General features: G+C 35.2%; 4 protein-coding genes and 4 long non-coding RNA genes across 18 annotated transcripts in view; 5 read left to right on the top strand and 3 right to left on the bottom strand.

The window, feature by feature from the left end:
* The window catches only part of paplnb (papilin b, proteoglycan-like sulfated glycoprotein), a 23,573-nt gene extending 11,409 nt beyond the window's left edge, over positions 1-12,164 (top strand). For 3 of the 6 annotated variants that reach the window (XM_005160691.6, XM_073932498.1, XM_073932499.1), the window contains exons 4-15: positions 1-102; positions 185-245; positions 331-433; positions 2,138-2,268; positions 2,353-2,450; positions 3,933-4,134; positions 5,754-5,930; positions 6,346-6,496; positions 7,204-7,284; positions 8,260-8,371; positions 11,478-11,553; positions 11,646-12,164. The exon at positions 1-102 is cut by the window's left edge and continues 8 nt beyond it. In XM_005160691.6, the coding sequence (XP_005160748.1) occupies positions 1-102; positions 185-245; positions 331-433; positions 2,138-2,268; positions 2,353-2,450; positions 3,933-4,134; positions 5,754-5,930; positions 6,346-6,496; positions 7,204-7,284; positions 8,260-8,371; positions 11,478-11,553; positions 11,646-11,906 (1,555 nt within the window). In that variant the 3' untranslated portion in view covers positions 11,907-12,164. 6 annotated transcript variants of the gene reach the window in all.
* LOC137488669 (uncharacterized) lies at positions 5,537-18,393 on the bottom strand. Its single transcript, XR_011007808.2, has 4 exons — positions 18,147-18,393; positions 8,479-8,533; positions 7,797-8,356; positions 5,537-5,927 (listed from the first exon to the last, which is right to left on the bottom strand). It is a non-coding gene; the product is annotated as an uncharacterized lncRNA (long non-coding RNA).
* On the top strand, positions 14,394-17,609 carry erh (ERH mRNA splicing and mitosis factor). The gene is made up of 4 exons (NM_001271817.1): positions 14,394-14,527; positions 15,137-15,224; positions 15,517-15,637; positions 17,021-17,609. The coding sequence occupies exons 1-4, from the start codon at positions 14,525-14,527 to the stop codon at positions 17,121-17,123; spliced, it is 315 nt and encodes a 104-aa protein (NP_001258746.1). The 5' UTR covers positions 14,394-14,524; the 3' UTR covers positions 17,124-17,609.
* Positions 18,394-23,777: 5,384 nt separating the features above from the next.
* On the top strand, positions 23,778-44,377 carry smek1 (SMEK homolog 1, suppressor of mek1 (Dictyostelium)). 2 transcript variants are annotated; one of them, NM_001044809.1, is made up of 15 exons: positions 23,797-24,783; positions 24,873-24,928; positions 26,769-26,867; positions 26,984-27,601; positions 32,844-32,921; positions 33,011-33,127; positions 33,321-33,437; positions 33,515-33,646; positions 35,689-35,791; positions 35,964-36,122; positions 36,646-36,815; positions 36,894-37,036; positions 40,291-40,481; positions 40,620-40,831; positions 42,986-44,377. In NM_001044809.1, the coding sequence occupies exons 1-15, from the start codon at positions 24,642-24,644 to the stop codon at positions 43,103-43,105; spliced, it is 2,457 nt and encodes an 818-aa protein (NP_001038274.1). In that variant the 5' UTR covers positions 23,797-24,641; the 3' UTR covers positions 43,106-44,377. The 2 variants fall into 2 exon arrangements, 1 of the variants encoding a protein (NP_001038274.1); XR_012395579.1 differs by lacking the exons at positions 35,689-35,791; positions 35,964-36,122; positions 36,646-36,815; ... (2 more) ...; positions 40,620-40,831; positions 42,986-44,377 and adding an exon at positions 37,933-38,693 and having other exon boundaries at positions 23,778-24,783; positions 33,515-34,726.
* Positions 44,378-59,379: 15,002 nt separating this feature from the next.
* On the top strand, positions 59,380-175,840 carry LOC137488668 (uncharacterized). Of its 4 annotated transcripts, XR_012395901.1 has the most exons (6): positions 82,642-83,064; positions 83,187-83,312; positions 92,484-92,598; positions 162,399-162,552; positions 173,163-173,227; positions 174,411-175,840. It is a non-coding gene; the product is annotated as an uncharacterized lncRNA (long non-coding RNA). The 4 variants fall into 4 exon arrangements; XR_011007807.2 differs by lacking the exons at positions 173,163-173,227; positions 174,411-175,840 and adding an exon at positions 165,062-166,235; XR_012395903.1 differs by lacking the exons at positions 82,642-83,064; positions 83,187-83,312; positions 162,399-162,552; positions 173,163-173,227; positions 174,411-175,840 and adding exons at positions 59,380-59,470; positions 153,319-153,528.
* LOC141379356 (uncharacterized) lies at positions 152,845-177,968 on the bottom strand. The gene is made up of 3 exons (XR_012395906.1): positions 177,582-177,968; positions 154,486-154,551; positions 152,845-153,366 (listed from the first exon to the last, which is right to left on the bottom strand). It is a non-coding gene; the product is annotated as an uncharacterized lncRNA (long non-coding RNA).
* Positions 177,969-211,521: 33,553 nt separating this feature from the next.
* Positions 211,522-282,098, top strand: LOC141379355 (uncharacterized). 2 transcript variants are annotated; one of them, XR_012395904.1, is made up of 3 exons: positions 211,522-211,678; positions 217,914-218,021; positions 281,371-282,098. It is a non-coding gene; the product is annotated as an uncharacterized lncRNA (long non-coding RNA). The 2 variants fall into 2 exon arrangements; XR_012395905.1 differs by lacking the exon at positions 211,522-211,678 and adding an exon at positions 217,272-217,419.
* mycn (MYCN proto-oncogene, bHLH transcription factor) lies at positions 212,147-217,349 on the bottom strand. Its single transcript, NM_212614.2, has 3 exons — positions 217,230-217,349; positions 215,918-216,568; positions 212,147-214,109 (listed from the first exon to the last, which is right to left on the bottom strand). Exons 2-3 carry the CDS (start codon positions 216,561-216,563, stop codon positions 213,385-213,387), a joined length of 1,371 nt encoding a protein of 456 aa, NP_997779.2. The 5' UTR covers positions 216,564-216,568; positions 217,230-217,349; the 3' UTR covers positions 212,147-213,384.
* Positions 282,099-288,358: the final 6,260 nt, after the last annotated feature.

Here is a 288,358-nt window from a genome sequence, read left to right as displayed (position 1 = left end):
ACCATCTGATGATTATTATGGTGAATATGGCCCTTATGGACCCTGCAGCCGTACATGTGGTGGAGGAGTCGCTGTGAGAACAAGGATCTGCAACACGATGAGGTGAGTTGAGTACATCTGAAACTTTTTATTTTTTCTTTGTAGTCTATTTCATTTAAGTCATCTTCTGTGTTTTGATATTAAGGACGGATGGTGGACACAATTGCGTGGGACCATCAAAGTCCTACAAGCTCTGTAACACACAGGTAGCTAAGTTAACAGCTAAACAAATGCACATGCTGTTTTCATAAAAGTGCTTGTTCAGAGCTGTAACATTTGTCCTCTGCAAAGGAATGCCCTGCTGGATCTAGAGATTTCCGTGAGGAGCAGTGTTCCCACTTTGACCAAATGACCTTCCAGGGGAAACGTTATACCTGGCAGCCATACTATGGAGGTAGAAACACTTATACAGTTAAATGCAAAATGAATAGCTCTCTGGTTAATTTAAATTTAAATTTAATTAAATATTTCCCAAATGATGTTTAACAGAGATGATCTTTTCCATATAGGCTATTTATTGCAATAGGCTTTGTCGTTATTGTGTAGTTTTATCTTTAACCCACACAGAATCTGCATGCTCTGAAATCTACAGATTTCTAGCCAATCATTGAGTCTATTTATTGACATGTGTAAATGTGTGTACATTTATATTCATTCAGCTTTTAAATTTTAAATTTTTAATTTTAGTAATATTATTGACTAATATGAAAATGTTTATTTAATTTATTTACAATACAGCGTGTAAAGTAATATTTTCTGTCTTTTAGTAGATGTATTATATGATAGACTTACTTTGTTTACCAAATAAGTGGATCTAGATGGATTTGCATTTTAAACATTAAATAAAAGTTAAAAAGCTATTATTTTTATTTCATATGTTAGGTTTTTAGTTATGATACTCCTAAAATAATTCCGCATAAATCTGCTAATTTTCTGCAGAAATAGCAAAAAGTGTCAACAGATTCTGTCTGGCCCTACTTATAGGTATAACCCACACCAAATAAATTGTATTTACCCTTAAAAATGCAAAAAGAAAGTAATGTTCATTTAACATCTGTCATTATAAAATGCAGTTTGCCCTAGGCACAAAGAATGCCAGGTTGTTTTGGGTCAAATATGTACAAAACTCTTCTGCAATTGTTGTGTTGGAACCTTAATGTCACAATTTGTCTCAGACATTGGGTTAAATAACCATGTTTTTTTAATTAGCATTTTTATTGTTGTTGTTGTTGTTTTCTTGTTGTTTGTTCTTTTATGTAAAAAGTATATATAATAATAACAACAATCAAGTAATTGCATTACTTAAGTAATCAAATTGATCTAAATTACTATTACTGTCACGTTTATTGTCCCCTTTGAGGCATTTGTTCTGCAGCATAATAGAATTACACCATTCACCACACACACAGGACAGACATCACAGAATATTAACAAACTAAATCATTAAAAACAGCAGCTACGCTTCCCATTAAAATTGAGCAAATCAAGAGCAAAGGGAAGATTGGAGCTTTAGGAGTGAAACTAATCATTTAATATATAATCAAAATTGTTTTATTATTTTTATTTTTCAAATATTTCCCAAAAGCTGTTTGATGTTTCCTATAATATTTGTTCTTCTGGGAAAAGTCTTAGTTGTTTGATTCTGGCTAGAATAAAAGCATTTTAAAAGTATCATAGAGAACAAATCATTTTAAGGTCAGTATTATTAGCGATATTTTTTTCAATTGTCAAAACAAACCACTACACAATGATTTGCCTAACTACCATAACTTGCTTTATTAACCAAATTAATCTAGTCAAGCCTTTAAATTGCACTTTAAGCTGAATGCTGAAAAATATGTAGTAAACTATTATGTACTGTCATCATGGCAAAGATAAAAGAAATGTGTTATTAATGTGATTATTAAAACTGTTATGTTTAGAAGTGTGATGAAAAACCTTTTTTCCCATTAAACGGGGGCTAATAATTCAGGAGGTCTAATAATTCTGACTTCAACTGTAGGCTATATACAAGTGAGAGAGTTCTGCTTTTGTATTATGTTTAGAAACGCTCCTCTGGACTAAGATAAAGTGACCTGCGCTGTTATATTTTTTCCAGCTTCAAACCCGTGTGAGCTGGTCTGTGTGCCCAGAGGAGAGAACTTCTACTACCGTCACAGACCCGCTGTGGTGGACGGCACTCTATGCCACGTGGGCCGCAGAGACGTGTGTGTTGAGGGCGTCTGCAGAGTACGTGTCAACAATGCTACAACAACACAAAACCACACACATACACACACTCATTTCAGTCTAACACCATTATTTGTGCTGAAGGCGGTGAGCCATGGAGAGATTGTGGGCTTTGAGGATCGTGATATTCCTGTCACTTCTAGACATGGACCTGGTGCTGCTGTCCATCTGGACACTTACAGGTTATTCATCACTGTTTTGTTTGTTTGTTTTTTTGCATCTGTAATGAAATTTAAGTATGCATTAATGCATGTAAATGGGTCAGAAAATTAAAGAGGTTTTGTGTCCTGTTTAATATAATAAAAAAGGTATTGATTCATTAATATAATCAAAAAAATATTGATTATAGAGGCATACTTCGAAAAATAACCATCTGAAAGACTTTGAGGATCTTGAATTTGAGGATCACAATGCAGTCCCAATACACTAATTAATTCAAATGTAATTTACTTTCTTTTTCAATCACTTAAAGAGTATATTGAAGGAAGGTTAGAATTAGCATATTGTTTTATTTTTTCATAAATATATGTAAATATAGCAATAAACGGTAATAGTAGATTCCTTACAAAGGAACAGTGGACAAAGAAAAGTTATTTTGAAGCCAAAAACACGCACACTTAGTCTTAGTTAAAGTGTACTGTACTTACAGCAAGGGCATAGATTCGTTGCATGACATGCATCTCTTTAGCGCATGCATTGAACAGCACAAATTCTTTTTCCTGCTTTTAAAAACTATGAATAAAGTAGTTAATAATATAAAATAAACACTTAATAATAAAACAAAATCACATTCCATGCTACAAAAGTCAATTTACATGATTTTACTGCAGTCGGGCTTTGAGGAGGTATGAATGTAGAGAAATTTGGAGAGGTGTGTGAAGCAATTTATCTATTTTATCCCGATTATTGTTCTTCATAATCATGGAGGCCAAAATATAAACTGAATTTTGATTAATTGCACCACCTTGATTAATAGTATTGCGGTGAACTCGTAGCAAACTTGACTTGGTGCACATGTAGGTTAAGAATTGAAGGAGCATTACTTTACTTCATTTTCATTCACCTAGTTTTATTTCAGTAATTGGTGGATATTGTTGGGGACATGTCCCCTCCGTCCACGCCAATTCTATGCCCTTGACTTACTTTATATTTTTTCTAATATATTTGCACATTTATTTTTCCACATTTCTTTATTTGCTTATCATTTGCTTGTTTTATTATATAAAATTATTATTATTAAATTAAAAGGTAACACTTTATTTTGATGGTCCAGTTGAGTATTACTAGACTGCGTAATATCTGTTGATACTGCTCTAACCCTAACCCCAACCTAACATTCTACTTACAATCTAATGAGAATTAGTTGGCATGTAGATGCAATGTGACCTAAATTCAACAAATGGACCATCAAAATAAAGTGTGATCAATTAAAGTATTATATTAAAAAAGAACAAATGTATTTTATAAATGTTCTAATAAATTATAAAGTTCATATATTTATATTACTGTATATGTTTTCCTTATATATTAGTGCTATATTATTGTTATTTGTGAAATGTATTTTTTTCTTTTTCTTATTTTTATATCTTAAATTTTCATTACTTGTTTTGTGTCTAGTCCTTTGATAATAAGTACTTTCAAACTCAATATGACTCTGTTTGTAGATACACATACAGTGCCTACTCTGAGTGTTCCCGTTTATGTGGAGGAGGTGTTCAGAGCCGCACTGTTTACTGTGTTCATGAGAGAACATCGGCAATGGTTGATGAGTCCCATTGCATTGCAAAGGGCCTCAGAAAACCAACTGCACAGGTTGCCTGCAATGAACACGCCTGTGCCGAATACAGCGCCGGCCCATTTGGTGATGTATGGAATTATTTCATTAATATTTTATCAGTCCTTCCAGGATTTTGTGATTCTGTGATTGCAATAATTATTAGTTAGTGATTTTATTTGTTCAAAATTCACAGGTCACCAGCAGATTTTGGGCGTCCTTAAAAAGATGGTTTACCTAAAACTGAAAATTCCATCATCATTTACTGGTCTTTACTTGTTCAAGTCATATTTGAGATTCTTTATTTCTGATGAACACAAAAGAAAAGGTTTTAGTTTGATTTAAGACAACATGACAGAGAGAAAATGATAAAGTAATTTTCATTTTTAGATGAACTAACCCTTTAAAAATTAACCATGTGATGTTACAAATATTTTTTTAGGAGATTCCAATACTTTTATTCAGACAACACTTCTAAGTTTTTATGTGTTCAAATTGTTGACAAATTATTTGAAAGGTATTATGCATTATAAGCCTTCAATGGTTCAGAACATAAATAGTGTAAAAAATGTACCAAACAATGGAAACTGATCAGTTTTAAATAATTTTTTAAATATAAAAAACTAAAAGATTTCCATTAAATGCATATACTTATTTGTTCCTCTTAATCTCCCAATAAGGAATAATGGCTTTAGTAAAAAAAACAACAACAACAACAACAACAACAAAAGCTATTTAAATGCTTAGTTTTATGATGAGGGCTCTGCAAAACACAAAGCAATAGTTGTATGATTTCTGATAAATGTATTTCAGTATAATTTCTTTTAATGCAAAGAAATTTCTTAACAAAAATAATTTTGATCATTTAAAGTTCTTTATGTATCAAATATGAAACAGTAGGCTTTATGGCCCAATGGTCATAGAGGTCAAATAAAAAAGAAAAAAAATTGTTGTCTGCATATAAACTGCAATGCAATACAAGACATGTTCCAAATAATGCTGCAATTTTTGTTGCACTGAATAAAATCAGTAATTTTAGGCTGCAAAAATCCCCAAAATATCCCATAAAGTCTTGGAGAGACTATTTTAGTTATAGCATTGATTTAATACTCATACATAAATATTATATACATTGCCATATACGTGACCATGAACCACAAAACCATATATTTGTTTTTTTGTTTTTTTGCAATTGCAATGTTTGTATCATCTGAAACCTGACTGAATAAGCAAAACATTAATTTATGTTTATATATATATATATATATATATATATATATATATATATATATATATATATATATATATATATACATATATATATATATATATATATATATATATATATATATATATATATATATATATATATATATATATATATATATATTACATTACTTAATCATTATTTAGAGGAAATCTAAGGGTACAAAAAATCTAAATATTTAGAAAATCACCTTTGAAATCTAAAATAAATTCCTAGCTGTTCATATTACTAAACAAAAATTATTTTTTATTATATTTTCAGTGGGAATTTTATTTATTTTACAAAATATTTTCATGGGACATGATCTTTTTTTAACATTCTAATGATTTTTATCATAAAAGAAAAATCTTTTGACCCACCCAATTTGTTTTTTGGCTATTGCCAGAAATATACTCATGCAACATAAGAGATTTGTGGTCCAGTTTAAACATTTGTTTGTGGCAGTGTTCAGTGACCTGTGGTGAAGGGCTGCAGACACGAGAGGTGATCTGTGTCGGGGCCAGAGGAGAGCGACTCTCTGAGCACCACTGCAGTGGACTCACGCGACCACAGGCCACCAAAGCCTGCAAGAGACCGGCCTGCCATCAGGTCTTCAGATACTACACCAACGACTTCAGCCTGGTGAGATGAAGGAGCAGAGGAAGAACCTTAAGGGGGATGTGCACTGTAAAAATTTCCACACAATCGATTTGTGTTGGGACAACATGAAGGAATTAAATTAACTTATTAGTGTTTTAAAATTTAAGTGGATTGAACATGAAACAATTACAGGTGAGGTTTATTTAACTAGGTTAATTAGGTTAAGCCATGGTCAATTGCTCTGTAGACAATCTGAAAAAATATTGGTTAAGGGGGCTAATAATATTGACCTTAAAAAATTGGAAACGGCTTTTATTCTAGCTAAAATAAATAAGACTTATACTTTGATATTGTGTTGTTTCAGCTCATTTTTAAAGAGCTTGGATCAACAAATGTCATTTTTTAAAGTGTAGATTGTTTTTGGATGTCATTGTTGTTGTTGTCTGGTCTCCTTCAGTGCACCCGGAGCTGTGGAACTGGCACCCGTGAGCGTAGAGTGGTGTGCATGGATTTGGATCAGCATCCTTATTCAGATGACAGATGTGCTTCTCTTTCCAGACCTCATGCTGTGGAGAACTGCAACACACAGCCCTGTCCTGGCCCGCAGAGTGAGTTTAACTATATGTGAATGCTTTTGAAAGAAGTGTCTTTTGTGCGCTGAGCTTTCTCTTTTCATACAGTAAAACAGAAGTTTTGTGACATTTCCTTTTTCCCCTCATTGTTCTTTTAAAAAATGTCATTTGTTCTTGTCATTACTCCAGTCTTGAATGTGCAAATTTATTATCATTTTATATTTAATAGTTTTAAAAAAAAAACTGTGGTACTTTACCGAGTATAAATGAAAAGTTAAAAAGACTAACAAGGTTTTTGTCATCCCACACACACATATTTATCTAAATTATTTATTAATTTTCACTTCCCCATTTGCTGCAGTTTCAGTTAAGACAGTAATGATTCGTTTAAATTTCTCTCTTTGGCTCATGGAATCTTCTCTCTATTTTAGTTTTCATTAACAAAATATAATAATATATATAATTTAAAACTATTAAAAATAAAAAGGTTTCAAATAATAAACAGTAGAAAACAGATTGGTTATTAAATAAACTAATATGCAGATGTATTATATTGATGTGTGTGTACATTTATCCAGCTGTATTCTAATGATGGGTACAACAAAAATATATTTTGTTATAAATATAATAAATTAGCATGTTCAGAACTAGATATTTCCCCTATAGGTTATATCCTCATATTTTGGCAGAAATCCTTCTGTGTTATGAAGTACTGATTCTTTCATTGTGTTGCTTTGGTTTAGCGGTGCCCAGTGTGCAGAACCCCAATGGTTACGAGAGCTCCTTGCGTGGATTTGTGTCTTACACTCACGGCCCAGTATCAGGTTAAAAGACTGTGACAAATAAAGCAGTTGTTTAATTATTGTGTCTATCCATAATGTTTGGTCAAACTTTACAGTAAGGTTTCATTAGTTAATGCATTTACTAACTTGAACTAATAATGAACAATACATGAACAGCATTTATTAATCATAGTTTAACATTTACTAATGCATTGTTAAAAATCCAAATTCATGCTTGTTAACTAATGTTAATCAACTATGAATAAATATTATATTAAATATAATGTTCATTGTGCTCCAGTTTCCCCCACAGTCCAAAGACATGCGCTATAGGTGAATTGAATAAACTAAATTGGCTGTGGTGTATAAGTGTGTGTGTGTGTGTGTGTGTGAATGAGTGTGTATTTCCCAGTAATGGGTTGCGGCTGGAAGAGCATCCGCTGTGTAAAACATATGCCGGAATAATTGGTGATTCATTCTGCTGAATGAATGAATGAATATTGTTCATTGTTTCTTCATGGGTGTAGCAGTGGCACAGTAGGTAGTGCTGTTACCTCACAACAAGAAGGTCACTGGTTCGAGCCTTGGCTGGGTCATTGGCGTTTCTGTGTGGAGTTTGCATGTTCTCCCTGCATTCGCGTGGGTTTCCTCCAGGTGTTCCGGTTTCCCCCGCAGTCCAAAAACATGCGGTACAGGTAAATTGGGTAGGCTAAATTGTCTGTGTATGGATGTTTCCCAGAGATGGGTTGCGGCTGGAGGGGCATCCGCTGCGTAAAACATTTGCTGGATAAGTTGGCGGTTCATTCCACTGTGGCGACCCCCGATTAATTTATGCACTAAGCTGAAAAGAAACTGAATGAATGAATGAATGTTTGTTCATGTTAGTAAATGCATTAACCAATATTAACCAATACAACATTATTGTAAAGTGTTAACTATTTATCATATGCATATATTTTGTTGCATTTGCTGATATTTGCACTGTAGTTTACAGACCAAGCGATCCTTATCCCACAGTGACTGGTCCTCATTGCGCTCAGTCTCATTACGGCTGCTGTCCTGATGGCCACACTACAGCCTCTGGGCCTCGTGGAGAAGGCTGTGCTCATGATGACTGCCAGAGATCCAGGTGCCAACATATACATACAAACACATAAAATTTAATACTGACACAAGTCAATTTGTAGATATATAGATAAATAGATTGGAATGCCATAAAATAAATCGTTGAATTACCCTCTATTCTCTTCCAAAAAAAGATGCTTGTATTATTCCAAAAGATTTTTTCCTTCTGTGGAACATAACAGAGCAATTAATTTACATAGTATGGACAAAAATGTTCCATTTGAATTTGTATTTACTTATTGTTTAGGTGAACCATTAATCTTTGCAAATGAATCCACTGAAAAAAAAAGTTTGTTTTTGTAATCTTCAATCAAACTCTGACCATTTGCTTCTGCGTGGTAATCCTTCTCTGTTCAGTCACAATAAATTTAACCATGCCACTCCTACCATTAGTTTGCTATGAGGGAATGATGCACAAAAAGAAAGCCCTGTTCCTTTTAAATATTGTGTTTCAGTTGGAAGTACGTCAACATTCATTTATTTATTTTCCTTCAGATTAGCCCCTTATTTATTAGGGGTCACCACAGCAAAATGAACCGCCAACCATTCCAGCATTTGTCTTACCCATCGGATGGCCTTCCAGCTGTAACCCAGTACAGGGAAAAACCCATACACTCTCACATTCACACATAAACTCATACACTATAGCCAATTTAGTTAATCGAATTAACTTTTCGGTCATGTCTTTGGACTGTGGGGGAGACCGGAACATCGGGAGGAAACCCACTCGAACACATGGAGAACATGCAGAACTAACCAATAATCCACTGTGCTGCTGCATACATCAAAATACTAAAATAAAAGTCTTAGCAACTTCTAGTTTACACTGACTTGGGAACAAAAAGTGTTTGTTGTTAAATGTTGATAAACAAACTATTTTCTTTTTTGAATGGAAGTCAACGACAATCAAAAATAATTGGTTATTAACATTCTTGACTAAACAGATTTGGTTATCATTGACTACCATTTTATGGACCAAAAATTTAAATAAATAAATAAATGTTTATATTTTTTTAACTGTAAACCACAACTGATTGCTTAACATAATTCTTAGCTGAGATCTGTTATATGGAACAAAATCATTGAAACATAAATAATATTCAGTTCAGTCGAATTCATGTTTATTTCTATAGCGCTAATACAATGTAGATTTCCTCAAAGCAGCTTAACATAGAGGTTTAGTAAATTGAAACCCTGTCAGTCCAGTTTTCAGAGTTAAAATACAGTTCAGTTAAGTTCAGTGTGGTTAAATTTCACTGCTGGACGTCCAAACAACTGAAGAGCAAGTCCATTGATGTGCAGCTCCACAAGTCCCAAACCAATCAAGCCAATGGCGAGGAACAAACTCCACCAATTGACAAAAGTGAAGGAAAAAAACCTCGAGAAAAAAAACAGGCTCAGTTGGGCACAACCATTTCTCCTCTGACCAAACTTCTTGTGCAGAGCTGCAGTCTAGGTGTTGGAGGCTGTAGAACAATGTATATTGTGAAAAAGCTGCAGGTATAAATAGGTCACTGGTGGGTGTTCAGGCTGGCCCACGCGATCAATGCAAAGACTCGTCTGTCACTGTGGTCTTTCAGGAATCAGTCTCATGCTCTCCATTCCTCCATGACCACCACAGCATCTGCTCAGGATACGGCCTGGTCCAGGATTATGGATACCTTGGCATCATTTCTTCACAGGTCTTGGATCGCATTAATGGCGCTGCATAATCTCTAGAGACCTTGGGGTCATTATCCCCAGGTGGAAATTGAGAATAAATAAAATAATTAGCGTAGCTGCTGTTCATGCCTAAAATTAAGTGCTATAAATAAAAATAGCAGTTATATAAACAAACATGTAAGGCACATGAGTGTTTCTAACAAAATGTCAGTTGCATTTAGATAAGCAGAGTGTGTTCTAAGGGTAGTTTGTCAAGCACACTCACCTGCGTGGAGCACGCTCATACATCATACCGTTGTGTGATGCACTGTGTGTATGCTTTACTAAAAAGATAGTTATTTAATCTATTTATGAACTGAGAGAGTGTGTCTGAGCCTCAGACATTATCATTAAAATAGAATCAGAGGAAACAAAATATGTTCAATAATTCTGACCAAACAATTTGGTTTAAGACAAACAGTGGTGTAAAGTAACAAATTGCAAATACTCAGATTACTGAAATGAAGTAGTTTTTCTAATGAATTTTCATTTACTAAGTTACTTTACTTTCCCTTAAGTAAATGTTTAGTGCAGCATTGGTACTTTTACTCTACTACTTTCCCTCAATCTGCAGTCACTACTTTTAATTATTTCCTGTCAGTGGATTAGAAAAATCAGTCCTGCACTGCGATTCCTGTCTAATCATATCACACATAGAAAGTAAATCGCATCATACTGATCTACCTTAAGTCTTCCAGCAAACTGGAAGCAGTAAGTGTCCAAGAAGACATACAATGACCCAGAGACTGTTTAGACTGAATGTCAATGAGAAAAAGACAGATGTTTCCTGTATGATAACCGAAATGGCCTTAAACTTCAACTAAATGCACTACAGAATGTTACGTTTACACACACACACACACACACACACACACACACACACACACACACACACACACACACACACACACACACACACACACACACACACACACACACACACACACACACACATTCACAAATTACATGTAAGTGCTTCAAACTTTCCCAGCGTTATACTCACTACTTACTACTCTTGAGTACTTTCGAAAGGGCTACTGTTTACTCATACTTTAATACTTAAAACAGGTACTTTAACTCTACTTGCATTACATTTTTGGGTAAGTAGTTGTACTTTTACTTTAGAATGATTATTCAGAACGGTTTCCATCACTAAAGAAAAGGTTTAAGCAAAAAACGGAAACCAAAACTGAAAAATATCCTTTAAAATAGTTTGCATTATGTTCCACAGAAGAAAGAAAGTCATACAGTTATAGGGAGTATATAGATGACATATGGGTGACTAAGTGATATAATTAAATAAAACAGTAGTGAACAGCAATGAACTGGATTTTTATTAAGGCCAGATTTGGATATATTCAGGATCAAACCAGTGAACTGAACGTGTGTGTGTGTGTGTGTGATGAAAGATACGGCTGCTGTCTGGATGGAATAACAGCTGCTCTGGGTTACAGAAGAGCGGGATGTCCTGACTCCTCCTATGGGGTAAAACAGCTCATTTAATTTTCCCTGTCAGTTTTCCTCTCATCATATAATTTCATCTAATTATATAAACACGTCTTTGCTTTTGTTTTCAGGATCACAGTCCCTCTGCTAGTGTGTGCTCCTTGGCACGAGATGTCGGGCCCTGTTATGAATATAAATCTCGCTTCTACTTTGATCATTCCTCTGGCTCTTGCTCCCAGTTCTGGTTTGGTGGATGCCAAGGAAATGGCAATAACTTTGTCTCCAAGGTGGCGTGCGAGCGGACGTGTAAGGCTTCTGTCAGAGGAAGAGAACCAACGTCCAGGAGAGTGATCTACGATGTCAGAGGTTATAGAGTGAGATCCCGTGCATAATAAATGTCCAGACAAATCCAACTCATAAACATGTAGATAAAACTTCAATTGTGCTGATTTGAAAGCAGTCTTGGGTTTATACTGACATCTACTGGCATTGATTTGTTTAAACTAAGCTTTTTTAAGGGATGAGAGAGAAACACTTTATCAAACATGACTGCATCAAAGCTAAAGATAATTTCCTTTCTTTTTATGTTTCGGTGTAAGTACTTTGGTTGTATACTCTTCCTAAGCCATTAAAGTGTTAACACAAACCAACTGCACTGAAGAATTAACTTGAATATATCTAATCTTGCATGTAGATGAATGGATGGATGGATGGATGGATGGGTGGGTGTAGATAGATAGATAGATAGATAGATAGATAGATAGATAGATAGATAGATAGATAGATAGATAGATAGATAGATAGATAGATAGATAGATAGATAGATAGATAGATAGATAGATAGATAGATTATATATTATTATTATATTTGTTATTATTACATTTAATAAAATTATTAAATAGTTTCAAATATTTATATTTATTCAAATATTAAGTGACGTTTAATGAAGAGGCGATCATCTTCCAACATGCTTTAAAACTTTTGTCTTTGTATGTGCTGACAGAATCTTTTAGTTATTTTGAAAGATGCTTTTATACTTTGCAAAGGTGCAGTATGTAAATTTATTGAGCTGTATTACATTCCTGGATCAAAACAAACGCATGCGCAGGTTATTAGAGTGACGACCAATACAGGCGAGTCTGACTGTCTAGCCTAAAGGCTGATTTAAACTGCGTTCTATACAAAAGCTACGTAATAGAAGGATAGAAGGAATATTATTCATTTATTTTGTCCTAACAAACTCCTTCAATTGATAAATTAGAAACAGTTTCTATATCTTGCAGCTGAACAACAGAAAACTTTGACAATGGTCACCTCATGTGCTTTATTCAGTGTTAAATGTTAACAATGTGAGTTTGGATGGCATTTTACATGACATCTATTGCCATATACTGAAAGCAGCAGCAGATAGTTCACCTCAGATATTGAAAATAAAATAAACTGATTGAACTTTAGAATTGTGACTCAGTGCAAGACAACACAAATGAGTGATTCAGCATCTACATTTAATAATGTCAAAGAGGTTTAATATGTATTAAATAGATTTTTTAAAACTTACCTTTTCATGAGTGAGTACATATTCTGTGCCTCTAAATGTCTTTATTTAAATTTCTTTCATGTTTCTTCTGGTGCAAACAGCTAAATTGCTAATAACTACTAATCTTGTCATGTAGCATGTTGTTAGGGCATGCGGTTACAATGTAACCTGCTCACCTAATGTTTACACTCGTAATATTTATATTATTTGCAAATTAATAACCTCATGTGGAACTGAATCTGCGTCTCATTCCAGAGTCTGCTACTTTCTCACGGAGGTAGCGTTGTGGTCATGGAACCATGCTTTGAGAGCCTTTCTGAATGAATGAATGAGTTACTGAATGAATGAATGAATGAATGAATGAATGAATGAATGAATGAATGAATTGCTCCGTTTTTCACCAAGGCAACCCGGGGTGCTAAAATATAATCTAAAGTTGCAATAGGTGGGTTAAAATAACCAAAACAGAGACAGACGTTCCGGCACATAACTTACATTTACAAAGCAGAATATCTGACTTTAACATTGTTTTTCAGATAAACAAGAATGTTCATGTGGCATGTTTACTAAACATCTGCAAACATATTATAGTATTTTTATGCTTTAGAAGAGTCAAAACATACAGTACTTTTAAACTACGATTTAAAGGCTTATCAAAAGTTATTTATTAGTTTTACATTCGACAAGTTATCAAGACAAGCAATCAATCAAAAACAAAATGCTAATAATTCACATCTATATCACAAGTAAGCTAATAATACTGACCCTAAAATTATTATTATTTTTTTATTATTAAATTAAAAATATATATAAATTAGGTACAAATGTGTGACAATAAGAATTTATAATTTTGTAAACCATTGTTACAGATATAACATTTTGATGATAAAAACTATACTATGTATTTGTGATGTAGGTTAAAATTACAGGATAAATAAAATAAAATCATTAAATTATAAAAATTTAAATATAGAAATATTTGTAAATAATATTGTAAAGCCTATTTCTAATATTTAATTTTTATTTATGTGTGTGTGTGTGTGTGTGTGTGTGTGTGTGTGTGTGTGTGTGTGTGTGTGTGTGTGTGTGTGTGTGTGTGTGTGTGTACGTGTGTGTGTACAAAATTTAAACAAATATTTGTAAACAGTATTGCAAAGTCTTATATACATCGTTTATCCATAAATAATAGTAAATAGGCTGACTTCTTTTTCACTTGCAGTCATTTGAATATTACATCAAAATAATGAATACAAAATATGAAGTAAAAATTATAAGTAATGTCATTAACGACAAAAATAAATACCATTTCCGTAACAGTGAAAAAGCTTTTATCTTGAAAAGCCAACGCTTCGCCTACACCGGAAGTGTGATCGTTTCTTGAACATTCCTGCTGTTTCCTTCGCTGCTAACAGTGAATAGCCGTCAGTGGTTACCCCAGCGTTCAACGCCACTTTTATACATCAGGACCAGATATGGTAAGTATTTTGTCGATGTTTTTTCTACTCGTATATATCCTTAGACAGCCACCATATCAGAAAAATCGCGTTTCACCGACTGCTCCAACACATTCAACAAAAATAAAAGTGAACGAACGCGCGCGGCTAGCAGTGTGTTACGAGAGAACGTCGAATAATCCTCAACACAGCGAGCTTTCATGTGTCTCGAAATACCACACATGCAAAGTTAGGTTCTTTGTTGAAAGTTCGACCGGAACAAACTCCTGTTCAGCTTCAGTATTGGTAATATCAGTGTTTGTGAGGAACATGTAGTGTTTTAGTTTGGGGGAGGGTTCGAGTACAACAGCTGCTGTTTTCTGGGTATTGTGTCAAAGCATCCATATCAGCTAACGTTATATTCCCAAAGTGTATTTAGTTCATACGTCAAACATGAATAACTAAACAACACGTCATGTTTTTGAAATGAACGCACGATTAATCTCACTGTCAGGAGCCAAAGCTGTGTTCCTGTCAGTAGGGGGCTCCACGCAATTGTTTAATTCGTCGTCTAGATATGTAGTGTTTCTAACTTTTACTTGATTTATGATATAAACACAATAAAATGTTTTTTTCTTTATTATCGTTCAGTCTCACACAATTCTGCTGGTGCAGCCCACCAAGAGACCAGAAGGCAGAACATATGCAGATTATGAGTCTGTCAACGAATGTATGGAAGGTAGGATAATTCTTTTCTTTGTGTGTGTTATAAACAATTATAATGCTTTAAAGGGATAGTTCACCCAAAAATTGAACTATTGACCATAGTAGAAAAAACAAAAACTATGGAAGTCAGTGGCTTTAGGATTTCACCTCTCTTTAAAATGTCTTCAGAAAGTAAGAAACTCAAACTGGTTTTGTAACTGTGAAGAGAAAACAAATTTTTTTTGGGGTGAACTATCTTTATTGTACACTGAATATTGCACTACTACTTTTAATGCGTGTTTAACCATTTTCCTTCTTACCAAAAGGAGTGTGTAAGATGTATGAAGAGCATCTGAAGAGAATGAATCCCAACAGTCCCTCCATCACATATGACATAAGCCAGTTATTCGACTTTGTTGATGATCTTGCCGATCTCAGCTGTCTTGTGTAAGTAATCACACTTTTCACTTGACAAAGCCTAATGTCTAAGGTCCCGATTACACTAAAAAGTTTTAGTTTTAAAACGCATAAGTTTTGCTACAGTGACGTCTTCCGTTCAGATTACCCCAGAGTTTTAGATCATTGAAAGCGGAGTGTTTTGGAAATGCTGAAGAGGTCGCTTTTGTGTTAACCCTTTAACTGTCTGCTCTATCAAATGGTTGACCATATTTTGATTGTTTTAAATTAAGGTTTACACAAACAGCATTGTTGCTTTACAAAAAATCTAACAAACATAATCCTCTTGCACTACTACACTTAGTTTTGATTTTATTGTAAAAAGCAAAAAAAAGAAATCTTGAATTATTTAATAATAAGAAATATTGTATGGCATACTTAAAAAAATAAAGATGATTCAGTATTTAAAATGTTTTATTTAAATTGTTTTAAAATGAGTCATATTGTTATAAATTAGTCTTACACTTCATGTTTTTAGAATTTTTATAGTATGTGTATTGATTCTTAGTACTTTTACCATAAACCAACATATTATCCACTTGGTAGCGGTTGATATTTTTAAAATTATGGGATGTGATGGGGAAAAAATGCATCGAGTGTGTTAACTTTAGAATTTAAGAAATGCAATCCCAAGAAAAAGTTCTTGGTGGGGAAGTTAAAGTGTTAAAATACTGCTGAAAAATAGAGGCTCAAAACGGATCGGATTCAGGCCTTTTCCCAATATTAAATGCAATATTAAGTTCAGTCTTGCATCCTTTCCTTGAAAGTTCAGACTTTGCAAGTTTTATATGGAAAACTACCTCCTGAGGACACGTCGGGTAAATTTTCAATGGGAACAGTGTACTTTATAACAATCACAGCGTTCATATAGTCATTCATGTCACTCTGACTACGCTGCTTCACTATCTTAAAAAATCAATGAAAACATGATATAAGGATTTAAATAGACACCAAAAATGTTCAGGCATCGTATAGCTACATACTTGTATTACTGTCATCTTCACAGTATGCATATTTATAAGAAAACGGAGCCTGTAGACCCATAGGTTTCCAACCTTTTTTGCCTGAGACCCCCTTTTCTGCTGGAAAATATAGTGAGGCCATCCTCAACATTTAATGATATTATCGCTCATATAAGTTTGCAGTAAGGATGACAAAAAATGTTGCTTTCAAAAAGACTGTATGACTGTATCTCAAAAAGACTGTACTATTATCTCTCCTCCTTGGCGAAATTCTAGGCAAATGGCCAGTGTGGATGTGGATAGTTTTTGTTGTTAATTGCCGTTTTAAAACTAAAACATATCGGTGTAAACAGGGCCTATTAAATGCTCATGCTCGTCAATCATGTACAATTGTCTTTAATTATTTGAACAGGTACAGAGCGGACACACAAACCTACCAGCCTTACAACAAAGACTGGATCAAAGAAAAGATCTATGTGCTGTTGAGGCGTCAGGCCCAACAGGCTGGAAAATAAAGACGGTGGAATTATTGAACTAGTCCCCAACTACGCTTCATCACAGGACAGACGTGGCTGAACTGAACAGTGAATTGATGCCAACTGGTTCAGATTTTGTTGAATGCATGTCCTTTGAGTTATGTCAAAAGCATAGAGTGAAAATATTTTGCATTTTAAATCACATTTTTGTAACTTCGGAGTTCGGGACTTGGGTTATTTATCGGGCTAGAGGGTAATATTGGGGAAAGAAAAGTTTTAGGATTTTTTTCGTTGTTGTTGCTCCCGATCCCTCCCAATTAATGATGTTTTATATTGTGGATTTATTTTTGATTTAGTAAAGTATAACATTTACACATTTCAGATGTTGTTGAGATGGTTCCGAGTTATTCTTATATCCCAACTTTTGTCCTCTGTGTTGTTAAAGGTTTTGTTGGCCCTCTCTGATTTGTGCATCCAGTAGTAAAAACTGGCAAACAATAAAATTCTTCTCAAAAAACGTGGAAATGTCAGTGCTTTTTTCTTTTTTTCTTAGCCTAAAGAGCCCATATTATGGGTTTTTGAAAATTCCCCTCCATGTAGTGTGTAACACAGCTCTAAGTGAAGTGGAGTATCCAGCTAAGGCTTAAATCTGTTAGTGTACAGTGTTAAAAACGGTTGATTCATCTAAAAAAGAGTCGACTCATAGTGCTTCAAACGAGTCGCCTTGATACGGATTCATTAGGTGTTTCGCCATGACGTACGAACGAAACCAAGTTATTCACGTGCACGCGCAAACCCGGGAGATTTCAAACCTGAGGCCCCGCCCTCTGACGCAGAAACCGAGACACACACACACACACACACACACACCCACAAACACACACACACACAAACATGCCGGTCGATTGAAGTCACACTGCAGATGGATATATTGAGTCTCTACCCAAAGATGAAACCTCAGCATTATAGCCAAGCAGTTGGAAACTACTGGAAACTTCTGGAAGCTACATGCTACAAAGAATACTTCATCAGCGTTTGTTAAAGGAAGGATCAGTAACTTACTGATAGACGTCAGGATGGGTTTCTTCCTCCATTTCTCAAGTGTAAGTACGTGCGATTAAAGTTGCCTCGTTGACTCTAGCTTGCAAATGTATTTAGTTGTGATTTGTTACTTGTAACCGCGTGTACTGTATGAGGTTAACTGGCTATATTCTCTTATAGTGTGCAAAGTCACGTTAAAAACGCGACGCGTGCTGCGTTAACGGAGCTCCGTGGACGGGGAGTAACGTTAGTGTGTGTGTCTGTGTGTGCGTGCGCGCGCTGTCGTCCGGAGGTGTGTGTGTTTGTGTGTGTGTTTGTGTGTGTGCGTGTGTGTGTGTGTGCGCGCGCGTTGTCGTCCGGAGCAGGGTTAAGTGTGAGTGTGTGTGTGTGTGTGTGTGTGTGTGTGTGTGTGTGTGTGTGTGTGTGTGTGTGTGTCTGTGAAAAGAGCAGAGTGAGAAGCTAGGAGATCTCCTCAACTGTTTTTGGAGTTTTTGTTCAATAAAATAGTCAGTCGTCTGTATTTTCAAGTCCATAGTCTGTATTTACATTGACCCACTGGCAGCTAAAATCAACGCCTACACTATCTAGCGTGTATGAACTGTGATTACTTTTATATTGCTGATTAGCTGTTTGGCATTTCATTCTCTGACTGAAGGCAGTCGACCAATCGCAACAGACTGTCATCGGTCCAATCAGCGCAGATTAGCTTCGCGCTAAGGAGGGGTTTGGGAACAAATGAATCCCTGAACGATTCATACAGGAGTCGCTGGGATAATTAGGTAAAAATAAATGCAGATTATAAGACCATGAAAGTGTTTTTTGACCTTGCATGCATATTAAACTGTTGTTGGAGACCCTTACAACCAAGATATGACCCTATTTCATGTATAATATGGGCTCTTTAAGAATCATAAGGTTAGAGACAGAAATAATTTTCAGCAGTGGCACATAGAATTGGTGTAGTTTTTATAATGTTTAAAAAGATTATTATTATTTTTTTAAATGCTGTTCTTTTTAACTTAACCAAAAATATATATGTAGAGTTCTGAAGGTTCATGTGACACTGAAGACACTTCAAACATCTGCAACAGCGTTATACACCGTCTACCAGTGTTTCTCAACCACATTTCTGGAGGACCACCAGCTCTGTACATTTTACATGCCTCCTTAACCAAACACACCAGATTCAGATCATCAGCCCATTAGAAGAGACTGACAGAAATGTAGTGTGTGACAGAAAGTATGCATTCAAAACATGCAGTGTTGGTGGTCTTCTGGGAACGTTGTTGAGAAACACTGCTGTATACAACTGCCTTTGAATCAAATTCTTGTCTGTATCCTACATTTACCTTAATTATTTCTTTAACAACAAATGGCATTAAGGATTTCAGAGCTCATGGTCATTTGCATGTTTTAATAGGAAGTGTATGTGACATATAATGTATTTTGCATTTTTATATGTGCCAGTTGAAATGTTGTCAGTGTCTTTTCTCTTTAGTCATTTGAAAATGTAAATACATCAGTTATATATTTTTTTAAACAACCATGCCAAATTATGATAATAAACATATTTAAATTCTAAATACATACAGTTGATGTCATAATAATTAGCGTCCCTTTAATTTTTATCTTTTTTATATATTTCACAAATTGTTTAACAGAGCAAGGAAATTTGTACAGTATGTCTGATAATATTTTTTCTGATGAAAGTCTTATTTGATTTGTATTTTGGCTAGAGTAATTTTTTTTTTTCTACTAGCCCCTTTAAGCTATATTTTTCGATAGTCTACAGAACTTGCCTAAATACCCTAACCTGCCTAGTTAAAGTTAAGCCTTTAAATGTCACTTTAAGCTGTATAGAAGTGTCTTGAAAAACATCTAGTCAAATATCATGTACTGTCATCATGGCAAAGATAAAATAAATCAGTGATTAGAAATGTGTTGGAAAAAAATCTCTCCGTTAAACAGAAATAATAAACAGGGGGCTAATAATTCTGACTTCAACTGTATATGCAAATGTTCACCCACAATTGTACAGCTACTCCATCATAAACCTCGATGAATAATTAATACATGCACATATTCACAAGAATCCATTCAAGCATCTGCATATATACATAGAAAGAAAGGATAAAGAAAATATGAACACCAATACATACCCAATTATGAAAATGTGTATTTTGCATGCATTGCTATGCTTCATGAAATCTTCACACCATTCACTTGTCATCGGTCAGTCTCCAGATCAGTTCATATCTTAATGTAGATCTCCTTTATTATGCAATGTTTGTTTATAAGAAGCTGATGTGTTCTAATTGGGAGATAAATGTAGAATTATACATCACATCAGGACCATCCTGTTTATCAACTGCCAGAAGCACAATGTACTGTACTCTAGCATGAAAGTCTTGCTTTTCAGCTACAGGGCTAATTGTTTAAATAAGAACTTGCTATTCTCAGAAATACTCATACAAAAAGTTTTTTGATGTCTGTGAAACCTATAGTGTTGTGGAAAAGACACTCGCTTTATTTTAATTTAAGAAACATTTGCCCTGTTTAAGGAATAGCTCATCACAAATGATAGTTCTGCCATAATTTACCCGTACTCCAGAGTTTCACAAATGAATGTGTCCTGAAGAACACTGGAAAGCAGTTGAGACTTCTTCTGAGTCTGTTGCTCACTTATTTTGAGAATGTCCATTTGTTAAATCTTTCTGGTCTGTTGTGAATAATCCACATCAAAAGGTTTATGGTTGTTTTTCTTTAAGCTATGGACATTATTTTGGGATTTTACATTAAAGAAAAACAATTCCTTAAAGTTTTTGTGTAAACCTAATCATTATTATTATTTGGCAAGTTTTTTTTATACTTACATGTGCTAAAAGTAAACCAATTTTTGTATTTTTAAAAACAGAATAAATACTATTTCAGATCCTCATAACAAGAAAGCTTCTAAAATGTGCTTTATTTAATATTATACATTTATTTTTGTTGTGTTTTTTTCATGTGCCCTCTCCTTTTTATTAATTTATTATTTTATTTTTTCTTTCTCTTTGACATACCATTGTAATACTTTATAATTGGTCATTCTCTGTTTGTGTTAAAAGTAATATTTGCATTGTATGTATTGTTCATTTCATTGTAATTTCCGGTTATTGCAATAAAAAAAAAAAAAACGTTTGGAAGCAACAACCATTGACTTTCATAGTATATTTTTAATATGGATATCAATGTCTGCTGGTTTCCAACTTTCCATATAACATCTTGTTTTGTGTTAAAATGAAGAAATTAAAGGACCATGTGAGTAAATTTTCATTTTGTCTAAAATACTGTATTAAGCATTGTTGTTTAATTGGCAAACAACTAGTTGCAGTAGCTTTTAGACTGGCATGCTTTATTCTGTTGTTTTTGCTACATGATCCGTGAGCTTGCATTGTTCTTGGAAAGTACCTAAGTTACGTTTAACGAACTGCAAGCAGTCTTATGGCAGCTGTAACTAAGGATTGGACTGAACCACTTTAATCATTGGACACAATAATTCTTGTTGTAAATAAATGTAAGAATAAAATGCAATTCTTATTTTGTAACATTTATGATTTACCCCAATCTAGCATAAATGTTACATTTAGTAGACTTCTTAATTCTACTTTTTATATTGGGGAAATGTCACAAAACTCTTTTTTTCCCTTCTTTTTCTTGGAAGTTGATTCAGTTTTTACTGAGATATTTTGAGAAAACTACTTTTATGAAGTGACTTGTCTGTTTGAATCTTCAACAAGACTCCTGGACCCCAATACTTAGAAAAAATAAATCAAGGTCAACTGGGTGAAAGCAATTAATATCGAAATGTACAAATTAAATAGTATGTTAGCTAACAATTCAAATATGGTTGAATATCTAGAATTGGTTCTGTCCTTCAGCTGTTGACTAAATGATTGCAATTATAAATGTGAGTTACAGTTGATTGTAATAAACAATTGTGAATGCAAACACAGTTTTCTTTGCATTTTTGACATCAAAACCATCTTGTTGATGAAGACTAATGTGTTAAACATGCCAGGTGATCATGCCAGGCCGGTAGATGGTGGTTTCACTTTAAGCTCAAGTTGATTTAAGTACTTGCTTATGCATATCCGAGTTTAAATGAAAATATAAATATATACAGTTGATGACAGAATTATTAGCCCCCCTGAATTATTAGACCGCTTGTTTATTTTTTTCCTAATTTCTGTTTAGCAGAGAGCAGATTTTTTCAACACTTTTCTAAACATGATAGTTTTAATAACTGATTTATTTTATCTTTGTCATAATGACAGTAATTAATATTTTACTAGGTCTTTTTCAAGACACTTCTATACTGCTTAAAGTGACATTTAAAGGCTTAACTAGGTTAATTAGGTTAACTACAGGTTAGGGTAATTAGGCAAGTTATTGTACAATGATGGTTTGTTCGGTAGATTATCGAGAAAAAATATAGCTTAAAGGTGCTAAAAATTTTGTCCCTAAAATGGTGTTAAAAAAATTAAAAACTGCATTTATTCTAGCCAAAATAAAACAAATAAGACTTTCTTCAGAAGAAAAAATATTATCAGAGATACTGTGAAAATTTCCTTGCTCTGATAAACATCATTTAGGAAATATTTAAAAAAGAAGAAACATTTTTTGAAGGGGGCTAATAATTCTGACTTCAACTATATATATATATATTTGACTGTTTTAAGATGTACCTGTTCAGGGACTGCATGTGGAAAATAGCAACTTTGCTAAATCTTTCCTTTTCAAGTTTCCTTTTTGATGTTCCTCTCAAATAAATAAATCTAAATTCAAATTTCATAGACCAAACATGTAAAAAACAAACAAAGTTTTCACTAAATCTTTTGTAATTTTGCACAGAGAGAATTACAGTATCATTTTTAAAAATACTGACAGAAAAAAATATTTAAAAAGCTGTGATTTGCATGACAGCCCAGTTGTTGGGGTTGCATCTTTCTAAAGAACACTATATTTATCTATTGGAAAGTAAATAGAGTCAAAATGCATATATATATATATATATATATATATATATATATATATATATATATATATATATATATATATATATATATATATATATATCATGCACCACCTGGCAACATATCAAAATACACTGTCGAATCAGTACTTAAATTGTGATGATGTGTTTTGCACAGATAATCAACACCTCATTTACATTTATATAATCCACGAGCTGGTGGTGCAACTGGTCAAGACTTTGAGGTTTGAGATTTAGCTGGTACAGTGGCCTTTTTGCCCAGGATAAGGATGATATGGTGCAGCAGAGTTTGCTTTTCCAACGTATAACGATGACTTATGTTCAAGAAACTATAGTATGTATTTGTGTATGATCTCAGTGACAAGGTAATGAAACAACCCTAAACATCTGCATTTGATTTTACTGTACACAGTAGCAAGGTTAATCTTTCAGCGCGCTCCAGCAGGCGCGCGTCCGCGTGTATTTTCAGCCTCATTCACATTCCTTTCCAGTCTCCACAGCCCTCTCGTTTCAGCAGCAGCAGTGCGAGTTTGGTGGTGTTACGAAACCACTGTTTGTCTGCGCTGGACATTTTGGCGCACTGTGTCTTTAAACTGTGGCGGCGGCCCTGCGTCTGCAACCAGGAAACCCCGTAGCGGCTTTCTGAGGGGACCCAAGATGGCCGAATCTTCACAGTGGGGCTAATAATTACTTTTCGTCAAGACGCTGCTATTTCATGGTGCTCGACGCTCGCGCTGGCCATTCGTCGTTCCGGAAAGCAAAACAAGTGACTCTGTTCAAGTAGTTGCATCGGGGAATGTTTATTTATGCGTGAAGAGACTGGCTGGTCCAACCGCGGCCCTTAGCCAGAATATGGCGGAATACCTGGAGAAAATATAGCTTAGCTTATTATGAACGCGCCGCTTTATACACGACTCTTCCCGCCTTTTCACCGACCTCGCGTGAGTATAATGATTAAATAGCGTTATCGGTACGTCTCTGAAATTCATTCGCGTGTGTTTTGCGCAATTCTGTGTTAAAATGACTCTCGAGAGGAGATAGCCTGCTAGCTGAGGCGCTAGCTACGCTAACCCCGTTTGACTGAATTAGTCGCAGCGTTAGCTTAGCCTAGCTAGCTTAAAGTAAGGGGGCACGAAGAAGAGCAAACACTTTCTTCATCCGCGCTCTGGCTGCATGCTTTTAAACTCATCTCACTCTTATTTTTCGTGCTTCTGTTTATAGAGAGTTTAAAATACCGGGTATGTTGTGGGGAGTCTCGGCTGCACACAGCAGCTAGCTGACCATCACTGGACTGGTCAGAATAATTGTGTGGACAGCGCAAGTTTACTGCGAGAGACTCCACAACAACACACTGCTTCAGCTCCTCGCCCGCGAACGCCGTACATTTCAGTTTGAAGTTGACATCAGATTCTGTTGCATCTCGAGGACTTTGAGATTTATTGAATCAAGGGCAAAAGCCTATCCGAGAGTTACTTGCAAGGATGACTGACACTCGTAGACGAGTAAAAGTGTACACTCTGAATGAGGACCGCCAGTGGGACGATCGGGGAACGGGACATGTGTCATCCGCCTACGTGGAGAGGCTCAAAGGCATGTCTCTCCTGGTGCGCGCCGAAAGCGATGGTAGGTTTCAAAACACTGGAAGATGATGAACAGGTTTGCTTTTCATTGACTGATCAAGCACGTTAACATGAGGCCGTTCTTTATGACAGGGTCACTGCTGCTGGAGTCCAAAATCAATCCTAACACCGCCTATCAAAAACAGCAGGTGCGTTGCACTCTTTTGTGAACTCACAATGCATAGTTAGCCTGAGTGCTTCTAAATGTTTTGGTGCAACACATATTTCATAAAGACAAGACACAACAGGTGAATATGGTAAGAATTTAAACTAATAAATTAGTTTGCATGACTGCATTCCTTTTTATATCGTATTCGAAACAAACTTATATATTTTAATCTACATCAGTGATGATTAAATCAGCACTGCATACTACTTTGTGTGTGTGTATATATATATATATATATATATATATATATATATATATATATATATATATATAACATTTACATTTTTAGCTGCTTAGTGTAAATCTAAAGTTACTTTTGTCTTGCATTAAAATCATTATTAAGGTTTCTCTTGTTTAAATTGTGGCTAAGAAAAGATTATATTTCACAGCAAAAAATGTGTACAGTGACCTGAGTCACCTTGCAGTGGATATTTTAAAATTATGCTAAAAAGCTGTTGAGTGGGAAAAGGTATATGAGCAATTTCAGCGTTTGTTTAAAAACTCAAAACATAAATTCACATATAAAGAAGAATGTTAACATTATTTTGAAACAGCTGTTTATATTTTCCAGAACAACTGACCACCGAGTTAAGGGATCAGAAAAATATCAATCTGTAAACTTGTTTTGTACTTTAAATGAGGAAAATAAACTTGTGTTATGGATGTGATGAAAAAGTATTCGAGTATATAACATACTTTGTAGAAATTCTGTGAATTAAACTGAACAACCTGAAAGAAACAACAATAATCAAAAGAATAGGAGTTGTCTCTCTATAGAATAAAATGTATTGATTTTATTTTATTTTATATTTTTGCATTTTTTTTAGCATAAGGAAAAAAAAAGTTCCGTTATGGATGTGACTGATGCAATTGCCACTTGTGTGACTCTGGTAAATCAAATATAATAGTTTAAAACACTGACAGAGACCTTTGAGTCTTTCTAAAGTACTGTAAAATACTTGCTTACACAAACTTAGAAACAGTTTCTGTATTTTGGTTACAGATGGTTGAAGTCATGTAATTAGTTTAATCAGCAAAACTTTGATAATTTTTTAGAGGTCTTCATAGATCAAGTGTGACACAGTAGGGTTACAGGGTTAAAACTGTTGTATTATTACAAGTATTCTGAAATCCAACTCTTAAACCCAAATATACACAAATTAAGAATGTGAGTTTGAACTCTGGGTAAAACCAGGCTCAAAATGATATTTTGCACACTAGGTTTGCACAAGCTGATTATTCAGATTAATATCTGCCAATACCAACAGTTTGGTGGTTTTGGCATTTATATTTTTCTAGAAGACAAAATCTTGTTTTGTAATATTATATGTATATGTTATAAGCAGAGAATGCATTGCTGAAGGTATCATTTTCAACGTAACCCATTAACAAAATTCTAAACATTTATATTATTCATATTAACAATGACTGAACTTTAATATAATTGGCCCTAGTCTAACATTTTTTTAAACGATCATAGCTAATAGCACAGAAAAATGCTTTTTATTGTCTGATGCAAATGTTTCACCAAAATACTGATTCAGCTCCATTTTATTTTGCTCCAAAAATAATAAAATTTTAATATAAAAAAAAAGGATTAGTTTTTGTTTTCAAAATAAGTATGTAATTTCTGTGTTAGTGTACAAGATGACATGTTATCAAACCCAAACTTCTCAATGTTTATTGTTCAAGTGAATTCGCCTGTAGTGTGTTGCTATAAACTCAAAATCTCTACATGTTAGTAATTGTGATTTGATTCAAGGACATGTTGTTTTTGTTCTCTGGGCATTTGTTGTTGATATTTGTGTTTTTCTTTGAAGGACACATTAATAGTTTGGTCTGAGGCTGAAAACTATGACCTGGCCCTCAGCTTCCAGGAAAAGGCTGGTTGTGATGAGATCTGGGAGAAAATATGTCAGGTAATTGTCAGTGGTCATGATGTACTTCAATAATATATCTTTTTAAAGTTTATTTTGTTCTAATTTTGCATGTTGGCGTAGTCCTCTATTTAGAACGCCCTTGTTTATGTTTACAGGTCCAGGGAAAGGACCCATCGGTAGACATCACCCAGGAGCTGATAGATGAGTCTGAGGAGGAGCGTTTTGATGACATGTCCTCTCCTGGTCTTGAACTTCCTCCATGTGAACTCTCCCGATTGGAGGAGGTGGCCGAGCTGGTGGCGTCATCCTTGCCTTCTCCGCTACGGCGGGAAAAGCTGGCCCTGGCGCTGGAGAACGAGGGCTACATCCGCAAGCTGCTGGAGCTTTTCCGCGTCTGCGAGGACTTAGAAAACAGAGAAGGTCTGCATCACCTCTATGACATCATCAAAGGCATTTTCCTACTCAATCGCACGGCGCTCTTTGAAGTCATGTTCTCTGAAGAATGCATCATGGATGTGATTGGCTGTCTGGAGTTTGATCCATCGCTACCCCAACCACGGAGGCATCGGGAGTTCCTGACCACCACTGCACGCTTTAAAGAGGTCATTCCCATTTCGGACCCAGAGCTGCGGCAGAAGATCCACCAGACGTACCGGGTGCAGTATATTCAGGACATGGTGCTGCCCACTCCATCGGTCTTTGAAGAAAACATGCTTTCCACCCTCCACTCCTTCATCTTCTTCAACAAAGTGGAGATTGTTGGCATGCTGCAGGTGGGTTTTCATGTGTCTCTGTTCAGTCATGAACTTTGCACCATTGGTGGTTTTGTTAACAAGCTATAGATTAACTCTTCACACAGTCTTCTAACAATGTGGCTCAGGTAATGTTTACTATCAAGCTTGCTGTGTCATTGTCCCACCGTTCTCAGAGCAGCAACTTCCGGCTCAAATTTACTACATCCTCAGCAGAAAGCCTTGTTTGCTGAGAATGCACTGAATAAGTTTGCATGTTTGTGATGCTGATAGGAATATTCCCGTTTGCTTTAGCAGGGACAGCTTTGTTGCGCTTTGTAGGGTGGTTGTACTTTGGTTCTTTTTGTGAAGGTCATGTCCATGTTTTAAAAAAAAACGCACTCTAAAAAGGGTTTTTCAAGTGCATGTATTTGTAATAGATTCGATTTTTAATTAATTTAAAACCATCGTTTTATGCACCCTTTTCACAAGCCTGTTATGACGAATTTAACGGTCATCAGCATATTAATTCCTTCAAAGTTTTGAATATTTTTATACCAAAAAAACCCGTATGAAAATTTTTATGTATTTATGTATGTATTATATTTTCTTTGCTTCTAATTACAAAAAACTAATTACTGCTTCTGCGAGGTGTTTGTAATGCAGCATCTATGGGACAGGACAGCAAACTTGACGTTATTCTCTCCTCTTGCAGCCTTCATCAGTCTCACTCTATTTTTTTCCTTTTTCATAAAGTCTTTATCACGTCATAGTGGAGGTTTTCTTTTATTATTTGATCAAATAAGACTGTAAAAAAATGATTTGTTGTATTCTCCATTCACTGCGCTTTAAGTTTTCCCAACTATGACGACTTCCGATACTGAGAAACCTGGAAATGTGAAAAGGGTCTATTTGGGTATAGAATGAAAAGAGATATTGCAAACAAATGTTAGGTTTATTAAGTTATTCTGAGTTGTATAGTACAGGATTCCCGGTCAGCACCCTATTAGTAGCTCATATGTATGCTACATACATAGTCTAGCATTATTATTATCTTTTGTCATTGATAAATGCACATCTGCTTGCGGTGACAGTAGAAGCTTCTTGAACTTGATATGGAGGGTACAGTTATTAATAAGTTATTCAGATAGAACAGATTGTTCATTAGCAAAAATAGTAACATCTAGGACTGGGCGATTAATTGAACATTTTACTTTTGTTTAATAAATGATTATTTAATTTTATTAGAAATTTTTTGCCCTCATAGATCACTGACAGGTTTTTTTTTTTTTTTTTACAGTAAATAAGCTCACATATTTTAAGTGAAAGATATTTGAATGAAGGGTGCATTGCTTAATTTTAAAATAATTGAAGCAAATACACACTATCTACTCTCTATGATTATTTATTGAACATCAACGTTGAACCACTAAAATTAAAACACACTCTGCCTAAAACCAACTTTTTCTTATAAAAAGTGAAAACAAATAACTTGCACTTTTGGAAACAATTATTTTCATTGTTTTCAATAGTAGAAAATTAGCAGTATCTATTTTAAATAAAACAACTCTCGTATATCCTGTAAATAATATTTTAAACAGTGCATTTCTTAAACCTTCTGTAAACAAATATTTTTATGCAAATAATTTATTTTTTTTTTAATAGAAAATATGCAGCCTCAAGGCATCTCTGGTGCAGCTTCCAGTGATCATCAATGGAGTGCATGTGATGTGTAGTTAAATTTTTTTTGAGAGTTGATCGGGTATGCAACTGTGCAAAGGCTGCACCGGACCATTCCCGCGCGTTCAATGCAGAAATATCAATCAACACAACCAAGCGGGGTCACGTGACTTAACACGCATTAGAGAAAGTAATTGATAAAACTGAACTGGAAAAATTAGATCGATTATAGGTTCCCTCCGATTATAGGTTTATAGTTTTGATTAATCACCCAGCCTAGTGACATCGGTAATAACTAAGAACCTTGTTTTTTCATGATCAGTGATCACAATAGGTAGAGTTCCTCAATGTCATAGTACAAAGTTGCCTAGAAATATATTTTCATCATTTCATCGTCTATGAAATACGTAATCATAAATTAGTGATACTATAACAAACTAAAATATTTATATTACCTGGCATAATAAACAGGAATGCAATGACATACATTTATGTGTTTTAACACATAAATGGCAACTCCTATCAGTAAGGCACCTTAATAGTGAGACCTGTGTGATAATGACATTGCACTGAAAGAAAAATATTTTACAGAATACAATCATTTAGTTGGAGTTTGTAGCCCTGTAGTAGACCTTAATGACATAAGTGAGAATAAAATGAGCAAGTGACACTCTTTTTAGATTATAGGCCTATAGTTGTTTATCAAAATCTGTACCATCCAGAAAAATGTTCTTGGTGTATCCTGAATTTAATTTTAATCACTTAGCAGTAAATTAGTAATAGTATTTGTCTCCAGTTTTCAGAATAACATTATAACCAGTGTAATTAAATTGTTTTTACTACAGCAGGACCTAGTCAAACATCATAAACCTTTTTATCATATAGCTAGATTGTAGCCCAGCTGTGTGTTAAATTCTATAAATAGATAGTTTGTGGTTGTGGTGTGATATGTGCATTTCTCACTTGAGCCTTACAGTGGAGTTGTTTGATTCTTGTATTGGAGTTGGGGAGGGGGGCTTGTTTCCATGGAAACAGCACCATCATGTTCTTTAGAGCCATATCATGTGATGTCACAAACGCTTGGCAGTCATGCTGGCTGATCATTCTCTCCAACATCCAGCCAGCCGCAATTCATGATACTTGTTTTGTCCATCCTAACAAATGAATATGCATATCATTTCAAACTATTGGTTTAAAATGAGCATTTCGCCTATATGGTCTGAATGCTGTCTAGTAGATGCTGAATAAATAAATCCTAGATCCTAAACGCTATTTCATATGATTGTGTGAGTAATTAGATGTACTTTCTATGACAGTGTGATTGCAAATAATGTTTTCATTCACTTTAGTGCTTCCTCTTTTTTTGTGTTATGTTTGAGACAAAGTGTTACTGTAAGATACACTATCAGTCACATGTCAAGCCTTGGTGTCGATGAGAATTCATCAAATATATGTCAAACATTCAGCTAGAGGTCAAATTTCAAACAGCTTTGAGCCTCTTTATGATTTACAGCTTTATGGTGAGCTCAAAGGAGTTTAGTAGAATGTAAATAGACAGCTATAAATTAATATTTATCATGTAACCGGTTTATATCAGGCAGATTTCAAAATGTTTGTAATGTGCAACATGCAGCTTATATAAAAAAGTGTTTATCATGAAATGAGCTGTTGATGTTGTGAATAATATATAGTATAATATTATAACGTATCAAAAAGTAAACAAACAAATGACTTAAGTTATTTTAGGTAAAACTGCATAGATTCCTATTATTATTAGTTTACTATTCTTATTGTTTACTAAATATTTACTATTAGAATTATTTATTTATTAGTGACAGTGAATTTGTAATTCGTTTAAACCCTTGCACAGCACTGTTTGTTAGTGTTAACAAAACTAACTTTCAGTATTTCCACCGAAACTAAAAAATTAGACTAGTTCTTATTTATTGGATATAGATGCAAAAAAGCACTCGCATTTTTTTTGTAGTGAGCACAAATTGTTAAAACTGAATTTTCATAAACATATTGGACGTTAATAGACAAATGCATTTTCCAGTATTATAAAGTATCCTTGTAAACAGGATAAGTGGTTGACATAATTATGTATATCAATCAATTGGGTCCCTCTCTTAAGGCTGAGTTATACAGTGCAGCCTTCACTTGGTCACATAGTCCTCGCTGTGGCTGACACCGATGCGTACCTCAAAACATGCAAGCGCAAGCTCTGTGATTGGTCTGCTTGGCATCACTGTTGAGTGTGAACAGGGGGTGAGAGCCACGCAAACTAGTTGGAGTGATTGTTTACAAGTGCCGATTCCTGTGAAGGAGCTCCAGATAGAAACTTTTTGTTTTGTGTTTAATTTATGATTCAGGTTGTTGCATGTCTGCCGCTTCTCACTTCTAAACGAGTGAGTTTTAGCCACTTGTACATTAAGTTAGCGTTCAGAAACAACAAAACACTCGTGAAGAAACTTGACACAGAGGAACATGAAAACCTCACTGCCACTGTCGGAAGTTTTATTGCAGAGCTACACAAACAGCACGCAGAAATATAAATGCACTACATGCAAAGCAGGCGCAGTGGGTCAAGCTGGTCACTCAACGCAGAAGTATAAACCAGCTTTTAAGCCTGGGACAAAATAAGCTGTCGTCAAAGAACTAGTGTTTACAAAAATTTGACTGTTTTCGCCTCTATTTGATTGTGTCTGGTCCTGTATCGACTAAAAAGGTGTTTGATGCACCAAATGAAACTATGTTCTTATCAGAAACCAATAAACACAATCATCACAAGCGTGACATTATTAGATTTTAGCAAATGTGTCCTTGTTGATTATTAGTGTCATGTTGATCAGACCTGAAGCCACGCCGCACTCCTCTGAACAAAACACTTTCACCGCACCGAAACAAACACTTGCGTCCCGCCTGAAAGGACCTTAATAATGTCCTTGTTTCTTCTGTGCTTAGATAAATGTCATTTAATTTGCTGTTATCTATTTATTTTTTACATCCATCCATCTTGCGGGAGTCCCAGAGATAACCACCTCACCATCAAATCTTATCCTGCGCTGCACTGTTGCTTTGAGTCTTATGTATGAAATAATTTGAGTCTCAGCATCTATTTAGCTGAAAGAGCATGGTGATTTGCATTGATTTGAGTTCTTTTCCAAAATAAAGCATAATGAAAATGGAAGTAGATGTTTAAATAAATGAAAAAATATTCTAAAGTGTGTTAAATGTGTCTAGAGAACTTATTAAATAAATGAGCAAATAAGTAAACATAACACTGCAGCGCCTCCCATGTGATAATATTGTGTATTAGTGATCTCAAAGGGAGATAATATGGCAATCAGATTTTTTTTTACATCACGCAACACTAAACCAAAAAGCATTAATTGAAAGAAATTTAAACTAATCTTACACAAACCAAAAAAGTGAGATTTGTAAGGACATTATGCAGCACATAAATATTTAGTAGTGTGTATGTTGTAACTTGGCTACGTTTTAACTTGCAACAAGTGCCTTATATTTTACTTGTTTAAAGATGCATAATGTAACCTTTTAAAATGAATGTAGTAACCAGAGCTCTCTTTCTTGTTGTTTTCAGGATGATGAGAAGTTTTTGACTGAGCTCTTTGCGCAGCTAACTGATGAAGCCACAGATGACGACAAACGGCACGAATTGGTAATAAAAGCAGTCTTACTAATGAATACATTAACGTTTTATTCAAGACAGTGAATACATACAAAACTAATATTGTGCGTCACATCTAGGTAAACTTCCTGAAGGAGTTTTGTGCGTTTTCACAAACGTTACAACCACAGAACAGAGATGCGTTCTTTAAAACCCTTTCCAACATGGGAATCCTGCAAGCGCTGGAAGTTATTCTTGTAAGATATTCTTGCCTTTTCAAAGTGTCAGTCAGTTGATGATTTCTTTTTGTAATTTTAACATCTTTACTAATGACCTTTCTTATTGTGAGGATTCTTAAAAGATTCTGACTGGTTTGAAGATTCCTTTCAATAAGTCAGAATTTGAGCTAATTTTAGGTTTATTTAGTAACATGTATATTTCTGTGTTAAGGGCATGGATGATGTGCAAGTGCGTGGAGCAGCCACTGATATCTTCTCCTACCTGGTGGAGTACAACCCTTCTATGGTGCGAGAGTTTGTCATGCAGGAGTCACAGCAGAATGATGATGTAAGTCCCACGCGTTCATTGACCGGTGTTGTCATTCTCGCTACCTGTGTTTCTTACAGTGTGTGTCTATTTTTCAGGACATTCTGTTGATAAATCTGATCATTGAGCATATGATCTGTGACACGGATCCTGAGTTGGGGGGAGCTGTTCAGCTTATGGGTTTGCTCAGGACGCTAGTGGACCCAGAGAACATGCTAGCAACTGCTAATGTGAGGCTTTTTTATTTATATTTAAATGAAGAAATTGCAGGTTGAATAAAATTATTATTACTAGGGATGCACAATACATCGTGGCCAAATCGTTATCGGCCGATAAATGCTATTTTTAAGATTATCGTTATCGATCCGATGTTTAAGTTAGGCTGATATCTTTAAGCCGATAAATTACTTAATTGTACAGACCTGCCTGCCTCACACGCGTGGGCGGAACATGTTCAGACTTGTCCGGTGCACTATAATGGAGCTCTCCTCACACTGTTTATTCCTTCAAAGTCTGTCCTTTCATTATGTGGTATTGTTGTGCGTTAATACTCAGTAAGTAACCATGTTCCTCTTCATTGTAGATATGTTTGATTGAGTGTTATTGTGTATTTTGCTTTAAATCGCCTCAGGAAAAATATTACATGTGTAAACCTTTTCTGCTCTCTCTCTTTGTTGTGTTAGAGATAGCAGGAGAGATCCACTTATTACTCCAGGGCCGAATAATATTAGTTTCGGGATTAACTCCCTTCTCTTTTCGTTGCAGCTGGTGAATGAACAAGAAAACATGTAACTTAGTCTAAATTATTTTTTTACTTGCCGTGTTTTACAACAAATCAGTCACACACATGCCAAATTGAAGCCCAGTCCCTTAAAGGACCTGCACATTTAACAACACGTGTAAACATAACGGTTGTTTGTAATTTAATATGATTATTTGTTTTTATCAACGCGTTGGTTGGCATATGTTGTTGATGTAAGATTGTATTCCATTTGATTGGAATATTCATATTGATTATAACAAGTGCGCGTGAGAGCAGTCCACCGCGCACACACACACACACACACACACACACACACACACACACACACACTGTAGCATGGGTGAGAGGTGAATCCAGTATATTATAGTTTATTGTACATTATACTTTTATAATGGCCATTACTGATCATTAAAACCAATATTCAGCAAAAGACAGTGTGTTTCGTATTTTGAATGAAAATGAAAGGAAGCATTAATTTTATAGAAATATACATTCAACGAACATGACAGTCATAAATATGCAGCTAAACGACGCCTCAACAATTTCTGCTGACTGTTAGTTAATCTCAAAATGAAAATAGGCAGTTCCTTATATCAAGTTTTCATTTTATTGGTAAGAAAGTAAAACAACGTAGCCAGGGTGATGTAAATGAGGTTATAAAGTATGCTGTTCCTTTGAAGATTTACCCGGAGTGTCCTCGGGAGTTTGTTTTCCATATCTAACCTGTGAAGTCTGAACTTGCTGGGAGAGGATGCAAGACTGAACTGTATGTAGGCTACTTAATATTAAGGAAAAAGCTCCCATCAGAGAGGTCTGCTGCTCTGCCCTTGTTTTCAGATGTCTTCGCTTTCCGCCATCCATACTAACACAGAGCAGCAGCATTTTAAAATGAAAACAGCCTCTTCAGCATTTTCAAATAGCTAAGTTTTTGGCGTTGAAAACTCTGGCATAGTTTGGACGGATGGCGCAACTGTAGAAAAACTTGTGTTTTCAAACTAAAACGAATAAGTGTAAACAGGGCCTTAGACTCGTTTTATGCTTGATATGCTGTAAAGTGTGAACACAGTGGTCAAACAGTGGTCACAGTGTCTGTCAATAACATGTTTACATGGGGGGAAAAAGACAAACAATGGAGACGATGAAAAAGGATTTGGAGAGTCAGTTTACAACTGTTTGATGTTATTCATTTGTGATCAAATTGAGAAAAGTGCTTCTCTGCCAGGTTTAAAGTGCTTATTCTATGGAATATTGTGCTTTGTTCCCTCTTTATTATTGCTGAATTTAAAGGGATCTGCTTTTACCAAGTTGTTTTATTTGTAATATTTTTAATCAGATAATTTAGCAATTTTAATTTAACATTACATTTTAAATTTAATACATTTCTATATCTAATTAATTGTTCAGATGTTCTGAACAAAGTTGTTTCTTGTCATATCACCCAGCTTTTTTGTTCTTTGTCAGATTGTAGAGAAACATTCTCTTTTTATTGAATTGTCTGGTTCCTTGCAGAAAACTGAGAAGACCGAGTTTTTGAGCTTCTTCTATAAGCATTGCATGCATGTGCTCTCCGCTCCACTTCTTGCCAACACCACTGAAGAAAAACCCAGCAAAGGTAATAACTTTTACTATCTTTTTGAGCATGTGTGTGTATGTGTACGCTTGTAGGATGCATGCAGGGTGAAAGTTTTGGCAGCTTTGTTTTGAAGCGTTCGTGTGACTATTTGCATACATATTAAAAAATGTAAGCTTTACAGACTTTTCACTGTGTTTGTTTGTCTTGTCAGATGATTTCCAGACATGTCAGCTGCTGGCTCTGATCGTAGAGCTGCTCACTTTCTGCGTGGAGCATCACACGTATCACATAAAGAACTACATCATCAACAAAGACATCCTGCGCAGAGTGCTGGTGCTCACTGCATCACAACATGCTTTCCTAGCCTTATGTGAGTAAATTCTCACTGCACAAATGATACCAATTTTATAATGAGCTAAAGCTTTATGATATCACATTTGAAATGAAAATATTCTGCAGAAAATATTGTATTTCCACTTGCTGTTGTCGGTTGCGAAGATGAGCTTTTGCTTTTTTTGCTTTGCTTAACACTATAGCAGTTTAGATGAACTCTTTCTTAAAGTATTAAAGTTATGAAGTCTAAGCTAAGTAGAACTGTACAAATGACAGGCCTTCATCATAGTTAGTTATGCTACTTTTCATGAGAACGTTTAAATCAATAACCCCAAACTCATTAAAGTTGATCCATTTGTATAATGAAAGGCTCTGTTTAGTGTTACACTGTTATTATAACACATGCCAGGTAATTCTGTTTTCAGGGCCAGCAGCATTATTAACAAGCATTTATTTATTTTGGACAAAGACCAAACACTCGGTGCTTTCAAACTGACAGACATCACTTATACCTTGGCTGCAAAATCTCATTGTACCTTTCCCACTTGTTTGTCATCCAGGTGCTTTGCGTTTCATGAGAAAAATCATTGGCCTGAAGGATGAGTTTTATAACCGATACATTATGAGGAACTTCCTGTTTGAGCCAGTGGTCAAAGCTTTCCTCAATAATGGATCCAGATACAACCTCATAAACTCAGCCATTATAGAGATGTTTGAGTATGTCAGAGTGGTGAGTACATGGTTTCACACATCCCTTCTCTCGATGCTCTTGTACACACTGCTAGGTTGATATGTTGTGTGTGTGTAGGAGGATGTGAAGTCACTGACGGCTCATATCATAGAGAACTACTGGAAGGGCCTGGAGGACGTAGACTATGTTCAGACGTTTAAAGGACTAAAGCTCCGATATGAACAGCAGAGAGAAAGACAGGACAACCCAAAACTTGACAGGTCAGTGGTCATCACATTTAGTAAAATCACCATTCACTCACTGATTATAACTTCACTGAAGTTACTTTAAGTTCAGTGTTTCTCAAACTTATTTCATCAAGTCCCACATCAGAAAGAAATAGTCTCAAGTACTACCATAATAACCAGTATTAAAATACAGTAGTGTGGTAGGCCTAATTAAGCAGCTATGCTCTGCAAAGTTAAAAAACGAGGCATATTAATTTGTATTAATAAGAATGTTTCTTAGTGTCAGCCACATTATACAACATTATAAATAGTTTGAACATTAATACAGTACTGTTTTTATAGGTTAAAAAAAACAAACAAAATGAATGTGTTTGTCAGAAAAGTAAGTGATCGCATGCAAAAAATACACAGCTTGACCAATTCATACATGATTTATTTATTCATACATACAAAATTTCTATGATTTGAGATCTCATCTTTTGTAGACAGAGTAAATGGGACCTTAGTCTCTGTGTGCAGTTAACCCAAACTTCACTAATACATTTTAGTTTTTAAAACACAAGTTTGGCTACAGTTTTTAAGCCCCGAAAACTGAGCTTTTTGAAAACGCTGAAGAGGCCATTTTCATTTTACAACACTGCTGCTCTTTGTCATTGTGGATGGGGGAAACTGAGACATCTTAAACGGAGGCATGGCTGCAGACGTTCGCAATCTGATTAAGGCTTTTTCTTAATATTAAGTGCATAAAGTTCAGTTTTGCATCTTTTCCTTAAGATCCGACTTTGCAAGTTTGATATGGAAAATAAACTCCCAAGGACATGTCGGGTGTACCTTCAAGGAAAAGTGTAGTTTATAACGTCATTCACATCACTCTGGCTACGCTGTTTCACTATCTTAATAATAACAATCAAATGAAAACATGATCTAAGGAACTGCCTACTTTCATTTTGATATTAACAACTTAACAGATGCCAAAAATGTAAGGCATCATGTAGCTACATATTTATGTCATATTCACTGTATGCATATTTATAACAAAACGGAGCCTATAACTTAACTGCCTCCTTTAATGTTCTTCAAAAAATATGAAACATACCCTCTCTTTTGTTGAATATCAGTTTTAATAATCAGTAATATCAATTATAAAAATATAATGTACTATAGGTTTATACAATATAGGCAAGCAATCAGTCAAATGTGCACTATCAGTGTTTGTAGTTACATTAATTGATGTATAATTTGCGCTCCGCCAAAACGCGTTACCAGAGAACAAGTAATAGATTTAAAAGACCAAAGAGTCAATAGATAGTCAAGATGACTTTAATCTATCACATTTAACAACTATAATTAGATAAAATCCAGCAGTAGATCTATGGTGAACTTTGACGTGCGCTGCTCTTACCTGGGTAGGTGGGTGTTTTGACTTCATGATGTAAGAATAGGCATTGAAGTAAATAACATTCATATTGTGACAGTTTTTTTGTAAATAGGAGAAGAACCATGCATCAAGCAAATTACTGCCAAAAAGAGAATAGTTTATTATACAAAAATCAAAGATAAACAGAAAATAGTTATGAGAAAGAAGAATAAAATAGATGACAACAAATAAAAAACATTTAAATTATATACAATTTATAATAACAAAATCCAAAAACAATAAACCCCGCAGGGGAAAAGGACAAAAGTGGCGCTGAAAGAAAAGAAAATAACAAAAACAAAAATCAAACTCAGTATAATCCTTTAACCTAACTGAAATAAAATAATCGAAAGCAAGTCTTCGGCGTTTACAAGCCCTAACTTGCCTACTCTAAACTTAACCAAACCGTAAAATACAAAGCCAGCGCTCACTCTTAAACCTGGTGTGTCTATACACACTTTAACTAAGTGATGTAAGGATGTACGTCATGTGACATCTACCTCTCCAAATCTCCCTGGGTAAAACAAAGAATATCAACAAAATTTCAAACAAACAACAAAAATAATATTAATGAAGATAAACATAATGGCAAGAACAACTTTTGACAAAGCAATATTAAGTACCACAAAAAAACAAAAGAAATAACGAGTGGCAGACTAAAACAAAGAACAAAACAGGAACGCAAAAGCCTCTGTCCGGCGTCCCACTCGTCGTCTTTTTAAAACCCTGGCAACCACTCAGATTGACTGCCGAAGCCACCACATCACTGAAGATAATGATGATTGACTGCTCCTACAGCCAATAACAATTCGAAGGGGGTTGACTCTTTAAAACTGAAAGAGAGAAGAGAGACAGAGAGAACAGGTCCGCGTGTGCGCAAGAGAGAAAAGAGAGAGACATGCATGCAAAATTCCAGGAGCGTAACAGTGGCCTTTAATTGGGCTATATTTTAGCTCCAAGCTTCATGCATGGCGAATTTGCTTGAGTCTATGTTTTGTGTTGAGCAACATTTAAATCACATCCAGATTAATTGGCCTAAATCTGACATAACAAATTAATCGAAAGTCACACTGCTTTACAAAACAAATTTCTATATCAAAATAACAAAAACTTTATATATCAAAACGTGCTTTAAATTTCATAACTATGGACACATTTTAACACATTTGTTATAATTGTTTTACCAATGATGCAGCATGGGGAAATTCCTGACTTTGCAGTAACTGAAATGTCAACACTGCACTGGTTTGCAAAAGTGCTTCACTAGCGCATATCTGCTCCAAGCGCTGTAGCTGTGCACCTCTTTTTCTGGCTCTGCACCAAAGTGGGTTGATTTTTAGCGTATGATGGAGTGATGAACTAAAGTAAACATTATAAGCACACCGATGTGATCGTATGCTTCAGGGAACAGCTGGCACTGATCACATTAGTGTAATTGTTTGCTTCAAAGGGTTAAAAGTGTGTTCATTTTTTTCTTTCTTTTATTATTCAATATTTCTCCACGTACCTCTAGATGAAAGTACCACAGTTTAAGAACCACTGCTTTAGTTTTAATAGGGCTATAAAATCAGTATCTTGTTTTATAGAGGAAAAAATATTTTCATACAAAACATTTTTTTTAAGTGTAAAATGTATTCTTTATGAAATACAAACTTAAAATAATTTGATAAAATAAAAAGTAAACTGTATAGGAAGTTTTCCCCCTCTGTTTTAAGAACAACTGTGAAACTATTGAAGTCAATATTTAAAAGGAGATTGCATCTTTGTCACCTTTTTTCTTTTTTGGAATTTGAGCTGCTATGATTTTATTGGTATCAAATGGTGTCATTCCATTATGTTTTTTTTCCCCTGTCGTCTTGATTATTTTCAGTATGCGGTCGATTCTGAGAAATCACCGTTTTCGCCGGGATGCACGGACACTGGAAGACGAGGAGGAGATGTGGTTTAATACGGATGAGGAAGACTTAGAGGATGGTGAAGCAGTTGTGCCTCCGTCGGACAAGATGAAGAATGACGAGGACCTTATGGATCCCATCAGCAAATTTATGGAGAGGAAAAAATGTATGTTACTGCTACTTACAGGATGGTGTGATGATCAGCTAGTATTGTCCTCCACTTGATTGCAAGATAATATTATGTAATGTGTGTTGTTTGTTTGATTGATAACTTTTTTGTACTTTCTCCTTCACTTTCCACAAGTGAAAGATTCAGAAGAGAAGGAGGTGTTGACAGGGAAAGCAAGTCTCTCAGGACGGCAAAGTCCCAGTTTTAAACTGTCCTTCTCCAGCTCGCCAAAGGCAAGCCTGTCCTCTCCGCCGACTGCATCCCTTCATCCCGGTTCACCTGGTTCTCCTAGCTCTCCCGGGACAGGGGCCCGGAGCTCTCCCCCTTCGGCAGCTGTCACCACTAAGGTATTTAACAAGAATTGAAAGTGCTTTAAAATTCTAGTTGTTTCCTTTTTTACTATTGTAAGACAAAGTATTTGGCAGGGTTCTAACAGGTGCTGGAATTGCTTGAATTTTAATCTACTGTTTTTTTAAAGGTTTAAAAAGTGCTTAGATTTTGGATAAAGTGCTTAAAACTGCTTAAAAAATGTAATTGCTTTTGCAATATTGTATTTTACTAAATATGTAATAATTATTAACTATTTAAATAAAATAAGCCTTTTTGCTTTTGCATAAAATGAAAACTTGCAGAAAATGTGTGTGTACTGCAGGCAAAGTTTAGGAAAAGTTTTAAAATGCACCTGCAAAAGCTTGAAAAGTTCTAAGATTTGACTTTGGAACAGATGCAAGAACCCTGACTTGGGCACCCTATTGGTATAGGCCTTTTAAGACCCCAAAGATAAAAAGAGGTTTGCAGTACATGAGCAGTGATATTCTGTTAGCAAACATCCCGTATTAAATGATTATGTAAATATGTGCTCCACCTTTTCCTCCCAATAAACAAAAATGACAGAACTTAAGAAAGCAGCTGATATTGATGTTCAATTTTGCAGTCTAGTCCACTCACATCATGTGTCTTTAAATGGCACTTTAAACTGTAGATTGAGTTTTAAACCAGTGTTAATGTTAGTGTTGTTTTTTTTTCTACTGTAAATCGGCTATTCAATGTTTGTGAACAGGAAATGAACCAGAGAAAAATTCACAGAATACTGAGAGTCTCCTACCTGCTATACAATCTCCACTGAGCATTGGTAGTTGGTAGGTGTCCCAAAAAGGATATATTTTCAAAACATTTTCTTTGGAAAACTTTTTTTTTTTTTGAGTTTCAATTGAACTCTGTTTAGGCCTAATTTTGTCTATAATGATGCCACATCAGCTTATTCCTTGAATTGGCTTGAAGCATATTATCCAATACTTAATAAAATAATAATCCAGTAAAAGTATCAATTACACTCTTTCAATTTCACTTAAGTGAAAGTACAAAAGCATGCAGTGAAAAACCCTTTTTGGATGAGTTCTTTTCCCAAGAGAGTTACGATATTGATAATGCCAGCTCACACGTTTAAAACAACAAGTATGACATTATCATAGGCTGTAAATAATGTACACCCATATTGTGACCATATCACAATCTCAATTAGTTTGCAGACAACTAACAGTAGTTGCTTAAAGTTATTTCAATAATAAATCATCAATTTGAATTAGTAAATGTTGCCTCAAGAACATACACAGTCAGATCAGTCCCGTTCATCAAAGACTCTTTAAGTGTGATTTGGAAACCATTTCGAGATGTTAACTGAGAAGAATCAGCTGATTTGTCAGTGGGTGAGCATTTCTCCAGTCTCCAGTTGTATGCTCATTTATTTACCCCACAATACATCCCTAGAATAAAAAGCTCCATGTTTAGAATGGTGCTCAATATTAATGACTTCTGCTCTGATGCTGTCACAGTAGATGCCTATTGAACTTTTTATTTATGTCTAGTAATATTCAGATTTGTATCATATGGCTCATAACAAAAAATAGTCTCAACTACCGTATCAGATGCTTGATGCTTAGTTACTTCTCATTAAGGGGTGCATAATATATCGTTTCAGCATTTTTATCACAATGTGTGAATCTGCAGTAGTCAGTTCAGAACGTTTAATTTGTGGGGTCATCGCAAAGTTTAACCACATAACATTAGTGAAAGATTTTCAGTTGGATGCGTTTGTAAGACTGATGCCCGTGTAAGATTTAAGCAAACTTAAACTAAGAGGTTATAAAGGTATATAAACATAAATGAATGAATTATACAATGAAGACTATACAGTGTTGTTTTATATTTTATTATTAAATTTCTGTACCTCAACACTCTCTTCATTTCACAGAAACCCATCAAGTTCAATTGTATTGTATTTTATGCAGATCCTCCTCTACAAAATTATCCCAATTACTGTAAAATGATGAATTTGTTCCAAATAGTTTTGTCATCTTGTGAAATTGCATTCATATCGCACCATAGATTGCAGACAAACTAAATATTGCAATGTCATGTTTTTGTCCAATATCGTGCAGCTCTACTCCTCACCACTGTCTCTTTTTACACTCATTTCTAACTGCATGCTTGTCCTCCTCCAGGGAGGTTTAGTGGGGCTGGTGGACTATCCTGATGATGACGAAGAGGACGAGGATGAGGAAGATGCAGACAGTAAAGAAGAAAGTCCTCCGCTGTCCAAGAAGTCCAAGCTGAGCTCCTAAAAGCACTCCCTCCTCAATCAGCACAGTCACGCTCGAAGGGAGCTTCATCCAGAGACTTTTCCAGTGCTCAGCCTAGAACTCAAACTGAAACTAAATGAATGATGATGAATACACAAATGAATGGATAAATGAACGAATGCAGCCCCCCGCAGGAGTCCACGGGGCGCCATGTGAGGAACGGAGGACAGGGAGAGCAAGAGAGGGAGAAGATTCGGTCCCAGAACCAAAAGGTGAATGTCTCCACGTGGAGTTTGTCCAAGTGCCAATCTGCAAGAGAGAGAGAGAGAGACTCGTGAAGCGGACAGAGGGATGGAGGACTGTGGTCTGGACAAAGAATTATAATAAAATAAGAAATTAATTTCGACAAAGCTAAAAGTTCTGGGGGGTAAAACAGACCTCACACGCAGTCCGTCAGTCAGTCGTTCACTCACAGACACTCGAACTGTTGCCCCACAGAGCGTCCCAGGCCTGGACCAGGACACACTGCCCCCCCCTCTCAGGGAAGGACCTCACATGACCCGAACTGGGCCAGCCAATCCACAACCACCACTCACCTTTGCTGATCTCCATCTCCATTTCTTTCTCTCCTTCCTCCAGCTTTTTTTTCTGTTGTTTTTTTTCCCCCTTGTTTTTGACTTTCTAGGGCCAGGCGGGACACTATAGGGAGCAAAGAAGTCTGGGTCGTCATTGTTTAAGATGTCACTGTTGTTCTTGTGGCTCAGCGGAAGTTCTTCCTCTTTCAAAGCCAGCAGTTCCCTCCTTTTTCTTATTCTGTTGTTCTCCTCTCTGGTTTTTTTAAAATGACACAAAGAGACCTGCCTTTAAATGTTCAGGACGTTTTCAGCCGCACTTGAACAGGTTTTTAAAACCTCAGTGGGGGGGAGATAGTTTTACCCTTTTTTTGCCCTTCAAAACTGCAGATTTTTTGGAAAATTTGTAAGCCCGTCTTGATTAAAGATTGAGTGGAACTCTATAGATGTGATTGATTTCTGTCATATCTTCATTTTTTTTTCTTTTCTTTTACTTGTGTACACTCTTAGTTGTTCAGTATATTTGGGACCATTAAAAGATCTTTGCTGTAGTAGATCTCTCCCGGTTGTGCTGGTTCCCTGTATTATGTTCAACTGTGCTGATCTTTTTGTTATTTGAACTGGGATTTGGTCATTGAAATGATCCTCCTGTCTGCTCGTCTGAATACGTCAATGGAGAAGCCGTGTCTCTGCTAAACAGCCTGCACACAATTAAAGATAACAGTTTTTATTTTCTGAAAAACCATGTTTCCATTTGTACTTCAAAACCATGAGGATGGAGAAATCGTGCACTAGGGGGCGTCCTGCAACAGAAATAAGACGCATGCAGGAGATGGAAAGTAATATTTTGAGGATTGCCACACAAAACATTTAAATATTTTTGATATTATTATTATTATTATTATTAATGCTACTGGTTTCTATTTTAGTGTACTTTTAAAAGTCACTGTGTGCCTGTGATTTTTTTTTTTTAGGGTCAAATCTTCTGAAGTCATTTTAATGATCTGATTTGTTTTGTAATTGGTACAGTAATAATGATGGTTATCGATATTGTGAAGTTTGTGCTCCACAATATTTTTGTGCAAACAGATACATTAGGATTCAGGAAACCTGTTGCTTTTAAAGAGATTAGTTGAGTTAAATGAGTGAACCAGGTTGTATTAAAATGATAAGTTAACTTTAAACAGTGAGTAAACCCGTGGGTTTTAAAACGATAGATTGACCTTAAGTAAATCAGGTTGTTTTAAAGCTACTAGTTATCTTAAATGTGTAAACTAGGTTGTTTTACAGTGATTAGTTGACTACTTTATGAAGTGTGTAAGCTTGTGGGTTTTAAAACGATTAGTTGACTTAAAGTGAGTAAACCTCTTGCTTTTAAAGTGATTAGTTTACTTGAATGAGTAAACCAGGTTGTTTTAAATCGATTAGTTGACTTAACTTTAGAAAGTAATTAAGCCAGTGGGTTTTAAACCGATTAGTTGGCTTCACTTAAAATGAGTAAACCTGTTGCTTTTAAAACATTTCATTGACTTAATTTTAAGGCAACAAGTTTACTCTAACTAATGTTAATTAATTATACAAATGAAGGCAACTTAGTTTTACATTAAAACAGTTTTACTCTGCTTTTTAAAGTAAAGTCAACTCGTCTTGGCTTTCGTGCAATGGGTAACTTAATCCCTTTTTATAGTGTAATCTTCAATGTACTGCCATTGGTACAATAATTAATAATGATTATCAATATTGTGAGCAGTTTGTACTGCACAATATTTTTGTGGAAACGGGTATATTAGGGTTTTGAAATTGTATGTCTGATCAATATAGCACATCCTTAAACTTATTTTTGTTATTTCTAATTTTATTTATCCTATTATATTTATCCTAAAATATTAAGTGGCAAAACCTGTTGATTGATTTAAGGATGTATTTTTATTTATAAATTACATTTTTTCAGTGCATATCTGAATGATTTCTGAAGATTATTTTAATTGAATAACGTCAAGAAATACAATGCAAGTCAAGCACAACAAATGTACAAAAATTCAAAGGCTGGGGGAGATATAAACAATATCACAGGAATACATTAAATGATGTACAGGCTTGTACATTTTGCTGTTTTTAAAAGTTTTGAGGGTGATAATAATTCAATACAGTGCTTCACTTCATTTTTAAATACAATAGAACTATGAAATTGTATGAATTCACATTTTAAAATGTAATAATTCTAAATAATGCTGCATTTGGTAATCAAATATTAATGCAATATTGCTGGGGTAGGCGATGTCTTTTAAAAAGAATAATAACATTTTAAAAAATCAAGTACCTCATGTTGTTGGCATGCTGTGAACATTTTATAACGTTTGTCCCTTAATTCTCATGTGTGAATCAAAACTTTGACTTGAAACATGTTCAGCCACCTCTCAATCATTGCCTGAATGCAATATGTTTTATCTTTGAAGAGATCATGCCCAAATAACCAACAGGCACATGTCAGTATCCTGGCACTTGATTTCCCTTTTAATTATAAATGTAACCGTGACAAATCAAGCCGCACAAATGAGTTCAGCTCATCAGCATCTGATGCCAGTCAAATCCAGCAGCGCCTGGCAGTTCCTCAAAGAAAAGCCACCGTGCCAGCATCAGTGTCTCCCTCTTCGTGTGTGGTGGTCTGTGCGCTTTATTTATTTGTTGAGAATTACTGGTCCTTTCCATTGGCACGTGGCAGTGCCAGTGGAGAGATTCTGCAGATGTGCTTTTGAAGTGAAGCCACCCAGCAGATACTGACATGGCTTTGGAAACAGAAAGGGTTGATGCTTTAACTGGTTTGTTTTCGACTGTCCTTGCTGAAAAGACTGACAAGCAGGAAAACCAGTAAGGGATTAATCTGGCTGATCTAGTTAACTAATGTGCTGTTGCAAGTTAAGAAGTCTAAGGAGGTCAATTATCTGGTTAAGTTCATGCCTGGTGACCTGTGTAAACCTGTTGCTTTAAAATAAATGAGTTAACTTTACATGAAAAAGTAAGAAAAATGTTGCTTTTAAAGCGATTAATTGACTAAAATGAGTAAACCTATGTATTTAAAATGATAATTAGACCTTAAAAGGTGAGTAGCCTGTGGGTTTTAAAACGATTAGTTGACTACTTAAAGTGAGCAAACCTGTTGCTTTAAAAGATATTAGTTGACTTTACTTAAAAAGTTAGTACCTGTTGCTTTTAAAACGATTAATTGACTTCAAGTTAAAAAATCTGTTGCTGATTAGTGACTTAAAAGAAAAAAGGGTGAAGAATAAGAAATAAACCCATCGCCTTAAAAGCAATTAGCTAACTTTAAAGGCAATTAACTTTAAAACCAATTGGTTACCTTTAAAAGTGATTAGCTAACTTTAAAAGCAATTAGCTAACTATAAAAGTAGACAGAGTAAACCCATTGCTTTTACAATGATTAGATTAGATTAGATTTAGATGATTAGTTGACTTTAAAAAAAGGTAGTAAACTTGTAGCTTTTAAGTGATTAGTTGATTTACTTAAAATAAGCCTATTTTTTATTATTATTAGTTGACTTAAACAAGTGAATAAACCTGTTGCTTTAAAAGAGATTAGCTGACTACTTGAAAATGTGAGAAACCCATTACTTTTAAAGCAACTAGTTGACTTAAATAAGTAAACCAGGTTGTTTTAAAGTGATTAGTTGACTTTAAGTTTTAAAACGATTGGTTGACTTTACTTAGGGACTAAACCTGTTACTTTAAAAGCGATTTTGACCTTACTTAATTACGTAAAAAAATGCACCTTAACAGTTCCAAGGTACAATGGGTTTATACCCACTTTTTAAAGTAAAGTCAACTTTTCTTGGCTTAGAGGCAACGGGTTACCAGCGGTGTAAGTTATTACAGTGTGATATCTGGAATCATGATGAAAACATTTGGATAGTAAATAGAATTTCATATTTCTCACATCACTTGTACAGAATGTGAATTATGACAATTTTCTAAGCTAATTCAAGCCATAAATATAAGCACAATATGTTTAAGAAATTAAATTTTTTTTACATTAAACTACATTATTACATTAAAGTGACGGTAAATACTTTTTTTACACATTAATTTAATCTAAAAATCTTTATAAACAATCAAGGTTTTAGCATTTGCGTTGAAAAAAATATGAGTTAAAATGGATCAAATATATAAAAGGTTTTCAATATTTAAATGATATGTAGGCTAACTATTTTGCGGCTGGAAGGCCATATGCTGCATAAAACATCCTAAAATAATAGGTGGTTCATTCTGCTGTGCTGACCCCTGATAATGCAGGGATTAAGTCAAAGGAAAGTGAGTAATTATATGTTGTTATGTCATGTTATGTGTTATGTTATTATGTTGGACAAACCAAACCGCTAAATATTTTTAAAAAGAATAAAAGTATGACGCACTGGTTTGGTTTGTTTTAAAAATCAAACAACTAAACCGACTAATTAGGATCTAAAGGAGCACTTGGTAATTAAAGACAGGTGTGTTTGATCAAGGTTGCAGCTGAACTCTGCAGAAAGGTATATCTTCAGGAGCAGGATTGAGCCCCCGTTTTATAATGTAGGCTACATTTAAATTCTATGGAATAGGTTTATAAAATTATGCTAAAGTGAACTATTATTTATATTCTAGATAAATTGTACACATTTAAAGCCAATATTTTATACTAGTATATGGTAACTAATTACAGCTGTTTGAAACATGACATCTTGCTTTCAAAAACTTTACGTTTAGAGCGGAGTGTTTCCTGCACTACTCGAGTCCCTCCAACAGAGGGCGCGCGGCCTCCACTCTTTTCCCCCTGTCCCACGAGAACGGCTTTTGTGACAGATTGTAGAATCGTTTAGAGGCAGTAAAGTCTGGCGAGCAGGAAATCATCCGCGTCTCTCGACGAGGTTGTCAAAACAGCCGCACAATGTGCACTTTCATGTGCACAACTGGACCCTGTCGCCCCGACCGACAATCGCTTGTGTTCGCTGCACAAAGTGGCCTCTGTGTCGGCCGGGGCTCCTCCTTTGGCCCGGCGGCCGCTGTGGAGGTGATCGGGGGCCGCGTTCAGCATAGCGTGTCTGTTTGTGTGATTAATCACCGTGTAAAACTCCAGCGTATCCGTTTCGGTGGGAGCGAGGAGCCACGGGCGCCTCTCCGTTTATGCGTCATTGTGTCTAACGGTGCCCGGTAGCCGAGAGAGAGCAGAGGGCAAAAGTTTGAGCATATGGTTGAGATTAAGGCGCTAAAGAAACTGACTGATTCACATGATTGGGATTTGTTTTATTTTGAGTTCGCCTGATTACTGAATAAACGTCTTAAAAGTGATTGATCTTTTTTTAGGGGGGAATATAGGCCTATTCACTGAAGCCTTTTGTTCGCTTTAGCATGGTCCCCCAAGCGTTACTCCACATCCAGTGATAGTTGCATCCTTCATGTGTTTATATATTTGGTCCGTTTGGTTTGCGCATGCTGCCGACGTGAATGTAGATTCTGAAAGGGATGTCATCTCTTGTAAGTTGCTATCTTCTGGAAATCATGATGCATTTTTGCAGTAAATACAGTAGCCTATGCTTTTTTCTGCAAGAGTAGAGAAAGTTTATTCAATTCAATTAATCTTTATTTCTAGATCGCTTTTACAATGTAAATTGTGTCAAAGCAGCTCAACATAGCAATTCAAGTGAATTGAAGCTCTCAGTCCAGTTTTCTGTATTATCACAATACAGAATATTTATTTTACAAAACGTCCAGTTACATTTGAGTAAACTATGCAGAATGCTTTATATGTCCTATAATACAGCACACACTTTTGTATTTGTACAGGTAGAGTAACAAAGTCTTTAAGTGTTTATGGCACATCATCTGAATTGCTCTTCTTGTAAATGATTAAAATAGTGAACTTTTCAGAAAATACCAGCTGATTCAAATGTTATCACTCGATTAAATGAGCGTTATCAGCTGATAGATATGGGGCAGTAGGGGCCGTCTGCGCCTACTAGGCTCAAGGCTGTTGTTATCTTCCACATAGTTAATCAGCTATAGATCACATACGGCTGCGGATGGAAGTTATAGAGGATTATTTATATTATTTATTGATTTTTCCATTAATTGTGTTTTATTAATGTCTAAAACCCAACCATCACAGTAATGTAAAAAAGCAATATTGATCTGGAGTTTTCTCTATTAGTATAGCTAATTAACCATGTGGATGGATAACAACCTTCTGAGCCTACTAGTAGGTGGCGAAAGCCCCTACTGGCCCATATCCATCGGCTGATATTGGTTATTCAATCGAGTGATAACATTTGAAGTGGGTGAAAATGTACTTGTCAAAGATTTCAATTAATTATATAAAAAAGATGTCCTTTTTTGCCCACCAAGGTGCATTTATGCATTACGAACTGTATTTTTCAGAAACATTATCACAATTCAATATTATTTTTTTAAGTCAATGACAACTATTAACTTGTTACTAACATTTTTCAAAACATTGTTTGTGTTCAACAGATGAAAGAAACTTACGTCATTTTGGAACACACTGGTGCTGGATAAATAGTAAGTACATTTTCATTTTTTAGGAGTGCTATGGCTTTAGTGTTTTGTGTCTTCAAAGAGGCAGTTGTCATCAACCGACTATACAGTTTTAGACTAATTGAAAAGTATTTCAACTCAGACTTTCTGACTTGTAGATTGTTTATAGCTTCAGCCTTTTATTTCTGGCAGTTCTGATGAAAGTACATTTATAAAGATTATTTTCATGATGAAATTGTGTATAGGCCATCAAAAAAGCTGAGAAAACCTACTTAAAAAAAAAAAACTCCTTAAGTTAAAAATATCATATGTCCCATGTTTAAAAGCCTATAACAGAAAACTGTTGTCACCTAGACTTTGCTCTCTTACACTTTTGAAACATCAGTGTTTGTTTAATGCTGCTGAGTGCTCATTATTATTGTTGTGAGAATAGGACATGTCTTCCAGAAATGTTGTAGAATTAAATTCTCAGTTGTTCCTTTCATGCACCTTATTCATCAGCTGTTTAGTCAATGATGGTGCATCTCAATCAGCTCCCTTGTTCAGTATTCAAGATCTGGGAGCCAACAATTTCAAGTGCCATCTCAATTGTAAAATTCTTCCAGTGCATTGAAATGTTTGCTCTCTTTAAATTTCCACTGTGCGCCATGAAAATCAGAGTTTCGATGCTCACTTGCTTTCCTGTCTGGATGAATTCAAAATTGACTTTCTTGTTTTTATTTATAGTAGTGCTTGTTAAAAATGACATATCTATGCAATTCTCATTGTCTGTAATCAAATACCATAACCATAGCTCCTCCCTTGAAATAACTTTTCTCCACTTCAAACCAACTTGTCAAAAAAAAACAATTCAATTTTTTATAAAAAGAAACTTTTATAATTGATTAATGGTTAAAATGTTGCTGGCATATGAAAATCTAATTATTTATCTATAGTGTAAATTGTGTAAATTGTGATTTTTTTTTAAAAAAGTTTCAGTTTTGGTGATATTTAATGAGGATTTTTTTTTATGTAACCACTAAATATCCCAATCTTTAGTGACCCAACATTTCTACTGTCTTGACCAGTGGTTGAATTTATGTTTAGGGAGCTGATTGAGACTCAATTAAAGACTAGAATAATGTCAACTTCTCAGCTGGCCTTCGGAAGTTCAACTGAATACAGAATTATAAGCTTTGTGAAAATGCATATATACAACTTTAAACATGCAACCAGTATAAAAGTATGATTAGTGTCATATAAATGGAAATTAATTTACATCTGTAACGGATCACAAATCTCATGGTTCGGATCACATTACGGTTTTTGAGTCACAGATTGGACTATTTTTCGGATCAACCAAAAAGGAAGGAGACAAATGTCATTTGCTCTCCATTTAAAAAACCATTGGTTTTAACAAACAGAACTTAGAATCTGTAATTTTATTAAAAATAAAAATCAAGAAAGAACCAGCTGAAAAAGGAAAATATTCAATACAAAAATGATCTTTGCTACTGTTGCTGATAATGCTATATATAGAAATCTAACATCTTGTACAACAGATCATATTTATTTTCAATTATTGATTCAACAATACACACGTACAACTTCATGTTTCATTATAGGTGTGTCATTTTTGAAAACCTATTCAGTGACATAATTTTGATAGTTGTTTGTCGCCACCCATTGGTTACATGATGTAATTGCTACAACATTTACCAGCGTCAAGTTTCATTAATCTGATTTTTCAGTATTTACCATAAACATCAGTGTTTATAACAGAACTATAAACTGTTCTCCCAGAACTTCTGTGTTATTTAAATGTTTTTAACGAACTGAAAAAGTGTACAAACTGAATCTCTCTCAATCAAACACAGATTTGAATGCAGCTCTGCAAAGGATTAATAAACATATGCAAATCATTAGCATTTATCATTCATGTTGCGCGGGTTTGAATTTTGTACAGCTTTACACCGAATGCATTAATGCAACTTAAAAAAACAGTGACAGAAAACATCTTTAATTAGAACCCTAAGAAAGCATTTAGGTAGGTGCCACCACAACTTTTTCCGTCATCATTATATTTTACAGGGATGCCAAAATGCTTTCATACGCATGATTTGAACGACACGGGAGGAGATCGTTATTAATATTGGATTAACCTACAATTTCAAAAAAGTTATTTATCTGTAGGTCACATGCGTTCCAAACTGTGGGTTGTGATCCGTACAGATCACGGATCAATCGTGATCTGTTACACCCCTAGCTGTAATCTACTAGTGTCTGTCATATCACTTTACTGCAATTGACAAACCCTCTACCGTGGATTAAATCATCAACTGAATGTTTATTTCAGAATATTTTAGGTATGAGTAATTCATAATTTTCACTTTTTGACTTTGGAAATGTGCAGTATTAAAGCAAACTAATTTCATATGCTATTTTTGCCCACTATGTAATAAGAAAGTTTGGGATTTCAAATGTATTGGTAATGCGCAGCATAATGAATAATCTGGAATGACTCTCGTTTTTACCAAAGGCTTGTATAATTAAAAGTTAAATATTGCTAAAATATGAATTTCCAAGAAAAAAAAAATGGAATAAAACAATCAAAAATTTGAAGCTAAAGAGTCTGTGCCATATTAAGATATTTCTGTCACATGAAAAATTCAGTTTTTTGTCTCCCTCTAGTCTTTTTGTTTTGCTTTTGTGGATCTGAGCGGATGAAATTCCGTTTTATGTATTTCCATATTTTTTTTTGTTTTGCTTTGCGAATCTGAGCGCAGCTTTTTGAATTGCTTTGAATGAATGATTTCATGAGTGATGTTTTCTCCAGTGAATGTTGCACCACGACTGAACCCAATGGCCTGCGTTCCATTGACCGCACACGGTCTAGTCCAGCACGCTTTCACAGACTAAACAAACACTGATTAGACAGACAACAAATTCGAGTAAGCTTTATTAAATTCACATATTGGTCTCTAGTGTGGACTAAACAGTGTGGTCCGCATAGGATAGCAGGACAATCTAGCATGTTAAATTTACCCTGTATAATGTTACATAAATGGACTAGTGGGTGTTTTCATTCTCAATCAATAAACACGTTTGAGCAGGCATGAAGAGGGAATGGCTTTACCATGTGGAAACAGATATATTTTGGATCCTTGCCTGTAGTTCATGTGCAAATATAAATATGAGCTGCAGTTCTTCTTAGATTGCAAGTATAACCGTACAGCTGTGAATCTGTGCTGTTCTTGGCTGTGACATTGGGGTTTTAATGTTAAAACATCGCTATTAAATGTTTTACAGACTTCGCTATTAATACATTTAAATTGGGGGTCTTTACAACTTCCACAGAAGTCTGGATGGTGGATGTGGTTTGGATTTTGTCATCTGTGGAAACCAGGAATTGAAAAATGATGACTTGTTTTACCAAAAAATCATGAATTTAGTATATACGCAAAAAAATACTTTACTAGTTATGGCTTAGAGTAAAATAATAATAATAAAATACAACTTTAAATGTTTTTGAAAGCAGAAAATTTTACAGTAAAATAATCAATTGAAATTAGGCAAAATCTGATTAACAATGTTTGCACAAGGATATTCCACCAAATACTGATTTATTTACTTTTTTAAAGTTACAACATTGATACTATATTGTGTAAAAATAATTATGAGAACATTACACCTTTTTATGTTATATAAAATGCAAAAAACACAAACTTTATATTAAAAAAAGTTTTAAACGTTTTAATTCTGAATTTTTACTCAAAACAATGACGTTTCTTGTTTTGTTCAAACTATTTATATGCTGAAACAACACAATTCTTGAGTGTTTTTTGGGACAACTTAAATGTTTTGTTTAATCCACATAAATTACTAAACTAATAAGCTAACGTAATTACTTCATTTTGTCCCAACACAAACCGATTGTTTGGAACCCACCATTTTTCACAGCATTAAAAGAAATATCAGAAGTTTTCAGAATAAAAAAATGTTTTACCTGAACATATAAACTAAATCCAGTGAAACTGAGATCTTTTCAAGTGATCTGCATGTTTATTTTTCCAAACACAGATGCTTTCTCTGTATGTTCTATAACTTGATATTGTTTTCAATGTGTGTTCGATTGTTGTTGTTTTTTTTTTTTGTCATAAATGTCATGTTTTATTTTTCTAAATAAGTTATTCATATACACAATACAGATTTCTGTCACAATAGTCCCAGCATATCCCTGCACTGTGATAAGTTCCTGTTTTTTGTGTGTTTGTTAGTTTTTTCCTTCATTACTTTTCCTTCAGCTTAGTCCCTTTATTCATCAGGGGTTGCCACAGCGGAATGAACTGCCAACTTATCCAGCTTTTTCTTTGATGTTTTACATTCTTCCAGCTGCAGCCCAGTAGTGGGAAACATACATAGACACTCACAGACACTGGCCACTTTAGCTTATTCAGTTCACCTATAGTGCATTTATTTTGACTGTGGGGAAACTGGAGCACCAGGAGGAAACCCAGACCAACATGGGGAGAACATGCAAACTTTACACAGAAATGACAATTTACCCAGCAGGGACTCGAACGAGCAAACTTCTTGCTGTGAAGAGCGTGCCACCAGTATATTATTTAAATACTTTTAAAGAATTTGTTCGTGATGACATTATATATTATTCCGATTGACTAAAGTAATTGGGTTAAGCATATCTGACAAAAAAATCGAGGTAAAAAATGCAAAATTACTTTGAGGGATCAATTATTACCAGTGATGTGAATAACGGCACTATAAATAAATAGAGTTACTAACAGCGATACTTTTTTCAGTAAAGATTAATCAAAAGAATTTCTGGTTCACCCGTTACAACCGTTACAACTAATTGAGAACACTGAAGCAGTTTTCAAGCGAGCAGCGTCTCTCCAGCCACAGAACATCTTTTTCTCTGTGTGTGTTCGGGCTGGGGTAGGACACATAACCAACCAGCGATTATGATTGGTGTGTCTGTGAACGTGGTGTTATAGAAAATGTGATGATTGGCTTAGATTGAGTACATTTCCATCGTTGACAATCAGAGACAGAGAAGTGCGGGTGTTCATTCACACCAACGACAAACTGGACATATATAAGCACTGCTTTTTCCTCATTAAGGTGAAAGGCAAGAATGTTTTTGTAGTAATAATGATATGTTGCATATGTATTTATATTTATAGTCATTTGACAAATAGATTGTTTTAAAGTAACGCAATAGTTACTTTCCCTCGGTTACTATTTGTGAGAAGTAACTAACTCTAACTAATTACTCTTTTAACGGAACGTGCTCAACACTGATTATTACCCCATAATGGAGAAGTTCATTTCTGACCCTGGTGTGCAAAGGGTCACGACTGTTGCTGTATCCCCTTTAGCTGCCTGGGCTAGAGATAAGAGAAGCATGTCAGCCTCTCTCTCTCTCTCTCTCTCTCTCTCTCTCTCTACTGTTAATAGCCTGTGGTCTTGGTTAGCCTGGGCACCAGATAAGAGAAGTGTGTCAAACTGTACTGCTGTTTAGCACAGTAATACTCCATTTCATGCTCTCTCTCTCGCCACTTTAAACTGTTTCAGGGTTGAAAGTGGGTGGATTATCTGGTGACAAATCCCAGACCTGCGTTCTCTCATTAGCACATATGGTGTGGCATCACATGGTACCTTTGAAATGCCTCTACATCTGAGGCTACAGTCGGCATGTCAAACACCTCATTCCCTCGACAGAGCCATGTGTTTGATTTACACCCACTGATGTGCACAAATTGCAACACACTCCTTCCTTTAGCTTGGAGCACTGGTTGAAAAAAAGGTGAATAAATTTAATGAATTGCACGAAATAAATGTAGTTTGAAAAAATAGAAGATTAGTATGTAATGCCATCAACATCTGTTAAAGAGCTATAAAAAGTGTTTTTGCAGGCCACTGTGTGTGCAGCACAGATCTATTCTCTCTCGTTCTCTCTGTTCATTTTAAGAGCCCCTTTGAGTGCATCATAAAAACAACAGCATGAAAGACCAGCGTTGCTCTCGGTGCTCTCATATCTGTCTCATAACCCTTAACACACACACACACACTCATGCATAACAGGTCTTCCACCATTACATTACATTGTGAAATTGAAGGGCAATTAATTTAACTTTAGATAATAGTATATATAATTAGGATTACCTTTCTGAAATGACCGTCTAATCATCCATCTATCTTAATTTAATTCAAGTTTATTTGTATAGCGCTTTTCATAATGTTTCAAAGCAGCTTTACAAAAGGTGCACATTAATGCATTACAGTCAAATTTGGAAAGTTAAGGTTATTAGTTACCATAACTTTAGTTACTAACAAAAAAAAATAATTATATGATCAATTAGTTCTCACAGCATATGTTTTTAGGTCATTGTAACTTATTAAACTAAGTTAATCATGTGTTAACCTAATTTTATAAGTTACGCAAGCTGTTTTGAGTCAGTTTAACATAATGCAAGTTCAGTGGACTCATAAGGTTGATTGTTTTTACAGTGTAAGTAGTAACTAATAGATTTTAACAGTTCAAGTTAGTATATGCTGGGTCCATATCTGTTGGGACAACATGAAGGAATTAAGTAACTCATTCGTTTTTACAAATTTAAGTGGATTTTAACAAAAATAAGTTGTTTCAGCTCTTATTTTATGCAAGTAATTTGAATAAATTGCAAATGTCATTTTTTGAGTGTATTAACCTGCAGTTATATCACTTATAGGTGATGTCCGTGTGTATATATGTTTAATGAAGTGTATGGTTTGTGTATTATGTAATCCTTGAAGTCCTTAATAGTTGGCATCTGTCTGCTTTTAACCCTATCCAGCTACCTAGTCCAGACATATTATTGAGATGTCCTTGTATATAATTCATAATAAGTGTTTAAGTGAATAAGTGTTTTAAAAAACATATATTTCTTAGTTTATCCTTAACTTTAAAAAAAAAAAAAAAAAAAAAACATTAAAATTGTGCCCCGGAAATCAAAACAACATAAAGGAATTAAGTAACTTATTAGTTTATACAAATTTAACAGGATTTAACATCAAAATAAGTTGTCCCCCCAAAAACCTCAAGAATTGTGTCAAAAAAATTCATAAAAAAACATAAAATGTTTCCTGGAAAGGAAAAAAAAACAATCAATGAGAGATAAAACCTTAATGAAAAAAAAAATCAAAATTAAAAAAAAAAGGGGGGGGGTGTATATACATGTGTAATGAAATTGTGAAATACGTGTATGTGTGTTTTTTTTGTTTATTTCTGTAAAATGTCAGTGTAAATTTGCATCAAGTTATTTAGGACCCAACTGACTGACTATATAGGCAAAAATATCTCACTATATATATATATATATATATATATAGACAGACAGACTGGTTAGAACATGAGTGTGATCAGATAGTGACAGAAATAACATTTTTTGATGAACCGCATAAAAAAACTATAGTAGGCCTTCAAAACAAACCATTATTTCCTCTTTCTCTCTGTCTGTCTTTTGCATATGGATTAGATCTACACATCTTTTTTAAAAGTTAGTTTCGGAAACACGGTTAACGTGTGTGGATTTATATGTTGAGGGAGAGAACAGAGTCATCTCTGTTAAAGTACATCAGGGGCGTTGAGATCTCTCTCCTGCTGTCCATAAAGCCCAGCGCTCAGATTGTAAAATGGCCTTTCACGAGATGACACAGGAAACACTCCCAAGCTGAGGCTCAGGCATTCCCCATCCACCACAAATCACAACAAATCTCACTAACCCTCTCACTCGGTCAGAACCCGTACAGTAACAGCTGGTTTTGAATTTAAAGGTGCTGTAATATATTCACAGATTTTATGGCTGGTTGAAGATCAGTGATTTGTCGAAATGCAGTTGTCTAGCATCTCCGCTGGTGGTCATGGGCTGATAGGTCAGTCGGGTCTCAGAGGAAGTGCAATGCTGACAATCAAATCCATTGTGCAGGTCTGCTTCAGTTCACGTGTCTCTCTGTCAGGTCTTCGCATGCTAATTAAAAACATATTTAATCACGGTTGGCTCTTTGACCTGCTCTGCATGAAAGAGCTTTTCTTGGGCCTGTTACTTCCCTGTGTGAAAGTGACAGTTTGTAAGTATTGTCTCTTTGTGAACTTGAATTTATGAATGTTGTATTTGAGTGAAAATTTGTTTGATTGACTTTATATTTGACTTCTAGCTGTCTACCCGAGTCTGCCTTACTGGGATACACAGTTATGCTTTGGAGATGTATTAAAAATAAAATATTTCACTCAACTCTGATTCTTATGAGTTTTAGAATAAAATATCAATAAAAAATGAAAGTTTGGTATTAGTTTACTCATCTTCAGGCCATCCAAGATGATTCTTACACAGACCAGCGTTTTCCTTCACAAGACCTTAAACTCCTCAAGGAACCTTAATTTTGTTCTGCTGTATATTTTTTTTGACTCTGGTGAGTAATTAACAGCAAATTACATTTTTTTGGGTCAGCTATTCCTTTGAGAAGTAGCGAGATGGAAATATCAGCCCAATTTTTGATGGAAATTTGTCTACACTAAAAATTAATTATTTTTTGGATTTGCTAAATTATTTTAAGATACGTGTTTGCAAACTATTTATATGGACTGAATTTAAACAAACAAATTAAATGTTGTGTTCCGATTCTTTTGTTTAAATTTGGCTTATAAAATTGTATTTTAATAAATCCAATGAATATTTTTTTTCAGTGTACTGATAGCAATATATTTACTATTTTATTAAAGCTGTTATGTACAAATATATAAGGTATATCTAATTATATAAAAATATATAGGGATTTAAAAAATAGACATAATTTATAGCTATAACCACTTTACTAAAGCATTCGTTCAACATGAGTTATCAAAAAACATGTTGCATTGATGATTACTGATCAGACTCAAATAGCATACATGATTCCAAATGTGCTGTTTTTTTAAACGCTGTTCCTGTTTCAGTTGTGAATAACTTTTAAATTGAAGTAATAGTTTTTTAACAGCACCCTCGATTATCGCCACCTGTAGATGCAACGAGTCTTCTGGTGAGATGTAAAAGATTCGAACAGTTTAAACAGTCATTCGACTCCTTGGTTAGTCGTTACTAGTGGACTGTTATCATAAACATTGCTGTGCAGCACGTAGGAACGTAGTTTGTTTTGAGCAGTTGAAGAATATTTACAACTTTATATTCATTATGTTTCTTCCTTGCTATCATGGAATATGCACTTGTTTTCAGCTGTGTCTTGACTGAGGACTGAAAAGAGAACAGCGGAACTGGTAAGTTTTAGATGCTCGATTAATTTTAAACGGTTGCTTGACGATGTGACAGCTTTTTTAATTTAAACAGATGATTATTACAGAAGTACCCTGCTGTTTGAGACGCGCTTATCATATATCACAGGCCTTCAAAAGAGTTGTTTCCAATGAAAGAGGCCTTCACAAGAGTTGTTTACAGCTCCGAGAAGTGTCGGTTGGGTCGACTTTGCTCGCTTTGTGCAACTTACCCGGTGAAGCCCATTAAGCACGTGTGGCCATTAGCATTAACATTTTCGGTCATCGCCCGGTTTGCACTGCTCTACGTTTGAGCTTGCTTCATATCAGCCGATCTTGATACACATTTTTTGGTATCTCATATGAGCTTAATATGATGTGTAAAGTTGGACATCCATTTAAGGTTGTGCCACATTCAGTCCCATAATGCACCACAATATTGTCTTGACAACCAACATACACTTAATGTTTAACAAATATCCATAAATAGCTGTAAGCATTGGGCTGACAGTTACAGTCAAAGTAATGTATGGTGGAATAGTACAGGACTAGTTTTTTTTTCAAATTATTTTATTAAAAGAACGAGACTTATACAAGTTTGAAACGAGTTAGAGGATGGGGACAGAAGTTTCCTTCCATTTAAATGAGCCATTTAGTAAGGCTATATGGGTGAGATATCAGACACAGCCCTTTATTTTGTTTGAAGAATTAGATATTTAGGTTATAATGCAGCTAAATATTGTCCTTTTATTCTGGACCAAATTTCTCAGATGCATTGTAAACATGCATTTAGTTGCAGCCGTTGGCAACATATTCAGTTACAGTATACCTTTGGATAACTTTCAGAATTGTGTTATTATGCTGTACTATCCTAAATGTAGTATCCTAAACATTATGCTGTACTGTCCTAAATGCAGTATTCTAAACATTATGCTATAGTGCTGAACAATTCATTCATTCATTCATTCATTCTCTTTCGGCATAGTCCCTTTATTAATCTGGGGTCGCCACAGCGGAATGAACTGCCAACTGATGCAGCATATGTTTCATGCAGCGCATGTCCTTCCAGCTGCAACCCATCACTGGGAAACATCCATACACACTCATCCACACTATGGACAATTTAGCCTACCCAATTCACCTGTACCACATGTCTTTGGACTGTGGGGGAAGCCGGAGCACTTGGAGGAAACATGCAAACTCCACACAGAAACGCCAACTGACCCAGCTGAGGCTCAAACCAGCGACCTTCTTACTGTGAGGCAAAAGTGCACTGCACCACTGGTGTACTGCGCCACCATGCAGCCCTGTGCTGAACAATGTGTATACAAATGTACCATTTAAAAAAAATTGGTAAAACTCTATTCTTTGCATTAGGGATATAATGATTCACCTGACTCACGATGCGATGCTAATCATGATACTAATTTCACAATTTAGTCATGATATTTGAACAAAATGATTTAAAACAAATTTAAGGTGAAGTGCCTTTTAATTTGTTTCTTAAATGCTGCATTTTTTTTGCAAAAACATATATTTTCTGCCATAACTAAATTGCTATTTTAAAAACAAATATTAAAAAAAGACTCCTTAATATAAACAAACTAAAACTGTGACACTGATATGATTTAATTTACTAATTATAAAGCAGAATAGAGATAGGAGTTGAAAATGATTATGAAGGTTAATCATTAATATTACTTGTGTAATTAGTATAAGTATCAGTGTGAAACACTTAAGAAGCGATAATCTTGAACATTTTGAAATATTCAATAATAATAAGCTAATTTTTTAAATTTGAGTAAACCATTTAAAAATGAGAGGGTAAAAATAATCTTAATACCTGCTTCTGTAACAGAACAACTTTCTCCTTCAGTCTGAAAAACATCTTCACACATCTTTTTTTTTTTTTTGCGTATAGATGTCTGTGACAGTAGCTTTTCATTGTGCTGACAGTTTCTGTGCATCGTATTCGTTGTTCTGTTACCACAAGTAAACGTCTTTTTGCAGTATTTGCACACAGTTTTGCTGCGTCCCAATCTGCATACCATCCGTCCTAAATAGTATTTGAAAATAGAATTCAATTAGTATGTCCCAAACCTTAGTATGTTGAAAAGAGTATGCCAGAGGTTCCTGAATGGTTTGCTATTTTGGTTAAAAATGTAAGTGTAGAAGCGTCCATACTCTAACCACTGATATTGCCCACAATACAATGCGCATTGGACACGAATTCGATTAGAATGATGGACGCGCGAGACCAACCGTCAAGTAGAGAGGCTTTGGTAAAGATGTTTGAATGACTGTTAGTCAATATCTAGCCCACTGGAAAATATTGAAATTGCATTATCTGTGTTATATTTCATCTGCAACAACAATACTGACCTTATATAAAGACGTGTTGGACATCTTAACGTCTCAATGCAGAATTATCCAAAGACCTGAGGAGATTTCTCTGCATGAAAGACTCATGAATGGGAGATTAACCTGCTACTGCTTCTCCAATAAGGGAGGAAATTAAATACGACAGAAATGTGGATGATGTGTGGATGATTGATAGGAGGCGTAACTAAGCAACACAACAATCTGTTAAAGATGAAGTAGTATGTCCCAAAGCTTGCATACTCTTCTGTTGCACACTCAAAAGTATTAACTTTTCCTATACAAAAACTGTACATACGTTTAGGGCGTAATATAAGTATGTGAATTGGTATGGAGCATTTGCCTGCCGCACTTCCCTGCTGTCACTGTACTTTGCCGACTCAGCTCTTGCTCACTGCTGGTGTGCAGGTAGAGTGAGATTGCGCCTATAAACATAGCGCCCCCTCTGTTCATAAAATGTATCGCGATTTGTTCAACATCTCTACCGGTTTGAGTCGTCACATATTTGAATCGATTTTTCAACCGGCTCACAGTGAATCGTTACATCCCAACTTAGCATGCCTTTCAGACACATTTTTTAACTCTCGAAGCTTTGATCGATTCAATCAAATCATCAATGATGAGCTGTTTTCCCAAAAGCGCCAGGAACTGTTGTCATCTGATGCACAGTGCAGTGACTGGATTAACCCAAACTCTATGTCCGCTCCTGAATGTGAGAGGTCACTGGTATTATGGGACCTCTCCGCAACCTTTAAGAACTGGAATGTCATTTACCACAAAAGCTTGCTTTGGCCAGATGATCAATGAAGTCCAAACACAATCCACTAAGGTCAGGGTTGAAATCCAAAAAAATGATGCAGTCGTGGATCCAGGTCAGAGGTGACCACGAGAGCACATGCTCTTGGCTCAGTCATGTGTGAAGTTTTGAGAGTCGTGTTTCCGTCTGTTTAGTCACATTACAAAGAGATATGCTTGCTTGTGCATAGGACACAGAAAAGGTCCTGATGACAGAATGTAAGAATGATGACCATGTGGGTATTTTATCAAAAAAGCTGATTGAATGTAAGTTATAAAATTCATAAATAACTCACTTGCTATTTGACTTCTCTTTTACTGTGTCTGCATTATGCGTACAGTGCAATGCAACTAAAAACAGTAGAAACTATTACAATGATTTCCTGTCTGTGCACCGGATGCAACTTGACACAACACCACATATCCCAGACAGTTAACCCTTTTGCCCTTTTCTATTTCTGATGTACTCCTAGTGCACAGGCCACTTCAGACATGAAGGACATCTGAATTTGGAACGTTTGTTGTGCCGTCTCCAGTACAGACGACAACAAGTTGTTGCTGTGTCAACATGGTGTTATGTTGATGAGCACCTGCTATTTTCTTTAAAGGGATGAGGCTTAGTGGCTCAGTGGTTAGCACAGCTAGAAGGTTGCTGGTTCAAGTCCCAGCTGGGTTAGTTGGCATTTCTGTCTGGAGTTTGCATGTTTCCCTGTGTTCACGTGGGTTTGCTCCAGGCACTCCAGTTTCTCCCACAGCCGAAAAACATGCACTATAGGGAAATTGATGAACTAAATTGTCCGAAGTGTATGAGTATGTGTGTAAATGAGGGAATATTGGTGTTTCCCTATACTGGTTTGCGGCTTGAAGCGCGTTCGCTGCATAAAACATATGCTGGAATAGTTGGCGGTTCATTACGCTGTAGTGGCGACCTCTAATATTTAGATTAAGCATATGAATGAATGAAATAATAATTCTGATATGATTTACTCGTTCTTTGTTATCGTTTACACCAGTGGTCCCCAACCCCTGGGCTGCATACTGGTCACTCCGTGGATCAGTTATTATCGGGCCGCACAAGAAACCATTAATTAATCCCGTTTTATTATCTTAGTCTGAGTCTTTTGTTTAAAAAATCTTTTATTTTGAAAAAATGACTGCATTTCTCTCGGTTACATCTCGGTCACTGCAGTGCCAAAATTGAACCCTCAAGCTAGTAAAATGGAAAAGGCCCAGTGAAGGACCCACAAACTGCCAACCGCTTGTGTCTTTTCCCTGTTTTAAAGTTTTTTTTTTCCAGTGGAGGCGCGCAAATGAATGACCGATCAGCTTCATATTTTGTCTGAAATAAACACATTTTGCTAATTATTTCAGACAAACACTGCAGTGCTTTTAATTTTCTCCTTAAATAAAACTTGTATCAGAGTTGCAGTAATGTTTTGTCAGTTTGTCATTCTCTAAGAAAACTGTTGATGGTCGCCTAACAATCTATGTTTACCAACCCCCTCCCCCAGGACGCAGTAAAATTGTCAGTCATTGACTGGTCCGCCGTGATAAAAAGGTTGGGAACCACTCTGTGTTTCCTCTAGGAATTTTTCCAGCTGTAGCTGCAGCTAGCCTACGAGCATCCGAATTGCACGGCGATTTCTTCTGCTTGTTCACAAAACTTCTTCCTCAAATATATGCTGCTCAAGCACATGTTATTGTGCGCTCTCAAATAAACGCTGCTGAAGTGCGATTTAGTGCGTTTATGTAACGAGCATGTCTCCAACATTTATTACATTTGCTAGGAATATTTATGAATACACACGGCAGGTATTATTTGATAATTCGGTTGTTTATTTCACTGATTTGGCAACCGTCAAACGTCATTAGGGAAACGGTTTGAATTTCCGCTTAGTAAAAAAAAAATTGTGTGCCATTTGGGAAGACACTACATATACTATCCTGTTGAGTGTGTAAGTGCATAAGTACCTCATAAGTACTATAGTGTGCCATTTGGGATGCAGCTATTCTTACAGGTTTGTTGAGGCAAGCTGGAGCTAAAATCTGCTGGACCAGCCCTTCAGGAACGAGTTTGGACACCCCTGGTATAGACCATTTTGAGGAATGTAAACAAAAACAACGGCCCCAGAGTATTTCCTGTTTTATATTTTTAATTTCTGTTGCTTCCGAGAATTCAAAAAGAGCCACACACTGATAAATATGTTATGTTATGATATGTTATGATAGCTCTTTTAACATTAAGTTATGATTGAATTGCCTCTTGTTAAAGTTATGAAATAGTCTGATAATAAGCAGGAAATGTTCATAAGCCAATGATATCACCACATTGTAATGGTCTATATGATAATGATTTTTCTCTCATTTGTTTTTAAATAATACACAAAGCAATATTGCTGCTGTGGATCTTTGGATAAAGTCCAGCATCTCCAGATCCAAAGGCAAGCATAAAAAAGTTCTGTGTAAGCCAAGCAGCAATCCCAAAAGACAGACTTTCTGATCACTTTAGGTTTTGTGAACGACAGTGTTTGTCAGTTAGGTAGATAAAACCATGGGGTGGTGCTTTCATCATTTTAACTTGCACAGGGGGGCTCATGAGTGCTTTTTGTGGCTGCTCTGTTCCCATGATGCGCTCTTCTGAGACAAGCTCCAACCAGATTTTGACAGTCAAAGTGGCATTACGTCACAAAAGTGCACACTCAAAGAAAAACCACCAAGGTTTTTGGAGCCATTTGGGATTAGGTTTGAAGCAGCCATTTTTAGGACCCACAAGTATGCAGTTTTGGTCACCAAACAATTTTGATCCCTAGAAAATGTTAATGTTCTCCAAAAAGTAAATGACTGTGCAAGCTTTATAGGTGTTGATGGCTTTGATTTTCTATAATTCATGGTTTGATACTGTAATGGGCTATATTAGTGCTTTTTAGCCACCAATAAACTTACGGTGAAAGGTTTATGTGACTATTTTCAATGTCAAATGGTTCCTTTTACAGCATCAATAATGTAATCTATACAAAATATAGTCATTTAAATTGGCCGATGCATTCGTTTAGTTGTTCAAACGTAAAACAAGATGATAGGCCATTAAAACACAAGCACTGTCAGGAGCAGCAGTGGAACTGTAGTGTAAGTACTGTGGAAAATATACACTCACCAATGACTTTATTAGGTACACCTGTCCAACTGCACGTTAACGCAAATTTCTAATCAGCCAATCACATGGCAGATACTCAATGCATTTAGGCAAGTATACATGGTCAAGACGATATGCTGCAGTTCAAACAGAGCATTAGAATGGGGAAGAAAGGGGATTTAAGTAACATTTTGGTGCCAGATGCAGTGGTCTGAGTATTTCAGAAACTGCTGATCTACTGGGATTTTCACGCACAGCTTACAATGCAGTTTACAGAGAATGGTCCGAAAAAGAGAAAATATCTAGTGAGCAGCAGTTCTATGGGCGCAAATGCCTTGTTGATGTTAGAGGTCACAGGAGAATGGCCAGACTGGTTTCAGCTGATAGAAAGGCAACAGTAACTAAAATAACCACTTGTTACAACTGAGGTATACAAAAGATCATCTCTGAAAGCACAACACGTCCAACCTTGTGGCGGATGGGCTACAGCAGCAGAAGACCACAGCTGATACCACTCCTAAGCTAAGAACAGTAAACTGATGTTACAATCCGCACGGGCACACCAAAATTGGACAATAGAAGATTGGAAAAACATTGCCTGGTCTGATGAATCTCGATTCCTGTTGCGACATTTGGATGGTAGGTTCAGAATTTGTCATCAACATCATGAAAGCATGGATCCATCCTGCCTTGTATCAACGGTTCAGGCTGGTGGTGGTGATGTAATAGTGTGGGGGATATTTTCTTTGCACACTTTGGGCACATTAGTACCAATTGAGCAATGTGTCAACACAACAGCCTACCTGAGTATTGTTGCTGACTGTGTCCATCCCTTTATGACCACAATATCACCCATGTTCTGATGGCTACTTCCAGCAGGATAGCGCACCATGTCATAAAGCGCAAATCATCTCAGACTGGTTTCCTGAACATGACAAAGAGTTCACTGTTCTCAAATGGCCTCCACAGTAACCAGATTTCAATCCAATAGAGCACCTTTGGGATGTGGTGGAACGGGAGATTCACATCTTGGATGTGCAGCTGAAAAAAACTGCAGCAACTGCGTGTTGCTCTCATGTCGATATGTATCAAAATCTCTGAGGAATATTTGCATTTGCACGAAGGACTAAGGCAGTTCTGGAGGCAAAAGGCAGTCCAACCTGGTACTTGTACCTAATAAAGTGGCCAGTTAGTGGTGGCCAGTTTTTTTTTTATATCTTAAAGAAATGGTGTGGAACAATTGAATGAGCTATGCTTCGTGACCAGTTTGATATTCGCTTTATATTGTATCTCAATCAAGCCAACACTTGGGTTGGCTTACTAAAAATTAAAAGACTCTGCGCGTATACCCTATTGTTCTGAATTCTATTGAATCTAGTTAAAAAACCACAGAGCTAATTGTAAAAACATATTCCTTTTATTAACCTTAGTATTGCTAAAAATAAGATTGTGTGACACTTAACAGAGATCTGTTTTTTTTTTTTTTTACTCCTGTTATAGCATATTCATGAAACCAAATACTCCGGTTTCAAGAAGATCATGAATAAAATTCTGCTGAGACTGACTGGCAACAGGGAAAGGCCTTTCACCCTCAGTATTAGTGAAGTGTTTGATGGCGTGTGAGTTTTGAACAGTTGAACTGTAGCAGGTGGTCATCAGTCAGGTCAGACAGATGTCCTCTGGCCTGTGGAGGTCAGATCGAACAGACTGAGAGTCGACCTCTGCTGTGCTGAGAAGGCGAAATTCTAGCGCAGGCTCTATCCTCATCGATCGGCCACACTTTAGCACGCATTAGGTTGCACCCACACAACAGCATGCTCTAATGAAATCAATCTGCTCTGGAAATGCCTTGATCGCGTACCGGAGACAGGAAGAGGAGATTTATACGATTTCTAAACCTGTTACTGTTCCATCAACATCTATCAGTTAGGCTTTTCATCTTTAATTATATTTACTCAGCATTATAAAAGTGGATGCGATCTTTGTCCAAGGAAGCGAGTTTCCATCCTTAAAAGGATATTCCACACAAAAATGAAAAGTAGGTTTTTCTTAAGTAGAACAAGTAAAGAATAAAACTTGGTGATTTGTTAAATTCAAATCAAAGGCGTTGATGGTCAACATGCATACAGGCCAAACTAAAGGATTACATATTGAGGTCATATGAAGCAAAATAATCTGTCTGTGCAAGAAAACCATTCATTAATGAGTGTTCATTACTTGTTTTAGTGATATTTGAAGTATCATAAATGAACAACTGAGCCTCAAATAAGTAATTTGAAATCTCAAAATTGCTTCAAAAACACCTACACAACCAGATTATGAACTTTATACATTTATATGTATCATTGGCATCATCATATCTATTACAAGCATGAATGTTGTCATCGTTTCCATCATAATTATTTTAAGGGCACCTATTATGCCCATTTTTACAAGATATGATTAAAATAAGTCTCTGATGTCACTAGAGGTGTATGTAAAATTTCAGGTCAAAATACCTCACAAATACTGTTATAACTCTTAAACTATGACCCTTTTAGGATTTGATCCTAATTGTGACATTTTTGAGACTGTCACTTTAAGTTCAAATAAGATTGTGCTCTTTTCAAAAGAAGGCGGAGCTATAAATGTCTGGTCTAGTTGTAGATGCAAAAACAAGACTAAAGCTGCAGTCACACTGCACTTTTCCCCCCATAGACTTCCATTTATACACATGTAAGACACACCGGAAACGCAAGTTTGTGCGACAAGGTTTGTAGTTCACTGCGTTGGAAAGTTCAGAATAAACTCTGACCTGCAAAATCAAATAATTTGATTCCGTGAGACGAATCAAAGATCAAAAGATGACCTCTCTGTACAGAATTTTAAACAGAATTTTTTCAGTATTTTCAAGTATGGACCAATCGTTCTCTTCTTAATGTCTAATCATCCCACCCCTTTTCGCAGTGCCGTGTGACAGAATTTTGTATGCTTGAACTTTAGTGTGACCGCAAGGTTTTAGACTAATAAGGGAGAGGTTGTCACTAATAAAAGGGACTTTCCCCCTTTGAAAATGTGTGCAAAGGAAGAATGTCAAAGTGTGTCTGCAATAAAATACATACATTTTTTTTTTACCAGCAGAAAGCTGGTTATATTCACACACTCTTACCTCACAACTGTGGTTAAACCCCTAAACTTCTAAAATAAAAGCTTTAATCAGTTAATGAAGTGTGTTCATTATTCATTGAATATTTCAAACTGGTAAGTCAGAAAATTTCATATAGTTTTGTTTTGATTTGTATGTTGCTTAAATGAAGATGATTTGACAGATCCTGGATCTTTTACTCTCGATAACTGATCTCTGGTTAATTTGGTTCTTCAAACAAGTTCACGAATCAGATATAAATGTCTGGATGAACTGATCTGAGATCGCTTTGTGTGTTGTTAAGGACAGATCTATCTATCCATCTATTTATCGCTATGACAACAACTCTTGATTGAGTTTTGAAGAACAAAACAATCGTGGATTGTGTCAAATCGTCATTAACCAAATCCAGCTAGTTGAGTAATCCACTTACGAAGATTGGATGCCAGATCTCTATTATAAAGAAAAAATAAAAGGGGAAATGGTTATTTATTTATTTATTTTTAGAATTGTGTGGCTCTTTTTTGCCTTTTTACTGTAAATTTATACATATACACATTTAATTTGCTTTAATTGTCATTTTTCATAAAAACATTCATTTTAAATGCTGATTTGTGTGTATGCACATTTAGTGAATGAGACCCATTGGGTTTGACACTCTTATTGATGCACACCGTTTCTCATACTTTTAAGAGAATGTTATTATTTAATCCTGAACATTAGCCATGTCTGTTTTAGCCTATAGCACATCTCGGTGACACACAATCTCCGCTCTAGACAAAGTAATAAATATCTCTTCAGCGAGATAAAGGGCGAGTGTGTGTATGTGTGTGTGTGCGAGATGATTACCCTCAGATGTGCCATATGTGTGAGTTTACCCACAGTACACGGCGAGCCGAGAGTGCAACCTCCCCACACTTGTTCTTTTCATCCCTTTATTCTCGGAGGAAGAGGCACATGTATATTTTTTGGGGGGCTACGAGTGGTGTGTTTTCTCTCAGTAGGGATAATGCTAGTCATTAATCATCGTGTCTTGTGCTGAAACAGCCTCCCGCTTGAAATGTCACCGGGATCCGCTGCGCCCAGTGCCCGCTACCGTTCATCCGCTCGCCGTTAACCGTTCGCAGGGGCCTCCTGCTGTTTCACACACCTGGAGCTGAGCCAGCCGACCGGGATATTTTTAATTCCGCTTCCCCTTTACCTCAACGCTCAGGAATGCTCTCCCACCTACACAACGTCTGCTCACCATTACTTTTATTTGAAATTCAGATCTATATTTGCTCATCAGAAACACATGCTGGCTACGGCGGGTAAAATGCACACAGAGCGCTCACAATGAGGAACATCTTGGAGCCCATAACTTAAGCTTGCTGTTAAATTGCCCCAATCCAAGTGAATATGTGTGTTACAGGAACGCAGGAAATAGTGTTCTATTATCCAGGTTTTTGATCTGTGTGTCCATACATGACCTCATATATGCTGTGAAGATACATTTAGATTAGAGACATCTCATTCAAGCTCTTTACAATCTCTCTTGTTGCGCCGAATTGGAGTCTTTATTGTTGGAGCGATTACATGTGGGATCTGCACACTTCATAAAGATTTTATGCTCACGGGGGTCATGTTATTGTGGGAAATTCTTTACATCATAAATGTGCCCCTGCGAAACAAGATTTTGAGGAATTGAAACATGCTTTCGAGGGAGTGCACAATTTACACACCAAACGTTCCCAGAGGCAGATGTTTACCTGACTGTAGTGGCAAATGATGGACCTAAAGGCTGCAAACTCAATGGCTTTTTTTTCCTTTGTCTAAAACCGGAATTTGAACCGCATAAATCGAACAAATCTCACTGGTTTTCCTCCTGGACCCCATCTTAGTGAGTTTGGGGGAAGTTTCTGTGATCAAAGCATTGAAAAACGGTTCCAGGGCAGGATATTTCCACAGCGTGTTCTCAGGTTTAGACAGAGGAGGAGGAGGAGGAATAAAGGTTTGCCTTCCTTTTTTTCAGTGAGCTTTTTAGGGGAGACCCCATTTTTTTAATGTTGTTGTAATGCTACATTCCATAACAGTCATGAGAGTTGGGGTGGTCTCTTGTCTATGTCTACAGGTTTGTCTCTTTGTCTCTGGGCCAAGTGAAACATCCTCAACATTCATTTACATGACAGTGGGAGTTTTTTTAAACCCCCAAAAATGCATGTGAAGCAATGTAAAGTTTTTGTGTGGAGGTAGTGCACGTTTTTGAAAACATATTTAAAACGTATAACATATCGTTATTGTTTCTGTAAAATACAACTCAAATTTGTAAAAATACTGATGTTAGGCACATCTTCAGTCTAGGCCAGTGGTTCTCAAACTTTTTTCATCAAGTACCACCTCAGAAAAAAGTAGCATCTCCAAGTACCACCAAAATGAGCAGTATTTAAATACAGTAGCGTAGTAGGCCCAATAAAGCAGCTACAACTCTGCACAGTTAAAAAAAGTGACAGATTACCTCAGAAATATAGGCTACATGTCATATATGGCATATTATATCCATCATTTTTGATCAATTTTGAAATGTGTGTAGCATGTACATGACGATTAATTCTTTCCAAATAGAGATATTCAAGTCATCTGCTGAAATGGTAATCACATTGCAATGAATATTGCAGAATAACAAAATATCACAATGTCAGATTTTTCCAATATTGTGCAGTACTGAGAACCCAAACATTACTTTGTATATTTAAATTAGATGCATGATTTCAGATTTTATTTAGAATTAGTCTTGATCCCAACTCCTACAGAAATGTTATAACATTAGTTTGAGGTGTTGGACTGAAATCCCGACATAGCATGAAAGTTTGCAGCTCGTTCCATCTGAAGCATTAACAATTAACATGGCCAATAATATTTAACATTGAAATGCATATATCCTCTTCATTTTTCTTGATTTAAGCATGCCTTTTGATTGGCCGACAGCTTTCTGCACTAATTAGGATTGCTTTAACAAAGTGCCCACTCCTCCCACTGTTTTACATATGTACTCTTTATTTAAATTGGCCCTGTCATATGCAGATAAGCGGCCGCATTGTTGTGCGAAGGTCGATGAGTTTCACGCTCATGTTGAAGCAGACGAGGCTTTCCTTCCTCTGACTGCACAAAAACAAAACGTGTTAAGCAAAGGGAGGAGGAAGCTGCCAATTAGAATCTACAGGCTTGTGGAGCCACGGCTGCTGATTGGCTAATTGGTTGTCTGAACAGAGAGCTCTCTCAAACAGATCTCAGCCTCAAACATTAGCAGCCACTAAAGACACCTCGAGGTGGCTTTAATGGCTTGATTTATGGATTGTTTTTTGTTTCACCTTTATCCTTGCGTTCTTAATGACATTTTCCCCTTTCTTGAACAGAAACACTGAGATCATGTCCTGTGATGTTGGTAACATGATGCAGTACTTAATGAAAATAGTGGCAGAGTAAATTTGTAGTTCCTTTGAACAGAGCTAAAAAAATAGCAGAATTAAAATTTTATAGCTTTTAATGGAGTAAAATAGTCTGAGAGTAGATTTAAAAAAACACAAAATAGTCAAATATCACTAGAAAGTAAAATATAAACACTACATTCAGTGTTAATTTAGTTGACATTTTTTGGCATATACTTTTTGTGACGAACAAGACTCTATACAGATCAAAACTAAATAAAAACATACAAAACTAAACTATAATAAAAATATGCTGACATTTTCGTTGACTAATAAAAACAAGACCGGAATGTGATTGAGGGGTGTATTTTGGTAAATATCTAATCAGAATTAATCTTAGCCTAATTAATTAACACGCACATTTAAAAAGTTGACAGAGGTCCATAGACGACACAGGATACTACATCATTATTCTCCTTATTTAATCAATGCTATAGCTGGCACTGTACTGTAATACCAACTATAACAGTAAAGCTTGCTGTACTGAAAGTGCAGAATGGATTTAAAATTTTAAGCCCTTTTAAAAATGTAATGGCTTGAAACTGTTCAACAGACTGGTCAAAAAGACTGGTAGTTTACCATGTTAAAATAAAGGGTTTGCTAAATAATTGCACAATCCTGCATTTTCAAAGGCTACTGTTCTAACATATGGATTGATTGTCGTCACATAAATTGATATATTACTCATGATATAAATAAAGAATGAATATCACATTTTTTTGTTTTCAGTGGAAAAGCTATATTCTATATTTTAATGAGACTTTTTAATTTCATTTTAAGTTAGAATATTTATTTTAAATGTACACAATAATTAATTAAATTACGCCTAAATTAAACCAAATATATTTAGTTAACTAAATCTAGACTAGATTTAGTTGACTCAAATCTTAAAACTAAAAAAAAAAAAAAAGAACTAAAATTTAAATGTAAATGGAAGTTTAGTCAAAAGACTAAGACTAGAAGTAAATAAAGATTTGCTGTCAAAATTAACGCTGACTACATTGAGTAAAATTAATTCTAGAAAATTGTCAAAAGAGTGACTTTTACTCTTTCTAGGGAGACCTAATGTTATTTTTTATAAAGTCAATTTTTCATTAATTAGAGTAAATTACTCTGCAAGATTTACTGTTCATGATGCCACCTGATATGATTTATCTTACAGCAGGTAAAAACAGACTAGAAATTGTTTCATGTAATCATAATAAAATATGTACACTTAGAAAATTCCTAAAGTTTATGGTAAAAACATCAGCTTAAATATAGGGTAGAACACCTAAAAGAAATGTCCAATTTAACAGCAAATTAAAATACTAACATCTACACTTCATAGCTTTTTGTTGCACAGACAAGAACACAAGCAAACACGCGTGGGGATGAGAAAGCCATATGATAAATGACACCAGTGTTAGTGCCACCAGAGGAGCTCTGCAATTAAAAAACACCCTGAGTCTTCATATACCTTTAAAAAAACACATAAAAAAATGAATGTTGCATAATTTTATCTTTGGAGAGCATCCTGACCCCAGAGCTATGCATGCCATACATACAGATTAATGAAAGTTTAAGGAGCCCCTATTATGGGTTTTTGAAAATGACCTCTCATTCAGTGTGTAACAGCTCTAAGTGAATAAAAATATCCAGCTGAGGTTTAAATCTGAAAGTGCACCGTGTTTAAACTATTTATAGTTTGTGTAATAACAGATGGAGATTTGGCTGCAGGGAATAAAGGGTTAAAGTTCATTTTCACAACAACACCACAGTATAGCCAACCATGTGCTGTGTTTGTTCCTGTAATTTTTCAGATTTTGATAAAATAACCTATGCTGCAACGCAGCATTCCTTGACTGTTTGCTATTAAAGGAAGGAGCAACAGAGATTAGGGGGGACTTTGACAGGGACTTTGTCAGTAACTGTTACAGTTCACATGGAGCAGTTTCTTTTTTCTCCGGATGATAACATGTAAATGTAATTAATATTGTTGCCTCGTTTTGTGTTGTTTTTCTATATATGTGTTTGTGTGTTATAAGCTGTAATCGCCCCGCATGGCTTGTAATCACGTATCTTTTATAGATCAGTGCTTGTACTGTATATCTCTCAGGTGAAATCTGTATGGGGCTATTCACATATTGCGTCGAAAACCATGTTGAAAGTGCGACATGTGCTTCTTCCATTACTGATAATACTGTGTGTGTCGTTGTTTTAACTTGGGATTAGGGTTAAGAGTAGAGTATATGCTGATGTGTTTATCTGCATTGCTTTATTACATTCCTGCATTGGGCTCTCACATACTCTGTGCAACTTTATAGCTGTGGTGAGCCTTCCTCTCTGTCTCGTGCAAAACCCAGTCGACCAATCACTGGGTCATCAGACCAATCAGCGCAGATATAGCCCCATGCAAAGGAGAGGTTTGGGAACAAATGAATCACTGAACAATGTTCATATGGGAGTTATTGGGAAAATTATATAAAAATAAATGCATATAAGCCAATGAAAGTGTTTTTGACCTTGCATGCACATCAGCCTGTTGTTGGAGACCACCAAAACCCAAATATGACCTTTTATAATGTATAATCGCGACTCTTTAAAGCAACGCGTTTGCTACTTGTGTACTTTTTGTCTTATTAAAATGTAAAATCACTGTCCATTCAGATAATCCTCTTTTCCTTTTCGTCCATGTGTTCAAAACGTGATAATTTTCCATCGCAGAAATGTAAAGATCGACCGTCTTTATTTATGTCTGTTTCTGCACTCTGTATGCAGACTATGTTCATTTTAACTTAAAATCAGTTAACTAATCTAAAAAGTAAATCTTAACGCATTACATATTTAAAAAAGTAGTTCAAAGAATGTTATTTAAATTTTAAAGTAATGTGTTACTTTAATTATTACTTGGAAAAGTAATATTAAGTATCTCGTGTTACTTGTAATGCAATATCCTCAACACTGAATGACACAAACAGCTTTTCCACAAACAGAGCAATATGCTAGTTGAAGGTGCTCAGTGTCACCTACATAGCTATACATACAGTATCTGTCAAATGGCATTGAGAGAGAGAAAAAAGTAATCATGTTTAAATTGTCTACAAGTATTTTACATTTTACCTGTGTTTTCCTGTTAGAAACAAATCTGAAAATATGCATATCTATAAAATGATTAATAGGAAATTAAAAATCATTAATTATTTTAGAATTATATTATCAACCTGTTAAGTATGACCTTAAGTGGCTTCTGGGTACAAGTGCTCTATCAAACTCATAGACTGAACAATTAGTAATAATAAACGTTTTCAAAGTACTGTATTACTTTTGAAAATCACGACCGCAATATATATATATTCATGCCTAATATCTGATGAACAGAAAGTGGTTTAATTTTTACAAATTATTCAAATATTGATGTCTGTGATGCAGCAAGTCCAGTCAATGCTGTGTACACCATGATTTAATATGAAACAATAAATATTTCGAAATTAAGGTTCATTTTGTCAAAACACTACACACAATTTCCACATCCACATACACAAACAGCAGAACACATCAGAACTTTTGCAAAATAAAAACACTTCATCCAAAACTTTACAACACTTTGACAAAACACAATTTTAATACCGTACAGAGCACACACACTTCATTTAATATAAATCAGTTTGCTTCATTTACACACTGCTGTAATCAATCTTAAACACTTGTATCATTTTTAACTGACTAATACTGATATAATCAGGGTTTGAGAGATATGCTATTAAGTACATGAACATACTGTATTCACCAAACAGTGATAGACTGATAGCTAAATATTGCCCTATGCCAACAAACCATGCAACAATGCAAAGCTTATTTATTCAGCTTTCTGGTGATGTATACATTTCAATATAAAAAAAATGTCATGCCCTGTCTCCTGTTTACCAATCTTCCTCACTATCGTGCTTCTTCTTCCAAACTGCAATATTGGCTCATTTATTGAAGATTAATATTTATAGCTCCTGTAAAACATTATTGAAGACTACTATTTATAGCTATATTATTTATAGCTAAATATGGTTCATGTGTGTATTAATTTGAAGGCCTTTGCTTTGAAATTGCAAGGACATTCCATTATGAATAATTTTGTGTCAAAAGCATCCAACCAAGGGTGTTTAGTGATTTGCATATCAATGTGTAATGTTTTGCAAAAAGTGTGAAGCTGACTATGTGCTTACAGTTGTGCAGATCTAGCCTTGTGTTTTGCTCCTTGAGTGTAAGGTTTTGCTAATTGTGGGAAAAGATTTATTTTAGTGTGTTAGCAATTATGATAAACCGTAAGCTACACACACAGATACACTCACAGACAGGTTTTGCATCAACATGTACTACAATTTGTGAATTGTTTTGCTTAGTTATTATTATTCATCGTGAACTATAATGTAAGATTTCTGATTCATTACGTCATGAATTACTGGTTTGTACAGTTCCTGTTGTAAAATGTAGATCATTGCGGGTGGAACATGATTATGAGATTGACAGAGCATGAGTATTTGCAGCACTAAAGTGTCCAACTATTAGTGCAGGGATATTGGTAGATTATATAATTGTGTGATGACATCACTGAAAGTCTGGAAATAGCTGACAGTGACGGTGACTTCTCTCTGTCGGCATGCACTCGCTCACCCCAGATATGCATAATACAAATGCTCACTATTTTTATTCTGATGCATTATGCATGTCATCATCTGGGATGTGCCGGTAAATAGTAAAAGGATTTGCTTGTAGCTGTGTTGAAGAGAGACTGAGCTGGCTGAGATTGTGTGTGTTCTGTCTAGATTTTTGTCATCTTTGTGCTTTCCCTGCTTAGAATATTTTCAAAAACAAAATGTATAAATCTTGTACTCATTTTGCAAAGTGTACTAAATAAGTGTCATCCAATAAACTCTGGATTGAGTTATCACAAGAATCAGTGAAATAGTTTTTTTTTTTTTGCACAATTTTATGTGAAGTTTCAGTGTATTTATAAAAATAAGGTTATTAAATGGGCTAAGGTTATGTTTAGGTGTAGGTTCAGGATTTATAAATCTATAATTTTATCTATGCGTTCGTGTGTGTGTGTGTGTGTGTGTGTGTGTGTGTGTGTGTGTGTACAAACTACCGGTAAAAAATTTGTAGTGAGTTTTTTTGAATGTTTTTTTTAAAGAAATTTATTCTGTTCCAGGCAGCATTTATTAAATGTAAATAAATTGTTAAATGTTTATTAAAATTTAAAGTAACTGCTCATTGTATGTAGTTTAAAATGAAATTATGACTCCAATCCTTGTTGCTTTTTTTACTATTACCATTAATAATATAAAATAATAATGATTATTATTCATACTAGAGTGATTTCTGAAGGATCAAATGATCTCCATCAGAAGTAAACATGCACTTTTGATGTTTGTTATGTGTAAAACAAATATGCAGGTATTTTTCAATCTTAATTAGTCTAACTTGGGCAGCACAGTGGGTAGCGCTGTCGCTTCACAGCAAGACGCTCACTGGTTGTGTATGTGTGTATGTCCTGGTCCTCCAGGTTGATGGTTGAGCATTGGGATAACGGCCCACTGCGTAAAAATGAGATGTTATGAAACAACAGCATCGGGGCGACGCGGTGGCGCAGTATGTGGTGCTGTCGCCTCACAGCAAGAAGGTCGCCGGTTCAAGCCTCGGCTGGGTCAGTTGGCATTTTTGTGTGGAATTTGCATGTTCTCCCTGCATTCGCATGGGTTTCCTCTGGGTGTTCTGGTTTCCCCCACAAGTCCAAAAAGTTGGGGTACAGGTGAATTGGGTAAGCTAAATTGTCTGTAGTGTATGTGTATAAATGAGTGTGAATGGTTGTTTCCCAGTGATTGGTTGCGGCTAGAAAGGCATCTGCTTCCTAAAAACATGCTGGATAAGTTCATAAGTTCATAAGATTAATAAAGATTAATAAAGTGACTAAGCCGAAAAAAACATGAATGAATGAATGAAACACCAACATGGTGTGGCTAAATATCAACTGAAATGGCCTTGGGAATAAGTAATTAATCTAATTTGAGGAAATCACCAGAATAAAACACTTTATTTTATTTAAAGTAAGCATATGTGGATCTATTTATTGTATTTACATGAAGGCTTTTCAATCTGATTGAGCTATAAATCCGGCTGCTTATGTGTAATATAGATTTGGCCTGCTTTGTTTTGGAAAATAATTGATGGATTGCAATCCTTTGTTTTTCTGTGAATATACATTGTCAAATGAAATCTGAGTTTGTAAAAATATTTTCATGATATAGTATATAGGCATAAAATATAGTAATAAAATTATAAACATAGATTAAGACAATAGAATGATACAAAGTTACAAAAACTATCGAGATATAACTTTTTGAAAATCTTAATTTGGGGATTCAAATAATATGTTTAAAGTTTTCCAAATTAAGTTCTTAGTTATGCCCATTACTAATCAAACATGGAGATTTGGTATATTTATGGAAGCAAATGCACAAATTATGAACATAATCTTTACTTAATAATCTAATGATTTTTGGCATAAAAGAAAAATTAATCAATTTCATCCTTACAGTATGTTTTTGGCTATTGACAAAAATAAACCTTTGCAACTTAAAACTGGATTTGTGGTCCAACCAAGTAATAGACATTAATACAAATGAAGTCTGTTAAGTAACAGACACCAATACAAATGGTAAACATTTACTATGTTGTAGTTGAAATGCACAATCCTGAATTTTCAGACTGATACTTACATGTGGATTGGACAAAAAGTGACATCCTATAAATCATATAAATATGATCTAGTTTGTCATATATGTAATCTCCTTACATTTCCATCTATCAGATTTCTATATGGGTATGTAATACCTATATAATCTTAACTCCTGTGTGCTGTTAACATTAGGTTAAAGCACTAATTTTCATCAATTCTAAAAAATATGAACCTTAAATTATTATTACGTTTGACATGCATTAAATATATACCAAACAAAACTTAAAATTATGTGCACCATTAAAAGCCACTTGTGTTGTAGTTAACCTTTGCAATTAATCCACAAACACGTGTGTTTCAATCTTTGGCACCTGATTGACTATAATCTCTCTTAACATATTGTCCATTATTTTGAATATATTGTACAGTAAACAAACAGATTCATGATCATTTAGACTGCTTGTGTTTGTGAACTGTGTCAAATGATTTAATAAAAGATCCACTGAAACGCAATGATTTATTCATGATTCTTGTCATGCCTTCACTTTACAGTTGTCATTGTATGACTTACAACACATTTAGTGTAGCTCACAACCACATTCATCAGGCTTTCTCAGTCTCATTTCTCATTCACTCACTGAAAATTAGTAATTTATCTTCTGGAAAAGTCACATTCATTAGCAACAACATCAGAGCAAACTATCCCTTTCAAACCTGAGGCATGCAGTATCCCATTCCTGCAAGGAGAAAGTATAAAGAGCGAGCAGTTAAAGAAAGAAGCCCCCCCCCCCCCCCCCCCCCCCCCCCCCCCAAAAAAAAAAACACCACTGAAGGAAAAAAAATGCAAAGAAAGGATTTCAAAAAACGGCAGGGCAAAAATGGTGGAAAAATGCTGCTCTAAAGGATTTCGCTTGAGTTCTGTGCTTTATATTGAGATCTGATGGCTTTTGACAATAGTGAGCCCCCTCCTCCCCCTATCCAGATGCCTCTACCCCTGAGGGGGATCTCGGGGGCCCACGGCGCTCCGCTCCTGGGAACTACTGTGGGTGATCGGCCCCCCGCCTCACCCACCTACGATGCTAGCCCGAACAGAGCGCTGTGTGTAGGACAGAGGCGAGCGGGCCAACCTCAGGGCCTCCTAATAAGCAACAGCAGCCATGAAGCCGGACCTCTGAAGAGATCCAGCAACAATGATTGTGTAATGATATGGAAATGACAGCAAAACCTGAGCTCGGATAGCAAACGGCAGCGCCACAAGGGGGAACTTGTCCAAACTCATTAAGGTTTCCGTGTCTCTTTCTTTTTCTACAGGCATTCCCACTTGTGATTTAAACACTTGGGATGTAAATACTTTTGTATAAATGTTTTATTTGTATTTTATTTGTACAGTTAAGAGAGTTAACAATGCACATATTGCCCATAAACCATCTTGTGTGTGTGTATATTTATATTTTTTTATTGTTTTCTTTATTTTCTCTCATTTTAATGTCTTTATGTTGGGGCTGGCATATTTGGCCTAAAATCTAAATCTCGATTAATTGAACAATTTAATTCGATTACAATTAATAAATGATTATTTTATTTATTTATTTTACGTTTTTGCCCTCATAGTTCACTGACTAGTAGTTCACTGAAGTTTTGTACAGTAAATATGCTCTCATAAAACAAGTGAGAGATTTTTTTGAATATAGGGTGAATTACTTGATTTAAAAGTAATTGAAGTAAACACACACTTTCTACTATCTATGATTATTTATTGAACATCAACGCTGAACAACTGAAATTAAAACACACATTGCCTAAAACGTGGGTCTCCGCGCTGACCAATCACAAAGCTTGTGATACGCGTCATTGTGATGTAGGGTCACGTGACTCCACAAAAGGTAGGGAAAGTAATTGAAAAAGTAGTCTTGGAAAAATTAGATCGATTAAAGGTTCTGAATGTCCATTTCGATTACTTTTCGATTAATCGCTCAGCCCTACTTTCTGTTTACTTGTGCTTATATCTGACAACCTACTTTTTCACAATTTATTTTTTGCCATTAAAATGACTGATTTTGTGGTGGTAATTCTGAGAAATTTGCGGACAATTTTGCGATTTTGCAAAATATATATAAATATTTAAAAAATTACTTATGTTATTTACCATATTAGTTAGTAGTTAGCCTACTATGTTAGGTGTGCAAGCTGACACAATGATAATGACACAAATCATAAAGATAAAGATTCTTTATTTTGGTCTCTTGTCAAGATAAAATCTAAAATGGCAGGGATTTAGCCAAAGAAAGGCTATACGTCCTATCCACGATCTTACTTTCTCTCTCTCAATTTCACTCTCTGGAGCATCTGACATCATGTACCTCACACACAGGACATACTGTACGTCAGGGCTTCCCCTACCATAATACAAATACACAAACTGCTGTAAAACTCATCAATGGCAGGGAACCGTTTTCCCCTCTTTTACTGCAAGGAAAGAGTTAAGCGAAGAAATTTATCGATTTGACGCTACCATAATGCCAGCCGTACATTCGGTCATGTCCAGCGGCCGTCATCCTTAAACCAATCTCCATCATTGTAAGCTGCTTGCTGTTCTATCTGTTTCATTGCTCCGTTTGTTAGATGTTTGCTCAAACTTTCTTTTGAAGCCTGAAGAACGTTAAACACACAAAACGCCTAATTCTCACCACAGGATGTCTAATCCAGTCTTTGCATTGACTTCACATGTAAGTCACTCATAGATGCATAGGTGGCAAAGCATTTCCCGCCAGTTTGATGTAATGTAATGATTGTGAGGGAGCAGGTGAGACCTCAGACGTCAGTTGCGTATGCAACCACTATAAGTCATGTAAAACAATTGCAGACTGAAATAAATTAATTTGATTATATGGTTTGGATTTGGATATTTTGTGAGCTTATTTAATTTTTTTTGCGAATTTATTCTTGCAAAAATTTGTGACTTTTTGTTTATTTTGCTTTAGATTTAAAGGTCACGGAATCGCAAAAAAAAAAAAAAAAACGTAAAAAAAAAGAAAGAATTATTAGCAAGTTATGGTAGTTAGGCAAGTTATTGTATAACAATGGTTTATTATGTAGGCAATCGAAAAAATATTGCTTATGGGGGTTAGTAAGTGACCTTAAAATGGTTTAAAAAAATATAAACAGCTTTTATTCTTGCCAAAATAAAACAAATAAGACTCTCTCTAGAATAAAAATAATTAATACTGTTAAAATCCTTGCTCTGTTTAACAATTTGGGAAATAACATTTTGACTTCAACTGTATATGTATGTACACTGAGCTCCTACAAATGACAAATGAAATTCTGTATGTTTGTTTGAGTGCACGTGCATGTGGTGGTCCAAAGCCCACAAATACACATCGAAACTACCCAAGCTCAGCTGGGCCCCCTTATCATGTACAGCACACAAATTACGCAAAGCAGCATCCATCTGCCGCACAAATAGAGCTCCAAGCCGAACCGGCGCTCTGCCATTGTTCTGGCCGTTTGCCGCCCCTCCCGGGCTAATTCATGTGCCCCGCTACTCTGCTCACCCGTCACTGGCTATTCACTTAAACCTGAAACATTTCCATGGGCACAAAGGCTTCAAACATGGCCGTGACAAAGGAAAGGATTTCTGCGTTTCTATTCTTTTCCTTCTCTCTGTCTTTCTCCTTTCTTCAAGACATTGTGTTGTTTAATTGGTTGTGCTTGGTAATTTTGTCTCTTGTCTTCTCCCATACTGAGTGATTGTGCATGGACGGACGTTTGCTTTGACTGGATCGGACAGGATCGGGCTCCCTCCCGTATGCCGGGAGCCGTCTACCTTTGTTAGGTGCACGGGGTTCGGTTCGGGCTCCGTGTGTGGTAAGGTTTGGGAATGGTGCACGGATGTCGTGGGAATGCTGAGGAAATGTCCTGCATCTGGCCGTTGAATGACTGAGATGACCCCTCGGTGACGCGCTCAATGAATTCATATCTCCGGTCTCACTGGTGATTAATGATTCTTGGCGCTTTGGTGTTGAATCCATTGAAAAGCCCAGCAGTGAGCCTGTACTGTACATTCTCTTTGTTGCCAAGGCTGTGTGTGTCCTAACATGCTTTTTTATTTTTAGTGGACTTCATAGTGTCGTGCTGCTGGCTGAAAGAGAGTCAAGGTTAACAGTGGATGGAGATAGTGAAAAAGCAGGAGAGGGCGAATAAGGGAAAATGATGGTGGCTTTGTCTGTACACAAGAGAAGGTGGGTGTATGTGTGCGCGAATGCATGTGTGTACATTTGAGACAGAGAGAGAGAGAGAGAGGAAAAAAAAGAAAAAAAGGAGGTTCAGCGGGTTTATTACCTGCAGTCAGACATAAGCTCATCTCAGCCAATCCTGCAGCGCCTCTTTATTGCACAGCTCTGTGGTTGTGTAATACACTTTGCCGCTAGAGCTATGAGTCTTTGTTCACCGCACCTGTGATTCTGCAGGCTTTGTTCTGCACATTCAGTCTATGTCTTACAACCTATAAAACCCTAAACTCAATTATTTTTTCATTATTAAAACAATGGTATGATTATAATACATTTTTAAAAAATAACACAAAATATTTAATCTTATCTAATCTCTTAGAGATGAGCAAAAATAGCACAGATGTACTGCAATAAATCATCTGAAATTATTGTAAAGATGTGGGACACTGTATATTGGGCTTTTGAGCATCTTTTACAAACATCCACAGTTTTTTATTGAAATAACTTGTCATTATTTTAGTTTTGACTTCAGACATCTAACTGTCAACTAGATTCTGAAATGTATTCATAGAATTTCTTGTAATAAAATAATGTCAGTATATTATATATGTGCATTTATATGCACACATACCAACACACACACACACACACATTGCTATGAAAAGACAAGGATTTTTTAACAAATTTTATGGAATGTCATATTTACATTTTTACTTATATATATACTGTATATATAAATATATATATTTTTAAAGTAAAAAAACATGCTGGATAAGTTGGCTGTTCTTTCCGCTCAATAAAGGCACTAAGTAAAAAGAAAATGAATGAAGAAATATATATATAAGTTACACAAGTTATTTTTATTAATATATAAATAATAACAATTATTAACTTATTAATATTAAATTAAAATGGTAAATTAATATTAATGTTATTTTTAATTAATATATTAATTCTTATTATATATTTTATGTATGTTTATGTATTTTAATGTGTGTTTGAGTTTCAATAAAAAATTGTCATGTACAATTATATATTATTGTGGGCGTTAAACTGGTAACCGCTCTTTTGTTTCGTCTAGCCATTGTCTGTAACGTGAGCATACTGCATGAGTGCTGTGAAAATCAATATATATTTATATAGCATGAACGGCTGAATGTGCATGTATAAATGTGAGAGCATATGAAGCATTCCAGACACAGTGTCCTTGTAAAGCCCTGCAGTACATCGTCTCTCTCTCTCTTTTCATCCCTCTCTCTTTCCCTCCCTCTCTCTCTCTTTCTCCGTCTGTCCGTCTCTTGCATAATGGCAGGAGTGAGCGGGTGAGCGCGTGTGAGAGGCTGGATGTATAGTGAAAAGGGATGAGCTCACTGTATGGCTTGTTGCTGAAAAGCAGCCAGGATTTCATCATCCCTCTTACCCTGCTTTCTTTCTCTTCACCCCATAGAAGTTGTAATACTGCTGTCTGCCTCATAGTGGTGCCATTGACTTGTGCTCAAACCAGGGTCTCTTTTTCTCTCTCTCTCTCACACACACACACACACACACACACACACACACACACACACACACACACACACACACACTTGCTTTCTTGCAAGCTGTTATTGAAATAGACTGGCACCAGCTGAAACTGCCAGACTGCCTTAAGCTCTGTCGCGTAGTGTGATTTATTTATTTATTTATTTTCCCAAACAATTTTGCCATCTGAGACACATTTTGGTATCGTAAATGAGTTCTTTGATTGTAAAGATTGCAAAATTGTCTGACTCTGTTTCGTTTCTTCACTGGTTGTTTGGATTATTTACAGCAAATATTAATCTTTATTATCATGTTGACGACAGTAGTGTGAATGCTGCTTTTGGTGATGTTAACAACTAATTGTCCATTAACTACTTGTTGTTAAACATTAAACTGATGCACCTTATCGATGGTTGATTAAACATGCATGCCATTAATGTACATAGTTTGAGGTGCATATGGCTTAAATGCAAAACATGAAAATCATATATGAGGGAAAATTCATAACTAAAAAAAGTTTCACATTTGCCAGATTTTCCTAAATATGTATCTTTTGAAAGATAAAAAGCACACAGTGACAGAAACTATTTGCTGAAATGGACACACACATGCACCAGCTGACTGTGCATGTCTGAGATGACGCTGTTGACATCTTACCAGATCAGTCTGAAAAATAATATAATTACGAAATAAAATTCATTTTTAAAATCCACTTTGTAAAACAATTTGTGAATTCAAAAGTAAAAATCATATATATTTTCGCCTAATGAGTTGGATGTGTGTATTTATAAATCGTGTTTTGAATTTACGAATTGGATTTGTGTATTTTTGAATCGTGTTTTGAACTTATAAATTGGATTTGTGTATTTACATATTGTGTTTAGAAAAAATCACACTTTTTTAATTAAGCGTAATAAATCGCGATTAATTACATTTAAAAGACTGAAACTTGTAATTTTGGCTATTCAAATGTAAAATTAATGTAAATGCAAGACAAAACTATTTAAATTCAAATTATTTATTACAGAAATTAAAACACAGGCATGCTAATGCCATTTGAATTTCAAAACAATCAATGCCAATTAAGAAAAAAAAAAATTCCAAGTTGGATTCTAAGTGGACTGCAAAAAAAGGCCAAAATACAAGCATTGCAAATATGGAAAATGAAAAATTATAATAATAATAATAAAGTATTGAATACCAACAATTGTACTCATTGTAAAGTTGTACTGCTGTGAGTTGAGAACATTAATTATAAAGTAGAAACAATTTTGCTTAGCCCTCCTTTACATTTAGCCAGTTGCTAAAACCGTCCAGTCTGTTGACATTATCCGGGGACAATGTGGACCTTTTCTTTTGAAGGATGTGAGCTGAGAGTGCAACGCAATCTCATGGCAGTTCTTAACTTTTTGATTTAGTGGCTACGGACAATGATGTTTAGGCAGGTTTGTTGTGAAGAAACGCGCGAGTGCCCCCCTCCCCCCCCCCACCACACACACACACACACACACACACACACACACACACACATACACACACACACATACACACAAGGGGGAAACACGTCAACACGTCAAACCTAATAATACAATGGAGGGCGCATGCTGAAAGGCAGAGGAATGCGCTGTCTTTGAGAACTCGCAACTTCATCTGGCACTTTCTGAGTACATTTCCATGGACACCAATTCTCCGATTTTAATATGTTTAAGATAATACTCTTATTAAGAGTCTACCATGCAAGTAGTCATTTTTGAATATTTTAAAAGACCACCTAGTCATGAAATGTGGAGGTTTTTCTTTCCGTTCACCATGCGGTATCAAATTCCTTTAAAACAAAAGTCGAAAGTTAAAAATGAAACACGCAAAATTGCATAAAACTCTGGAGAAAACGCTGGATAGCCTGGTAATGTGACATTGATTGTTTTATACTGAAACTTGCCTTTAAAAAGTGCTTCCATGATCTTATCCATATTTCTTTGCATGTCGAACAAATGTCGGCCACAACAGGGAATAAAAAAAACTGCAACTGCGTTAATTGCTTTGATTTTTTAACGCGTTAAATGTTTCAAATTAATTGCATGCGTTAATGCAGGGGTTTTCAAACTGTGGGTCGCGACTCACTAGTGGGTCGCACAGTAAACAAAGGTGGGTCACGCAACGTCACATAGCTGCAGCTATATTTACATTGCGGTGAATCAAAACCAGTACGATTGACGGCAATAACTTAAAAACCTCTTACCCTAAAAATATCTAAGGTGTGTTTCCTACAAAAAGACAAAGCTGGTTATGTTTCACAGCTGTCTTTTTCTTTTTTTTCGCTCGACATTACGAGCACTGCTCCGTTTGAGCTCTCGCAATCTGCGTTTAGCCAGTAGACCTCGCACAGAGCGGAGCTCTCAGTAAGGGACCGTCGGAAAAGTGCTTATTTTTTTCTTTTCTTTTTTTGCTCCGTCCTGCGTGTTTTATTTTAAACACTACTAATTATGTCTTAAATGAGCACAAACCGTTACTAAAGTAGTCGAATGCTTCATTATAGATCTCTGCATTTTTACTTTTACACCTCTGCTATCAAACAAAACATAATGAGAGATTCATTTGCTGTTCTTCACTAAATAACTATAGTATCTTTAATCAATATGCAAATACAATTAAAAGTGAAATAGATTTTATAGTTTTATTTAATTTCTGGATAGGCCATTGATTTGAATAGGCTAAACCTTTTTTTTTGTCTATATTTTCTAATGTTTGCTATTTATTCTATCATTTGAAGCTATTTGTTGTCCCATGTTTTTTACATCCCAACGTTGACAGATTGCTAGTAAATAAATAGCTATAATGCTCTCTGTTAGTTTTGCATCAGCTAATGTTATGGAAGGGCATAGATGTTATGGAAAATAGTAATAGTAATTTAACTACCCCATCATTCCTTCCTCAAGCAAATGTGTTAATATTAGATCTATTCAACAATATCGTTAATTGCATTGGCATATTTATCTGACGTTTTCCCAGCTTGTAGTAGTCGATCAAAAAGCTATTTAGTTTCTTATGACTACACTAGCAGTGGAATTTACTGCAATGTGACGGGGCTTGATCATAATCCAGGGGCTTGATCAAAGGTTGATCATATTCTCTTTTAAAAAAAGAAGAGTACATTTTCAACAGAAAAATTACAGTTACAGCCAGCATCCCACAAAAAGCACTTCGAGTCTCATTTTGTGCATATCAAATTGCAAAATCCAAAAAGCTGCACACCATATATTTCGTGTTTTTTCATATATTCGTATTTTGAGCTCTAAAATTGAATTTGTGTATTTACGTACTGCGTTTAGAATTTAAAATTTGTATTTGTGTATTTATGAATCGTGTTTTGAATTTATGATTTGGATTTGTGTATTTATAAATCGTGTTTTGAATTTATGATTTGGATTTGTGTATTTATGAATCGTGTTTTGAGCTTATAATTTGGATTTGTGTATTTACGTACTGTGTTTAGAATTTACGAATTGGATTTTTGTTTTTATGAATCATGTTTTGAATTTATGATTTGGATTTGTGTATTTATGAATCGTGTTTTGAGCTTATAATTTGGATTTGTGTATTTACTTACTGTGTTTAGAATTTACGAATCGTATTTTTGTTTTTATGAATCGTGTCTTAAATTTATGATTTGGAATTGTGTGTATTTGAATTGTGTTTTGAACTTACAAATTGAATTTTGTAAATGTGAATTAAGCTGTGCATGTAGAAATTTTATTTTGTAAACGTCTTATTTTTGAGACTGATCTGGTTCCATATATAAATGCTTCTATTAAATTATCATTCATGCTTTAAATTCTACAAGCTTTTTTTTTTTTTTACAGTAAAGACATTTTCCTTTGGGTGAGAAAAATCGTTATAAGGTTAACATTTAGTTAACTTGATCATTGGAATTTTAGCATTATAGAAATTACCTAGCTCCTATGTCCATCTTTTGATCAAACACCTCAGAGAATTGTCTTATGATTTAGCTTTGCTGTACTGTACTGCATCATATATTGTAATCATATGCCTCCAGACTGTACATTACAAATGCACAGTCTAGTAATGTTGTTGAAGGACAGTAACAGTTGCACAGTGTGATGATAAGGAGTAAAATACTGTCACAGAAAAAGAGGGAGGAGCTCAGTTGTAGAGGAATGATGATCATCTGAGATGAGAGAGAGAGAGGTGTGGTCAAGTGACCTGCATTGTTACAAGCAGAATAAATCAGTCTGTTCAGTGTCTGCAGGGCTTCAGCGGTCTGGGATCTGGAGGGTGAATCTGTGCACAGACATATGTGTGTGTGTCTGCATGCTTTGTTTCAAGGTCACACTGCTCCCCCAGCTTGAAGGTTGAATTATGTAACCCAGATATTAATGCCTTCAGTGTATCTCTATTCTCTTTTCTGCATACTGGGAGACTGGCTGAAAATCAGCTGTATTCTTAAAGTAAAACTAATATTGTAGTAAATAAAATAAATATGTATCAATTTTTGTTCTAAGATTCTAAAAAAAATGATGAAACTAAAACTGAAAAAATATACTATTATTAAGAATTAGAATAATAACTATAGATATTAATGTTTAAAATACCTATAGTTAACCTACAATTGAAAATATAAAAAATAAAAGCTAATTAATTTTAAAAAGTTAAATAAATGATCAAAACTTGGCGTAAAATTCATAAAATTAATGTACAACAAAAAGAGAGGATTAAATAATTAAAAATGTCCAATAAAGGCTGTTAAAAATTACAAAAGTTACAATAAAAAAGCACCAAAAATAATAACTTTAATGAAAGATATTGTATAAACTGGGGCTGCACAATATATCGTTTCAGCATCGATATCGCAGTGTGTGCACTCGCAATAGTTCACATCATGAGTATCCACAATGTTGAGTTGGGAATTATAGTTGATCAACAATGAAGACTGCAGTGTTATTTAACATTTTACATCACATTTGATTATTCAATTACTGTACCAGAACTTCTTTCACCTTTAGTGGATGACTCTATTGTCCATCATTGAATCGGTTCTCTGCACTTCAATAACTGCTACCAAATCTGACCTCTGAAGACTACGTCGAATAGTTTGGGCTGCTGAGCAAATAACTAGTACAACCCTAATCATTTATTTTATATAGCACCTTTAAAACTTACTTTTCAAAGCTCTTTACACAAGATACGAGATACAAGAATAACAGAAACACAGTTGTCCAGAGGTTATACAAAATTATAGAAAAAATAAAACATGTCAGAAACATTATAAATATAAGAAAACAGATCACAAATACACATAAACCTTTACATGCATTTGAAAAAAACATTGCTTTGAAAAACCATGACATATATGTTTTATTAAAATCGATGTCATCAATAACAGAAGTTTTAATGTCATTCATTAGTTCAACTATTCTGTAATGAGGGAGTCAGTCACTACTGAACCTTTATATTCTTTAAAACACGTGTTATTCACTCACAGTTCTGAGGCCTGTTCTCCTCTTGACCCTGGTGTGCAACATTTTGACCTGTCAAAGTGTCTGGCAGGGGTGGCCCATAAACCAGCAGGGTGTCCAAAAAAACCCTTCACGTCTCCGCACACTTCAGCCCTTTATTAGAGGAACAGGAAAGAAACCAGGGATCAAGAGAGGAAAAGGTTGAACCTTCACTCTTTAGGAGGCCGCAGATCCATTTTCAAGAATGACCGTCACACGCCTCCAAAAACTAGTAAAGCAATCACACACACAAAAAAGCTCTTGGTCGAGGCCCGAAAAAACACCTGGTTCAGTGAATCCAAAACCTGGTTAATCTGTCTGCCAAAAACCTCCCCCTTCCCTTCCTCTACACCCAGCAAACATCTCAGCGTCTCGACTGGAGTGTCATTGTGAACTCCCTCAAGTCATTAACAAATAATTAATTAGCAGCCCCCTGAGGGAATGGATTAAGACCTCTGCAATGATGTTTTGTTGCACTCTTGGGAAGAGGAAAGGGGGAAGTGGAGGAAGCGCTTTACAATTGCGCTTCATGATTCAAGTCGTCACCTCACACGTGAAGCCTGATTTGGGCTTTAATCTCATGCACTGAAATGGTATCGGTATTACTTTATTTTTTTTCTGAGCGATTTTCTAAAATAGATGTTTTATGATGTAAATTAATGTAAAAAGAAGATGTAAGTTACAAATTTATGTTATACTTTTTAGTGCGGAAATCTTATTGATGACAATATTAAGTAATTTCACACAAGTTAAATAATTAGTAAATAACTTTTTTTTTTGTAATAAAATTTCAAAATTTATGAGTAGAATTAAATAAGTAATACATATATAAAACAATTCTAAAATGAAACATCATGCTTATCCTGACATATGCTTATCATAGTGTAAAATAAATATAAAACAATATATTTTGTACATAATTTAAAAAGATCTGGCTTAAAATGGCTGAAAACCAGTGTTTTTTAATTTTTTCTGTATTTTATATTTTATTTAATTTTTTATTTTATATTTTACTTTATTTGTTGTTTGATATTATATTACATTTGATATTTTATTTTATATTGTTATTTTATTTTTTATTTTATATTTCATATTTAATATTTTTATTTTATATTTTGTGATATTTTGGTTTATTTTATTTTTTATTTTATATTTATTATATATATATATATATATATATATATATATATATATATATATATATATATATATATATATATATATATATATATATATTTTTATACTTTCTATTTTATTTTATTTCATTAGCCCTTTCATGCTATATATTTTTTTGATAGTCTACAGAACAAATCATCATTATACAATAACTTGCTTAATTACCCCAACCTGCCTAGTTAACCTAATTAACCTAGTTAAGCCTTTAAATGTCACTTTAAGCTTTATAGAAGTGTCATAATAAATATTTAGTAAAATATTATTTGCTGTCATTGTGGCAAAGATAAAAAAAATAATTTATTCGAAATGAGTTATTAAAACTGTTATGTTTAGAAATGTGCTGAAAAAACGAAATTGGGGAAAAAATAAACAGAAGGGCCGATAATTTAGGGTGGTTTAATAATTCTGATTTCAACTGTAGCTAAACTTCATCTGCAGTCTCTGGACAGGAGAATGCAAATCACATCCCAAAAACATCAACACAATATCCCAATAAGATAAACAATATCAACAAATAGAACTATAAACCCCCGCTCAATGGTCAGAGCTTGAAGCTATATTACACTTTAATCGATTTCATGCTTGAAAACCTCCTTTTATCTTTGACCTAGTATGTATACATTTATTACATATTCCATAAAAGCATATATCACCTCCTGCAATATCATTGCTTGGCTCTTTGAAGGCTAAAGGACATAAATGTGTCAGTTGAGAAAGATCTGCGAGTTAATATTTAAACAAATCCCTAATTAGACACATTATTGCAATGAGGCAGAACAGCAGCAGTAAAGGATCATTAAAGTTTACAAGTGAACTTTTAAAGCGAAACGTCGTAAACGCACAGACACACCAACAGACTGGGCTTCAGGGTCGGCAGCTTCACCCTTGACCTTAAGAAAACTCCCATATGTTGATGAAACCATTTGTTTCATAAAATCTCTCTCTCTCTCTCTCTCTCTCTCTCTCTCAGCATCCCTCTTTTCCTCAGACAGACAGACAGACAGACAGACAGACAGACAGCTGAAGAAACGTCCCGTCTCGAACCTGTGACCTCGGCCTGCTTGACCTTGACTCGTCCCGCCAGTGTGAGTGACATCATCTCATGGCTGGATTACAAAGTTTCAGCAGCTGTCGCCCTTAAATCCTTTTAACCTCCTGTCATCTCTCTCTTCCTCCTTTCTTTCTTCTTAAGATTTTTATGTCACATAGTTCTATATGACATATAACCATAGCTACATTCATATGTTTACACTTTATACATTAAGCATGTTCATGTCCTACTAAAATAGGATTATTTCACATGTCTTAATTCGATTTAAGAGAGTTACCAGGACGGTGATTTTTATGTGGCTTTTGCAGCGTTTTTGCTCTTTTTTTTTTTTTTGGATTTTTGATAGCACTGGTTGGGATTAATGAATGACAGTTTTTCGAATTCACCTATAGATCCGTTTCTTGTTCAGATGAGTTTAAAATAAGGCTGTGCAGTATTGAAGAAAAATGAATTGTGCGATAGCATGGTATTAGGAAATAATGTGATCTCATACTGATTCATATTGGGTGACACGGTGGCTCAGTGGTTAGCACTGTTGCCTCACAGCAAGATGGTCGCTGGTTCAAGTCCCAGCTGGGTCAATTGGCATTTCTGTGTGGAGTTTGCATGTTTTCCTTATGTTTGCATGTTTGCATATTGTTTGCTATGGAAGGCAAAAACTTTGAAGCTCAATATCTTAAAGTCATTCATAATGCAGATAGAACCTTATAATTCCACAATGACGATTTGTATTAAATTACTAATATATCGTGAACCGTTGTGATATTTACATTGCTGTATGCACATTTGCAATATTTTTCAGAATTTTGATATATTGTCCTACTATAGCTTTAACACATACTTGAACACACATACACTGTAAAAAATAATCTGTAAAATGTATGGTAAATAAGCGGCAGCTTTAATAGCTGGAAAATAGCTGCAATAACTGTTAAAAATACAGTAGGAATGCAAATGAAATTTCTAAATACAGTAAACTACCGTACTCTATAAAACATACAAAAAAGGTGCGCCTCAAATTGCATACTTATGCACTTTTCTATACCATTTTGTAGTATAAATGGTGTAAGTTGTGCGTTCACACTAAAAACTGTAAATATTATAAGTGCTCTTTTATTTACCCGATTATGTACTTATTCAACCGGCGAAATGACGTGTGGAATGTAGGACACGTCACACACTCAACGGCCGCTGCTTTGCTCACGTAGCAGATGGGGCGGAGCTTTCAGGCGCCCATGTTGGATAACTTTATTTATTTTAGACCGTGAAAGCAAAATTCTCCTACAAGAGTGATTATACCACCTCCCGATGGTGAATGCGGTTATACCTATGGCAGGTATTATTTAGTAGTTTGGTCATTTATTTCACTAATATGGCAAACATCAAATGTCATCAGGGAAATTTCCGCTTAGTAAAAAACTATTAGTGTTCCATTTGGGACGACGCTACATGCATAAACTAAGCTGTTGAGTGTGTAAGTGCTTAAGTACATAGTGCATAAGTGGATAGATAGTGTGCCATTTGGGAAGCAGTTAAACACAAAAAGAAGCAGGTGTGGATGAGAAAGTCACAAGCAACTTTTCCCACAAGCAGAGACACATACTAATATATGGAAGCCATTCAGTGTCCTTCCCACAACCACTAAACACCGTCATATAACACACATAAAATTAAAGTAATGCAATAAACATTCTTTATCAACATTAGATGTAACATAAAACTAGAGAAAACTGAAAAGAAATGTAATGCATACAAAAAGGTATAAAATTGAAGTGTCATGCAGGGAATTCTGGGAGGGTGAATATATGGTTATTTATGGTATATTTCTTTTACTTTTTTTTACCGCTGAAATCAGGAACACTTTTTACATAAAGCTACCTTTATGGGGACTTCGCACAAACTAAATTCATTTTAGTTACTGTACAAACTAAATTTTATCCCTCCTACTGCAACTCTACTAACTATACCCAAAGCTTAAAGGAAACATTCTACTTTTTCACATTTTCAAAATACAAAATACAGTTTTCAAAGTACATTTTTAATTCATTTTGTGTGATTTATGAGCCATTTTCCTCCAGTTTTGTCCTCACAAAGTCAAAATGTACTGGCGTTGCTATACTTGTTATTACCTGTTATTCACAGCCTATGCAGGCTTTGCTTACTAAAGGGGACATCATTGGTGGCCACTGGCGTCTTCTCGGTAGTATATAAACAGTGCGTCAGCTCATGTGAGATTTCATAGCCGCAAATACATCGTTACATTATGACAGAAATGACATTTTTGAGTGAATTAAACCTTACAAATACAGAATGTGATGCTTTTAACACCCTTTGGAGGTGTCTACAAAGCTCAAAGGAAACACTCTGCTTTTTCACGTTTTCAAAATAGTTTTCAAAGTACATTTTTAATTCATTCCGTGTGATTTATGAGCCATTTTCATCCAATTTTGTCCTCACAAAGTCAAAATGTAATGGCATTGCTATACTTGTGGGGACATTTAATACTATGCTTGTGGACACACACATGTAAGTGCAGCTAACTTCATGATGACTTCTCATAGACGTCACGTCACGTGGGGATATTTGGTACATTACTTGTGGACACACACACACACACACACACACACACACACACACACACACACACACACACACACACACACACACACACTACTTTCAAATACAGACATGTGTGTGTGTGTGTGTTTTGTGGTGTGAGTCTCTCAGCTGTGGTTACAATGAGGACTGACCCGGTTGATAGTGGTCTGCTAATGAACACTAATGAATCAGATGGCTGACAATGTGAGCACCAGGAATCTTTTGTGTTTGTGTCACCTCAGTCATGATGAAGAGCTGTGTGTGAGTTTTGCCTAAAGCTATACAGCCAAATCAATCTATCTCGAGATAAAAGAAATCAAGCGACACACTGGAGTGCAGGAGTAGATGGAGGTGCTGAAGATCATTTGTGTGCTGGCTTTGCTAAACCTATGCTAATTTTCAGCACAGTAATTGCTCTGATGATTCAGTTGGGTTTTGTCTTTCTTCTCTTTGTGTGTGGGTCTTCACTGCACGAGTTCCCTTTGAGTGTTTTGGTGTTTCTTTGTTATGTCTCATTGCCCCATATGTCTCCATTAGTTTTAGCACAGGTTTTGACCTTAACGAAAATAGATTCTCGCACTAGCTACTGAAACAGTGTGTTTGTTTGCATAGACTTTATTAAAGGTTATTTAGATGGTATGGTCATTAAACAAATGTCCTTAAATACACGTTCAAACATTGTTTTTTAGATATAACATAATAAAATTAGTATTTTTTATTCAAAACGAGTTTCATTCAAGCTTTTTAAAAATAATAGAAGTTTCCTCTATCACAGTGTTTCCCATACCTGTTCCTGGAGGCACACCAACAGTACATGTTTTGGAGGTCTCCCTTATCTGACCCATTTATTTCAGGTTTTGGAACCCTTTCTGATGTTCTGATAAGTTGATTCAAGTTTGTTTGATTAGAAAGAAGTTGAAAATGTGCACTGTTGGTGTGCCTTCAGGAACAGAGTTGGGAAACACTGCTCTAGAAGACACAAAATGAACCCACAATTTTTGAATCTCCCATATATAATTTTGAAATGTTGTAATTATTACATCTGCTAGTGTTTTTAAGTTGAATTAAGCTGTTAAAAGATCAAATATCTAATATCGACTGATATCCACGTTGTGCTTCATAATATGGGCTGCACTTTCACTTTGGGGAACTATTAGGGCTGCACAATTTTGGCTAAAATGACAATCACATTTTTTTTTTTAACTTAAAATCAAGTTTGCATCTTTTCTCATGATTCTGCGGATATAGAAAAGAGTATGCTTTATATGAGTAGTATGAGTAGGCTATTATTATTTCTTAAACATGGTTAACATTATCAGGTCTATGTGTAGGTCTACTGTTGGTTAAAATGCTAAATTTTGCATAGACTTTGACTGGTGGAATATGTCCTGGTTGTTAAATCACAGTAAAGTTATGGCATCAAAATACAACTATTAGTAATTCTAAAGTTGAATGTTTGAGACATATGCTTGTCATTTGTCATTGACAACATTATTAGACCATTTTTTCACTGGTAAAATGAAACATTTGTCATTATCAGATTCCCTTTTGAATTATATTCAACATTACATAGGCTGGAGTAGTTGTTATACTGACACTGTTAAATATTTATTTTCATGCACAAAATGTTGTGTTCGCTATGAAAGAAAAAACATGTCAAATGCCTGTCGTAAACCTAACTCTATGCAATATAATCATTAAAATGATGTGCACACTTTTGGTTTCACTTTTCACTGCCGTCCCTTTTAAGTTCAGTTTGCAACAAACTGAACGTAGTTTAACTTTATTAACTGTTTTTCACAGCCTATGCAGGTTTTGCATACTAAAGGAGACATCATTGGCAAGCACACGTGCGTCTTCTATGTAGAAATAAACAGTGCGTCAACTCATGCGTGATTTTACAGCCGCGAATACATCATTACATGATGACAGAAATGACGTTTTTGGGTGAATTAAACCTTATAAATACAATATGTGCCGCTTTTAACACTATTTGGAGTTGTCCGTGTTGCTGAGCAACATATACAAAACAATGTGAAAGCTTGGCGACCGCCTTTATGCTTTTCTCCTAACCATGAAAATATAATTGGCTGAATTATAGAGAAAAGCTGAGATGGTGCGGGGGTTGAATTTAGATCATTGAAAAAATTTAAACAAATCATTACAAATTACACTTATGATTATTATAACACACAATATTATAATGTACAAACGATTAGTTGATTTTAGATTTTAAATATGAAAAAAGTAATACGTAACAAAATTGATACACTTTAAAAATAAATAAAACATTAATTTAACATTACAAATAATAAATACAGTATTAATACAAATGCTGCATTCAATCTGTTTACTGAAAATTTGGTTGAGCTCATTAAATAAACAAAATTGTGATAAAACATTTCTGTTGTTTGTAATTTATGTTGTTTAAATTAATTCCTGTAGTTTTAGGCACTATTTATAGCTACTAATAGAATAGAAAATGGGGTTGACTTAACTAAGCTTGCTAAGAATTCCTGTGGACAGAATTATTATTATTATTATTATTATTATTATTATTATTATTATTATTATATACGGTCTGAACACATGTGGATAGTACTGCTAACGTAGTCAATAATTTTAGAAATGAAGTGAATTTAGCTGTTTAAATAAAACCTGTGTAGTGTAGAGATTGTCACAGTGATCGCTGAAGCATATGAGGCCTGGAGCTTGACCTCGTTATGCTAAATCATTGCTAATTATGGGAGTGACCTAATTTGCATATCCGTATGGTTTGACAGGGGAGCTAGTTAAATGGTGCACACTTCTTGTATCTTATGGAAACAGATTGTGACTGACAGATTTTCAGTGTCTACCTAACTGATTGGGTTAGATATTAAGTGTATTTGTTTTTATAATTGTATAACCTCTGGTGTAATTTTATGTGAGTCATTTCTGTATTCATCACTTATAGCTTAAGCCCAACAGAGACGCAAGCTAATTATGTCAAAGCACACCCTACACACACTCCCTCAGTCTGACTTTCACATCCGATGCTGCACTGTGACTCAATAGAAGAACAAAGAAATTAATAAACGAAGCATAAAGTAAATAATGACGCTCATACTCTCGTTGCGTGAGTGCGAGTCCGTGTGAGTCAGACTAATGGTTTATTTAAAAAGGTCAGAGTTGTGTTCATGAAATAATAAGTACATGTTACTTTTGGATGAAAGGAAATTGAAGCCGCCAAGCCTGCTCACCTTTTCTATAGGGAATGATTTTTTTTTTTTTATTGTAAATACCCTATAGAGAAATTACATACAGGTGAAGTCAGAATTATTAGCCTCCCTGAATTATTAGCCCTCCTGTTTATTTTTCCACCAATTTCTGTTTAACGGAGAGAAGATTATTTCAACACATTTCTAAACATAATAGTTTTAACAACTCATTTCTAATAACTGATTTCTTTTATCTTTGCATGATGACAGTTCATAATATTTTGCTAGATATTTTTCAAGACACTTCTATACAGCTTAAAATGTTTAAATAATAAAATATATATGCTTTTATTCTAGCCGAAAAAATAAGACTTTCTCCAGAAGAAAAAAATATTATGAGACATATTGTAAAAATTTTGTTGCTCTGTTAAAGATCATTTAAGAAATATTTAAAAAAAGAAAAAAAAATTAAAAGGGGAGCATACTTTTTTTTGTTTTTATTTGTTTTCTCTTAATACAACATAATATACAAAAATACAAAATGCATACAAATTTTGAAAAATTATTAGGAAAACGGTAACAAATCCATCAAGATAATACTACAGAGCACAACAGGGTACACTTAAGAAGTTGAGTTAAGAAATTTTGAGTTTATTTAGCTTCAGTGGTTGAAGTTGTGCCAAATAATTTTTTTAAGTTGACTAAAAAGGCTGGTTTAATGTCAATGATGCTTTATGGAATAATTTGGCACAACTTCGACCACTGAAGCTTAATAAACTCAATGTCTTTACAGTCAGTTGCTTTAAAATTTCAAGTTAACTTAACTTTTGATTTTTTTACAGTGGTAAACGCTCAAGTGAAGAAATCAAAATTCAAAGTCTCCTCAACTGATTTTTTATTTTATTTCATTGAACAAACAGTTCCAAACTTGCAGTTAAATTGTTTTATGGGTAAATTCAACTCTGAGCTCAAAATATGTCCACCTAACTTACAATTTTAAACTGAGTTAGCAATCTGTAAGTTGGATTTTTCCACAGCATAGACACTTTATAGTTTAAGTTAGGGCTGGGCGATTTGGCCTAATATCAAAATCTCAATTAATTGAACATTTTAACTCGATAAAGATTAATGAACGAATATTTTATTTATTTATTTTATGTTTTTGCCCTCATAGTTCAATGACAAGTTTTGTAAATATGTTCTCATATTACAAGTGAGAGATTTTTAAATGGTCTATAACTTGATTTTATAATAGTTGAAGGAAACACACACTATCTACTCTCTATGATTATTTATTGAGCTTCAACGCTGAACAACTGAAATTAAAACACACATTGCCTAAAACACGGCTCTCTGCACTGCCCACCGTTGTTAACCCTACCAAACCGACCAATCACAAAGCTTGCGCTACGCGTTATTAAGATGTGCAAGTACGTTCTTTTGATAGGTGTGCGACTGTGCGGGTATGCAAAGGCTGCGCTGGACACTTGTGGCCTTGGCAGATGTATAATATCATAATAATATAATAAGTATAAATCAAAATATAATAAATATATTTCAGCCTTAACAGAATGAGGTCACGTGACTCCACACATGGTAGGGAAACTAATTGAAATAATTGGCTTGAAAAAATTAGATCGATTAGAGGTTTTGAATGTTGATTTAGATTACTTTCGATTAGTCAACCAGCCCTAGTTTAAGTGAAGAAAATAAAATTCTCCCATATATACATTTTCACATGATTGCCATTTATTTTGGCTTTCATTTTTTCTGACATGACACATTCTCAATCAGGAATTCCATCCATAGTTTAAGTGTAGAGCATTGAATGTCTTTCCAAAAGCTACCTGCTGTAGTTATACCAACAGTTATAAGGAAGAACTCGTCATTTGTAAGATGTGAAAGTAGGCATGGGCCTACTTTTCTACTTACAAAAAAAAAAAAAAAAAAAAAAAAAAAAACTTTTCCCCTTTAAAGACTATTTTCTATTTTGAGAAATATTTATAAAAAATTTGGAGCAGTAAACATGTCAGGCTAAATAATTCAAATGAATTATTGACTTCTGCTGTCTTCATTAGTTTCAAAAACACAAATTTCTTTAATTTAAAACGACATCTTTAGAGATCTTTTTTTATGAAACCTGTAGAAACTCTGGATATGTCTCAAATAAGTTGTTGCGTTTTAAATGGATTGATTTATAAATTTGAGTTGTATTGTCTATTTTATTTTTAAAATGACATGTTAACATTTGTCTATTAAAGATAGCTATAACATAAAAATAGTGGTCGATAATGATCTACATTTAAATATCAGGCATTGGTGCCATTTTGCTAACTCTTGAGCATGGTTGTGGTGACCGATGGCTTTAGCTCTTGCTCTGGAATACAGTGTGTGTTGTTGCGGTGTGGTCTGTGGGCACTCGAGGTGGCAAACGCACTGGAGGCAAGTCATATTTTAAGAGATCCGTCAGAGTCACCTTGTACTTTAAGTGCCCCTCTGCGCTTTACGGCAGCTGTTCCTTATAGATCTCCCTCCTCGCCTCACACACACACATCAACGAAACTGATCTGGCACCCTGGGCAATCGGCCAAACACACACACACATCACAGCCCAAACCAACAGAACATTCCACTGGGCCAATGTTTAGCTTTAATCCCATAATAAGAGCCTCAGCTGTCCAGGAGAAGAAAGAGGACTTTCCGCTGCAAAAGTCAGACACTTCAGTCTTCTGTGCTCCTCTTTTTCATTCTACCTTTTGTTCTCCTCTCTTTGTTTTAGTTTGGAGCATGAGATCTGGTCCTCTTGGGTTGGCTGTTGTACTTTTGTCTCTGTCTTGCTCTTTCGTTTACCTCTCGTTTGCAGTGACTTACAGATAATCATGGATTTGTTCAGGACCACACACAGATGTGGATTGTAATATGGGATCATGGTGGCATTTATCACATAGGTCTGTCTTTTTTTATAGTCTGCTTGAGGATGCAGTGACGAAGGGTACATTTACAGTACATGCCTACTGAAGGGCTGTTCTAACCGTTGTATCTTACATGTGTATTCTTCAAAACATTTGCAACCTCCATATCATCTTGGCTGAGCTTTTGCCCTAGATTAGTAATACAACATTTAAAATATAGTGAGTTATTTGCACATTTAGCACAAATTTTTATGAGTATGAGTTTTACACGAATGTGAAAAAAACAGCTCATGCTAAAAATCTTGCTCAGTGGGTCCAATGTGTGGTAAAGGCACAATATATGAATTTTTTTCATTAAAATGTCCTACAACCACTGGAAAAGTGTTATATATTTTGCTGACTTATGCAGTTACATTATCCCAAGTGTTATGAAGAATGTTTAAATCTAGAGAAATAAGCAATTTTAAGTCCTGTGTGGCCATGCTGATGACATCATACATTTTCGATTTCCAGTTTGGTTTTATAGCAAACAGGAAAAGGCCAAAGATGCTTTGATAATTTGTGCATTTAATTACACTTAAAGCAGCATTAGAGCAGAACCCTAAAATGTATTTTGTATGAATAAACCCCTCATCCAGAGGAACCAGAAGGTGGCCTATGGCATAGTTAAAGCTCTGCTGTTTTAATGCTGGGTCGAGCTTGTCATCTCTCATTGTCGTCTCTCAATTGCTTCTTAGTCTTATTTTGCTTCATACTACCATGATAATAAGTCTTCAATATCTTGGATCATCCATGTACTTGATTCTGCTGGAGCAATGAAGATGACAACTTGCATAATTCTACATTCAGTCATGGCGTCATCAAACTGCTCCTTTGTTTGTTGTGAATACACACCCTCTAGGAGTGAAAGTTGCATTTTGTGCTTTTAATATGTTGCCAAAATTTTAAAATAGCAAAAAACAAAACAAAATGAAGTCTACAAGCAGGATTTTGCAGAAAAACTTGTGTAAATATTTGGTCCACCCAATAAATCCTGAGATTGCGTAGAGAGGGAGGAGAGTTTCAGCCCCTCATTAAAAATCTGTGATATTATCTCAAGCAATTCAAAGCTATTTAACAGTCTTTCTTTGTGTTTGGTCTCTTTCTGTTATGCACTTTTATTTTTCATAAAGTGTTTTGTTCTGTGAGACAAAGTGACTCAAATTGAACTGAATTTTCGCATTTATGAAGTACATAGTTTCATAATAAGTCAATTACAGATCTTTTCGAAACTTGCCTTTAAAACATTATTTGATTGTTTTTTGAGCTTTTGCAGGCTGTGTGAATGGTAATATTGTTCATTTTGAAACATATCATTATACTATGATGCATGTTCAAAAGCATAATAGTACCATGGTAGCATATTCAAAATACAATGTTCATACTACGTTTTATATGTTACCTGTGAAGCACTGTCACCTCACAGCAAGTAGGTTGCTGGTTTGAATCCTGGCTGCACCCTTTGGCATTTCTGTGTGGGGTTTGTATGTTCTCTTCGTTTTCGCGTGGGTTTCTTTTGGGTGCTCCATTTTCCCCCACAGTCCAAAGGCACGGCTATAAGTGTATTGGGTAAGCTAAATTGGCCGTAGTGTATGAGTTTGTGTGAATGTGAGAGTGTTTCCCAGTAATGGGTTGCAGCTGGAAGGGCATCCGCTGCGTAAAACTATGGCGGAGTAGTTGGCTATTCATTCTGCTGTTTGACCCCTGATAAATAAGGGACTAAGCTGAAGGAAATTTGGCTTAATCCGGCTTAAATACTTGTGAATGGCATTGTGTATGACAATAAAACTATAAGAAACTGTCTAATTTCACATCTATTTACCGAAGAGCACTTATACTCTTATACTCTCATCTCGAGTGATTTAGTGTTTGTATGAATGAGCAATAGTGCAATCAAGTATCTTAAAGAGAGAGAGAGAGAGAGAGAGAGAGAGAGAGAGAGAGAGAGGCTGTGAATGAACCAGGTAGAAAAAGCCCTTCAATACCTCCAGCTCTGCCTGAAGATATGACTCCATCAATGGTGAGATGACAACTGGAGATTAACAACCACACAGCTGTGCAGATAACAAACACAGACATCGTATTGTGTCATCATAAACCCCCATTAAATGATATATACATGTGCCAAATGAGTTTACAGTAGCTCTTAGTAGAAGAGATGCAGTTCATTTTTGGATTCCCCAAAGTGTGTGCTTTAGATCCGTTTCCTACTGTTTTGGTGTACACATTCGTCCAGGTGGTGATAGAAGGATTTAAAGGGATAGTTCATTTAAAAACTAAAATTTGCTTCAAATTCAACTGATTTCAAACCTTAAAGTTTATTTTCTGTTGAACACAAAAGAAGATATTTTGAAGAAAGCTGATAACCTGTAACCATTGATTTCAATTGTAGGAACAACAAATACCAAGGAGAGTCGATGTTTACAGATTTTAATTATTTTTCTTTTTTTCTTTTCTTTTTTTCTTGTGTTTAACAGAAAACAGAAACTATAAAGGATCGAAAAAAGTAAAGGGTGATTAAATTATAACTGAATATTTTTTGACAGGAAATTAGAGAAGAATACAACATCGAATGGACTCTTCAACTGTATGTAACCTAGATTCTTCCATAATAATCCAGTCGGACTCAATCTCTGACACTCTCTGCTAAACCGAAACATCAGAAATGTATAAAGTGTGATGGGACATTTTCCAGTGTCACAGCGCACTGTTATCTCTTTGATTAAAGTTATTGCATTAGCGCACTGTTGGCTGGAGATTAAAGAAGTTTGGTTGTGTTTGAAACTGGAAATCCAATCGTGAGAGCTTTGGGTTGGTAGTATGTTGAATGTGAAAACAGGTTATGTCTTGTGTTTTGCCTTGCCGATAAAAGGAGTTGATGGGTTGGGTTAGGGATCGGCCATTTAGAAATTAGTTAATTAGAAATCCGCTAATTGCACAGTGCTGATCTTTATCTTAAAGACAAGGAGATTAACTTTCACCTATAGTGACAAAATGGTTGTGCTTAAAGCTAAATTGAGATTTTATGTTTCCCGGTGGCAGTAAAAAGTATTGCAGTTAATTATTTTCAAAACAGTTATTTTCAGAGAACTCCTATTATCCTTCTTTGGATTGTTAATTAGGTAAACACACTTGAGCCAGTGTTGTCACTCAAATGCTCAGACACACAGAAAAGAGCCCCAGTGTTTTACTATTAACTGTATAATGTCATTTTATATTATCTTCAGTTTTCATTTTAATGTTAGTCTTATTATTATTGTCTTGCAACAAAGATCCACGTGCAGTTTAATAACAAGAAAAGTCAGGCAGGCAATGGTCCAAAACAGTAACATAAGGGTAATCCAAAGTGCATAGTCAGAAACAGACAAATGGTCAGGACAGGAGGAAAAGAATCTAAATGGTAAACAAGACAAGGATTGAAAACACAGCAAGCAAACGGGAAAAATGCTTTGTAATGTTGTAAACAAGACTCAGCAATGTGTATGTAAATGTGAGGTGTATATACTCCATGTAATCAGTGTAGAGAGCTATAGCTATGTGTGTGTGTCAGTATTCGGATTATTGTCAGCTATGGCCGGAATTGATGAGTGCAAAAAGTTCTGGGAGTTATAGTTCAGTTCAGTGGCCGAATTGTAGTTCTTCAGAACTGCAACTGCTCGATTGCTGGTTATCATAACAATTAGGATATTTTTATATTAATATTTAGTCTTTGTTTATTTTTTTAATTTATGGGTTTCGTCCAAACGTTTAAATTTATTTTATCTAGTAGCCAAAGCAACATTTTAAATTTTCATGTAATGTTAATAATTTATTTTAGTGTTAATGTTTTATACTTCTTTTTAATCTGTTTGTTTTTCTGTATTCCAACTAATGCTTAAAGGTGATATTGTATATTACAAATAGTACTATTATATATATATTCATTTGTAATTCACTGAGTAAAAACCATAAGTAAATACAAGTTAGTTTTTTATTTTTTAGAAATAATCCTGCACATGTCTCACTTCTAGTTGCACATTTAACTGAGATATGGAAAAGCATTTCAGTATTTTATAAAAAAATTATAAAAAAAATTATTCAAGTTAACTACATAACTGTTTCAACAGTACAAAGAAGTAATTTAAATGTAAATACAGTGTTACATCTGAATAAATGAATGTTTTTGTCGTATTCTATATTGTTTTCGCCTTTAATTAAGGAGAATCCTGAGAGTCCTCGGGAAGCTCATATTATACAATTATAATACTTAAAGTGATATAATTAGTTAAATGAAATGTTCCCTCTAATTATGATTTTATTCCTGTTTATAATTATTGCTGCTCCTTTGAAGTCAACTTAAAGGGCAAGAAACGTTTCGCAAGCATATTGTTCCTGTCTCTGTGTTTCTGGTGAGAATATGTTTCTAGTGTGCAGGAAATAAACAAGCAATAATTTCCCCTCTATTTAGCAAACTGTTGTCTGTCATGCGTTAATGGTTTGCTTCCCACCAAACTTAACTGACCGTGTTAATGGATTACTAGGCATTGAGAATTAGACAGAGTCAGTCAGACGGGCTCTGGGGGTCCATAAGGTCAGCTAGGACACCCCTGACTGTCGTGCCGTGTGAAGCTTGAAGGTCTGAGCCATGTCGTTTTTTCTTAGAAGGCTAAAATATACTCCATAATGAATCAGATGGCTTGACAATGCAAGTTAGTAGAATATGCAAATACTTTAATAGCTAAAATTGCATGTTTTCTTCTTGTATGCTCTTGATCCATTCACACCAATCAAGTATTCAATTAATTTAATAGTTTGATAGACTATCATGATTGTTGCTTAATTTAAATAACATTATTTTTGCTTAAGTATCGAAATCAGTGCTTAAATTTAAGTCAGTGCTTAAATTTTACAAACACAACTGTGCCAGCCGTTTTTGTCGCACTGATACCACTTTTCACAGAACAGGCCTGACACTAAAACCTAAACTCGTGAGACTTGTCTTTACCAGCAATTTCATTTCATTTATAATTTTTTTTCCTGTTAAAATTACTTTTGAGCTTTTGTTATATCTACTGTTTTTATTTTATTATTTTAATATCTAAATTGAAATGAGATGTTGATATTATTGCCCACTACTTATCGTTTTTAAGACTGATTTTAACGGACTTAGGATTGTTACCATAATCAAGCAGCTTCAGGCTGCACATTTTATATCACAAAATTGTCGTCAACGATATAATAGTACATGCAATATATGGTACATATCACAGATGTGTGATAAATTACATTTATTTAATGTACTGGTTGATTATTTAAATTAGATCAATCAGATGGTGCCTTGCTATCTTTACCCATCACCTCCCAAGTAGGTGCTGTTCTGCTATTGGCTGGAGCGACCCAAAGATGAACACAGAGCTGAAAATAAATACTTATAGCTGGAGTTGAGACCAGAGAGGAAAATGCCCAGCAGGCACTTGAGGTCAGATTAAAATTGTACCCCAACATTGTGGGACATTGCATTTCGTTTGGAAAGGAAAATCAGGTTGATGTCAGAAGTCAACGTCAGACCGACGTTAATGTCCAACGTCGGACAGATGTTGCATTTTAGTTACTTTCCAACGCAACCTAAAAACAGCAAAATGTCAACGTCTAATAATGTTACAGCTTGATGTTATGTGGATGTTACCAATATGACATCTATCAGAAGTTGGATTTTGATTTCCATACCTGACGAATAAATGTCAGTATTTGACGTCAATCTGATGTTGGTTTAAGATGTTGGCTCAACGTTGGATTTTGGTCACTTTCCAACACAACCTAAAATCAACAAAGTGTCAACGTCGTTTATGTCATTATTGAACGTCAAAATAACATTGTCCTTAGACGCTGGCAACCTAAATCTAACCCAATATTAATGTCTTATGATGTTGTTTGTCTGCTGGGTGACAACAGCCAATCAGTCTGAATAGTGAGAATATGTGCTGAGGTTTTCACTCATTCATAGTGTTTTAAAGGCTAAATGTTTGCACCTTGACATTTTTTTTATTTAATTAATAATTTGAATAATTAAAATGAATTAGATCTGAAAAATCCTTTACCTGTTTATTGTGATATTGTGAAGTTAATAAATGATTTTAAAAAAGTATTTTTCTATGGAAATGTTATATTGTAAGAATGACCGATATTTCGACATCCCATATCACATATTTTTTGAGTATTGTGCAAACCTAAGGTAGCTCAACTTTACTGACAGGCAGAAGTTTATCAACAAACACTTCATCCAGTAGGTGAACCTTTAATGCAAGAATCCCTTTATTAGACAATCTAATGTGAATAAGAGGGCTAAAGAAAGAGTGTTATGATGGGGAAAACCCGCTGTTTAATAAATCAATAAGTGAAAGAGAGACTCTGTAGTTGTATCCCCTGAAGCAGAGCTATTAGGACATCTTCAAAGCACACAGCTAATAAGAGCTTAGCTACTGATAACACCGGCGACACACAGACCGCTCTATTTCTGTAATCTAACACCTTCAACTTCATACACACACATGCATGTATCTGTGTTTGGAGGTCACACAGCCAGGCATCTATTGCTGGTAGAAATTCCTGCGCTTTACTCTGTTTACTTCTTATCGCAAAAGTAAACACACATGCATTGATTTTTACCGATGCCGTTGAGGTGAAAAGGGTTCGAAGCTTCTCTTGTCTTTGTTTTACGATTGTCTGATTCTGACATCGAAGGTCAAAGGTCGCCCGGCTCCTCCTGTGCTCCGTGTCACACAGATTCTGAGAGCGCATGCATTCATACATGCCTGTCGCAACACACTTTTGAAGCTGTCACTTTCTCACACAGTGGGACACACTTACTCGTTCGCATCCTCGATTGCACACACACAAAGCAAGAACTGCAAAAAAGGTTTGTCAAGATTGTTTTGACAGAGTTTCTAGTTCTTCCAATTAAGGGCTGAATATTGGTGACTGATTCAAATTCATTATGGTGTTTAAATTTATAATACTAGTAATAATAGAAAAACATCTGCTAATTATGAACTGCTAATTCCACAACTTATTAATGTTGTTCATTTAGTTTGTATCTTTAAAATATTACTTGTTTTTTTAGTAGGCTCAATTTTAAAAAATAGTATAACGTTAGCCAGATTTGAGTTCATTAGTCCAGTTAACGTTATTCTAAATGTGGTTAGATTTAAAAAAGCTTACTACATAATGTGTATATATTTATTCATTTTCTTTTTGGCTTAGTCCCTTTATTAATCAGGGGTCGCCACAGTGGAATGAACCTCCAACTTATCCAGCATATGTTTTACACAGCAGATGCCCTTCCAGTCACTGGGAAACACCAATACACTTTTAAATTTTTACAAGCTCATTTATTTCACCTGTACCGCATGTCTTTGAACTTGTGGGGGAAACCGGAGCACCCAGAGGAAACCCATGAGAAAACGGGGAGAACATGCAAACTCCACACAGAAATGCCAACTGACCCAGCCGAGGCTCTAACCAGCAACCTTCTTGCTGTGAGACTACCCACTGCGCCTGTGTGTGTGTGTGTGTGTGTGTGTGTGTGTGTATATATATATATAAGTTGGCGTTTCATTCCGCTGTGGCGTCACTAGATTTAAAAAGGGACTAAAGCCTGTTTCACGCCGCAAGCGTCAGCAGCATGTGAGCAGCGCTTGTTTTTTCGGCGTCCATGTTAACAGATTAGAGCTTTCATACTGCACGCAGCAGTAGCGCGTCAGAGCGAGGTGACAGCATCACTGAAGCAGCAGTGCCGCGATAGTTTCGGCGCCGGCTCTATTTTTGCCGTGCTGCTCACGCTTAATTAAAGTGACAGTGGATTGATAATGACCAAAACACGTTGAATGTCAGTAAAAAGTAGCAGTTTTACCCAATAAATGGGTTAATAATATCAACTGATTTATATATGGTCAATCAAATGAACTTAAACGATTAAAAACCTGCAACAAACATTTATTTAGGCCTGAACTAAAAAACAAACAAAAGTAAAACAATTTTAGTATCAGTTTTGCTTAAGTTGCACGCTAGTGTTGCAGGAGAGGGGAAATAGAAGTGGCAGCTTTAAGACTTGCTGTTTATGGGAGTTGTATAGCGAAGTGTATTGTGGGTAGTTCGACATGCATGCTAGATGATGTGAGCTCACTGTGTGCTGTGTAGATGAAGCAGAGGAAGAAAGTTTTTATTCGGCTTTGGTTTATGTTCACTCAAGTTATTCTACCCGAGAGTTGTTTACACTGTGAACCTGACAACACAAAAATAAGTAAAAGAAGGGCACGCATTAATTACTTTTGTCCGTCTCATCCTTTGCACGAGCTGTTACTCTGCCGCTGGACAGAGCTTGAGAATACAGTACTGTATGATCTATATACTTTCTAAAATAAAGACTTGTAGGTTTAAGAAACAGCATAAGAGGAGGTTGCCAAGGGCCTTAGTGCAGATAAAAAAGTTTTTTGAATAAGTGTATGTGTATAGAGAGAGATATGTAACTAGATAGAATAGACAGAAATAGATTGATCTCTGCAGCAGCTGCCGAAGAGCTGTGCTCTGCAGACACATCTGGTGTAAAAGGCAAACGCCTGCGTGCTGCTTCTGCTCTCTATTCGCGCTGCGCACACGCTGCTCGCGCACTGCTTTCGCTTGCGGTGTGAAACAGGCGTAAGCCGAAAATAAAATGAATGAATGAACATTGAAAAATTTATTGGTCACTTTGAATGTTTTTAATTTACTAAAATACATTGTTGATTAATGCAAGCTTTTTAAAAGACTATAATTTTACTGCATCTTTCACCAAAAAGAAGCATTTAATAAGAATCAGACGTTGTTGGAAAATATTGGTTATAATTTGGTTAGTCAGAAAAGCAATGTATTTGTTTAACCCTAAATGCTAATAACATTATGTAAATGTTATCTATTAATTTCATTCTTCTTATTTTGTAAAAGTCATATGTTAAATTTTACAGACTTGTATTAGTAGATCACCTGAATGCTCAATAGCAGAGACCCAGTTAAAACTGGGACATGCCTACACACACACACACACACACACACACACACACACACACACACACACACACACACACATACACATACATCCAACATGTAATCTCTATGGGAAAGCTCAGATGTATTGAAAATGGTCAGTGGTGGATATATTTAGGACTATGTGGTAAGTAGGTCTCACAGTCTTATCTCTCCTTATGTGTTTCTCTTCCAGTCGAGAGGGTCAGTCAGTTTCAGTGGTAATCATTAGGTGAATGAATGTCAGAAAGCATGGCCTGCAATCAGAAGGTCCAGTGTATTGTGTTATGGCCTTTGGGTTTGATTCCCCCAAATTGTCAAGTGTTTTAGCATGGAATTAAACAGCTACAGTGTAGTCAATACCCAATTTGAAGTATCATAACATGGGTGTTTCTCAATACTGGGTTGCTACTGGAAGGGCATCCGCTGTGTAAAAAATATGCTGGTTCATTCCGCTGTGGCGAACTCTGTAATAGAGACTAAGCCAAAGGAAAATCAATGAGTAAATGAGATCATACAAATTACAAATTTAAACTAAATTGAATGGATAGTAATTACCATGGGACATCCTTGATGTTTGAGTGAAGACAAAAGGGACAATAATATGTTGAACTTTGTGAATGACTGGTATTCCAATTCACTGGAAATCTGTGCAGTTTTCTGGGGAGCTCTGCAAATTCCTTGTGGGCCTGGAAGTCAGACAGGTTTTGAATGTTGCAAAGTACATTTGTGTGTGAATTGTTAAAGCATGCATTTCTATCAGTGCTAGTGGTAGTATGCATCTCCCAATAAATATATTGGCTGTATTGGATTATTTGGAACAATAGTATATGTTTTCAAAATTGTTATTTCTGCAAAATGTAAACTTTGTCACTGTGCACATTTATTGTTTTTGCCATTGTTTTTATTTTTGACAAAATAATGTCAAAAATAATAAATGTAATCTATCCATCACACTAAAATGTTTTATTATTCATTGTATATGTTGTTGGTTTGTTCTGTATGCCGTTTTTTTATTTGTTATATATATATATAATTTTATACAATAGTTCTGTCTGGTTCTCGAATCTCGAATGGCTGATAGCTGTATGATATTCTGCAATATCAAAACTCGTACAGCCTCCTCACCCTTGTGTATTACTCCGCCCACATAGTGACAGCAGATCAATAAACTCACTACAGTTTGACAAATATTGTGGCTGTTGGACAAAATAATGTACTTTTGAGGCTTTTTCAGGAAAGAATGTAGTTGTTTAGATTGCAACTATGCAGTTTATTTATAAGGATAGTACCTATATCAGGAATGTATGTATTTTGTTTTGGCCACTCTTTGTATAGCCATGAGTTACTTTTTGGTTGGCCATCTGTTTGTTTCTAATGAGTCTCCTGTTTTCGCTGCTGCCGAATAATTTAGAAGAAGAAAAAAGAAATGCCTGCATATGTTTAGCATTTTTCCTTATCGAATACACAACAGTTATCTGATAGTGTTTGTGTTGCCTTTTCTTTTTCGGGGTTAATTATTGTGATATCCTGCAGAGATGGGGGACTCAAGTCACATGACTTGTCTCGAGTCAGACTTAAGTCACAAAATTTAGGACTTGAGACTTGCTTGACAAATATCCAAAAAAGACTCGACTTGACTTGACTTGGACGAGTTAAATGACTCGAAATAACTAGTTTTTGTTAAATACACAATTGTTTGTTGTATATTATGCATTTAAAATCAAAACAAAAACGGAAGTTCTAAGTCACGCAAGCGCAGTATTAACTGGATCTGGACTGGATCATTTGGTTCAAAAGAACCGCTTTAAATGATTCATTAGATTCATTTAAACGATTCATTCAAACAATTTATTTGCTATTCGGCCATCAGATAATGAGGTGATGAAAAATGGAAGACCAAATAGGCCAAAGATAGCCTATTTTACGGGTTTAAAGATGACAAACAAGAAGGCTAATCAAAGTTTATACTATTTAGTCTGACTCAGTGTATGCCACACACTATACTTAACTTGGGCAGACCGTCTAAGTATATTTAGTGCCACGGTTTTTACAGTTATTATCATTCTGTAACAGTGTTTTGCATCCGCCTAATTTAACCAAACATCAGCTATCAATATAGTGGAAAATCCTCTCTCGTTACTCGTTTCATTCTGTGCGCCCGTGAAGTGTCAGCATCTCCGCACTGCAGATCCACAAAGACATGCCCTTTTGTGACTTTCAAACAAATTTAAAACAAATTTAACTGGCCGTGTTTCTAAATGTCCTAAAATGTCCAGGATTTGACTTTTGCTTTCTAAAGTTATCATTTGTTAATCGTATGTGTTTTTGCATTTTTTTATTTAAGCCTATTGCTTGGCTTTGTCGCGAGAGAAACATTCAATAATTCATTCTTGAATCAAAATGACTCAGAAAAACTTCAGTATATTTAAAGAGGATGAAATGACTGCTCTTAAATGGCTGCAAAATATACCTACACCATTATTAATCAACACATTTGCCTTCTTTGAATAATCTACACGTTTAAATCTTGTAAATATAATTAATTATGAATATTTTTAGAGATATTCTGTTTTCAGAACTTCTGTTCTGTCTTTTATTTCTCATTTGCTGTATATTTTATTAATTTGATGATGTCATTAGGCTAATACATAGGCTATTTTATATACATATATAAAATGCTTTTGCATTCAAGCTTGCTTTGAACTTGAAAAAGAGAGAGAAGCAGATTTGACCTGTAAGGGGTGCTCATGGCTCCTGAATAGGTAAGAGAAAGTGGATGTCTTTTTTGACATTTTTTTTATTTTTTATACTTTAACTCCGTAAAAGTAAACAATCCGGCTACCACCGCAAGTATATTTCAAATCTGTGAGAAGCACTGATAGTATTGTATTTGTATGCTAATGTTTAACTTTTAAGTATTTGACATGTTAGGGCATAAGATGATTAAAAAAAAGATTGCATTAAAACAATCTGTTAAATGCTATATTCCATTTTTTTTTTTACTCGCATGCATCTTTTCAAAAACATTTTATTGGGGGAAAATGAAAAATGAAGTTAGGCAAAACAAAAAACCATTTCAGACCATAGATCTCAAAAATCTGTAACGTATGTGTAAATGGGCTATATATATTATCTGGAATCTAAAGGTTCAAAATTGCCTTTAGAGTTCATTCTTAGCAATTCATATTACTAATCAAAACATTTTTATTGTAGTTATTTAAATGTACAAAATGTCTTCGATGAGGATGATCTTTAGTTTTAATATAATAATGTTTTTTGTAACAAAGAAAAAAATATCATTTTGATTCATTAATTCCCCCCAATAATATACATATAATTAGATTGACTTGAAAGTGACTTGCTAGACCAAGCTACGACTTGACAAGACTTGAAATAAGCAGTGACTTGACTTGACTTGAGTCTGACAAAAATTGACTAGACTTGCTTGAGACTTGAAGTTTATGACTTAAGACTTGCTTGTGACATGCACATGTGTGACTTACTCCCACCTCTGACATCCCGATTGCAACAGAGAAATATTGGGAAATGTCTGACTGATGGCATTTCATGCCGTTCAGCCTTCTAATCTTGAAATGTGAGCAAATTCACCAGCTTTGTCATTACTTTAGACATTACGCTATAGAGAACCATTCAAATACTAGCTCTAAAGTGACTTTGTGAAGTAGCAATGGTAGCAACCGCTTTTCTGGTGCCAGCTGCAGATGTGAAGGAATGGCGGAAGAAAGTACTTCCTCTTACAAAAGGATTTTTAAGCTCTCCGTGTTTGATTTTATTTTTTTATTTACGCTATTAGCAGTGTGATGTGGCTGTATATCATCAGTGGTGGAACACTAAGGCGCTTGGCATGCGGCCTCGTGCCAACGGACGCCACCAGTGCCGATATTCAGATTATGCATTGTAAATTACTAAAACATACTGCCGGCTCATGCCCACAGTAACAGTCTAACATAAACAGTGCTACTTGATCGCAAAAATGATCAAGAGGATAGAGCAGAAATAAAGAGACAAATTGAAGATCAAAAGATGACACTGGAACATCTATAAAAGAAATATAAGACAATTTTTAAGCGTTTGCTTGTTTCTAAATGCCTTAATTATACATTCTTAAGTAAGAAATAAAGAAGTTTTTTTCTCTAGGATCAATGCTGCATCTTAAAATGACATCTTTCTTTGTTGCGAATCAAGCTGTGTGAGCAGTTGTAATGCGAACAATTGGGAACTGTACATTGAAAGCTGCAGGCATGTTTGTAAATGTGTGTCTGTCTCTCAAGTAAAGAGATCCCCAGCCTGGAGAGCAGAAATAGAATGTTTAAAAGAGAAAAAATGGATAAAGAACATTGGGTATTCCTAGAGGGAAAGAAGACAGATACAGTGGCTAATCAGATCAGTGGATCATCCATCTACATGAATGTGCCTAATAACAGTAACAATGGCGGAAACGATTGAAGTATTTTTCTCTATGATTGACATGCTGAAGCTAGACGATTCCTCTGGGATGTGCTGATCAAAGCTGACAGCATAAAAGCAAGGCAGTTTCTTTTAGTGGTGTCAGTAATGGGAATGATTTCCTCTAGGGGAAATTCAGGAGACGCTAGATGCTAAAAATCCTTCGGTGTAACTTTTACATGAGTGCTGAGCGCAGATGTTAAGGCACCTAAAGCCGTTTACACTGATGCTGACGAACAAACGTGTGTCAATCACTCAGGTGTGTCTTGAAAGAGCTCTAGGACAGAAGAGTCAAAATAACTCCAGGGCAAAATAATATTTTGGAGCTAATGGATTAGTCAAATGGTGAAAGAAGTGAAAAGGCTTCACTTTTAAAATAAGTTTATAGTTTAATTTGCCTAATGCAGGTAAATATAGACCCATATGTGTAAGAAATCCACAGATTTTTACAGATTTGCCCTTTTATTTACTTGTATGTTAATGCATGTTTATACATAATGTACTTTGATATTTTTTAATTTCTAGTAATTTTAGTAATTTTATTGACTAATATGCATATTTATATCATTTATTTACAATACAGTTTGTAAACAAATGATTTCTGTCTGTTAGTAGATATATTATGAGATACTTTGTTTATCAAACAAGTGGATCTAATTGAATTTATATTATAAAATCACTTTTACACTTTTGATTTGCATTATGGGATCTTGATCTATCCTCCGAAAGCTTTTGATCTTGAAACCTTTGAAAAATTGACATTTTAAATAGTTTAAAGTGATGTATTGTCTGGGTTGGTGTTTTAAATTACAGAATAAAAACCAGGTAATAAGCTGCCAGTATATTCTGTTATTTTAAAGACATAGCTCCATATTATTGTATATGAAATTTTAATTTAAAACAAAATCTTTCTAAAAGTCATTTAGTTAAACTGTAGAGTTGATTTTTAGTATGAAAAGTGGACAGTGCATAAATAAAACTCGCATATTGCAATTCACAACCATAAAAAAAGTAAACAAACTACATTCATACAAACATACAAAAAATTCAGAACCCGTTAATTAACAGATATTTTTTACAGTTTAGCAAAGAAAATGTGTACTACATATGAAATAATTGTTTTGCAACAAAAGGTTTTAATATCAATAATACATTTGTATTACTTTATAATTTATGTATTTATCACATCATTATTTAAAGCTTAAATTAATAGAAGTATTCATTTCTTTAAAAATAAAATCTTTTGAATGATACTGTAGCTCAGAACAGAATTGGATCCCACCTTCTTTCCCTAATAGCTCTTTAACTGGTATCCTTTTATAAGGAGTGTTAGCTTGGGAAGAGCATTTGTTCTTGACTGCACCCCTCCTGTGCTCTTTAAAAAAAAAATAAATAAAATAGAGTATAATCTTGTACCGAAACTTGGTCCTTTTCCCGCCTCCACCCACAGTGTTTTACAGTGATTCAGCGATGGGCTTGACAGTGCAGATAGACAGCCAGCAGATGATATTGCATGAGGCAGGAATGAGGATGTTTAAGATCTCCTACCAGAGACAAGAAAAGCCCAGTGTCAGGAGAACTGTTTTGTTTAGCTTCTTTAATTACTGACTTTACAGGGATTTTGGCTGAATTCCATGTGAACTATTTTTGCGTAACATTAAGCTTGTTATAGCTGAATATGCAAGAAAGACTTCAATAATTCAATGCAGAGCCATTATTGTGTACATTTAGAAGTGCTTTTTTATAAGTTATAGACTTTGTTTGATCATATTCAGTATGTGTGGCTCAATGCACTTTTTGTAATTTTGTCTGTTGTTTTCTGGTAATGTTGCTCTGGTAGTTACAGTTTATAAAAATCTGCTTTTTTTTTTTTTTTAAAAGATACACTACCTGACAAAAGTCTTGGCACATCTATCCAAGTTTTAGGAACAACAAATAATAACTTGACTTCTAGTTGATCATTTGGAAAAGTGACAGAATGTAGATTTTTCTGATGAATCATCTGTTGAACAGCATCCCAATCATCACAAATACTGCATAAGGCCCATTGGAACCTACATGGATCCAAGATTCTCATAGAAATCAGTCAAGTTTGGTGAAAAAAAATCATGGTTTGGGGTTACATTCAGTACGGGTCAGTAAGGTCTGACTTTTGTCTAAGCAAAGTCAAACCTTACTGTCCTAATTAAATCATTAAAAATCAAGGCATGATCCTATCTTATTTTGCTAAAATGATCCTAATCTAAAGACATTTGCCTTTCATATAAGCCACTTCTAATACCAAATGATCAACTAGAAGTCAAGTTAATATTTGTTGTTCTTAAAACGTGGATAGACGACTAGACTCTTGTCAGGTATATTTGAAAACAGTCTGCCTTTTTTGTCTTTTGACTTACACCATTAGATTTACAATAGGGTATAATGAATAATGTGGATTTCACTGATTCTAATATTCTGGAGATACCTGTGTCTTATATTATATATTTTAAAAAGGAACATGAAAAGACCCCTTTAAAAAGTTCTCTTATGTTCAAAGCATGGAATTGTTGCAAACTGCTTCATTCAAAAATAAAAAATGTAGGGAGCAAAACACTGAAATACAAATGGAGTGTAATTGGAGTGTGAGTGATTTAACTAACTTCTTGTTTACTTGAACATTGTATAAAATCAATGTCACATTTATGGTAATAGGCCACACTGATGATTGAAAAATAGCACATTTGCTAACATGAGATAAAGGTAACTACATTTTATTGTACTAAAAACTAAAACCCATACAGGGATATTTTTGCTGTCATAATTGGAAATAAAATGTATATGGAACAAAATAAATGCCAAAACAATTTGAAATAAATAGCTTGTTGAATAGCACTAACTGAAAAAATAATGCATTGAATTAACAAGCGCTTGCGCTTCCTGATGAATTGTCAGCATTGGTATTTTAAAGTGCTATTCAACAAGCTGCTTATTTCAAACACTTTTGGCATTGATTTTGCACCATACTTGTAACTTCATTGCAATAGGCTTCATCATGATGTGAATGCAAGTGTAAACACTGCAGAAAGTAATCATTGACTTAATTTTACTAGATCAATTGGAGACCTTGTCTGATGATGAAACATTGAAAGAAACTATTTGATCAGCTGATGACATGTGCTGGACATTTCTGCTTGTACGTCTGCAATTATTTTTTGGTATATTATTAGATCTCATGGCTGTATAACGTGTATAAAAGCAAAAGTGTTAAAAAAGAGTTTGATCTCTTAAACATTGAAGTTAACCAGCTGAAACTGATCTGAGGTCAGTTTTGTCAAAATAAGAAGCAGAGATGAAATGTTGTCCACATCACAGAATAGATCCGACATGAACACAGTTTGCCTGTGCGGCTGGCAAAAATCACACATAGCTCAAACAGAAGCAGTCGCTCTCAATATCCGTGCTCCAGAACAATCTTAATGAGCTGCTCAGGGTGACCCTTGCTCAACATCTGGTGTTGTAATTGGACGCCCAGAACTGACCTCTCCATCCATTGATTAAAATGGGCCTTGATTTTTACGGGACAAGCTAACGGAATCCAGACCCCCAGCACTATGTCCCCCATCGTCGTGGGAACGGCAGGTTCCCTTAACGACATGCGGATTGGCCGCCATCAAGGGGGTCAGCGTGGGTAATAATGACCCGGCGAGCCCCACACTACATTTTTGTCCAATTAGAGTGCAGCACACTTCAAAAGGCCATACCTTCGGCACAGCAAGATGCACATGAGAGAGGAAGAATTGGATAGACAGGAGAGAAGAAAAGAAAGAAAACCAGAGAAGCCGCTTTCGGGAGTGTTAAGGACTCAGGAGGAGGGTCCATAGGGTCTTTATAATGGAGCCGTGGCCTGAGTGTGTGTGGGGCTGGGTTATTGTCAGAGCGCATATAGAGGCTAATGGGGTTTTGAGGGTTGGAATTTGTGGTTGGTAATAACTGAGGTCAGGAAAGGTCCGTCTGAAGAAGTAAACGGGACAATAGGGAGGAGAACATGTTTTTGTTTAAACTCAAAGGCTGTGTCCCAAAACTTGCATGATTTGGCAGATCTCTAATGTGGATGGGGCAGTGTGGAAAAAAGAAGATGTTGAAACCTATCGATATCTATGTATTCATCCATCCATCCATCCATTTATCTGTCCATCCATCCATCCAATTTTTTTCAATCACTCCATCACCGTCTATTGATTCATCATTTTATTATTCTCCAATTCCATCTATCCATCCATCCATCTGATTTTTTTACTCTATCAATGTCTATTGATCTATCATTCTATTAATCATCAAATCCATCCATCCATTTTTAAGCACTCTATCACCATCTAATGATCTATAATTCTATTAATCTGCAATTCGATCCATTCATTTAGCCATCTATCTTAGTTTTTTCAATCACTCTATCACTGTCTATTGTTCTGTCATGCTACTAACCTGCAATTCTATCCATCCGTCCTTCCATCCATATTAAATCACACTACTATTGATCTATCATTCTATTAATATGAAATTACATCCATCCATCCATCCATCCATTCGTCCGTCCATTAATTATAGATCCATTCATCCATTCGTCCATCCTTGATAGTTTTATTAATTCATTCATCTGCCTATCTATCCATTGGTTTATCATAGTTACATCTGTCCATCATAGTTCTATCCATTCATTCTTAATAGTTGTCTCCATCCATCATCCATCCATCTTAGTTTTTTAATCACTCTATCACTGTCTATTGATTTATCATTTTATTAATCTGCAATTCTATCCATCCGTTTATCTGTCCGTCCATCTATCTATCTATCCGTTCATCCATTCATCCATCCATCCATCCATCCATCTTTTTATCCATTATAGTTTTATCAACCCATCCATCCATTCGTCCATTGGTCCATCATAGTTCCATCTATCCATCCATTCTCTTTCTGTTTGCCCATTACATCCATCCATCTGTCTATCCATCCATCCATCCATCCATCCATCCATCCATCCATCCATCCATCCATCATGGTTACATCTGTCCATCTGCTCGTCCATTTATCTGTCCATCCATCCATCAGTTACATACATCCATCATAGTTATATCCATCATTCTTAAGTTTTATACATCCATCCATCCTGGTTCCATTGGTCCATCTGTCTGTCCATAATTCTGAAATTTCCTTATACTATGAAACTTACCATATTTTATCATAATATCTTCTTGTCCATCCATCTATCATGCACAATTCTGCAGTGATGTTCCAAATTGTTTTTAAAAACATAAACTTTTAAATATGATTTTACATTCAAAATTAAGGCATTCATACTCTTTAATTATCACCTTTTCCAGTAATATGATGTCACACTCTCATTCACTCATCAGGAGTCTTCTGTATGCCTTCTGGGAATCAAGGTCAGTTCTTGGCTTCTCCCCTCAGCATCCACTTCAGCAGATTACTAAAGGATTTCAGTCTGTTTACTATGCAGAGGATCATCCCATTAGTGCTTTATCTGAACTTTAACAGGGTTTTAAAAGCGGCTACTTTGTTACGAAGTCAATATTGCATGGAAATACCCAAAACTACATGCTTTTTTGACCAGTCAATAAATACCTTTCCAAAATCTCAGGAAGCACTGCATCAGTATGTAGTAATGCAGAGTTAACTGTGTTCTTACACAGGTCTGTGCAGTGAACTCTACATTTAAGGCATGGTTATCACACATCTGGGGTGCTCTGCTATCCCCATAGAGAATTTGAGTTGACAGGGGTTCATCTCCTGAAGTCTACATGTTGGTAAAACCCCCTCAGGCTTAACTGTGACCCGCAGGTCAATAACACACGCATACAAACCGCTGATGTGCTCAGGGCAGCCAGTGCTTCAGCGTATCAGCCCCCTGGTGTTCTCACTGACCCAGTGACAACACATATACACACATACTCCATTTCTTAATCCTCGCATAGGTCACCTAGCCCCCGGTGTGCTTTGACACCAGTCCATCCATCCGTCCATTGTAATTTCCGTAACTACTGTTTGTGACCCTGTCTTGTACCTTCAATGCGTATTGCTTGATTAAACATTTGGATTCAAATGGACATCTGAACAGGCTTGTTCACCATTCACAACTGAATCGAGGATGTATCGAGAAGTATAATATCAGTATGATTTTAGTTTAATTTAGTATTTATAAATTTAAATAAAATGACCTAACTGCTCTATGAGTGGTATTTTTAACTAAAAACAAAGTGTGAAATGTTGTCCAAACATTTGAAGAGGTTTAAAAGGGGTTATTTTTTAAACTCCTGAGCAGATAGACCATCTTTTCAGCTAAAATCTTTGATTTGGATACAAACAAAACTTTTCATCTAGAGCTCCTTCACGGGACTCCACACTTGTGAACAATCGCTCCATCAGGCTCGTACCATTCACACGGCTCTCAGTCCCGCCCAGACTCGTCAGCGCTACCAAGCCGACCAATCACAGAGCTTGCGTTACGCGTCGTTGCGACGTGTAGTTACATTTTTTGAGAGGTGCACGTCAGCGACGCCAATGGCCACGGCAAAGGCCTATGCGTCAGCGGCGTAGAATATGCTGGCGTTTGACGCAGAAGTATAAATCAGCCTTAAGGATCTGGATTATCCTAAGGATGAGTAAGTCAACAGCTATGTTTAACAAAAACCTGCACAATTCAGGGCTTAAAATAAGAGTTGAGCTGATTTTATATAGAATTGTTAAAAAAAGGTGATATTAAAATTAATAAAATACATACAATATTAACATTAATTCTGCATAAAATTTTTGGTGTGTGTGTGTGTGTGTGTGTGTGTGTGTGTGTGTGTGTGTGTGTGTGTGTGTGTGTGTGTGTGTGTGTGTGTGTGTGTGTGTGTGTGTGTGTGCGTGCGTGTGTGTGTATACATGTATATGTATATATTATATATATATATATATATATATATATATATATATATATATATATATATATATATATATATATATATATATATATATATATATATATATATATATATATATAATTAGTTTGAAGGCAGAATTAAAATCTTAAATGTAAAGAAATATGGATTTTTAAAGTAACAATTTTTACTTAAATATATGTTTCCCGAACAGGTACATTTAAATTAAGATGTTACTTGAAGAGTCTTTTAAATTGTTATTGGTTATATTATTGATATAACCATTTGTCATTTAACCCTCATAATTCAATTCGAGGACAATAATATTTATGCAAGCCACTCACATTAATCATACTGACTAACTCTAAAAATATGTGTTAATATTCTTTACATAAACTTAGTAATTTAAAAGTAATTCTACAATTCCCAATGAAAAGACCCGTGTTTCAGAACCAGCCTAACCGCATTCCACCAGTGTCAGAAGTGTTGAAACTCCATGTTCATCGATAAAATCACACATTTGTCACTCCCACACAAACCTGCACATGTTACTTGTCCAACAAAGCAGGCTGAAATCAAACAGTCGGCACCAGTTCATTATGGCAGTAATTATCAGGTCATTTTCTCCCAAATTTTCAGCAAATAGCTGAGGTTTCATCAAATGACGAGTCACCCATAATGCCTCTCTGTGCGTCGCCATCATTTTTAGAGCTTGACCTGTGATCCTCACCTTTCACCCCCACTCAAGCAGACCCCTTAATACCTTCCTGTCTCCATTATGGCAGCGCTGGGGTCACTGGCGTTAGAGGTCAGAGAGGAAAGTTCATCCTGCCACTCAGGTCACATCACTAAATAGCTGCATTGTGATATTTTTAGGTCAACTTTTGAGAAGAGGAAGAGAGGAAAGAGTGTGTTTTAGGTGTTAGAGAATGTGTAAACAGTCTAATTTACGGCATTTGCCAGTAGTTACAATTAATAGACCATCCAATGCATTGCAGCTGAATTGCTAAAGGGGTCATGTAACTATTTTTTTAAAGGCTTGATTGTGTTGTTGGGGTAAATTAAAAGTGTTCATACTTAATAAAAAATCATTCTACAAACGCTTACTTAACTTTCTGGTACTGTGAAGCCACTTACACACTGGTCAGCTGGTGCAGTGGGTTCTGATTAGCTAATAGTCTAGAGCCCATTAAAGGAAACATCATGCATGGGGGCAGGGTTTATTTAAATTGTAGGATTTGTGGTGTCATAAACACAGAAATAAACTTTAATAGTATTTTTTCCAAACGATTGTTGTATGCCTTAAAAAGTTAATTGTGTAAAATAAACTACCTGTATTGAACTTTGATTGTCATAACTTGCTATGCACAAATTCTGGTTTACAGTAACTAAAGGTTTTTTAAAAAGTGAAATCATAACCAAGGACCCATTTTAAAGCTTCCTTGACAGATGACTGAGCAGTGGAGTGTGTGTTGAGGTTTAGTGCGACTGAGGGCCAGACAGCAATTGTGTGAGATTGCTCATTAGTCATTTTCTTTGTCAGTGCAATGGAGGCGGCGTGACAGACAGGTGATTACTGCAGCATGAATATACCTACATCCGTACAGGTGAACTTTAAATTGCACCTGCATTTACACATTCTTTAAGAGCTTATTGCAAAACTTAAATAGACACACACACATTTACTTGCCTCACTTTATGGTTAAACTTTAGATTTTGTGTTATTTTTATTGATGGATGTTTTTATTATATATATCATTGTTTATTATAGTAATTTTATTTTATCATAATATTATTGATGTAATATAGAGAACTAAGTATTACAGTTTAATATATTATGTATATATTTATTTGTATATGTATATTTAGTTTTAATAACTAAGCTACCCATTCATGCTACTTTATTATAATTTAAAGTCCAGAAAAGACATTGTCATTGTACGTTTTTTTATTAATTTTTTTATTCATTCATCTTCATCTTAGTCTCTTTATTCATCAGGCATTGCCACAGCGTAATAAATCACAAACTTATCCAATTTTTTAATAAAAAAAAAAAAAATATTATTTCCCAAATTATGTTTAACAGAGTTTTCACAGTATGTCTGATAATATTTTTTCTTCTGGAGAAAGTCTTATTTGTATTATTTTGGCAACAATTAAAGCAGTTTTTAAGTAAAAAAAAATATTTTTTTTTGGACAAAATTATTATCCCCTTTAAGCTATATTTGTTTTCGACTGTCAACAGAACAAACCATCATTATACAATAACTTGCCCAATTACCCTAACCTGCCCAGTTAACCTAATTAACCTAGTTAAGCCTTTAAATGTCACTTTAAGCTGTATAGAAATATTATTTACTCTCATCATGGCAAAGATAAAATAAATCAGTTATTAGAGATGAGTTATTAAAACTGTTATGTTTAGAATTTTTTTTTTTAATTGTTTTAGGGAAAATTAGGTTTTAGGGTAAAAGATCATATTATAGTATAAACAATGTACTGTATTTTTTATAATATTTATATTTAGTTTTATTAATAAATCTATTGAGGCTACTTTATTATAATATTATTTTCAATTCTTTGAAAATAATAAATCATAATTATATTCAAAACCAAAATAATAAATCTAATTCTTTCAAAATAATAAATTAAAATGCTGTGTTATGGTTTAATATATTTGTAACCATTTTTGACTAAACAGAAGAAATAAAAACAGGAAAGCAACCAACAGATATTCATCTTTCTAGTTTGACATCATGACTGTAATGACTTAGTTTTAATAATAACTTTTTATTTTATTAACTTAAAATGAGTTTGTCTTATAGCAAAATTGCATGCTTGCTATTTCAGGCCCGTAGGCAGTGGGAAGTTTGTTCGAAAGACTCACTGACAAAGATCCAGAATTTTTCCAATTGCTATGCCATCATAAATTGTAAACATAACCCATCGAAAAAGACTTTAGGACTAAGCGGAATCCTCTGTTGGCTGTTGCTTCGGTGTGACTTCAGCTAATTAGTTTTGCCCAGTGCAAACAGTTATTTTTCATGAGTCCAACATCCAGCTGTGCAACATGCAATATGACATAAGTAAAGTGACCATAGGCTACAGTTTTTAATTTAAAACTTGAACAGATTCCTATTCATTTCTAATCATATATGAAAAATACAAGTTAGCTTTTGTATTTCTTTATTCTAAATGTTTAGAAAACTTTTTTTGTTTACATCAAAAAGTTATAAGGACCATCCGACAAGCTAATCTAGCTAAAAAATAGTGTCAAAAAATGTCATTAATAAGCAGCGTTTAAATCTGATAATTAAATATAAAATAAAGCAATCAACTCATAAGTCCACTTTTTCAGAAAAAAAGAACCACCCCTTTTACTAGGCTGGCTATCGGCCTGTATTTAGATGTGTTTTTGTCATCTTATTTAGTCTAAACTTTCCATCAGTGTGATGCTTGAGTATTACTGAATGTGCAAACCCATGTTATGCAGCTTATGAGTGACTGGGAAAGCAAAAGAACGTTGATGGTTTGGTGCAATATCACACTACACATCCCATAATGATCATATGTTAGGTCAGTAAACAGCCTTTTGAGGCTTTGAGCACATGACCAAATACGAGTTTACACTATGAAAGCAATTTAATCAATATGCAATTTTGACTATTGAGAATCTCAAAACATTTTAGACCCCAATGTATTTAGTGCCATCCACTTGCAATTGGCCTGCCAAAAATGGTATGCTTGTACTAGGTGTTAAATGGCTTTTTTACTGTGAACTTTCATGGGTTTCTTGCTGTTCAGACAGTATGGGGGCTGTATTTCATTATCTCTCAGACACAGCTACAGGGTTGTATGATTCTCACTCCATATAAAGGTAATATTTATCTTACTGTGGCCTTAACAGTCTCCTAACCACCCACAGACTGTATCCACATCCATGCAATAAGGGCACTTAAGGACTGACTCTGTGTGTAAGTGTGTGTGTGTGTCGTTCACCCCTATATCTGCTATACACTAATTCATTTTGTCTCAGAGCCGAGTGTGTATTTCCCCACCATCTGTAATGTTGTTTCATCCTGTTCCTGTCCTTCACCGGCACACTTTAGAGATAAAAGCGCTTGCTCTCTCATGTTTTATAAAAATGATTATTTAAAACTTGCCCACAGTGCTGTCTGCCTCCATAAAGATTCCTGTGTGATGACATGGCAGAACAGACTTGTAATACAGCCATTGGAGAGGGTGATTGATCGAGCGGCGCTCACCCCAAACCAAACTCTCATATGCTGGATCTGCAGTGACTTGCCAGAGCTGAAAGAGGTATTAGGGTGTGTGTGAGAACCAGAGGAGACGGAGAGAAACAGAGGAGGAGGAAGGAGACTTTGATGAGGGTGAAAAAAAAAACCTGCAGCCAGGTGTAAAGTGGGACCTTTTTTCGCTTCTTTCTTTACTCGTTCTACATTTAGAGATGTGTGTCTTTCTGAACACACACATGCACCCGCTCACCCAGTCTCTCTTGGGTGCTGCTGCCTGCTGTGATTTATGCGTTCTGCATACAATAGCAGCGAGGCTGGAAATAGAGACAGGGCATATTTAATATACTGTTCGACCAGTTCAATGTGACAGTTTGCCCAAAGCACCAAATGATGGAAAATCTTTCACTTGGTTATCCTCTTGTGCTATTGTTAAAGAAGTAGTTTACCCAAAAATAAAAAGTGAGCTTTTTTTAAAAAATAATTCTACTTATTTTTTGGTAACACTTTAGTTTAAGTAACAATTACCAATATTTATGACTGGCTTATTAAATGTGTATTATGAAAAATATTGGCTGTTTATTGGTGCTCGTAAAATATGATCCTAATCTACATTCCTAATCCTACACTGTAGTTTTACAGTTTTATTTTTTTTCCTGGCAGCTGGGATGCCAGAAAAAAAACTGTATAATAATGGCTGTTAAATTACAGAAGTTTACCATAGACTAACAGACGTTAAATTTGAGAAATTTCCTTAAATTTACATTTCTGCTAAATTTCTGTAATTAAAAGCCTGTTATTTTATGGTAAATTTCTGTAATTTAATGTATGTTACTTTACGGTAAATTTTAGTAATTAAAATGCTATTATTTTACAGTAAATTTCTGTATGTGAACGGCTGTTGTTTTACAGTAAATTTCTGTAATTTAACAGCTGTTATTTTACGAAAAATGTCTGTAATTTAACGTCTGTAATTTTACGGTAAATTTTTGTAATTAAACGTCTGTTATTTTACGGTAATTTTCTATAATTAAACGGCTGTTACTTTACGGTAAATTTCTGTAATTTAACGTATATTATTTTACGGTAAATTACTGTAATTAAACGTCTGTTATTTTTCAGTAAATTTCTGTAATTTAACGTCTGTTATTTTTACGGTAAATTTCTTTAATTTAACAGCTGTCATTTTACGGTAAATTTCTGTCATTTAACGTGTTATTTTACGACCAATTATGGTAAGCAACCCCAGCTGCCGGAAAAAAAAAAACTGAAAATTATGGATATCCTATCTAATACCTTACTAACTACCAATAGTTTGTTGAATTATGGATATCCTATCTAATACCTTACTAACTACCAATAGTTTGTTGAATTATGGATATCCTATCTAATACCTTACTAACTGCCAATAGTTTGTTGAATTATGGATCTCCTATCTAATACCTTACTAACTACCAATAGTTTATTGAGCTAAAATTGAGCTACAATTATACCCTAAAATGAAGTTTGACCCTTTTCGTTTTATGTACTACAAAAGGAGATATTGTTTAAAACAAATCCTGCATAAACTCCATACAAAGCAGTGAATATTGATTGTTTTTAAAGGATCATTTCACTAAAAAATGTAAATTGTATTATTAATAACTCACTTTCATGTCATTCTAATCTTCTTTGTTCATCTTCGTAACACAAATAAAGATGAAATCCTGGAGCTCCTTGAATGTAGATAGATAGATAGATTGATGGATGGATGGATGGATGGATTGATAGATGGATGGATGTTCCATGAGACATTCAAAGTCCTGAAAAGGAACCAAAAACAATAGAATTGTCAAAACATATGAAGTCATATGAAAAAATCACTTTGTTTCACAACAGTTTCATCTTAATGTCCACAGTACATGCACACCCTGACACGTGAGAAAAATTTAGAAAACGTAATTTTTCCAGTTTTTTTTTGCCATAAATAAAGTGTTCTTGGAGCTTCGTATTATTACAGTTGAGCCACTGAAGTCACAAAGACTTTTTGTCAATGTCTTTGTTTTCTTTTCTGGGGTTGGTTGCACCAGCAGTGTATAAATTTAAATGTAGCCAAGTTGTGACTTAAAGGGACTCTAGGTCACAACTTGCACACTAATAAATATTTTTGTGTTACATCACTGAACTTAGTTTAAATGTAACGCTACATCCCAACTAAATATTTACTGCAGCATCCCCCCATGTATAGGGGTAGAAAAGAGATGACAGTGAGATTAATTTACATTGAGGAGCTCCCGATAATAATAAAGAATGATTTCCCTCCACTCAGCCTTACTTTCCTCCCAAATCTCAATTTTTTTTCGGTTTGTGAATTTCCTTTCAAGGAGTTTTTGTGTTAATTGTATCCATAAATTAAAATGAGAATTTTTTGAATTATTCTCCCTTCTGTTTTCTCTTACATAAGAAGGATATAAAAAAATTTAAATCAAGTTTAATGTTGTGATAACTTAATGTTTATTTCGCATGCATTCACGGCTCGCAGTGCAGATATTTCTATGTGCATCATCTGTTATTAGGGACTAACTGCAATGTAATGTACTATAAAAATGTAATATAATTTAATTGTCTTTTAATTTTCATAGGAAAGTTATATATAAATGCATTAGTTGCAGAATTTTGAAGCAGTTTAACGATTAAAATGCTTTTTATTGAATATTACGTCATCCAATTTGACTACACGGAGAGCTTACGACCTACTAACTATGGCTTGTCTTAAGATCCTGGTGCAACTGAAGTAAGAACAAATGTAGTTACAAACTATCTAGTAGTTACTAAGCCTCTTTACATTCCAGTTTAAGAAAGAACTTACGAACAGCCGGTGCAACCCTACCTTGGACTTTGAATACTGTCTATGGAGGATAAGAGAGCTCTCTGATTTGATTTAAAACATTTTATTTTGTGTTCTGAAAATAAATAAACCTCTCCAAGGATATGGAATGACAAGAAGGTGAGTAATTAATGCAGATTTTTCATTTTTGGGAGAATTTTTTATTTTATTTTATTTTTTTATTTAATTGAAACATAAAATAAAGGCATATGACTAGTATCTTCCGAATATATGACACGTATATTCCAAATGTTCTGGTTGTATTTAAGGCATACATGCTGACTCTCTTAGGAGAAGCACACAAGATTAGGAAACTGACTCATATATACAGCCAATATCTTTTTTTCTGAGTGTAATATATCTTGTTATATTGTGAAAAGAAAAAACGAAGACAAGGATATTAAGAAATCAAGGGAAAAAGAAAGGATTATAGTGGGAGGATAGACTGAATGCAAAGAAGTAATGATATAGAGGAATTAAGGAAATCAAGGAAAAAGTTGGTAGAAAGTAAAGAAGGAAGGTAGAGAGAAAATGGAAATAAAGAAGTCAGATAATCAGACAAAAATCTGAAAAGAAGACAGACAAACTGATGAAAAGTTAAAAAGGAAGACAAACATATAGTAAAGAAGTATGGATGATAGATGGAAAATGCAGACAAACAAACAAGGGAAAACTTTTAGCACATTTCAAAGAAATTCATTTGCTCAAGGTTTGCTGTTTGGTTTTATTCAGGTTTGCTGAAAGTTTGGCAATGTGTATTTGTCTATTATAATCCATATCTGAATGATTGATGATTTTTGGGCTGCATCTCCTGCTTGTAAAGAGTTACTGATTGAAAGAAATCTGAAAAGAGTTCAAGTCAAATCATTCTTCAAATACCGGCCTGTCATAAAACCACAGACTCTGTTTCAACACTGATCTCTGAGTAAAACTGCACTCTGTGACCCAGAGTTCACAAACTCACGATAAGCATTTGGCTCCCTGTCAGTTCACAAGAATGAATTGGAATCAAACTGTCCATAGCTCAAGGTAATTTGAATCAGTATTTCCATCTGAAGACAGACAGAAATGACATGTACAGCAAATTCTGTTACTGACAAGACCAGTAATTCAAAAATAACTTCTCACTTGTCTGTTTAATGGGATAGCTCATTTAAAAATGGCTGCTGGTTGCTGGCACCCATTGATTTCCATAGTTGAAAAACTGCTATGGAAGTCAATGGGTGCCAGCTATATCAGTATTTTTAAAAAGATCTTTTTTGTGTTCAATAGGAGAAAGAAACTCAAATGAGGGGTGAGTAACTGATTGCAGAATCTTCATTTTTGGGTGAACTATTCCTTGAAAGTGTCCATAAATGCCCTATTCATGTTGCTGGCTCAAAAAGGAAGACCTTATGTTATGTTAGATCATTCTGCAAAATGTATTCTTCATGATGGGCAATAAAGCATGAGTTAATTTTTTAATATAATGATGATATAAATTGTTGCGCTCGCAGGAATCCAGCTGCAACATTTTTTGGCATCTCTCTTTTATAGAGCATGATTTGCTCACAATAGCAGCAGTCAGTACACAAAGAGCTCAATGAACGAATGCTGAGAGCGCTGAATCACAAATCAGATTTCCTCTGTGGATATTGAGTAATAGTGCTGGCCACGAGCGATTCTGCAACGGAGTCAGACGAAAGCTTTGTTCACACAGCCGGCACAAATCTAATTTCTGTCGTGCATTCAATTCAAACCTCATTATTTATAGTCTGAACAGCAGAAAAACACATGGAATCTGATTTTTACAGAGTTTGCTGTGCAATACTGTATTGATTTATCAAATGTCATTACTTTCTTCCAAAGATTTCACCAATTCATGTAGCTTAAATGACTCCATGTTCAGCTTTAACCTTAAGGCCGGGACTCACAGAGACAACAGTCCACTCTTAGCCAACATCCGAATGTCATTGAGCCTCAGCCAGCTAAGTTTTTGTGATGTTTTGCATTATTGGGACAAGACGGACCCCATTGGGAAGTTTTTGATCAATTTGGCTTGTTGACGTTCATCTGTGAGAGATACATCTTTGATTGCCTTTTCTGATTGGATTTCACTTTTTTGAATGGTACATATGCACTATTTTCACCTGCTGATATTCAGGTCATGCATTTCTATGTTTTTTAGTTTGAAAAAAATTTAACACATGGTGCTCTAGGGCCCTAATAATATGTTATGTGATTTTGAAACTTGACTTATAATACAAATAATGATGTGCATTTGTTTGATCAAAAGTTCACTGTAATTGTCAAAATATTGTGAACTATTATATGTTTTCTTATTTTTTTTATTTATTTGCCAAATAACGCAAATACATACACGATCCTCCAGAAATCATTGTGAAATGTTGCTTATCTTAAAAAGAAATTTTACAATTAAGAATAATTTTATTCGGCAATGAGGCATACAGTGCATCCGGAAAGTATTTATAGCGCTTCACTTTTTCCACATTTTTTAAAGTTACAGTCTTATTCCAAAATTATTTTTGTTTCATTTATTTTCTCAATTCAACACACAATACCCCTTAATGACAATGTGAAAAAAGAGTTTTTGAAATTGTTGCAAATGTATTAAAAATAAAAAACCTGAAAAATCACAGCTTTTGCTCAAAACTTTGTTGATGCACCTTTGGCAGCAGTTACAGTCTCGAGTCTTTTGTGAGTATGATTCCACAAGCTTGGCACACCTGTCTTTGGGAATTTTTGCCCATTCCTCTTTGCAGTACCTCTCAAGCTCTATCAGGTTGGATGGAAAGCGACGATGTACAGCCATATTCAGATCTCTCCAGAGATGTTTAATAGGATTTAGGTCTGGGCTCTGGCTGGTATTCTCAAGGACATTTACCGAGTTGTTGTGAAGCCACTCCATTGATATTTTGGCGGTGTGCTTTGGGTCATTGTCCTGCTAGAAGATGAACCGCTGCCCCAGTCTGAGGTCAAGAGCACTCTGAAGCAGGTTGTCATTCAGGATGGCTGTGCACGTTGCATTCATCTTTCCCTCTATTCTGACTAGTCTTTCAGTTCCTGCTGCTGAAAAACATCCCCACAGTATGATGCTGCCGTGGGGATTGTTTTAGCCTGGCATTTTAGTAAATTATAGTCTCATCAGACCAGAGAATTTTGTGTCTTATGGTCTGAGATCCTTCAAATACCTTTTGGCAAATTCCAGAAACAGAGTGGCTTTCGTCTGGCCACTCGACCATACAGGCCTGATTGGTGTATTGCTGAACAGAATGTTGTCCTTCTATAATGTTCTTCTCTTTCCACAGAAGAACGCTGGAGCTCAGACAGAGTGACCATCATGTTATTGATCACCTCCCTGACTAAGGCCCTTCTCCCCCGATCACTCAGCTTAGATGGCCGCCAGCTCTAGGATTAGTCCTGGTTCCAAACATCTTCCACTTACAGATGATGGAAGTCACTGTGCTTATTGGAACTTTTAGAGCAGCAACAATTTTTCTGTAACCTTCCCCAGCCTTGTGCCTCGACAATCCTGTCTCGGAGGTCTACAGACAATTCCTTTGTCGTCATGCTTGGTTTGTGGTTTGACATGCACTGTCAACCCTGGGACCTTATATAGACAGGTGTATGCCTTTTCAAATCATGTCCAATCAGCTGAATTTACCACATGTGAACGCCAATTAAGCTGCTAAAACTTCTGAAGAATGATCAGTGGAAACAGAATGTACCTGAGCTCAATTTAGAGCAGGATGTTCAAACTCGGTCGTAGAGGGCTGGTATCCTGTAGAGTTTAGCTCCAATCCTGATCAAACATACCTGAACCAGCTAATAAAGCTCTTGTAAAAATGTCCTTGCTCTGTTTCGGTATCAAAATAACCCCAAATGTTACCCAACCCTAAGGAGCACAGCTACTAAAGAAAGTCCTGGAAGGTAAAGGAGTTTTGGCTTTTTAGATTGGATCTGTTAAATAAAATCAAGTGACTCTTTAAATGTTTATCCTACTGAGTTGTCTGCATGTGTTTTTTTTAAATGTGCATATTTAAAATAAATGCACATCTTGGTGTTTCCATTAGTTCTTTTTATGCGATATTCCAAAACGCTCATAAAAATAGGTGGATGGAAACAAAGCTAGCAATCTTAATGAACTGTTGTTTGATAAATCCCTTAATAAGAGGACAGACATAAAAACAAAGAGAGCAAGTTAGAGTAATGCACAAATGAACTACTTTTAACAGCCAACCACACCATTTATCCCACTAGCGTGCAATTCTTGTATAAATAACCAGCTGCATAAAATCACACTCATTTGCAAGTTTTGCTGATTATGCAAGCAAATCTGTAATTACTCCACTTTTCTAAATGCTCTTTCTCTTCGTGGCTTCTAGTTTTTTTCCAACAATGAATGTGAGCTCTTTCATGGCATTTGTGTATTATTCAATCAGGCCTCCATATGCAGTCATTTAGGAGCCATTGAGTCTGATGTATTGACTGCTGGCCATTTTAGCTGCCTGTACACATTGAATAGGTCTGCTGGACACTGAATGCATTTATAATGGGCCTATGGGTGTGTGGACAAAGACACTCGCTCTGTCTCTATTGCCTATATCTTTGCAATTACAACATTACAGTAATAATGTTAGCAGCTCCAAGCGTGGAAACACACTGGGGGAGAGAGCAGTTACAGGATGTAAATGGTCATTTCAGCACTTCAGTAAAGATTGGGCTTAGAATTGAATTACACACACTGAGGATGTTGTTTATTAGTCAGGGATATAATTGTTTTAACACCCAGTTCACTAATAAACTGACTCTTAAATATGCTCTAATCTTCATAATTTTGGCAATTTTGTTGAACTTTTATTTAGCCGTGATACATGAAATTAAAAAGAAGTTTTCTAATAAATTGTTTTGCTATTTATGGGTGAACCTTAAAACTTGAGCTATGGCTACTGAAAATTTAGCTTTTGCTTCACAGTAATAAATGATATTTTATGAAATATTAAAATATAAAGCAGTTATTTACAAACAGCAACAGGATTTATTAAATATTATTATTCTGTGTTGATCAAATAAATGCAATCTTGTTGAGGACAACAACTTATAACAGAGGTGTAACCAAACATTTGTATGATTTGTATGTCCAATTATGAAAACATGCCCAATTATTATATCTTCTTTTGGATCATCATTTAATTTTTATTTTTGGTATTTACCAACTCCTCTAAAATGTACATCAATTTGCTTCTGCCTGCTTGCTACTGGTATTCATTTTGAGAATACATTTTCTTAATATTATTTATATTATGCTTTTAAACAGTATGTACATTTAATCACAATATTAATAGCCGTCTTGTGGAATTGTAATTATTTATCAAGAAGTGCAGGCTTGGGTTAAGAATTTGAGAACTCTTGTCAGGGTGAAGATTTTCAAAAGTGCCAGGATCTCTCTCTCTCTCTCTCTCTCTTTTTTTTTTTTTTTTTTTTTAAATGGACAAAATTGTTTCTTTTCAAAAATACCTGTGTACTTGTGGACATGGCCTTAGATGAACTCAACTATATTAAAACACATTAGGGCACAAAACGTGTTTGGTGCAATTTGTTGTAATTTTCACACCAGCGCAACCCTAACTTTTACGTTTTGAGCCACTTTGTTTAAATAGCAAATCCATTTGCACCACTTTGTGCACTTATGAGCGTGCTGGTTTAAAATAGAGTTGTGTTAAGGCGCATTGTTGGCATGTTGCTATTTTGAAGTGATATTTGAACTGAAATAAACCTTGCCATTGACCAACTTAAAGCAGGTCTAAAGTCCAGCGCAGAGCACATTAGTTATGCGCCTATGTGAGTTTAATGGTTTCACATTACTTAATTGACACAGAATGTACAGCAATACACAAATATCTTTACATATGACAAAAATCTAAGGATTAAAATGTTACAAAAATTATTATTTTCTACCTAAATATTAAAACCACTGCCTCCATGCCTACTTTACATTAGGGGGCTTTTTCTGTTTATTCATGACAATTTGCATTTGTAATGTTATTATTATTAGCAGTATTATTTGTTAAATGCATAATTATATTTGTTTTAATAAAAACAAGCTTAGGCTTGTCCACCTGTCACGTTTTGGAGACGTATGCATCACCATATGGGGCATAAGTATGGGACGTGTGTTTGGATATAACTCTTAAAATGGAATAAACTGGTGTGTTTATGATCTAACACTTCGTTATTATTGTTCATTTATTCATTTGCTGGAAACTAGAACTGAATTTAGAAATAGTTTTGAAACAAATCTTCACCCTTAACGAACGTTAAATATGTAGGTAAATATATTTCTTCAGTGGAGTGCATACAAATGTGTTTCCTTATCCACAAAATGAAAGAAGTAAAGAGTAAAACTAAAGAGAAAGAGAAAGTAAAGAGGCCGAATAAAGTAGGCTCGTTCTTTATCCTCGCGCTGCAGATGGTCTGTTTAACTGTTTTCTCGTTAGTGAAGCGTTCAGTTTTTCCTCTTACAAAGTGCACCATGTAAATAGCAAATGCGCCATTGCGCTCTTGATGGGAATGTGAAACAATTGGTTTAAAGCATGTTATTCTCAAATCTCACCCATAACTCATGAAGAATAAGCACAACCCTGTTTGACTATGAGCTGGGGCGCAAACCATATTAGTAAGTGGATGCATACACGCACTTAATGCTTTTTGCCTTTAAATTGCACTTTAAGCTGAAAACATCTTGCAAAATAACTAGTAAAATATTATGTACTGTGATCAGAGCAAAGAGAACAGGCATTAGTTATTAAAACTATGTTAAAAATGTGTTGAAATAAAAAAATTTTTCCAAATAATTGTAGGAGTGCAGATTTAATCAGTAAAAAAGCAAAACATTTGCTGCAGTTATTTACTGTAGCGAGTAAGTGTTTGGGATTAGTGATTGTGGGAGTAGTTTGTGCGTAAGTGACATTCAGTGTGGGTCACCGTAGAAAGGAGATGCATGGAAAATGTCCCGACACAGTGTTTTTTTTTTTTTTGCTCCACAGTAAGCGAGAGACAGAGAGAGCATGAGCTGACTAAAGCAAAAGTGCAGAAACACACATGCAGCCTCGATTCTGCTGACACTTCGGCTTCTGGGATGTTGGTTGCTCTGACAAAAAAAAAAAAAAAAACAGTAATGAGTAAACTGCATCTCTATAGACACAGACGCTGGTGCAGAGAATGACCTCTGAATGCTTGCTCCATGTAGCTCTATAAATTCACAACAAGTTCACGCTTTCTTTGCACATTTTCTTCGTATGGAAGATATAGTGTGTTGTTAAAGTGCGGCATTGCTTCCTCAAGCAGCTGCATTTAAGCGTCCTTGATTAAAGGCCTCTAATTTTTCCCATTTAAAAATATTTCAGGATCTTGTTAATGGAAAAGCAAGCCAGCCTCAGGGGACTGCAGTGTGTTTATGTGAGTGTGTGTGTGTGGGGTGATAGAGTTCAGGTGTGTGTTTAATGTATATGAATGTGTATAGTGTGTGTGTGTGTGTGTGTGTGTGTGTGTGTGTGTGTGTGTGTGTGTTTGGAGTCTCTTAGATCAGTGGTAGGGGAAGGGCTGAACTTTTGAACTGACTCCCTTTAAATTACTTATAAAGACCTTTAGATTTTTGAGCAAACAAAAACAAATGGATGTTTCAATTCTGAATCTTCTGTTCTGAGGACACTTTCAAATTTCTGGATTCCGTTTCATTCTTTCATGTACATTTTAATTAACACACAGTCATTTAGCAGATGCTTTTTGTAAAGCAATATATAAATGAGGATAATAAAAGTCACCAGAGAGCATCTATAAAAAAAAATCCATGAAAAGTCTACGTTGGTTTAGCTCCTTTCTTTCTTTCTTTCTTTCTTTCTTTCTTTCTTTCTTTCTTTCTTTCTTTCTTTCTTTCTTTCTTTCTTTCTTTCTTTCTTTCTTTCTTTCTATCTTTCTTTCTTTCTTTCTTTCTTTCTGCAGTATGTAAGTTTTCTGTTCATAATATTTATATTATTTGCTAATTAATAAACTCATGTGGAACTCTGAATCTGCATCTAATTTCAGAGGCTGCTACTGTCCACGGAAGGTTGCATTTCGGTCATGGGCGCATGCTTTGAGAGCCTATATAATATAATTGGCTAAATTGGCATTGAGCAGTTAAAAGAACCAAAACAAAGACACCAGTTCCGGCACATAAAAGACATATTTATTATTATTATTATTATTATTATTATTATTATTATTATTATTATTATTATTATTATTATTATTATTATTATGATTATTATTATTTGGGTAGACTTTCAGTATCTTGAACCATAAGGGGTTCACACAGGGGTTCAGCGTCAACGCTTGACAAAGAGCGTGTCTGAAGGTGGGGCTGACGTGATCATCATAGCAGCGTCAGCCAACAAAATTAGTCAGCAACAGGCCACTGTCTCAGCTGGTTTATTTGCACACAACGATCTGATTGGCTGACGCTTCCAACGGTTCTTGAAAAGTTGAGCAAGTCCCAACTTTTGCACCGACGAACACCACTGATGCGGCGCTGACAACTTTGCGCAGTTTGGCAACGCCTGACATCACCCATTCAAAGTGAATGGGTTGCATTGAAGCTGATGCCTTGTGTGAATGGGGCGTAAAGCATCTAAATGCTTTTGGTTTTTCAAATTAAGTGTTACAAGCTTATTTTTGCTTAAAGTTTACATGAAGCTTATACTTTTCTATATTATATTATATTATATTTTACCATATTATATTATATTATATTATATTATATTATATTATATTATATTATATTATATTATATTATATTATATTATATTATATTATATTATATTATATTATAAATCTAAAAACGAAATTGTCTTAATTTTCCCTGCATCAAAGTAAATCATATAATGATTATAGGTAACATGAACAAAACAAAATTACATTGCAATTTAATTCAATTACAAATATGTTTGTGACAATTAATTATAAGTGCTAAATTCATGATCTTGACAGGTTTAGTTTCTCTTCTTCTCTCTTTTTTAGTATCTAGGCAGAATAATTTTAAGAGATTTGAAGAGTTCTTGTTTTGTGCTTTAGGGTCACTAAAGCAAGGCTTACGGGGGTCAGTCTCAATGTCAGCATGTCAAAAGGGTGTGCTATTAAAATACTTCCCCTCCTCGAGTGAAAGAGACATAATCTAGTGAGCGATTAGCCTATCCTCTATTTACACAGACACAGGCTAACCTGTCTGCTTTGACAGATATGTGCTGATATCCATCAAGAGCATGTCTGACCACCACCACACCTCTCCACCATTCACAGGAAGTTTAGCTTAATCTGCATCTGCCTCCAGCAAAAGTTGACCCTAAGCACGCAACAACAAACACACATTTCCAGATGCTGTCAACAGTGCTGTAGCATTATTGAAATTTATTATTAAAAACAAAACAAAATCACTTTTTCACATATATCTCCTTTCACTCACTTAACATGATCTCACGTTCAGTGGTGTACCAATGATGTAACAAACTGCTCAACTTTTAAAGTGATCCACAGTTGATAAAAATTAAACATAATGAAAAGGGTTCTAAACAGTACCAAATTATAAAATTAGCAAAATCCTTTTAGGCACAAAATGTACTTTTTACATCACATAAAGTGCTATATACCTTAAAATATTTATAATAGTTTTGTTAATAATATTAGTTTAAAGCGTTTTCATTTTATAAATAATTTATATTTTTTACATTAGTTTTATAATATATATATATATATATATATATATATATATATATATATATATATATATATATATATATATATATATATATATATATATATACTTCCCTAATATTAATAATATTAATATCTGTGGTTTGTTGTTATCTGTAATTGTTTTGTGTGTTTTTTTTTATTATCTCGTTTTGTGTTTTTTTTCTTTTAGTCTTTATTAATGTTTAAAAAAACAAAACATTAAATTGTTTTTGATTTAAATCCTATTCTGTGCATTTATATTCATTTTGTTATTGTGATTCGAATTCCGGGAAACTTTAATTTCGAACTAACCCAAAAATATTTAAAAGTTAAAAATTTTAAGAACGATAATGAATAACTATTTTGTAATACAGTTAATGTTATATAGACAGCAGAAAACTTAATATGTTGGCTAATATTTAAAAATGATTAATTATTTATTATTGTCTTTCATGGATAAATCACCTTTAGTTAATAAAAGACAAAAATTCTTGGTGCTAATTTCCATGCAGCGTAAATACAGCGTAAAAATTTACCCCTAAGAAATGGGACACCATTGTGTATTTACACAGTGACCATATTTATCTATGTAAACACATAAAAACAACATTAAAATTATAGCAGACACTGTAAAAAGCTCATTCCCAGCCACTAGACTTTTCTGACAGGGGATTCCAGTGTCAAAATGTTGTGGGACTGCTATACAGGAGTTATTATCAGGGATTATAGATTTTTAGATTTAGCGTTTTTTTTTTATTGTAGCGTTGTTGTTTTTTTAAGTATGTGGTTATGAATATATTAAAACATGTTTGTTTGTTGTAAAAATTCATAATAACAACAAAAAATACTAATTTGTGCTTCTCCTGACTTTCATGTGTAGCCATGCTGGTGTATAATAGGAAATTTTCTTAACCCCTTGGTTTCGAGTGTGGTCCTGAAAAATCTTCGTTTGAAGAGGTATCAAGCCCTTCCCCTGAGCCCTACACCTTCAAGCTAGAAAGAATTGGGACACCCCTACCCCTTTAAGTGAACAAGCAAAACAAGGGGTAGGGGTAAGGGAAGGGCTAAAGCCTGGTTTATACTTCTGTGTTAAGTTACCGGCGTAACCCACGGCGCATGCAACGCGTGTAGCTGTGCATTTATACTTCTGCGCGCTGTCTCTGTTGGTCTGCATTAACACTTCCGAAACACTAGTTGGCAGTGAGGTGTAAATGTTCCTCTGTGTCGAGTTTCTTCGCTGCTATTTTGCTTTTCCTGAACAATTCCGGGATATACAAGTGACTCAAACTCACTCATTTTGAGGCAGGAACCGGCGAACGTGCAACAACTTTAACTATGAGGTAAACACAAAACAAAACTTTCCATCTAGAGCTCCTTCACGGGACTCCACACCTGTAAACAATCGCTCCATCAGGCTTGCACCATTCACGCGGCTCTCGGTCCCGCCCAGACTCGTCAGCGCTACCAAGCCGACCAATCACAGAGCTTGTGCTACGCGTTGTTGCGACATGTAGTTACATTTTTTGAGAGGTGCACGTCAGCGACGCCGACAGCCACGGCGAAGGGCTATGCGTCAGCGCCGTAGCATACACCGGCGTTTGACGCAGAAGTGCAAATCAGCCTTAAGGAATGGGCCTACATGTGCAATGATTCAGTGGATTTTTATCTTTCAGCTGTTGTGCACATACAATGTATATACTGTATATACTCTGTGTGTGCATATATATATATATATATATATATATATATATATATATATATATATATATATATATATATATATATAGAGTGTGTGTGTGTGTGTGTGTGTGTGTGTGTGTGTGTGTGTGTGTGTGTGTATGTAAATAAGGATTGCCGCAAATTTTAAGAAAAGTCACAGCAAAATCTGTCATTTTAGGCCATAAAATTCAGAAAAATAAAATTAAAGTCATCTGCTGCTTGTAGTTTCATCGATTATGATATTTTAAACCTGCTCATTAGTTCATTCATTTATTTCATTTTTTAATTATTTAGTTTATTCAATCATTTTCTTTTCGGCTTAGTCCCTTTTGTTAATCTGGGGTCTTCACAGCGGCATGAACCTCCGAATTATTCAGCACAGGCAGCTGATGCCCTTCCAGCCGCAACCCAATACTGGGAAACACCCATACACTCTTGCATTCCCAAACAATTCACATATAGCGCATGTCCGTGGGGGAAACAGGAGCACCCGGAGGAAACCCACGCGAACACGGGAAGAACATGCAAACACACAGAAATGCCAACAGTGAATATTACACCCATGGTATATGGATTTTAATATTTGTTAAGTTATCGTATGGAAGTTGTACATTCCAGTATGGTACCAACACTCCTCCAGACAGTGTGAATGAGCGGAGACAGACTTCGGCCCGGCTGCCAGTTCGTATTGTTCATGGCCAACTGTCATGTGGCATCTGGTAAGAGTGAATCTGGCACTGATCGGAGCTGATCAAATGAGCTGAGCAGAATCAGCCCATCTGCAGTGCTTGTGTCTCTGATAAAGCTCCATCATCAAACCAGTGATGGCGACTGTGTGTGGCATTGGCTTCGGTTATGGAGACAGTGACATGTCGAGAGAAACAAAAGCAGAGACTGAAAGAAAGCTGGACACTGTCAGATCACAGCTCACATCACAGGCTGATGTCTCTCTCCCTCTCTCTCACACACATTCGCAGATAATGTTTACAAGATTTAAGAATATACAAATCTGATTTATATTTACACTGTGTGAATAAAGTGATGAGAGGTTTTTTTTAACAGTAAAAGATTTTTAAAACCTTAATCTACAAGGTACGAGTTAGGAAATTAGAGATAGAGTTCAGAAGTTTCCTTTTGGTTGAGTTTAAAGTAAATTTTAGTTACATTTTTATTTGAAGTTTAAGGTGATTTAGAGTTTGGACTGTCAAGACCAAAATGTATGTACAGTTAAACTTCTTTTGTACTTTTGTATTTTCTTTTGTTATTTTTGAAAATAGATTTTGATTATACATATTTAATTATTTACTTATTTATTTATTACTTCTTTTAAAGTGTTTATTTTAATTAAAGTGGTTTATATTAGTAATAGAATATAACTTGATTGATTGAATTAATTTATGATAGATTTTTATTCAATCTTTTTATTATTATCATTATTATTACAATTATTATATTTATTATTATTATTTTTATTATTATTATTATTATTATCATCATCATATTATATATATATATATATATATATATATATATATATATATATATATATATATATATATATATATATATATATATATATATATATATATTTATATTTATTATTATTACATTTTATCTATACAAATTATAATCAGTGAAAGGGACACTATTTATTTATTTATTTAATATTCCTTTATTTATTTCAAATAAAAGGGGTTATTATTGGTTAATATTGGTAATAGAATAGAACTTTTGATTGATTTAATTTATTTATAATTAATTTTTATTTAATCTTTTTATTTATTTATTATTATTATTACTATTATTATTTGTGGTCACGCAGTGGCGCAGTGGGTAGCTGGTTCACCTCAGTAAGAAGCTTGTTCAAGCTCGTTTTTTTTTGCCGAGTTTGCATGTTCTCCCCGTGTTCGTGTGGGTTTCCTCCAGGTGCTCTGGTTTCCCACACAACTTCATAGACATATGTGTGGTATGGGTGAATTGAGTCAGCTAAATTGTCTGTAGTGTTTGTGTGTGAATGAGTGTGTGTGTGGATGTTACCCAGTGATGTGTTGCAACAGAAAGGACATCCGCTGTGTAAAATGTGCTGGATAAGTTGGCGGTTCATTCCGCTGTGGCAACCCTGGATTAATAACGGGACTAAGCCAAAAAGAAAATGAACAAACATAATTATTATTAGTATTATTGTTCTGTATATATTTTTGTATTCATTTCATTTTATGTATGCACATTTAAAATCATTGAAAGAGGCACAATTAATTAACTAATTTATTAATTTATTATTCCTTTAATTTGTTTATTTTAAATAAAAGTAGTTAATATTGGTAATAGAAATAACTTAATTTGAGTGCTTTATATTTTATCCTTTTATTTATTTATTACTATTATTAATAATAATTACATTTTATCTATTACAAATGTATAATCAGTGAAAGGAACACTATTTTTATTTTTTTATTTATGTTAATTTGCTTATCTAAAAATATAAATCTTATCTTAAAATATCTTCCTATATTACAAAATTGATCTTGTGCAGCTTATCAATATTTCTGCAAGAAACAAAACAAAAATGAAATTGTGGCCATGATGAGATCCTTATTCCAGATAATGCAGTGTGTGCAAAATGTAGTCTTGAGCATTTTGCAAGACTACATTTTGACTAGTTCTCTTTAAAGTTTAAGTTTTCCTTCATAAATTGCAGTATGTAGTGTAAAATGAGCTTAAACCTATTTTTATTTGATTTTGGTTTTATGATCGCCCTCACAACATTGACTTTTCTCTAACATTCACTTCCTCGCATGACTGTTCTTTCTTATTCTTTCACTTGAATCTTAACCTTTCTCTAGACGTGGATGTGTGTGTGTGTGTGTGTGTGGGTGTGTGTGTTCATATGTAAGTGTGTGTGTCTGTGTGAGGTTGACTGCGCTGTTTCTCCAGCAGTGGAGTTTTGGAGGACTCCTGCAGTCTGGAAGAAAGCAGCTTATGGCCCTCTGATCTGTCAAGCAGAAAGACAGACACGGGCACAGATAGAGGAACTGAGAGGTGGGAGAGAAAAAGCACGAGATAAAAAGAGGGATGAGAAAGATACAGTGTGAATGACAGTGAGAAAGCGAGACGAGGAGAAGGGGGCTCGGGAGGAGAGGCGGCACAGGGGGAGGCACCACCCTGTGGATTGAGACGTATCCCACATTGCCCCTCTCCGTGGTGGCGCAGCAGGCAGGGCGCGCGGGCCGTGGTGTGCGCTGGTGTGAAGTTGACGTGGTGCTGGCCCTGGCACAAAGGAGCCGCAGAGGAGGGCGCCAGGCGCTGTGTGGCAGGGTTGCCCAGATACGGCCACTCAGGGTTGGCATGTTGTTTTTGTGTCTGTGATGCGCTTCCAGGCCGACACACAAACACACACGCACACGCACACACCAAGTCAGAGAAGGCACGCTCAGATTTGCATCTTCAATACTTTTTGATGTTTTGTGCCAATTACATTATGCACTACTTTACAGTCGCCTATTCGTGAGGTGTGTATTCTCAGTGTGTTTCATGATTCTAGATGTGTTTTTCTGAATGTTTTATTTGAATAGTTACACAAAACTGTTTTACATCTATATCTGTTTTGTGTAAAGCGCTTTGTGAATTAAGTTTTAAAGGTTCTGTAAAAGAAATGATTATTATTACTTTATGAAACAGCTTACAGTGGGGTTTGTGTTGAATATATTTACAGTGTTAAGAAAAATTACTTTGAAAAGTTATATATTACATTATTATATAAGATAATATTGTATTATCTCGAGTCCTTTAAAAAAAATAAAAGTTGAAAAACTTTGAAAAAATTGAATTTTTTTCAATTATTTCATAAAATGATGTTTAACAGCATGAAATTTTCACAGTATGTCTGATAATATTTTCTTTATTCTGGAGAAAGTCTAATTTTTTTTAATTCAACAAGAATAAAAGCAGTTTTAAATGTTTTATAAATCATTTTATGGTCAAAATTATTATCATTATCAAACTATCATTTTTTTGATAGTCTACAGAAAAAAAACATCGTTAAACAATAACTTGCCTAATTACCCTAATCTGCCTAGTTAACCTGATTAACCTAGTTAAGCCTTTAAATGTCACTTGAAGCTGTATAGAAGTGTCTTGAAAAATATCTAGTCAAATATTATTTACTGTCATCATGGCAAAGATGAAATAAATCAGTTATTAAAAATGAGTTATTAAAACGTGTTGGAAAAATCTTCTTTCCGTTAAACAGAAATTGGGGAAAAAATAAACACAGGGGCTAATAAATCTGACTTCAACTGTAATTTCATTATTTGGTTACTTTTTATTGAAAGTAATCTGTGTTTTGTGTTGTTTGTGTTGTTTCATCTTGGCTGCTTTCCCAACACTTAATGAAATATTGATGTCTGATTATGAAAAACTTAATTTAGAATATTTTTCTGTGCGTTCTAATTGTGAATTTGAACGATTCATATTTTATTTTGATCTTCCTTTAACCATTGTTTTAGTACTTAAAAAATAAGTACGTAAAAAAGTACGTAAAAATGAAGAATGCTTTGAACCTCTCTGAAACACTAAAAATATATATGTTGCTAATCGAAATTTTTAAGTTGAGCCAATTTAACTTTACAAGTAATTTTACCTTGCCTCAATTAAGCTGACATAAAACTTCAGGTTAAAATTTGTTAAACTTAAAAATAAGTTTAAGTCTGAATACATTTCTAAATAAAGTTAAATTAAAAACAAAAATTGTCATGACTTTTTATTGTGTAATTTTAACAGTGCGTAAAGTGTTTTAATTCACTGAAAATAACCTTTTCATAATAGTCATACACTAAACAAATGATTTCTGCAAATTTGTTGCAAATAATATATATTTATTGAATTCAACAAATTAAATTTAGTAATGTTCAACTTAATTTGTTTGTTTAAATTCAACCCAAATAAATTGTTTACAACCACTTGCCTTAAAAAAAAGTAAATCCAAGGAATCATCTTTCAATCTTTTTTTTCTCTAATTCATTTGTTCAATGTACACTGTAAAAAATGCTGGGTTCCACAAAATCCCTTTATGTTGTCCCAACATGAAACGATTGAGTTAACTTTAATTTTTATTTTTAACTTTTTTTTTTTTTTTTACAATTTTAGGTTGATTGAACATAAATCACAGCAGCATAAAATACTTTTTTAATGTAGGACAATGCTAGCCACTTAATTTGATTTTGGGAAGGAACCATTTCATAAGACATCTGATCAGTAATCAGGGCTCTGCTCATGTACTATGTTTTCGATTCACTAAAAATAATCTTTTTCATTACATTTGTCGATTTAGTAATCAGTTAGACTATGCTGAGATCTTTTTTTTTTTTTTTTGATACACCAGAAAGAATTTTAATTAACTTCAATAATAATTTTGACATTATTGAAGCCTTGGTGTTGGTTTACTTCAAAACATTTCATAAGAATAATTTGATCAGATGATAGTTGTTCGGACTTTGGTCCCTTAGTATGTTTTTGAACTTTGGTCCCTTAGTATGTTTTGATTCATTAAAAGGAAGTGATTCATTAGAGAGATCTGATTGGGAGTCATTTGAATTTGCTGTTCAGTGTTTGGACTCTTTCCAAATATAAGAGTTACGCATTTAATAATTGCTTAGACTTGTTGAAGTGTAGTGTTTTTGATTCAGCATAAAAGAGTGATTAACCAAAACATGCGCAAAGTGTCCTCAATAAGTTCAAGAATCTTCTGAACCTCCCCAAGCCTTTGTGTGTTTTTGATTCCCTAAAAAGAATCATTTACGTTGTATTGTATGTTTTTGATCTATTTCTGACTCTTAATCGTTTTTGATACCGCTGTAGGTTGAAAATAAAACAAAAACATGAAATCTTGTTCACAATTTATGACATCACAACCAGTAAATCTACTCCCAACCACTTTTTTTAAACACCCCCTTATGCGTTTTTTTTTTTTTTTTTTTTTGCATGCTCTGTGTTATAGTCTGTATGTGTTTTGCATTAAAGTCCCATCAGACGAGATTGCTTATGCGGTCAGAATGATTAGTCTTCTGCGAGTGCGTCTGAGGCCCAAAATCTCATCTGTCACTCAGCAATGAGAAAGACATTCTTGCTACAATCTCCTTTCCCTGCATCTCTTTCTCTTTATTAAACCATTGCCCAGTGTAATCAGTGCATTGGTGCTGTCTGTTGACCTGATGTGTAATGATTTCAATCCAAAGCTTGGGGAGATAAAAGGCATTGCTAGGGAAAAAGAAAAAAAAAATCAGACCCCCATCAAATTCAGCCCTATTTCCTGATGCCACAGACGGAGGGCTCTGAAACGGCTGGCTGATTGGCGACGGCGCTTTGAACGGTGCTGTGTGAAAGAGGTTCCCCTTACTCAACGTAACATGATCTGTATTCTGGGCTTCAGACTGACACACGCCGGATCAAAATAGACGAGGGAGAAAGCACAAAACTCACTCGCATAAACACACAGGCAAACTCATCCACAGACAAGAGTGCTCAAAACGCATACAGACACAAATGGATACCTATGCGTATAGGTATGCAGCTCTCGTTTCTAGGAAGTCAGTCATCATTTGGGCTACTCACCCTCATGTTGTTCCAAACCTACTTAAAATTTTATTAAAGTGAGAGAAGATATTGTGAATATTTACAATATTGTGAGTCTTTCCAAGTCTGTTAATCTAAAACGTAATACTTCAAAACATTTTATTCATTCATTCATTCATTATCTTTTCCGCTTAGTCCCTTTATTAATCTGGGGTCACCACAGCGAATGTATTTTTTTATTTTGATCTTAAAGCAACACAAAACAATACCAAAAAAAGAAGAAGAAAAAAAGATTTTAAAACGCATCAGTTCCTCCAGTATTAAACATGGGTCCGCACTGTTACACATGTATATCTAGGCCAGTGGGCACTGGCAATATGTTGATCTTGCAAACGATGACAGGGTTATACCTTTAAACTGCTTTCCTTGGCATTTGACCAATAATTAAAAAAAGAGTTTCCAGGTGGCTTCGGAGCCAGCAAGGTTATAAGATTATGTCTAAGTTTCTCTAAATATAAAGGGTTGGAAATTCTAGAAAGCCAGGATTTAAAAAGTGGTTTTGATGCCTTTTCCATAGACAATATATATTTATATTTTTTGTTATCACCATTCCATATTGGACAGCTTTTTGAATTTGATGACTAAACCCACGAAGTGAGTCAGACCAAACAAAAACAGCGATTGCTAAATTAGTGGTGAGGTCACAAGAATAAGCCTTAAGCTGTAAAAAGTTGCTTGAAATGTCCTAAGGAGCCTTCGGCAGACTCACATTTGTTACATTTAATGGAGATGGAGGGGTAGAATTTATTAAGTTTGACTCTAAAATAATGAAGCTGATGTACTACTTTATTTTGGATTAGTTGTTGTCTTGAGTTGATACAACATGTATTTATGACTTTGATAGACTTTTTGCAGAAGAAGCTTTTAACAGACTGTGGATGATCTTTTTTCTTAAAGGTGCCATTTTTTTAAACATTGAAGGTAATGAAAATTGGACATAAATGCCCACCATGCTATGATATTTCAGAAAATTACATACATATAAGTATGTATGTAGTAAGTATAAATGCTGAGTGATGCAGATAACGAAAGGGAGCAGCGATATGCGTACACTAAAACAATGTTCAGAATTTTAAAAGACATGACATGTCGCTTCACATACAGTATGCAATGGGCTTTAAGGAGCAGTTCACAGCCAGCCATCTGTTCACAGGACGTCAGAACGCAAAATGCTTGATATTTTTAAATGTATTCAGTGCCACTACGACGAGGCATACAGTCTGTTTAACTGTTTGTTTATGTATGCAGTATGTGTCCATGCAGGCAGCTGAGCTCATTAAGAGCTCATTAATATTCACAAGCATTCCAAATATGGTCAAAATGGAACTTTTTGCAGTGGGATTTTTAGTTTAAACCATGGTCCTTGGTGATTCATAGAAGGCAATGCTACTGGAACTTTATCGTAAAAAAAAACACACAAACAATATTAATACCCATGATTCCTGGAGATATATTGAGGTTTGATTGAAGCTAAACAATTGGTCTGTGAAAGAACTTGTCTTAACCAAGCAGTCCTGAATGTATTCACTGTTTGGAGGACAAGCTTCCTGACACAAAATGATGTATGAAAGGTAAGGGTGTCACGATCCTCCAAATCCTCGATTTGATTACATTTTCGATTCTAAAGGCACGATTCGATCCGATTTTCGATTATGAATAATTAATTAATTAATGACCAAATTAATTATTTGTAGCCTACCGTTTAAACTACCTGACCTGCATGGTCTTTGTTTTACCCATAAACAAGTCATACAGTAAATGAATAAAGGCAAGTTACACACATAATTACCACCTGTCAATCACTTTTTTCTGCGGGACTCGGGAATAGGCAGTGATTTGTGTCGATATAATGGCGTCGGTAAAAAAAGACGCACAAGCGGCAGGAACCAGCCAACAGTATCTGAGGTGTTCGCTAAAATGACTAAGTACAAGTGAGTGAAAGATTGAAGCAGTCCTCTGACTGCCTAGACCTGCTGTCTCGAGCGCATGGCTGTGAGTCCGTCTGTGTCTGTGTGGTCACGTGATGTGCATTTTCAGAGGTAGAGAGGAAGGAGGGCTGCTCAGAAATGCTACATGCCACTGTGGATGTCAAATTGTTGTCGTTCTAAAATGCCATTTAAAAACAAAGACAGTGTAAACAGGGCCTGAGTGTGTACTTTTCGCGAGCGGATTGCAACGGGGGCGGGCGGAGGATCGCGATGCTGGTGTTGTCTATCGGACGAACCGTACGTAATACGTATATAGCAGAGCTTGCAAAACTGTGTTTTTTTTTATCAACAACACGAACGTTGTCAACATAACTCACTGGAAATCCAAAATGCTTACACACCGGCGACTTCATTGAAAGAGGAGAGGGTTTAAGTTCTGTCGACGGGTCTCCTGCTTCTGCAGTTTAACAAGCACTTCAACAAGGCTGTTTTTTTCCCGCTTGGCAAGCCAAGCTGACGTGACATGGGGGCGTGGCAGCATCAACGATTCTATTTTTTGATTCGATAATCGAAATTAAGCATAAATTTCGATCGATTTCGATTAAAAATCGAAATCGTGACACCCCTAATGAATGGGCACTATCTTTTGTTTAAAAACTGCTACTTTAAGTCCCAGTTCTGAATCAGATGTTAGAAATGACAAAGATCATGTCTTGAGGATCCAAAATGACTACTTAGCATATAAAAGCAGTAATGAAACACTAATTATATATGGTTTATTAGCTTAGAGGTGAACACAGTAATTTTCAGTCTTTATCTGTGGACTTGATACCTTTATTAGCCCAAAATACAACTTTTATGTGTTTCTATCTACAGGTATTGCTAACAAATTGATGCGGTTGTCTTAGTTTTCCAGTTTTTGTGGTCATTAGCCCCTTTCACACAGTGATACCGGTAAATATCCGGAAAATTTACGGAACGACTTTACCGGTATATTCAAAAAAGCGCTGTTCACACAGGCGAGGACGTTACGGAAATTTTCCGGAAAAGAGCATTCACACATCCATTCCAAAATACCGGTAAATTCTGACATCATTCACCACAAATGAGCTTTAAACGGCTGCGCTTGTATTTGTAAACATTTGACTAAATTACAAACTCTTTTGATGATCAATATTGTGAACAACTTTCGCAGGATCACTTTCGCATGTCGAGATCATAATATGTGTGTGTGCTGGCGCTCACAGGCTGTTTCATGGGCACACGCAAAGCTTGAAGGTAAACAAACAACGGCTTATCATAAGCATCTTATCGATGATTATTTGCACAGTTGGCATTAAGAAGAACATATAAACGTGATCTGACTAACTTCTAGCAGCTAAATGCGTCTGGAAAAATATTCAAAGGCTTTTATTCTCACAAACCGCGCGGACGTAAATGCGTCTGACTGTTGTGATTGGCTAAAGCAGACGTCTCACGTCAGCACGTTATAGACGTGCACGCGCTTATTCCGGAAATATTCCTTCTGCGTTCACACAGCGCAGCATTCCGGCAAATTGCCGGTAATGTTACAACTTCTCTTTCCGGAAAATAGCCAGAACGAATTTACCGGTATTTTCAAAAAGGACCTGTTCACACATACAACCTTTCCGGAAAATTGCCGGTAATTTTCCGGAAAGGTCTGTATGTGTGAAAGGGGCTATTATCTCTTCTGAGGTAAATGCGGTGCAGGATTAGATCCGTTTCAGTTGGTCTGATTTAAATAGAGATGAGATGAGATTGTAAATTTGGTTTAGGACCTGTGATCCGATCATGACCCACTTTTGGAGATATAAATCACATGCGGCCACATCACATTTGTGGTGTACATGCTAATGTGACCTGCTAAACTGATAAACTAATGCTATCCAGACAAAAGTACCGGACCACCTACAAGCCTGTCAATCAACCAATGACCTAAAACAGTTGTTTGAAACAGAAATGGTTCTGTTTCAAGCTTGACATACTGATGATAACAGATTGTCTGGCTAAAGATCTGCTTGGATGCATTTACTGGTAACTTTGCTTGTCTTTTTATTCATGCAGGATATGAGAATCATACATGAGTCAATTATCATAAGGCATTTATATCTCTCAGCATGTTTATTGATTGACTGATTGATTGGTTAAACCATTAAAATGATTTTCATAATAAAAAAAACACACTCAGAGACACAGACAGGAAGGAGGTGGATGAGCATTCATCCAAAAATAAAGGGATGAATAAATGATTAGGGGATGAAAGGCTCAGCGGAGGGAGGCGTCGTCTTTTTTTAAAGCATGCAGAGTCATTGACTCATCCAATTTCCACATTATCCAATTTCTCTATCTTCTCTGCAGTCCATGCAAAGCTATTGATTGAGTGTGTGTGCATTTAGGAAAGATGCATCCACATAATGAGAAATTTTTTTCTGATTTATTTTATATATATATATATATATATATATATATATATATATATATATATATATATATATATATATATATATATATAGTTGAAGTTAGAATTATTAGTTCCCCTGAGTTATTAGCCCCCCTGTTTATTTTTGTTCCCTGTTTTGTTTAACAAGAAGCAGGCTTTTTCAACACAATTCTAAACATAGGTTTTAATAACTCATTTCTAATAACTGATTTATTTTATCTTTGTCATGATGACAGTAAATAATATTTGACTAGATATTTTTCAAGACACTTCTACACAGCTTAAAGTGACATTTAAAGGCTTAACTAGGTTAATTAGGTTAACTAGGCAGGTTAGGGTAATTAGGCAAGTTGTTGTATAATGATGGTTTGTTCTGTAGACTATCCAAAAAAATAGTCTAAAGGGGCTAATAATTTTGTCATTAAAATAGTGTTTAAAAAATTTAAAGTGCTTTTATTCTAGTCGAAATAAAACAAATGAGACTTTCTCCAGAAGGAAATTTCCTTGCTCTGTTAAGCATTATTTGGAAAATGTTTAAAAAAATTGAAGAAAAAAAAAAAAAATCGAAGGGGGGCTAATAATTCTGACTTCAACTGTATATAAAATTAGGGATTCAAGCTTTAAATGTGGAAATCCTATTGTATTTTTAAGAATTATTATTATTATTTGTAGTAATGTTAATATTTGTATTACTACAACTACTGCTTCTGCTGATGCTACATTTATAGAACCAAATATTAAAATTAATAGTAGTACTACTAAAAATAATTGCAAATTGTATTGTGGCTATTCATATTATTATTATTGAGATTATTAATGATTAGTTTACAAATTTGTACGATAATAAGTAATTTAATAGCTAATAACATCTGTAATAATAATAATAATAATAATAATAATAATAATAGTAATAATAACAACAATCACAGCAATAATTATAATAGTGCTGCTGCTGCTGTTGTTGTTGTTATTATTATTTGTATTAATATTATTATTTGTATTACTAGTACTACCGCTTCTACTGCTGCTAAATTTATAGAAACAAATATTAAAATTAACAGTAGTACTACTAGTAATAATAACAATTACAAATTGTATTGTTGTTGTTTTGTTTTTCTTCTTACTATTATTATTATTGAGATTATTAATTTTTTATTTTTTACTATAAATAATTTAATAGTTAACACCTATAATAATAATAATAATAATAATAATAATAATAATAATAATAATAATAATAATAATAGTAATTTCCCCATGAATTCATTGTTAGAACATTAGGGCATTAGGAAAATTATTATTATTATTATTATTATTATTATTATTATTATTATTATTATTATTATTATTATTATTATTATCATTATTATTTTATTTTGGTAAATGCCTTACAATGATCAATTAACATAACAAATATGGCTCATTAAAATTGTAATTAATAAAAATTGTTTTAGAGAATGAAATATTCAAGGAAGAGATTAAGGGAGTTTCATTTGGGTTTAATTTACTTTTATTCAGTTCATCACAGAAAGCATCATGATTTTGATTTCCATCCTGACAACTTCTTGCATATCTTGATGCTGATGTCAATGTGAGGTTACAGTATCTGCTGAAGTTCAGATCTCTGTGTCCTGCTTGGATTCTCCATTTCTGATATTAGTTTAATGAATTGATCTGTTTTTAAAGCTCATCTCTGAGAGTTACTCACAGTACGCTTTGTCTGACCCTTCTGAAGTAACTAAAACAGCCATGTTTACATACAGGATAAAGGCATCATTCTCCATTGAGTGTGTGCTTCTGTGTGTGCATGTGTGTATGTGTGTGTGTTGAACTGCGTGTGTGTCTTCGACTCCCAAGCAGATTGTCTTGTTATGTAATGTTGGATTTGCATGTGAAGGGAAGGAACCCGTTTTTCATGCTGCACTGGATGTGAAGTGAAGCCCCCTTTCTTTTTTAGGAGCGGAACGAGGGACCGCGCCGTCTCAGATGGAGGGATGCTGAGAGACTGACAGGAGGAGAAAACATGAAAGGCTTTAAGTGTGAATTCATTAAATGTGCAGCAATGTACTAGCGTACAATGCATACTTAGAATATGCATTTAGAAAAAAAAAACATTATTCTATGGGATTCAGTACATAAATCATTGGCACATTTCCCATATTTCTTACAATGATTTTACACAGTATTTAAATTAATTTTGCAGAAATGTTTTAATCATCAGCCTTTTTTTCCCTGAACATGTACTTTTTTATTTACTGAAGTTTAAATGTGCATTCTAGATATTACATGTGAAATAAAAAGAAAATAATATAAAATGTTATTTAGTTCAATCTACTTTACACACAATTAAATTATTTATTATTATTAATTTAATAAATAATAAATAAATTTATAGGCCATTACATTTTCATTTAAAATATTTTACATGCTATATCAACTATATAATCGATTTGACTTACATATTACCCCTGTTAAAGCATAACATAACTTTGGATTATCACACCTGAGTTCAATTTCTGTAGCCTCACCCAGGCCTGATTACTGCCACACTTGTTCGCAATCAAGAAACAACTTTTATAGGACCTGCCTGACAAAATAAAGTAGACCAAAAGATCCTTAAAAGGTAGACATTATGCCGAGAACCAAATAAATGCAAAACAAAATGAGAAAAAGTATTTGACATCTACCATTCTGGAAATGGTGATAAATCTATTTTTATAGATTTGGGACTGCAGTGAACCACAGTGATAGCTATTATCTACAAATGGCAAAAAAATGAAACAGTGGTGGACCTTCCCAGGCTGGCTGATCAAAATCACCCCATGAGTGCAGCGACAAATAATTCAGGAGGTCACAACAACCCCACAACAACATTCAAAAAGCTACAGCCCTCACTTGCCTCAGTTAAGGCAAGTGTTCATGACTTCACCATAGGAAAGAGACTGGACAAAAATGGTTTGCTTGGCAGAATTTCAAAATGAAAAATACTCGTATCAGTTTTGCCAGAAAAAAATCTTGATGATCTCCAAGAATGTTGGGACAATACTCTTTGGACTGATGAGGCAAAAGACCCATTATGTGTGGCGTAAGAATAGCAACACATTTCAGAAAAAGAACATCATACCTGTACAATGTGTTGGTGCTAGTGTGATGGTTCAGTTGTTTGTTGCTGCAGAATATGGAAGACTTGCTGTAAAAAAAATGGAACCATGAATTGTGCTGTGTACCAAAATGGCTATCCATCTGTTTATGACCTCAAGCTAAAGCGAACTTGGCTTCTGCAGCAGGACAATGATCAAATCACACCAGCATGAAGACTTCTAAATGGTAAAAAAAAGCAAAATGAAGACTTTGGAGTGGCCTAGTCAAAGTCCTAATCTGAATCCAATTGAGATTCTGTGGCATGACATTAAAAAGACAGTTCATACTTGAAAACTCTCCAATGTTGCTTCAGGATATGGAAGACTTGCTGTGAAAAATGGAACCATGAATTGTGCTGTGTACCAAAATATCCTGAAGGAGAATGGCTGACCATCTGTTAGTGACCTCAAGCTAAAACGAACTTAGGTTCTGCAGCAGGACAATGATCAAAGCACACCAGCATGTAGGCTTCTGAATGGCTGAAGAAAAACAAAATGAAGACTTTGGAGTGGCCTAGTCAAAGTCCTGACCTGAATCTAATTGATATTCTGTAGCATGACATAAAAAGGCAGTTCATACTTGTAAACTCTACAATGTTGCTTCAGGATATAGAAGACGTACTTTGATAAATGGAACCATGAATTGTGCTGTGTACCAAAATATCCCGAGGAAAAATGGGTGGCCATCTGTTAGTGACTTCAAGCTAAAGCAAAATCGGGTTCTGCAGCAGGACAATGATCAAAGCAACCCAGCATGTAGACTTCTGAATGGCTGAAGAATAACAAAATAAACACTTTGGAGTGGCCTAGTCAAAGTCCTGACCTGAATCCAATTGAGATTCTGTAGCATGACATTAAAAAGACAGTTCGTACTTGAAAACTCTCCAATGTTGCAGAATTACAACAATTCTGGAAAGATTAGTGGGCCAATATTTCTCCTCAACGCTCTAACAGATTCATTGCAATTTATTAAAAACACTTAATTGCAGTTGTTGCTCATAAGGGTGGCACAGGTTTAGGGGTAAAGACATATATTTAAATTATATTCTAAAAATATATCTATTCAGTTTGTTTATTGTAAAAAAATAAAAAATAAAGAAACTTTTCATGATTAACAAAAAAATCTCAAATTAAATGCATCAAGCAAATTAGCTCACTGTTACTAACATAACCACAATGCATAATTCATTGGACATTTTCTCCTTGTCCACTTTTCTTGTAGACTCAATAGCTGAGACAATGGCAGATTCTGTGCTGTTTGAGTGACATCAGTCATTCATTGATCAGCTCTGTCTCTGTCCTGCTCATACGGATAGTCGCTCAATCTCAGATATTCCAGCACATTCCACCACACATTCTTGGGTTTCTTTGGCAGGTTGACTGGCTTTGCTGAGGGCAGGATGAGGGGGAGTTTAGATAACCCTGCACCCCACGGGGGCACACAATGCATGTCACGCATATCATTAATCCTGGGGGTTGTTTCCCCCCAGGGGGCGCCCACTGACCCACGCATAAAGGATAAAAGTGTCCTGCTATGGGGACGGGGCCTTCACAATTCTACGCTCAACAAAACCACACATATACAGTCTCAGTGCAGGCCTGTGTGGTTCAGAGGTCACGGTTTCTCTGTATTTAAAGTCCTCCTGAAATCAAAATGAGGATTTTTTGTTTGTGTGTTGGTAAAAAAAAAAGTTAGTCTTCAGGTTATCTATGTGCTAATGTGCACAAAATCAATGAAAAAAACTTCAACTTTGAAAATGTAAGCAGATTTCTAGTTTAAATACATTACCACTGAGGGGAATAACAACAGTAATTGTTTTTTCAGTACCTGGTTAAACAAATTACTGTTACCCAATTATAACGCCATTACTGTTACTGACAATAAAATGCAGTGATATATAATTGATACATAATTTGCAATTGAGCTCACTGACATGGTTTTCAGGTGAGTAGGTTTTGTTAGACCTGCTCTGGTATGTGTGTATTGCAGGAGGGCTGGGACACACAACAAATGCTTTTCTTACTTAAAGTTTATGGTTTGTTTCTAGACCTAATATATGTATATACAAAACATTTAAAATCAAGAAGAAATTTCCAGACAAGCAAGAATATTGTCTTGTTTTCAGAAGGATTGAGTTCAAATTAAGAGGGTTTTTCCTTAAAACTAAATAATCTTTAAAATAAGGTTATTTTGCTTTCAGGATAGTTTTGACCCACCCACCAATAAATTATCATTTTATTTTATTTATTTGTTTTTTAAATTTAATTTAATTGTATATATATTTATTTATTTTTAAATTAAAAATTAAATTGATCTCATTTCTATTTATTTATTTCATTTTAAATGTTTTAATTCAATTTAAATTTTTATTTTGTAAAAAGTAAAAAAAAAAAAAAAAAAACTGTCACTGTTGTCACATATGATCCTTTAAAAATCTTTGTAAAATGCACATTTGGTGCCCAAAAAAAAGTAAAAATTTTTTCAGGAATTTTTTTGAATCCACAAACATCACTTTTGATGAAAGAAGTCTCACTTCTAATCTCAAAAAGCACAAAGAAATGTTAACCAGACATCTGTGAATCATGAGCTGCCGATGATTTCTGTTTAAATATGCAATCTTACAACTTTATTTTTTTCCCCGTGGATTTATTTCATAAATCATTTCCTAATTTGTTTAATTATCATCTGCTTCTTTCATGGCATTTCCACATCTCTCGCTGTTATTAAAGACTTAGCATGGCATAGAGCGTTGTGTCAAGTACCTCCCATCATGCATTGTGTGTGTGATGTGAAGTGTATGAGATGAACACACACACGCACACACACAATCCTCCATCCTCTTCCTACATTCCTTCTCTCCATCTCTCTTTCTCTCTCCTTACGGTGAGACCCGCTCTAATCCTATTCATCGAGGCCACTCTTTTCCTCTCCTCCTCTCATTATCCTCCGCATTCCCCTTTTTCCTTCATTTCTCCAAATCTCCATTTCCCCAACGGTCATTTACAAACCCTCGGGTCCCACCCTCGCCATTCCTCTCTACTCTTTATTCTCTCTCTCTCTCTGTTTCCGACTGGGCTTTTGCTATTTAATCTTCTTGAAGCGTTCAAGATGTCACTCGGCCCTGAAGCCAGTGGGACAAAGGCCTAAATCCAGCCCTCTCTCAATGGGCCACGCCCCTCTACTGCCGGTGTGCACTTTGAAGAGGGACAGGGTGGACGAGTCCCACAAAAACCCCCATGGTCCCCACTTTCTGCATTGGTGGCCCTCTTCTTTTGCTCGATGTGATGTTGAGAGCTTTGTGGATCTCATGTGCAACTCTGCTAAAGTAGAGACCCCCTACACACACTCACACACACACACTGAGATATATGCGCTAAGGTTGGGTTTGCATGTTCGGTGAGGCCTGTATGTGCTGATTGAAGTAGAGAGAGTAGTAGTTGTAGGCAGTTTGATTATGCTGTATTGTGTGCTTTATTTCTTGAGGAAAATAACCAGTATGTTCTGATCTGGATTCACAGAGGAAAATTAAGCAATTAGTTTTTCTGTTGTTTTATATTCACTGGTGGTTCTCTACCATATATATATATATATATATATATATATATATATATATATATATATATATATATATATATATATATATATATATATATATATATATATATATATATATATATATATATATATATATATATATATGTGGTGTTAAAGCCATTTGGTTTTATTTTATAATATTTTATTTTAAATTATTTTATTTTATTTTTGCTAGCCATGTTTATTTATTCTATTCTATTATTAATTATTTATTTAGTATACATGGCTGTTCTATTTTTTTCTATCTATTGTTTTCAAAGCATTAATATTTTGAATGGTCAAATCATTCTATTCTATTCTATTCTATTCTATTCTATTCTATTCTATTTATTGTCTTCAAAACATGTTTATTCTGAATGGCCATATCATTCTATTCTATTCTATTTTATTCTATTCTATTTTATTTTATTCTATTCTATTCTATGCTATTCTATTTTATTATATTCTATTATATTCCATACATATATTTTATGTAATTTGAGTTGGGGTTGACATGCATTAATGACCATCTAATTCTATTCTTTTCTTTTCTATTCTATTCTATTCTATTCTATTATATTCTATTCTATTTATTTTCTCCAAAGCATTCACATTCTGAATGGCCAAATTGTTCTATTCTATTCTATTCTATTCTATTCTATTCTATTCTATTCTATTCTATTCTATTCTATTCTATTCATTCTCTTCAAACCATATATATATGGTGTTAAAGCCATTTTGTTTTATTTTATAATATTTTATTTTAAATTATTTTATTTTGGCTAGCCATGTTTATTTATTCTATTCTATTATTAATTCTAGAATTTATTTAGTATACATGGCTGTTCTATTTTTCTATTTATTTTTCTATTTATTTCTATTTTCTATTTATTGTCTCCAAAGCATTAATATTTTGAATGGTCAAATCATTCTATTCTATTCTGTTCTATTCTATTCTATTCTATTCTATTCTATTCTATTCTATTCTATTCTATTCTATTCTATTCCACACATATATTTTATGTAATTTGAGTTGGTGTTGACATGCATTAATGACCATCTAATTCTATTCTATTATATTCTATTCTATTCTATTCTATTCTATTCTATTCTATTCTATTCTATTCTATTCTATCTATTTTCTCCAAAGCATTAACATTCTGAATGGCCAAATTGTTCTATTCTATTCTATTCTATTCATTGTCTCTATATTCTATTCTATTTATTGTCTCAAAAGCATTAATATTCTGAATGGCCAAAACATTCTATTCTATTCTATACTGTAAAAAAAGTTGACAACTTAAAATTTTATGGCAACCAACTTTAGGTGGTTCATTCCACTGTGGCAACATTTAATTAATAAATGGACTAGCCAAAAAGAAAAGAAAGTTTACTCAACTAAAATCTAGGCAAGTGCAGTACTTGAGTTGAAAGTTGAGTCGACTTTTTATTTTTATTTTTTATTTTTACAGTGCATTCTATTCTACTCTATTCTTCTATTTCATTCTATTTATTCTATTGTCTCTAAAAATGTATATTCTGTATGGCCATATTATTCTATTCTATTCTGATTTTTTTCTATTTCTGTTCTGTGGTATTCTATGCTATTCTATATTCAAGTTTGTTTTGTTTTGTCTACACATCCACCTAATTGTCCTCTATAATATGGAAATAACTTCCTCTATAACTTATAAAATTTGTAATTTAAGTGTGATGTTGCCATCCATTTTTCTTTTACAACCTGAATTTTGTTTGACTTTTCGATTATTAGGCAATTCTATTCCGTTCAGTTCAACTTAATTTGAGTCTGCAGGTGGGAGATGAGTTTTCTTGCATTTTCATCAAATGCATTGCTGTGAGCATATAAAGGCAGAAAATAGAGGGAATATAAGATTACATCTATTGTTGTAAGTAAGGTAAACTGTAAATTAAAATCAACAGCGGCATTATTTGGTCTTACATTACAGTGCTTTGATCATTTAGATCCACCCATTTCCCATATAACAACAACAAGTCCTTTTTCTCACTTTAGTTAAGTCCAGCTTCAGTCAGTTTTTTTTTTTTTTTTTTTTTTTTACTTATTTCCAAAAATTTCTCTGAATAAGGGCAAAAAAGACCACCACTTCCAGCTCTGTAACTAAGGATTGTGTTTCGGCCACTGCTGGAAAAAGGATCTCACTTCAAAAGGATTACAAACCACAGTGGTATCAAATCTCCGTAATGCGGTTATCCCACACATTCAGTCGCTGCGCTCCAGGCTCATATCGTCTGGCCCTCTGTCTTGGTAATTCGCTTTAAATGTGGCGCTGCTTTTGCTTCAGATAAGACCGTATGAAAGTGTTGCAGCGTCATCAGATTAAGAATGCAAACTGAAAAGCTATTAGATATTTTTCCACGCTTTTGGCATGCTTCTTAATGTTCATACTTTCATTCTGATTAAGTAATTAGTTCTGGATGGTCAAGATTTCACAGTGCGTTAGTAAACACTGAAGTACCAATCTTATTTGCATATTTAGTCAGTAACATTGATTGGATAAATAGGGTGCATCCTTTTATTTTGTACCTGGCTATTTGTCTCTGAAAATATCTGGCTGTTTGCATGAGAATTTTAAGAACTAGAGGAACATTTGGCATGCTTTTGTTCACCATTTTTGTGATGCAGTTTGCTGTAAATAAGCTTTATGTGGAAAACCGATGCCATCATGTTGGAGAAAGTAGAAAGTGTGAAGTAATGAAGATATGTTTTTGCTTTTCATATAATTGGACAAACTATTTATAATTTTGATACCAAAATTTAATCAAGAAGCTTTTTTTTTGGGTATCATTCTGCATATGTGATGAACATTGATTATTCTATTTTTGCATTCAGTATACATCATCATTTATTTGTTATTTTGTGTAATAAACTTTTTATTTGTATCATTCACAGTTAAATAAATAAATGTTAAGAATTATTATCATTAAGCTTTCTTCCTAGTTATTTTTACCTCTTGACAAATTCTCATTTCTTGTAGTTTGGCTGGAATAAAGTACATTTTTGTGTTTAAAAAATAATCATTTTAAGATCAAAACAATTAGTCACCTTGAGAAATTATTTTTTTGATTGGCTAAAAAACGTTATACAATAAGGGTGCTTTCACACTAGCACTTTTGGTCCACACCCAGGTTCGTTTTACTTTAGAGTTCGGTAAGTTTAGCTAGTGTGAACGCTTTCTTCTAACCCTGGGTTCACACCCATGAACTGTACCCAAGTGAACCGCCAACAGTACGGAAAATTATCGTTCTCAAAATGTTTATTTGTGTGTAGTGTGTCTGTATTACTTACTGCACCCTGATGACAAGCGGGACTGAGCCTGGGCAAACAGTGATGCTCTGATTGCTTGTAATTTTTTTGCAGCAGATAGACGTGAGCTGCTTTCTGTATGTCCAAAACCAAAAGATTCAGTAAAAGCAAAACGTGTTTCCATTTTGGTGCTTTGCTTTCCTGGCCATCACCTAGCAACAACCGTACACAAAATAGCAGCTTGATGATGCGTACCAGGGTTCATAAAGAAAAAAAAAAACAGCTGAGAAGGTGGCAAGGGGGTACAATTAAACCTGGGTTCAGTCCAGGCAATTGAACCAAGTGCGAAAGCACCCTAACTTGCCTAAATAACCTGACTTGCCTAGTTAAGGCTTTCAATTGCACTTATAACTGATTATATAATATAATATTTCGCAAAATAACTACTAAAAGTTATATTTACAGTCATCACAGCAAATTTAAAAGAAATTAATCAATAAAAAATTGTTATTAAAACCTGCTTAAATTTTGCTTATAATTAATTTGTTGGGTCACTTTATTTTGATTAATTTAAGTTGTATAGCATCTACATGCCAACTAATTCTCATTAGATTGTTAGTAGACTGTTAGGTAGGGGTTAGGGTTGTTGTAAGTTGACATGGACTTGCAAAGTTTCTTATAGTCAGTTATCAAGCAGTATCAACAGATATTAAGCAGTCTACTAATACTCAAATGGATGGTCAAATTAAAATGTTACCATTAGTTGTATTTTGAACGGTTGCATGAAATGAAGCACTCTTACCACTCTTACAAATATGTGAAATTGGTTAAATATACACTCTTTCTTTCTCAGACTTTTATGCAGCGCACCATATTGTCTTTGAATAGCCACACATGCTGTCTTAACAGATCACCCCTGTGCTCAACATATGACATGAGTATGTGTCCATTGTGTGAACAGGCTGCTCCTCACTCATAACAGAGGCTGTAAAAGTGTCCGAGAGAGAAATATATGAGTGTCGTTGTGCTTTCCTGTGCAGGGCAGAATGAGAGTGGACCCCGCTGATACTGAAGCCCCTCCTGCAGGCCTTTCACACCAGTTTGGAGCTGCTTTATGAGTGCGCGTCTGCGTTATCTATCATAACCTGCAGGCAAACAAAGACCCAGCATTTCCTATTGCCTGCACCACTGAAGGTATGTGCAAGTCTGAGGGAGTTTCTCTAGGGCAGAACTTAATCCTCCTCCAAAAAAAGATGAATGATAAGAGATTTTGATATTACAGAATTTCTATCTATCTATCTATCTATCTATCTATCTATCTATCTATCTATCTATCTATCTATCTGTCTGTCTGTCTGTCTGTCTGTCTGTCTGTCTGTCTGTCTGTCTGTCTGTCTGTCTGTCTGTCTGTCTGTCTGTCTGTCTGTCTGTCTGTCTGTCTGTCTGTCTGTCTGTCTGTCTGTCTGTCTGTCTGTCTGTCTGTCTGTCTGTCTGTCTGTCTTTCTGTCTATCTAGTCTGTCTGTCTGTCCCATCCATCCATCCATCCATCCATCCATCTATCCATCCATCCATCTTCCATGTTTGGTGTTTAATCACTCTATCAATGTAAATTGTTCTAGCATCTATTAATCTTTCCATCCATTCATCAAAATTCCATCCATCTGTCCCTAGTTTCGTTTACCCATCCATCTTAGTTTCATGCATCTGTCTGTCTGTCCATCCATCCATCCATCCATCCATCCTTAATAGTTTTATCAGTCTGTCCGTTCATCTGTCCATTCGCCCGCCCGTTTGTCCACATTTTGTTGTTCAATCACCATATCACTGTCTATTGTTCTATCATTCTATTAATCTGCAATTCCATCCATCAAAGTTCCATCCGTCCATCCATAGTTTCAATCGTCCATCCATCCATCATAGTTCTATCTGTCTGTCCATCCATCCATCCATCCATCCATCCATCCACATTTTGTTGTTCAATCACAATATTACTGTCTATTGTTCAATCATTCTATTAATCTGCAATTCCGCCCATCAAAGTTCCATCCGTCCGTCCGTCTGTCATAGTTTCTCAAAACATGCATTTCTCAAAACAATTAGTACAAACTGCAAAACCTAGTTGATAACCTGCAAAAGCGTGTCACTCGCTGAAAATTCATTCTACTAAAGCAAGTATTGATGTGAATGAAAGTGTCAGTATCATTAAGATGAAAAGTCCTGACCCCATTGTTTATGTCAAGATAGTCAAAAGGCTTTGTCATGTTTTCATTATGACAGTTTAATCTGTATATTTTTTTCCAATGCAAAAAGTCTGATTTTGGTTACACTTCCTGAAAATGTTCAAGACATCACTATATACTATTTGCACAGCCATTTGAAAACTACAGTTAAGTTAGACATCACTGCATTTAGTGAGGTATCTGAGTAATAGACACTGAATATGTATGTTTCACATTTTTACTGCATATGTTCTCTGCAATTCTAATTGATTCACAGCATTGTGCAAAAGAATACTACAAACATAAACTTCCTTTGGGTAAAAATTTGTTATCAAACTTGCTTGACAGATTTTGACAACTAGTTCAACATTTTTGTATTTGATGGCTCAATAAAATGAAATGAGGACTATTAGTTTATATGGAACGACGATTCAGCATTCACAAGTTTAGGTAATTTTGACTGACATGACATAAGCAAATAATAATATTATAAATAGCAGAGAGTTGTATGAAAGCAATTGATGCATGTCCAAAAGCATTTGCAATTTGTTGGAAGGAATGAGAAACTGCTACTATGTTCTGCACAGATGACAATATGTTTTGGGAAATGCATTAACTGTTGTGCAAATGTAAAATAGTATAGTGAGAATTGCACCAAAGTGACTGAGAAAAACTGTAAAATAAATACATCAATAATAAAACACAATTATTATTTTATGACTTTTTACTGCATTTTAGTCATTCAAATGTATAAAGTAGATGAGAGACTTTCAAATATCAAAAAAGTGATGTTTGCATAATATTTATATTTATATATTATATAAATTTTTACATTTTTCATTGACTGTATGCAGTATATTGAATATCTAGTTTACCTTTGTGCAATACAGTTTTACACAACTGATAATATGTGATAGAATGTATTCTATACTTGTTGCAACATGTAGGTGTATATTTGTATTGTGTTCCATTCTCTAGTACAATTTGTATTTCAGGATGGTTTTCTTTTGTGTATCGTCCTCTAAGCCTGTGCGAATGTGTTAATAATTAACATAAAACTAAAAAAAATTTAAATAATCATTTTAATATTATTATTACTAATAGTTTCAAAGATGTATGTCAATATGAGTGACTTCGTAAAGCTGGTAAATATGATGTTACTGGTTCCTTTTTAATGGTATAAAGCAAACAGTGCTTTATATGCAGGAACTTTACCTCCTCTTCTCAAAAGTTCACTCATCCATGTAGACAATGCCTTAAAGTGTACAATAAAAGCACGTTATGTGGTCTCGGTGTGCATTAAAGCGTGCACATCCTTTTAGAGATGCGGCCTGTAAGATGTTGGGATCAAATTGCAGGTTTATCAAACAAAACGGACCGTGCGTTTAATGTAATCTACCTTACCGCTTGTTCTTTTGTTTAAGCATTCAACTATGTGTTCCACTGAAACGCAAAACTGTAGTGCGGTGAATGTCATTTCCAGGTGCCGTTTGGCAGAGTTCAGTCTATTTGGACTTAAGCACAGCTAAGGAAACAACAGAGCCACTGGAACAAAAGTCCATCTGCAGATGCTTCCTCTAATGTTATGTAAGCGGAGGATGTTTCTGGATCTGATCTCTTTATAGCTATGATGCCATTCGGATTGGTCCCACCGCCTGCTTTGCTACTGTTCAAATGCTCACTAGGATATGCATGTACAGTGTCCTTCACTAATATTAGCACCAGTAGTAAATGTCAGGTCTGAATATTAACAACAACAAAAGAAGATTTGAGTGCTTTGGGATGAGAAATTTATTCTTGAAACCCTTTCAAACTATGGTGACATTGGATTGTAGTTTTAGTGATGTTCCGTTCCTAAGACCTAACAAACTTCTCATTTGTCAAGTGGCCACTCAAACATTCCTCTGAGTTCCCACAAGTCAGCGAATTCCTAGAATATCATGAAATTTTAAATGGTCTTACAGCAGTCATGGGGTCTAATATATAAATATTGGCTTAGAAGCTTTCTTAAAAGTGATTTTATACAAGAATAGGTCTAAATGTATTTATTAATGGTTATGACTTATATGAGGATTTAAAGTTCTACAGTTTAGTTCATATTTAAGTTAAATATGTTTAATTTGTTTACTTGCTGCGCACATTCTCCCATCTAAGTTTGTCTTTTATAGATTTTTTTGTGGGAAGTGGTTTACACACATTTCCACACGTTTTGTGTGTATGCAATGGTTATAAACAAGTAAAATGTAAAAGTATGTTTTCACTCTTATAAATGAGACCGAATTATAATCATAAACATTCAACAACCTTTAAGTATATATATTTTGTCCATTTCAATGGACATCACGTCAGAACAGTTGTACTTCCCAAACATTCTACCAATATAAATAATAAAAAAATGAAAAAAATGTACATGATTGCTGGTATATTCTTAAAATTTATTTTCAAAATCACAAACATTAAGATTGTAACATTTTAACTTTAATTTTGAGGGTTTTGATTGCACCTTGTTTATAACATACTTTATCTTCATCCTTCACATAATGTCCACATCTGAGATATTTCCATCTGCCATGTGCTCAAGAACTTCAACATCTGTATATTCTGCATATGAAATTGTTTCAGCAATGAATTAGTACATAAATAAAGTTTTTTTATATAAAATGTTAACTCGGCATTGCTGCAGATTTAATTTCAGTGACAGATCTTGAAACCATTGTTCATCCTGATGGACAGACATATTTGAAAGAATCTGAATGATCAAAAACTTGCAATGTTATAAAAGATTTTAAACTTTAATTAGCAAGTACAATCGCTCTTTTTTTTTTTTTTTTTTTTTTTAACATACAATTTACGAAATATTGGCAAACATCTTGCCAAACAATTTTGAATTAAAAAATTTGTAAAAAAGGCTTACGGCTGTGTCTTGAGTGAAATGATAACATGCTGCTTTTTAGTGTAGTGAACTTTGTTTAAAATTACAACATGCAGAGTCTTGTCGCCATTTGATTGGATGACAATTGTCAACTCTCATGGACAGTAGGCTTCAAATTAGATGGAATGCTTAGAAACCACAAAAAACATGTGCTGACGTGATGTCTGATGGGGTTAATTTTTTGTATTCAAGTCATGGAATATAAGTGATTTTTGTATGTTGTTTTAAATTTTACTTTACATTTATAAAAATGTTGTTATTTTTTTATACTGTGTTTTTTAGCTTGCTGTTTCATGTGCTTTGCCTATTGTTATGGTCAGGCTATTATCAGTGCTGATTTATTATTTTTCTTACTTGTCAAATAGCAGGAAGTCAAATCACTTGGCGTTACTTGTTAACTAAGACAAAAATGCCAGAAAAATGTCTAAAAAGATATTGAATAGAAAATGACCACATCAGAAAGTGACAGATAATCTGAAATCTTGTGGTACAAAAAGTGGTATGTAGCTATAATGGTTGCTAGAAGAGCTAATAATTTTTTTTAATGTAGCTTACAGCTCGGCATAGTTTAGCTCCAACCACCTCCAACTCCAACACCTGCTTAGCAGTCTCTAGTAGTCCTGAAAACCTTGATTAGTTGGTTCAGCTGTTTGATTAGGCTTGGAGCAAAACTGTGCAGAGCTGCGGCCCTCCAGGAATCGAGTTTGAGACATATGCTCTATATAGCATAAATGTGATTATAAATAGAATTCAGGCCTACTCCATCTGACATGTTGTCAGTATTACATGACCTACCCTAATCTCTTCACTCCCATCAATAAATGTCCATTTTAGAATCTCGCTGGAAGTAGAATGTATTCGAGTACTTCTGGTCTACTATTTTTCTTAATGATATGAATATATATATACTACACTGTAAAAAAAAAAAAAAAAATGCTGGTTTTCACAAAATTCCATTATGTTGTCCAAACACAGATTGAAAAAGTTAAGTTAATTGATTTTATTAAATTAAATGGATTGAACATAAAATAATTAAGTTGAACCCAAAGGCCTCAAGTATTATGTTGATTCAGCTCATTTTAAATAAGTAGTTTTACTTTTAAGATTTACTTTATAATTTTATTCAAGAGTAGATTCCAGTCTATAAAAATAGAGAAAATTAATTTATATTTTTATGAATGTTTCTTTCAGTAATAAGCAGACTTTAAATGAAAACTACAGACGAGTTGTACACTCAAAATACATATATATTTTTGCTTGTTGAAACTACTTATTTAAAATAAGCTTAAAAAACACAATTCTTGAGATTTCATTGGGACAACTTAAATTTTTTATGTTCAATCCACATAAATTTGTTAAAAGTGATAAGATAACCTAATCGATTTGTGTTGGGACAACATGGATGAATTGTGTGGAACCCTGGATTTTTTACAGTTATACGTGATGTTAGTTTTAAATTTACTTGTCATTTGAACATGCATATTTTTTTGTTCAAACAGCAGTTATGCTAGTTCATTCAAACTGTCAGCTTAGTTGAGGTCCAATGAACTGAACTTTTGTCCACTGGACGATTTCATTAAAAAAAGAAGTAATACTTAAGTTATATTAAAAAAATAAGTTATACTTTGGTTTTATTTATGGCTACAAAACTTAATTTGTTGAAATGACTCACACTCACAAATCGCAGTGTTTTTCACATACTATATACTATGCAATTTTGTATTTGGAGTGCAATTGGAGTCTGCGTTACTTCAAGTTAAACCCCTTGTGAAAGAGGAGGTCAAGGTTGAAAAATTTTCAAATTAGTGGGAGTAAAGTTTTAAAAATATTTGAATTAATAAGGGGGCCAATAATTGTGGCACACATATATTTAACAAATATATTTGATTTGTGTTTTGTTTTCAACAAGGAAAGAGTTTCTTTCACATTGCAGCCTTCTCTGCTCATTTTCCAAGGTTGCCATTATTAGTAGAGGGCACTTTATAGTATTTTTACATATTCTGGCAGGCAGCAGATATGTCTGTTTGAGTGTGAACATGCTGACACTTTTTGCTGTGTGTGGGATTCTCAGGTCAGCCATCTGTGAAGGTGTGATGAAGCTTAAATAGCAACAGAGAACGAGAGAAATTGAATAATATATTGGTGCACTGAATGTTGCAATAGAGCAGCGGTTCTCAACCTTTTTGTCCACTAATCTTCTGTTGTCAAGTCAATTTTATTTATGTATCCCTTTAGACAATACTGATTGTTTCAAGAACAGCTTCATGTCAAGAAGCAGGAAAAGAATAGTGTTAAAGTCCCCATTAAAAAATCAAACTTTTAATGTTGTTAAAATTTCTATATTTTATTTATAATATAAATTTTGTGCAAATTCACTAATTAACACCTTTTTAGAATAATTTCTGCGTAAATAATCAGAAAATAAGGTTCAAAATTATCCCTTTTTCTTGTTTTCATAACTAAACAATTGCATCAGGTTGTGGCAGAGTTTCTATATCATTTTAAGTTATGTGAGCCTTTGTAGTAATGTTTAAACAGTATTGTGTTGGATCAACATTTTAAGATGTTTTCTAAATGTCATAGCCATAAATGTGTACAGTTTTAGTTTTCCCCATGTGCATTTTTCCTGTCAAAAGCTAAAAAATAATGACTATCATACATTTTACTACAATTTACTGTAGAAAACCAGTAGAATTCATTCAGCCAAATGATTGTTAATATTACAAAAATGTATAATGATTATTTCGATAATCGGTCAGTTGGGTGATTTATTATGATTATTATTATTAATCAATAAAAACTGATAAAGCAAAACACTTTTTGATTTTGTGTTTTGCTTATTATGACTATATAAAACAGTAAATCAGAATATTATTTATGTTTAAAAGTACACTTTAAAAAATACAAAAGTCACTTATCGAGTTCAATGATCTTAAACTTGACATTTTAAACCTTAAATGAAAGAGTTAGTTTTTGAACAGTAAAATGAGCGAGCATCTGTGTGTCAGAGAGACCGATAAAGTCAATAAAAACATTAAAGATACTATTATATGACATAGTTCTGTGCCCTCCATTGCGTGAGCGACTGTGTATCTTGAACGTCATGCTCCTTGGTCACGTGAACAGCTCAACTCATCGATAATGACATTCGTTGACATCAAATTCCATTATTGATAATTATCGATTTTATCAAAAAGTTGTTGCAGCCCTAAATGACATAAAATACTTTATTTTATACTCTAATTGTCTGGGTGTTACCTATTTGTCAGCAAGACATTTTTAATCATTTAAATATGTATTAAAATGTAGTATGATCACAATTTTAATTTTAATCTGTTCAGCATATTTCATTTTCAAATAAACATGGATATACTGTATCTGTTCCACTAAAAGACCAAGGAAGATGATTTTACCCATATTAGTAACATTTGGTTTTCACAGAAGTTATAAATCATCAATTTTGACACATTGCTACCAGTGTTTAACATGCCTTCTATGTGAATAAAATCATTCTTCAAAGGGCCATCTCCTCTTTGACTGTGATGCATTTGATGGATGAAATTTGGTCAAATGGTATTTTGACTAAATACCCCGATTCCCCAAAGAACAGCACAAGTGCCCAAAAAATGTTCACACACATCACATGTGTGACCCCCATGCAAATCCACACCTCTCTTAAATTTCTCATCCCATAGGTGAAGCCATTCTCTTGTACAGCAACACATATGAGCACATTTCCATAGCTCCATTCTCCAATGTCTCTTGCATTCGTTTCAGACGCCCTTGCCCAGCGCTTGGTATTTGAAGGCCCATCTAAACCTGTTATGTATATGAAATCAGTGTTAAATGCTATCGACCTAATCTCTGATATTTGCATGAGGCGAGGGTGATAATTGCAGACTGAAAGCACAATAACGGGACAGTGCGCTCTGCGTTTCCCATATCAATCACCACGAGTGGGGGTGAACCAAGCGGGGCTGCTAGTTAGCGCTGGTCGATTGTTTTCAGGCCCTGACCGCGGCGCTTTTCGGGCAGGCCTGGCGGGGGGTTGGCCGGTCCCTCGCAGACCTGAGCGCAGCCCCCGTGTTCATCCGTCCATTCGGATCTGTCACCCCAGGGCTAACCCAGCCAATGGTTACCCTTTGTCCCTCTCCGCATTCTTCGGGTCCATTGTGTGGGCCAATACCGGTTAGGCTCATCCTTACAATTCCCTTTGTCAGGAGGACCCACAGCACAGACTCCAGAGAGGGGGAGAGAGAGTGAGAGAGAGCTATCGGAACGAGAGAGAAAGAGAAAAAAGTTGTGATGTGGGAGAATGAAAGGACAGAAGAAAGAAAGGGATGTGATGGGCTGTTTTTTGATGCTCTTTTTCCAAAGACGTGGAGTGGTCGGCATTCACAGTGTCAAGTGTCATCGTCTGATCATGTGGGGAGTCATGAAAGCTGTTCACTTAACTTTGAGGCCCCAAACTGAGTCGATCATATTCAACTTTAAGTGCAAAAGTTCAGTTTTGCTTGAAAACATAATTCATCAAAAAATAAACAAGCAAAAAATTAACTTGAACAACAAGTAAATAGTGCAACCCTAAATCAATGTTTAGTATTAATGGTATGGGTCACCCGGCAAAAATACTTTACTTTCCCTAATATCGTTCCTCACATGTTTTACATAAGATAAGAATTTTTTTTCAGATGCAATTATAAACATAATTCAGAATATTTCCTTTTATGTTCCCCTAGAAGAAAAAAAGTCATACAGTCGACAACATTGATCATCAAACAATAGCTGTTCCCATCCACCTATTTTTATTAGTATTGTGGCTACGCGCAGAAAAAAAAAACGGTTGATGGAAATGCCAAGATGCTCATAAGTTCTGAAATTGCGCATAATAACGTATGCGCATAAGTGAGTTGGATAAAATTGTATTCAAAAAATGCACATAAACTATGATGGAAGCTCTTTTACCGAGCAAATTCCAGTATGCGCATTAACCTCCTAGGGCTTAGTGGCCACAAACGTGGACAGCACATTTTAGCTCTTTGTCTTATGTTATATATATTTGGTTACAGACGTACAGTGTCATCCTGCAACTTTTCTGCAGCATATGAAATGTCCCAAACACTATGTTAACTGTCCAAAATGGGCAAAAAAAGGTTTTACTGATAGTCAAAACATGAAAAAAATGTTGTATGTGTTATAAATGCATCAAAAAACAGTATGAAAAAAAACTGCTATGTTCAAGGCAGAAATAAGGAGTTTTTCATTCTATTACACAAAGGTGACTTGTTGTGTTTTATGGAAATTCGGACCATGAGTCCACATATATGGATCTAATTTTTCTTCAAAAGTACATCATATCAAATGATGATACATGCATGTAAAAAAACAGCTTGGGCCTTAAGAGGTTAAAAAAAGGTCACGTGATTTTGTTCTAAGAGATCATGTGATGATAAAATGTGTGTGAACGGATAAATCAGCAGGCTGAGCACATTGTAAAGCATCTGAAGTGTTGTTTTGGTCATTCTAAAATGCCTTAACCATTTCAGTATTATTGTTATAATAATATTAATTCTAGAACTGTCAAGTTCTAATGAAGGGATGTTAAACACTGGTAGTAAAGTGTCAAAATTGATGTTTAATAACTTCTGTGAAAACCAAATGTTACTAATATGTAAAATCATGTTCCTTGGTCTTTTAGTGGAACAGATACAGTATTTCTATGTTTATTTAAAAATGAAACATGCAGAACAGATTAAAATTAAAATTGTGATCATACTACATTTTAATGTATATTTAAATGATTTAAAATGCCTTGCTGACAAATAGGTACCACCCAGATAATTAGAGTATAAAATAAAATATTTTATGTCATTTAGGGCTGCAACAACTTTTCGATAAAATCGATAAATATCAATAATGGAATTTGATGTTCATGAATGTCATTATTGATTAGTTGAACTGCTCACGTGACTGAGGAGCATGACGTTCAAGATACACAGTCGCTCACGCAATGGAGGGCACAGAACTATGTCATGTAATATACCTTTATTGTTTTTATTGACTTTATTGTTCTCTCTGACACACCGATGCTCCCTCATTTCACTGTTCAAAAATAAACTTTCATTAGGGTTTAAAATTTTAGATCGTTGTGCACAGTGTCTCACGCCTTTCAACGCGTTCATTGTGTGTCGGGATTGTCTTCTGAGGCTCAAGTAATTTATGAAATAAAGAAAAGATCGGCGCAGCTTCTTCTCCTGCAGCAAATTCCATTTTTACTGTTGATATTTGGCGTTAGTTAATCAGGAAGTGACGATTTTGTTCTCTTTGGCACATTAGATTGAAACGCTGCTTTATTCGCACATTTTTTACGCGATATTCCAGTTTTGCAAAAACATTCAATTTGCATATTTGGAAGGAAACATAGCTACTGTCTTTCTATTCAGAGTTGTGAATGTAAAGGGATGGTTCAAAAAAGATAAGTTTGATAAACTGGAACCAAATATCATAAGAAAAATGGAACTTGCTCCAATAGGAGAAACCTCTGTCATACTTTTTTTATATAATATCATCTAATATGGTGTTGTTGAATCCTCAATTCTGATTAGCTGATGAATGTTTAAAGGTGTGCTTTTGTTTTCATGTAAACTTACAGGTGAAGTAGTTTCAGCGGGTCTTGACCACATTACAGTTCCATAGCACTGCATCAAAGGATTCCAGGTTTGTTAAATTACACCTAAAAAAATTATTGAATGGATTTAGTAATTTTTTGTAAGGTAACTTGTTGCAAATGATTTATATGGGCCGACTTTAAACAAACAAATGAATCTGGACATTACTAAATTAAATTTTTTTTGTTTAAAATCAGCCCCTATACATTGTTTGCAACCAGTTAGCTTAAAAAATTGTAAATCAGATTATAAATTCATTAATCATTTTGTTTTATTGTAAAGCACTTTGGATCAACTACGGTTGTGTAAAATTGTGCTATAACTAAAGTTTGGTTTGCCTAAATCCAATAAATAATTTATTTTCAGTGGGGTTTACAGCCTACAGCAGACAAAAATCTAACCAAAATCTAATTAAACAAACTCTACAACTACAAAAACACTCTTAAAAAAATATTACCTCAGGTGTGCTTGGAGGGGTGGATAATTACTATGTCGTTATTATTTTTTAAGTAGCTTGAATGTTATTTAATTGCTTTTAATTTGTAGCTCACAGCTCGGCAAACTACAAACATTAATTAGCTATTCTTCCTTACTGAATAGGTATAAAGACCCCTGCTAAAAGGATAGTTTATGACAATGACGAAATTACGCTCATTTTAGTCTCATCTGTGGAACATAAATATCAAGTATCCGGAAAATATGGCTGGATCTATCTAATTTGATCTTTTTTGGATGCTCTACCTTCTGAACATTATTAGTTTGACATATACCACAGCCAAAATAAATAGGGCCAGTAAAAAAAACTGTACAATTTTGGTCAAATATGAGAGAGACATCGTGATTTTGTATCAATCATTATTATATTAATACTGTTTTTTTTCTTATTATTATTTTACCTTTATGTTTCGTGGATTTCTGAATTTGTTGTATATACTGTAGTTCAAAATCTAAAATGTTTAATAAAAAAGAGGACATACAAGTAATGAGCAAAATTAGTTCACTTTTGCGTGTTTACGTTGATTACATGAGTGTTTAATACTACATGTGTGTGGTTTTAAAGCATGGAAAGCCTAAGTTCTGTGATCCGGCGGGGGGTGTCTGGAATTTCAGCGTCAGCTGAATCAGTGGCAAGCATAACAAGATACTGCCGCTTTTACTCAAAGCAAAACAGGCCTTTATCACCATAGCCATGTTTGAAATATTTAATCTGTTGACTTCTGCTTTATTCCCAGCCAATTCCCAAGTCGTATGATAGGATGGCTTTTGAAGAATGTTATCTGCTGTTATTTTGTAATGTTTGGTCAGTGCTCTGCGCATTCCAATGACATCATTACAGAGTCGCGGTATGCAGAAATCCCAACGGAGGGATAAGTTGTGTTGAATCTGTAAGGTCGCTAATCAAATCAATGTGTAAACAAAGAAAGTGCACACAAACACAAGCACAGAGTTAATCTTACTTTTGTGCTCCGAGTAAACAGCACTTTCTCTTTCACACACTAAGCTGATTGGTTTATTTGGGCTGTTAGTTCCCACAGCTCGCTCTGTCATAGCATGTATATGTATTTGTTGCTATTTTACCGCATCGTGTCTAACTAGCACCATGACACGGTGAATTTCCTCAACACACTGCGTAAAAAAACATAAATGTGATTTATTGATTGATTGGTAATTGGTTGATTGATTGGCTGGCTGCACGGTTGACTGGTCCAAGAATGCTCAAGGGTTCATAGCCTCTTGCTGTGCCCTTCAGAACTGTGTGTGTGTTCAGTAAGGGGTCTTCACTCATTGCATATGAATGAGTTGGGCCTCAGGGGATCTGATGCTTACAGGCTAATCCTCAGTGGTGCTGGAGATACTTAAGGCCACTTTATGACTCTTAAAACACATTGTTATCATCCTGAAGAGATTTATGACGTCTCACTGCTGCATTCCACTTCACTTCACTGTTGTGGAAGGTAAAACCCAGCGAGGACAATAGGACCGACTGAAGAGTATGAATGAGTTTATCTCATGGTTTGGCTTGATAAGTAATGAGACTTGCAGATTGAAGATTTTCATTTTGTCTAATTCCTTTAGACTGCCAATGTTGTGGATCAGGAAATGTGTTACAGGAAATTATGGTTTATTTAAAGAGTACATGTACACTGTAAAAAAATTATTCGTAATATTCGTAATTCGTAAAAATATTCATAATATTTGTTTTCTGTATTTTGTGATTCATCTTTTTATTTATCAATTTCTCCATTTATTTATGCTTTTGAATCACATTATGGGACCTTCATGTTTCTTACAACTTTTAACCTTGAAATGTTTTAAAAAGTGACTTTTATTAATATTTTTAATAGTTTAAATCAGTGATGTCCAAAGTAGGGTCCATGGCCTATATGGTAACCTTTAATTTGGCCTGCCATTTCTCTGAGAAAAGAGTAAGAATGATGGGGATGTTTTGAGATTGTCAATTCAAATTTAATGTAATCCTTTGTTTGTTTTATTGTTGAAAGCTAATAAAAATTAAATGATTCAGTTAAATGTTGTAAATTAATCAGATTTTGTTTGAATGTACATACTGTGACTTAACAATGTATAGACTTTGGTGAGCAAATCAATGCAAAAGCAAATTCTGCTTTACTAGTGTGTTCAGCATTAAACTCCACTGTGTTTTAAATGGGATTGTTTGTTTTATTGCATTAAGTCATAATTGAAAAGGTTATACTGCATTAGCTAATACCATTTAAATGAATGTTTTCTATTTATTTTAAAATATTATTAAATAAATTACATTATATTAAATGAATAATTTCATATTATGAAATTACTATGGCAACATTAATATAATATACTGTAGTTTAGTATATTTCTCTTCGGCCTATGGCTCATATTGATACCTGGATTTTGGCCCTTCATACAAAAAGGTTTGGGCACGCCTGGTTTAACAGTGATGTTTTTTTGTTCGGCAGATGGGGTACCAGAAAAAAAAGTAAAATAACTGTGGTTAAATTACAGACATTTAACATAAAATAATAGACGTTAAATTACAGATATTTACCAGAAATTTAAATAAAATGTAAAAAAATCTGTAATTTAACAGGTTATTTTGCTTTTTTTTGACAGCATAGATTGGTCTTGTATATTATGGTACAAAAAATCTTTTACATACTTATTTCGCTCTGTATTATTTCCTATCTATTATATTATTTAAAACCACTGAAATGTCAATAAAATTCACTTTGTTAAACCGCAGAGTTGAACAATTCAACATCAAAAGTCGACACGATTGTAAATAAATGGAAAACACTCTTGAATGCATAAAATACAGAAACTGTCAATAAACAGATATTTTTTACAGTGTAGATTTTCTACAGTATACATCGGAAACACACTGTGCAACCCGAACAAATGACTGTTAAAAGCATAATTAAAGCAAAAAAAAATTTCTTTAATAGTTTTCATGGTTTCAAACCTTCCAGTTTCTTTCTACTGTTAAACCCAGAAAGATAATAGTCAATTGTTACAAGTTTTTAGCTTTCTTCAAAATATCCCTTTAGTGTGAACTTACAAAGTTTTTGACGGTGAGTATATAGTGAGTTTATTTTCTTTTTTACACACAAGTACATCTCTTTAAGAACAGGTGTTTTAGTGTACCAAAAGCACAGTTCGCTAGTGTAATCAAATTTAAAACCACATGACTCTTGGCGGTCTCTTATTGTGAATCAAAAATGAACAACTAGTGTAGTGTAATTCACGAGCAAGTCAATCTTATGAACTTGGTTCGTTTTAGTAAGTCAAAAACAATCCATGCAGTCTGGTTCTTCTGAAACAAACCTTTAAGTGAATTGTTGTTGGTAAAAATTACTAGTCATTTCAGGAGTTAAATTTGGAATCAGTCCGATGAATACCTGTTTTAATTTATCTTTCAGTTTGTTGTATGCAGAAAATCAAATCGTAGGTTTTCTGAATTCAGAGCTTTTGAATCACATTTATTGAATCACAATAAAATCAATTCTGGAAAGCATTACTTTTTATTTGGCGACTAGTTTTTTTTTTTTTTTTTTTAGTATTTTCTGGTGCAGTTTTGGGAAATTATTTGTGAAATAAATCTAATCAGTTTAAAAGTACATCAAGTGAATATCATATACTTATCTGCATTAGGAAGTATGATCAGATTATAAAGTATCAGAACACACAAGGGCCAAGGAGTTGTGATGATTCTGTGTGGGCCTGCTGAAAGGTCACAGCTCCCAACAGAGAGGTCAAAGTTGAAATGACACATACAAAAGCAAACGGTGTTCAGGCAAGACGATAATGATTGGGCTCTCTTGACAGCAACCAATGAGATGGCGCGGCATTTTTTGAAAATTTCAGGAACCTGGAACTTAATACCATTCATATAAATTCATATTTACCTTTAAATTGTATCTTAAGCGCTTGAACACTTCCATCTTTGGCATCTCAAAGCCCGTGAACTCAACACAAAGCTTACGATGACAGTAAAAGTTAAATGGACTCCAAAAGTTTCCAACTACAGCCATCTGGATCCAGGCCCGCATAACTAAACCAAGTGCACCCCATCTTCCAGGAAATAATGACATGTAGAAGTGCACACATCTCGCCTGTCACCTCTTGACCCTGACATATCCTCGCCCCCCGTCGTGTCGGAGAGAACGCAGTTAAAACATTTGAAAAACGTTTAACCCGCACACCCCGGCCTCTGTTAACTGCGCTACTGCTGCTTTTCATTTACGGCCTCCCCCGTCATCCATCTCTCTCGCTCCCGTTAACCACAGGAAGTCACTCACTTCCTCATTACAGCACATCAAACGCTCGCAGCGACCATAAACCCGCCCCATCGCTGCACCAACACATGCCTCCAATTCTGACACACAAACGCCGCTCTCGGTAAATCTCGTGTTATAGACACAAGCTACGTCTAATCCTTGTTTCATAGTTGCTTTTTTGTGCTTGAACCGCATCATCAACAGGTACGCGTCAACAAAGCAAGCGAGTGATTCAGGGTTAGTGAGCGGAAGTATGGTTTTATGGCTCAAGAGTGAGAGTCTGGGATTAGTTACCATGTATGATCCACACTCGAGCCGGTCGGAGGTGCTGCTGCAGATCAACGTAATAAACCATGTCATTGATCTCAAGTGGTTTTAATCATGGACCGCAAATCATTTTTCCCCCTTAATGTTTTCACACAAGTTTAAGTCGCTCTACAAATGCGCTCTGCTACTCGAACAATAAGCCTGTGAAACTGAGGCTTTTGTTGAAAAGTGTTTGGGTCGGGTCTTTTGGAGTGATTCAGTTCATGGAGGTAGATATGAAGCTTGTATTTAGAGTAAAACCGAACTCAAACTTACATCTAAAACTAAAAAGATATAACACTATATTATATATTTGAAAGGGTTTTTAAATAACCCAACCTGTGTAGTCTGAACATGTAACTCTTTAGCACTCGTTTTTTTCTAGGAATTTAAAGCAAACTCAAAAATGAAAGTTATCTAATCATGTATTCTATCTTATGTGGTTTTAAACCTTTATAAGTATCTTTCTTTAGTTGAAAAAAAAAATATATGTATATATATATATATATATAAATATATATATATATATATATATATATATATATATATATATATATGTATATCATACATAATATAATATGTGTGTGTGTATATATATATATATATATATATATATATATATATATATATATATATATATATATATATATATATATATATATATATATATATATATATATATATATATCATACATAATATAATACAACTTATTAATGCATGACTCTTATGAACTTGTTTTTTTTATCGAATCAACAACATACAACACAACCAATGTATTCCAAATCATTCATGCATGAATCTTATGAACTTGATTTTTTTTATTGAGTCAACAACATATAAAACAACCAGTGTAGTCTAGCTCATTCATGCATGACTTTTATGATCTTGATTCTTTTTACTGAATGAATAACATACAAAACAACCAATGTAGTTCAATTTATGGATGAATGACCCTTATGAACTTGCTTCATTTAATTCAATCAAAAGCATGCAACACAGCAAATGTTTTCCATTTCATTCATGGATGACTTTTACGAACTTGATTCTTTTTATTGAATGAACAACATACAAAAACAATATCCAATTAATTTATGCATGACTCTTTTGAACTTGATTATTTTTATTGAATCAACAACATACAACACAACCAATGTAGTCCAGTTCATTAATGAATGACTCTTATGAACCTGATACTATGTGTTGAATCAATAGCATACAATACAACCAATGTCCGATCAATTCATGCATGACTCTTATGAACTTGATTCTTTTTATTGAATCAGCAGCGTACAACACAACCAATGTAGTCCAATTCATGAATGAATGTTTCCTATGAACTTAATTCTTTTTATTGAATCAATAACATACATCATGACCAGTGTAGTCAAATTCATTAATGAATGACTCTTATGAACTTGATTCAATTTGTTGAATTAACAGCATACAACACAACCAATGTCCAATCAATTCATGCATGATTCTAATGAACTTGATTCTTTTCATTGAATCAACAACATAGTGCAATAAATAAAGCCCAATTGATGAAATAATGACTGTTATGAACTTAATACCCTTTGTTGAATCAACAACACACAACACATCTGATTCAAATTTATTCATGCACTGCTCTTTATGAACTTGATTCTTTTTAAATCACAAAGATGCAACATAATTCATGTAGTTCCAATTAATGAATGAATGAATGATTATGAACTTGATTCTTGTTGCTGAATCAATAACATGTAACTCAACCAATGTCAAATCTATTTATGCATGACTCTTATGAACTTGATTCTTTTTATTGAATCAATAACACACAACACAACCAATGCATCGCAATTAGTGAATATATGACTGTCTTATGAACTAGGTTATTTTTTTAATGATTTAAAAAGTTAATTAGTTCGATTTATCAAATGACTCTTCCTTTTTAGTGAATCAAAATATAAAGCACAACCAGTTTAGTCCCATATAAGACACTTAACTTCTTTTTAGTGAATCAACAACATCAGAACCAATGAAGTCCAGTTCATGAATGTAGGGTTTGATTCTTCTTAGTGGTTTAAAAACATAACAGAATCAGTAAAGTCCAATTCATGCACAAAGAACTCCCAAGCACAGTTCTCTCTAGTGAAGCACACAAGCGTAGTCTTCATTGCAGTTTACGGCACTCTACAAATGTCCTCCGACAAGAACAATGAGCCTGTGAAATTGAGGCATTTGCTGAAAATTGTTTCAGTTCACGATTCAGTTCACAGAGGTATTCAAGATCACAGAAAACAGCCTTTCAGAAGCATGTAATTAGACTTAAACCGAACTGAATCCTGCATGCAAAGCTCAGACTCAAGAAGCCTTTGAAAGGGTTGCTAATAAAATGCTGCACGCACATTTACATTTATTCATTCAACATCAGCTTTTATCCCAAGTAAGGCGAGGAACAACTTGTACATTTGGATTCAAGACGAGCATCTGAGGCCTCTGCGAATGTGCTGTTTGGTTTTGTTATTTATAGAAACTGACCACCATAAGAGGCTGAATTAATCTCCATTACTTTAATCAAAGGAGTGAAGGGGGTGATTTCGATTTACACAGCATCTCTTTGACTGTTATAGGATTGAACTGCTGGCCTTTGGAGTTTGGATGCAAATGTAGTCGAGTCGTTGCTAAAGAGAAAGGCCTACAATAAGCACTATGTGGCCTGTGACTGTCATGTGATTAAGATGAATTAACGGGGCATTTGGGGAAGAAGTTGAACAGTAACTTGGCCCAATTAAATGCACGTTAGGCAAATGAATATCTTTGTGTTCGTTGAAACAATCCTTGGGTTCAATGGGTACCTATGGCCATTGAAAGGCCAACACAAAGGATCCTCAATTCACATTCGTAATGTGAGCAGATGTTGCTTTCTGATCAACACAAACATATGCATACTCTTATACAGGGGTCAATAACATGACGCTCACTGTTTTCTTTTCAGTGCAGTTGAAACATTCCCTGAGAACTAAATGCACAACTGATGGCATGTTTTTTTTTAATTCGGATAGTTTACTTAAATTCAAAGTGTTTTATTTTTGAAGATTATTTTTAATTAAAAAGGTTTTAAAAAAATAAAAATATATAGTTTATCTTAATCTTTAATAACTTTAACATTCAATCTTACACTGTTGTTATTTTAAAACTTTAAACATTTTGTTAAATTATCCACTTCTTAAGTTGTGACGTATGAATTATTGTTTCCTGGTCTAAGCAGCTACTCATTTGTACATATATGCACATTTGTGTGTGTGTGTGTGTGTGTGTGTGTGTGTGTGTGTGTGTGTGTGTGTGTGTGTGTGTGTGTGTGTGTGTGTGTGTGTGTGTGTGTGTGTGTGTGTGTGTGTGTGTGTGTGTGTGTGTGTGTGTATATATATATATAGTTGAAGTCAGAATTATTAGCCCCCCTGAATTATTAGACCGATTGTTTTTTTTTTTTCCCCAATTTCTGTTTAATGGAGAGAATATTTTTCATCACATTCCTAAACAAAATACTTTTAATAACTCATGTCTAATAACTGATTTATTTTATCTTTGCCATGATGATAGTAAATAATATTTGACTAGATACTTTTCAAGACACTGTACAGTACAGTGTACAGTTTATAGTGAAATGTAAAGGCTTAACTAAGTTAATTAGGTTAACTAGGCAGGTTAGGGTAATTAGGCAAGTTATTGTATATAACAATGTACAATGTATTTGTTCTGTAGATTATCAAGAAAAAATATAGCTTAAAGGGGCTAATAATTTTGACCTTAAAATGGTGTTTAAAAAATAAAAAACTACTTTTATTGATTGACTGAAAATTAAAAACTGCTTTTATTGATTGATTAAAAATTAAAAACTGCTTTTTTCTAGCCAAAATAAAACAAATAAGACTTTCTCCATAAGAAAAAATATTATCAGACATACTGTGAAAATGTCCTTGCTCTGTTAAACATCATTTAGAAAATATTTTAAAAAGAAGAAAAAAAATTGAAGGGGGCTAATAATTTTGACTTCAACTGTGTGTGTATATATATATATATATATATATATATATATATATATATATATATATATATATATATATATATATATATATATATATATATATAAAACTTTTGTAAATGTATATATAACGAAGATGTTTTTTCAACACATTTCTAAACATAATGGTTTTAACAAATAATGTCTAATAGTTTATTTTATCTTTGCCATGATGACAGTAAATAATATTTCACTAGATATTTTTCAAGAGTCTTCTATACAGCTTTAAGTGATATTTAAGGGCTTAACTAGGTTAATTAGGTTAATTTGGCAGATTAGGGTAATTAGGCAAGTTATTGTATAAGGATGGTTTGTTCTTTAGACTATCGAACAAAAAATGGCTGTAGTGTTTGTGTGTAATTGAGTTTGTATGGGTGTTTTCTAGTGTTGGGTTGTGGCTGGAAGGGCATCCGCTGCATAAAACATATGTTGGATAAGTTGGTGGTTCATTCTGCTGTGGCGACCCCAGATTAATAAAGGGACTAAGCCTTAACAAAAAATGAATGAATGAATGAAATTGATTGCAGACACTTACATTAAAAAATAATTCCATTGAATATATTTTTTTATTGTGAAACATTAATTTTGAGTTTCTTGAAAAAAAATAAAAAATTACAAAACGTTACATTATAGTTACATTTCACACATTTATTTATTTTTTTTATTTTATATATAAATGCACATTTCTGTGCAGAAATTTATGCAAATACAGTTTTTATTAACATTTCTTTTTATTTCTTCATGTATTGGTTATAAAACGATGTTGATGGTGTGTTATTTCGGTGTCATTGATATAGTATTACATTTTAGTTCATATTTTAATTTAAATTATATATTAAAATGTCTTGATTTCATGTTGTTGTCTTTTTATTTGTATAATTTTGCTTTGTATTCAATTTCATTCTTTTTATTATGTCTGATTCATACAGTTTGATAATTATTTTTTTGTTTACTTAGTTTTAAATATTGTATTGCAAACGGGCACAAATTAAATAAAAATTAACGTCAAAAAATAATTAAACATGACTAAAACTGAATAAGAACTAATGTAAGATATTGACTATAAAATGTATAATTATCATTATTTTCTTTCCTTTTAATTACATGTAATACTCTTGTTTGACACACCAAACACACACACACACACACACACACACACACACACACACACACACACACACACACACACACACTAGTTGCTATTAGAATATTTAGTCTCCAATTAGTCATAATTAGTACACAATTAGTTGACCGTGACAATCATATTTGATTAAAATAGTAAAATGTAATAGTAAATAGTAAAAAAAATTTTTGCAAATAATGTTTACAGAATTAATACTTAAGCAAACTTTTGATTTCTTCCTCGTTGCTCATTTTAATTAAACTCAATACAAACAGTTCATTTCTAACCATTTCCCACGTGTTCAATAGACTTCAAATGCTTTTTCCTTTTCTGTTTCATGTCCACTTCTATACATCATTAACCCACATCACACACACACACACACACACACACACACACAAAATCCACATTCCATGTGAATGAAGGAGTGAATGCAAAGGTGTATGAATGAGTGACTGACTGCATGAATGAAAGGATTGGACATACAGAGGAAGGCAGAGATGAAGGGCAGCTATTTAGTAAGTTATATTGAATCAGGAAATTCCTCCGGCTCTCCAGGAGGGAGGGGAAGGGGGCGTGGAGAGTTAAGCTGGACCCCCGTCCCGCTCCGGCCCCCCTGGTCAGGCTTAGAAGAGACTCATTCTGTAGCCTTAGTCAGCAGGCTCGCAGGGGGGCTCACAATGGAGCTATTCTGCAGACAAAGAGCAGAGTTAATGCTGCTATTGCACTGCGCTGGGCCGCTGGGGCTCCGCCGCTGCTTTCTGTTAGGCCTAGATGAAGCTGATTTTGCCCTCAAATGGGGGTCAGAGGTTGAGGTGGACGACAGATCAGAAATCATATGTTTGAGCTGGTGCAGCAACAGGGAGGAATCTAGGACTCATTGTTAGGTTGTAGATTAAATGTCCAGCAATGGATTGAGGTTGAGAGCAGGTTAGTGGATTGGATGTTAAGTATTTTGATTATTGGCAGTGTTGTTTGTATTATCATAATACTTTATTAATAAATCTGCAAAGATATTGCCTGATTGGTGTCTTTTTAATGATGCTAAAATACTGCAGATACAGTATTAAATCGAAAATAAAAACATAGTAACATGGCATTAAAAAACAAAACAGAAAAAATACATTTCCTTTATACAGAGTGCAATTTCCTGTGTACAGTGGCGAAACAACAAATCAGGGTTGCATTTAAATTAGATACATCTATTTTTTCAAAAATATATTTTTAACTTGAATATTTGCTTATTAGTATATTTTAATAAAATTGAATGAGATACAAGTGATACAAGATATCCTGTACTTTTTAAACAATTCAGTTGTATCAAAATTGTATAGAATAAAATTTGCATCCTGCAGCCAGCAAAGCAACGTGTAGTGATATTCAGTAAAAATAAACAAACAAACAAACAAACAAACAAACAAACAAATAAATAAATAAATAAATAAATAAATAAATCTGTTGTTGCATATTGAATATTCAACAAATTACATGCACACTGCCAATTCACGCACACACACACACACACACACACACACACACACACACACACACACATATATATATATATATATATATATATATATATATATATATATATATATATATATATCAAATGAGTGAGGGACGTCAATAACTTTCACACAAAGGTGGCACGGTGGCACAGCGGGTAGCGATCTCGCCTCACAGCAAGCTCACTGGTTCCAGCCTCGGCTGGGTCAGTTGGCATTTCTGTTTAGAGTTTGCATGTTCCTCCTGGGTTTCCTCCTGGGTTAGCTGTGCTCCGGTTTCCCCCACAAGTCCAAAGACATGCACTATAGGTGAATTGGGTAAACTAAATTGGTCACTGGTGTTTCCCAGTGATGGGTTGCGGCTGAAAGGGCATCCACTGCGTAAATCATATGCGGTTCATTCCGCTGTGGCGACCCTAGATTAATAAAGGGACCAAGCCGAAAAGAAAATGAATGAAAGAATGAATGAACTTTTACACATTAGACATTTGGGCAATGTTAGCTTCTCTTTTTTTTAAAGTATTTTTTTATGAAGAAAAAAAAGGAAAACTAAACATTAAATATTTTATTATATTATTTTTAGAATATATAAAATTTATATTTATGCAATATTTTTATATAAATTAATATTTATAACTTTTTTGTCACCTTTTCGACACCACTGACTTTCAACGTATGCACAAAACATCTAGAAATATTTTCCAAGTTACCTTATTTTTTATTTCATTGTTAATGTTAGACTGTTATGTGTAATATATGTAATGTTCAATTAAAAACACACAAGCAAACTTAAAACACGTTTGAAGAGGATTGTTTTGTCAGTTTATGTCTGTGCATGGGCACATGAGCATGCTTTGTCTCTGGTATCTGTGTGCGTGGGTGTCACACACTTTTGTTAAATGAGCTGAGCCTTTATTAACATGCCCTTAAGCCCACCTAACCCTGACACTACAGCCTTTCTACTCTCCTTCCCACACTTTCATCTCCACTCATCTAAGTGTCCTTCATCTCTCCATCCTTGACAATTATCTGTCCTCACACTCAATCTTGCTAAATTTAGACTCTAGATTTCTTCACAGTCCTTAAAGGAATAGTTCACCTAGAAATGACATTGTACTCATTTTCCCATTGTTCCAAGCATACTTTCTTTCATCAGGGAGACATTAGTGAGAAACTTGAATATTGTACAGCATTTACCAACTGTTACAGCATGGGCAAAAACAAAACACTTATGTAATGTTGGTTGATGACTGAAGAGTGTAAAAAGTGTGTATGGTTGAAGAAAATGATCCCTAATATTATTAGCCCTCCTGTGATTCCCCCCCCCCCACCCCCCCCCCCCCCCCCCCCCCCCCCAAAAGATGTTTAACAGAGCAAAGCACTTTTTGCAGCATTTCCGATAATGTTTTTTTCTTCTTTTTTTGTTGTTTTATTTTGGCTAGAATAAAATAATTTTAAGGTTAATATTATTAGCCCTATTGTGTACTATTGGGGATGTTTTTTCCACTTTGGGGTGAATTTGAGTCTTAATTTGTCTACAACCTTCTCTGTGTTTCAGCTAGTGGAATGATTTTTGGTGACATCATATTTTGGCACATATTTTGAGAAAATTAATTCCATTATAACCACATTTATTGTGGTTTATTGCAAAACCATGACACCATATAATCCTACACTTTTATTTGTTGTTCCTTTTCCCCGTTGGGAAGAGGTAAAATTAGTCATTTTTACTGTTGAACATCAGTTGGCACCATTAACCCTTTAGATAAGCTTGTGCAAAAAAACGATAGATTTAGATAGCATAACAGCAAAGTAAAGTGTGTGTGAGAGTGACCTTTTCACAACTACCTTGAATTACATGAAGTAACAAAGACTGCATTTATGCACCATCAAACGCGGTTACAACGGAAGTCGAATAGGTAAAACAGCCACCAACAGTAAATTAAGGAAAAATTTAAAATCTAAAAATGCATTAAAGCGAATGTTGCTTCTAATCGTTCACGTCCAAGACTGTGATAAAAGGTTTTAAAAAATCCAGTTCACAGTTAATTTTTATAATGAAAATACGTCTATTTGTGTGATTTTTTTTCACCAAATCAGTGACATCATTTGTGAACTTGGGAATTAAAGAGTTAATATCCTGTAGTATTCTAAACAATTTAGTAGTTTTGATCAGGACTGAGGTTGATTAACAGATTTATGCAAAAAGATTTAAAATACTCTGATACATTTTTACAGCAGTTTAATTCAGTGCATATTTTCATTCCTACCATAACAAAAGGGTAGTCAATTTGAACAGTTCACAAGGGTAAAGCAGTTTTCAATTGTCTACAGAACAAGTCACTGTTAGTGACTTGACAAATTAACCTAACTTGCCCACTTAACCTAATTTACCTTGTTAAGCCTTTAAATGGCACTATAAGCTGAATATATTGAAAAAATATCTTGTAAAATTTTATGTTCTGTCATCATGGCGAAGATAAAAGAAATCAGATATTAGAAATTGTTAGTTATTAAAACCATTATGTTTAGAAATATCTTCTTTCCTTTAAACAAAAGTAAAGGGAAAAATATACAGGGGGCTAATAACTCATCAGGGCTAATAATTCTGACTTCAGTTGTGTTTCATATATTTGATTTTGATTAAATCAAAGGGAGAGCCAAAGAAATATTAATAACTCTTTAAGTTTAAAGATTGCTCCCAAGCGAACTTTGTTTTTGGCCAAAAATGAGTTATAAATATTGTAGGGATATTGAGGACTTTTTTTTTTTTTTTTGTTGCATTTCTATAATTGCCAGATTTCCAATGTCCTAACTAGAATTACTTTGGCTGGAGATTAAAATGTTTCAATTCATTTTTCTCATTCTACATTCTAGCGATTTTTAAGGTATTTGGCCTTTGTAGAGTAGAGTTGTAGTTTGATTGTGTTTGCTAAAGTGAACTTTTCCTCCACATGAATTCACTTTGGCATGACTTTGTTGTCAATGTACGTTTGTTCTTCAATTTTAATTGAATTATATCAGGACCCTTTTTTCTGAAATCAGATCATTTGATGTGAATGAATCATTCAAACTAGTTGAGATGATTCACAGAAAATAATCTGAATCAAAATAATTAATTGAATTACATAAATCTGTTTATAGCTATTTTCAGATCTTGACATCTCTCTTGACTGCTCTTTTAAAATTTACTTTGTTGTAAAAGAGGGACGAAATGTTAAAATATATGCATTTCATATATATTAAAGTAGATCAGAGAAGTTTGGAACCCCTTAAATAAATTACTATGATGTTATTATACTAAATGTGGACAATAGTAACCAAGTGCTTAGCTCTACGGTTTAAAAAAATGACTTTTACTGACAATTTAGTAGTTTAAAATGATATAAAGTATAAGAAAAAATAATAAAGAGAAATAAGTGTGTAAAATATCAGAAAATGTACTAGTTTATTAATATTTATAATATACAACACCAATCTAGACAATATATCACTTTAAATGATTAAATATGTTAATAAAAGTAACTTTTTCAAACTTTTCAATATTAAAAGTTAAAGGAAAGATCAAGGTCCAATAATGCAATTCAAAAGCTTAAATAAACAGAGGAAAAAACAAAAACATGAATCACAAAACACGTGAAACTGCTAATTTGTGGATATTTTATACAGTGGTTTTGATTATCATTTACGACAGTTTTACTTCAGATTTTACCTGGTTAAACTATGCTTAGGGCAGCAAAATCGTGAATCATTTAGTTTAATCATGATTAGTTTTTCTTTTATTTGTCATATAACCCTGGTTAATATTCCTAAGTGACAACACAATGGCGAGTAAATGACAATAAGTGAGTAATAATCATTTAATAACTGTGTAAGTTTGTTCATTATGGCAGCATCGGTGCTTGTTGACTTCAGAAAGCACCGAGGGCACTTATTACTAATGGGTGGAGAGGGAGGGGAAAGTACATTTAAGGCAGTGCAACTCTAGACGGGATCTAAGGTCTTTGTCGGACATAAAGCATGTGGTCTTCTTTCTCCAAAGCGTGGCCCATAATGCCTGTCGTGGTCGTTAAGCGATTGTATTACTCCCAGCAGGTGAAGGGCGAATCTCCTCATAACCTTCCTTTATTTTTCCTTCCCTTTTGTCGTTTACAAGCCATTGTTTGGGTCGAAGGCGAGGGGAAAAAAACTTTGTGCTGTTCTTTTGAAGGGTAAGCTGTTGTGCCTCATTGTTAAGGAGGGACTTTGATGTTTTTAAGTCTGAAATGGTGAGTCAGGGAGAGTGTTGGACTTCGATATGACAGACTTGAGGTGAGGTGTCCAGTTTCTGAGGGGAGTTTTCGTGGAGGCGTTTTTGAATGAGATTGGATTTCTTCCGGCTTTCACCTGCTCAGAAGGCCTTATTAGTTCAGTGACATCTGCTCCAAAGGCTTCTGAAGGCCTTGAGTGGTTGTATTTGAATGTGTTTTATACTGAAGACTTGATTCACATCGATTCCTATTTACAGTTTGTTCTTGCCATCTGAACATAAGGTCAGCCCAGACAGATCACCATTTGCACCTAGAAGTGAATTGTTTCTACAAACGTGTCTCCTGTGGGCACTTGTGATGTTATAATGGTTCTTTATTGGGATTGATGCTTCCATGAAGAACCTTAAAACCTTTTTTATTGCACAAAAGTGCTTTTTACTGTAGAACATGGTTATTTAGATGATCACATATGGCCTTTTTTGAGACAGTCTGGGGTCAAGCTTCTAAATCAGCTGTTAAGGCTGTAATGTTACTTTATAAACAACCCTTAAAAGTAATGGATCAGAAACCATTGAAATTGCATCACTGTCAAATCATATTTTTAGACAGACAGGTATGATATACAGTTGAAGTCAGAATTATTAACCCCCTGAGTTTTTAGCCCCCCCTGTTACCCCAACAGAGAGATTTCTTTATCACATTTCTAAACATAATAATAACTCATTTCTAATAACTGATTTATTTTATCCTTGCCATGATGACAATAAATAATATTTGACTAGATATTTTTCAAGACACTTCTATACAGCTTAAAGTGACATTTAAAGCCTTAATCTGGTTAATTAGGTTAACTAGGCAGGTTAGGGTAATTAGGCAAGTTATTATATGAAGATGGTTTGTTCTGTAGACTATCAGAAAAATATAGCTTAAAGGGGCTAACATTATTGTCCTTAAAATATTTTTTAAAGAATTAAAAAATTGCTTTTATTCTTGCCGAAATTAAATAAATAAGACTTTCTCCAGAAGAAACAATATTATCAGACATACTGTGAAAATTTCCTGGCTCTGTTAAACATCATTTAGGAAATATTTAAAAAAAGAAAAAAAATTCAAAAGGGGGCTAATAATTCTGACTTCAACTGTTTAAAACAGAACAATACAAAAAGGAAACATTGTCATAGTTTTCCTTTTTTTATGCCTGAGTCTTGCTTCTGATGTATTCTGCAAACATAAATAAAGTAGTGATGCGGTAAAGACTAGAGGGGCAGAAAGAATTGCAGAACCACTGTGGGTCAGTCATCTTTTTTAGGTAAAGGTTAACATCTGCCATGATTGTAGATTTAAAGTTACAATCAGAAGTCAGTCTTCTCTATAAAGCTGAAACAATGGCTCCAATCTACACAGCAATGTGAACATTAAGTATGATTTATTCAGATCGGTCAAGTTTTTGTTTTTTATGCAGGTAGACTTGCATTTTAGGTTTTTCTGACTCTGTATAAAGTGGCATATGGGTTTACACTACCTGGCAAAAGTCTTGTTGTCTATCTACGTTTTAGAAACTACAAGTAATAACTTGACTTCTAGTTGATAGTTTGGTATCAGAAGTGGCTTATATGAAAGGCAAATGCCTCTAGATTACGTCTTAGATTAGATTAAGTCTTGTCATGTAACAGAAATAATGTACAGTTTAGAATATGAAGTCATGATGCAGTGGAAAAATAATTAATATTGTGTCTGACTCCCATGAGCTAAAAGGACTGCATATGTATACATCTCTGCAATGACTTAACTTATTAACAAAGTCATCTGGAATGGCAAAGAAAGTGTTCTTGCAGGACTCCCAGAGTTCATCAAGATTCTTTGGATTCATCTTCAATGCCTCCTCCTTCATCTTACCCCAAACCTGTTTAAAATGTTCATGTCTGGTGACTGGGCTGGCCAATCCTGGAGCACCTTGACCTTCTTTGCTTTCAGGAACTTTGATGTGGAGGCTGAAGTATGAGAAGGAGCGCTATCCTGCTGAAGAATTTGCCTTCTCCTGTGGTTTGTAATGAAATGGGCAGCACAAATGTCTTGATACCTCATGCTGTTGATGTTGTCATTACACTCTGCAGATCTCTCGCATGCCCCCATACTGAATTTAACTGCAACGAAATGCAGTTTAGGTCTAACCAGTAGTGCAATAGCAGCAAGTGCAGGATACAGGTATAAATTATAAAGTGCAGTTATAGAAATACTATGGTTGTATTTACAGATGGAGAATGCACAAGATTTGTGGAGTCGCTCCAAAATTTAAGAGAGATTGAAGCATTCAGGAAGTACAGCATTTGTAATTTGTAAACAGTATTTCTACTGAACCAATAGTACAATGTCTAATACAGTGATATTTTACACTAGTTTTGCTTTCTGATTATTTCTAATTCTGATAGTTTTTGATTTCTGTACCTAAATACTGTTTGACACTCCAGAAAACCATAACGCTGTTTTACTGATTCCATTGCTCTGTTGTATTTCTTTTTGCTTGCAAATTGTTTATTTTCATCTGATGATTCACTCCTCTTCACAATCACCATAATCAGTCTAAATTCAAGATTTCTTTCCAAAATAGCGATATTAAATCATATGCTGAAATTGTATTCATATCGCAATGCATATTGCAGAAAATCTGAGAATCCAACACAATCTCACGGCAATTCGTAACTTTTTCATTTAGTGGCTAATTCGTATGAATTCGTACGATCTAATTCGTACAATTTAGTACGATTTGCTCATCCCCCAATGACGGTTGGGGTTAGGGGTGGGGTCAGGTGCCACGCCTCCTTTTTAAAATCGTACCATTTCGTACGACTGAACTCGTACGAATTCGTACGAATTAGCCACTAAACTGGCAAAACGTAAAATACTTACGTTTTCTCATGAGATCAGGCTGGAATATCACAATGTCAGATTTTTTCAATATCGTGCAACCCTATGGGCTGAATTTAAACAATTTAAGTTGAACATTAAATGTTATGTGTTTGTTTAAATTCAGCCCATATAAATTGATTGCAGCCACTTACCTTTAAAAAATTAGTAAATCCAATTAATCATTTTTTGCAGTATATGGCATTACTGCGAAAACACACATTTGGAACTTTCATTGTTCAAAATGAGAGAGTATGTGCTGTATTATCTTTAGGTTAAGTTTAAATCATCATATTATTACTGTGAATATTTAAACTTATTTATGAAGAACCAAGTCAAATGCTTTGGATTTTGTATTTAAAATGCTAAATTAATTTGATATTTTTGTTTATTTCAGGTTTTCCTCATTTATCGACATTTAATTACTGTAATATATAAGTCAAAATTCAAAGTTGGTATTTATATGGCAGAACATTCCCACTCTTTTTTTTGGTTTCTGCCTTTGCTCATAGAAGTGAATGCTAAATTGTTTTAATGTCACCTTCCAACCTGGCAAACTTACAATTACAGGTTTAGCAATTAGCTGTGAATGTGTGTTTAACACCTTATCAGCATTCGTCTGGGGGAAGGGTGGTGTTCAGATACCAATAAATACACAAGATGTGGAGATTTCATTCTTATCTTCGTGCTGAGAAAGACTAAAGGTAATCAAGGCATTTAGCAGATGATTTCTGTCATGAATGACTTACTTAAGTAAAAGAAATAGACCATCATTTTTCATAATTATATCAGCAGCTACACAGATTTGAGATGTAGCTCGTTTCACTCAAGTACTGAATCTGACTCGCTCCATCAAAGCAAGCAAGTAGTCCTGCCTGAATGTCTTCATTCCGGATAAATTCAAAGCAATTATTTGCATGACTGCAATTCCAATGCAATTAACCTTCAGTATTATAGGAGGAGTTGCTGACTGCTGGGAAATATGCAGATTCCTTCAGAATAGGTCTTTGTGGTGCGATTGTATCTCTGATTTATGTTTCCAACAATGGTGTTTTCACATTCAACAGCTGTCATGCAGAGGAAATGGTGTGTGATTTAAATTAGGGATGTTCACTTGTTAATCTGATTAAAGGCCAGTGACTGTTTGTCATGCACCTGTCAGTGTTGTGACTTTTTTGTGTTCATAAAGTGTTTTTTAGTTTGGTAAAAACTTCTACACTATACTTTATTGCGCTTTATAAATTAAATTTCAATTGCAATACATATTTTTAAATGCCTTTTTCCTCCTTATGCATGCATTCATATTTTGCGTGATTGTATACATTTTACTATTAAAAAAAGTTTAAAATTCCCATCACAATATTTTTCGAATTATGCAGTGATAAAAAGAGATTTCCAACTTTTGAGTATATTACAGCAAACAATTGAAACAAGAATATTTAAAGTATTTTGTGCTTGAAATTTATGAAAATTTGTGCATTTTAACTAAGTAATATGTTGTTTGAATATTTAAACCTGGTTTTAGAAAACTTTTCATTCAAAAAATGTTTGCGAAGCTTAACAATTAATTAATCAACAAGCAAAGTATGGTAATTACTATTATTATTATTAATAATTTGAAGTCTTGCATTGATAATCATATAAGTAGAGAAGGATGGTTTTATATTGGGTGATTGCTGATCTTCAGCCCGGAGTGCGAACAGAGTCAGGATAAAAGAAACAGATGCTTTATAATAAGCCAGCTGAAATGATGTGGATTGGTTCGGGGTGTGTTTGTGTGTGTGTGTGTGTGTGTGTGTGTGTGTGTGTGTGTGTGTGTGTGTGTGTGTGTGTGTGTGTGTGTGTGTGTGTGTGTGTGTGTGTGTGTGTGTGTGTGTGTGTGTGTGTTTGTTTGAGTGTGTGTTTGAGTGTGTGTTTGAGTGTGAGTGTGAGTGCTGAGTGCACCAGGCATCTGTGATTATTAGATTGTTCTGTGATCCATCAGATGGATTGACAGGCTGGTAGAGACCCATGTTCTTCTCTCAGCCATGTGACAGCACCTCCACACCAGGTGCTTTTTGCCATGACCCAGTGTCTTGAAATATCTAGAATTGACATGTTTATTTATTTATTTGTTTGTTTGTTTAAACAACTGAACTGAAAAGCATCCATTAACTCTATCTATTACATTATTTCCAAAAACCTTACGTGCAAAGAAAATTTAAAACATGATTTCTAAAAATCTGCGTAAATATTTCAAACGTCTTTCAATAAAATAAGTAAAAGTACAAACTGTATTGTGTTTCATTTGAACATTTTAGTAATAGTAATTTTTTAAAAACAATGTCTTCTTTTTTTAAGTAATATGTATTCAGTGTAATTTAAATCAAAATAAAAAATAAGCATAAATGTAGCATTATATTTATTGTAAACCTTTAAATGTAAAATAGGTATAGTAAGTTTGAGCATTCATTTTGTTAATTCTGTCTCTTATTGGTGTTTTAAAAATATTATTTTATTAAAGTTTAGTAATTATCAATTCATTTTAAGTCGAAATAATAAAACATATTTGTATTAACTAATTAGTTCAGTCATTCATCCATTCATCCATTTGTTCATTAATTCATGCATTTGTTCGTTAATTCGTTCACTGTTTAAATAAAAAAAATACAAACAGCACTGGGGTCTCTGAGGCCACGAGAGACAATCTGAGAGAGACAGAGAAACACACACACACACAAACCCCCACATGCAAATGTCTACTGAACACAAAACAATAGCCAAACAGGAAGGTTTTCTGGAAATCTGTTTATGGCTACAATATACTAATCAATACAGTGGAGTAACTTACAAAGCACTAAATCACTGGACTTGAATGAGCTCCACAACACGCACACACTCATTCTATGGCACTCATTGGTAAGGTTCATTAATCTGATTTCCTCTGAGGTTTGGCCTACATTTGTCTGAGGAGCTTCAGCGTCCTCAGTGTGATCAAACAGACAGAAAACTGTCAGATCCGCACACTGAACAATAGCGCCGCCTCCAAGCAGCCCTCAACCGTTATGCTTGCTTTCCTCACCTCTGGCCTTCACTTCAGACTGGAGAAGAGCTGAAGGACTTGTGCCTTCACCAGTCCACTGGATCAGCCAGATTAATGTGTGTGAATGTGTGTCTGTCCCTGTAGGTTAAAGGTGCTGTTCTGATGGGTCATGGAGATCAAGGCTTTAGATGAGACTTTAATGAGCATGAAATGGGCATTTCAGTTGTAGTTCTGACAGATCTTCCCCATTCAGCAGAGCTCTGTGGAGTTGTTTTATGATGATGTGATTAAATGAGATGGTTTGCAGTTTAGCTAAATTTCCTTTTTTAATTGTGTTTTAATTAATAATTTGCTCGTAATTCATCTCTATGAATTAATAACACCTTGTTAATTAGCTTATCATAAAAATTAAGAAAGAATATTAAGAGAATATTAAGAAGTAGACATTGCCGAAAACAAGAAAGAAAAAAGCCACACTATTATTTCATTGAACCGCCATTAGCTTTTATTACAGCACACATTTGCCACAGCACCTTTAAATATGCTTCTGCAATGTTACAACATTTATTTACAACAAGATCTTAAATTGATAATGGGCATGTCAGATTACTGCACAAAGTTTTCTCAAGCACATCCTAAATATTATTAATAGGGTTAAGATCTGGGCTCTGTGGTGGCCAATCCCTGAATAAAAATGATATCGGATTCTCTCTCTCTTTCACACTTCATTAAAGGGCCATGAAACCCCCTCTTTTCAGCAGGGTGTTTTCACACCTCTACTTTGAAAAAAGTCAGAAAAGTGGGCGTGTCCAGCTCTGTTTAGGGGGGAGTGTCGGAGGAAGAAAAGTGGGAGGGTGTGGGAGTGTCTATTTGGGCACGCGCGAGTTTCAGAGTCAAAATACACACACACAAACACAGTAGAAAGTGATGGTGTTTAACCTACATGGACATCTGTAGTCGAATTATTTGCCAAATTATTAAATGGTGGACTTTAACTGCAGTTTGGCTCTTTCATTCAGGGAATTCATTCATGCCCCTCGCGACAAACGAGATATTTGATTCGAGGAACTGCTCTAAGCGTGTATTTTTCATGCAATGTTTGATACCACACGGCAAATGAGAGAAAAAACCCTCCGCATTTCCCGGAAACTTAGATGCACATGGCAGGTAGCGTCAGAAAGCCGCGCATGTTATTCCGGTCACTAAATGCGGTGAAAACCCTACACGAGGTTAAAGTTTGGTTGTAGTGCTAACATGTTTACACTCAGTGCAATGGTTAACTTGGTTCGATACGAACAAACTGAATAAACAAAGACCGCTGGTCGCTCACTTACCAAATCTGTAGAGACAGGACAATCACCAGCAACTAGAGCCGCGTCTTTATGAAGAGAATACTACAAGCGAATCCGGATCTCAGTGTTTGCAGATGAGAACAGCTCTCAGGTAAACAATGTTCCTCCTTAGACACGTAAGTTATTGTTGTCGAGCGTCGCGTACACTGTTAATCCACACGTGACTCCAGCTGAGCTCTCACAGAGAGAAAATGAAAACGAAACTTAACGGCAGCAAACTATAAAAGCAACACTTCATGCTTATTTTGCCAATACAACGTGGTGTGAGTGTCATCTAAACACTGTGACAGTAATGAATATTAATGAAGTTGCACAATAGAGCGCGCTGATTGGTTTGAACCAAGCCTTTCTCATGCATTAATGCATCACACTGTAAGACGTAATAAGACTCACTCTGGCACAGACGCCCAGTCTGCACGCTGGAATACACGCTATTATGTCATGACCGTGACGCAGCTTAAAAAATTTGTTTCAAACCGGAAGTACGAATTTGCTTGAAATTACGCAAAAACAACCAATTTACACTTTTTAGTGAAATAAAGGTGTCCTAATAGGGTTTTTAGCAGTGTGGGACACATATACGACTGTCAACAGCTCAAAAAATGTGTTTTGGTGTTTCGTGACCCTTTAATTATGGCATTGTCATTTTTGGGATATCCCTGAGCCACTAGGGAGGGAAAAATCCATTAATTGAATAAACTGAACCTAGAGCTGACCAACTGCAACATCCTCAGATTACAACACTCCAAACAGGGTCTCTTTTTACAATGATGCTGCGTCACTCTGGAACAGTGTAAATCTAAAATCATCAGACCACATGACCTTTGTATGTTGCTCCGGAGTACAATCGTTATGCTCTCTAGCAAATGTACAGCCTTTTACCCCAATTAGCCCCACTGATAAGTGATTTTTAAAGGCTACACAGCTGTTAAGTTCCAATTAGTTAGTCCAATTTAGTTCACATTGTGCTTGTGGAAATACCCTATTAAACAGCCTTGAGTTCAACTGTTGGTGTTTTCAATTGGATTTCACCAGACATTTTCAAGCTTTTGTCTGAACACATTTCTTATTTCTTTATTGCACATTGCTTTCTAATAAAGTAAGTTCATTTTCAATTGACATAGAAATAACATCTTAAATTTCACTATCCTGTGATCTAAGCAAAGCACAGCAGATAGAATATATTAAATAAATTAATTAATAAATAGGTAATAATATACTGACTGACCAACAATATGAATAAAAAATGAATTAATGAATGAATGGACCAACAACTGAATTAAAAATGAAATGAAAATGTATTGTTGTAAATATAGTTAAGTTTCTCCATTGGCTGATTGTTTCACCTTTATCTAACCTCAGCATATTATCAGAGATTTTTGTTTAGGTTTAGACTCTCAAAGTGCCGGCTGCCACTGACTTGCATTTAACCAATCTCAAACACAACAGTTTCAGCAGAAAAAAAACAACAAAAAATGAATAAATAAACATCTTTAATGTTCTGCTGCAAAAAAAGTCAAGTCTTGTAGTCAAGTATAAAGTCTTGTGGCCTGAGGGTGAGTGAATTAACAGCACATGATTCTTTCTAGGTGAACTATTGCTGTAACTCATTTGTCCTGCTGGTTTATTTAAGCTAGTCAACGACCGGTTAATGCAATCAAAACAGGTATGATTAGTTTATATCGTAACAAAAAAAGAATAAAATGAAAATAAATCAGGCCAAGCACGTTTGTACACATTTGTGTTGTGTAAGAGTGATGGTTTTTGACACTCATACAGCGCTCATTACTCGCAGGGCGAAAGGTAAGAGTCTTTTACAGGTTTGAGTTATGACCCCTGGAAACATCTGGAGCCCATATTACAGACATCAGCACAGTTTACATGCAGTAATGAGCTCCAATCTTTAAGAAAACTGTTAAATTAATCTGTCAAAGTGAGCAGCATTAACAGAAACTACTGCTGAGGAATTAATGGATAAATAATCGCTGGTGTAATTATGACTGCAGATAAAAATAGTATTACTCACTCACTATCATTCAGGTTACTCCATGGTTTTTCAGGGGTCGCCACAGTGGATTGAGCCTCCAAATATTTTTTAATATATGTGTTATGCAACAGATGCCCTTCCAACCTCAACATAAATAATATAATAAATTAAATGATATACACTGATATTTGGAATAACTGATCTTTTTTGATAGTCTCTTTCACTGACCATGTCTGCATTTACTTAATCATAAAAAGGTAAACACAAAAAATAGAAATGTTATTTTAATTGAAAAAAACAAATGAAAGTAACTGTTTTCTGTTATAATGTATTTTTTGTAAGATTCAATTAAATTTACTTTTATTTGTATAACGCTTTTACAATGTAAATTGTGTCAAAGCAGCATCACAAAGAAGATCATAGTAAATTAAAACAGTGTCAGTTCAGTTTTCAGAGTTTAAGTTCAGTTCAGTTTAGCTCAGTTCACTGTGGTTTAATAATCACTACTGAGAGTCCAAACATTGAAGAGCAAATCCATCGATGCGCAGCTGTACATATCCCAAACCATGCAAGCCAGTGGTGACAGTGGCGATGAAAAAACTTCACCAATTGGTGAAAGTGAAGAATTAAAAAAACCTTGAGAGAAACTAGGCTCAGTTGGGCATGATCATTTCTCCTATAGCCAAATGTCTTGTGCAGAGCTGCTGTCTAGGCGCCAGAGGCTGGAGAATGCTGGACCTCATTGAAGACTGAGGTCCAGCAGACTAAAGACTGATTTATTTATGATTTATTTATTAAAGCATTATTTCTTTAACCTTTGGTTTCACATTATTCTTCAGAAATTATGCAAATATGTGATTTTGTGTGTGTATTTATTTTATTATTATTTTATTATTATTAATATTATTTTCTGCAATGTATTCAGGGTTTTGATTAAAAGTAACATTTATTTTTTATTGTTTAATTGTTTTATTTTGTGTTGAATATATTTTGTCTGAAAGTCACAGGTACATATTTAAATGTTGAAAACAAACAAAAGGTTTTTATTATTAATGCCACAAAACTGCAAAACATCACATGTTTTTTTAAAATATATGTATCTAAATAAATTTGTTTTTATTAAACTTTTTAGTTTTTTTTCTCATTGTTTGTTCAATGTAGTTTGTCAAGTGTCGACGAGTTCAGTGGAGCAAATTGATCAAAATAAATATGTGTAAACTGATTTCCACAAAAATAATAAGCAGCACAATGGCAACGTTGGTACACCTTTAGAAATAAAGGTACAGGAGCTGTCACTCGGGCTGTACCACAATGGTACCTAAAAGGTACATATTAATACCCAAATATACCTAAAAATTACCTCTAAAGTAGCACCCTTCAGGTACAAATATGTACCGTTTGAAAAGGTACTGCCCCAATGACAGCTCCTGTACCTTTATTTCTGAGAGTGTAACAATACTTTTAAGTCATAATTGAGCACCAATTATAATTAATAAGAACTCATAACAAATTAATTAACTTGCATGAATAAACTCACATTAATAGTGATGCACTAAAAAAAATAAAAATCACAAAATGTGACATTTATTACCAACAGAAACAACCAATTTAAGCTGGCGTTTTTTTATTTATTTTATTTTTAAATACAATACCTGACAAAAGTCTTTTCGTTAATCCCAATTGTAAGAGCAGCATATAATAACTTGACTTCTAGTTGATCATTTGAAAAAGTGGCAGAAGGTAGATTTTTCTGATGAATCATCTGTTGAACTAAATCCCAATTATCGCAAATACTGCAAAGACTTACTGCTGCCCATTACATTAGAAACCACAGGAGAGAGCAAATTCTTCAGCAGGATAGCGCTTCTTCTCATACTTCAGCCTCCACATCAAAGTTCCTGAAAGCAAAGAAGGTCAAAGTGCTCCAGGATTGGCCAGCCCAGTCACCAGACATGACAATTACTGAGCATGTCTGGGGTAAGATTAAGGAAGAGGCATTGAAGACGAATCCAAAGAATTTTGATAAACTCTGGGAGTCCTGCAAGAACACTTTCTTTGCCATTCCAGATGACTTTTTTTTTTATTTGAGTTATTTCAGAGATGGATGCAGTTGTCTAAGCTCATGGTAATCAGACAAAATATTAACTCTTTTCCCACTGCACCATGACTTTATATTCTATACTGTACATTATTTCTGTTAAGTGACAAGACTTTTGTCTAAGCAAAGTCAGACCTTACTGTCCTATTTAAATAATTAAAAATCAAGGATGATCACATTTTATTTAGCTAAAATAAGCTTAATCTAGAGGCCTTTGCCTTTTAGGCCACTTCCAATACTAAAGGATCAACAAGAAGTCAAGTTATTATTTGTTGTTCCTAAACTTGTATTGGCGACAAGACTTTTGTTATGTAGTGAATACAGTTTATGTGTGTATTTGTGTGCGTAGCTTGTATTCCTTACGTAATGGGGACCAAATAACCTTGTGAAGGCATATTTATTTTGGTCCCCATGAGGAAAACAGCTCCTATATCACACAGAAAGAAGTATTTAGAAAATGTAAAAATGCAGAATATTTCCTGTGAGGGTTGGGTTAGAGTTGCAGCAGAGGGTTGGAAATACCTGTCGTATAGTGTAAAAACTATTATTTCTTTGGGACTTGTGGAGCTGCGCATTGTTGGATTAGCTCTTCAGTGTTTGGACTTTCAGCAGTGACATTTAAATAACACTGAACTGAACTAAACTGAACTTCAACTGTGAAAACTGTGATTTCAGATTATTAGAACTTCATCTAAGTTAAGCTGCTTTGACACAATCTACATTGTAAAAGTGTAAGAGAAATAGAAATGCATTGAATTATTTTGAATATGGGCCAGAAAAGTCACCATAAATATAGCTGTGTGTGTGTGTGTGTGTGTGTGTGTGTGTGTGTGTGTGTGTTCCTGTGGGTTTGTTGTGTGAGGTCAGCCTCATTGTGTCATATAAGAAAGGCCATGTTTGCACACGTGCGGGAGGTTAAAATGAAAATTGGTTAAAAAGAAAACACAATGGAAGAGTGATAGCAGAAGAGATTGGTGACATTTACAAGGCTCTGCCATCTGAATGGTAATGTCGGCTAAAGTTTGCTCGCATACACAAATCGTCCCCCTGATGATCACCTGACACCAGAACAGATGGCAGTCTCCCTCTCCTGTGCCCGTCCAGCGAGGGGCATCTTAAAGCTGGCATGCCTTTGTTTGGGTGTCAGCTCGGCATGTTCTGTGGATTAGGGCATTTCTGACGGATAACAATCAGAGCATGTTGTTGTGCCTTTGGCTTCTGGTTTAAAGCCTGTCTTTAGTCTGTCTGCAGTTTTCCATATGCTGTCCGTCCTGTGAGCTGTGAGCAATCCTGTGACAGCACGACATTCCAGAGCTGCAACCAAACACTAGCCATGCGTTTGCTGCTGTTGTTTCTTTTTTTCCTGTAGAATATAATCATTGTTGTTTGTTTGTTTGTTTATTGCAGAAGCGACCAAGTATTCAACAAAAAAAAAAAATGTATTCGTTTATTTATGAAAATGTTCTTTTCGTTTATTGTATTGATCTTTTTTATTGATACTTAAACCTATGGATTGAAGAACTTTAATCAAAATTTATTGCATTTATTGTTTGTTCGTAAAAGAAATGAATTATTTTATCCATCAAATATGGATTACGTTGATCAAACGTTACTTTTATTATATGTTTGTATGTATTGTTCGTAATAGAAACTATTACTTTTATTTAACAAAAATGCATTTAATTGATCAAAAGTAACTTTTATATATTGATTATAAAAATAAATACTTTTATTATATAAAAAGTATAATACAAAGTTATTAGCCAAAATGAAGGATTTTTAATCACACATATGAATCTGTGCACTGTAAAAAAAAAGTGCTAGGTTCCACACTACTGATTTATGTTGGGACAATATAAAACAATTAAGTTCCCTTCAAAAAAAAACTTAAGAATAATGTTGTTTCATTCACGTTCATTTTCTTTCAGTTTAGTCCCTTATTTATCAGGGGTCCCCACAGTGAGAGGAACCGCCAGCTATTATTCCGGCATATGTTTTATGCAGCGGATGCTCTTCCAGCCAGAACCTGGTACTGGGAATATGTTGTTATAAATCGTTTTAAGGAATTGTTTAATCAAACAGCAATTTTTAGCATTAAAATGTACAATTGCAAAGAACATTCATTCAACAATCAACAAATCATGTTTTACATAGGTATTGAATAGTGCAACTACAAAAAAATCAAATTCTAAAAAAAATAAGTATTTATAAACTGTTTATTCATACATATGCTTAATTAAAAAGAAAGCAAGTGCTTAAAAGTAAATGAATAGCAGAATTATCAGTGGGCGACACGGTGGCGCATTGTGTAGCACATAGCAAGAAGATCGCTGGTTCGAGCCCCGGCTGGGTCAGTTAGCAATTCTGTGTGGAGTCTGCATGTTCTCCTCCTGTTGGCGAGGGTGTAGTGCATTGATCCTTATGACTGCGTATATGGGATCTGTATTGTTCTGTGTAGCTCCTCCCCCTCTACCTCGCTCTCACTCTCTGTCACACAGTCATTCAGTATGTATGTGCGTCGATACTAAGTGAAGCTGCTGTGTGTCTTCTGTGCCCGCTGTTATTAAACACTGATTAGTTTGAACCCTGCTTCTCTATCAGTTTAATGCAAGTTCTCCGAGTCAACATGGTGTCAGAAGTACAACTGCACGCGAAAGTGAGTTTTGTCTACGCTGGAAAAGTTTCCACGCATTTCTCTCGACTCGTGAGTAACTAACTAGCGGCTAAGCTACGTAAACGAAACCTAAGCACAAAGCAACAATGGCAGGGGAATTCCGAAGACCAGACCCACTCGTTTTCAATGAAAATATTGCTGAAAACTGGCGTATGTTCGAACAAGAGTTTGATATCTTCATTGCAGCAGCTCACGGGGACAAATCACCTCGTACACAAGCTTTCATTTTGCTCAACCTCGCGGGTCCCGAAGCCATTGAACGCGAACGGTCCTTTGTTTATGCACAAGAGGTGAGAGTACCCGGTGAAAATGACAGTATTATTACAATACCGGCTGAGTCCAGGGAAGACCCTGAGTGTTTAAAGAGAAAGTTTCGTGAGCTTTGCGCTCCCCATGTAAACATCACAATGGAACGACACAAGTTCAACACGCGATCACAAAGACCTGGTGAGACTTTTGAATCCTATATTAGCGATTTGAAAATTAAAGCGAAAAGCTGCAAATTTGGAGCATTACAGGACGAGCTTATTCGTGACAGGCTGCTCTGTGGCATACAAAGTGATATCCTGAGAAAATCACTGCTGCGTGATCCAGAACTGACTTTAAATAAAGCCATATCAGCATGTCAGATATATGAACAGACTGAACAACACACTAAAGACCTAGCAACACTCCAAAGGACATCTGCCACTGTCCATGCGGTGCACCAGGCATTCACAGGAAAGAACAAACGTTATAAACCAAAGCACACAGAAAGCAACAAAGGCCCAACAGCCATAAGAAACTGTAACAACTGCGGTGGTGATCACCCAGCTAAAAGAGATAAGTGTCCAGCCTTTGGCCAACAGTGCAATAGTTGCAAAAAGTGGAACCATTTCAAAAAATGCTGCAGGTCCACACAATCAAACACAACAAAGCGACGTTTCACAAAAACAGTCCACAATGTTGAACCACACCAGTCAAGTAGCGAAGAAAGTGAATCATTCTTTGTTGATGGAGTGACTGATGCGAATGTTTATTCCACAGCTAATGCAGCACATAAAAGTGAACTGTACAGCACTGTGCACGTTCACGGTAAATCAGTGGAACTAAAAGTTGATACGGGAGCTAAATGTAATGTAATGGACTTGCACACCTTTCAGCACTTACGAAAACAAGAAAAGCTCAGCATGTCAAGCACAGCAAAACTGATAGCATATGGTGGCAACGAGCTACACACACTTGGTACAGTTATACTACCATGCAGTTTAGCCAGCCAATCCTATGACTTACTGTTTTATGTCATCAAAAATTCTGCACAGCCATTACTGGGTCTGTCTGACTGCATACGCATGAAACTTCTAACACTCAACAAAGAAGTTCATCAGCTAAACACATACAGTCAAGATGAATTCACAGACACAATTCTGACCAAGTATGATGATCTTTTCAAGGATGAAGTAGGTAAACTACCTGTCACATACTCCATAAAGCTCGACCCTAATGTACCCCCAGCTGTTCGTCCCGCAAGACGCATTCCAGTCGTGATGCAGGATAAGGTCAAAAAAGAACTTCAACGAATGACGGATCTTAATGTCATCACACCAGTTACAGAACCAACTGACTGGGTGTCCTCCATGGTGGCGGCTCACAAAAAAGACTCCAACAGCATCCGAATCTGTATAGATCCAAGAGATCTGAATATGGCAATTCAACGACCGCACCACCCAATGAGAACAGTGGAGGAAGTTGCAACACAGATGTCAAATTCTGTTGTTTTCTCAGTACTTGATGCAAAGAGTTCGTTTTGGCAGATATCTTTAGATCACAAATCATCACTGCTAACAACATTCAGCACCCCATTTGGCCGATATAGATTCCTCAGAATGCCATTTGGCATTAACTCGGCTAGTGAGGTTTTCCAGCGCTCAATGGAGCAAATTTTCGCTGGATACCCTTGCGCTGTGATTGTTGACGATATACTAGTCGGCGGACGCACAATACAGGAACACGATGACAACCTGGAGAAAGTGCTTGCACGAGCTAGACAAGTCAATCTCAGACTCAATCCACAAAAGTGCAAATTCAGGCTGAAGGAGGTAAGCTACGTAGGCCATATTTTCAGCAGCGACGGTTTACATGCAGATCCATCCAAAATCAAAGCCATCACTGAAATGCCAGTACCCGCTAATGCCACTGCTCTCATGCGATTTCTCGGCATGGTTAATTACATGGGCAAATTTATCCCAAACCTCAGTGACATATCTGCACCCCTCCGCCAGCTGACACACAAAGACACAAAATGGTGTTGGTTGCAGCAGCACCAAGATTGTTTTAATACCCTAAAGAACTGCCTCACATGCCCTCCTGTTTTGTCATATTACAACGTTGACAACCCTGTTACCCTAACATGCGACTCATCGCAATTTGGTCTAGGTGCAGCGTGTCTACAAGACAACAAGCCCATAGCTTATGCTTCACGGGTTCTCACAGATACTGAACAGCGCTATGCGCAAATTGAAAAGGAACTCCTCGCTGTGGTGTTTGCCTGCACCAAGTTTAATGATTACATCTATGGCAAACCAGTAACCATTGAAACAGACCACCAACCTCTGGTGACAATCACCAAACGTCCAATCCACAGCACTCCTGCCAGACTCCAAAGAATGCTGTTACAGCTCCAACGGTACAACATCTCCCTTGTGTACAAAAAAGGAAAGCAAATGTACATAGCGGACACTCTATCTAGAGCCCCACAAACATCTGCACATGAGCATCCAGAGGACAAACACACATTTGAGGTAATGAACATTTGTAACATCTCATCATCACGCCTGGATGAACTTAAACTCCACACAACAGGTGATGCCACCCTACAGTTGCTTGCAAACACGATTAAACATGGATGGCCAAACAAACTACACAGTCTTCCACCAGTACTGTGGCCGTTTTACCCATACAGACATGAATTGATCACGGATGACTCACTCGTGTGGAAAGGACACAAAGTGATAATACCTGAAACACTACGCTTACAATACACTCAAATCGTGCATAGGGGTCACCCTGGAGCAGAAGCCACCAAACAACGTGCACGTGGCATTTTTTTCTGGCCAACTATGACAAAAGACATTGATGCTTACACCACATCCTGTGCCATCTGCAATAGTACCAGACCCCACCAGCAAAAAGAACCTATGAAACTGCATACTGTTCCAAGCCTGCCATGGTCAACCGTAGCAGCCGATATATTTGAATGGAACAATCATCCATACCTGGTTCTCGTTGACTCGTATTCAGGCTGGTACGAGATCGATCAGTTACGAGACATGACCTCAACATGCGTCATACAAAAGCTGAAGAGACATTTCTCTGTCCATGGGTCACCTCAAACCCTCATAACAGATAATGGTAGACAGTTTGTGAGCAGTGAGTTCAATGATTTTGCTTTGGCCTGGGACTTTACTCATACAACCAGTAGTCCAAACTATCCTCAATCAAATGGCCTAGCAGAACGCGCAGTTCGTAGTGCCAAACAGCTCATGGAAAAATCAAAAAGAGATGGTACGGACGTCTATCTCAACCTGTTGAATCTGAGAAATATTCCTAGAGATTCAAAACTAGGCTCCCCAGCTCAGAGACTAATGTCCAGACAAACCCGTTCTACCCTACCACTTCACAGTTCTTTGTTGAAACCCTCTCCCCTTTCGTCCAACGACATTCATGCACAACTGAAAAAAAGAAGGATGAGTCAGAAACGCAGCTATGACAAAACATCTAAACGACTAAACACACTCTCAAAAGGACAAACAGTGAGAATGCAAACCCCTCATGGATATGATCGCAAAGGAGTTGTGAAGGAAATCTGCTGTGAACCAAGATCTTACATAGTTCTGTCTGGAGGAAAGGAATATAGGAGAAACCGCAGACATCTCCTATCTGTGAAAGAGCCAGAACCACATCAGCATGATGATGATGAATACAAACTACCTGGAGATCCAACCAAGAGCGAAGTTACACTCCCAAAGATACCTGTCGCACACACTCAAACCACCACAGGTCAACTAACTTCTCAAACACACACACAAACGAGAACCTGTCCTTATGTGACACGGTCAGGACGCACCATACGCCCAAACTCAAAATACAAAGACTGAAGCTCTATACACCAAAGTACACATAAACTGTACATTCATTATTTTTCATTGTTACATTAATCAACAAAGTCAGTTTAACGTGCAATATGTTTCACAGTTTTTTAATCACAATGCACAAATGTTCATTACAGTTATTGCCAATGTTTTAAGTAGGTATACTTGTTCGATAAGGTGCACATTCCATTGCATAGTGAATTTATGTCAGTTTGAAAAGAATTCTGATGTAAATGCATTTGAAACTCAAAGTGTTATATGTATGCTTAGAAAAGGGGATGTAGTGCATTGATCCTTATGACTGCGTATATGGGATCTGTATTGTTCTGTGTAGCTCCTCCCCCTCTACCTCGCTCTCACTCTCTGTCACACAGTCATTCAGTATGTATGTGCGTCGATACTAAGTGAAGCTGCTGTGTGTCTTCTGTGCCCGCTGTTATTAAACACTGATTAGTTTGAACCCTGCTTCTCTATCAGTTTAATGCAAGTTCTCCGAGTCAACAGAGGGCTTCCTCCGTGTGCTCCGGTTTCCTCCACAGTCCAAAGACTCTATAGGTGAATTGAATAAGCTAAATTGGCCGCAGTGTATGTGTGTGAATGCAAGAGTGTGTGGATGTTTCCCAGTGTTGGGTTGCGCCTGGAAGGGCATCTGCTGTGTAAAACATATGCGGGATAATTTGGCGGTTCATTCCGCTGTGGCGACCCCTGATTAATGAAGGGAATAAGCCAAAAAGAAAATTAATGAATGAAGAATTATCAGTGCAATGCAATACGACATTACAAATAAAATCTAAAATACAGCTTGCAAATCTGATTGTGAAGGTCTGAAATGGGAAGTTATTACACACAGTGCTCAGCATAAATGAGTACACGCTATTTTGAAAATTAATATTTTTATCCAGTTCTCAGTGAATATAGGCAATGTGTTTTAGTGCATTTAAACAGATTTATAGCAGATATATTTATTAAAATAATATTTTAGTCACCAAACATGTTTATAAATTGAAAGATAATACAATTAAAGTCGAGCAAAATAATGCAAAATAAAAATTACAACCTACAAAATTTCAACAAAATCTTTTTCGATTTTTTTGCTTCTTGATTTTTCCTCTTTTTAAAAAATTGATTTAATATTTTTCTAAAATATATCAATTTGGCTGTACTAGTTTTTAGACCGTTATCTCAAGTCATTTTGTTAAATAAGCACCAGATTTGGCTTAAGTACTGACTAATCTAATGTATATGCACAAATATAATATTGTATAGCTTCCTATTAAAATATGAATTTAAAAGAGAGATTTGTAAGGGGTGAACTGATTTATGCTGAGCACTGTATATAGCACATGAACATACACTCAAAAAAAAAAGATTTTTCCAGGTTGTTCAAACTAATTATTTAAAATAAGCTGCAACAACACAATTCTTGAGAATTTTTGTGGAACAACTTAATTGTTTCATGTTCAATCCACTTACATTTGTTTTTACAGTATATAGCAAATAGCATAGTTTCTAAATGTTAATAAATAAAATGTAAAAAAAAGTTTTTACAGATCAGAAAACAATTTTTAGCAATTTTTTATGTTTGATATATTTTTTATAATCCTGCTTTATGTGCGCTTTATGGCAGATGTGTTTTGAAAACATCTCAGAATCTGTGCTTTGAACTGTGCCGACTGAACTTCATAACCTCTTCTGAGTCAAACTTCAACACACATATTTAACCATACCATAAACAATCATACACTCACATGGAATGGAGCTGCTGTCTCCAAGTTTATTATAGTACAACATGCTGTCTGAGGCCAGGACACATCAATCAGACAGGAAGAGAAAAAGAAATATGAAAAAGAACACGTATCCAATATTATATCCATGCATCGGGTGAATATACTTCAAATTCAATTAGGTTTGTTTCCAGTCTTCAATTGTTTTCATGTCTTTCTGTTCAGTTGTTTTACAAATCAACTAATAATAATGTTAATAAGGTAAATAATTTGTAAATATTTTAGATTTATTTAATTTTTAAATATTTACTAAATGCATAGTTTATTTAGTGCATTAACTGATCGGCTCTGGTCGCAAAGTATTTTTCCCCATTCATTTTTACAATAAGTATTAAAGTCTAGTTTAAAACATTAAAAGCCAGGAACCAAACCAAGCTGCTATGAACGGAGATACATCATTATAAACTTTAATTCAAAACGGAATAGATAAAAATCTGCCAAATACTTAATGGATTTAATGAGGGATAAAAACTATAATCCCATGACACGTTATTAATGTAAAAATGTAAAAAATAATCAAGGTATTGATTTTTATCTATGTACCCAATATATTTCAATACATATATTTCAATACATTATGATATAATGTACACTGTAAAAAATTGTATTATTTTCCTTTTTTTTTTAGCTGCTGCGATGCCGGAAAAAAACGTTAAATAACAGCAGTAAAGTACAGAAATTTACTGTTAAAATAACGAAGGTTAAATGACACAAATTTACCATAAAATAACAGGTGTTAAATGATAGAATTTTACTGTAAATTAATAGAAGTTAAATGAAAGAAATTTACCATAAAATTATGGATGTTAAATGATAGAAATTTACAGTAAAATAACGATCATTAAATGACAATAATATTTCGTAAAATATAAGACGTTAAAATGACAGAAATTGTCTTAAATTTTAATTTCCGGCAAATTTCTGTCATTTAAGTTCTGTTATTTTACCGTAAATTTAATGTTGATTTTTTAACGGTAAATTTCTGTAATTTAACGTCCGTTATTTTACTATAAATTTCTGTCATTTAACTTCTGTTATTTTATTGTAAATTTAATGTCCATTTTTTAACTGTAAATTTCTGTAATTTAACGTCCGTCATTTTATGATAAATTGTCATTTAACATTTGTTATTTTACAGTAAATTTATGTAATTTTCTTTTTCCCGCACGCTAGCTGCCTGAAAAAAACGTAAAATAACAAATTTCTTTTACAGTGTACGGACGGCACAGTGGCTCAGTGGTTAGCTCTGTTGCCTTGCAGCAAGAAGGTCACTGGTTCAAGTCCAGTTGGCATTTCTGTGTGGATTTTGCATGTTTTTCCCGTGTTCCCATCGGTTTCCTCCGGGTGCTCCGTTTTTCCCCACAGTCCAAAGACAAGTGCTTTAAATAAACTAAATGGGCCATAGTGTATGAGAGTGTGTGTGAATGAGTGTGTATGGATGTTTTCCCAATGCTGGCTTGTGGCAGGAAGGGTATCTGCTGTGTAAGAGGCTGGAAGAGTTGGGGGTTCTTTCCCCTGTGCCAACATCTGAATAAGAGACTATAATATAATCAAATAAATGAATTAATGAATATATACATCTAAGATTTCTATTGGTAATTGAACATGAGTTGCATCTTAAATTGTATGGGCAAGCCATAAACTAAACTTGGCAGAGAGAAGATAATAGCTCTGTCTTTAAAGGTTTATCCTTTACTTACAAATTTTTGTATTTTTTCTTCCTCTAGAAAACAAGTGTTTGTAGTTCTGCACATCGGTGGGATTTAAACTATAATAAAGAATGAAACTCTTCAACACAAAATATGTTATTCAGATCAAAACCTGTGACAAACAAGTGTTGACAAAAAGCAAGTGTTCTATTACACCTATATTTAAACTTGTCTATTCAAATTGAAATTCAATGTTAAAAAGAGTAAGTAAGATATATAGTGCATCGTACAGTGGCCAGCTCTTGCCATTTACACATAGCTGTTATTGTCTCAGCTCGGGATTTTGTTTTTGTTTTTTCCATAACCAAGCAGGATAAGCCATTGGCCAGATGGCACAGTGGGGTCTCCCATGGTTACCTCATCCTGGGGACCAAACACTGTAGACACGCACACATATAACACAGACTGTTACGTAACCAATAAGTCTAGACGGTCCAGTTTATAATCGCAGGTCTCTCTCTCTCTAGCTGTGTGTACTCCACCAGAGCTTGTTTCTCCTGTACTGCAGTGGCAGAATTCTTATTGTGTTTGTTTATTCTGGACTGGAGAAAATCACTCATTGTGACACACTGGTGGGCGGGCCTCAGTCAGCTTTTAGGCCATGTGACTGAAGTTAGTAAACACAAACCCGCTGCTCGGTCCAGCAGGATATTAGACGCACAGGTCACGATGCCCTTCTCACAAAAGGCGCCCCCCCCTTTCCTTCGCAAGTACACATACACACGCATGCACAAACAGAATAAAACACACTCGCACTTGAAGTCTGCCACGCTGCAGCTGCTCTAGTTTCCATGGTAACGTGCTGAACAATGAGGTAAGAAGCTGTGGGGGCCAGTCTGAGTGTGCGCTGCGCACGCTTTCATATCCACTGTGTGTGCCAGCGTTTGTTTTTGTGTATGAGTGCCTGAAAGTGCATGTGGATGTGCCCTGCCGATTTCTAAATCAACTGAAAGAGAGAGGGAGAGAGAGTGAATAACGAGGGAGATACTCGTTCTCCTTTGTCGGAGAGGGCTTGGTCAACCATATCTCTCTTCAGTGGGAGGCAGATGGAGGGAGAAAGGCTTGACAAGTGAAAAACAGCAAAGGTTGAAAAGACGAGGGAAAAAAGTCTGAAGCATTGCTGAGAATACTAAGTTTGTCAGTCCAGGTTTATAAATTAGATTCAAATGTGTGGATTTTAGGTAAATAATCTGTTGGATTCAGCTACACGTTGATTCTTATTTTTTTATGACACTATATCTGATCATTTAAACTTAGAAGAAAACACAAGTTTGCCATTTGCTTTAAATGAGTGACATGGGTATTTTTATTTGACAACATGATTTAACTGTGGGGTTTTGCTTTCACAGTCATAACTCGCATCCCCTTGAAAGGCATAACTTAGCGAGTCGTTCAGGGCTGCTTGAAATGTGGACGTTGCCGCCCACAGTGGGGTTTCAAGCATGCATGAAAGGTAGTTTAGTGTATTGTTTCTCAATTTCTGACAGGACTCAAACCACACTAGTTGTGAAACAGAAGCACTCATCCTTTGACAACAAGCTCTTTTGTTTTCAAATTTTCTATTTATTTTTCAAAATGAGGTATTTCAAAGTGCTGTGAGTCGCAGCACTAAAATGTACATTATAGAAAAGCAGAAAAAAAAAAACTTTTTTTTCCCATTGACCCAGTTCTATGAACCCAATACTTACAAATATATAAACAAAGAACAAAGAATAGAAGCCTTATAAATGGAGATAGAAAGAATTTTCTGTACAAAAGAAGGTAGAAAAAAGGATAAAAAGAAGATAAAGTGATATCTACTCAGAACTCATTTTCATACGAAAATATAAGTATCAAATTTAGTATGTATCAGAAGCACACTAAAGCATAAATGTAGGAATTAGTAAAGCATGTCAAAACAGAGAGATTATAAGACAAAGGAATCCAAAAACAAAACAATGTGTCCTTATTTTACAAAAATCCTCTAAAATCGAGGCCTTACAGTACTTGTTAAAGGTATATAAACTTCCAGTCTAGTTATTGGCAGCTTTTGACATCTTTATAAAAACCAAAAGACAATAATTGTATACAAAAACAAGGCAGACTTGAGTGTACGTTCTCTTAAAATCTAAATCTATTTACAAAAGTGTCTGACATCAAGGTGCGCAGAGGTACATCCATGAGATTCAGCACCAGTGAGGTGTGAGATTATAGCCATTCGAAGTGTCTCGTGTCATTTGTTTAGTGTCTATTTTGCAGGAAGAGCGTGAACAAAGTTCGTCGACCCAATCGCGTACTGAAGACTAGCTGTGTTCATTGAGGGGAAGTTGCTTTTACAGGTAAGCACCTTCCCTCATCGTTGTTGCGTGATTGGGGTGACAAAGTAAACCTGAAACATTCTTGACGTCAAAAAATGTGCAAAAAAGTGTCAGCAGTGAGTGTCCCTAGAATCTTTTTTCGGCTGTTAGCCGTAGCCATTCGCCATTCGTCATTTGATGTCGACAATTAGCTGTGAGCCATTCAGCCAATGAGCGTAAAGGGTTAGCGAGTCCTGGCCTGCTCAAGTCTGCGGAGGAGCTGTTGTCGTTTGGCTTGCAATCTGTCTTTCTCCTGCTGGAGTCGGAACTCCTGAGCCTCCAGGGAGCTGACGTAATCAGTGGCCTTCTTTAGGATGACCACCTTTGCTGCCTTGTCGTTGTGTGCGAGCTCAGGCACCTGATCCCGCAGAGTGAGGAAGCTAGACCGCAGGTCATTGCGCCGCTGGCGCTCCAAGATGTTGTGGTTGCGTCTGCGTTCGCTGTCCTCCGAGTCGGAGCATCTGGGGCTGCTGGAGTCGCTCTTCCTCAAGCGCTGACTTGGTACGCTGTTGGTAGGGGAGTTTGGAGAAGAGCTCTGGTTCCTGCCAGTGCGTAGAGTTATAGTGCTGCTGTCGATTCTGAGTTTCTTGCTTGGAGGAGCGCTGGGAACGTCTTGCTGTTCGGAGTAAGGGGATGGGGCTGCGTAGTTATGTTGCTGCTGGTGGATGGAGGCTGCTGCTGTCCTCTTTAAAATGAGTTCCTGCGGAGCTTTGCTCACCCCTGAGCCCAGTCGCCCTCCTGCCTGAGAGTTGGAGACAGCAGACAGTCCAGTGCTGGTTGTCCTGCTGGTGATGGAACGCCTCTTCTCCACCGTTACGACATCAATCTCTTCCTCTTCTTCATCGTCTTCCTCTTCTTCATCATCTTCTTCCTCATCATCCTCATCTTCGTCATCCTCATCATCATCATCTAGAAGAAGAAAAGAAGATTTAGTTTAGAAGGCTTGTGGTGCAACTGCACCATTTGAGATGCACAGGTATGTACAAGCACGCCAAACGGAAGCATGCCTGTGTTTTTTTTTTTTTTTTTGGGTGTGTGCTTAAGTTAATGTCTTTGTGTGGGAAGATGAGACAATTGCTCTGTGCAATCATCTGAACATGCTCTGTCAAACACAGAGGAGCTGGATTCTCCCCAGACCGGACCACCTCAGATCTGACTTTCTACTTCAACTCACACCCTCTATTTACAAAGTCTAATTAGGGGGTTTGCAAGTGCATGAGCGTTTCGTCATGTCATCTTTTCTGACAAAAGCAGTTCTACTGTCAAGTTGGACTTTTCGAACTGTCTTTTCAACCGGTGACACATTTCAAGTTAAGCTGAGATGGCAAGACGACCTCGGTGTGACGCCCGAGAGCTATGTTTATGAGATAATAGACGTGATTATCAGCTAAGCCACACATGAAGACTGTTTGGCATTTACTGGAGCCCACAGCCTCTCACTTCAAAAGCTCCCTACAGGAAACTGTCTGCCAGCATTAAGGAGAGACCAAACGGGGCACTTTAGTCTCCAGCAGAACACAGACAGTCAGCGCGTTCCCCTTTTCCACTGGTTTGCCGCGAAAAGGGATAACAGCACTGGCGGGAAAACTAGTGTTGTAATCGCGTGGTCCAATTATTCGCGGGCTTTGCCGAGTAACACTGATCTGATGGCGTCTTAAGCTGCTGCCCTGGAGGGGCGCCAAGCAGACAGCTGGAGGAAAGGCTCCGCTTGTTCAAAGCCGTCACCCTGTAAAGAGAGATGACCCATCGTCTCTTTTTTTCCCCTTCCTTGTCTTTTTTTTCTTGTGATTATCATTCACTGCACCTCTCTGGAAGATGCTTGGCTTGCCAAGCTCGGCCCACTGGGCAGGAAAGGAGGGGGTTTGCCTTTCTCCTAAGATGCACGCGCATGCCTCTTTTATCACATACTGGTGCCCAGTGCCAGCCCTTATTCTCTCACCCACGTGTGATTGTCGTTTGGGATTTGCATTTGAAACAAGACCTCATTTCGAAGGGAAGCGACTTATTGGGGGCTGAGAATTTAGGGGTTTGGCTTTTATGCAATCTGCCCTCGCTCACACATCGCCAAACATCTGAGCCCATGGTTTTACACCACTAGAAGCTGAAATTTATATTTGATAGAGTAAAAATAACAATCAAAACACCTTTGCGTGTCAAAATAAACCTAATCCCGTGATTTAATAAATCTCCAAATTAGATTCTGCTTCCATGCTTAAAGCCAGATTAATGGAGGACAGATAAGGACATGTTTTCTGATCTAATATGGCTCAATGATGCTGTTCTCTGCTTTAAATCTTCAACCAAGAGCCATTCAGTCAAATGTCTAGGCATAATAGACAACATCAAATATTACCGCCATCTACTGGGTATGCAGACAAAGTATTACATAAACTCCCCATCACCGCCCACTACTACTACTGTGTGTGTGTGTGTGCGCGCGCGGGCGCGTGTGTGTGACCGACAGTCTGGAATGTCACACACTAATCCGATTCAGGGTCTGTCATATGATCTTCAACAATTACCCCAATGACCACTTACAAACTAGGCCAAACTATAAAATGCCAAACTGTTTAGCATCATCATCAACATCAGGCTATTAAAACAAGGGACTATGATAAGATATTAAATCTATTTGATTATTATAAACCAAGTTGTAAATACAGAATGAGAAAAGCGTTGACATTAGTGAATGATTTTAATTGTCAGGAGATTCTTACCAGAGTCGCTCGGAGTCTCGCCTGCACTGACTTGAGGCAATTGTTGGCTCCTCAGTTGTGTCACACTTTGGCTGCTGCTGCTCCCGTTTCTTTTGTTGACTGGATAAGGGAAAACCACGGTAGGGTCCACACACTCCGGTATAGAGTGGCTCACTTCGGGCGCTTTGACTGTCGTGTCTTTACCGGCTTCAGTACAGGTTGGAGTAGGAACGACTTTGCCGAGTTTCTCATTCACAACCCGCTCCAGTTTCTCTCGCGCCGAGAAGCCGCTCCACATGCAGTCCTGAATGATGATGGAATTGTCCGTAGTATCCAAAACGGAGCCAAAGAGGTCCCCGTCCGACGCCCCCCAAATGTCGTCTCCCGGTAAAAGCAGAAGCTCGGAAGCCCAGTCCAACGGGTCGGTTAATCCAAAGCCCATCAGCGAGCAATCCCCAGCCACCGCGCCCAGCTCCCCCGGGTCCCCTGGAAGCGCTGCCCGGCTCGGGGACAGAGGAGGAGTGGGCAGCAGCTCGAATTTCTTCCAGATGTCCTCACCAGGCGGTGCGGCGTCTGGTCTGCAGAAGTAGAAGTCATCCTCGTCCGGGTAGAAACACGGCTGCAAGGAGTCAAACTCCAGATCTGAGCTCATGGTTTTAGCTGGCATTCTCCCTGTGAAAGACACAAACTGATGTGTTAGAATAAGCTTGCAAAATGAAAGCTTCCCTCCAGCAAAAAGGCAAGCACAGCATCTTTTGTTATTAATGACTCTCACTGTTTTTTTTTTTTACCTGCCGTCTCACAGTGTGACACTGTTCTTTAACTTGATAAGATAAACTTTTAATTTTTATTACAGCATTAAAAAAGCTTTTTAAACATAACAACTTGCACAGATCTGTAATAATTATGATAATAATAATATATTTTATTAATAAATACAAATAGCTGATTGCTATTGGTGACTATAACAATAATGCAAACATATGCATTAAAATGCAATTGCCGTTTAGTTAAATAGCTAATCATTTTAGAATTATAAAGTATATTTTATTCTAACAAAGACATTTGGTGATAACATGCAAAAATATAGCCTACATATTAGCTACTTTGTTGTACGGTAGACTCAAAAGAAAAAAAAGACTAAGTCAGAGATGTCTTTGAAGTGTCCTTTACATTGTTTATTGTGATAGCGCTCATTAACTCACTTAAACTTTGGACCAGCACGAGACACAAACTCTTTCAAATGCAGGTCAGTCACAGACAGGTAAATAATCTTACGCGTGAATGAAACCAGCTATAGTTTAAGTGACTCTATAAGACCTGAGCGTCTTACCTCTTGTTTTTTCCTGTTTTTCTTGTCCCTTCTTTATCGCAGTCACTGTGCCTCCCGTTTGGAGTCGCACATCTACCGCGGCGACTGAAGACTGTTCTGCGCCTCTGTGTTTCGGGCTGTGAAGTATTATTCTAGCTGCTCGCGTTTAGGAGATGTTGACCCCTCCCCCAGTGGGCGGGGCGCAAGTGAGGTATTTGCATCTGTGTGGCATTTGATGTGTGATTTTTGTTTTTGAAGGGGCATCAGATTGGGATGTCCAAGTTGTTTAATTTGCTGGTAATAAAGGAATATGTCACATACACATATTAAGTCATCCCCATGTTACAAAGCTCGCATAATAATAGGCCTAATATTATTATAATTTTTTTAAAGAAATGCAAAAAGAGATTGCGTAGAAAACAATAAAAGTAGGCTTTAAACAGTCCAATCACTATTTTTTCCCCCAAAATATAAAACAAGAACTACAAGATGGTAATATTTTGGCATAATGGAGCTTATAAGGTATTGAGGAAGGCCTGGGTAATTTTTAATTGAATTTTAACTTAATGGTTGAAATATGTCAGTATGATGCTTTTACTTTTTTGTGTTGCTCATAATATAAAAGCTGTTAAGCACAGTAAAACACGACGAAGTGTGCTGTGAATGAATCAGAGCGAGTCAGCAGCATCTCTCCTCATTGTTCAGGTCAGTGAGGTAACGGCCGATCCGCATATCATCACCGACTCAACTCTGCCGCCACGTGGACACTGGACGATCACGCAATGCGCCAGTCTGTTTACATTCGGAAACGAGGTATGTTTTGTGTTGCTGCTCACTCAAAACGTCTTATCAGTAAGCTCTCCATATAAACACTTTACAGTAGATAGTGTTGATTTACTTCTAACGAGAGAGCTGTATGAAGGAGGAGATACTGTTACGCAGCATGCTCTTGTTTACTCAGTGTTTGAACCCATGGAGTTTTGACGCCACGCTCTGGTTTAGTGGACTGATTTCAGGCCTTTGGAAATTATACATGAGTCAAAACAATGCTCAAATAATATTAATATAATTAAATTACATAATAGTTTTTAAGCTATAGCACAATAGCTCAAAAATGGGTAAATATTGGATTATTATTGCACCTTTAAATTAAATGAAGTTGTCTCATTTAGTTTTTGGAATTTTGAAGCTGTTTTTAATATATATAAAATGTTTTTAATTTTTATTCATCTGATACATTAGTCATAATTACATTGGTTAATCTCATAAATATTAACAAAATGTGGTGACTTGATTGTCACATTTATTTTAAATACACACACAAACAGTTTTTAGCCAGCAAACAAATTCGGGTACAGTTCTGCATAACTAAGACACATGTTGAAAGTACATGATGTCACAAGATGCAACCATAAAAAGGGCAGAATACCTGGTTTTTCTTGTTATTTTTGCAGTGCTGCTCATTATAGTTCACCTAGTTCACTTAGTCACACTCACATACTGTGTATTGTAATTGTAGTGTGAGAGAAACTCTTACAATTGCAAGTCAAGCTGTTTAAAAAAAGCCTTCAAAATGTCCCAAGATTATTTGTAAAAATCTTTCTTTACTCAAATAAGATAATTTAAATTCTAACGCTTTTTAAGCTGTGTTTGAAATCAGCTTTGCAGCTGGAATGCCATCCGCTGCATTACACATATGCCAGAGTAGTTGGTGGTTCATTTAATTGTGTTGACCCCTGATAAATCAGGATAGTGAGTGAGTGAAACCAGCTTATAAACCAACTCCAAAGTCAAGCGGCCTTGACTCAAAATCTTATCTATTGAGACAAAACTCCCGTGATCACATCCCCATGTGACATCTAGCCCAGACCACCGCTATTATATAGACTTGAAGACTTGTGCATCACTTGCTTCTCTTATGAAAACAGATTGCTGTGGGAACTCTTGACAGAAATACACAGACCATAAGAGACGGTTTGGGATTTGAAGCGCTCCTCCAGAGCCCAATCTTTAGAGCTCAGCTCAGGAAGAGCTTCCTGTGTGAAAGTGAGGGGGAGTGGGAAACTGAATACTTTTGTCACAAAGTGAACGTCTGCTTCTGTCACTCAGCGTTCGATTTGTCTGCGGAAGACTATGTTTGCTTGAGTCAGATTTGCATACTTTTCTTGTTATAAATTTGCAAGTGAAAACATAAAGGTGATTCACGGAATTTCCTTCAAGCATTTCAATGGCTTTCAGCGCAAGTCGCTCGTGATAATGGCTTGATATTTGGCTGGTGTATTTGTTATTCCATTAAAAATCAAAACACTTAAAATTTCCAGTGTTACACGCTCACTCCAGATGCCAGAGAGAGAGAGAGAGAGAGAGAGATTGTGTGTGTGTGTGTGTGTGTGTGTGTGTGTGTGTGTGTGTGTGTGTGTGTGTGTGTGTGTGTGTGTGTGTGTGTTCATGTTTTCCTGTCTTACTGAAGCAGTGGGTGGAGTAGAGTATGGATGGTTAAGCAATTGGGCCAGTTTGGATAAAACATTCATATTTAGAGAAAATACAAAAGCACAGCATAAAGCCTCAATGACAACACGCTGGGAGACAATGAGTGCACGTAGGCCAGGACATCAATAGTGCACACGATCGGAAGTCAGGCCCGGGCGCCTGGTATGTTGAAAAAAAACAAAATGTGCAGGTTTACTGCTTCAGAGGTGTCAGAGGTACATTTTTGTTAGTTCTGCATACTTTCATAAAGTTATTGCTCTTTAAATATACAGTTGAAATCAAAATTATTAGCCCCTCTGTTTATTTTTTCCCCCATTTTCTGTGTAACAGAGAGAATAACTCATTTCTGTAAACTGAATTCTTTTATCTTTACCATGATGACAGTACACAATATTTGTCTAGATATTTTTCAAAACTCTTCTATACAGCTTAAAGTGACGTTTAAAGGCTTAACTAGGTTAATTAGGTTAAGTTAGGGTAATCAGACAAATTATTTTATATCGATGGTTTTTTCTGCTGACAATTGAAAAAAAAATTGATTAAAGAGGCTTATAATTTTGACTTTAAAATGTTTATTAAAAAAATAAAAGCTGCTTTTATTCTAGCCGATATAAAACAAATAATACTTTCTTCAGAAGACAATATATTATCGAACATACTGTGAAAATTTCCTTGCTCTATTATATTGTGTGTGGTTCACCTTTGTGCAGATCATGTACTCTTTCCTCTCAGTAAGGTCGCACATGCTCAAAACTCCAGTAGACTTTTACCTCACTTCAGAGCCCCTCCTTTAATCACCAGAGCTGTCAATCACTGCAGATTCCACAGTGACATAATGCCCTAACAAATGACAGACAAATTCAACTTTGTTTCTGTTTGACCAGATTTAATTAGTAACCTCCAACCTTCCGCCCTCTTACCTCACACAGTAAAATCCTTTAAAAAGCATTTGCTAAAGACTTGAAAGTAACAGTGTGGGTGAAAATGAAATTTGTCATCATTTACTAAACCAGAAAAATATCTCAGCCATTCTTTACAAAATAATGCTGTCAAGCTTTATGAATACACACTATGCCTTTATATATCTCGAAAGGGAGAGATATCCTTTTCAGCTGAAGTATAGATTGGAGGAAATTATAATTTTTGTTAGAACTATCCATTAACTGCCTCCTCATACCTGAAAAATAGTATTACTATTAGTGTGATGAGGAGGTCAATATGTGCAGGATTTCAAGACTTTTTTTTTTACATCAGCGCTTCACTTAAAGGATATGCGGCTGATATCATCTTTCTGGCATTTTTTCTTCTCTCTGTCATCCTATATCTTTTCATCCTTTACCATTAGCAGTTGGCAGAGGTGTGTATGTGAGTCAGTTAGATGCAAGTTCGAGCAACAGCAGAAGGAATTTAGTAAGATAACATCCAAAATTCTTGAATTTGTCAGGAACCTTCGCATATCTATCTATCTATCTATCTATCTATCTATCTATCTATCTATCTATCTATCTATCTATCTATCTATCTATCTATCTATCTATCTATCTGTCTGTCTGTCTGTCTGTCTGTCTGTCTGTCTGTCTGTCTGTCTGTCTGTCTGTCTACCTACCTATCGTCTGTCTGTCTGTCTGTCTGTCTGTCTGTCTGTCTGTCTGTCTGTCTGTCTATCTATCTATCTATCTATCTATCTATCTATCTATCTATCTATCTATCTATCTATCTATCTATCTATCTATCTATCTATTTGATTTACCTCTGGTTGAAGTGCGCAGAGATAAAAGACAGAGCTAAAGAATACTGCAGCCCTTCTCAGCTTATAGGGAAATTCCACACAGCTGACTGAAATGGTAACCAGAATGTTCAGTTTACATCTGCATTATTCTTTACGGTTTTTACCACAGCATCAGCTGAACATTTCCATCTTTTGTCACCCTAAATTTCAAACAGTGAGAGTCCTTCCTTCCTTCCTTCCTTCCTTCCTTCCTTCACTCACTCCAATGGTTCCTTTCTTTCTTTTTTTTCTTTCTTTCTTTCTTTCTTTCTTTCTTTCTTTCTTTCTTTCTTTCTTTCTTTCTTTCTTTCTTTCTTTCTTTCTTTCTTTCTTTCTTTCTTTCTTTCTCACCGTTGCTCAACTCCTTCATGCCATTGTCCAAACATGAGTTAAAGGCATGTAACCCGACTGACCCCTGTGCACCAGGCTCTGTGCTGCTGTCTGTATTTCCACAGGTCAAACCACCATACATTCGACACTGCAGGTAGAGCTGACGAGTGTGCGATTGACCGTGTAAAAGCTCATTGGTTTGTTTGCACTATGCTCGGTATTTCGCACTGTATCACACAGTTTGCGAATGATTTATGACCGCTGAGGCCTGTTTGAACAGACGTTTTCATCCCAGATGAGACTTTGATGAACCCCCAGCTAGTTTATATGAGCCGAGCAGAAATATTTGTGGTGGAGGTGCGAGACCACCACTTCCACTTTCCACCTCGCTTGACTCTAAGACTAGCTTCAGTTTACCACTCTTAAGGGATATTCTAGATTACTTGTATTAAGTGGTTTGTTAAGATTAAATAGATTAATATTTGATTACAACCTAAAAGCAATTCTATTGTTAAGTACAACTTAAAATAACCCTAAAAATTATTTTTAAAATTACATAAAAATTTTAGCAGCTTATTACTCCCAAGTGTGTTTGTGGTCTTCCACTGAAATCCCTTCATAAGCTTAACTGGTACAGAACTCAGCTTCCCGTATCATCACCAAAACTCCTTCTTTTCACTGTCAACCCCATTTTACAAGATCTGTACTGGCTTTCAAGCCAACCCAGAGTCGAATATAAAATCCTCCTTCATACGTTCAAGGCCATCCATAACTTCGCCCCACCTCATTTGTCTGATCTTCTTCATATCACCACTCATTCCCGTCCCTTAGATCCTCCTCCTCCATCATTCACCTCTCTGTTGCCTTTGCCCGTCTCAGTACAATTGGGAGCAGAGTTTTGAGTCGCTCTGCGCCTAAACTCTGAAATTTTTTTTCCTCCTGACATCTGCAACATTGTCTCTCTCCCTCTGTTCAAGTCCAGACTTAAAACTCATCTGTTCAAAATAACTTACTCTTTAATACTACATTTTGTATTATGTCTTTGTATTTTATCATCTTCTCTTTTTATACTGTTAGTTTTTTTTTTTAATTCTTGTATTGTGTATATGTTGTACAATTTTAAATTATTGAATTATGTATGTTTTCAGTTAGGTCCATAAATATTTGGACATTGACACAATTCTAACATTTTTGGTTCTATACACCAACACAGTTGATTTGAAAAGGAACGAACAAGATGTGCTTTAACTGCAGACTGTCAGCTCTAATGTGAGGGTATTTACATCCAAATCGGGTGAACGCTGTAGGAATTATAACAGTATGCATATGTTCCTCCCACTTGTCAAGGTTCCAAAACTAATTGGACAGAATAATATTCATAAATCAAACTTTCACTTTTTAATAGTTAGTTACAAATCCTTTGCAGTCAATTACAGTCTGAAGTCTGGGAACACATAGACATCACCAGATACTGGGTTTCATTACTAGTGGTGCTCTGCCAGGCCTCAACAGCAACTGTCTTCAGTTCCTACTTGTTCTTGGGGAATTTCCCCTTTAGTTTTGTCTTTGACTAGTGAAATGTAAGCTCAATCAGGTTCAGATCAGGTGATTGACTTGACCATTGCATAACATTCCACTTTCCCTTCAAAAACTCTTTGGTTGCTTTTGTAGTATGCTTTGGGTCATTCTCCATCTGCGCTGTGAAGCACCGTCCAATGAGTTTTGAAGTATTTGGCTTAATATGAGCAGAAAATATTGCCTGAAACATTTCAGAATTCCTCCTGCTGCTTTTGTCAGCAGTCACATCATCAATAAATACAAGAGAACCAGTTCGATTGACAGCCATACATGCCCACGCCATGTCACTACTACCACCATGCTTCACTGCTTAGGATCACGAGCAGTTCCCTTCCTTCTCCATACTCATCTCTTCCCATCCCATCACTCTAGTGAAAGTTGATCCTGGCCTCTTGTATTTGAAGCTCATCAATGGTTTACATCTGGTGGTGAACCCTCTGTATTCACTCTGGTGTAGTCTTCTCTTGATTGTTGACTTTAACACACATACACCTACCTCCTGGAGAGTGTTATTGATCTGTTCAACTGTTGTGAAGGGTGTTTTCTTCACCAGGGAAACTTCTTTGGTTGTCCACTACAGTTGTGTCCATGGTCTTTTAGGTCTTTTGGTGTTGCTGAGCTCACTGATGCATTCTTTCTTTTAAGAATGTTCCAAACAGTTCAAACAGTTGTTTTGACTACTGTTTTTGCTGTCTTTTTGATGGGTTTGTTTTGTTTTTTCAGCCTAATGATGGCTTGCTTGTCAGATAGTGACAGCTGTTTGGAACACATCTGGAGAGGTTACAAATGCAAACAGCACACTTAAAAATTTACTCTGGACTTTTTATATGCTCATTTTAATTGGGAAAATAAGGGAATAACACACACCTGGCCATGAAACAGCTGAGAAGCCAATTGTCCAATTACTTTTAGACCCTTAACAAGTGGAAGGCACATATGCAAACTGTTGTAATTCCTACAGCGTTCACCTGATTTTGGATGTAAATACTCAAATCAAGCTGACAGTCTGCAGTTAAAGTGCATCATTTGTTTCATTTCAAATCCATTGTGTTGGTGTATAGAACCAAAAATGTTAGAATTGTGTCGATGTCCAAATATTTATGGATCTAACTGTATGTTGTACAGTGACCTTGGGTTTCTTAATGGACGCTTTAAATGTAAAATGCATTGTGAGTATTAGGTGTCTCAAAGTCTTTCAAAAATTGTCCTAAAATGCTGATTTGGAGCTCAATAATAGTAGTAATAATAATAATAATAATAATAATAATAATAATAATAGTTATTGTCAATAAATCAATAGTTAAATTAAGAGTGATTAAAAAAAATAGTAAAAAGTTTTTTTTTATTATTGCTGTTGCCATTATTATTATTGTTATTATTATTCAAAATGTAATATTTGTTGTTGTCAGCGTGAAACAAAAATACCTAAATATGGAACAAAAAGGTTTGTTTGATAAGTCACTTTTGATAAGTTTAACTTAAAAACTAATTTGATTAATGAAAATTTGAGACGAAAGTTGAGATGATTTAAAGTTGAGAAGATTAAAATTTTTGCTATTTTTAAATTTTTAAATAATTTTTCATGCTCACCTGGGCTGCAATTATTATTTTATTTAAATATATTAAACATTTTAAAAATGTTTTAATATAAAAAAAAAAGTGTAAACATTGAATTTCTAGAATCCATTGCAACAGTTTCATCGTCACAATATTTTTAGAAGTTATTATAATATGCGGAATTGCTGTTGTTGTTAATACCGGTTGTGAAAATAATTCATTAGGCCAGTCCATAAAGTTGTGAAGTATAGAAAGATTTTGTAAACATGTAAAATGCTTTGTAACTTTTGCTCAAGTTAACGCATCATTGCAGAAAAAGAAGGTTAGTGCTTCTTAAAGAACATCAGAAACAAGACATCCACACAACCATAGCCAGTCTGTTCATGCAACGTCCACATAAATCAGCAGCGTAAAAAGAAACACTAAGTATCCTACATTTTTGTTTGTCACATCAATGCTGTTCCTACTTCTTTGATGAGTTTGAACGCAAGCTCTCACTTGCCACATTGAGACTTTGCAAGAAACTAATGGGCAACGTTCAGATGTAAATCATTTGTTTATCCGTTCTGACACTGAAATGTATTGTGGGTGCTCGAGGGTCGATGTGGAAAGCCTCTGTAGTGTTTGTCTTTGTCTGTCTTCTCAACAATCTTATCCGTTTCGTTCACATTGTGAGAGTGGATTCACAAAACCAGGGCTCTTGAGTAAACCTGTCAGTCATTTTCGAAACTTGTTTGTCCAAGCGCTCTGACAGTTTGAGTTAAGGCTCTGGCGAAATATGTTCAGTTTAAGAGGCCCTGATAGACCAGAGCGGAAAGCTTTAAAGGCAGCGTGTAAACTGAGTGTGTGTAAATTTGGCCTTGGACAGGCAGGTTAACGACCCTATTGTTGCTGTGTAAAAACCATGAGGCGCAATCCACTGACTTGCCATGAATCTCCAATGTCAATGCTGATTAACTTAGAATTGGTGTGTCTGCATATGTTTGCGGGTCAAAGATGAAATAGGACTTCAAATAATTTTTTGTTTACTTAATTTAGACTTTTACATTATTTAACATTAATACACTAATATGTCATTCAGTGTAACAATGACAAAAGTATTTGCCAGGCTTGTATTGAACAAGAATCATTTACTGAAGTATATATAAAATAACGATTTTAAGGATCAAACACAGCACCAAAGTACAACTTTTAAAGTTTTATTTTAAAACAACTATTATTTAAACCACTATATTTAATTTATTTGCCAGCAAGATGTTTTTAATAATTGAAAATATAATATAAATTACTATAATTGTTGATTTTTTTAATTAAATCTATTTTTATAAATACAGGTCAGAACAAGTACAGTATTGTGCAAAAGTCACTATTATTTTCATCAAAAAAAGGTTTAAATTTGGTTATTTTTATATAATTTTCTGTAGCATGTCAGTTGGAAATATTAATATACATTAGAAACTCTGGCATCATCTCTAATATGCTACACAAAAACCAACCTTTAAAGCTACAGAACTGTTCAAAGTTTTAGGGGCTTGTGTAAAAATGACCACACTTTGAACTTAAGGGTGCTTTCACATCTGTGGTTCAATTCATTTGGTCCGGACCAAGGGCAACAAATGATACACTGTAGCATTTTTCTGCCGTTTTTTACATCACACTGATTACTTTGGTCCGAACAAGTTGAAAAGAACAAAAATGCAGTTATGTGACAAAATCCACATCACTCAATGGGCAGATGTTATTAAACGTATTCCCTAAACTGCTTTTTGATTGGTCAGAATTAACGTGCGGGAAAATGCCAATGTAACTCAAACCATGCAAGTAAACAATTACAAATTCCAAATGCAAGTAAACAAACCAGCAGACACAAAATTATGATTTTTTTCTATGGAGGGACGACTGCGCTGGCTGATATTCCTGGTCATAGTATACTATATGGTTTGTATCACTTTAGACAAACTATACATTTCGAAAATGAAGCGCGGTTGCAGCTGTAAAACAATGGTTTAATGCATTGCAAACGGTGAAGGCGCATCGCAAGTCACTTCAGTAGGAGGCTTGAATTGATTTAGCTAAACCGTGACATGGTTATCTTCTGGAAATATTTCCAATCATCCATCAGGTATTGTTTTTCCCTCTCTCTCTCTCTCTCTGTTTAAAATTTTTGGTAAAGCGCTGTCAACAAATAATTTTTTCCACACCCAGTAAGATGGGACAGTAAATTGGACTACAGCAGTTGGATTAGTCTAAATAGGCGCAGTATTTTTTGCAGTTGGGTCTATTTTAGTTCTTATTATATTCTCACCACAAACGAACCGCTCCAGGGTTTGTTTGAAAGTTTATTGAGACCACCTCTTCAAGGACGTTTCGGTACGCTCTTTTGGTCCACTTTTGGTGTACACTCAAGTGCGATTGCTACATTTACTCTTGCCAAACTAACCAGAGGGAAAACAAACTCTATAGTGCGATTCAACCGAACTAAATGCTAAAGGCAGGTGTGAAAACACCCTAAAACACTTAGTACACTTGCCATTAAAGGTTCAGGACACCCTGGAGAACTTTTTTTTTTTATATTAACAGATTTGTGTGTGTTGAGCATCAGTTAAGACAATGTTAGCACCTGTCAGCTTTAATTGTGAGGAAAACTGGATAATTTTGAGCTTTTGTCAGGTAATTTCAGCTTCCGGGTTTTAAATGATTTTTGGGCCGGGATCAAAATCGGCGACGTAGCGCAGTACTGCAAGTGAAATGATGACGCGTCAGTTTCTCATTATTATTCATAGCGGAGTTTTCTTATCCTATGAGAAGAGCCGGCTGCTTAATTATTCATGAGAGCACGTGCTTTCCGAAGGCAGACCTGCCAGTTTCAAGCAAGCTGTGAGACACAGACCAACGGCACATAGCCGTTCATGAAGGCTTGTATGTGTTTGTTTCCATGATCCATGGGGTTTGTTGCAAGGGTGTCATGGCCCTTTAAGTTTTTCTTGTAGCTTTGCAGATATATTTTTTTAAAACATCTTAGAGATGCTGCAAGAGTTATGGATTTAGATGTGTGTCTTTATGTCATTCCAGACAGACTGGATGAGGATCAGATCAGATCTCTGTGTGGAGCACTGGCTGTCAGAATCTTGTGCAGACAGTAATGTCATTGTATAATTACAATAAATGACAAAAATAATGTTTGGAAATATAAATTGATTTTTCAGACTGACATGCTACAGAAAAAATAGAAACAATTGTCTTTAAACCTTTTTGTTTTGGTGAAAACACTAGTGGCCTAAGACTTTTGCACAGTACTGTATGTATTTTCATTTTCTAAATAAAAATATAATTATATTTCTGTTTTAACATTATTTCAAGTCAAATTTGATATTTAATTTTTACAAACTTTATTAGATATGTTAACCTAGACACTTTAATTGCCTTTAAAATGCTTTTTATGTATAAAATCACTTTTATAATTGTAGTTCAATCTTTATATGTGCTTATTTCAATTATACAGCATTTAAAAAATAGAAAAATGTTTAATATTTGGGTGTGACTATACTGCTTTTGTATCTGTATCCACATACCATTTTAAAACTTAACTTAAATGCCACTAATCGATATCATAAAAAATATAAACATACAGTAATTAAGTTGTTCCAAACCATGTTGTTCAAACCCAGTTGTTCCTAACCTGTGTAATGGCATAATAGTTCACAAAAATGAAAATTACGTAATTGTTTTTTACCTTCATGTTGTTCCAAACCCGTAAGACAGATGTTCTTCACAAATTGAGTTTTTGAAGCTCATCCTGCCCAGTCTTCTTGAAATAAAGAAGCGAACAAGCTGTCAAGCACATACATACTCACACACATCAGAAAACAAAATGGCAAGCACAAGGAAAGTCTCATAAAAGTGGTTCATTTGACATATTAAAGTCATACAGCTTCATGTGTGAAGCAGATGAAAATTCAGGTTGTTCTTTTAAGTTGGACTTTTTCAATAAATTGACTGATTTAGTTCGCTAAACCAGTTTAAACGATTTGTTCACAAATAGGCATGGACCCTTACAAGATTCTGATGCAATGATAACCTTAGATAACAATATCACGGTATTGTGATCACTGCTTTAATACATGTTCTTTTTTAAATGTCTGGGTAATAAATGTAATATTAAAATACCTTAAAGTATTTTGGAGCAGTAAACATGTCAGGGTTAATAATTCAAATAAATCGTAGACTTCTGCTGTCCTCGTTAGTTTCAAATACACAGATTTTTCTTTTTTTGGAAATAAGATAAGCCACTGCACTGTTCAGGTCTACAACATGCTTGGATGTTGGTGTGTAAGCGAATTGTTTTCAAATGTTTTTTAAATCGTATGCTAAATAAACTTAATAATTGTAAAAAAAGTATGGTAAAAAATAAATAAAAAAATAAATAACTTCCATATACCGTAGGAATGGTATAACAGAAAGTTTTAGCGGTTTTAAAACCTTTTCTTTTTCAAACCACATACCTATCTTATGCCTTTTCACAAACTCACTTAATTAGTGATCTGTCAAATTTGTAAAGGAGATTTTTCTCTCACACACACACACACACACACACACACACACACACACACACACACACACACACACACACACACACACACACACACACACACACACACACATTTGTTTTTGTAAAAAGTGGGGACATTACATAGGTTTCCATTCATTTTATACTGTCTAAACCGTATATTGTAATGCCCTCACCACACCCCTAAACCCAACCATCTCAGGAGACTGTACAGCTTTATTCTTTGATTAAACTCATTCTGTAGGATTTAAAAGCATTTTGAGAAATGAGGACATCACCAATGTCCGCATATTTCACCTGTTTTTTGTAATACCTGTGTCATCCCCATGTCATTATACAAATTTGTGTCCTGATATGTCACAAAAACACGTTCACATGCACACACACACACACACACACACAAACACACACCTATAGAATTAATACACAAGACTTTAATAAAGGATATAAGTCTTTTGGAGCACTTTAATGATACTTCATTTACTTAGTATTTTAATCATACAATTAATGATACCTTTTTTGCGTGTAATAGTGTGACCAGGGGTCCACACAAAGGTTAAAATCCAGCTCAAACCATTTGGTAACTCAAACCATTTGAAGAAACCGATTGCATCAAACCATTTAGGTTCAAAAACTAATTCAAATGAGTACTGTGAACTTAATCCATTTCAGTAAATGAAGGATTTTGAGCACAGTAAAATCTAATAAATGACCAAATGAGTGCTGTAAAACTCAATAAGTTAAGGCAACTCAAACTGTTTGAGGAAACTGATTGCTACAAACCATTTGAGTTGAACTAGTCTATATGAATACTGTGCACTTACTCAATTAAGTTGAAGTAATGAGGTATTTAGCTCATTACCTTCAACGCTGAGTTCAAAACACTTTTCCAATGAGTAGAATTAACTTTCAGTAAATTTTGAGTTAACTACACTCAATTCATTTGATGATGTTGGCTGTTGGGTTTTGCATTGTATAAAAAACAACCTTGACAGGAGAAATCAGTTCTATGTAAACAGATTTAACTTCAATATTGACTTAATCGAACCACTTTAAATCAGTGTATGAGCCTTAATCATTAATAAATTAATTAAAATTAATTCTGGCATATGTTAAATTTTAGGAAAGTTTCCACACAAAGTTTTATAAATGAGACCCCTGTACAATATCATGTTCAGTGGAAGAAAGAAAGTCAGATACAGATTTGGAAGGATGTGAGTAAATGATGTAAACGATGACAAAATTTTCCTCTCAGGGTGAACTAATATTAACCGACAGTTTAACGGAAAACACTAACAATAACAGATGTTTGTTTTCCAATAGATAAGACGTGTCTAGATATGAGTGGAGCCCCCCCACACATGAGTAAGTGCTCCGCTTTGATGATACGCTTTAAAAGACATGGCTTCATGTCCTACGGATAAGGGCTGAAGATAAAGCCTTCGGAAATAGCCGCTTATGTTTGCGCGCGCCATTTAAGGATGCAATACTCCAGTTTTTCTGTTTTCCTATAGACTTAAACAGGCTATCTCCTGCTGCGACTCACATGAACTCAATGGCTTGTTCCTAGAGGTCACGGAGGAGCAGCTCCTCTTTCTGTCCTCCCTTTGGCTCTCCCTTTATCTGAGAGTGTTTGTTTGGATCAGTGGAGGTCATCGGCAGACCAAACATTTGCCTGATCACAAAGGCAAGGGATGGTTAATATGTTTCAACGCCTCCATTAGTGTGTGCCATTGTGCGGCCCTTTCTCGTACATCTCACATTGACACACATCTCACCACCTTAATCTGAGAAACGGAGAAGAAGAAAAAGAGCCCAAACCAGAACTGCAACACTTCCTGCAAACGTGCCCAATCTTGCCGGCATCAGATCTGGTTTGCTTATGGGAAGTGGGAGCGGAAAAATGGAGAGAGGAGAGAAAAAAGTCATAGAGGAGACGAGAGATAAGGCAAAGTGAGAGGCGAGCAGATTGTCCACATTGAGGAAAGTGTTACGGGTTTGGGCCGGGCTGAGTGTGAATGGGATGTGAGGGAAGTATAAACAGGAAGATTGTGTGTGTGTGTTTGTGTCTGTGTGTTGGGTTATCTGGCATTTGAGAGGTCCACTCCTGTCTGGACTGACTGCCACCTTCCTTTCACCTCTGATCTCCTTAAAAGCGAACATATCCTGCCATAATTTCAGCTCCTATAGGATTTCTGTTTGTCCTGTGAAAAAAAACCCAATGGAACAGATTAGAAAGTATTTAAAAACCTAAAAGAGTAATAATTAAGAACAGTGTTGGGAAAATCGAATACATTACTATCTAAAGTCACTTAAAAAAGTAACTAAACAAGTAACTTAATTACTTTTTAGGAAAAGTATATGTTATTTTAAAGAGTGAGATTGTAATATAGTACTTATTTTTACCCAGAATTAATTAACAACCCAAACACATTAAAAAATGAAAGCTAAAAGTGAAAATTACCTGATTAGACATAATGAGGATCTAACAGATCTTTTCCAGAAATTATCTGAAATTATCTTTTAATATGGCAATCTCTTCAAAGACCTCCAATTTGTAATAAGATCTAGCATGCGGAGACAAGACATGAAAGGGTAACCGAGCGAACGAGGGCTGGTCTGTTCGCCTGTTTTGCTTTGTGAATCAATTTGAGACAATTATGCTAAATCCTGAAATGACGCATGTTGTGAGCGTGCGTTGATGTGGTGGTAGCGAAACCTTCGTTCTCAAGGGGCTGATAGGGTTTCTTTCAACTGTCTGCGCTGTTAAACCACACATGTTATTGTTCAGGTTGACAGTTTAACTTGCTAAGCAAGATTCTCTTCAAACTGAAACCTTGTTGTGATTTTTGCATTTATACACTTGGCTAACAGTTTTATTTAAAGAGACACATTTTATTTTTGTATTCCTGTGTTTTGTATTCTGCAATAAATTTGTAGATTGTTTTGCTATAGCTACTCTTATGATAGCCAATGACCCATATAGAAAACTGAATAGCTCATGACATCAAAAAAGTACTACCATTATTTAAGGCTGGGCGAGTCATTGAAGGCAATATTTATGCGCATGTTGGCAGTAAAACTGGCTTTGTAATCAGCTGTAATCAGCTGTTGCTTCTCAATGAACCATGGCTCTGTTTTTCTACTGATCTGAAAGCATGTGAAAATACTATGTTTAATAACCTATTTTTTTTACTCCTAACTCACCTCATAACTTCAGTGAAATGTGTTTGAAATGAATTATTCTGTTAGATCATTCAGTAGTCGTGTGTTTTTTAGTCAAGATAAATCAATAAAAGCAGTTAAATCCTGTGCTCTGTTTGATTTCCTGACTGTTCTATTCTTTTTGGCGTATTGGCAGTTACCATGTAAAAGCACCCTCTGGCTTTCAGAGCAGATTTACTAGTGATCACAGAGCTGTGTTTTCTTGACAAGATGTACATGAGAATCTCAGCTTTTGCTTAATAGCAATCTCAATTTCATTTTAAGTAGTTGTGCAGCCATACTATTCACTAGTATCCTCACAATTCTATTGAAGTAATAAAAAGTTACCAAATGAATAGAATTTCACCTAATGGGAAAATGTGGAATCTTTCTTGCTTACAATCCAAATCCTAAACATGTAAATTGTTTGTTGTTTAAAGTTAGAAAGTATTCCTGCTTAATAAAAAGTTGAGCGTTATATCCAGTACAATAGTGAACATCAGACTGACAGATGAATGACAGTTTAAAATGAAAAGTAGTTTTAGAGGTCAGTGGAGCTCACGTAATTGTAAAAGCAAACATTTAATTTTTGAATAATTTCCTGCTTTCACCCTCAGGTTCAGCCTGTAACAGTAGCCACGCCCTAAACTTTCACTATAGACTGAGTTGAATGGTGATTGAAAAATTTGATTGAAGTTTTCTTGAATGGTAAATGTTTTGATGGTGCCCAGGAGGTTAAATGTTCACTCATTTCAACATTTACATTAGTCAATAAACAAGTTGGTCAAGTGAATTTATTTTGACCATAAATATTCTGACATCAACTTTGAGCCAAATGGAGACATTACGCCACCTTGAAAATTATAAGGTTTTGCTGGGTTCTGAATGATTTTGAGATATTGAGCTTCAAAGTTTTTGTAATCCATATAGCAAACAGTATGTGTGTAACATTTGTTTTTTAAATGAAAAGTCTTAAAATGTAAACAACTTATAAAAAAACGTCCCATAATGTAAATAAGTTGTCATTTAATAAGAATATGTCAATAACTCAATTTTGACAAAAATGTCAGATAGAACCTTATAATTCTAAGGTGACGATTATTGAAATACTTTGGGTTCAGTTTAATATCTCTGAGTTTTGATTGCACACTTTTTGCAGAGTTTAAGACATTGTTAATAAAAAATAAAATTTAAATAAAAGTCTTCATTTGCAGAAGTAATTAGCCGGTTTTGCAAATGTATTTGTGGAAACGTTAAAGATTAAAATCTTGTTTGTCTCTCACTCATTCAAGAAAACAAGATGTGAAAGAACATGACAGACTAGATGTGTTGAGAATGCCGTTATTTGAGAGTGTGTATCAGCCGTGACTCAGGCTGAATTATGGTCAGCATTGCACCATACCAAATACTAAATTGGAGAAGTCATGTCATTTATTGGTTTGAGCTACTCTGATGTTTATTACCTCATTTTAAAAACTATTTTTACAGCTGTATTTGCCCTGCAGGGGAAATAGTTTTTCTCTGAGCATACCCTTTCTTTAACAAAGTATGCATTATTTAAGTATTGGCTTTGTCTCAGATGTTTCACCATATAGACGAAATTGAATTAGTAGCTAATAGAATGAAAATTGCGGATGTGCACCACCTTTTAAAGAGTTACTTTCAGTATGTTCATTCATTCATTCATTTTCTTTTCTTTTCTTTTCTTTGCTGAATATTTTAGGTTTAAAGATTTTTTTTAGAAATAAAAAGTAAAAAAAAAAGTGCAATTCAAGTGATTTGTAACAATCCAAATGTAATTTTTGGAGGACAAAATCTTACTGACCTCAAACTGCTGACACAAAACAGATTTAACATTTTTGTACCAAAGTTCTGACAAATTAATCTTGTTAGAAATTTTTAATCATTATAAAGACAAAATTATTTATAAAGAGTTCTTTATAAAATTAATCCAAATCATTTAATTGTCAAGCAGTGGAGTATCTGATCAGTACTGGCAAAAGGTAATTGCCTTGACACAAACTTGTAAAAACACAGCAAAAAAAGCCATACGTAATTATAATCTGAGCACAGTTTGAGGCATTTTTCATATTCCTTCTGAATCTCTAGTGGAAACGAGAATAAAGGGGTCTTGTTTGTCAGGAGAAAAAAAAAGACTTGTACTATTCACATTTGCATTGCATATGTAAATTTCCTTTGTTTTCTCTTAGTACAAAACACAATATATCACTCCAAATCACTGACTGACTATAAATCTGAATGAATCAGAATCAATTTCTTGTGTAATATGGGAGTGTCTGAACCATGCTAACAATAGAAATCTCCCTTGACACACAGAGACATAGCACCTAAGCCATACATAAGCATGACTTAAGTGTGTGTGTGTGTGTGTGTGTGTGTGTGTGTGTGTGTGTGTGTGTGTGTGTGTGTGTGTGTGTGTGTGTGTGTGGTGTGTTTGTGGTGTGTGTGTGTGTGAGTGTGTGTATGTGTGTGTGTGTGTGTAGGCCATCAATGAAGTGCAGTTGTTGTCATCATGTTCCTCTCTTCCAAAGCGACACCCCACTGTTGTCAGGACAAGGTCTCTGATGTATTGGCTGAAATGAGGGTATTGACAGGAATGTGTCCAGGACTTTTTCCACTCAACACACACACAATACGAATGGACGGCCATTAGATTGGAGATCAAACCCTGTACTCTCCTGCAAAGCCCCTTTGTTCTTCCGACCTGTCTAAATGGCAGTTTCTATACAGCCTAGATTTAGTACTGGATGGTTCTGATTCAAAGCGATATTTCACAACAAAATAATAATCAAAACATTATCATTGACTCACTGTTCACTTATAAGCAAGTTTGAGATTCTTTCTTCTGTTACAAATAGTTTGATGAATTTTGAAAACGGGTAGCTATTTACTTCCATAGTATTGGTCTCCAACCTTCTTCAAAATATCTTTTTTTTCTAGTCATTTATTTGGAACCACTTGAGGGTGAGTAAACTATAATTAAATGTTCATTTCTAAATGAACGGTCACTTTAAAATATTTAGATTGAAATGCAATCGAGATAATTGTTGTACAGAAAAATTAGTTGCTGGATTATTATCCTCTTTCAAGTAAATAAAGAGTGATACAAAACCAAAATTAGAGTGATGTTAAATGATATATGGAATGACATGCATGCTATTTGGTTATATTATGTATGAGAGTGTTGGGCTGTGAAAAAAATGGTATACTTTCCGGGTCCACTGGGCTCACCTGTTGTGAGGAAACCTGCCAGACATGACGAGCCGCTCCATCTGTCTGGACAGGCTGAGCTCCCAGACTCAGGGGAGATAGATGATGACAGATATGAGGAACTGCTGATGACCCGTGTCAACAGCGTGAACTGACCCTCCCACACACAGACACACACACACATACGCACACAACTCCAGCAAATACTTGTGCATATTAAAAAATTCAATGACAAACAAGTCAAACAGCGCATGTTCTTATTATGTCAGGAGAATTATTTAACAATATTTTAAACTGCTGCATTGTCCCTATATGTTTTTTTCAAACGTCTTATTACATTAACATCTCATTTTGTTCTAAATGAGAAAGATACTTGGGTGTTTGTATTGAGTTTAACATTTCTGATACACACTATGTTGATGGAGCTGGGATTAACATCATACTGTAGTTAACTGCTTTCCAGGTCAGAATACTAAGATGGACGAATTCAATGGTAGCAGTGCTAGCTGATTAAAAACATGTATTATTTCATTGTAATCTATTCACAATGTTGCAATTGTGCTGTAGAGGTGATACAAGTTGTCTCAATGCACATAAACAAACAAACAAAAATAAGCATACAAACAGCTTTAAAATTAAATACATAACCTTGCCTTATAAAATAAAGGTTCTAATCAGGGATTTTTGTAATAAAGGAGCCATATACTGCATTGGCTTAATAAGGTAAATTGTTCTCTAATATCTACATAGTAGGTTTATGGCTTCTGTGAGTTTAAAGAATCTTCAGAAACGTTTTTATAAGCTGATTTATTAGTTCATAAAATACCCATAGAATTAGAAGGTCCATAATTGACCATATATGGCCCGTGTCATGAATATGCTTGATCTACGCTGAACATGGACAAATATAAAACCAATTTGAGTAATGTTAACCTATTTTGCTCACCAGATTTGTTGTGGATAAAGGCAAAATTGTAGTTAAACTTGACCTAAGAGAGTGATAGAGATGTATGGTGTTGTATTTTGAGCTATATTCGAAGAAAACAGCCAGGAATTATTATCAACCTCTGCATGAACAGATTACATTTGAGCAGAGTGTTTGTTAAAACATATGCATCAAATTTCACAATAAACTCGATAATTTAACAAAAGATGTAAATAAACATACCTCATGCCTCTTTAGAGTAAAGATGAATAAATGTATAATCTGTAAATCTTGCATTTTATATCCTGAGGTGATGTTGACCTTATTTTAAAATGCGAAAGTGCACTCGTTTTTGCGATTTGTTTTAAAACTTCTTGAATAGGAATAACTAACGTCAGAAAATTGAACAGAACTGCTTGCTCTACAAACAAGTGTTTGCATGACTATACAGACCAAGTAGATTAATATAATAAGAAAATATAAGTTTGCAACATCACGCTGCACAACACTTTTTAAAGTCTAAAAACCAATGGAAGTGAATGAGACTGGAAGAAAAAAAGATTCAAATGGCTGTGCTCATTCGTAGATGAAGAATAAGGTGAATTGAAACGTCTCCTGCTGTCATTGGCCAGTAACGGAAGTAAACAAATTGGCGCTCATGTTTTCAGAATAAAAGTCCCACATACATAGTAAGTGAAATATACGCTTAAAAATAACTCTGGGAGGAAAATTATCATTGTTTCACTAGAAAACGTTGTTACTTATCAAATGCTGCATGAGATGTGCATATTAATGATCTCAAAGCTTTTTTTAGGATCTCAGAAACTGATGACATGGCTGCTTGTCACGTGTGGATGAACAATCCAAATTAGGCATACATGCTAATGCAGAGGGCGTGGCCCGTGTGTCTCGTCACAGTTTGTTTTGGCTTTTGATTTGCCCATTGTCCACCAGGGTTATTTACACTTATTTACATAAGAACGATAAAACTAGTGTCTGAGGCTCACCGTATGCCCATTTCCATATACTGATCTTTTTTTTTATTCTACTATGCTTTGGTATACCAAGATTTTTATTATAGGACACCTTTAGGAATTTTTTAAGAACCCTTTAAAAATGCAAATTACATTTGAGTAGTCTAAAAAAACCTTCATTTCTGAAGAAGACTTCGGATTAAGGAAAGGGGTAACACTTTATAATAACTACACACTATGAATCATTTATTATGCATTAGCAAATATTAAATTTATTATCTGTTAAGCAATAACTCTACATTAACTAACATTAGTAAACAGTTTAGAGTAAGCAGAGTTAATGCTTAACAAATAATAAATTCACTATATGCTAATGCTTAATAAATCATTTATAGTGTGTAGTTATTATAAAGTGTTAACAGAAAAGGTTCTTAAAATGTGAAAGGTTTTCATGAAACCAACAAAAAATCTTAATTTTTGATAAAGGCAAACAAATAAGAAAAAGACAAAAATCGAGTTGATTCTTTTTACCTTAAACACACAAAGACCTTTCCAATCAAAACCACAGACCAGTGAGACAAATGTTAGCCTGACTCATGTGTCGGCCTGGGCTCTCTGCTTAACCCTTAGCTTTATATGCAGTGGGACAGCAGTAGCCTGAAGCCGGTGACCTTTGACCTCCCTGGGGTCATCGATCGCCCTCCGCAAAGCCTTCATCTTGATTCTAACCCCTTCTTCTTCTTCATCACCATGTGATCCTAAAATCAATTAAATCTGACATTCCTCTGAACTGAAGTCATTTCCTCATTGCCTCCTATTCATCTTTCACTGTGTAGCCATTCAGCAAGTCTGACTCTCGCTCAGATGACAAGTATTGGCTTTCTCTCGTCTGGTCGCACGGAGTGTGTGAGGAATGTGTGCGAGCTTCAAACAACCTCCTGTTGGATTCGCAGCCCATTCTGTGCATTCCTGTCTCGCTGCCAGCTCTACCGCTGCCAACTCTCCCACAGAAGCTGGTATCGGGGAGAGAGAGAGAGAGAGAGAGAGAGAGAGAGGAGAAGGGCAAAGAGGCAGACAGATTGAGAGAGAGAAGAGAGCTTCCATCTGAAGCAACGTTCACACCATGAGCGACTCGTGGCAGCAAAGCGTCAAGCATCCATTAATTTCAATGGAGAGTGAGCGACTTCTGGCTACCATCGTCTAAGTAAGCGTCAGCGATCGTTGGGTATCGGATGTGGGCGTGTCGAGTAACTCGACAAAGTTGAGAATCCTTCAACTTTATGCAAATGAAGAGGAAATTTCTTGTATGACTGCCAATAGAGAACGGGAATGTGTCATTACAGCACATTGCATTCTGGGTATTTAGGACAAGGGAGTCTGTTTTCATTGATCTCTATTGATTTATGGTATGATATATAGAGTAACCAGCAATAAACTAAGCACTCCTACTATAAAGAAAGAAGACAATCATATCTGGAACTGTTTTCTTTAAGCAGCTCGTTGATGTCAGTTACGGATTAATTTGTTCATTTAGTTGATCCCCTTGGTATCCGCCCTCTTTGTGTTTGTGTTTGTGCTTGGCTTCTTCACTTATACTTCCGCTGGACACAGATTGTTAAGAAATACAAATTATCAGCTTCATAGACACACGAAGAGCATTTCTTAAGGTATATACACATTAGTCCATTTTATTTAGAGTTTTTTCGAAAGATATTACTATAAAACGTAATGTAAACGTAATTTTTTTTCCTGTTGTGATTTCCATTGGTTTGCATTGTGCACTTCTGTGTTTGTCCACGAATATGACCAGCTGCAGCTCACCAAGATTCCCAAGCTCTATACGAGCATCAGCAGAGCTCACGTGATCCTCTCTTGCTTCCTGCAGATGCCGGTTGTATTCTCCAAGTTGTAGACATACAGACCCATGTTTGTGTTAGATAAATAGCCGCGATGACAGAGAACACACTTTTTTCTTGATCATCTTTGTAATTAAGTATTTTATGTACTGATTCCATTTATGTTTATTGTTTTCCCTGAACAATGTTTACTTTCAGTGGCACGTAAACCACCAAGTCCATTTAATGTAAGTCATTTCACTTGACGACCATCTTTGAAACGCCTCTCGGGCAGTATTCTCAGGCATTATGTTTAAATGGGGAAACATTAAATTCTCCAAAATTGTTTGCCAAGCGTATGAATAAACTTCATATTTCGAATCATCAAAAATTATATTAAACAACGATTGTCTCTTAAGTTTTGTTCTAAACGTTTGAATCACACAAAATCTGAATTTTTTTTTTTTTAAGTTGCCCAATTAAATGTGCATACGCACTCAATGGGAACAAGATCACGACACCAACCCTCTTTATGGCTGTTTCACATTATCATCATCCTTTGAATAATGTCTCGTCTGATCGAGCTGCTATTCTGAAGTAATTCACAACTTGGTCCTAATGGAAAATCTCCTCTCAAAATGACAGTGATCTCTGTTTACAAGTTTAAGTATTGACAGGATGTTCATTTCATAAGAATTACAAAACCAGAGAACATTTGTTTTGAAGTGTAGTTAATTCGTTCAAAAATAGCAGCTAGCTAGCTGCAACTCTCACACGGTTGCCCGCTGAAGCTAAGCAGGGCTGCACCCGGTCAGTACCTGGATGGGAGACCACATGGGAAAGCTAGGTTGCTGCCGGAAGTGGTGTTAGTAAAGCCAACAGGGGGTGTTCAACCTGTGGTCTGTGTGGGTCCTAACTCCCCAGTATATTGATGGGGACTCTAGTGAGTGAGTGCTGTCTTTAGGATAAGATGTTAAACTGAGGTCCTGACTCTCTGTGGTCATTAAATCCCAGAAAGTCCTTAAAAAAAAACCAACATCCTGGACATTTTTCTACCGTCCATCATGGCCTCCTAACCACCCCCATATTATAATTGGTTTAATCACTTTGTCTCCTCTCCACCAATCAGCTGGTGTGTGGTGTACAGTCTGGTGCAATGTGGCTGCCGTCGCATTATCCAGGTGGATGCTACACACTGGTGGTGGATGAGGAGATTCCCCTGCATTGTGTAAAGCGCTTTGAGTGTCTAGAAAAACGCGCTATATAAATGTAAGAAATTAATAATTATAGAGATTTCAAACTTTATGTGGATATATTTCTCATGTCTGTGAAGCAAGTATTTGCTGAGATTCCAGTGCTGACTGCAGATGGTCAACAACAGTCTGCAGTCATAAAGTCTGGTCTGCAGTCTTAGAAACACATGTCTGGTCCGAACCTCTCTCCTGGAGAATCATCAGTCTATTAACGATTGATGACGGGCTCCTGTACTAGAAGGCGGGGCCTCATTTACCAAATTAACCGTTAAACTTTTTCCCATTTAAATCTATACAAGTCACATGTCTTGTGTATTCTATAGTCTTTGACGTAAACTCATTCGCTCTCTGTGAATATCATCATAAATGTTACACAAGCAACCTCAAGTTGGGAACGCCCACTAACAAATTCAGTCGCCACCCAGAGTGACAAGCAGGTACAAAGTTGCTGCTAGTGTGAATGAGGCATGACACTAAGGTCTGTTGACACTCATAATGAGTCTGACTGGCCTTTATGGCTTCTATTTGTCCTATTCTTTTGAGAAGTGGGGGTTCAGTACAAAGTAATCACTAAAGTTCCTCTTGTCCCTTCTGCTTTCTAAGACCATGTTTGCACCTTACATCTACTTGCATTTTTGTCAATACTACTAGGCGATGCTGTGTTCATAATTCCCCCATAGTCTGTCTACTGACCTGAAATGTGATTGTTTTGCAGTATGTTGTGAAAAAGACAACTGCTGATAATAGGAAGAAAATCAGAATCAGAAGAGCTTTACTTGCCAGGTATGCGCAAACACACAAGGATTTCTTTGTTTGTTTTTTCTGTGCAGATCTCATATAGATAAAGAGGAAATTATTCTGACACATTAAGTACATCACTTACAGTATAACAAAAGACACATTTGACCACGTTAATAATAAGTGTAAACAGTAATGTGTGTGAACTGAGCACACGTGATCATGTCATTTATTGTTCGGTTCTGGTTGTTGCGTCTTCACAGAGAGACGGCTGGATCACTGTGAGGGCATCTAGAGGTGGGAGAAAACACTGCATGACCGTTCCAACATCAAACAGGTTTAGCCCTCCTCAGTGATGGACCCACTGAGAAACCTTATTAAAGTGCCCTATTATTGGTGACTCCATAGTATTGAATGTGCAAATAGAGACACCGGCCACCATAGTCAAATATCTACTGGGAGCCAGAGCGCCTGACATCATGTCAAATTTATAAGTGCTGGCTAAATCTAAACATAAGTTCAGTAAGACCGTTATGCACATTGGTTGTAATGATGTTCGGCTACGTCACTCTAAGATCACTAAAAGTATTGTTAAATAGGTGTGTGATCAAAGACGATGTCCGATACCGTAATATGCTCTGGTCCCCTGCCTGCTTATCTTGGTGATGAGTTCCACAGCCGACTCTCATCACTCAATGGCTGGATGTCAGTGTGGTGCCCACTGAATAACATAGGTTCTTTCACTGAAACCTAAGGGTGTGCATTGTTCACACAGCGTTCACACAATGTTTACACAACGTTCACACAGCCTGTTTATTGTGCAAATTTACACTTTATATATAGGGTGATATTACAATGAGGTAATATTTAAGTAAATGAGGGCAATTTGTCAAATGTTAAATACTCAATAATAAATAAAAGAATAAGTTTTAAACTTGATTTTTTTCCCAAAAGAAGATGAAAATTCCCTATTAATATATATATATATATATATATATATATATATATATATATATATATATATATATATATATGTGTGTGTGTGTGTGTGTGTGTGTGTGTGTGTATGTATATATATATAAGGTATTAAATATAATTTGCAAGATTAGCTTGTAATGAGCTATTAATATTCCTTTAATTTCTTCTATATAGGAAAAAAGGTCACTGAATATGATGATGTCTGTGCATCTCATGCTTTTAGAAACTGAATGGAGAATCATGAATCATTCTTTTAGTGAGCTGTGTTTGTATGTGTATGGAGGAAGCTTCAGGAAGTGTGTTGTGTTTTTGAATGGGCCAGTCGTCGTGTGTGCGTGTGTGTGTGTGTGTGTGTGTGTGTGTGTGTGTGTGCGCGCAGAAGAGCACGAACAGGAAGACGAATCGCCAGTGGCCACTGTGACTTCCTTTTGGAGGCCAGGGCCAGAGAGGGGACCCATGGGAGATGGACATAATCACGGCAATCAGCATGATTAAACCTCTTTAAACCACCCAGAGAGTCTGAAAAAGAGAAACAGAAGGAAAGTTCACCAGAGACAGAATTAAGAGTGGTTTTCTTTGAAGCCGTAGCTTAACCGTTGTGTGATATTTGGAGCTTGTTGTGTGTTCTGCCTCAGCAGCTACGAAGGAGCGATGCAGTCATGAAGCAAAATCATGTTCTTGTAACACAATTATTTGCTGAAAATGCATTAATAAAATAGAATCTGGCTCTGATTGAAGAATTAATTGGATGTAAATTAGCAAAACTATTAAAATGTGAACTTTATGTAAAAACTAAATATGAATATTTTTATTATATTATATTATATTATATTATATTATATTATATTATATTATATTATATTATATTATAATTGTACAAATAATGATAACAAAAAATTCTAAATGATTACATGATATAATAATTATTGAAATAAATTAATAGCAGTTACTCTGTAAAAAATGATATGGCCAGTTAGTCCTGACACCATATGTTTTTAATTCATTGTAACTTATTAAACTAAGTTAATCATGTTCTAACTTAATTTTATAAGCTAGACTTGAGTCAGTTTAGCATAACATAAGTTCAGTGGACTCTGTGCTGTTTTAATTTTCTCTCATTTTAGATGATTTTAAACTGCACTATTAAAATGTAATAGTAATGAAATAAAATAATAGCATTTTATTTTAAAAATTAGAATGACCTCTGTAAAGGTTTAATGTAAATGTGAAACATGATTTATTTTTATTTAATTTTTTACATTTAATTTTAGTACCGCATTTTTTTTTAAAAATTATTGCATTGCATAAAAATCAGAGGCTGAAACTACACTGCACCTAACATCAACGATTTACCTTTGTATACTTGGAATTAAATTCCATTTTTAGCCACCAAGACTGCATTTTTTTTGCTGTAACATGCAGTAAAATAGTAATAATTTAGATTATTATTACAATTTAAAATGAATGTTTTTTTCATTTCACTCTATATTACTCTTTCCGTTATAAAATTAGACACGCTGAATCTTTTGAATTTGTTTAAATCAGCCTTGAAAACACACTACTTAACTCTCGCCTATTCGTGAGGTGTGCAGTCTTGGTGTGTTTGATGTTTCTAGAGATTTGAAAGTTTTATCTATTTGTAATTGTTTTATTTTGAATGATTAAATTTGACTGTTGTTTTTATCTATTTTCTATATCTTCTTTGTGTAAAGCACTTTGAGAATTAAGTTTTAAGATGCTTCTTAAAAAAATAATTAATTACCAGGCTTCACGTTGGCGCCTCACAGCAAGAAGGTTGCTGGTTCGAGCCTCGGCTGTGTCAGTTGGAGTTTTTGTGTGGAGTTTGCATGTTCTACCTGTGTTCACGTGGGTTTCCTCCAGGTGCTCCGGTTTCTGCCACTGTCCAAAGACATGCGTTACAGGTGAATTAGGTAGGCTAAATTGTCTGTAGCGTATGTGTGTGAATGAGTGTGTATGGGTGTTTCCCAGTGATGGGTTGCAGCTGGAAGGGCTTCCACTGCGTAAAACATATGCTGGATAAGTTGGCAGTTCATTTCGCTGTGTCGCCCCCATAATTAATAAAGGGACTAAGCGGAAAAGAAAATGAATGAATAAACACAACATATTCTTATGATTAAAAGTTGAGTTTCTTCTAAACTTCTAAAATCATTGTAAAATTCTGATTTGGCAACCAAGAAACATTCTGTTATCATATTTGCTATCGATAATGAGAACAGTAGTGCTGTTTGAGCACAAACTTTTGAAGAGCAGAATTTTTGCTTAACATCCATCTTCACTGCAATTAATGCCATATTTCCATGTCTCGTTGCCTGAGCTTGTTCAGTATTATGTATAGTGCTGCATTGCAAGGCTCATTCTTCACTGTAACAGCATGTATATGTTGAAAGAGGCCTAAACCGCTGTGCTATTGAGGCTAAATGAGGGTTTTCTATCTGTCAGCATGATGGCTGACGTAAAGAGGGGACTAATTGAGCTGAAAAGTGTTTTAATTAGCGAGCACAGAAAATCAGCTCACTGGACAGAATGAAAGACTATGCATGCGAGTCATAGCTACCACACACACACATGCATACACACACACACACACACACAATTAAACCTCTTGATGTGCATATAATCACTTAACCACACATAAACGTGCACACACAGGCAGCAGTTCATTCAAAAAATGTAAATGATGTCATCGCATTGTGCCGGCGCATTATGATTAATGTCTTCAAGTGGATGTGTGTCCCTCAGGACAGGAAGTGTGTGTTTGTTCCATGCAACTGCTGTTTCCTGTGCTGGAGGTGTTGTGTTTTCCACCGTCCCAATCAGTTTGGACGTGGAACCGTTCCAAGCGGATCTGACACTCCATATACAGTCATGGGCAAAATTATTGGCACCCTTGGTATTGGTAAATATCCTTTTTATTTGACCTTTTTTATCTCTCAACATTTGCAAGAATCAATTCATTTATTGAAATAAAACACTTTAAAATGGCATTAAAGTCTTTTATCCTGTGTTTTTAACATTAGATTAGATTTTACTTGTAATTGTGTAGTGAGTACAAATGCACAGCCAATAAAAATGAAGTTCAGCATTAGAGCTGGGCGATATGACCTAAAATCAAAACCTCAATTAGTTGCGCTCTGTGTAATGCTTTGCAGTTCTTTGTTCAGTTCACACCGTCAAAATTAAACAAATGAAAAATGCATTTCGAACTTTCATTTTTAATTTCCTCTGAATACCTCAACAACGGATAATTGTCACTGTTAATTTTCGATTATAAAATTTTGGGTTGATGTATGTAATCTTAGAACAAACTTTAAAAGTGACACAGTATTGTAATTTTCCATTTTTATTTTCTGCGCTCGACGTTGGGTCTGCGGGGTGGGTGTGGAGTTCTGGATTAATGCAAAAACCAGCAGACCTACAGTTGCAGACTTTATTTCAGTTAGTTTATTTTCACTGTAATTATTAATTATAATTTTTCCCACTCATAGTTAGTTGTGTTATCATTTGTGCTGTAAATATAGCACTATAGAACTATTATTTGTGGGACATATTTTTCTAATGAAAGCATGTTTATATTCTTTATTACATTAATATAATCAAAGGAAGCAAATAATTTATGGTTATTTGATGAATTCTTTAAACTGAAATAAAAACAAACAAACATTGCATGAAATGAAGACATACTGTGGAAAAAAAGGATCACATTTCCGTTTTAATGCAAAAAACAAGTTATGTATATAAGCATATATATATATATATATATATATATATATATATATATATATATATATATATATATATATATATATATATATATATATATATATAACCAGCATCTTTCTGGCTAAATTACAATTTAACTGCTCATTTGACAATTGGAAAATAACTTATTATTGAAAAAAAAATATTATTGTAAATACACTGTAAAGCTTTTCGCTATAAATGTACAGAATAATACTGGCAGCTTGTATGCTAGCCACATACTGTGTTACAGCACCACTTCTGTATATTCTGTATACTGTAAAAATTTGCTCTGTAAATTAACAGTAAAATACTGGCAGATGCTGCTGTCCGTAGTGTACTGTTATTTTTAAAGTCTGTTGCTGTAAAAATACATTCACAAACATCTTAGGGCATACTCACACTAGGAACAGTTGCCTTTAACCATGCTGAAGCGCGATTGTCCCCCCTCTCCTCTGCCCCGACAACCTGCACTCACACTGCATAATACTTACCAAATCTGAGTACGCTTACGTTATTGTTGATGCGACTGTTCAGTTAAACAGATAGAGAAGCTCTCTTGCTTAGCACAGTGAAGATTGCTTTAGTTATATTGTTTTTGTCGTTAATGATGCAGTGGCATGCAAAAAAAATACTTTGCCGAACAGATCCACAACTTTTGACGCTTATAAATGATCATAAAAGTCAGGCAGTGTTGCAGGCATTAGGAGGTTTGCTAATAGTGCAGCTGTCATGCATCCAGGTAAGAATGTTTTAATGAATCCATATTAAATAGTCCCTCAAAAGTGATGTCGTGTCTTCAGTTTCAGGCTCGGGTTTGCTTTGCTCTCACACTGCAAGTGTACCACGCCAAAGCCCAATCGAACTGCACTCTGGCACACCTCCTTTCAAACAGGCCAGGGCCGGCCGACCAAACCGCACCCGAGCCCAATTCGGAGCACTCACACTTGTCAAACGAACTGGGAAACACACCAGGGGACAGTTCAGCATAGTGTGAGTGCACCCTAAAACTCAAGCAAACTCATTTAATTCAATGCAACGTGAAAAGTCTCCTTTGAACAAATGCTTTAAGTATGTTTTTTTTTTTCAATTACATTGTCTTTCGGTTTCTCTTTTATTAATCAGTGAGTTCTTCACTTTAAAAAATCTGTAAATTAGCAGTTTTACTTATTTTGTGATGTTATGATGATTCGTTGTTTGAAAAAGTGACTTTTATTACCATTTTTAATAGTTTAAAGTGGTGTGTTGTCTGCGTTGGTGTTGGATATTATGGTACAAAAACATTGTAATGAACTGCCAGTACATTTTCTGTTAAATTACGGACTTATTTCTCTATATATTATTTCTTATGCGTTCTACTAAAATGTCAATAGAAGTTACTTTGTTAAACTTAAGAGTTGAATATTCAACATCTAAGGCTGACAGAGCAGAGATCAACATCTCATAATGCAATTCACATTATAAACAAATAGCAAAGAAAATAAGAACAAATAAAAAACAATATCTATCCATATATGCACATAAAAATCCAGTAAAATAAAAATAAGTGAGCTAAACAAATATTTTCATACTATTACTTGCTGATGTTTACCAAGGGTGCCAATAACATTAACCGTGACTGACTCAGGGAAAATGGGGAGGGAAAAAAATGACCACATTGGGAACGCATATTTGTGCTTATTCCTAGATCTTCAAAAAAAAAGTAAAAAAAGCATGCAAAAGCCTCTCACTTGTGAAATATGCGTTTCTAATTTGATCTCTGATAAGCAGGATGCAGGGAGCTGTTGTTCCTGTCATGTGCATGAGGGATTTTCAGGCCTTCGGGGCAAATATGGATTCATATGAGACTCATGTGACTTTGACTGTGTCTGCGTCTTTAACTGTGTCTAATCGCTCTCTTTCTTTCAGTCTTCTCTCTTTCTCTCTCTCTTTTGCCGGTTTTCTTCACAATAAACAGAACACAGATAATAATGCTTGCAGGCTACAGAATTCCTCAGAATTGACAAAGGCGGATGTGTGTGCATGGTCTTAATATTCGCATTTACTGTGAAAAATGTAATGATAATATTGTGTGTCATGAAGTCATGGGATAAACCCCTCTCTCTCTCTTTCACCCAGAAAACTGGGTGAAAATTATTTGTTTTGTTATTATTCTAGATTTTTATTTGAAATTTGTTCTGAAATTCAAAGACTGAACTTCTTTCATCACTTTCTCTTAAAATTAAAGTCAAACATGGTAAAATAAATAATATTATATGTACAACTGAAGGCAAAATGATTAACCCTCCAGTGAAATGTAAATATTTTTTAATTAAAGATTGATCCTTAAGAAGATTTTTTTTTTTAAATTACTAATTTATTTTGTCTTTGCCGTGATAAAAGTACATAATATTTTTGTAATATTTTATTTTTCAAGATACTAGTACTCAGCTTTAAGTGGAATTTAAAGGCTCAACTAATTAGGTTAACTAGGCAAGTTAAGTTAATTAGGCAAATCCTTGCACAACAGTGGATGATTCTTTAGACAGTGGAGATTTCTTTTAAAAGGGCTATTAAAATCAACTATAAAAACAGTGTTAAAAAAAAAAAAATCTGCTTTTATTCTAGCAAATATAAAAGAAAAAAGACTTTCTCCACAAGAAAAAATGAAATTGTTAAACGTTAAACATGTTAAACATCAGTGGAGAGATATTTAAAAAGTATTTCAAATTTCACAGGAGGGAAAATATTTTGCATTTACTGTATATTTGAACCCCCCCAACTAATATATATTTTAAATTCACAACAAATGATTGCAAAAACTGAGAGAAAATTGTGTTATTTTATTCGCTGACCAGTGATTATATATTCTCTATAATCCAGAAACTAGGTCAAATAGTACAAAAGACAGACAAAACAATACAAACCACACAATATACATTAAAAAAGACAGTTATTCATTAAAGGTGACTGAAAACGAACCTCAGAAAGCCTAGGGTTTATCAACAACATTACATTGTGAAATCTGAGAGTTTTCTAATTGTTGGATTAGTTTATAGATTAAATTTCTCACCAAAGCAAAAACATGATTGAACTCTTACCTTACTGAATAACTCACTTGTGCTCTGTTTTAAAAATAAATGAATAAATAAATAAATAAATAAATAAATAAATAAATAAATAAATAAATAAATAAATAAATAAAATTCCTCATACAATCATTGTATGCAACCTGCAGCTTATGGAGACTTTTTTTCTTCTTTTTTTTTTAACAATTATACTACAGAGGAGCTGTGTATAATCAACTGCAATGAGTTCTAAAGAGGTTTACCTTTACCTGCTCTGAAAAAAAAAAAAACTTTCTTACCAGCATATTTGCTTGAGCATTTGACTTCTGACGTTCCATGTACATACACTGTAAAACCCAAAAAGTTAAGGTAACTCAAACCATTTGAGGAAACCGATTGCAGCAAACCATTTCGGTTTAAAAACTAATCCTAATAAGCACTGTGAACTTAATCCATTTAAGTAAACATTTTGAGCACAGTAGAACCCAATAAATGAAGAGAACTCAAACCACCTAAGTACTGTAAAACCCAATAAGTTAAGGCAACTCAAATCAATTGATTAAAAACTGATTGCTACAAACCATTTGAGTTAAAAAAAAACTAATCTATATGAGTACTGTGTACTTACTCAATTTAAGTTTAAATAATGCGGAATGTATTTAACTCGTTACTTTCAACACTGAGTTAAAAACTCCTTTCTAATGAGTAGAATTACCTTTTAGTTAATTTTGAGTTAAATACACTCATTTCATTTAATAAAGTTGACTGTATGGTTTTACAGTGTATCTTTATCATCACTCAAATCTTCAGAAATGACATGCCCTAAATATTTAACAATTTTACTAACATTTACAACTTGTCCTGACAAATAAAAATCGGGAAAATCAAATCTCTACATTTCTTTGGTTCTATGTGTCATGTAAACACTCTTTTTTGAATTATATTGCACATCATATCTCTGCCCATAATCTGCACAAATATTAAGCAGCTGCTGAAAACCAACGCTACTTGGGGAAAGATAACCAAATCCTCAGCATACATGTAATTATTTATTATAGCATCACCCAGGACACAGCCAGTCTTGATTATTTTTAACAAGTTCATTTTATTGAATCAAAAACACTGAGGGCAAAGAACTGGCATTCGATAATAGAGTGACCCCGGAAAAAGTTTGTTTTTGGGAATCATGTACAGTTCAAACAGGCGAATCTATTCAAGAATAAAATAATAAGCCAGTCCTAATATTTCTGACTTATTTATATAAACTTGTAAATATTTGTGTATGAATTCACTTGATTTATCAGAGCAACATCATATTGCAATATTCACAATTCAGTGATGCAACAAATACTTCAATCAATACTTGTAAAACAATGATACATAGGATTTTGAATAATCCAATTGAAAAGAAAATTTGATTACCTCTAACATCCTAGACCTAAAATAATACTTTTCTACTTGAATGTTTTGCAGTATTTGCTTTTTTTTTTTAGACCTTCTAGCGGAACACATCCTTAAGGTCATCAAAAATACATTTAGTCTGTTTCCGGTCGCTTAGCTTGCCTTTATGTTTAAGTATGTGCACCCACATCCACATTTTTTTGCATAATTCAATTCAAGCAGGAAGTTTCTCCTTCCAAAAACCCTTAAACAATGTTGTCATTTCCTCTGGCACTCAGTTTAATTGAATAAGAGAAGCTATGAGGCTCTGTAGCTGATGACAAGGGAGAGGACGGAAATGTGTTCCTTTGGAAAGACCCACACACTGCTATCTTTACGGGGATTTCCCATAGATGTAATACATTTTATACTGCTGAAAATGTATACTACCCCAAACATCCCCCTAAACACAACCCTCACAGGAAATATTTTGAATTCTTTTAAAAATATTTAATTATGTCTTTTTTGTACTGTCAAAATTTACTGGTGTTGCTGTACTTTTGGGGTCATTTGGTCCCCACGTTGTAAGGAATACAGAGCACACACAAACACTGACTCTCTCCATTAAATCTCAAAACATCATCATGCAACAACAAGCATCTAAACACACTGATAATTAGGCTCTTAATTCAATTAGTCAAGATGAGGTTATGGTAATTACAGCTTCAAAGCAGATGAATGAAGGAGAGCTCCTCAAGAATAATGCTGCTAAGTGAAGTGTTTCAATGACTTAATCTGTTGGAAACCTTAAGTGTGTGTGTGTGAGTGTCTGTGTGTATATGGAGTGTTTTGTGAAGGACAGCAGTATTCAGAGCCAGCAAAGTACTATAGCTAAATATTTGCTAATTAATTTCTTTCATCAAACAGTAAAATATATATTAGAAGTATATATTAACAGAAGTAATTATTAGTAGATTTTTTTTCATCAAACATTAATACTGATAGGTAACACTTTACAATAAGTTTACATTAGTTAATGATAGTTAATGCATGCAACAATGAACAATACATTTATTACAGTATTTGTTCGTGTTTGTTAATGTTAGGTAATGAAAGTACAGTTGGTCATTGTTAGTTCATGTTAACTCACGGTGCATTAACTAATCGCCACCTTGGAATTATAAGATTCTCTCTGAGTTCTGAATGATTTTGAGATATTGAGCTTCAAAGTTTTTGCATTCTATAAAGCAAACAGTATGTGTGTAACATTTGTTTTTTAAGTCTTAAAATGTAAACAACTTATAAAGAAGCATCCCATAATTTCAATAAGTTGTCATTTAATAAGAATATGTCAATAACGTAATTTTGACAAAAATGTCAGATAGAACTTTATAATTTTATGGTGATGAAATGTCAACAAGCAAGAATTTAGATAACCAACCATCAAATGTTCATCCCACAGCAGTCTTCCAGGAGTTGCGGGCTTCTTCAGGCCAGAGAAACTGTGCAGTGTGAGTACGGTAGGCTTCGCAATGAATTTGTACAGTATACTATATTAGGTCTTGTGACATTAACTACTTGTTTGTACTAAAATCTTTGAAAGACAGCTAAATTAACTCTAAATAAAGTTATTTTTAGGTTTGATATTTGCTGGACATTTGTGCACACAGTTAGGCGTCATCTGTGATTGACAGCACGTTTGATGGTTGGTTATCCTTCTGTTTCTCTCACTGTTCCAATGTTTTTGCTATTTTGCTTCAGGTCTATACAGTTGAAGTCAGAACTATTAGCCCCCCTTTAATTATTTTTTATTTTATTATTTTTTTTATTTCCCAAATGATGTTTAACAGAGCAAAGAAATTTTAACAGTATGCCTGATAATATATTTTCTTCTGGATAATTTTTTAACATTGTTTAAACACTATTTTAAGGTCAAAATTACATAATTCTGACTTCAACTCTGTATACATTAGTAACTCACGCTGCCCCATCCATCAAAACCATGCTTCTGCCCTCGGGCTCTGAAAACACTTGATGCCACTTGAATATGCCCCTCCCACTGATTAGCATACAGGTTACAGGTTGAAATGAAAGCTGAAATAAAAGTGTTCATAGAAGGAAAACTTAAATGTACATTTTAATTTGAATTGTATCACTATCACAGCTATAGCATGAACATGAATAACAAGCTTTGTAAAAATTGTGTTTGCATTTTATTTTTTAGTTTGGTTTTTCATTTTATGAATGGCGACCTTGGCGTGGAAATGCAGTAAAAATGAAATTTTAAATCTGCAACTTCATTTTATTTATCGAATTGACAGGGAGGATGTGGTGTCACAGTGAAAATGAAAATTAAATCATTTCGTTTCATTTTAAGCTTTGGCAGATATTTAGCGAACAGTGTTTGATAATGAAATTATTATCTGTTTTTCATTTTAATTTCCAATGTTTATTTGATTTATTTGAAATTGGCAGGAATTACCTTTCATACAATATAGGTCACACTTTACAATAATGTTAGTCATTGCATTTACTGACATGAACAAACAATGAACAATTAAACAATTAAAGTATTTGTTAACATTAGTTAATTAAAAGAAAAAGTTGTTATGTCTAAAATAAATTCTAACTAAAATTAACTAATGACACCTTATTGTAAAGGGTGACCTATAAATGAAATAAATAATTGAAACGCTAGTATTTGCATGATTGAATCCTTCAAATTACTCCTTGTGCTATATGTGTTAGCAGTACTCATGCAAAAAAAGAAAAAGAAAATCAATCTGTTTTTCCTCCTCACCGTTCACACACTCTGGCATATGTCAATGTAAACTGTGTATTTGTGATGTCAACCCTAGCTGTATTTCTTTAGTGACTGGTTTTGGCACAAAGGATCTGTCTCGTGACGCTGGTGTTGTGGGAGGTCAGAGGTCAGAGACCCGAACAACCGGTCAGCGATGCTGCTTTTGGTTTGCGCCACCCAGACTGTCCTGACCGGCGAGAGGCGGAAACGTCCAGCTGGTATGTGTTAGTGTGAGGAGAGCGTCTTAAACCAATCACGGCTTTCTCATGGGAAACAGAGGAGCTCCAGTCCTAGTGCAATAGTGTAGCACCCTCTCCTTACCCTGCTCCACATCTCCTGGGTTAATGCCGGGGTCACAGGTCAGGGGTCGACCCTAAGAACAATGCTTTGGATTGTTGATATGAGCACTTAGTGAGGATCTTGGGTAATTGAGGTGTGGACATGGTTTTGATGTGTTACTTACAACTTTTTGACACTGACTTGGGTTCAGTTTCGGTCAGTCTAGTTTGTGAATCCGCTCCTGAAAAGTCAATGTTGATGTTTTCTGTGGATATGGTTATTTGGAATGTGTCCTCTTTAGAATATGTAATATAAACCGAAACCAAGGCTGAAACTTTTGATTAAAAAACTTTTATTTAAAGTGAAATATATTCATCGTAATCATATAAACTAAAACTAAAGCAAAAACAACTAATTTAAATAATAATTAGCCAAAAAAGAAATAACAATTTTTAGAATTAGTAAGCATGGAAAATCTGACCTGCGGCTCAAATTATTTCTGCTGCTTGTTCAAACCTTTTATTAAAATTAGCAGATTTTTTGTGGGCTGGGGGATAACTTAATTTTTTTATGTTCAATCCACTTAAACTTGTTAGATTGTAAAAAAAATATATATATATATATATATATATAATCATTTTTTTTAACCATTATTTAAGGAAAAACCTAGAAATGTGGCTTCTACAAACACATCAGTCAGCACATTTCTATTTAGGAAAACTGTTTCCCTACTTTTTGTCTACAATATTTCCTATTTATTATGAATAGAATGTTTTCAATAATTTTTACTTCTATACTTATGCAACTTACTTTTATAAGTTTCATTTATATACACAGTAAAACTAATCTGAAAGTTTTACAGTAAAATAAAACAGCAGCTGTGGTGGAATTTTTACTGTTAAAAATACAGAAATCATAAAGACTTTTTGGTAAAGAAATTGTGGTAAACTACTATATTTTATTTCAATGTATAACCTTTTTTGCTGCCTTCAATTTTTTTTTTTTGTTGAATCTGTTAAAATTGTCTGATCATCTTAACTTACATCAATCAAACTCACTAAAATATTGTTAAACTTTCTGTAACTTTTAGAATTAGTTGAAACCCCATAAACTTATTAAATTGAGTCAAAGCAACATAAATATTTTGTTGTCTTGACTTTTTTTAGCACAGTTGATTTTACAGTGTAATTTATAGTGTTAACATTGTTTATTAAAATTAGATTAATTAATGTAAAAGCTCTAATGTATTACACTGATGACACAAAATGGAACCATAGTAATGTAAAAAAATAATAATAAAAAATAAAAAACATAACAAGTGAAGCTGATGCTGGGACAGGAGAAAGTCAATTTGCGATTATATAAACAGTATTGAGAAAAGTTACTATTAACCAGGTAACTGATTTTTATCACAGCAATAATTACAGTGTAGTTATGGGTCCAATGCAGTTAAAAACACAGTAGAAACCATACAAATCTTTTGAAATTTTGGTAAACTACTGTATTCCATTTATTATACAGTGTTAACAAACAACATTTATCAAGATTACATTGATTAACATAAAAACTCTTATGTATATCACTGATAAGACAAAATGGAACCATTAAAAATAAGTTAAGTGTCAAGCAGAGACTTCTGGGAATGTCAATTTATGGTTATTGACTATATATATAATATTAAGTTAGTATTAACCAGGTAACCAATTGTTTTCTATAGCATTATTACAATTTTTAGCATTGAAATCGTAGCAAATATTACAATGTAGTTATTGGTCTAATAAAGTTGAAAATACAATAGAGACAAAACGATTTTTTTGAAATTACAGTAATCTACTGTATTTCTTTAATTGTTACAGTATTAGCAAACATTATTTAATAACATTAGATTGATTAACGTAAAAGGTCCAATGTACAAAAAATGGAACCATAGTAATGTAAAAAAACATAAAAATTAAAGTGTCATGCAGGAACTTCTGGGAAATGATGTATTGTCTCTTCAGTGTTTGGACTCTCAGCAGTGAATATTAAACAACACTGAACAGAACTGAACGGAACTGAATTTAAACTCTGAAAACTGAACTGACACTGTTTCAATTTACTATAGTATTCTATGTAAAGCTGCTTTGACACAATCTATATTGTAAAAGCGCTATAGAAACAAAGGTGAGTTGAATTTAATTGAATTAAAAGTCAATTGACAGTTATTCACTATATATTAAGGAAAGTTACTATTAACCAGGTAATCGATTTATACTATAGCACTGTTACAATTAAAATCACACCAATTTTGACAGTGTATATGGGTCCAATGCAGTTAAAATACAAAAGAAACCATAAAGATCTTTTGAAATCATGGTAAACTGTACTGTATTTCATTAATTTAATAGAAACCATAAATATTTTTGGTAAAAAATGATGTAAACTACTGTAATTCATTAATTTATGCAGTATCAACACACATTATTTATAAAAAATTTAATTGATTCATGTAAAAGCTCCAATGCATATCACTGATGAGACAAAATTAAACCATAGTAATGTACAAAAAACTGAAGTGTCATGCAGGGGAAAGTCAATTTACAGTTATTTACTACAGTATTGAGGAAAGTTACTGTTAACCAGGTAACCGAATTTTACTATAGTATTTTTTACAGTTTTTACCATTAAAATCACAGCAGTAATAACAGTGTTGTTATGGGTCCAATACAGTTAAAAATACAATAGAAACCATAAAGATCTTTTGAAATTATGGTAAACTACTGTATTTCATTAGTTTAATAGAAACCATAAAGGTTTTTGGTAAAGAAATCACAGTAAACTACTGTATTTCTTTAATTGTTACAGTGTTAATACACATTTTTTATCAACATTACATTGATTAAGGTAAAATCTCTAATGCATATCATTGATGAGAACAAATGAAACTATATTAATGTTTTAAAAAATAATAAGAAAAGGTGAAGAGTCCTGCAGGGACTTCTGGGAAAGTCAGTTTACGGTTATTCACTATAGTATTGAGTTACTATTAACCATGTAACCAATTGTTTTCTGTAGCATTATTGCAATTTTACCATTAAAATCACTAAAATGCTATTTTTACAGTGTAGTTATTAGTCCGATATTTGTTTAAATTTAAGTTTTATTTTAATTTATAATGCAAACTACAAACTTTGCTTTGGTCTACAATGAAACGGTTCCTTTAACTCTGCTTAAGCTAAAACTGAATCTATATGTATAACTAAATAGAAATGTATTCACAAGCAAAAACTAAACACTGAGCTGAAATATGTGGCAAATCTCAACTTAAAATAAAAAGTCATTTAAAAATACAAGCCTATGATAACCTTTTCTTTCTCAGCTGTTGTAATGCTTTGTCAGTTGTTTGTGTGGGTTACCTTTGTTTATTGCTGTTATCGGGAATGTTTGTGTGTGTTTGCGGTGTTGAGAGCTCCAGCTCCTCCTCCTGCAGGGTTGATTGATGAGTTTGAACTGCTGCGTCTCTCGGGGAAAAGCAGCACAGCTTTGATTTCCGTCCCTGTTGGTCTGGGATTCGTCCTGCTTTCTGTCCTCCTCTGCCCTGCTTTCTCTTTCTCTGCCCTTGCTCTCTCCTGGACTCGTCCTTTGTGCATTCACCGGTTAAAAAGGCTGAATGACACGTCTAAGGGGATCTCTCACTCAAAACTTCGGTCATCTTTTATTCATTCCACAGTTCGCAACACAATAAGGAGGTTTTTTTTAACATATTTGTACTTGTTTCTTTTTTTATTAATCATTTTGGCAAAATAACTGAAGAACTTTATAACCTTTAGACTTGTTTTAAAGTCGACATTCTCTATGAATCTGATTTCTGTGCATATCTGATTAGAATTGGCAAGAACACATAAAAATTTAAACTAAAACATATTCATATCAAGCCATACACAATTAAATGTTATTTGCTGCTTTAAAATGAGCTGAAACAACACAATTCTTGAGTTTTTTATTTTATTTTATGTTCAATCAACTTAAAATTGTAAAAACTATTCAGCTACTTAACCGATTTGCGTTGAGACGACATAAAGGGATTGTGTGGAACCCAGCATTTATTTGTGGTTTACAATCTGGAAATCTGTTTCTGTCTGAATTCTCTGGTCAGATGTTGTTTAGCTTTCTTATGCTACATTAAAACATCTGAGATTGTAAAAAAACATGCCAATAGTTGTTACAGAAACAAGTTGTCTTGTTGCAAAGTGCAAGTCGATTACAAAATGACTAAACTGTGGTTCGGCCTTGAATGTTGAGACGAGCAGAGATGGCTCCTTTAATAAAGCCACAGATTCTTTCCTCTGCCTCTTAAACTGTATCTTTCTACATTTATATGGCTTTATTAGCCCTCCTGAACTATTAGCACCCCTGTTTATTTTTTCCCCTAATTTCTGTTTGATGGAGAGATTTTTTCAACGCATTTCTAAACATAACAGTTTTAGTAACTCATTTCTAATAACTGATTTATTTTATCTTTGCCATGATGTAAGTGAAAAAACTGAGCATTTCACTAGCAAGAAAACAGTTAAACAGAGCATCTGCAGCACGAGAACGAGAGATAAGGCCTCTCATTATCTACTTTCACTTTCGCTCTGGTGGATGAGGGAAACATTGTACGCACAGACATCAATTAGCCCATAAATAATTAATTTAATTTGTTAAGCGCAAAGATTTGTTTTTATAACTATTTCCAAATTCAGTTCTAATTTCCAGCAAACAAATAAATGAACAATAATAACGAAGTGTGGTCAAAAAACTGAGTTATATCCAAATACACATGCTGTGCCCCATATGATCTGAAACCTGACAGGTGGGCAAATCTAAGCTTGTTTTTAATAAAACAAATTTTATTTTAAACAAACATTATACAAAAGCAAAGTGACACGAATAAACTGAAAAAGCCCCCCGAGATGAAGAAGGCATGAAAGTATGTTTTTAAAATTTATGTAGGCTAGAAAATAATGTTTGTAATATTTAAATCCTTTATATTTATATCCTATAAATATCTTTTAATATTTTTTTTCTTTTTCATATGTAAAGATATTTGCATATTGCTCTACATCTTGTGTGTATTAAGCAGTGTGTAAGCGTGGCGCACAACTAACGCGCTCTGCGCTGGACAATAGACTGGCTTTGTTCTGGGGTCCGTTCTTCGTACGTGGATTACTCAGTTAGCTGGATTTGGATATTGACGAGATCGCCTCAGAACACCTTCCTTTTTAGACCAGAACACCTATGGACACACATATGAGCGCAAATGCATTTGCTATTTAAACAGCATGGCGGAAAACGTCAAAACGACTCTTGCGCCTAGCTCAAACTAGCAAACAACAATTTCATTGCGCCTTGCGCCACATTGCGCCGGGTGTATAATAGGGCCCTTAGTGTTCTCTCAGTTGAGAAATGTTTTGTTTTGTTTTGTTTTGTTTTGTTTTGTTTTGTTTTGTTTTGTTTTGTTTTGTTTTGTTTTGTTTTGTTTTGTTTTGTTACATTCATTCATTTTCTTTTTGGCTTAGCCCAAAGAAAATCTGGGGTCGAGGCGATAGCACTGCGTCACTGCGTCGTCTGTTCTGTTACAGTTTTTAAAAAATAAATAAGCCTTGTAGACTAACTAATCTATTGTTAAGATTTGCAAACTCTGAATCTGGCTTTCGGATTAGCATTGTAATTATGTAGAATGAGTTGACATACTTGCAAAGTTACTTAGTTAAATATCTGACAGTTTGAGTGACAATATCAAAATATTTTGATATTGGCCATATATTAGTTATCTGATATAACTTAAAAAAAAAAAAAAAAACAGTTTATGTGCTATCATCAACAAGCCTGCATGATTTGAACAACAGCAAAAAAAGAAAAGAAAAATCAAGCATTTAAAATGCATACAATCTTTTCTTTTTTTTTGCTGTTGTTCAAATCATGCAGGCTTGTTGAGTAATGTTGATGTTGACATCCTTTCAGGTTCACTCAGGTTTGAATAATGTCCCTCTTTCATTCTCCACTTCCGCAGTAACTCATGCTCTTGTCCTAGGGCTCCTCAGAAAGCAGTTTAAAGGAACTGAGAAGCTCAGTTCATCATCATTGAGACTCATTTAGGTAGACTAATGATGCACTTCCCTTGTTTATGTGCGCTGGTGTTTCGGTCCTTTGCCTGGGAATTTCTTACTGATCCTGAGGATTTCTGAAAGTGACGCTCAGGTTTTTATCTGCAGACGACCTGCAAAACCCTTGTTAAGATTAGATGTGTCTGCGACTGACAGAGGTGTTTGGCATTAGACACGGAATGTCTTTTAAGCTTTGACCAATTTATGTGTAGTCAAGCTCTTCATTACCAGCAGATGTGTGTGTGTGTGTGTGTGTGTGTGTGTGTGTGTGTGTGTGTGTGTGTGTGTGTGTATGTGTGGGTCTGATGGACTAATTCTTTTGGTTGAGAAAGCCCAGACTCCTGGCCTGTTCTCAGAGTTCACATGTGTACTCACACATGTTGAAAGGTGAACACACACATTGAATGGGGTCCACAGTGAAAGACAGATTTTATTAATTAAAAGAAAGTTCCAGGTTCAGTACAAGCTTAGCTTTATTGATTTTTACAGAAATCCATTTTGCTGTGACCCACAAACAAGTACAAATCTTGTTCACAGTAATGCATCACACGATCTATGCAGAAAGACAATACCATCCGCTTGTTAAGTCGTGACATATGGAATACTGTTTCTGGATCCAAGCCGCTACCCATTTAAATTGAGAAAATATTTGTTTATGAACATTTTTTAGTCATATCACATATTAAAGTGAATTTTACATAAAATAATGGTGTACACAGCATTCTCTGGACATGCTGCATCACAGACACCAATATTTTAACAATTTATAAAAAAAAAAAATGCATCACTTTCTGGCTATCGAATATTAGACATGGATATCGATTGTAATTTTCAAAAGTAATACATCACTTTGTAAATGCTTATTATTACCATTGTCAAGTCTCCCCGTACAGATTGATGGAGCACTTGGACCTGTAAGCCACTTTACGTGACATCACACTTAACAAGCAGATAGAATAACTGTTAAAGTCTGTATGAAATAAAAACATACCGTGTTTATTTTTTTACTAGCTGAACACCTGCAAGTTAATCCACTGAAAAAAATATGTTTGATTTAGTAACCGGATTTCAGGCTACTTGCTTCCACTTTTGAAGTGGTGGTCCTTCTCTGTTGATGTCAGTTTGGTGGCTTCAGTCACAATATTCTTAACCAATTCTCTCCTAAACTCACTATGGCTCTACTTAAAATTCAGTTTCAGTTGGAAGTAGATCAACATGCTGAAAAAAAATTCTCTGCAACATACGGTTCATGTGACTTTGAATTAAACACTTTTCCAAATTGCAGCTTCAAATTTTTTACATTTTCAAAAAATTCTGAAGTATGCATCAAATAGATGCTTTAATATCCCAACCTGGAAAAGAATTCATGAATGTGAGTGAAGCAGTGCAACTGACTTGAGTAGGTCATGTAATGGTGCATAGTACATCCAAATTTCATTGATACTACTCACAGTCTATTGACCTTATTCTAAAATGCGGAAGTGCGCCTGTTTTCGCGATTGTCTTAGAACTTCAGTTTCAGTCGCCTATATGGGAGAAATGACAAGGAATAATAAACGCCATAAAACGGTCAAACTACTTGCTCTACAAACAAATGTTTGCATGACTATACAGACCAAGTATAATAATATTACAAGGAAATATCAGTTTGCAACATCAAACAGCGAAACAAGCAGTTTTTAATGTCTAAAAATGAATGGAAGGGAATGAGACCGGAAGTCTCGTGCCAAAAAGATTCAAATGGCAGCGCCCGCTCGTCTGCGGAGAATAAGGTCAATATACTATATGAACTTACTTCTAACAGTCATAAAGTAAGTTGAAATAGTACCTAGTTGAGTAGTATGTGAATTCAAGTGGCATTGGAGCAGTTTACTGTTAACACATTTCCTAGAGTATTAAGTCTTAATTTAGAATGATTAAAATCCTTTTTAGTAAAAAGCCAAAGGTATATATTCCCCATAAAGTGAAGGGGACACTATACTGTCAGTGAGCGCCGTCTTCCAGATGAAATGTTAAACTGAGGTCCTGACTCTTTGTGGTCATTAAAAATCCCATGGCACTTCTCGTAAAGAGTAGGGGTCTAACTCCTGGCCATTTCCCTCCAACGGCCCTGACCAATCATGACCTACCAAACATCCCCATCCACTGAATTGGCTCTATCACTGTCTATCCAATACACCTATAGCTGGTGTGTGGTGAGTGCGCTGGCGCCATTGGTGGCCGTCACATCATTCAAGTGGATGCTGCACACTGGTTGTGGAGTAGAGAGACCCCCCTCATGATTGTTAAGCACTTTGGGTGTATGCCATGCAAAATAAATGTGCTATATAAATATACATTACTTACTTGCTATCATATTTTTTACTATAATGCATTTGAATTTTCACCCAGGAATCTCAGGACTTTTTATTTATTTATTTATTTGTTTTTAAACACTATATATTTAGAGAAAAAGGCGACGCAGTGGCACAGTGGGTAGCACGTTCGCCTCACAGCAAGAAGGTCGCTGGTTCGATCCTCGGCTCAGTTGGCATTTCTGTGTGGAGTTTGCATGTTCTTCTTGCGCTCGCGAGGGTTTCCTCCGGGTGCTCCGGTTTCCCCCACAGTCCAAAGACATGTGGTACAGGTGAATTGAGTAGGCTAAATTGACTGTAGTGTGTGTGTGTGTGTGTGTGTGTGTGTGTGTGTGTGTGTGTGTGTGTGTATGTTTTAGCAAAGCAAATGTAATTAAGTACGTTGCATAAACACCTGAGGATTAATGTTTATAATACTGGGTTATTAAGGGACATGTGTATTCTGTACAGTTTTTTTAATATACAGTCGAAGTCAGAATTATTAGCCCCCTGACTTATTAGCCCCCCTGTTTATTTTTTTCCCCAAATTTCTGTTTAATGGAGGGAAGATTGTTTCCGCACATTTCTAAGCATTATAGTTTTAGAAACCTGAAGTTTTAGAAACTGATTTATTTTATCTTTGCCATGATGACTGTAAATAACTATTTATTTATACAACATGTAAGTCATTTACACGCTAGAGATACATAATCATACTCAAAAACAATATAAAATTAATCTGTTTGCAAAAACAAGCTACTCTTCCGTTGAACAGTATTTGTAGTGTGTGTTTAGGGGAAATAACAATATCCATCTGGAAGGACAACTGACCTCTCTTCTATCCATTAAGCATCCTTCCTTTTGTTTACACGCATCTATTTCTCAAGCATTTCTCAGAAAAAAATGTGCATTTGTCTGAACACATGGTTGTGTCAGTGCCATGATAATAAATCAGCATGTGAATGTGTGTTGGCTGGTTCTTCCGGTGCGCACATTTTTCTGTGTGCGAGTGTGTGGCTAAACGTTACCTGTGTTACACTGCATATCCTGTATCTTTTACACCTCCTGACAGCCAAGCCAGCAGGAGTCGTGACCTCTGGCTTTATCTTCAGCTTTCATCTACTTCTTATTCATTCACGGTGTCTCCCTGCCAGGACATTTCTCTCTCTTTGCCTCTGTCTTTCCTTCAGTGGTTCACCAGGCAATGTCAACAACACCCAGGAGCCGTAGGGTAAAGGGTCATGGGTCGGGACCCCCAAGTCAAGGCGATGCAGGAGTGACCGCTGACTTTTTCCTTCTTTCTTTTTTTTGCTCAACTGCTGACAGCGTCAGATGACTGTTGTTTGAAATCTGACAACAATTAAAACGCCCTTAACAAGCCATCTGATTTCCCACGAGCCTCACATCAATACCAACGTCTCCTTAGTTAGCACATATTTATTCATTTATTCAATTATGCATTCACCTATTGACTCATTTCGGGTGCAAATGTTTCCGATTGTTTTTGCATGTGTGTGTGAATAAGTGTGTGCCCTCCCACCCCTTCATGCATGAATAAGTATGGATGTGTGTGGTGTCAGCAGGTTGGAATATATTAGAAAGATTGAGTGTTAACAGCTTATTCCCATAACAACTGTTCATCAATAAGACAACATGAGGACAATTGTCTGGATGCATTACTGCTTTAACTTGAGCTTCTTGATTGGGGGAAAAAAACGCTCGATTTCCCAAAGTCAGCAGTAAAATCAGTCAGTAAAATATGGACTAAACCATCCCTTGGTTACTTTTGTATACCACTGGGTCATAGATTTAATTAAATATGTAACCCTGCATTTGGGTTTGTCTTTATTTTTGCCACATTTTTTTGCACAGGTGTTGCCCAAATTATGTTTAAACGATCACACTTTACAATAAGGTTTCATTAGTAAATGTATTCACTTAAATGAACTAATAATAAGCAATACTTGTACAGCATTTATTAATCATAATTCAACATTTACTAATGCATTATTAAACTCCAAAAATGCTTGTTAACTTCAGTTAATGCACCATGAGTTAACATTAACTAATGAACTACTGTTAACTAACTTGAACAAATATTGTTACAAATATATTGTTCATTGTTCGTTTATGATAGTAAATGCATTAACTAACATTAACTTATCTTAAAGATAAAAAAATAAAACATTAAAAACAGAATACTGTAAAGAGGGAAGATAACCATGTTTGCACCATCATGTTTTAGTTCAATGAAACAGACATTTGCTGACTTTGGTTGTTTTAGGTATAATTCTTGCTGTTAATAAACAATTTAACTAGGCCTCATTAAGATCCTACATTTCTGCTTAATAATTATTACGGTTATAGTTGGGTTTAGTTATTGAGTATAGGTATCTAGAATATGATCATGCAGAGAATGTACTTAATAAGTACTGCGCTAATAAACAGTCAATATCATAACGATAGGAAGAAGTCGCTAGGTAACAGAGAGAATTGGTAGAACTTAAAATAAAGTGTTGCCAGAAGTTAAAATAAAACTACACTCTCAGAATATACTAGTATATATACTTTCGAGGTACCAATATGAACCATTCAAGTACAAATATGTATCTTTTCAAAAGGTACCACCCCAGTGAGAGCTTGTATACCTTTATTTCTGAGAGTGTGACTTATATGATTTCTGAAAAAATAGCAACTTGTTTTGTACATTGATGCCCCTAATTGTTTTTTAATTGGATGGGATGTTGCTTTTTTAGTTAGGTCACATACACATTACTCTTGCTCATATGACAGATGCTCTATTGCACAAAGAGTGGATTGGTAAATCTTTTTTGAATTTTGTATTATCTATTTATAAATATATATATATATATATATATATATATATATATATATATATATATATATATATATATATATATATATATATATATATATATATATATTTCCTCTTTACTATATATTATTTATTATATATACTATCTATAGTAACTCAACTCCAATTTGGTTAAAATGGACAAACAAAACCATTAGCTTAAATCATTTAATTCTTAACCCAGCGGTTGGATTTGTCAATATTTTGCCAAAATGTGGGTAAAAGGAGGTAAGAGGTCTCATTCATTCATTCATTCATTCATTCATTCGCTTGGTTATTTGTTTTTGTACAATGCATCCAGAAAGTACTTACAGCGCTTCACTTTTTTATGTTACAGCCTTATTCCAAAATGTAATAAATTATTTAATTTCCTCAAAATTCTACACACAATACCCCATAATGACAATGTAAAAACATCTCCTAATGTAATGCCTGGCATGCACACTAAAGTGTTATATTTCAGCCGCATTAGACCAGAGAATTTTGTTTCCTATAGTCTGAGAGTCCTTCAGAAGCCTTTGGCAAATTCCAGGTGGTGATTGGCTTCTTCTTGCCACTCTACCATACAGGCCTGATTGGTGGATTGCTGCACAGATGGTTGTCCTTCTGTAGGGTTCTCCTCTCTCCACAGAAGAATGCTGAAGCTCAGACAGAGTGACCATTTGGTTATTGATCAACTCCCTGACTAAAGCCCTTTCTCCCACGATCACTCAGCTTAGATGGCCAGCCAGCTCTAGGTAGAGTCTTGGTGGTTCCAAACATCTTCCACTTATGGATGATGGAGGCCACTGTACTTATTGGAACTTTCAGAGCAGCAGAAATTTTTCTGCAACCATCTCCAGCCTTGTGCCTCAAGACAATCCTGTCCCGGGGGTCTACAGACAATTCCTTTGTCTGGCATGCACTGTCAACCCTGGGATCTTATATAGACAGGTGTTTGCCTTTTCAAATCATGTCCAATCAACTATATTTACCACAGGTCAACTCCAATTAAGCTGCTGAAACATCTCAAGAATGATCAGTGGTAACAGAATGTACCTGAGCTCAATTTAGAGCTTCACGGCAAAGGCTGTGAATACTTATGCACATGTGATTTGTCAGCTTTTTTATTTTTTTAAAATTTGCAACAATTTCAAAAAATCTTTTTTTCACATTGTTATTATGGGCTATTGCGTGTAGAATGTTGAGGAAATAAACAAATTTAGTCTATTTTGAAATAAAAAAAGTAACTCATAAAGGTTTAAAACCCACATGTGGGAGAGAAAATAATGAGTTCATTTATGTTTTTTTGCGTGAACTATCCCTTTTAAAAAGCAGCTCATTCAAAGCGTGGTTCTCAATCCAAAACCATCGCTCTTGGTTTTCTCAATTCCCAGTTAGTCCTCATGAGTGTGGTAGTAGTGTTTTTGAGATGTTTACCAGCTGAAGTCATCTTGTAGATGCGGTGTGGTTGCTGGCTCTTGTTTGCGATGCGCTTTTTACGTGATGTTTTAGTTTTTTTGAATCCGACCACCATCCACTTCCTAATCCATTTTCCTTCACTTTTTTCATTTGCAGCTTATTCTAATGTATATACAGCTGAAGTCAGAATTATTAGCCCCTCTTTGATTTTTAAAAAAATATATTTTCTAAAGGATGACAAAGAGAAACTGCCACAGAATGTCTGATAATATTTTTTAATTTTAAGTTTTAATTTTTTTTTTAAAACCATTTTAAGGTCAAAATTATTAGCCTCTTTAAGCTATTTTTTGGTAGTCTACATAACAAACCATCGTTATACAATAACTTGCCTAATTACCCTAAGCTGCCTAGTTAACCTAATTAAGCCTTTAATTGTCACTTTATATGAGGCTGTATAGAAGTGTCTTGGAAAATATCTAGTAAAATGTTATTTACATTCATCATGGAAAAGATAGAATAAATCAGTTATTAGAAATGAGTTATTAAAACTATTATGTTTAGAAATGTGTTGAAAAAACTATTCTCTTTGTTAAACAGAAATTGGGGGAAAAAATAAAATAATTCAAAAACATATTACTTACTGTTTCAACTGTGTATTTACAATGAAACCTAATTCGATTTAGCTATTTGGGGGTTGTTTTGGTTCTGTGTTTTGAAGATATTTTGAAGAAAGCTGGAAATCTGTAATCATTGACTAGCTAGTATTTGTTTTTCCTACTATAAAAGTCAATGGTTCCAATATTTTAGCTTTGTATTTAACAAAAGAAAGTAACCCCTGAATGTTTTTATGTGATAATGAGTAAATCCTACTTTTTGAGTGAACTACACCTTTAAGAACTGAAAGCTTTCATTACGTGAGCCAGACGCTGCCATTTAATCAGATGCTACTACTTGAACTTACGTCGGTGATTGTGTCATATAGATGTGCACTCATTTAAGGTCATAAATCTCATATAGAGAGCTCTAAGTTTTATTAGATGATACAGTCGAAATAGCATGTCTGTTTTTACTTTTTATTCAGTGTGACCGTGTTTGCCTCTACCCACTGACCTCTGTTCCATTCTGTCAGCAGCCTGGATCATGTAATGGTGAATAAGTACAAGGCTGATAACAGTCCTGTCTGTCTGTAAGAGTTGAATTAGAGAAGTGCTCATTTGCTCAAGCTTCTAATTATCCAGTCGCACCAAACCAAAGCAAACCACACCGAGGCGAGAGTTGAGTTTGAGGAGGCCTTTTCAAGCCGGGCCAGTGCGGCTGTGACTCACTGTGTTTGTGTGTGTGTCTGTGTGTGTGATTGTGCGTGTGTGTGCGTGTGTGTGTGTGTGTGTGTGTGTGTGTGTGTTTGCTCGTGTGTGCATATGTGAATGTTTTTTTTAAATGTAAATAATGTTTTTCATTAGGGAAACAGTACTGCATAAGCAGTATGTGAACTTGATAACGTTCTACTTCGATCAGGATTGTACTTGAAAATACTGTAGTTTCTAAAAACCGCTGGTCAAAAGTAGGATTTTTATTGTGTTTGAATAATTGATAGCAGTTGATAATTGATAACAGTTGATAAAAAAAATAAGTGCTTATCTTTTAGAATATTTTTAGAATTGTAAAATATCTTATCTTTTTATCTTTTTTTATTCTAACAGTTCATTCATTGTACATCATTCGTTCATTCATTAAAATGGCTTATTAATAAAAATAATAACAACAACATAGTAATAACATAATGATAATAACACAATAATAATAATAACAACAACAACAATAATAATATACACCCTGTCCTAATATAATACAAAACTGTTCAAAATAGTAACATGTTTGTTTTTATTTTAAATTGAACAAAATATTGATGATACTTACACCAGTTATTCTATATTTTTTCATTGATTTTATATAAAATTATTAAATTAATCATCATTATCATCATCATATTTATGTAATACAACATTGTCAATTTTAATTAAAATTTATTTACTATTCTTTTAATAATAATTTAGTATTAAAGATAAATAAGTAGTACTTTATAATTTATTCGAATAATGTAAAATAAGAATGTTTATTTATATTACAAATTATTTAAATAATTAATAAATTATTTAATAATGCTAATATTAATTATGTACAGCTTTTAAAATGTCTTATTTAATTAAATACTACTACTACAACTACTAATAATAGCAATAAATTATCTACATTTACCAAATGTATTTAAAATGTTTTTGAGTGAGAATAAGTATGTAGGTTTATATTATGCATATTATAATCTTTTAATACTAATTATAATAATTTTGGTTTATTTGATTTATGTCAGCATAATTTTATTATTGCTGAGATATTATTGATAATATTATTAATATTATTAGATTTTATTTATAAATTTATTTTTAGTAGTAGTACCAGTATTATTACTAGTGTTAAAGTCACTAGCGATCTAGCTTCTGCAGATCACTGGAGAACCTTCACTTTCACTCGAACTACAATCCCATCTACAAATGGACTACAAATCCTGTCATGCACCTAACACACAACTGTTCCAGATTTCCACTGATTACACACACAGCTGGTAACTCATAATGGACTGATATCCTGGACTATTTATACACTACACTTACACACACACAGTGCTGAGCTTTTGTTAATTTGTACACATTACGAAGCGTTTACTTTACTTTATTTTTCCTTTTCAATTGAACAATATTGACTAATTTTATAGAATACAGCAGCAGGATTATTTATAAATCATGTTTAAATTCAAGAGTGTTATGGTTGATGGACAAGCTCAACAGACTGTAATGCTAAGAGATTTCCTCTGTAGATATTATAAGCACATGCAGGAAACAGGTGTTGCACATATTGAAGAGCTCCTGGAGTGATATTGGAGATAAGATGCCATGTTAAGATACTGATTGATTACTAACAGAAGATCTATGACACACACTTTACTCCAGATCAATGCACTTATCGAGTGTTAGTGAACACGTCTGTCCATCTATTGATCTCAGACTCTGACTGCTCGTGCGTTTAAAATCAACACCCTGTCAGACAAGACTCTTTGTTCAAACAGACACAAAAACACACACGCACATTTTGTCTCTCACATACACATACAAGCATAAAGTAATTTATATTTTGGCACAGTACTGCTTAAAATGTTGGAGCTTATAGGATTATTGATAAACAAATTTGGTAGTTCTTTAGTTTTAGCAACAATTCACACTATTAATTACTGGCTTTTCCCTGCCTATTTAGGTATTAACTGTAACTGTATTTTTTTGTACCTATAAAGGTATAGTCTTGTTCAGCATCCCTAATCCTACCCAACAACTACACCTAACTACTACTTTACTTGCTATTAATAAGTAGATAATTGGTGGTTTATTGAGCTAATAATCTTAGTTAATTGTGTGTAGACATTTAATTATGCATAAAAATAAAGTGACAAAAATAACAAACAAAAAATTATTGAATATAAATAAATATATTATAATTTGAATAATGTAAAATATTAAATACATGTTATACACAAAATAATATACAGATTTTTATTTTTTATAAAAAATATATAAATATTTTTTCTTATTGAAATACTACTACTAGTAGTTACTCGTACTAGTACTAGTTACTAGTAGTAGTAACTATATAATAATAACAGAAATAAATTAAATACGTTTAAAATTTGTATTTGAAATATTTTATCATGTTTATGAGTGATATAGAACAAATATGAATATTAATATTCCACATGTAATATTTAATGAGTTTCATACTAATTATAATATACAGTTTATTTGATTTATGCAGTCGTGATTTTTTATTATTGCTATTTTTATTTACAAAAAAAATAAATAAATAAAGAAGTATTTAAAAAATGATTTTAAAAAAAGTATATAGCCATGTTGTTTTAAAACCTTGTTGTTATTGCAACCAGGACTTCCTGGCACAATTAAAAAATTTTGCTATTAAATTTATTTTAAAGGGCACCTATTTTACCCACTTTTCAAGATTTAAAATAAGACTTTTGTGTCTCCAGAATGTGTCTGTGAAGTTTAACTCAAAATACCCATCAGAATATTTATTATATCTTTTTAAATTTGTGAAACTTGAGCTTAGGGCATTGTAGCTGTTTTTTTTTTTGTTTTTTTTTTTTGTTTTTTTTGCCTGTGCCTTTAATGCAAATGAACTGGTTCTTCCCACCCACCGTTCCCACCTGCGTGTCAGAGTCACTGTGAACTCTGTATTTTTCTGATGCGTGTAGCCTTCACATAGATAAACGGCACAGTGACAGACAAGAATGAAGCAGATCCGTCTTACAGTAAGACCTTTCCTAACTGTTATTTGATATATTTGTGTGGAGGTTATTCAAGCCTATCTCCTTTCTGTTTAGCTTTGCACTGTTTTTGCATGGCAAATGTGATACATGTTAATATCCACTGCAGTATGGACATCCGTTATGATAATGTACAAAATAAACCTGATTTAACGTCCACAAACTGGGATTAAATCGTCTTCGTTTATAATTACTGACACTATGCAGCTGTGGTGATGAATTACATATGATTTTACTGTCTTTATTACAAACATGACTGTTTTGAAAATGTTTTACACTTGTAAAACTCATTCTTGACGTGGAGATAATATGACATGATTATACGCATCACTACAGAGAAATCTTTAAATCAACTCGGTGGGCGGAGAAAGTGCACTTCTATGTCATGTTGCGGTGGGCCTCAAAATGGGAGGGATATGCATCCTATTTTAATGTCAGGAAATTTAACAAAGAGACTTTTTGTCTTTATATCACCCCAATATGCAACCCGGGCTCATAGTGGAAACGTAGTCCCGCGGACGTTTCTGCGGGCTGCGAGATACGTCCCGGGAGGTACGTATTAGAGCGTTTTTTGTTTTCGCGGATCCGCGAGAGGCCGCTGTGCGCGCTTTTTCGCGTCTCGGGCGCCTCTCGGGAGCACGAGCTGTTTGCGCCCGTGCTGTTCTCGCGCGAAAAGCCGCCGGATCGGCCGCCCCAGCCGCCCCAGCCGTCCCTCCTCTTCTTCCTCCTCCTCCTCCTTCCCTAACCCTGAGCGACGGTTTGCAAAAGCCGTCCAGAAAAAAAAAAGCAAAAGCCCTCGTCTTCGATTTCGACCGCGTTTTTTCGGATCCCGCTGCATTCTCTTCCTTATTTTTCGGATTCCGTTTTTTATCTAACCTGATTTCTGGAGCCGCTGTTCCCAGGACTCGATCCCGGTCGTCGTCCCCGCGGCCGGCTCCTCCTCCGGGACCTCCGCTCCGCCGACGCAATGCTGTAAGCTAAGCGGACAAACTGGTTGCATCGGGAAAGCCCTCCACTCGGAGGCAAGCCGTCGGCCGGCGAGCGCGAAGAGGAGGAGCGGAGCGGCGCCACACCGCCCTGCAGCGTTCGCTCGAAAAAAACTAAACGCATCCGTACATACCTCCGGCCACGTAAATCGCGGTCTCCAGAAACGTCCGCGGGGCTACGTTTCCAGAATGAGCTTGGGTTGCCAATATGACTGTGGACACATACACCTACACACAGTTCTGTCCAAACTGCTTACATAAGATAATTTTCATCATGGGTTCCTTTTAAAAAATGACTAAATGTTATAGATCGGCTGAATTTCTTTTGGTGTCTTAAATTTTAAAACCTGGTAAATTACCAGAGATTTAAGGTGATTCAATGCAAATAGTGAGCTAACTGTTATATTGTGCCTATTTGTACTGGTTTTTAAAGCTGTCAGAAAAAAAGGTTTTAAGCCTCTAACTCTAGGTTTATTAAAATATCTAAATATCCTTTCATGATTTTTATTCTAAATTGACATTTCTAATCTTCATTTGTAAAGCCCCAATCCACCACTCAATATAATTAATGTCTAGTAATTCCAGCTATGCACATGCACACGGTCATTTCCTTAAGCAGGAACTTCAATGCAGTGACATCACAGCTGTTTGCTGGCCTTTCTGATCTTAAACTCTCCCTCTCTCTCTTTCTCACACACACACACACACACATTCAAAACGGAGTGAAGGCAGCAGCAGAGCACAATACCATGAATTCACAACACATGAACTTTTAGCATACAGATGCACAATCACTTGCAATCAAACGAGCCTCATATGCTGCTGTAACCTCTACGTCTGATTAGGGGTGGGTGTCTATTTAGGGTCTGCATTCATAAATATTCTTAAGAGTCCTTTTAAAGATCTTAAAACATATAAAGTAAGAGTATTAGCTTAACAGTTAATCAAAATAAATTCGAAAGCAAATTCGAGAACACTTATTTTGAGGAGGCGGGGCTGACACCATTGTAATGTATGACACAGTCTTTTTAACACTATGGGAGCATTTACACAACAACGTTTTCAACCAAAAGCTGAAAACATTTTATGTGCTTTACCTGTTCATATATAAGACAACAGCGTTTTTGGGTCTGAAAACGTCTAAATCTAATTCAAAATGGAAGATATTGAAAACAAACAGGACTTTAGAGTGTGACCAGTTTGGTTGCATGTCTAATTTTTCAATGGTGAGACTAAAAAAATATGAGGTTCCACCAATGCATGTGTTATAATCCCAAGTGATCTAGCAGTTGCAGATCATTGGAGACCTAACATTTTGCCACTGAAATAAACTACAACTCCCATCATGCACCTCACATGTTACGGAACGGTTCTTTTCAGTACGCTTTTATGGCCGTTTCCACTGTCAAAGGTATCTAAAAGTGAACCATACTTTACTACTTATTGGATACCCTTTGCAAGGGGTACCTAACACAACAAAAGGGTACCTAAGAGCAGAGCTAGAATTGCAACTGACGCTATTGGTTTACAGAGATACATCACTCGTCATGCAACAAGCAAGAATGAAAACAAAGCAACCACCATGCTTTAAGTACACAGCTGATATATAACACAGTAATAATGTATACATATAACAACATACCTTGTCGTTGTCTTGTTGAATAGCCACAAAGCCAAGAAGAAGAGCAGAATCTACCCTGTCACTTTTTTTTTTTTTTTTACATGGACGTCTTGCGCTCTCTGCGCATCTAAATCTGAAATAACGAACTTGATATCGCGCGCGTGATTATTGAATCGCTTCTGACATTCGATCCTGTCCGAAATTAAAAAAACGTGAGACTGACGCACGAAAAAACAAAGGAGAAGCTTAAAAAAACAAAGGAGCAAATGATTCTTTCAGCAACCATGAACAAACTGCCACGTTTAACTATTATCATCACTTTTTGGACTGTTATGACTATTATGCAGTTATAATCAAATCATATTCATAAAAAGGATAGTAATGAACATTTATACACAAGTGTTTATGTGTAAAGCATCTGTTTCGTAAGAAGTGCTTGTTATATGATATGTGAATGACCCGTACAGCTTTACTGTGACATTTTCTCGAGAGAGAATGACGTTGACTAAAACTTTTTGTCGTACACCTTCGTACATGTCGTAAACATCTGTTGTTAGTACCCTTTTAGCAGTGCAAACGCAAACCTGATAAAGGTGACCCGTACCAACCCGTACCCTACCATAATGTTCCACTCATCTGATTGGTTGTCCAAGAAGGTAAAAAAGCAATGTGTTTGCACTTTGAAATTAATTTTACCCTATTTGCGTGCACACTTTTTTTTTATAATCATAATTTACAATTATTAATAAATAAAATGTGATCAACACAGACAACATCAAACACACATGCGCACGTGTGGAAGTTGCTGGTGTGTTTTGTGTCTTCAGCTCAGTAACCTGTGACTCCTCGTCCTGCAGAAGGAAGTCGTCCCCACAGGCACAGGAAGTGGCCTGGCGGGTCACAGGAGGTCAGTCAGGTCAGGCTGTGCTGATAGATGCTTGATGGCTGCTTATTAGGCGCTGTAATGATTACTAAATCTGGCTTGTCTCCCTGGCGCCTTGCACTGGGAAGACTTCACTTGACTTAACATGCCACAATCTTAACATGCCAGAGTCACTGACAACCAAACACATATGCTCTGCTTCTAAGTTTAGTTTAGCATCGAAGCTCATTGATATATCGTTTTGTGGACATTATATATTTCGGTCATAAGTCAGTAATAATTAATAGCAGTTTGTTTTAATTAAATATTTAAGAAATGTTATCATAATATCATAGGAGCTGCCTCAGATACACAGAATATAAAGTGTACAGAGTGCCCAGCATAAGTGAGTGCAAACCTTACAGACTCTTTTAATTGACTACTTTCTAGGGGATGCTATTCAATAAGATATTTGTTTACGTGCATTAGAATAGTCAGAACTAGAGCCTGGTACTGGAACTAGAGCCTGGAAACTGGTACTAATCTAACAAAATAAGTAAAATAAGTACACCCCAATTAATATGTTAGGGGAAATATTAAATACAATTTTATTTAAGAGAAAAAATCAAGAGAACCATAAAAAATATCAAAGCTAATCGAAATGTGTTTTTTTTTTTTTGCAACACCTCATTTGAATTTAAATGTATTATCATTTAATTCCTTCAGATCCATCCATCCATACATCCATCCACAATTCTGTTTGTCTCTCTATCCGTCCACCCCTCCCTCTATCCATTAATAATTCCATTTGTCTCTCCATCTATCCAACCATTCACCCATAATTCCGTTTGTCTCTCCACCAATCCATCCAAAATTCCATTTGTCTCTCCATGCCTCCATTCATCCATAATTCTGTTTGTCTTTCCATCCATCCATCCATCCATCCATGATTCTGTTTGTCTCTCCATCTATCTATCCATCCACCCATATTTCTGTTTGTCTCTTTTTCCATCCATCCATCCATCCATCCATCCATCCATCCATCCATCCATCCATCTATAATTAAATTAGTCTCTCCATCCATCCATTCATCCATCCATCCATCCACCCATCCATCCACCCATCCATCCATCCATCCATCCATCCATCCATCCATCCATAATTATGTCTGTTCATCCAACCACCCATGCATTCATCCATGCATCCATCCATCCATCAATCCATCCATCCATCCATCCATCCATAATTCCGTTTGTCTCTCCATCCATCCATCCATCCATCCATCATCCATCCATAATTCCATTTGTCTCACCATCCATCCATCCATCCATCCATCCATCATCCATCCATCCATCCATCCATCCATCCATCCATCCATCATCCATCCATCCATTCATCCATACATATGCATCCATAATTTTGTTTGTCCACCTATTCATCCATCCAAGCATCTATCCATCCATCCATAGTTCTGTTTGTTTTCATCCATCCATCCACCCATCCATCCATACATCCATCCACAATTCTGTTTGTCTCTCTATCCGTCCACCCCTCCCTCTATCCATTAATAATTCCATTTGTCTCTCCATCTATCCAACCATCCACCCATAATTCCGTTTGTCTCTCCACCAATCCATCCAAAATTCCATTTGTCTCTCCATGCCTCCATTCATCCATAATTATGTTTGTCTTTCCATCCATCCATCCATCCATCCATGATTCTGTTTGTCTCTCCATCTATCTATCCATCCACCCATATTTCTGTTTGTCTCTTTTTCCATCCATCCATCCATCCATCCATCCATCCATCTATAATTAAATTAGTCTCTCCATCCATCCATCCATCCATCCATCCATCCATCCATCCATCCATCCATCCATAATTATGTCTGTTCATCCAACCACCCATGCATTCATCCATGCATCCATCCATCCATCAATCCATCCATCCATCCATAATTCCGTTTGTCTCTCCATCCATCCATCCATCCATCCATCATCCATCCATAATTCCGTTTGTCTCACCATCCATCCATCCATCCATCCATCATCCATCCATCCATCCATCCATCATCCATCCATCCATTAATCCATACATATGCATCCATAATTTTGTTTGTCCACCTATTCATCCATCCAAGCATCTATCCATCCATCCATAGTTCTGTTTGTTTTCATCCATCCATCTACCCATCCATCCATCCATCCATCCATCCATCCAAGTCATTTATGCTGTGCACTGTTTTCATTGAATAAATATTGGATATATTCTTGGAATATAGTGAAAGTGTTAGATTATTATAATACTTTTATAGCATTTTAGCATTATTTGAACCTTAACAGTCCTTACTCACTTTAAGATTTGAAAATGATTGTTAATAAATCATGACAAAATTTCCATTTCTGCTTCAACTCTCCCTTGAAAAACTCAAAACTGAATTGTGAAGCGAGCGAACAGAAGGAAGACATTAAACGGCAGCCCTCAAACCAAAGGTCTTGCTGTTCCTGCATTTGAACCTGTGCTCACTAAAATAACTTACCATAAAATACATTTCAGCGACAGCTTAAGCAATAGCATAACTGTCCGTTCACAGCACTCCAGCAATCTGTTGTAAAGCAGAGCGTCTCTCAGCTCTACCACACAAACTGTCTTACACCTGCAAATCATTTCACTCCAACTTGTTTATTTAACTTTTTTTGAGTGCTACCAGTGTTTCCTCTGAACACAACTCTCCCTAGAGGAGACTCACGGCAATTAATGTGAACCACAAACACAAAGCCAACAAATTAGACCAGGGCACACACACACTCTTCCAGCATTTCAGAAGGGGAAAAAAGGTGCATAATGGAAGAACGATTTGGTGAAAAGGAAATGTGCAGTTATTCATTGTTTGATGTTGGAGCATTTCCGCCGCTGACAATCTGGTCTTTGTTACGATTTAGCAATTCATCACAAATGGACTTCAAGAAATCAAGTCAATTATTCCGCAACTGGAAAAACAATTGTGTGTTTAGGGATCTGCTCAGTTTTCCCTCTGGAGCCGATTAATTCTTTGCTAGAGCGGACGCGCACAGGCCTTCGTTTTACCACAGCGTCTCTTCAGAGCTAAAATGATTAAACTCTCTAATTTCAGATAAAAGAGCTCATTAGTTTGGGTAAAAACCATACGCACAGGATCACACAATTATTGGCACTCTGCCCTGATTTAACCTAACCTGGTTTTAGTTAATAGAGTGTAGTAATAGGGCCATCCCATTGAACAACTGAGACAAACTCCTCTGGTAATGAGCTTATCACTGCAATATCATTATGTAATGCGATTTGCATACAAGCAGAGGTCCAAATGGGAACAGAAATACTACAGGGAAATTAGGCACCATTTAACAGCGTGTGTGTGTGTGTTCACAATCCTGACTAGGGAACTTATAATATAAGGTTTGGTATTGTCATTCATTCATACAAATTATTTTAAACCTTTTTACGACAAATCATTTGGTCTATGATGTTTTGATTTAGCACATTATGAATTCAAAAGCCACATGTTGACAAAAACATACTGAATTGATAATTGTCTTTAAAAAATACAGTCGTGTTCATCACCTGTTAACTGTATGAAATGTAATGGCAGGTGTGTTTAATGTATTTAGTTTCGCAGTTTGATTGCTTTCATTTTAGTTTTATGTATTGACAACCCTAATTTATTGTTTATTTTACAGTAACATTTTAAAATGCTCAAAGAACAGATTTAACAGATTACGTCGTACAAATTATTTATCCTAAAGTATAATTTTCAATTTCTCCCTAATTCTTCTTGTTTCCTGCCTTTTAACAGCTCTAAGACAATTCAGAGTGTGTTATTGTAACGATTTAAGCAGCAATTTGGGGTTAAAATAAAAATAAAACAATTTAGCTAAAAAGTAATGCCCAAAAAATAATCTTATTAATAATATATATTATAATACTATCTTATATTTTGTTTTAAACAATACAGTAAATGTTAATAATAAATAATGATAATAATAATAACAAGGTTATAATCAACAGTGAAAACTTAAAATAATTAAAGGTGCTGTATTTCAGTTTTTGACTCTTCTAAAGCATGAATACCAGAATACGTTTGCAGATATTTAAGAAACATGCCAAGTGAACATTCTTGTTTATCTGAAAAACAATGCTGAAGTCAGATATGCTGCTTTGAAAATGTGTGTTACATGTGCTGGAATGTGTGCCGGAATGTTTGTCTTTGTTTTGGTTATTTTAAACCGCCCACTGCCATTTTAGCTAATTATATTTCAGCAAACCGCGTTGCCTTGTTGGAAAACCGCATGTTTCATTAATTTAGTCATTTAGAAAGGCTCTCAAAGCATGTGCCTGTGACTAAATAGCGACCTCCGTTGGACCGTAGCAGACTCCAAAATGAGAAGCAGATTCAGAGTTCCACATTGCAACCGCGTGTCGTAACAACAAGCTACATAATAAAATTGGTAGTAATAAGTAGTTTGGCTGTTTGCACAAGATGAAACACGACAGAAATTTAAATAAAGCCATTTAAAAGCACAGAATACGCACTCACTCATGAAATGGTGAGGTTTATAATCTAATTAATACATATTAAACCTCCTTAAGATTATTAAATGTAGATGCTGAATCAGTGTTGGTTTGCATTATTTCATTGTTCTAAAGTTCAATTTCAAACAGTTTATTTTATTTTTGAGATCTGAGGTGAATCATCTGCTGCTGCTTTTAGTAGTATGGAAGTAAATGTCATGTAAAAATGGCATTCAAATTCGCATTGTAAGCATTTAACTATTAATTAAGCACATGAGGTCTACCTGAGGTGATGAATGGTATGATATGGTATTCCTTCTATCCCGTGCCGTTGCTTTTATTTAGAACATGATTTAAATCAGCCTTCAGGCTTGATAAACAGACTCGCTCCTGTTGGTCAACAATCTGGCAACCTGTGGCACCTGTGGCAACCTGTGGCTGATCAAGGAATGCAAGACCTAGTTCAACTACTGGGTGTCAAACTTATTTACTGCACCTTTAAATGATTGATTGATTAATTGATTGATTGATTGATTAATTGATTGATTGATTGATTGATTGATTGATTGATTGATTGATTGATTGATTGATTGATTGATTGATTGATTGATTGATTGACAATCAATCGTTCTGTTGGTTGCTTCATTCATATAATTCAATTCAATTTTACTTGTATAACAGTTTTCACTACGATTATAGTTCCAAAGCAGCTTTACAAAAGCTGCACATCCTTACATTACACTCAAAATCAGAAAAGTTAAGGAGTTGTGTATAGGGTGGACAGTATATAGACATAGTTAATCTGCAGTTATACAGTATATATAGTGTCCTTCCAAAAAAATAAATAATTCATTCATTCACACCTTCGCCTTTGAAAAATTTGACTGGGCAAATACAGTAGGTAAGAGTTTAATGTGACCATTACCGCCACAGGATGTACCGCCACAGCTCTAAAAGAAAAAGAACGTGTTTTTTAGGTATGACCGCAGTTTGCGACTAGGCCGCCAGGTGGCACAAAGAATGGGATGCAAACGGACAGAAATAGATTATACATTAGCTGTAAATACTCTGCTACTTGTAAATAAAGATAAACAATGAAACAGCATTATAAGTCTTTGATTAATCATTAAAAAGACAACTAGGCTACATTTTTAAAAGGAATAAAGAATAACAAATAACCTTTGGGGTGAAGTGCTTAAGTCCACTATATGCTTCAGCACCAAAACACTAGTTGCAGTGAGGTTGTGTTGGTTTATTAAATGAATTAATAATAATCTAGCCTAAATAAAATGAAAGCGAAATATTCACTGTTTCATAGAAGCCTATATCAATTGAAGGAAGGATATTTCTGGTCACAATTTGACACAGAGGATTTGACAAACCAGCGCTGATGCTGTTCCGCCTATGTGCTGCCTGGGGCAATGTCATAAACTCAACATATAGGCAATTGATGATTTAGTGTAGGCTACAACCAACAAATCAACCTTTTTCCATTTTGTAAAATTATAGTTATTAATAGTTTTATATAATGTACATTTTAATAGCCTACATAGCCTAATCCACGAATCAAACCAATCCAAAGTTTTTCTTGATGTTTGCATAATGATAACTTTGCACTAAAACTAAACCACTGGCCCAATCATTAAAGGACCCATTAAGTGCTTAGAAATGTGCCTTTTTATTTACTGTTTGACATAATCTTAAACCAAACAAAAAGAAAAGATAGGACATAGTGTAGCTCTTCTCCTTAAAAAAAAAGGCCAATTGTTTTTTTTTTTTTAAGAACCACTCTGCCAGTGAGAGTGTTTGAGCTCAAATGCGTCAAATGTAAAGCGTCTTGAAAGGAGCTTGACTTGTCACACACTAGAAAGCATGTGATCGTGGAAGTATGAGGTGACATTATTAGGCGAAAGTGACAAACCTCAAGCTTTACATGTTTATATCAGGTGTATTTCTTCTTCTAAAAGCAAATTCTGGCACTGTTTTGGTGAGCACTTGCCTATAAAAATCCTACAAAAGAACAATTTTAGTACTAAGATCTAAAAAAAACGTAATTTTAATTTCATGCGACCTTTAAAAAGGAGTGTTATTTAGGGTGTTGAACCATGGTAGTATTTTATTTATAACTTTTATGTTATGATGTGGCCACTAAAGCAACTTCTGACCACTCATATCAGAGCTAAGAAAGCCAAAAAAGCAACCATTTTCATAAGGGGTTTTTGTTAAGTCACTAAAGAGAAAATGGTCTGATCAATGAACCTGTTTGCAAATATTTTAATCCAGAATCTCTCAATAGAGCCATTTAATGGTGGAGTTTTTGCCTGCAGGATGTGATTATCAGACTGAATGATGTCCAGTTTGAGACCAGCAGACTCTTCAGATCACTTCACACAGCGTCACACAAGCGTCTCCTTCCATCCGCACTACTTGCACAGAGACAGGCCTCTCTTTCTAAACCCCGATTAGCAGAATTCCCATCGGGATGTGGGATCGAGGACAGGAACGGGATCAAGGAGACAAGAGATGATCCCATTTTTCCCCCCAAATCCTGCCTCTCAGAGGAAATGAGGCGCAGCGCCACCTCTCACCTCCATGGTTTTGATGTGCCGCCCTGTTTGGACACTGTGGGCATTTATTTATTTTATAACTGATCCCGGTTCAGCTCCAGCTGGAGGGAATAAAGCAGATGGAATGTTTTGGAGTGTAAACAGACTGGAGCTCTTATAGACCAGAAGGTAGTGTCTATACCTCGACCCGTCCCGACTGCTGATCTGTGCTGAAAGGGGTCAGTTTGGGAAGTGACCTCGCTCCTTTTCAAACCACAAATAATGAGACGTGAAGCTCGTCAGCGATGGTTTATCAAGAGATCAAAAGATCTGCCCGTTCAGCGTCAGAATGTGCTGAATTCGATGTCTTTTCTGCATGTTGAATGAGTGTTTGTACAGCAGGAGTTGATACCTGGAGGGAGCAGTTTTCACATCACTCACGGTCCGCTGTGCTGTTTATTTATCTAGACGGTGTGTGTTATAAACACTGAGAATTTATGAGCACTTCCACTCTAGGCTTGTGTGTCTGTTTGGTTTGGAGCTTTTAGGCTTGTTCTGACAAAAAAAGGCCTTTAAAGTTGAGTCCAAAATATGAGTCATATTATTATTTTTTCTTCTGTTCAAAGTACACAAGATATGAAAAAAGGTTTGATTGTTAGAACTGAGATAGCAAGTCATACCCTTTTTATTTCAATGCAATTCACAATTAATGTTTTTTTAATCAAAACAACATTTGCAGGGAGACTTTGTCTAAAAATGTGGAAAAGTTAGAGAAAAAAACCGAAGCAGAGAGAAAATATTTTAGTTGATATTATAACTTTGTCTGACTTGATTGATTGATTTTGTGACGTATTATGACTTTAAAATACTTGGTAACACTTTATTTTGACAGTCTATTTGAGTATTAATAGACTGTCTGCTTAATATCTGTGGATACTGCTCCTTCAACAGACATTTAACTGACAATAAGAAACTTGACATGTACATGTCAACTTGCACTAACCCTAACCCCAATCTAACAGTCTACTTATAATCTAATAAGAATTAGTTGGCATGTAGATGCAATGCAACTTAAATTCAACAAATGGACCATCAATAAAGTATATAGTATATTTATTTTATTTTATTTGATGTATTGTTTTTGCTATTTTGACAAAAGAAAATGTAAAACATCAACCTCTCTAAAAAAATGAAAATAAACATTGTGCATTATGAAGTGAGCTTTACGCAGGTGAGTGGGCTTGACAAACCACCTGTAGAAACACTCGTCTCTAAAAAAACACTCCCCCTCCTAAATCTTGCACTTAATTCTCTGAGTACAAACAGTTTCTTTGTATAATTTGTTCTTCTTTTGTGCATTGTCTCAACTTGTTGAATCGCTGAATACCTCCTTATTTGTAAGTCGCTTTGGACGAAAGCACCTGCTAAATAACTAAATATAAATGTAAAATACATCACACTTTACTATTTTTTTTTGTTATTTTAATCAAGCATAAATATATAATTCAAAAATACCATTCAGCTTTTTTACGTTGGTCCCTAAATTTTTTAATAATATATGTTTACATAGGGTGACGCAGTGGCGCAATAGGTAGTGCTGTCACCTCACAGCAAGAAATTCATTGCTTCGAGCCTCGGCTGGGTCAGTTGGCGTTTCTGTGTGAAGTTTACATGTTCGCCCTGCGATCGCGTGGGTTTCCTCCGGTAGCTCCGGTTTCCCCAACAGTCCAAAGACATGCGGTACAGGTGAATTGGGTAAGTTAAATTGTCTGTAGTGGATGAATGTGTGTGAGTGAGTGTTTGTGGATGTTTCCCAGATGGGTTGCGGTTGGAAGGGCGTCCACTTCGTAAAAACATGCTGGATAATTTGGCGGTTCGATCCGCTGTGGCGACCCCAGATTGATAAAGGGACTAAGCCGACAAGAAAATGAATGAATTTTGCAGATATTATTTTTCAGTGCAGTTTACCAACAATTATATTATAGTCTAAAAATGCAGCATTAATATAGTAAATACATTACTTAAAATTTGTAACTGATCAAATTCATATAAGACAGTTAGTGATTTTCGATTTGGTAACGTTCATTTCAAGTCTTTTGAGTCGTTCATCGCGGAAAGGCAGAAGCCAATCATATGCCTTTAGAGCCGGAAAAAGAATTAATCCGTTCATCTATTGAGTCCTCTATCGGGTCTGAGTCATTTATTCCTCATGGGCCAATCCTATGCGTTTAGAGCCGGAAGGAAAATTGAACCGTCCATCTCTCGAGTCCTCTATCGGGTCGGAGTCATTCGTTCCTCACGGGCCAATCATATACGTTAAGAGCCGGAAAAAGTATTGATTCGTTCATCTCTCGAGTCCTCTATCAGGTCTGAGTCATTCGTTCCTCACGGGCCAATCATATGTGTTCAGAGCCGGAAAAATAATTAAATTAAAAGGTGAACTAATTATCATGACTCCTATCGACTCAGACTGTGTACATTGGTTAAGATTATATGTGACTGTCAGTGTAACGTGAACGAATCACTGACATTTGAAGACATGAAGAGGTGGGCAGAGCAAAGAGACAAAAATATATATAAAATAAGAGCAGGTAATCATTGAAGTATTATTTTCTCCTTCTTATAGTATTCTATTTATGACTTATTTGTCGTGTGATCAACCTTTTGGGCTAGTTGTAGATGTATTTGGAAGCAATTCGTAATATTTTAATAATATTTTGTCAAATTGAACCAAATGAACGAAATGACTTGAAAAAAGATTTGTTCATCTCTATGAATGAGACTCAAAGATCCGAGTCAGTAAAATGATCTGAACTTCCCATCACTAGTTAGCGACTCAAACCAGACATGAACTTATGCTGAAATAATCAAAACGCTTTTCCATCTGACAAGCCTCATATCCGACACATACCAAAAAATGCACGTCTGTGTACGAGACAAAAGGGTCAGTGACAATTTTCCCCTTCCTAAAACTCATTAAAATCAGTCAAATGGCCAGACTCCCTTGAGGTGCGAGAGTGCAGGAAAACCAGCATCCTCTACCTCAGCGTGGGCGTCTGTAGATTTTATTATATAATTTTACAGCGCCACTACTTGTTTTTTCCTTTCACCATCATTAGTAAGAGTGAGTTCAGCAAAGACGCACAGGACATGAAAACGAGGTGATAAAGCGGGAGTGTGGCGGAGTTTGTGTGTTCCTCCGTCTCTCTGTGTGCGAGAGGATGTTGGTTTAAAGCTGATATTCCCTCTGAGATTCCTTTACCTTAATAACAATGAGAGGAGTTTCTGGCCGCTTCCTTTGAGCTTTTATTGGGCATGAAAAAATACACACATACACACGCACACAGTGTGACAGGAACAAACTAGAACAGAGAGCCACGCGCTGAAAGACAACATCCACGGCTCCACAGAAAAAGAGAGAGAGAGAGAGAGAGAGAGAGAGAGAGCGGATACTCTCTTGGAGCTAATTTTGGCCAAACATTCTTACACACACACACACACACACACACACACACACATACAGAAACCTAAATGCTTCAGATGGTAAGAAAACTAATACTTTCTATCTACCTGTCTATCTGTCTGTCCGTCTGCCTGTCTGTCTGTCTGTCTGTCTGTCTGTCTGTCTATCTATATCTATCTATCTATCTATCTATCTATCTATCTATCTATCTATCTATCTATCTATCTATCTATCTATCTATCTATCTATCTATCTATCTATCTATCTATCTATCTATCTATCTATCTATCTATCTATCTATCTATCTATCTATCTATCTATCTATCTATCCCTGTCCATCTGTGTCTATCCATCCATTCATCAATCCATCTCATCCATTTCTCACAGCACTCTTTACATTTGCACAACAGTTAATACATTTCTCAAAACAATTAGTACAAACTGTAAAACCTCGCTGATAACCTGCAAAAGTGTGTCACTTGCTCAAAATGGATAGCTCATTCTTTAAAAGCAAGTACTGATGTAAATGAAAGTGTCAGCGTCATCAAAATGAAAAGTCCTGACAGCATTGTTTATGAACAAGATAGTCAAATGGCTTCGTCAAGTTTTCATTTGGACAGTTTACTCTGTTACTTTTTTTTCCTACAAAAAGTCAGATTTTGGTGAGAATGACTCCTGAAAATGCTCAACACAGCACTAGATACTATTTGCACCGCCATTTAAAAACTTAAGTTAGACATCACTGCATTTAGTGAGGTATCTGAGTACAAGACACTGAATATGTATGTTTCACATGTTTCACTGCATTTGCTCTTTGCAATTCTAATTTATTCACAGTGTTGTGCAAAAGAATAAATACACCCTTATTTACAACAAACATAAACATCTTTTGGGTAGAGCTGTGAACAACTGTAATCAATATTGCAGTACATATTGGAACTGAACCTTCAACATACACAGGTCTGTAAATCATTTATGAAAATTTTCAATTTCGAAGACATTTTCAGGAATTAATTTTTTTAATATATATATATATATTAAATAAGCTTGACAGATTTAGACAACTAGTTCAACATTTTTGTATGTAACAACTCAAATAATAAAATAAGGACTATTCATTTTATAATGAATGACTATTCAGCATTTTCAAGTTTAGTTAATTTTGAGTGACATGACATAAGCATGTGAAAATGTTATAAACAGCAGAGAGTTGAATGAAAGCAATTGATGCAAGTCCAAAAGCATTTGCAATCTGTTGGAAGGAATGAGAAACTGCTACTATGAGGTGCACAGATGACTATATGTTTTGAGAAATGCATTAACTGTTGTGCAAATGTAAATAGTGTTGTGAGAATTGCACCAAAGCGACTAAGAAAAACTGTAACATAACAATCTAGTTAAGTCTTTAAATTGCACTTTGAACTGAATACTTTACTTTCTTTATTGTCCACAAGTGGAAGCTTGATCACATCAGCGTTCGCATCACACATATCACTAAAAACAGGCAACACAAATACATTCAATATCACCAAATAAATCACATTAAAAACGGTAACACTTTATTTCAATGGTTCAATAGAGTATTAGTAGACTGTCTGCTTAATATTTATTGATACTGCTCCTTCAACACATTTTACTGACTAAAAGAAACTTTGCAAGTACACCCTGACCCCAACCTACCAGCTTATAATCTAATGAGAATTAGTTGGCATGTAGATGCAATATAACTTAAATTCAACAAACGGACCATCAAAATAAAGTGTGACCTAAAGAGCTCAATTAAACCCTATTCATATTTAAAAACCCAGTTTTTAAAATTCTAATGCAGTCAGCACAAAGGACATTTGATACACATTTTTCTTTACTTGAGATTGCCTAAAACGTCCTTTTGATGGCAAAAGCTGAAATTGTATATTTAATGGATGGAACAATCTTCAGTAATGACATGTGCTTTGTTTAATACCCATTAGATGAACTTCATTTAGTTGTCTTTCTTCTTTACCTAGAATTGCATTGACAATTTTTCCTCCTAGATACAGTTTTTGTTTTTCTTTAATGGGAAACAGTCCATACCATGCAATCATGTTTAACACTTTCATCCAAATTTTTGTATACCATCTCCAGAATATTTTGACTCTCACTTTAAACTGAATACTAGTGTCTTATAGGTTCAAAATAAAAGATTATGTAGTGTCATCAATGCAAAGTCAAAAGCAATGAGTTATTAGAAATTAGTTAGTAAAACTATTATGTTCAAAAAGTGTTTAAAAAAAAAACTAAAATCAATTTTGAAAACAATTGCAGTGCTTTATATGGAAAATTTTAAAGATTCCTTGAAAAGCAGAAGATACAAAAGAGAACAGTATTTGTTTTTAAAATAATAGTTTTTAGTAGCGTACAATTCCTCACAGACATTTTAAAATTTACTTTTTAGCCACTAAGCAAACGTAGTAAAGGATTTTCAGCCAACATTACATAACATACAATGATTACAAGTCAGAAATAGAACGAAACCATCATGACTGCCTCCAACATTTCTTCAGCTGGAGGACTGACAGTCTGTATACTTCTGCCAAATCCCTGTCAAAATGTTTGGACATTAGTGGTTTCAGAAAGCCTCACTGTCAACCCAGTGAGTCTGTACCTGTAACAGTATGGAAAACCCCTTTAAGACTTCTTTTTTTCCCTCCATCACAGCCTGTTCTTGCAATCATACATACGTTCATTCATGCTCAGGCGTAACTAAAGGTCTGGCTCCACTCGACACATGAGTAGAGCTCACCGTCATCCATCTAGGATTATATTAGCGCACATGTTGGGGCAAAATGCCATCCGTGCGAACACTTTTGAGTTTAAGAGATGAATTGATACGATAGTCCCGAGGGAAACGTTTCTTTTATGTGAGTGTATGTGTGTGTGCTGGAATGCCGCCTCTGTGTCCACAATACAAACATCATTAGCTCTGAACACATGACCTCTGATTCATCACTGTGTCGTAGTTTTGGAGGCAGATGATCAGGGGGATGTCGACAAGAGGAACATTTTAATAACTTGTTGATGATTGCTCTAAAAATTGGAGTATTAAAAATAGAAGTAGCTGACGTACTGAATTGCATACAGATTGATTTGTGAATGAGAGCATGAAGGTACTGGTTGTAAATACTGGAATTCTAATATCTTGTCACATGGATTTCTGCATGTTCAGATGTGGTTTTGGCTTGTTGAAGTGTGGGTGCCAGTGTTTGCTGCTTGAACATCAAACACAACGTGAGCCTTAAACTACACTGTAAAAATGCTGGGTTGCAC

Source organism: Danio rerio, chromosome 20, assembly GCF_049306965.1.
Source record: "Danio rerio strain Tuebingen ecotype United States chromosome 20, GRCz12tu, whole genome shotgun sequence".
In the NCBI taxonomy this organism is placed as follows: Eukaryota; Metazoa; Chordata; class Actinopteri; order Cypriniformes; family Danionidae; genus Danio; species Danio rerio.
The sequence above is the reverse complement of the archived record's forward strand: the minus strand, read 5'-3'. Positions and strand labels throughout refer to the sequence as shown.

What these genes read in the sequence shown, in the direction of transcription:
- erh (NM_001271817.1), top strand. An exon ending in TGTCAACGAATGTATGGAAG is followed by an intron (nt 15,225 to 15,516) that starts GTAGGATAATTC and finishes TCTTACCAAAAG; the next exon opens with GAGTGTGTAAGATGTATGAA. An exon ending in GCCGATCTCAGCTGTCTTGT is followed by an intron (nt 15,638 to 17,020) that starts GTAAGTAATCAC and finishes TTATTTGAACAG; the next exon opens with GTACAGAGCGGACACACAAA.
- smek1 (NM_001044809.1), top strand. Translation starts at nt 24,642, where the DNA reads ATGACTGACACTCGTAGACGAGTAAAAGTGTACACTCTGAATGAGGAC. An exon ending in AAGCGCTGGAAGTTATTCTT is followed by an intron (nt 33,128 to 33,320) that starts GTAAGATATTCT and finishes TTCTGTGTTAAG; the next exon opens with GGCATGGATGATGTGCAAGT. An exon ending in ATTTATGGAGAGGAAAAAAT is followed by an intron (nt 40,482 to 40,619) that starts GTATGTTACTGC and finishes ACTTTCCACAAG; the next exon opens with TGAAAGATTCAGAAGAGAAG.
- mycn (NM_212614.2), bottom strand. Translation starts at nt 216,563, where the DNA reads ATGCCAGCTAAAACCATGAGCTCAGATCTGGAGTTTGACTCCTTGCAG. An exon ending in CGAGACTCCGAGCGACTCTG is followed by an intron (nt 214,110 to 215,917) that starts GTAAGAATCTCC and finishes TTCTTCTTCTAG; the next exon opens with ATGATGATGATGAGGATGAC.